At 47.2% G+C, this 243,793-nt stretch overlaps 2 protein-coding genes, 3 long non-coding RNA genes and 1 other non-coding gene across 7 annotated transcripts; 4 read left to right on the forward strand and 2 right to left on the reverse strand.

The window, feature by feature from the left end:
- Positions 1 to 24,483: 24,483 nt before the first annotated feature.
- Positions 24,484 to 32,569, forward strand: LOC134733611 (uncharacterized). Its single transcript, XR_010117265.1, has 3 exons — positions 24,484 to 24,857; positions 26,089 to 26,167; positions 30,841 to 32,569. It is a non-coding gene; the product is annotated as an uncharacterized lncRNA (long non-coding RNA).
- A 1,298-nt stretch (positions 32,570 to 33,867) lies between these two features.
- LOC134733613 (uncharacterized) lies at positions 33,868 to 46,356 on the forward strand. Its single transcript, XR_010117268.1, has 2 exons — positions 33,868 to 34,167; positions 45,648 to 46,356. It is a non-coding gene; the product is annotated as an uncharacterized lncRNA (long non-coding RNA).
- A 2,484-nt stretch (positions 46,357 to 48,840) lies between these two features.
- LOC129467557 (uncharacterized) lies at positions 48,841 to 54,675 on the reverse strand. The gene is made up of 3 exons (XM_063622381.1): positions 54,389 to 54,675; positions 51,053 to 51,163; positions 48,841 to 49,934 (listed from the first exon to the last, which is right to left on the reverse strand). The coding sequence occupies exons 1-3, from the start codon at positions 54,673 to 54,675 to the stop codon at positions 49,565 to 49,567; spliced, it is 768 nt and encodes a 255-aa protein (XP_063478451.1). The 3' UTR covers positions 48,841 to 49,564.
- An 11,047-nt stretch (positions 54,676 to 65,722) lies between these two features.
- On the forward strand, positions 65,723 to 65,863 carry LOC129468764 (U4 spliceosomal RNA). Its single transcript, XR_008652825.1, has one exon. It is a non-coding gene; the product is annotated as a U4 spliceosomal RNA (small nuclear RNA).
- A 27,669-nt stretch (positions 65,864 to 93,532) lies between these two features.
- Positions 93,533 to 168,325, reverse strand: LOC134733614 (uncharacterized). Of its 2 annotated transcripts, XR_010117269.1 has the most exons (4): positions 168,149 to 168,325; positions 165,637 to 165,730; positions 158,200 to 158,351; positions 93,533 to 94,634 (listed from the first exon to the last, which is right to left on the reverse strand). It is a non-coding gene; the product is annotated as an uncharacterized lncRNA (long non-coding RNA). The 2 variants fall into 2 exon arrangements; XR_010117270.1 differs by lacking the exon at positions 158,200 to 158,351.
- Positions 168,326 to 176,053: 7,728 nt separating this feature from the next.
- Positions 176,054 to 223,106, forward strand: YWHAQ (tyrosine 3-monooxygenase/tryptophan 5-monooxygenase activation protein theta). Its single transcript, XM_055252143.2, has 6 exons — positions 176,054 to 176,200; positions 176,607 to 176,982; positions 215,563 to 215,686; positions 218,751 to 218,914; positions 219,574 to 219,669; positions 221,742 to 223,106. The coding sequence occupies exons 2-6, from the start codon at positions 176,689 to 176,691 to the stop codon at positions 221,799 to 221,801; spliced, it is 738 nt and encodes a 245-aa protein (XP_055108118.1). The 5' UTR covers positions 176,054 to 176,200; positions 176,607 to 176,688; the 3' UTR covers positions 221,802 to 223,106.
- Positions 223,107 to 243,793: the final 20,687 nt, after the last annotated feature.

A 243,793-nucleotide genomic window follows, 5' to 3' on the forward strand; every position in this document is an offset into this window, starting at 1 on the left:
TGGCATACACCTGTAATCCCAGCTACTCAGAAGGCTGAGAGGCAGGAGAATCACTTGAACCCAGGAGGCAGAGGTTGCAGTGAGCTGAGATCATGCCATTGCACTCCAGCATGGACAAAAAGAGTGAAACTCCATCTCAAAAAAGAAAAAAAAAACAAACCAACACCGTAACGGAACATAATTCAAATAATAACAGGAACCAAGTTCAGGGGAGGGTGGAACTCAGGCTTGGGCATGGCCAACACCCAGGACAATTCCAGAGGCTTTGGAGCAGGAATCGCAACCTCTGACTCAGAGCCCAGCAATCAGGGCAGGCAGCTGTCTCTTAGCCCCTCGAGAGGACTGGGCACCCCAGCCAGTTTCTTTGTCCCTCTTTTCAACAGCCAAACTCCAGGAGGGAGCAGTGACTGACCAGGCTGAGTAGGAGCCTGTCCCTTACCTGCAAGAGGGCGGCAGGGGCAGTGGGCAGGTGGGGAGGGAGGGCCTTGAATGGTGGTCCCACCAGACCGTGTCCTGTGTGGAAGAGGTCATTCCAATTTTGCACCCTGGGATACTGTTGGGAAGAGGAAATGCAGGCAGGTAGCGAATCTGGCCAGCCCTGCTTCTCAAGTGACTCTCCCACCTCTTCCTGGATGCTTAGGTGTTGATTCCATGGCCTAATTCTCAGAGAGCAAGGGCAGATGTGGATGCTGAGGCGCACAGGTATTGGAGCTGTTGCCCAACGTCTGGCAGGGAGCCAAGAAGCCCAGGTGTCCCTGACAGTGCACCTTGAACCTGGGCCCGCCATCTTACGTGGAGCAATCAGCCAAGTGTGCACTGAAGACCGTGCAGTCCAAATGTCTACACTGGCTGTGTGTGCAGAGAAAGTGCTGGGCTCGGTCCCTGGAGCCATTTCTCCAGCTGTCACATTGCTTTTTCTGAATCCTCTTGAAAGAAACTAAGGCAGCACCTTTCCTGGCTGCAGGGGAAGAGCTGAGGCCAGGTTTCAGGTGGGCCGCGGAGGAGAAAGTACTGGGCTCTCGGGACTTCTCTCCCAGGGCCCTAGAGGATGTGGCTGGCATTCCCCCTAGGCACAGCACCCTGCACTGCCCAGACCCCTGTCCCCTCCTTGATGGGCAACACGGAGCTTTCTTGGGCTGCTGGCCTACCAATGCCAAGAGGCTGGCCCACAGCCCCTCCGGACTCAGCCAAGAGCCTTGCCTGGAGCCCAGTGTCAGCTGCAGGGCCTGGGACCTTTCCGAGGAATCAGAGGCAAAGATGCCAGAGCTACGAGGAGCCTTAGACTCAGAAACAAGGCTCCGAGAAGGCAGCACCTCAGATAACTGGCTCAGAAAAGGCGGCCCCTCAAAAGCTGCACAGCCAGCCCCAGGCTGATCCCACGCCAAATCCCTGTTCCCTCAACATGGCTTAAACTGGAGTCCCCCTGGATCTGTTTGGGGGGCATTTGGGAGTCCAAAATTATTTAGAAAGACTTTTTTTTTTTTTTTTTTTTTGAGACAAAGTCTCTCTGTCACCCAGCCTGGAGTGCGGTGGTGTGATCTCGGCTCACTGCAACCTCTGCAACCTCTGCCTCCTGGGTTCACGCAATTCTCCTGCTTCAGCCTCCCAAGTAGCTGGGATTACAGGCGTGTGCCACCATGCCCAGCTAATTTTTGTATTTTCAGTAGAGACAGGGTTTCACTATGCTGGCCAGGCTGCTTTCAAACTCCTGACCTCAAGTGATCCGCCCGCCTTGGCCTCCCAAAGTGCTGGGATTACAGGTGTGAGTCACCACGCCCGGCCTAGAAAGACTTAATTGTGAGTTTGTAATCCAAGAAAAGAAATCTAAAAAGAATACTATTTGCTTATTCTGATCAGGCTGACAAATCCCCTGTGCCCAGGAGCTGTCTGGGCTCCCAAGACCTGACCTGCCTTGAGGTTGGAACTGTTTTAAATACGGCAGGCTCAGTGAGAGAAGAGCTGAGAAGCCAGCGACAACATGGCCCAGGGATGTGGTGGGGGAAGGGGCTGCAGTTCTGCGGGCTCTGAGGTCTGCGGGTTCCAGACAGCCTCAGGCAGCTCGCAACCCTGTGACTCATGCCTCTTCTTGGCTCAGCAAATGGAGCCCCAAGCCAGAGGCAGAATTTTCTAGGCTGTGTGGCAAGACAACTGAGTGTGCGGAGGTTGGGGGTGGGGGCTGCTGCCAAGATAGGAGGCTCTGACTTCCCCAGGGCAGCAGGAGAGCCAGGTGCCTGGATGAAGCAGGGAGCGAGACTCCGGGAGGTGGGCCCGGGGCAGCCCTGCTGAAGCCCACCGTTTCTCCTAGGTCTGAAAAGAGTCGACTTCCCTGAAAAGCAAACTGGAAGACTCACAAAGAGGAAACGGGCCTCGAACACACACACACGGCACCCTCTGCCCTAGATCCCCAGGCCTGCCATGTTTCTAAATCCTCCCCGGGTGCTGTCTGCCCCCACCCACTGAAAGGCCAGCTTCCGGGAGAGGTCAGGGTCAGGCAGTGCCCAGGAAGCCACCACAGCAGCCCTTTGAGCTCAGGGTGGAGGTTGAGTCTCTGTGCTGTTGGTCACGAATTCTCTTTGGGCTTCTGCGAAGCCATGCCTTGCCCCGCCCTGGAGGTGTCGACAGAGTGGCCAGGAAATTTAGGTCAGCTCTGGGCAAGTCCCTGCAGGTGGGATCTAGTGACAAGAGAGACAGGCCTGGCTGTCAGCCGTGAGCTCTGCTGGGGACTGAGCACCCACTTGGATGACACATCCCCATTTCCTGGGCCCGCCCAGAAACCCTTCCCCTGGAGACAGTGCGCTGTGAGTGGGCGTGGGAGCTGAGGAGCCCCTGGACCCAGCGCTGCTGTCCGACCGCGGGCTGCCGCTTTGCCCTCGTTCCCTGGGGCCTGGACTGGCTCGGCTCATGGGGCCCCCTGCCTCTGATTCTTCGGTCAGTGACTTCTCTGAAGTGCCGGTCCAGCTGACCTGGGACCCTCTGTGGGATCTCTGCTCAAAGCACAGGCCTCCTGCTCAAAAGCCCCCTCCTTGGAGAGGCCTTCCCTGGCTCCTCAGAGCGCTCCAGCCCCTCCCCCGCCACCCGCTGCACAGTCCCTCGGGATGTTCACAGCACAGACACAGGCACAGTCCCGGAAGGGGTGGCTACGTTGTGTTTGTTTGATGAGGAATAAATAAATGATGTTGGGTAAACCCTCCCAGTTAGCAGACTCCTCCCCTTACCCTCAGAAAGCTTAGACCAAGGGTCCTCTCAGGCCTCCGCCAGTGAGGAGTCCAAAAGGGACAAGAGGCTTCAAAAAGAGGACAAGCCCTCAGTGGACTCCACTCGAGCTGGGCTCCGAGAGGCTTAGGAGGCTTCCAGGTTCCACAGGCAGTGGGTACGAAAATCCCTTTGCTACGAGTATTCTGAAGCCATGTCTGAATTTCTCCCATTCATTCACTCATTCATTCATTCATTCATGCCTGTCTGCTCATCTATGCTTGAGTGGAACAGGCCCAGCTGATGTCCTGTGTGTACCTGGCATGGCTGCCACAGCTCCCAGCCCATCCACCCTGCCAGCCCCACCCGGCCCCACAGGGCCGGGCCTGCAGGTGTCCTCTCCCAGGCAGGGGGAAGAGGAGGCTTGAGGAGGAGGCAGCTCATTTCAAAAGGCCCCTGGCTTTGCCTGGGTCAGTCTGGAGCTCCCCACTGAGAAGCGTGGCCCTACAGAGGGTCCCAAAGCCCGGGGAAGGGAAGATAGGGAAATGCACAGAATTGGGTAGCACTACTTCCCCATCTTACAGACGAGGAAACTACAAGTTAAAGAGGTTTCTGGCCCAAAGTCACACAAAGTCAAAATTGAACCCTGGTCAACATGGAAGGGGAGGGAGTGGAAAAGAGATGGCAGGGGAATGGAAGGGAAGGAAGAGAAAAGAAGTCTCTGGAATCGGCATGGGAAATGAAGAGACTCCCCCAAGGCCCTGTCCTCATTTACCCTCTGCGCCTGGCCCTTCCCTGCCCTGCCGGCTGGATGTCCAGGGGCCCAGCCAGCACGACCTGCTCTCTGCCGCGCTGCTCACACTCGGCTGCTGTGCGCGCCTGCCCTCTGGTGGCAAGATCTGGAAGCGCGTTGTCACTGCATCCCAGCACCTCTAAAGGGGAAACTAGGAGCAAGTCGGTTCGGCACCCACTGTGTGCCAGACACTGAGCTGGAGACCTAGGGAGGAGGGAAAACAGCCCCGCTTCTGAGAGTGCAAAGTTTAGGGGACGAGACAGACAAGCAAACAGACCACGGCAACACAATGAGATAGGGACTTGGCTGGGGGAAGCTCAGGTTGTTTTAAACCTAACAGGGTGGTTTAAAACAAGCAGCCCCCAAATCTATGAGTAAGAGCCTGCCTAGCAGAAGGTCCCACCATGTCCAGGAACATTTGGGCAGCACCTGCTCTGAGGGCTCTGGGCTGCCTGGCTGGGGTGGGACAGACCCAGAGTCTTTTCTGATCTGTCTGCAGCCAGAGCCCTGGAGCCAGAGGGGACTCGAGGAGGTTTGCAGGCTGTGGTCTGGGCAGGAAGGAAGGGCTGAGGTCCCCACCCTTCTTCTCTCTTAACCTAGTGCAGCCCCAGCTGAAGCCATCCTCACAGGGTTAACAAGAACTGTGGACAGTCATATAGCTATAATTAAGCATTCATCAGGCTGTACTTTGACCCACTTCCTTGTAACCAAAAGTCACGTAGCCCTAGGTACAGACAGTTCACATCCCCATGGTTCCTATTGATAGGATCTCTGACCTTAGAATCATAGGAATTTTGTTTAAGAATTGCTTAAGCAGATCCTGAATTCCATCAGAACAGCTGATGCCAACCAGCTTGAAGACCCCCACAGAGGAACAGAATCCACCTGAGAGTGAGGTTTCTTCATCTCCCTGTCCCGTGACTGCACTCTTCGACCAATCAAGGACCTCCACACTTTGACCCACTTCAAAACCCTTAAAAACCTGAGCCCCAAACTCCTTGGGGAGATGATGGATTGGGGGTTTCCTGCCATCTCCTCACTTGGTGGCCCTACATTGATTAAACCTCTCTCTCTGCTGTAATGCGGCATCTCGCATGTTGACTTCCTGCACGTGTCAGGCAATGAACCTATTACGGTTCCAGAGCTTCAGGCTGGAGAGGCAGAGTGACAAGAGGGTTCAGTAGAGGGCTGGGAGCCAGACTGCCTGGGGTCTTAACAGCAGTTGCATCCTCTGGGCTTCAGTTTCCTCTTGTGTGAAAAGGTAATAAGAACAGTGCCCACCTCTGAGGGTCGCCCTGAGGGTTAAAGACACTGATACAAAGAAAGTGGGCAGAATGGTGTTTGGCCTGTGGTCAGAGCTGATCACATCTGCTTTTGCCAATAATGCCAACTCACCAGCATCCAGCCCTCCTTTCTTTGGAAGAGTTTCCCATCTCACTCTCATGGCAGATAGTACCACCCAGAGTAGGTACAGAGGCCCAGAGAGAGGAGGTGTCTCAAGGCGAGGTCACTGGGCGAGCAGTAACTGTGTTGAGCCTGGCACCCAGGCCTCTGGGCCCAGAGGTTGCAGCCTGGATTCCCAGCCCCCTTGTGTACCTTCTGGGCATCCCTGACTTCCCGAGTCCCTGAACTGCCCTCCTCAGTGAGGAGTCTACTTTGCTACTTATTAATAGACTCTCTCACAGGACTGCTGGGCAGGTGCAGCCCAGTTTCAGAGTCGCAGCATCCATAGCATTTGCTGAAGCATTGGCTGAAGCATTGGCTGAATCATTGGCTACAGGCAACACCTGTATTGCATTTGTCTTCCTGGAAGATAATGAGCTCTAAAGCCTCACTATGAAAAGTGTGGTCCCTGAGCCAGCAGCATTGGCCTCACCTGGGAGCTGGTTAGAACTGCAGAATCTTAGGCCCCTCCCAGACCTACAGAACTGGAATCTGCAGTTTAATGAGAGCCCCAGGCAGTATGTGTGCACCTTACAGATTGCCAGGGAAGGGTGTCTTAAGCAAATGGACTAAAGTGGGAGAATGAACTGTAGATGTGTCCACCGAGGCTGCCCTGGGCAGCACATGTGCTGGCACCTGTGCCAGGGTCTGGGAATTCTTGGGGGAGTCGGCCAAGGTCAGAGCCTTCAAGGAGTCCGCAGCTCCTGCTCTTAGCAGGTCTTCATGCAACCGCACATGCTGGCCAGAGAGTGCTGGGAGGGAAGGAACAAAGGCCATGGGGGCTTGTCTGCTCGGAAGAGTCAGAATCTGGGCTGAAACTTGAGGGAAGAACCGGATAGGCCAGGCAGACGTGAGGGAGGGCCTTCCAGAAAGGGGACGGCCTGTACCAATTCCTGAGCTGCGTGTTTTCAGAGAAATGGGTACTTTGCAGACCTTACCCTAATACTTCCAGGTGCTGAGGCAAGAGTAGAATTGGAGGCCCACCTACTCTAAGTCTAAATATCTAAAAGTCATATAGCTGACAAACTGTTAAATAAAATGTGTTTCAGCCTCTTATGCCTTCACAAGGATCTGGAAGGCCAGCTTTAAATTTAGTATGTTTGGACTCCTGGGAGTTCGGCACTACAGTGCAATGGCTTGGGGTGGGCCAGCCCCACCCACCCCCTTCTGCTCTGTACCCTAAGTATGCACACATTCATGCATACATGCGGTGTCCCAGCCTGCCATCATCCACATCCCCTTGTCCCACGAACAGCTGCCCCAGGGGATATGCAAACCAGGTCAGCCTCAGGAGGGCAGACCCTGGGAAGAAGTTCAAGAAGGCCCCGGAAATGTGGGGAGGAGCAGGGGCTCTGGAAGGGCACACCCCTTGACCTCATGAGAGAACCCCAGCTGAAGAGGCTCTGTGACACTTAAAGTATGACACACCCTCAATTATAAGACACATTTCAGAGACACAAGTACTATATTTGCTGTCCGAAAGCCTTCTGGTTCTCTGACCATAATAATTTGTTTCAACTTAATGTTTCATTGAATCTGTGCATCAATTTGGGTAGTATTAATAACAGGAACAATTTAAAATCTTCGCTGTGTTAAATCTTGCAATCCATACACATAGGATGTCTTTCCGCTTATTTAGTTCTTTAATTTCTTTCAGTGAGGTTTTGTAACTTCCAAGTAAAAGCCTTGCATTGTTTTGCTAAGCATTTTTATATTTGTTCCCCCTTTTGCATCTTGAAAACCCTCTGTGAAGGCAGCATGACGGTCATTATTAACCACACTGTGAGGAAGGTCAGAGAGGTTAAGAAACCTCAACTAGCAAGTGGCAGTGCTGGGGCTGGAGCTATCATCCTCAGCCCCCTGGCAGAACCAGGCCTGGCCTTGCTCTGGGGAGGGCCACTTGTTCTAGTCCCTGCTATATGTGTCCCTCTGCACCAGGGACAACTGCTGCGCAGGTGCCAGTCTCCCTTCCCCCACTGATTGGAGGGAGAGGCTGGATGCTCAGGGGGGCCCTCCAGGCAGCAGCAGGCAAGGGAGGGGAGCCTCTGGTTGTAACCAGGGATTCTCAGCCTTGGCTTTAATGGAAATCACCTGAGCACTTTAAAAATACCAATGTCCAGACTCCACCTCAGACCAATTCAGGTGAACTTCCTACAGGCAGGGCCAGGGGACCTGTGATGATACAAGTTGTTTAGCCGAGTGAGCAGCCGGGCTGGGAACCACAGGTGAGATGTGGGATTTGGCTCAGTCAGTCCTGACCCATCCACGCCACCGTAGCAAGCATTGAGGAAGGCAGGGCAGCCTGGGAGGGGAGTTCAGGCTTTATCTATTTAGAGTCTAGGTCTCTGTCGCTCAGGCTGGAGGGCAGTGGCTCGATCATGGTTCACTGCAGCCTCAAGTTCCTGGGCTCAGGCAATCTTCCTGCCTCAGCCTCTCAAGTAGCTGGGACCACAAGCACGTGCTACCACTCCTGGCTAATTTTATTTTTCATTTTTGTAGACACAGGGTCTTGCTGTTTCCCAGGTTGGTCTCAAACTCCTGGCCTCAAGTGATGCTCCCGCCTTGGCCTCCCAAAGCACTGGGATCACAGGCATGAGCCACTGTGCCCAGCCCAGAGCCAGGACTTTAGGCTTATACTCCAGGCTGCAGCCCCGGGTGTGAATCTCCAGGTGTGAGTCCCAGGTAAGTTCTGTGACCTTGGATACTTCACGTCTCTCAGCCTCAACCTACATATCTGTAAGACAGAGACAGTAACACCTGCCTTGAGAGGTGGGGTCTGGTCCTCCGAGCCTAGGCTGGCCTGTGTAGGGTACAGCAGAGGTGACTGTGCCAGCCTAGACTGGGCCTGGACTCTACAAGGATTGGTGGCTTCCACCTTGGTCTCTTGAAGCCAAGTTCAACCGTCAGGTATGGAGAGGCCCTGAGAGTGCACGGAGAGGGACAAGGACCCAGTCACTTCCTCGCCTTGCTGAGTGCCCAGCATGAGGGCAGCTGTCTGAGGCCTTCCAGGCCAGCCCCTCCACCAGCTGCACGCCACTTAGTGACCCCAGTCAATGCCGCGAGGAGCAGAAAATCGCTCAGTCCAGCCCCACTGAATTCCTAACCCACAACATTATGAGACTGAATAAAACGGGGCCGTGTGTTACGTGACTGGAGGGAACTGTGACATCTGTGATTGAGTCACCTTCACATCTCATACATCAGAAACCAAAGACAGGAGTGTTGACCTTTGTCCTCTGGGCACTTGCAGGCTCCCCTCCTGCCTGATGGGATGCACCAGGGTTGTGTCCCCAACTCCGCAGCTGGCTGTTGTGGCCACGGCTGTTCAGACAGGCACCCCGGGCCCAGCCTCACCTCTGGTAAGTCTGTCCTCATTGTTCTGGGTTCATCCTGTCTGTTAGTGGGGAAGGCCTGTCCACCTTCATATCACAGAGACTGACTGCATGGTGGGCCTGAGCTAGGCCCAGGGCACTGGGGGGCCAGAGCTTGGAGAAAAACAGACGCAAATCCTCCCCCTAGAGCTTATGGCTGTGTGAGACAGACTGACGTTAAACAGGTAAAATGTAAGTACAGATGGACACCAAAGAAGACACCACCACACTGGGGCCTTCTCGAGTGAGGAGGGAGGGGGGGGGAGGGGGGGAGGGCGGCGAGAAAGAAAAAACCACCTACTGTGCTTATTACCTGGGTGGTAAAATAATCCGTACACCAAGCCCCCATGACATGCAATTTGCCTGTATAACAAACCTGAACATGTACTTCTAAACCTAAAATAGTTTTTAAAGAAGTGGACAAAATGCAAATAACGCCACCATTGGCAGCTCTGAGAAGGTTGTGAAGGAAGGGCAATCTGTGGGCTGAGTCTATCACGGGGGCCTCGACCTGCTGCCCCGGGGGTGAGGGTGTCAGGGTGGGCTGCGCTGAGCTGAGAAAGGGGAACAGGGTTACTGGGTAGAGGGCAGAGAGTGTCCTAGGTCAGGGGAAGAGGGAGCTCAAAAGCAGTGAGGGATGGAGGAAGATGGGTGAGGGAAGATCAGAGATGGGGGAGAGGGTGGCAGGCAGAGCAGGGGGCCCTGCAGTGCGGTGGGCGGGGGGTGCCCTGGTGAGGGCTTGGGCCTTGGGCTTAAGGACAATAAGAAGCCATTGAAGAGCTTTAGGCCAGGGGCGACCATGGCAGGTTTGTGCTCCCGACTGTCCTCTGGGTGGTCATCAAGGTCAAATCAGAAGGTAGAGGAGAAATTGCTTTGAAAAGAACAAAATGGAATTACAAATATAAGGTGTGAGTGGTATAAGGGACGGATGTCAGTGAAGGGCGCAGGCTGGAAGTCCGGGGAGCTGGTTCTCCACTCAGGTGCACCCCATCCCTCCCTGTGGACCTCAGCGTTCCCATCTGTGGAATTGGCGTGGCTCCCTCTCAGAAGCGCCTCACCTGGACCAGGTCTCCATGTTGGCTGCACCTGACCTCACATCCCCAGCTGCGAATGGGCCACTTACCTGACTTGGCCTGTGAGGAGAGTGAGGCTGAGGGGCAGCAATTTACCCGAGCAGAGGGAGCAGGCTCAGCCCCTCACTATTTCCTGGCTCAGAAGGAGGAACAGGCAACACACAGGACCACAGACTTGGCCACACTGCCGGGCTTGAGCCTGGCTCTGCCACTCCCGAACTGCGGCACTTTGGGCTGGTTAATTAACATCTCCGTGCATATTCGTCCTCTTTTGTGCAGTGATGACAATGGTGCCTGTGTCAGTCTGTCCTCACACTGCTATAGAGAAATACCCGAGACCAGTGAAGGAAAGAAGTTTAATTGACTCACAGTTCTGCATGGCTGGGGAGGGCTCAGGAAACTTAGCATCATGGTGGAAGGAGCCAACACCTTCTTCACAGGGCGGCAAGAGAGAGTGAGAGTGAGCGAGAGCAGGGAAGGCTGCCCTATAAAACCACCAGGTCTCATGAGAACCCACTTGCTATCACGAGAACAGCAGGGGGATACTGTCTCCGTGATCCAGTCACCCCCCGACCTCCCCACGTGGGGATTACAATTCAAGATGAGATTTGGGTGGGGACATAGAGCCAAGCCAGGTCAGTGCCCACCTCACAGGGCCGATGTGGAGTTTAACTGAGAGCAGCAGCTGGCACCTAGGAAGCCTTGCATGTGCTGTTTGTCCCTTAGCCTCAGGGGGCGGGGAGGCCTTCCCCTCATGGAGAGCCTGAGTCCTGTGCGGCCCGGAGCTCTGAACGGATGCAGCAGCTGCAGGTTATTTATTTATTTATTTATTTTTGAGACAGAGTCTCCTCTGTCACCCAGGCTGAAGTGCAGTGGCACCATCTCGGCCCACTGCAGCCTCCGCCTCCTGGTTCAAGCAATTCTCCTGCTTCAGCCTCCTGAGTAGCTGGGACTACAGGTGCGTGCCACCACACCTTGCTAATTTTTTGTATTTTTAGTGGAGACGGGGTTTCATCATGTTAGCCAGGATGGTCTCGGTCTCCTGACCTCATGATCTGCCCTCCTCGGCCTCCCAAAGTGCTGGGATTACAGGCATGAGCCACCGCGCCCGGCCACTGCAGGTTATTTTTAACTGAGGAGGCTCCGCCAGCCCTTGCTGTGAGGTTATTTTGAGCACAGCTGCGGCTGTGCTGGGCTGTCCGGATGTTTTTGAGGAGGAAGCAGGTCCCCAGTGCAGAAGAGCCTGGGAAACACCCTACGTCCAGAGGGTCCCCCCTTCTCCACTCTGGAAATAACAAAGCCATCTGAGGGTGGTCAAGGCGAGGCAGGATTTCCCCTTTTGGGGAGGGGCCCTCACTTCCCCCAAGGGCTTGTATATCCCGAAGTCAGGTTCGCAGGTCTGGCTGGAGGCTAGTTAGGCAGCGGAAGGTCATCTTCCATGGGAATCCCAGGGCGCTGTGTCCCCACCACCTTTTTTTTTTTTGCCATGGAGTCTTGCTCTGTCGCCCAGGCTGGAGTGCAGTGGCACAATCTCGGTTCACTGCAACCTCTGCCTCCTGGGTTCAAACGATTCTCCTGCCTCAGCCTCCTGTGTAGCTAGGACTACAGGTGCGTGCCACCACACTCAACTAATTTTTGTATTTTTATCAGAGACGGGTTTCACCATGTTGGTCAGGCTGGTCTTGAACTCCTGACCTCAAGTGATCCACCCACATTGGCCTCCCAAAGTGCTGGGATTACAGGCGTGAGTCACTGTGCCTGGGCTGTCCCTACCTTCTTTAGGTGTCACTCAGATGCCTGGACCCTGGAAACCTGGGTTGTGTCCACTCGGCCCTCCTAGCTCCACGGCTGGAGAAGGCTCAAAGTCTTGCCCAAGTTTGCTGAGTTCCCAGGACCACTGCAGCCTCTGGGCTCTGTTGCCTCAGGAATTCTGCCCAGGTGTAAATCTCAGCCCCTGTCAGTGTTTCTATCCTGACAAGAAGACCTCCCTGGGCATCACTGACCACCTCCACAGTGTGCGGTGGACATGGACGTGGCTGCCCAGTACTGAGGCTGCTGCTCTTCCCCACCACCCAGCCTTCTCCATCATCCTGTGTTCTGTCTCCGCCTCTCACCCTCCTCCCCGGTCTCAGGGGCCTCCTCTAGCCCTGCCCCGCTTAGGAACAAAAATAGCAGATTGTCCTCTTGGTCTTAGGCAGAACAGCCCCGACCCTCCTGGAGGCCCAGAGCCTTGGCCTGTCACCCACACCAGGCGCCACTCATAGTATTTTCTGGACAAAGACAGTCCTTTCCCCCTTGCCAAGAGGAATTCTGGTGCCAGTTGCTAAAGAGATGTTTTTAAAAAATCCTTCTCACCTTGTTATATAAGTACTTGGATTTAACCTTTGTATATATTTAGTCCTTTGACTTCTCATCCTGTTTCGGAGACTGCATTTGGAGACAACAAAACATAAGGGCTGTTCTCTGATTTGGCTGCTGTTGCCAAAATGTCTCTCTCCACCTCTCTTTCTTCATGCATTTTTTTTTTGAGACAATCTCACTCTGTCACCCAGGCTGAAGTGCAGTGGTGCCATTTCTGCTCACTGCAACCTCCATCTCCCAGGTTCAAGTGATCCTCCTGCCTCAGCCTCCTGAGTAGCTGGGAGGCGCCTGCCACCACGCCCGGCTAAATTTTGTATTTTTCTTAGTAGAGATGGAGTTTCACCATGTTGGCAAGGCTAGTCTTGAACTCCTGACCTCAAGTAATCCTCCCTCCTTGGCCTCCCAAAGTGGAGGATCACAGGCATGAGCTACCGCGCATGGCCAAAGGTGACATCTTAGACCTTACAGTGTAGAATCTGAGCACCTTAGAGTCTTAGAGATGACCTGGTCTGATGTTTGATTGATTGATTTTTTTTTATTGTGGCAAAATATGTGTGTGTGTGTGTGTGTGTGTGTGTGTATATACATACATATATATATACACACACACATATATATATACACACACACACACAGGATTTACCAGTTTAACCATGTTTACAAGGGTCCTGTTCAGTGGTGACTGATTTTTGCAGCCGAGTAAACATTTGTTCAGATGAAATCTTGAGCAGAAGCCTGATATAAAACTGATCACCATACTGCCAGCCCTGGAACCACAGCCGGAGCAAAGGCCAGCTCCTCCCCCAGAGGCCGGGAGTAGGGCTGCGGAGTGCAGGTGCAGGGAGCGGGGGCTGCGGCAGTGTGGCCTGTCCTCCCCGCAGCCCTCACCTGGCTTCTGAGACCTCTTGGCTCCCCATCAGGCATTTGGTCCCCTCATTCTTCCCCTCTAGGCCAGTCTCCGACATCCCAAGGGACCCGTGTCCTGCTTCCAGGTGCCTATCCGGTCCCCCAGACCCAAGGGGAAATCACTGCAGACGGGCAGGCGATGGGCAAGGGGCTCTGAGCTGACCCTGCCAGAGAGGCCTAGAGAGGGAGATGTTGTTTAAAGAAATAAGAGGTGGGCCGGGCTCGCACCTGTAATCCCAGCACTTTGGGAGGCGGAGGTAGGTGGAACACTTGAGGTCAGGAGTTGGAGATCAGCCTGGTCAATATGGCAAAACACCGTTTCTACTAAAAATACAAAAATTAGCCGAGTGCGGTGGTGCATGCCTGTAATCCCAGCTACTTAGGAGTCTGAGGCACGAGAATCGCTGGAACCCAGGAGGTGGAAGTTGCAGTGAGCCGAGATCATGCCACTGCGCTCCAGCCTGGGTGACAGTGTGAGACTCTGTCTCAAAAAAAAAAAAAAAAAAAAAAAGACAAAGAAATACGAGGTGACAAGTTCAGTGGAAAGAAGGCCCCACTGCTGGGATAGCCACTCCACAGAGCACACTTCTGAAGACTTGGTGCCGTTGTGGACCCCAGGCAACCGGGGAAACTGCATGCTCAAAACCTGGTGGGGTCTGGTCGTGGTTCCACCCAGGAGAATTTCCTCTCCCCTTCAGGAATGCTTAGATTGAATGGGGGCAAAGCAGCTCCACTGAACACCCATAAAACCTTAAGACATGGCCCGTTCCATGGGTTTCTCCCTATTTCTCATGAGTAAAAAGGAGGTCTTCTGTGAGGCCCTTCGGTCCTCTGCCCCTGCCCAGCAGATAAGCAGACACAAATGAGGGAGGGCCCTTCAGGAACAAGGAGAGGGGGCAGGGAGAGAGGGGACTTTAAAGAGGGTCCTATGACCTTGTAGGCAGGCTGGGCTTCCAGCTGCAGGAGACAGCTAACATGAGAAGGAGGACCCTCACCTGGGGACGTGGCACTCAAGTCCCCTAGGCGGCCTCCACGACCTCCACGTGCCCTCACGAGCTTTTGAGCACACAAGGGGTCCTGGCTGGGCCCTGCTTTGTTCCTCTAGGTTTCCTGGAGGCCCAGGAGGGCCTGTGCTGCCTCGGCCTTTCCCACTTCCCCAGCGTGCTGGACATGGGATCACAGTCCATTTGAACAGTGGCCAGAGCAAGCGACCAGAAGGCATGGGCTCGTGGAGCCTGGCCTCTGCTCTCCAGCCCATGGCGGGCTGCCCTGGTGGCTGGGCACTTGTTTGGGCTTCCATGTGGTCAGTTGTAGTCAACAGGACACTGGCAAACACGGGCAGAGCTGCGGGGCCCCTTGTTGCTGAGGAGGGCCTGCTGACGGCCAGCGTGTGTCCTTCCAGCTGGGCCTGGGGCTGCTGTGCCGTGCTCTGCTGGCATGGTATGAAAGATGAGGCCCAGGGTTGTAGGTTTGCTTGGAAGATTCTGGTAAATGCTGCTATGATTGACTTTATGTAAAGACCTGACATACTTTAAAAAGGGAAAAAGAAGTAGCCAAGAGACTTTCCGCCTGAGTTGAAGAGTCAAGTCAGGGAGCAGCTTGGAGTGATGCCACAGGTGGGGACCCCACGATCCCCTGCCATGAAGGTCAGGCCTCTGAAGTCACAAACTCTTGGCAGCACTTGATAAACATGTGGCAGGTCTGCCTTTTCACTTGACGATGAGGGAGACCCTCTAGAAAAAAAATAGATAACGACCCCCAAACCTTCATTCCATGTGGTGACGTGGGCTCACCTTGGTGCACAGACAGGGCCCCTGAATGATGTATTGAAATCCCACAAATCCCAAGTGACTGATGCCAAACGCATCCTGAAAGCATCTCCAAATAATATGGAATGACTTCTAAAGAAAATACCAATGGTTTGGTTAAAAACCTTCATCTTCACTCTTCTTCAGGAAAACCTGAAACTGCTGAATTAGCCCATTTTGCATTGCTATAAAGGAATAACTGAGGCTGGGTAATTTATAAAGAAAAGAGTTTGGGAGGCCAAAGCAGGCAGATCACGAGGTCAGGAGTTCAAGACCAGCCTGGCCAACATGGTGAAACCCTGTCTCCACTGAAAAAAAAAAAAAAATTAGCCAGGCATGGTGGTGGGCACCTGTAATCCCAGCTACTTGGGAGGCTGAGGCAGGAGAATTGCTTGAACTGGGAGGTGGAGGTTGCAGTAAGCTGAGATCTCACCACTGCACTCCAGCCTGAGCGACAGAGCAGGACTCTGTCAAAAAAAAAAAGAAAAGAGGTTTATTTGGCTCACAGTTCTGCAGGCTGAACAGGAAGTACAATTCCAGCATCTGCTGCTGGTGAGGCTTCAGGAAGCTTCCAGTCATAGTGGAAGGTGAAGAGGGAGCTAGTGTGTCACATGGCAAGAGCAGATGCAAGAGAGAGAGGGGAGAGGCCAGGCTCTTTTAAACAATCAGATCTGGTATGAACTCATAGAGTGAGAACTCACTAATTACTGCAAGGACAGCACCGAGCCATTCATAAGGGATCCGCCTCCAAGACCCAAACCCCTCCCTCCAGGCCCACCTTTAACACTGGGGATCACATTTCAACATGAGATTTGCAGGGAGCAAACATCCAGATCAGGCCGGGCACGGTGGCTCACACCTGTAATCCCAGTATTTTGGGAGGCCGAAGTAGGTGGATCCCCTGAGGTCGGGAGTTCAAGACCAGCCTGGCCAACATGGTGAAGCCCCGTCTCTACTAAAAACACAAAAAGTAGCCAGACGTGGTAGCTGGTGCCTGTAATCCCAGCTACTCGGGAGGCTGAGGCAGGAGAATCACTTGAAACCAGGATGCAGAGGTTGCAGTGAGCCGAGATCAAGCCACTGCACTCCAGCCTGGGCAACAGAGCAAAACTCCATCTCAACAAACAAACAACCCCAAAAAACATCCAGATCATACCAACTGCTCTCCCCAGCAACTACGGCACAGAAGGCGAGAGGGCAGGAATGAAGGAACGAAGGAACGGAGAGAAGTCTTGGAAACCAGAACATGCACATGGGACAGGGTGCGGTGACAGCCTGCGGAGACCTCTGACTCAACAGTGCTGGAGATAAGCTTTCATGCTCGCTTTAGAGAAGATCGCAGCTTGGAATCAGACAGAAAGAGGGCATTGGAAAATGGAGACCAAGACAATCCGTCAGAAAATGATTTGAAGAAATAATCAATGCTGTTAGCTTAGACGATTCTTTAAGAAGGCTTGAGGGAGAAAAGCTAGATAAAACCATGTGAAGAAAATCAAACAAACGAAGCGCTTCCAGTTGAAATGAAGAGTCTGCAAACTGAGCCAGCATCTTTGCAGTCTGCAAGGCCACAGCTTGCAAGTGAGACTCAGAGGCTTCAGATGAAACTCCCCATCCTGCCTGCCCTATGATAAGAACATCAGGAGAAACTCGCAGAAGTCATCGAGGAGGAAATTTACTGCTTAGAAATGGAGAAGGCACTTTCCAGTGTGCCTGAAAGCGTCAGCCACATACCCGAGAAGTGCGACTCTGCAGAAAGATGCCCAAGACCTTGGAAAGGACCTGGAGGGAACCGCCTCCTCCTATGGAACCCACTCAAGAAAGGTGGCTGGAGGAGGCGGAGCTTGCAGTGAGCCGAGATCACGCCACTGCACTCCAGTCTGGGCGACAGAGCGACTCCGTCTCAAAAAAAAAAAAAAAAAAAAAAAAAAAAAAAATAGAAAGGTGGCTGGCAGCTCTTTCCACAGAGAAAAAGCTCATTAAACTAAGAAAAGAAAGTGACTGCAGCAGAGAGAAATTGGGGAAGCAGAGTTTAAGTTCTAGCATTTCCTGAAGGGCCCTTTGTCCCTGCATAGCTCTGGATGACTTGGGACCTGGGCATCATCAGGTCCCCAGGGAGGAGGTGGGCCAAGCTGTGAGGGTTCTCAGACCCAGAGCCACATGCAGGCATAACTCAACGTTCACAGCAGCCGGCCCCACAGCAGAGGATGTTTGCCTGTTTTTTCTCTTTAAAAGTAATTTTGAGCCAGGCGCGGTGGCTCACGCCTGCAATCCCAGCACTTTGGGAGGCCGAGGCAGGCGGATCACCTGAGGTCAGGAGTTCGAGACTAGCCTGGTCAACATGGTGAAACTCCATCTCTACTAAAAATACAAAAATTAGCTGGGCGTGGTGGCAGGCACCTGTAATCCCAGCTACATGGGAGGCCGAGGCACGAGAATCGCTTGAACCTGGGAGGCGGAGGTTGCAGCGAGGCGAGATCACACCACTGCACTCCAGCCTGGGTGACAGAGCAAGACTCTGTCTCAAAAAAACAAAACTATGTTTCCTAAAATAGTGTTCTTTATATATTTGATAATTTTTTGAAAAAGAGATGAGGTCTCACTCTGTCACTCAGGCTGAAGTGCAGTGGTACCATCATAGCTCACTGTAACCTCAAACTCCTGGGCTCAAGCGAACCTCTTGCCTTAGCCTCCTGAGTAGCTGGAACTGCAGGCATGTGCCACCACACCCAGCTAATTTTTTTATTTTTTGTAGAGACAGGGTCTTGTTATGTTGCCCAGGCTGGTCTCAAACTCCTGTGCCCAAGCAATCCTTCTGTCTGCCTCAGAATCCCAAAGTGCTGAGATTACAGTCATGAGCCACTGCGCCTGGCCATGTACTTGATGATTTTAATATAATTCTTGTAAATACATTTTTTTCATTGGCCCTCTTGATAGTTAAGTATGGTAATTTGATTGAGACAAAAGATCCACTGTTATACTTAATCTTAGCCAAAAGGCCGAGAAGTGATAAAAGGTCCTCTATGGCTTAAACCATAGTTGAACTCAGACATGCCCAGGTGGAGACAGGAGGAACCATAAAGAACATTTCTATATGCTGTGCACTGTTATCAGAACTACATAAAAGCACCCTAATATTTACCTCAAAAGAGTTTTGCAAACTGTACCAAAAAAAAAAACCAAAGATACTCCTAACTGAACCTATCAGTAGTTTTATTCATTTTGCAACAAATTCATAGGCTAAAGGAGTTAACATTTTCCTACCATTACTTTCTTGTTTTACGTTTCTTTTTTAAAAATAAACGTTATTCTGCTTACAGTATTCTTTGTCACTTAAATGCTTCAAAATTTTATGCAATAAAGGAGATCCCTTGAAAAAAATAAATCAATATCATTTTCAGGCCCACAGTGTCCGCTGAGGGTGCCATGAAATCCTTCAAGCGCCTTTCCCCAGGTTTAATATAATCCTTCCAGTTGGAGAAACAGAGAAAAAGTAATTTCCTAGAGGAACACAGCAAATACAAGCATACCTTGGATATATTACAGGTTCAGTTCCAGACTACTGCACTAAAGCAAGTATCTTAAAGTAAGGCACACGACGTTTTTGGTTTCCCAATGCATATAATAGTTATGTTTACAGTGTACCATAGTCTATTAAGTGTACAAGAGTATTGATAGCATTGTGTCTAAAAAACCTAATGTATATTAAATTAAACATATGTGGCTGGGCGCAATGGCTCATGCCTGTAATCCCAACACTTTGGGAGGCCGAGGTAGGCAGATCACTGAGGTCAGGAGATGGAGACTAGCCTGGCCAACATGGTGAAACCCCATCTCTACTAAAAATACAAAAATTAGCTAGGTGTGGTGGTGTAGCCTGTAGTCCCAGCTACTTGGGAGGCTGAGGCAGGAGAATCGCTTGAACCCAGGAGGCAGAATTTGCAGTGAGCTGAGATCTCACCACTGAACTCCAGCTTGGGTGACAGAGCAAGACTCTGTCTCAAAACAAAAAATAAAAATACTTTATTGCTAAAAAATGCTAATGATCATCTGAGCCTTCAGTGAGTCCTAATCTTGCTGGTGGAGGGTCTTGCGTTTTGATGCTGATGGCTGCTGACTGATCAGGATGGTGACTGCTGAAGTCTGGGGAGGCTGTGGCAATGTTTAAAGTAAGACAGCAGTCAGGCTCGCTGCATCGGTTGGTGCTTCATTTCACAAAAGATTTCCCTCTAGTATGCGATGCTGTTTGGTAGCATTTTACCCACGGTAGAACTGCTTTCAAATTTAGAACCACTACTCTCAAACCCTGCCACTGCTTTATCAAGTAAGTTTATGGAATATGCCAAATCCTTTGTTGTCATTTCAACAATGTCCATGGTGTCTTCACCAGGGGGAGATTTTGTCTCAAGAAACCACTTTCTCTGCTCATCCATAAGAAGCAACTCCTCATCCACTCAAGTTTTATCATGAGATCACTCACGGCTTCAGGCTCCACCTCTCCTTCTAGTTCTCTCTCTTTTTTTTTCTTTTTCAACTTTTATTTTAGATTTAGGGGCCACGTGTGCAGGTTTGTTACTTGGGTACAATTGCCTGATGCTGAGGTTTGGGGCATGACTGATCCTGTCACCCTGGCACTGAGCATAATACCCAACATTTTTCAACCCTTGTCCCCTTCCCTCTTTCTCCCATCTAGTAGTTCCCAGTGTCCATTACTATCTTTATGTCCACGAGTACCCGATAGTTAGTTCCCACTTGTAAGTGAGAACATGCAGTATTTGGTTTTTGTTCTCAAGTTTATTTGCTTAGGATCTAATTCTCTTGCTGTTTCCACCACATGAAGCAGTTACTTCATCCACTGAGCCCCTCGAAGTCATCTACAAGGGGAGGAATTAGCTTTTTCCAAACTCTTGTTAATGTTGATATTTTGACCTCCTCCCATAAATCATGAATGTTCCTAATAGCATCTAGAATGGTGAATCCTTTCCAGAAGGTTTCCAATGTATTTTGCCCAGATCCATCAAAGGATTTACTATCTATGGCAGCTATGACAGCTATAGCCTTATGAAAAGGATTTCTTAACTAATTCTACTTGAAAGTTGAAATTACTCCTTGATCTTGAGCTGCAGAATGGATGTTGTGTTAGCAGATATGAGAACAACACTAATCTCCCATACATCTCCATCAAAGCTCTTGGTGCATCTCCATCAAAGACTAGGTACATTGTCATTGAGCAGTAATGTTTTGAAAGGAATCTTTTCTTCTGAGCAGTAGGTCTTAACAGTGGGCTTAAAATAGTCAATAAACTATGCTGTAAACAGAGGTGCTATCATCCAGGCTTGAGCATTTCATTCACAGAGCATAGACAGAGTAGATTCAGCATAATTCTTAATGACCCTAGCATTTTTGGAATGGTGAACGAACATCAATTTCAACTTAAAATTACCAGCTGCACTATCCCCTAACAAGGCAGGCAGCCTGTGTCCTCCAGAGTTTTGCAGCCAGGCATTGACTTGTCCTTTTTAGCTATGAAAGTCCTAGATGGTATCTTCTTCTAATAGAAGGCTGTTCCATTTACATCGAAAACCTGTTGTTTGGTGGAGCCCCATTCATCAAGGATGTTAGCTGGATCTTCTGGATGACTTGCTACGGCTTCTTCACCAGCACTTGCGGCTTCACGTGCACTTTTATGTTCTGGCTTCTTTCCTTCAACCTTGATAGGGTTTGGATTTGTGTCCCCACCCAAATCTCATGTTGAATTGGAGGAGGGGCCTGGTGGGAGGTGATTGGATCATGGGGGTGGATTTTCCCCCTCCTGTTCTCGTGATAGTGAGTGAGTTCTTATGAGATCTGATGGTTTAAAAGTGTGTGGCATTTCCCCCTGGCTCTGTCTCTCCTGCTAGCATGTGAAGAAGGCCCTTGCTTCCCATTCACCTTCTGCCATGATTGTCAGTTTCCTGAGGCCTCTCGATCATGCTCCCTGTTAATCCTGAGGAACTGTGAGTCAATCAAACCTCTTTTCTTCATAAATTACCCAGTCTCAGGTAGTTCTTTTTTTTTTTTGAGACGGAGTCTCACTCTGTCTCCCAGGCTGGAGTGCAGTGGCACGATCTCGGCTCACTGCAAGCCCCGCCTCCCAGGTTCACGCCATTCTCCTGCCTCAGCCTCCCCTAGTAGCTGGGACTACAGGCACCTGCCACCATGCCTGGCTAATTTTTTTGTATTTTTAGTAGAGATGGGGTTTCACTGTGTTAGCCAGGATGGTCTCGATCTCCTGATCTTGTGATCCACCCGCCTCGGCCCTCAGGTAGTTCTTTACAGTAGTGTGAGAACGGACTAATACAAACCTTATGAACCAACCTCTACTAGCTTTAAGCTTTTCTTCTGCAGCTTCCTCACCCCTCTCAGCCTTCATAGAGAGTTAGGGCCTTGCTCTGGATTAGGCTGTGGCTTAAGGGAAGGTTGTGGCTGGTTTGAGCGTCTATCCAGGCTACTAAAACTTTCTCCCTTTCGGCAATGTCTGCTTTGCTTTCTTATTATCCATGTGTACACTAGAGTAGCACTTTTAATTTCCTTCAAGAACTTCTTTTTCTCTGCCTTCACAACTGGGCTCTTTGGCACAAGAGGCCAGGCTTTCAGCCTTTCTCAGCTTTCAGTGTGCCTTCCTCACTAGCTTCATCACGTCTAGCTGTTGAATTAAAGTGAGAGACTGACTTTTCCTTTCACTTGAACACTCAGAGGCCATTGTAAGGTTGTTAATTTGCCTAATTTCCATATTTGTTTTGTCTCAGGGAATAAGGAGAACCAAGGAGAGGGAGAAAGAGAAGAAGTGAGAGAGAGAGAGATGGGGGAATGGCTGGTCAGTGGAGCAGTGAGAACACATGCCATTTATTATTATTCACCATCTTATATGGGCACGATTCATGGTGCCCCAAAACAATTACAGCAATAACATCAAATAACACCAAAGGTTGCTGATCACAGATCAACATAGCAGATATAATAATAAGGAAAAAGTTTGAAATATTGTGAGAATTACCAAAATGTGGCATGAGACACAGGGTGAGCAGGTGCTGTTGGAAGGATGGCACTGATAGGCCTGCTTGACACAGCATTGCCACAAACCTTCAATTTGTAAAAACTGCACAGTATCTGAGGTCCAACAGAGTAAGCAGTGCCTGTAATCATGGCACAGACATGAGAACCCAGGCTTCTTATTCCCAGCCCAGCAAGGGTGGCTTTGCGCTGTGAGTTTCCTGAGAAGAAGGCTTCTCGCCTCCTATCTGTGATTCTAAGAAGATTTAATCAGCTTCCTGGTAATTTCCAAGGTGAGTAAGAAGAGCCTCTTGTTTCTACCTGTTTGCAGCCTGGCCTGCTGTTACCTTGGCAACAGCTGTTTCCAGGAACCTCAGCTCCCTCTGGCATGTCACATCCTTTATTGCCGACATCAGCGTGCCTGGGTCAAGGGTAAAGTGGTGTGGGTCTCCCAGGTCCAGTGTGGGGGATCTTCCGCTAAGAACTGCTTATTTATAACCCATAGGAAATTTGCCCTAAAAACAGGATTTCCGTGCTCACCTAGCTGATTTTCTTTTTATATTCTACAGGGGTTAGTAGAGAGGCTTTTGCCATTTGAAGAGGTTGCTTTTCTTTCTTACCGGTCAGTAGTAGCTTCAGATTTTAAAACTGAGATGTTGGCCGGGTGAGGTGGCTCAAGCCTGTAATCCCAGCACTTTGGGAGGCCGAGGCGGGCAGATCACCTGAGGTCGGGAGACCAGCCTGGCCAACATGCTGAAACCCCGTCTCTACTAAAAATACAAAAATTAGCTGGGCGTGGTGGTGCATGCCCGTAGTCCCAGCTACTCTGGAGGCTGAGGCAGGAGAATCGCTTGAACCCGGGAGCTGGAGGTTGCAGTGAGCCGAGATCACTCCGCTGCACTCCAGCCTGTGCAACAGAGTGAGACTCTGTCTCAAAAACAACAACAACAAAACAAACAAACAAAACCAGATGTTCAGATCCAGTGGGAAACCCACCCCACCTCATTATATGGACAAGGATAGTAAAACTCAGAGAGGAGAACTGACATGCTCAAAGTCCACGTAATGTATTGATGCAATGCAGGACTTGAACTTGGCTGAAGTCCTGGTTGCCTTTAGGGGTTGGCGTTACCGCAGGTTTGGCTTGATGATAGTAACATCACATAGAAACCATCATCGCAGTGGATGGGCACGGTCTTGCTTCTGGACTTTATTAGTGATGGAGACATATTCTGGGGTGCCTGAGTCATCTTCCGGGAACCCCATTTTCCTGGCACTCAGTACTCCCTTTCTACGCCTCCCAGCCGCCTACCAGGGGTTGGAAATCTGGATCCTACAAGGGTCAGGCAGGGGACAAAACCCAGTGACATGGACTGACTGGGGACAGTCGAGCTGGCTCCTCTAGCCACTAGGCCCATGCCCCATGTCTGCCTGTTCCTGCTTGGCCTGTGCGATGCCTGAGGCTAGAGGTCTGAGGTCTGAGATCTACTGTCTCTTAGCCCTGTCAGGTTCAAGGTCCTTCCTTCTCACAGGAACCTCCTTCATTTTCACCAGTGCTATAGGAACCCCCTGAGGCCTGACTGTGCCTCCCAACCCATCCTGGGCCTGGTCCATCTGTCCAGCAGCCTCTGTTACAAGGGCACAGCCCCTGTCCCCTCAGAACCTCCTAACTCCAGGTGAGATCACCTGGGAGCCGGGGAAGACCTGAGGCAGACAAACCTGGGTCATCCTTGCATCTAATCACCGACAGAGCAGAGCACTCTCATGCTAAAGCAGAAGGTCCCAGGCAAGCCTGGATGAGTGGTCACTCTAACTCCAGTCTTAGAATAAATACCTGTAAATAGCAGTTCAGGGACCAAAAGCCAGCCTGCCATGTCTTTTGTATAGCCAGCTGCCTGAAAATGGTTGCTACACTTTTAAACAGTTGAAAAAAATCAAAACAGGAATAATGTTTCATAACATGTGAAAATTATATGAAGTGCAAATTCCAGGACCGATAAAGTTTTATTGAATCACAGCCATGTTCGCTCACTTTCGTGTTTCAACAGCAGCGTTGAGGAGTTGCAACCGAGACCACAAACCTGCCGACCACAAACCCACTGACCTAAAAGATTTCCTACCCAGCCCTCAGCAGAAACAGGTGCCAACCCCTAAAAGTTCTCTGTGCTCTAAAAAGTGAACTTTCAGTCTCAAAGTGAAGACCTTTTATTTGGCACAGGGTAGAAACCTCACCTCCTTCTCTGAAGCCATAAACTCATTCCTCACTTTGGGGATGGGGGGCTGCAAAGAAACATGATTTGAAAGCAAATTACAAATCCATCTTGTTAATGTCTTCAGTATATTGTGGCCATTATACAGACAGGCAAACAAAAACCACGCAAGCTGAATAAAACCGTCTGTGGCCAAATGCGGCTCGCAAGTCTCTAGCACACAGACTCTGGACTTCATGAGCTTCTCTGGCTTCTCCTCCTGACCCCAGGGCTCTGCCAGCTGGAGCCAATGCCTCTTCCTGCCTCACGTCCCCCGGCTCTCTAGCATCCTGCTCAGGCCACACACGCCTCCTCACCAGCCTGCCTTTGAGAGCAACTGTGGCCTTGGGGGCCGCAGGTTTTAAGTTCTGCACCAGCTGCAGCTTGCTAGAACGGGGGTTTGGGCTCCAGCAGCTGCCCATAGGGGTGGCTTCCTGGCCCAGCAATTGCCCCTCCTAGCCATCACAGGCGGAGGCAGGCTGGGTCTGGATTTCCCCTTCCAGTGAGGTTGGGATCCAGGTTCATGCAGCCTGGGACTTGCATGGAGCCCCCACCAGGCAGGTGCCCTGAGAGAAGGGCAGGAACTTCTTGCTCCGCTGATCCACCCAGAGCCTCCGTGTTTGCTGCTTCCTGTGAGTGGTTGCTCAGCACTTTGATCCTGTGAGCTGGGACGGTATCTTTTCATACATTTTCTGGGTTTTTTGTGGGTTTTTTTTTTTTTTTTGCTAAAGCTGATGTCTGTTTCTTGCTACTCTGACAACACTAACACATATAATAATAGTCAGATACATACTTGTATCAATTTCCTATTGCTGCTGTCACAAGTTACCACAAATTTCGTGGTTTTAAGCCACTGATTTGTTATTTTGCAAGACACACTGACTATCTTATAGTTCTGGAGGTCAGAAGGCCGCAGCAGGTCTTCGAGGGCACCAGCTGGGGCATCAGCAGGCTATCTTCCTTCCGGAGACTCTGCGGGGAGGCTGGTCTCTTGCCTTTTCCCACTTCTGAGGTTGCCCCGGTCCTTGGCTCATGGCCCTCCCTCCATCTTCAAAGCCGTTTCTTAGAGCCATCGTCACCCCCCACCCCACCCCATGCCACTCCCTGAATCCGGGCAGATTCTGTAGTTGCTCTGGCCAGTGAGAGGCAGCCAAGGGAAGGCGGGTGGTGGCCGGGCCAGGCCTCGGGAGGCCAGCAGCTTCCACTACCCCCTCTCATGCTCTCTGGGAGCGCTGAGCCATGCCAGGACGAGGCCAGTCATCTTGCACTGTCAGGGACATCATTTTCAAACAAACAATAGATGTGTATCAGGGCTTGTGCCCAGACTTTTTTACTATGTGTGCTATAGTGTGGCCCCTCTGGGGGAGACTGGAAGGGAAAGGAGGTTGGTAGTGAGGGGATTGGCAGAGGGTGAGCTAGTGAACTCTGTCCTCCTCACAAAAATGAGCCTGCTATGGCTTCTGAGCAGCAGGGAGCTAATGGCTGTGGCTGGGCAGAAGGTCGCTTGGGAGGGTGGGCCGCGTGGACGGGAAGGGAGTGAGGCCGACAGCAGCAAGGAAGCCAGACAGGGGCTTCATCAGGTGTTGCCCGGGATTTGGAGACATCTGTGGGGAGGAGGCTGGGAATAGCTGTGCTTGTTCCTGAGGGTCTGCGATTCTGAGATTCTGTGATGTTAAACACCACGTCTCCATAGTGCTCTGATCTGGTGATTTGCAGAACCTCTCACCCAGGAATTTTCAAATCCCCTGATTCATGCGGTGCTGACCCAGCCCATTTGATTCCTGCCAACCCCTGGCCGGCCCACGACTTCCCTAAGAAGCTGAGGAAAGGCTCCATTTTTATTTATTTTCTTTTTCTATTCAGCCAGGCAGGTGTTGCGGAGAGCTCTACCTTCCACCCAGGATGCCCAGATGGGGAGGATCCAGGTTGGGAAGGTCTGGAGGTAGGTTGGCGTAACTGGGAGTGTTTGCCCATGTTGGTGACCATGTGTGTCCATGTGTGCCTGTGTGTGTCCATATGTGCTTGCATGGGCCCATGTGTGCCCCGAGTGTACCCACATGGGCCTGTATACGCCTGTTGTGCCCACATGAGCCCGTGTGTGCCCCAAGTGTGCCCATGTGTGCCTTTGTATGTCCGTGTGTGCCTGTGTGTGCCTGTATGTGCCCGTGTGTGCCCATGTGTGCCCGCATGTGCCTGTGCACCCACGTGCTGAGTGAACTGCTGACTCCTGCAGAGGCGGAGAGGAGAGCTCCACCTTGAGGAGAGGAGCTGGCAGTGCTGCCTGGCCTGGGACTGTCAGCCACTTCTTCAGCCTCATGCCCTGGAATGGCTTGCCTGAGACTGTGGTCTCACATTAAGACCCTCTAGAGACCGAGCACGTGGGGTGGAAACTTGGAGTGCTTTTCCTTAAGCCACAACCCATAAGCCATAGTTACCCACTGAGTGTCATCATCTCCACAGTTGACAAAAGGCCTGAGGGACAGGGGAGACAAGCAGGGTGGCCTTGGATTAGTAAGACAGGGAGCGGTGGGTGAGCGAGGGGGCATGCCAGGGAGCAGGGCCACTAAGGACAGAGCCAAGGGCAGGGACAGGGTCAAAGGCAAGGCCAAGGACAGGGCCAAGGGCAGAGCCAAGGACAAGGCCAAGGACATAGTCAAGGGCAGGGCCAAGGACGGGGACAGAGCCAAGGGCAGGGACAGGACCAAAGGCAAAGCCAAGGACAAGACCAAGGGCAGGGTGCATTTAAAAGGAGAGGAAACATCCAGCAGAAGCTGGCGGCTTTTGAAGGTAAATTGTAAAGGACTCAGGTAGACCTGGCTTAATTCTGCCCCATCCCTGACTCTGTGTTACCTCTGCCAGTCTTCACCCTCTGTAGGGCTCCATGTCCCCACCTAGAAGTGAGAAACCTGAATCAGGGGAGTTCTGAAGGCCCTGCTGGCTCTCCTGATCCCTGATCCCCCAAGGTGGGGTTTCCTCCTCTCCTTCTCCGCCACTCTCTCCACACCAGCTCCCAGGGGGAAGGCCTGCTGCGCCAAGGCATTGTGAGGTCCAGACAGGAAACAGGCAGAGACTTCGCCCTGTGCCTAGGACACTGGCTGCCAGCTGCTGGGGCTCTTTCCGGGCCTTGGGTGACGCTCTCTGCCCTGCCAGCCTCCTTGCAAGGGGAGGCTACTTCTGAGATGGTCCTAGGAGAGGAGGAGGCAGCGTGGGAGGGGCGCCAGGCCCACCTCCACTCAGAGCCCACTTCTGGCTGCTCCTTGACCCACCTTGGGGGGTTGGCGAGCTCTTCTGAGAAGGAGATGCTGTGCGTGACAACCATGGCCTTTGAGAGGTGGGGGTATGATGCAGCATCCATCCATCCACCCATCCACCCACCCACCCATCCATTCAACCATCCACCCGTCCATCCACCCATCCACCTATCCATCCTCCCATCCATCCATCCATCCACCCGTCTATCCACCCATCCACCCATCCATCCACCCACCCACCCACCCACCCACCCGTCCATCCATCCATCCACCTGTCCAGCCACCCATCCACCCATCCATCCACCCATCCATCCATCCATCCATCCATCCATCCATCCATCCATCCACCCGTCCATCCACCCGTCCACCCACCCATCCATCCACCTGTCCAGCCACCCATCCACCCATCCATCCACCCACCCATCCATCCATCCATCCATCCATCCATCCATCCATCCATCCACCCATCCACCCATCCACCCACCCACCCACCCACCCACCCATCCATCCATCCACCCACCCACCCATCCATCCATCCATCCACCCGTCCATCCACCCATCCACCCATCCATCCATCCATCCATCCATCCACCCGTCCATCCATCCATCCATCCATCCATCCATCCATCCATCCATGCATTCAGCATTTATTAAGTGCCTATTGTGTCTGTAGAGAGCACAGCACCCTCAGTGGATGAGTCTACATCCTTGCTCTGTTCTGTTATTCTTGTTTGAGTCATGGTTCATCTGTCCACTGTGTCCCCCATTAGAATATTCACTTATACAGGCTTTGTCTTTTTTGATAAATGCCTAAAGTCAGGCCTGGGTTTTTTTTATGACTAACACACACGTGTACATTTTTAAGCCTGGCATTTAATAGATGCTCAAAAGTATTTCTTCCATGTGCAAATTTAACCCTCCTCCCCCCAGCACTCCTGGGAATTAAACTCAATTATAGATAAGGAATCAGGCTCGGAGAGGCGAAGTGCTTGCTCACGTTCCACAGTCATGGTGCGATGGCAGGAAAAGCCAGGTTTCCAGAGCTGGACCTCACCTTTCCACTACTCCACACTTCATGGCCAGGGCGGGGAGGGCAGAGTCACCTCTGGCTGGCTGTGAGGTGGGCTTCCCGGAGCAGGGGCCGTGGGCAGGTGGTTGAAGGGTGCTGCTCCCCAGCTGGGAAGGAGTGGGAAGGACAGCCAGGCTAAGGGGACATCTCTAGCCAAGGCTCAGGCACAGGATGGTGTATCTGGCCTCCAGGAGGGAGGAGAGAGGCAGTGCAAGATCCGACCAAGCCCTGCCAGCCTTCCCCGCAGTCAGGAGCAGTCCTCAGTCCCTGCCGTTATGCACTGAGTCTGACTTGTCCCTGTGAAAGTAACCAACAGCAAGACCTGTCCCAAACATCTTGGGCTTAAAATGCTTTATCCCAGGCTGCTGCACCCAGGAGCACCTCTACTGTGCAAAGGGGAGCCCCTCCAACCCCCTGCAGGCCCAGAGGAAGGGCTGGTTCAGCCGGGCCTGGGGGTTGGCAGGTCTGGTCTCCCCGCTTGCTCTATCCCAACCTGCTGTGTAGGCTGAACTTTCCCCTTCTCTCCCTGGAGCTCAGAATCCCCATGGATCGTCGGCATGGCTTCTGCAGCCCTTCGTTGCCGTGGAACTCTAGTGGCCTCGCCCAAAGCTGACACCCCTGTGGCATTTCATGGCATCCGAGGCATTTTTCACATTTGACACTAGTCCTCTGATCGTCTCAATGGCTCCATGAAAGGGGCTGGGTGAGGTTAGAGATCTCCCTATCTCAGGTGAGGAAACGGAGGTTTGAGGGAGAGAAAGTCATTGCCCCAAGTGGCTGGGTTGGTCCATGGCAGGTCCTTGTCTGGAAGTCTCACTTGTCCCATGGCAGTGAGGACTCGTCCCACGGTGGAGAGCAGGCAGAATGGCAACATGTTCCGTTTCCTGAGTCCCCGACCGGAGCCCACCTCTGAGGTCCTCTCGTTCCCCCCTCCCCGAGGGACTCATCCTGGCCAAGGAAGAGAAAGGAAAAAGGACACCCCCAAAATACACTGGAAATGATGTCCCCCTTTCTCTTATCTAAACCTCACCTTTCTGTTTGGGCCGACTCACTCACAGGCGGCCTGCAGGCTTCCGGACAGAAGTGGCTGAAGCCGGCCCTCAGGTCCACTCTGTCTGGGACCAGGGAAGAACACAGAGGGTGACTTACAATGTGACCCCATTTTCAGAAGACACTTTTCTTTTTTTCTTTTCTTTTTTTTTTTTTTTTTGGAGACGGAGTCTTGCTCTGTCGCCCAAGCTGGAGTGCAGTGGTGTGATCTCAGCTCACTGCAACCTCTGCTTACTCGGCTCACTGCAATTCTGCCTCAGCCTCCCAAGTAGCTGGGATTACATGCGCACGCCACCACGCCTGGCTAATTTTTTTGTATTTTAGTAGAGATGGGGTTTCACCGTCTTGGCCAGGCTGGTCTTGAACTCCTGAGCTCAGGCAATCCACCTGCCTTGGGGTCCTAAGAGATTTTTCTTTTTAACCCAGTGAAGATGATTGTGCCTGGAGCCAGGTATGAGGGCAGGTATGGGTGTGGGGTTGGCATCTTGGTTTGGGGGCTTTTTAGACACTAGGACAGCAAGCTTGGTCTCTTCTGGGGCCAGGTGGGAACTTGCTGTCTCTGCCTAGGTGAGCTCAGGCGCTGTCCCCACAGCAAACCTGCAAAGCCCCATTTTTCCTGGAGGAGAAAACTCAAGTTCAGAAGGGAAAAGTCAGTTGTCTGAAGATACACAGCTAACACGTGGAAACTGGGATCCCAAGCAGTCCTGTGTAGAGGTCCTTCTGCCATCCCCAGTGGTGCTGCCGCAGCCACTGCCTTTAAGGACCACAGAGATGAGCCCTGGGACTGGAGTCACGGGCGGGAGAGTGGATCTCGGGGACTAGAACTGCAGACTCTGCCCCTTAGTCCAGGCCCAGGCTCTCAGGATGACGTGTTCTCCTGGGAGAAGTGGGACGGCCTCCACGTGAGCTCCTTCCTTCCTGCTCCAACTGCTCCTCAGCCTTTTGGTAGAAGTCAGAGTCCTCGGGAAGCTTTCTTGGGGCCAGGCCAGTTGCCTCTGCAGTGGCTTCTGCGGGTAGAGATGGGATGACCACACCTTGCCTCCTGGGGAATGACCCCTGAGCCTCTCTTATGGGTTGAATTGTGTCTCTCAATTCCCATGTTGACATTCTAATGCCCTGGAAGTCAGAATTGACTGTGTTTGGAAACAGGGCCATTGCAGATGTGATTTGTGAAGATGAGGCCACTCTGGAGTAGGGTGGGCCCTTACCCACTATGACCTGTGACCAGTGTCCTTATTTTTATAGGCTATTTGGACACAAACACAGGCCATGTGAGCCTGAAGGCAGAGACTGGGAGATGCATCTAGAAGCCAAGGAACGTGGAAGATGGCCAGCAAACCGCCAGACACGGAGGGAGAGGCCTGGAGCAGTCTCCCTTATAGCCCCAGGAGGAACCAACCCTGCTGGCACGTCGCTGTTGGACTTCTGGCCTCCAGAACTGGGAGACAACGGGTTTTGGTGGCTTAAGCCACCAACGACATTCATGCAGCCCCTGTGGAGGTCAAGCGATTTGTTCCAGAGCTCTGGGCACGTCACTTTGCTTTTTGAGGCTTCCTAGCCTGTAAAGTGGGGAGTGGCAGCTCTCCGCAGCTGTCAAGATCAAATGAGATAAAGAAGGCTGGAGAGAGGGGAAGGGCGGGAATTGGAGGCGGAGATGCTGACCTCCATTTCTGCCCTGCTTCTGCCACCTCCTAGCTCATGGCCACTTGCCCGCTACTTAATAATAATATTTACCTCCCAGGGTGGTTTGGGACCCAGGGGCGTTAATTTGATAGAAATGACCTGGAGAGCAGCAGCGCTCCCCAGGGTTTTGCAGTTCTTGTTCATGACAGAGCCCAGCGGAAGGTCCAAGCATGAGGGAGGAATGTCAAGGGCAGCGTGGTGGGCGCAGGAGCTGGAGGGGGCTTGGGGTTTGGTGATTGACCTTTGACCTTCTCCAACAGAGGTGCAAATGTTACAGATGGGGTCTGGGGACAGCGAAGCGGGGAGAGGTGGACTGGAGTTGAGTGTGCTCTGGTTTGGAAGTGAGACCTTGACTTGTGGCCTCACCCTGTTTGGGTGACGTCTCTGTTCAGACCTAAGCCCCACGGGCACACGACAAGGAAGACAGATGGGGGTGGTGGCAGTTGGGAGCCTTAGCGAGATTCTGTCTGGTGCTGGGCTGGAGCCAGGGAATGGGACCTTCTTCTGACAGCTCATTGGCTGCTTCCCATGGAAAAGAAGCCGATCCGTGTGATGCGGGCTTGGTAAGATACCGAGGAACAAGGGGCGGGAATGCTGCAGAGCACGGTGGGGAGGGAGAGCCCCTGACTGGCTGTGTTTTGGGGAACTGATCCAGATTTTCAAAGCCACATGATCACCCTGATGGCAAAGAGTAGGCTGGTGTGTCCTGGCTTTCCCTCCCCAGCCCTTTCTTCTCACACCTCTCGGCGATTTGGTTTTCTTTCCTTTCTCTAAGGCCTGTCCTTGAAAGATGGAAATGTCCATAAGTTGGGGGTCTATGCTGTGTCAGGTCTGGGGACAGAGATGGGACCCCCCCAGAGACACCGAATGCAGGATTCTTTCAACATCTCCAAGAGGTGCTGCTGTCATGACCCCCGTGTGCCCGGGAGGAAAGAGAAGCTGGTGGACTTGGGGGACCACATGAGTCTTGTGGGAACAGCGGTGTGCTGACCACCCATCTGAGGACTAGGTGCGGACTGGCCTAAGGCAGGGGGGAGGCTCCAGGATGACGGTCACTTGTCATTTCTCCACTGGAGGCTCCACAAGGGCTTGCGGCCTCTGATTCTCCGCCTGTGCTTCACAGCTACTGCCACAAGCAGGACGCTTCAGAGGCCCAGGCCCCACCTCTGCGCCCACCTGCCACTTTCAAAAGAAATCTAGAGTGAAAGGAAGAGAGTTTCTATTTTTGATGAGACACCAGTGAAATGGAGGCTTTTTAAATAATTAAAATCCAGAATACATTATTTATTCAGGTCAGATATGAAGCTGCCTTTCCTTTTATGAACATCAGCCCCACCTGCACATTGTCACTCATTTGCTTGTACCCTGGCAAGTCATTCACCCTCTCTGGACCTCAGTGCTCTCCTCTGTAAAATGGGTGGAGCGCCAGGCAGGGGGTCGGGCTCTAAGGGCTTCCAGGGTCTAGAGCAGCCCAAAGACCCAGCCAAAGCCGGCCTCCTCCAGGAAGCCCTCCCACCTTCCCTTTGTGCTTTGTCAGCATTCTGCCATCCCCTGTCAAAGCTCTCACCAGCTCCATGGCTTCACACTTACACCCCTGTCTTCCCACCAGAATCTGAGCTCCTTGAGTTCTGGGACAGAGTTGGATGAATTTCCACATCCCCAGGCCCAGCACCGGGTGGGGTGTAGAGTCTCAGTGATTGTTGAAAGAATGAATGAATGAACGAATGAGGCTCCAGTGTTTGAGCGAATGTGGCCCCTTCACCCTGCAGGGAGGCCTGGGTTCAGGAAGCTTTCCCTAAATGTAGCTGGCCACGCATCCCTGGGAATTCTGAGATGATTTTCCCTCTGAGGACTCAGCTGGGGAGGGAAGACATAGGTTACCATGGCAACAGATTTTTTTTTTTTTTTCCTGCCAGAGCAAACATTTCTACAGAAACCTCAAGAGATGCCAGCCAGTGCGGGGGTGCTGCCTCTTTCTCCCACGCCCTCCCTGGCCTCTGAGCCCAGAGCTGGCCCTTCTCACTGGGTTTCTCAAAGCTGCCCACTGTAAGGCTGTTCCCCGAGACCTGGGTCAGCCTCGGCCTCACATCCTCCCTGGGGAGGTAGGGGCATCCCTGCCCGGTGCAGGCCCTCCCACGGGCCTGTTCACAGCCCAGGCTGTCATCGTTGGGGGAGCCAGGCCCAGAGAGGGGAGCCATAGGGTGCCCTCTCCCAGCCCAGGCAGGCTTCCTCTGCCATCTGCCAGTGCCCCTGCCTCAAACCCAGACGACAGCTCCTTCTTCCCCCTCCCCCATTCACATGGGCCAGGGAGGCTACCAGGGGGCCACTTGGAGGAGCTGGGAGGGGTGGGGGTCCTCTGGAGAGGGGCAAGGTCTCTGAGCTCAGATCCTGCCAGCTCAGACCCATGGCCCTCTGGTCCTGCTGGATCCCATCTGGGACCCTGGGGTGGGAGGCCCCAGGAACAAAACTCAGAGAGGCCTTGCTACCTTCCCCAGGACACACAGCGAGTGAGGGAGGAGGCAGGAGTTGAGCCCCGGTTTCTCTGGAGACAAGGCCCAGCCTCTGCCTCCTGTCCTGCCAGGCTAGACTCCACCTTCCACTGCCTGGAAACGGGACAGATGGCCCCTTCTGGAAGCACAGGTGGTGCAGAGTGCCTCGCGAGCACTGAAGGTGTTGAGGGTCTGGCTCATGCCCCACACTGCCCATGTGTGGACTGCGGCACGGAAACAGCGCTCAGAGAGGCTCCGTGGCCTTGCCCCAGCTCGCAAGTGGTGGTGCAGGACGCCGATGTCAGCGCTATCGGGCTCTGTGACACTGTGCTATCTGTCCACGCCCCTGGACCGTCTTATTGAAGGCAAGCAAGGAGGAGAGAACAGGGAAGGCGGAGGGGTGAGTGGCTGGTGGGACCACAGCCCAGGCCAGGGCCGGGGCAGGGAGAAGGGGAGGGCCTTTGACACTGGGCAGCTCCTTCCCAGAGGCCATAGACACATGGAAGGGTGAGGCCGGGAGAAGCAGTTGAGCTCAGTGGCCCAAAGCAGGGACTCTGGGACCTGCCAGACGGCAGTCAAATCCCAGCTCCACCTCTTCCCAGGGTGCGTTTGCACTTGGGACAGCTGTTTATTCTTTCTGATCACAGCTTTCTCGCTTGTAAAATGGGGAGAGCATTCAGTGGCTCCACCTGGCGGGTTACGAGGATGAATGAGTCGGATGCATTTGAGGGCTGCTCTGGGGGAGGCCGCTGCTCTTCTGTGATTTGAATCCCATGCAGTCCCTGGGCTTCTCCGCCGCTCTTGCCTCTTTGTATCCTGGTACTTGGCCCTTAGCAGGCACTCCCAGGAGCTGCTGGAACAGGCTGAGTCCTGGTGCTTATCCAAGCTGTCTTGTGTGCATGCACTGGTCTCCCACCCACTCACTGCTGAGCTCCACGAGAGTGTACTTCTCTCCGTCCCTGGAGCGCCACGGCATGCTGGTGCATAGTAAGCATCTGTCCATGTCTGTCTAGTTGAATTTCTTGAGAGTCATTTGATCTTCTCAGCAGCTCTGGAGGTAGGTCGATCAGGGTTCCTCATCCCATTTTACAGATGTGAAGACACGGGTTGAGATTCACTGGGCAGGTTGCTCATGGTCCCAGAGTTGGTCGACAGGGACCGGCATCCTGATTTACTGTTTGACTCCCAATCCTGTGTGATTCCCATTCCACTAGGCTGCAAAGGAGGGACGAGTGGAGAAGAAAGAGACGTCAGGTGATGCCAGGAGGTGGGGAGAATCAGCTAGACCCTCCTCAGCCGTTTTCCCAAAACCAGCCACAATCCTTAGCTCCCCGCCTCTGCTCGCCCTCCCTGATAGCTTTGCCTTGGCTATGAGCTCAGCACAGTTGCTGGTGGGGGACAGGAGTGGGAGTGAGTGGCACTGATGGGGCAGAGGCCCCATTGTCTGTGCTCCCAGCCAAGACCACAAGTTCATGACCCCGCACCCAGGCCTGCCACCCGAGCAGCTGCTCCTGTCATTCCAGAGCCCCTCAGCCCCACCCCCACCTCAAGAGGCCACCCCTCCCGTCTTGGAGCCTCCAGCACTGCCCAGTCCCTCCTGAGATCTGTGGATCTGCGGGCTCAGCCGCCCACACGGAGCTTGCCTGCAGTGCTGCCTCTGCGGCTCTCATCTCCATGGCAACGCCCACCACCCCAGCTCAGGGCCACTGTGCTCTGCGCACCTGAGCCTGACCCTGCTTTCCAGCTGCCCATTTGAGTGCGGGGGGGACACCCACGCACCCGCTCAGGCCAAGACTCAGTGCCCACTCACGTGCCTGCCCCCACCCACAGGTCAGAGTGGCAGCGTGTGGGCATACACAGGTGTGTGTGTGTAGGGGGGCATGGGTGTTGAACACACCAACACCTCATTCGAGTCCTTGAGCTTCTGGGAGAGTCTCTGGCACCTGGGGGCCGCCAGCAATGACTAAATGTATGTGGTGTCTGTGTCCCCCGTATAGGTTTGCTTTTGTCAGTGTGCCTGTGCCTCTTGGGGCCTGTGGTGCTGCCTGAGTGTCTGTCTGTATCCCTGGCAGAGTGACGGAGGCGCGGGGGCACCTCCCTGTGTTTGTCAGAGAGGCGGGATGGCAGCTCCTTTTTTTCCACTTCCCCAACGACGGGAACATGACCTGGCTTCAGCCCACTCTCTAGGGACGTCCAGGCCCAGCAGTGGCCGAAGGAGACGACTCGGGAGCCATCTTTGCTGGGCTCTCCTCAGGGTAAACAGCTCACCAAGAGCACAACGAGCTTTGGCCCTGGATCCACAGCATTTTCTCCCGAGGCGCTACCCTGATTCCGTTTTCCTAATCAATGAAGGGGAGCCACAGCGGGCCACAGGCAGGACGACAGGATGGAGGAAGCATCGTCTCATTCTGTTAACAGCTGGCCGTGCCCCCTTGCACGGGACGCAGCTTCCCTGCCTGGTAATGATTCCTTATGAACTCCACTTCTGACTGTCCAGAAGTCCATCAAATGGCGATTGGCTAAATACTCAGTTCTTTTGACACGAGGCGCCTCCTCTCATCCTCATAATGGCCTCAGCCTCGTGGGCTGTGTCTCATTCTCCCCAGCTGAGAAGGAAGGAGCCGAAGTGCTGAAGAGTGAGGCCGCAGGGGACGCTGTGGAGACAGGATTCAGCTCCCAAGCCTTTGCTCTTCTCCTGCCTGCTCCCTCCAGCGCTCTGCCCACCTGCCTCTCGGGCCAGATTGGGCCCTCTGTGCTGGCCGCTGCTGCCTAGCCAACCCCTCCCAATTGCCCTCAGCCAGCAAGGCCAGGTGTTGGGGCAGGGAGGGGTGACCAGTGGCGAAGGGCACTGGCTGCTCTGCTGGGAGGCCCCTTCCTTGCCCTTTGCTACCGACAGGGCTCGAGATCAAGGGGAAAGTATCAGAAGGGAAAGGCAAGAGGCAGGCAAAGCTGTCCGGCTGCTCCTGGCTGGTGGGGAATGATGCACTGAGTTCTGAGATCGAGGGCTTCATTAGGGATCAGGTCAGGCATGGAGGACAACATAAGACCAAGGTCCTCAGAGTTGGATTCAAGGAGGTGGGAAAGAGAAGGAGGGGAGCCCCGGCTGACAGGTACAGGGACTGGGGTTCAGAGGCCGGCTGTCCTGTTCCACGAGGAGCCCGAGGTGTGTGCATTCATGCATGCATGCACACAAAAAGGGGAACTCATCAAGTCCAACTCATCACAAATACCCTCTGCAATGTCAGAACAATAACCCAGGCACGACCTTGCGTCGAGGGCTCAGGATGGGAGGGACCGATCCTTTCCTAGGGGATGGGGGAGCCACGGACCAGGGAGGTCAGAAGAGGAGGGAGCACACAAGCTACTTGTGGATGTGGTGGGGGGCCTGGAGGGTCCACACACTGGGGCAGAGAGCTCCAGGCTGAAGGACGGCACAAGCAAAGGCATGGGGCTGACAGGGCTGAGGCAGGTGGGTGAGAAGGTACCTGGCTCTGAAGCACAAGCAGAGCTTCTCAGATCTCGGGGACCTTCCTGACTCAGCAGGGTTGGGGGGTCTAAGCCTCTGCATTTCAAACAAGCTCTCAGGTGATGCTGATGCGCTGGTCTAGGGACCACACTTTGAGCTGCAAGGGTGTGGGCTGAGATGTCAGACTGGGTTTGAATCTGGATCTGTCACCTGTTGTCTGTGCTAGTGGGCAAGTGATGACCTCCTCCTCCTGCCTGAGTTCCCTCACTTATAATATGCGGATAATCATAATAATAATACCTACTTCAAGGGGGTGATTGTGAGGACGAAGAGGCAAATACAGTTGACCTTTGAACAACAGCGGGGATTAGGGGACACTGGCCCCCACCCACATGGAGTTGAATATCCATGTAAAGGCTGGCACGGTGGTTTGCACCTGTAATACCAGCACTTTGGGAGGTGGAGGTGAGAGGATCACTTGAGCCCAGGAGTTGAAGACCAGCCCGGGCAACATAGGGAGACCCTGTCTCTACAAACAGTAGAATAAAAACACTCTGGTATGGTGGCATGCGCCTGTAGTTCCAGCTTCTCAGGAGGTTGAGGTGAGAGAATTGCTTGAGCCCGGGAGGTTGAGGCTGCAGGGCACCATGATTATGCCACTGCTCTCCAGCCTGGGTGACAGAGGGAGACCCCGTCTCAAAAAAAAAATCCATATATAACCTTAGACTCTCCCCAAAGTTAACTAATAGCCTACTGTTGACTACAAACCTTACTGATAACATAAACAGTTGATTAATACATATTTTATACAGTGTATATACACCTTATTCTCACAATACAGTAAGCTGGAGAGGAGAAAATGTTATTAAGAAAATCATCAGGAAGAGAAAACATGCTCACCATTCATTAAGGGGAAGTAGATTCATCTTTGTTGTCTTCATATTGAGTAGGCTGAGGAGGGGGAGGAAGAGGAGGGGTTGGTCTTGCTGTCTCAGGGGTGGCAGAAGCAGAAGAGGTAGAGGAGGTGGGAGGAGAGGCAGAAAGGGCGGGCGTATGGTATAACTTTGATTGAGAAAAATCTGTGCATAAGTGGACCCGTACTGTTCAAGGGTCAACTGTGTATGTAAAAGCACTCAGGGCTTGAGAAATGTGTTATTATTCTAAAATGCTAGGCTGAAGAAGGCCTGCTTTTTGGCTGAGGAATGGGTCACTGTTGAGTTTTAAGCAGGGCAGTGATGCAAGCAAAGTCTCCCTTAAAAGAATGTCTGTGGACAGTGTTGGGAACTGAGTGGGAGGTGGGGGACAGGCCTAGGAGGTGTGAACAAGTCAGGGCCCTGCTCCAGGAGCAGGAGGAGGCGGCAAGCCTGGGCCACGGGGGCAGGGCTGGTGGAGGACAGACGCTGCTGGCTCAGCTCTAACTGGAGTGGGCCCAAGGCTGGCTGGCCGCTCTGCACCCTATAGGGAACCTTCTGGGCTGGGGAGGGAGCCCCCGCCTGCGGGGCTGCTGCTGCGTGGTCACTGTGCTGACATGCCTAGCCTGGGGGCAGGTTTCTGCAGCTCTGTTGGGCCCTGCACCATTTCCCAGTCCTCAGCCTCCTGGGCCTGCAGGCCTCAGGCAGGCCCAGCTCAACTCTCCTGCCAGGAGCTTCCCCGACTTCCTCAGAAGAGAAGGAATCTTTCTCTGAGGTGCACTGGTGTGTGAGCGTGTGCACATTTGGGTGTGTAGAGGCAGGTGTGTGTGTGCAGATGTGAGGGTATGTGCACACATAAGCGTATGTACATGTGAGGGTGTGTACGTGTGTGAGGATGTGCACACACATAACAGTACACACCCTTACACGTGCACACACAAGGACCCCGTGTGCCCCAGCTGCCGGCTCATATTCACTCTTTGAGGAGAGGCTGTGTTCAGACTTAATTTCTAGGAAATTACTTCCCTGTCTGCCTGTGGACTTTGAATTGAGAGATTCCATTTGCCAGGCAAGCCCAGCATGTGGCCCTCCGCAAGGCAACAGCCCCCGTGTCCTTTAGGGGGTGCACTTACTCATATGTCCTCCTGCCCCCTCTAGGTTTCCACCAGAGGTAGGGACAGTCAGGGAGGGCCACATATTCTTGGCGGGCCACTCTTGGCACTGTCCTTCACTTAGAGAATGCTTCCTTTGCTGCTTCCATTGGGGTGATTTCCTAAATGGGGGACTGCTTGGGAGGAGGAGTTCAAGCCAAACGTTCTACTCCTGGGATTTCTGAAACATCTGTTAGAGGGTCACTTCTCAGTCTACAGAAGATAGGGAAAATGCCACTTCACACCAACCCCAGAACCATGGGCTGGGGTTGGATGCGTCCAACCACCTCTGTTCAGGAGGTTCGCCTACCCAACGTGCGGCCACCCAGCCTCTGCTAAAACTCCTGCCTGTTGGCTGCCTCTTCCCAGGAAACCCTACCCACTAGCAGATACCTGCTGAAAAAAACCAGCCAAAATTTGCATTCAGGCATCTTTGGTTTGTTTGTCCTAGTTCTGACTTTGGTTCTCCACACCCTATATGACAAATGTGTCTTTCTGCCAAATCTTCTTCCCTTCTTCTGCCAAAATTTATTTAATTCTTTCAGCCCTTGAGTGTAGAGCCTGATTTCACTGTCCAGGGGACTTCTTTAGGCATTCTACTGCTTGCTGAGGTCACCCCAAAACTGTCACCCTCCAAATGTGGTCTTCCCCCCAATTTGGGGCTTGATTCTTCTGCAGCCTGTTGACTCTATTGATCTTTGGGTCAACTGGAGACCAAGACTGCAGATCTTCTGCCTGCTGGCTTCACTGGGACCTTCTCAGCTGCAATGAACGCAGATGCCAGCCTAGGCTGAGGGGATTGTATTCTCATGATACGGACTCTCTGAATAAGGGGGCAGAAATGTGACCGGGCTTCAGGAACAAATGAAGCAGGGTTCTAGTTGCCTCTCTTTTCTCTTGCTTCTCTCTGCACCTTCCTTCTCACTGAGTCTCTCTCCCAACCAGCCTCCTCCACTTTGGGGTCATAAGATAAAACACAGCCACAGTGTCTCCCTAGCTGATGTGCTATGCTCAAGCCACCTGGAGATGCCTGGAATCTGTAAGCCCCAATTCCAAAATCATCAGGAAGGTTCTCTGGCCCAGTTCGGGTCTCTTGCCCACCTTGCACCAATGAGCCACCTGCTGTGGTTGTGGCTGCTGAGTAAAACTGTGAGAAACACGCTCACCTGTCCAAACCCAAACAATGGACTCAGAGGCACACAGAACAGCAAAAGTGAGACTTTTAATAGAGGTCTTGCAAGATCAGGTGGCTGGTAGGCAGGCACACCTGGGACAGCTGCAGCAGGCAATTTATCTCCTAGCACGCAAGTCCCTCCCCCAGTTCCTCATGGTTGAGTATTGTGGGGTGACAATCTTCCCGGACGTTGCCTAAGTGTCATTATCCCCCTTATAAAGTTATAGCCTGTCCTCTTCCCCTCTTAAGTTTCAATTTCCCAATAATAGAACTTTCTTCCCTTTTATGTGCTGACCCCTCTTCTGCATTCTGTTCGTTTATCATGACCTTCTAGGTGCATGGGCTGTGCCATTTGTTACATTCACAGGCTGGCTGCCGGCGCTTAGATTTATCATGCCTTGAAAGTGGACCATTTAAAATGTTTTCTGACAAAACCCTGCGCAGATAGGGGTAGGTAAGAAGAAGTTTCCAGGGAAGCATTGCTGGGCAATCTTGAATCTTGATTACTTTGTCCAAACGATGTATTGCCCTTTCCAGTTCTGTGTCTTTTGCCGATTTGTTGAGTGGTCTGCATGCTATGCCATCATCTTGTCTATCAGCAAAAATGTTGAACAGAATAGAGTTGAGGAGAGATCTTCTACCCCTCACTTAACATTTCCTACCAGGGGGAGATGTGTCTGCTAAGTAAACCATTTGATAATGATTAGTCAGACTGCAGAGCCCTGCTTAGCTGGCGATAATACAGTCATACTGACACATGGCAGTGTGGAAATGACGTGGCACTGTGGAAAATGCTTAGCGTGTAGCAACTGAAAAAAGTGGCATATAAAATTAAATCATGAATATACAGGGAAAAAAGAGAGGCTAGAAATATTTTTAAAAGACAGGTAACATGAACTATATTTGGGTAGCACAGCAGGCAGAATACTGAAAGAGGGCTGCTTGTGGGTTTCGGCCAGCCTGGATGAGATAACCTTGACTCCAGCTGGCAGGACGAGTGCCTGTGCAGAGATCTGTCTCTTACAGCACCTGCAGGGATTCGCTGGGAATAACTGCACACCAGCCCAGGAGGAGGCATAGGTAGAGTTAACATGGCCGTGAATGTGTACAAGGTGCTAGGAACAGAATAGAGTGAGTTTGGTTATTAATTCCTGCAATTCCATTCCAAAGCACCAAAGGCAAGGCAGCCAGGGTGGTAAAGGGAGTATTTTCCGCCCTGTCTGCAGCCCTGTGTTTCTCAGCCAAATCTCACTGACCCCTTCCTGGGGGTGTTTCATTTTCCTCATATCCAGGGCCCTAGTGAGCCCACAGGGTCTATCTGTGTGACTTAGAGAAGGATGCCCCTCTGGACAGATGCAACACCATGGGCACACGGTGTGGTGAGCGGCAGGCATGCTGGAATCTAGCCCTTGCTCACCTTTCAGCTGGATGCCCTTGCACAGTGGACAACACACACAACCGTATGTGCTGGCCCTGCCCATGTACCACACGATCTGCTCAGAAAACCTAGAAAATGCCTGATCCTGGCGCAAAGCACAGCCCTTTAGTCCCGGTTCTTCCCCAGGTGATTTCCTCCAGGCCTTAGTCTTCCCGGACAAGGCCTTAGGCTTTAACACTGGGGAAGGCCTTCTGTTGCTGCAGCCCCTGGGCAACTGCTCTCTGGGGTGAGGGCCCAGCTAGCAAATCCATGACCATAGGACTGAGGGCATCCCTTCACCTATACCTATACCTTAGTCACCTCCCACCTGGCACTAGTGGGTCCTCCCAATTTTATTTGAATTGAGCCTAGTTCATTCTGGAGGTTGAGACTAAACATCCTTACTGAGCAGGTGTCTTGGAGACCCCTGAAGGCTACCGGCTTATTTTTGCCCCAAGAGTGCAGTAAGATCCTAAAGTTGAAGTGATCTTTCTTGCCCTCCTAGATTGACTAAAAGGCCTGGTGGAGACAGGCTGATGAGTCGTGCACTTACCTCCGAATGTTCTGTTAGTTGGGTTTTCACATTCAGAGTACACTGTGGAGATAATCACCTTCTAGCTTTCCGGAAACTTCCTAGGTTTACTCCCTGGTGCATTGCTCCTCCAAGTGATAATTCTAGAAACTCATTCCTTTGCCTTTGGCAATAATAACCCAGATCCCAAGACTCCAAATGGAAAAGAACAGGCTGCATTTCCAGACTTCTGGTGTAGAGGGGGAAGCCAGACAGAATCATTCTGGCTGTGAGCTGCAGCAGTGCTGTCCATGCCAGGCCAAATGCATCAAGCCCTAATGATGACTTGAAGCGTTATTAGGATTCAGGTGACCTCATCATCACAATCCTCTCTGAGCGGTAAAACTGGAAAAAAAATAAGGCAGATTGTGCTTGGGACTACGGAGCCCCTGAGATGAGTTACACCCAGCATTTCCCATGTCTGGGAGCCCCCAGGAAGCACCCTTTGGAGAAAGCATAAGTCAGGTTCCCTAAAAGGAACTAAAGATGTGTTCCATTCCACTGTGCAAACCAAATTAATGCTGCCTCCCGAAGGCCTTCCTTGCCAAGATAGAGTTGGATTTCTATTAGTCACTGAGGGCCATTTGCCTGGATGCAAATGGTCTTGCTGAGCTGGTGCAACGTCCGACTGGAGGTTTTGGGGAGCAGTCAGCCCCGTGCATGTGTATTTAACAATCATCAGGGCTTTCTCTTTTGGCTTCGAGGCTGAGCTTATTATCCAAGGAACAAATGGAATATGAAGGCTGCCTCAGCGCCGCCAGAGCCCATTAGGAAATGTGCTATGAAGCAAAGGTGGCGCGTTGACAGGGCTGCAGAGAAAAACTTGGAAGCAGAGGCAGGAAAGGGAGGGCGGCTTCCGTCCCAGCATCCCTGAAACAGCTCGCTGTGAGTTCAGCAAGCCACGCTGACACCTCGCACCTTCCCCGAGCCTGGAGCTCATCTGCAAACAGATTATCTTGCAGACAGAACCTCCAAAGGGCCCTGCCATCCTACGGCACATCATCATTCTCACTCAGAAGTGGGGGACGCAGGTCCTTTTATCTAACACCCAACAACATAAACGTCTGTTTTCTGTTTTTCTCCCCTCTACTCTTTAGACAATAAACAAGAACCATCTGACATTTTTCTTAGTTTGTATATTTCAAACTCAATCCAACTTAAGCATCCTACCTGACCCTCCCCAACCCTCCCTCCCTCCCGTGTTCTCTTTCCCTTTGGAGTCCTTACAAACTCTCCCTCTAGTTCGATGGTTCAGAGAAGACTGAGAGCTGGGCCTGGGCCTCGAAACCTTCCCGGTGGTTTTCTACTGCACTCACGCCCTCAGGCACCTGGTGGGGTAGATCCCACCTTTTCGATGTCCCCTCCTCTCCACCACGGCCACCTACTCAGACCACTTGCACTTTGCACCTGGAGCATGACAGTAGCCTCCTAACTGTCCCTGACCACAAACCACACCCTCTGCCATCTTTCCTCTATTTGCTGCCAGAATGATGTTTCTGAAATACACAAGAGACCTTGTTGCTATCTTCCTCCCTCCCTCTCTCTACCCCTGCTTTCCTCCCGCCTCTACCCTCCTCTACTTTCTAAGCATCTGCTATGACCAGGCATTGTTCTAGGTTTACAGATCTCCAGGGTGGGACAAGAAGACATCATAGCCTCTGTCTTTTGGAGATCATAGAAGCATTTGCTCTGGGGAAATGCTAAGTAACAACCTACACCACTAATTGTTTAAAAACGACTGTGACTCAGTGCCAGGAAGAAGGCTTTGTAAAAGGTAATGTGAAAATGTTTTCCCTGCTCAGAATCTTCCAGTGGGATGATCATGATGTGTCAATGCAGGCTCATTATTGTAACAAATGTACAACTCTGGTGGGGGTGGGGACTCTATGGGAACTCTCTGTACCTTCTGCTCAATTTTGCTGTGAACCTAAAACTGCTCTTTAAAAAAGGTCTTCTTTTTTTAAGTCTCCCAGCGGCTCAGCATTCAAAACCCATGACAGAGGGCTGGGCTGAGCTTTTCCCACACCCACTGTGTTCCCTGAGGTCCGTCTCCCCAAAACCACTCCTTGTTTAAGTACCTAATGCTCCCGTGCCCCAGCTCCTTCCACAGCCTCTCTCTACTTCCTGCAACTTCTTTTCCTTCCCTTGGCTACCCTCTCCTTTGAGAAACTCAGATGTCACCTCCTCCAAGAAGCCCTCCCTGATATAACCAGGCTGGATTAGGTGCCTCCCCTCTGTGCTCCCAGACTTCCCTCTGCCTGTCACTGTCATTGTATCACCTTATAATTGTACATATCCGCCACTGCCACCAACTCCCACTGAACTGAGAGTGCCCTCAAATAGGGACAAACAGAATCTTTTAGCATAGTTACTGAAACACATGTAGGCTTCAGTAAATGAATGGATGCAAAATAACAGTATCTGGTTAGTGAGAACACAGAAAATTCGAGGGAAAGGAAATAATAGATATCTTTGAGTTTTTACTAAAGTTCTAGAGATTGCAAGAATGAGCTTCCTGCCTACCTTTGCCTCGAATAGCAATGCTGCAGTTGAACCTGACAACCTGTTACCATGATGTAGAGAAGCCAATGCAACAGAAGAAAGTACGTGTTTAATCTAGTCTTTGCGACTTGGCTCTCGTATCACTAAAAATCGTATTTGTGATAAGTAAATAAGAGTCATTAAATCAAATGCAATTTAAGTGCTCCGGAAGGCACACTCCTTGGTTTCAAAACCTCTGTGGATGTAAAGAACCCCCTAGAATAGGAGTTGGACAGTCCTGGGCTCCTGGCCAAGTCCCACCCTCAGTCCTTAAGGTAGAGGTCACATTGTGCTCCCTCACAGGTGGTCCAATGAGACCATGTGGGTGGAAGCACTTTGTAAACATAGGGGCTCAACAAATGCTAAATGTCACTCATGAAATTGCATCCTAAAGCAAATAAATAAGCACACTTCTTTCGTCTAAATAGCTGTGTGTAGCCTTGGAGTTCTGGCTAGGGAGTCACCCAACCCCTGGTTTTGCCCCTTGTGGCAACATCTGAGATGCTGGATACAAAGTTGGATACAAAGCAGCGTGGGGTCTGTTCTGTAAAGAGCTACAGGCAGCTGAGGGCTCAGAATGGTGGACACTGTTTCAGAGACCAGAGAGATAAAGTGAGGAGACTCCCTTCCTTCTTTCTTTCTTTTCCAGAACCCACACTGACCAGAGACTTTGCAGCCAGCTCACCCCTCCAATTCCCCCGCCTGGAGTCCCTGACCCAGGAATTTCTGCATCAGGCTGCTCAAACCTGAATTTGACAAAATTTCAAAGCGCTGTTTCTTTATGTTGATAAGACAACGGATAAAGTGCCATACTTGGAACCTAGATCACTCGATGTTGCCTGTAGCTGAGTCCACCTCTGTCACTCATCCTGCATTGCCCTGCTAGGAGCAAGGGAGAGAAAGCCAGCCAGAAGGCATGGGTGTGGGCTTAAATCTGGCTCCTCCTGTAGCCACTGTGAAAGTTGATCATACAAAGGTCACTGTTGTCATAGCCAAGCAGAGTTAGGAGACCAGGGGAAAAAGCACTTGGACCATGTAACATTGCTTAAGAGTATAACTGTCTCCAACCCTGGCTGCTGGAACAAGTGTTGCAACCTGAAACCAGTTTGCTCTAATAGCTACTGAAACAACCTGCGGAAATCTAAGACTAGTTTCACCCACTCACCAATGAGAGCTTGCCGGATCCCCAAAACGTTGCTAGTGCTAATGAACCTGCTTTCCTAACAATCCGTAACATTTCTCATTTTTATGAAACCTACAACCTTCTCTTTGCTCTTTGGACATACTGAAGACCACCCAGTCTGTGTGTGTGCCCCAAACTGAAATTCTTGCTTCCCAAATAAAACATTTTAAGCTTAGAGATTCACCTGTATATTTTATTTGACTTTGACAGCACCAGGGGCTCTGGCACAAATCTCCTCCTTCCTTCAAGCCCTTTTCTCCACAGTCCCGTGGGTCTGCCCTGAAAGAAGTCTGATGATGACCCAAAGACACAGTGTCACTGGGAGGTAAATTCAGGATTACCTGACCGAATGGCCCACCCGAGGTCACGGAGGCTGCTGGAGGAACAGAAAATGGTCTTCACCAAGTGAAGCATTGTTGGTCTTGGCCTGTGTCTAGCTGGAGAATGTTAAAATTCTGGGGACACAACAGAAAAGGCACAGTTGTGGGGACCAGGCCAATGTCAGCATGAGAACTGGCTCCATCCCCCTCCCATGAACTAGCTCTGGGGCCAAGGCAGGTCTGCGTTTCCTGGTCTGTGACACGGAGTCAGTAACATTGCCTACTTCCCGGGGCTATTTCCAGAGAAGTGAGGGAATGGGTGTGGAACGCCTGCCATCTGCGGAGCCCCGCATGAAACGTCTCTGTCTTTCTGGCCAGCCCTGAGCCAAGGAAGGGACTGGAAGCGCAGCGGGTGGCTGAGGCGGGCTTTCGGCAGCTTACCCCCAGCCTTGCTCCTCCCCGCCTGCTGAAACACAATCTATGGTTATCGCCTTCCTGGAGATGTTAGCCGCCCCCTCCAGAGGTGGTTCCAAATCTATTTCTCATTTGGCTGATTTAGGAGAGGCTGCGAATCGGTCGCTATAGTTTCTTCATTTTCTCCTGACAGCTTAGGAATCATTTTTCCAATTATTCCCAGGGGAGGAAAAAGAAGTGGAGGAAGCCAGTGTCTGGAACGAGGGGAAGCTCACGGATCTGAAATGCAACCTCTTCTGCAGGAGACCCAGCGCAGCTACGGGGACCCTCACCTCCCTGCAGGACCCTCCCCAGCCCCCTCCAGCCAGCCCTGCGTGGCTGTGGCCCCGCTGCAGAAACGCCTCCACTTAACACTCCAGCCTCTCTTCTATTTGATCAGACCACAGCTGCTGACTTTGTGCCTGCTGTAGCAACCACGAGCCCTCAAATAAACCCTCCCTCCCAGGGTGGCCTCTCTATGGGAGGAGACGGACGGTGACCAAAAGCTATCAGTTAAATACACAAACAGGACTTAGAGGGTGGAAAGTGACAAGAAAAGAAATATGGCAGGAAAAAGGGGTGGGGGTGAAATTTTACATAGAACCATGAGGAAGGCTGCTGAGGAGGACCTGCAGGAGTCAGGGGCTCCCAGACAGGAACTGTGGCCCACTGCACGGATATGGGCAAGTTTGGAAGGGAATGAGCTGCCCCAAGCCCCAGCCTTGGCCAGCCATTCTCAGGTCCAGGCAGGAAAGATGCCAGCTGTCCCACATCTGTGTTCAAACACAGTGGTGTCCCCTCAGCAGGGAGACTGTAGAGGGGATTCAAGCCCTGGGCAGGGGGCTAAAGTAGGCCAATCCTGGTTCTGCAAGTGTCCCTGGCCCAGCAGCTTGTTGGCTGTGCAGCATCTCAGGCACTACTCCCTAAAGGTCAAGGAGTCTTGGCCGAGAGTTCAGCTCACCCCAGCCCAGCTTCTGCTCCTGGCCGGGAATGGCGTTTCCCAACCACACGTCCACTGAGCAGGGAGGTACATCTCCACCCACTCCTATTCCTTCTCCACAGCTTGCCACCGGGCAGTGCTGGGTTTAGTTCCTCTCCTTATTTAGAGCTGGGGCGTGTCAGGTGTGCAGCTGGACAGGTACCAGCCAAGGCAGAGAATGCAAGTCAGCCATGGGTGGCATGTCGGGAAGCACCAGAAGGTGCAAACTTTGGCATCCAGGGCCTCCCTGGACCTGCTGAAATTTGGTCTAAATGTGCTCTTGTACCCGTGTGGGAGGGCTCAGTGCAGCCTGGGTCTGGGATTTCAGGGAGCAGAGTATGATTCTGGATGAGTGACTTAGCCGCAAGTGAGAGTATTTACTGAGCCCAGCAGTGGGCAGAGCATGGTTCTGGGGGTGGCTGGCTTGGGGGTGACACAGACATGAAAACCAGTTGTCCGTGTGAGTGGAGGGGGCAGAAGTTGATAAGATCAGGGAGTGACGGGCAGGAGGGTCTGGGAGCTCGTTTCTCATAATTAGGTGTTTTCATGGTAGCTTTGTGCTGCCGCCAGCAGAACCCCTTGTTTGGATATACTTGCAGTGGGATGATATTTTAATCTCCCATATTCTGTTAGTTTGCCAGAGCTGCCCTAACAAAGTACCACAAACTAGGTGGCTTGAAACAATGGAAATTCACTGCCTTGCAGTTCTGCAGGCCAAAAGTCTCTGATCAAGGTGTGAGCAGGGATGGTTCCTACTGGGGCTGTGACAGAGACTCTATTCCAGGCCTCCCCAGCTCTGGGTGGTTTTCTGGCCACCTTTGGCATTCCTGGGCTTCTAGATGCATCACCTTAATCTCTGCCTTCATGTCCACATGGCAGTCTCCCTATGTGCATGTCTATGTGCAAATTTCCCCTTTTTATAAGGATATATTCATATTGGATCAGGGCCCACCCTACTCCAGTATGACATCATCATAACTTATCACATCAGCAATGAGCCTAGTTCCAAATAAGGGTCCCTTGGAGGCACCGGGGGGTTAGGACTTTGTATTCGTTTGCTAGGACTGCCATAACAAAGTACTGCAGACCCAGGGGCTTAAACAATAGAAATGCATTTCTCCCAGCTCTGGAGGCTGGAAGTCCATGACCAAGGGATCCGCAGGGCTGCTTTCTTGTGAGGCTTCTCTCCTTGGCTTGTGGAGGAACGTCTCCTCCCTGTGTCTTCACCTGCCCTTTCCTCCAGGCATGGCTATGTCCATATCTTCCCTTCTCGTAAGGACTCCAGGCAGATGGGATTACAGCCCACCCACATGACCTCATTTTTAACTTAATTACACTACTTCTTTAAAGGCTCTTTCTCCAAATGCAGTCACATCCTGAGGTACAGGGGTTAGGGCTTCAACATATGGATTTTGGAGAAACACAATTCAGGTCATAAGACTTCAACATATCTTTTTGGGGGAAACAGTTCAACTCATAACACATACTGTGAAGCAGTTTTACCTCTTGCTGCAAACGTTTCCTCAGTTCCTATTCTGTGCTGGGCCCCGTGCTAGAGGCCGGGGGAGCCATAGCATCACCCTTCCAGGAGCCCCGTCTGCAATGGGTGACAGACCAGTCATGACTGTAGCTCATGTGACAGCTGCCAAACTAGAGGCCCAAGGCTGAGGGGCTGGGAGAGCTGAGAGGGGCCACACTCGCTCTGTGGGGAACTGAGGCAGGAAAACGTAACTGGACAAGGCTGACTGGGAGGTGGCCAGACCAGCAGGAGGGTGGGGGTGTTTCAGGCAGGGGGGCCACACTTGCAGACACTCAGAAGCACCAGGGAGCCTGGCACATTCTGGAAACTGCAGCTGCTTCCTCCAAACTTTCCGGGCATCTGCGAGGCCCTTCTGTCCTGGATCCCCAGCACCCCGACCCAGTTCTGTGATGCGTGTCTCTGGGCACTCCTGCAGGCAGGGCTGAGAGCTCCCGTCCCTCCCCTTGCTCCGTTTCCATGTTCTGGGAGGAAAGAATGAATGGAAGTTGCGAGAAACTGGGCTCACATGCTCAGCAGTCGGCATCGACTGAACAGTCCCGTGCCAGGTGCCTCACTTGCCTTGCGTTTTTTTGCAGCGTAAATCAGCCCTTTATTGCCTCCAGAAAGATATTTTCTACAGCTTTACCCAGGTATAACTGACATTTAATGAAGCAGTACAATTTGATGAATTTGACATGTCTACACCTGTGAAACCGCCCTCTGAAGCCATGTGACCCTCTGTCGCCCGTCCCTCCTGCCCCTGCCCTCCCTCTCTCTCCAGGCAGACTCTGATCTGCCTCTGTCACTGTGATGAGTGTGCATTGTCTAGAAACTTATCTGAATGGAATCATTCAGCACACACTCTTCTCCCATCTAGTATAAGGAGGTGACGTGGAACTTTCTGAGAAACGGTCAAACTGTTTTCCAAGGGGGCTACGCTGTTTTCTGTTCCCACCAGAGAGGAGCGGGGAGGTCACGGGGGCAGCTGCCATTCCGGCCAGCACTGATTGTCTGTCACTGTAGCCGTGGGCGTGTGGTGGCATCTCACTGTGGCTTTCATTTGCATTTCCTGGTGGCGAGTGACTCCGAGGTTTGGTTCTCACGGCCTGCCCGTCAGGTAGGAGGTGTTGGCCCGGTTTCCCAGGAAGGAGGCTCAGGAACAGAGCCATGGGGTAAGCTGCCCGAGGCCACCCCGCCCCTGAATGGGAGAACCGAAGTTGTCCCTGTTGCTCACCTTCTTCTTTCCTGAGCTGGCAGATCCCCTGTGACCCCATTAACTCTGAGCCCCACCGGGTGTCCAGTCAGGGCGAAGGGATCAGCTGAGGGAGGAAGAGGGAGGCGCCGGCTTCCCCGCCCCAGGCTCTCTTCAAAAGCCACAAAGGGTCCCGGCCCTCAGCTCGAAGCCTGGCCAGGGGCCGCTTCCTTTCTATCAGTCTCAATTCACTAGACAGCCAAGGCGTGCTCCTCTTCTCTTCTATCAGCAGGAGCAGAGTCCCCCAGCGAAGTCCCCCCGCTCCCCACAGAGCCCCTCCAGCCCAGCTCCCTCATCCCTGAAGAGGATCCGAATCTCCTCAGAACTCCGAATCTCCTCGGAATTCACCCTCCCATGGCTGCCTCTGCTGTGGGGACTCCCGAGGCTGTGGACAAGTGGCTGGAGGCATCCCCCTTGGAGGGGCAGGTGGCAGGAGCGCCTCTGGGGTGGGGCAGCCACCTGGGGAAGAAAAGGGAGGGCCACGGGGCCCTTGGGTGCCCGTCCCGCCCCATACACAAGGCCAGCTTTCCTCTTAGCACACAGGGCTGTGTCCCTGCATGGATTAACCAGACCTAGAGCAGGGGAGTTGATGGCTCTGTGATAAGCTTGTGCCCCCCACCCCAAGTCATGGGGTCAAATCTAACTTAAGGGGTTTCTCAGCCAAAATGTCCTTTGCCCCTTCCTTCCTTCCTTCCTTCCTTCCTTCCTTCCTTCCTTCCTTCCTTCCTTCCTTTCTCTTTCCCTCTCTGGCCCAGGCTACAATCTACTCCGCTTCCTGCTGCCGGCGCCGCGGACTGCCTGTGACTGCCGGCGCGCGCGACCGCTGCCTGCCTTTTCTCCTTTCGCTGCAGGCACGCGTTCGCCATCTTGGCCACGCTGGTCGCCAGCTCCTGACGCCGAGTGCTCTGCCCGCCTCAGCCTCCCGAGGTACTGGGACTACAGACGGAGTCTCGCTCACCCAGTGCTCGGTGTTGCCCGGGCTGGAGTGCGGTGGCGTGGTCTGGCCTCGCGGCAGCCTCTGCCCCCCAGCCGCCTGCCTTGGCCTACCAGGGTGCTGGGATTGCAGCCCCTGCCCGGCCGCCGCCCCATCTGGGAGGTGGGGAGCGCCTCTGCCCGGCCTCCCCGTCTGGGAAGTGAGGAGCGCCTCTGCCCGGCCGCCCCGTCTGGGAAGTGAGGAGCGCCTCTGCCCGGCCACCCACCGTCTGGGAAGTGAGGAGCGCCTCTGCCCGGCCACCCCGTCTGGGAAGTGAGGAGCGCCTCTGCCCGGCCACCCATCGTCTGGGAAGTGAGGAGCGCCTCTGCCCCGCCTCCCATCGTCTGGGAGGTGAGGAGCGCCTCTGCCCGGCCGCCCCGTCCGGGAAGAAGTGAGGAGCGCCTCTGCCCGGCCGCCCCGTCCGGGAAGAAGTGAGGAGCGCCTCTGCCCGGGCGCCCCGTCCGGGAAGAAGTGAGGAGCGCCTCTACCCGGCCACCCATCGTCTGGGAAGTGAGGAGCGCCTCTGCCCGGCCACCCACCATCTGGGAAGTGAGGAGCGCCTCTGCCCGGCCACCCCGTCTGGGAAGTGAGGAGCGCCTCTGCCCGGCCGCCCCATCTGGGAAGTGAGGAGCGCCTCTGCCCGGCCGCCCCGTCTGGGAAGAAGTGAGGAGCGCCTCTGCCCGGCCGCCCCGTCCGGGAAGAAGTGAGGAGCGCCTCTGCCCGGCCGCACCGTCCGGGAAGAAGTGAGGAGCGCCTCTGCCCGGCCGCACCGTCCGGGAAGAAGTGAGGAGCGCCTCTGCCCGGCCGCCCCGTCCGGGAAGAAGTGAGGAGCGCCTCTGCCCGGCCGCCCCGTCCGGGAAGAAGTGAGGAGCGCCTCTGCCCGGCCGCCCCGTCCGGGAAGAAGTGAGGAGCGCCTCTGCCCGGCCGCCCCGTCCGGGAAGAAGTGAGGAGCGACTGTGCCCGGCCGCCCCGTCCGGGAAGAAGTGAGGAGCACCTCTGCCCAGCTGCCCCGTCGGGAAGAAGTGAGGAGCGCCTATGTCCGGCCGCCCCGTCCGGGAAGAAGTGAGGAGCGCCTCTGCCCGGCTGCCCCATCTGGGAGGTGAGGAGCGCCTCTGCCCGGCCACCCATCGTCTGGGAGGTGAGGAGCGCCTCTGCCCGGCCACCCATCGTCTGGGAGGTGAGGAGCGCCTCTGCCCGGCCACCCATCGTCTGGGAGGTGAGGAGCGCCTCTGCCTGGCCACCCATCGTCTGGAAAGTGAGGAGCGCCTCTGCCCGGCTGCCCCATCTGGGAAGTGAGGAGTGCCTCTGCCCGGCCACCCATCGTCTGGGAAGTGAGGAGCGCCTCTGCCCGGCCGCCCCGTCTGGGAAGTGAGGAGCGCCTCTGCCTGGCCACCCCGTCCGGGAAGAAGTGAGGAGCGCCTCTGCCCGGCCACCCATCGTCTGGGAAGTGAGGAGCGCCTCTGCCCGGCCACCTATTGTCTGGGAAGAAGTGAGGATCGTCTCTGCCTGGCCGCCCCGTCTGGGAAGTGAGGAGCTCCTCTGCCCGGCCGCCCCGTGTCTGGGTAGAAGTGAGGAGCTCCTCTGCCTGGCCGCTGAGTCTGGGAGGTCTACCACGGAGGCCAGAAGCAATGTGGGGGCTGGACGTGGTGGCTCACGCCTGTGGTCCCGGCACTCTGGGGGGCGAGGCGGGTTGATCACTTCGGGCTAGGAGTTCGAGACCAGTCTGGCCAACTTGGCGAAACATGAAGAATACAACAGACAAACCAACCAACCAACTCAGTGACAACAAAACAGGTCTACCCTGGAGTCATACTCTAATTTTTTCTATTTTCCTCCCTTTCTGATCCTTTATCCCACTTTCTTTTTCTTCCTCTTCCTTCTCCCTCTTCTTTGTCAAATAGAGGATTGAGTTATTATCACTGATCCATATAAAGTCCCTCTCTCATTTATTTTAACTCCCACCCCCCATTTCTATTCCCCGACTTCCCATGTGCAACCTTCCTAATACGTTTGATACGCATCTTTTTGTTTGTATGTATTTTTAGAAAATGTTTATTGTTTTTGTATGCAAAAAAAATTAATAAAAAAAAAAAATGTCCTTTGCCACCAGGACTGTCCCAACAAAGGCCTTTCCCTCTCCCCTTGGCTACTTTTTCTCTTGGTCTTGGTCCTTATCGCACTCCTCAGCAGCACAGGCAGGCTGTGTGTGTGTGTGTGTGTGTGTGTCCGTTCTTGCACACGTGGTGTGCCAGCAGCTGAGGAGTCATTCGGGCCTGAGCTCTGCGACTGGATCTGTTCCCCTGCGAGGCTTTGTCCCGTTAATGAACTCTCAGCAATTCAGTTTACTTCTCTGCATAATGGGCATGACACATAATGGGCCTGGAAGTTGGGAGTGATGAGTCAGTTGAAGGGGAAGTGTCATGTCAAGAGCCTCTACCTGAGCCTGCACCAAGCAGGCACCTCCACAGGCTTTCGCCCCACTTGTGCCCCTTACTTTTGCCCTGGCCTGTGTCCTGAGCCAAGGGAGGGAAGGGAAGGTCTGTGGGTCGGTTCCAGGCAGGAGTAGAGCCCTGAGCTGATGAGGCTTCTGAGCCTGGGGTCTGCCCCGACAGCGGAGAACCTGCAATGCTGGACCAGGAGCAGGCTGCCAAAAGTAGAGTAACTCAGCAGGGGCGAGTTCCCAGGGCCCGTGTCCCCTTCCTTCTCCTCACCTCCAATAGCAAAGGGAGGGGTCAGTGGCTGCCCGCCTGCGATAAATCCGAGAAGGAGCCCGGCCAGCTTCCAGATGTAGAAAATGGCTGACTTGCTCTCGGAGTTTTGTAGCTGCTTTGACTAAAAGCAGAATCACCCCCACCACACCCCAGTGCAGAGAAGTGAACCAGCGCTGAGTCACAAAGCACAGCCCCAAACCCGCCCTGGGCCACAGCCCGCCCACCGCACCCCCAGCTTCCTGAGGTTGGGTTGTGGGAGCAGAGACCTGAGAGATGAGGAGGTGCATTGAGGTCTGAGAGGAGCATGCTAAGCCCATGGGATGGCAAGAGCAAAATCCCCCAGCAAGGGACAAGAGAGCGGCCAGGGCAGCTGTGACCAAGAATGAGACTGGAGGCTGATGGGCAGCAGGGACTGTCCGGAGCCTTGCTGGCCAGGGATGAGTTCGGTTCTAAGAGCCATGGAAAGCCACCGGAAGGTTTTAGGCTGGGGAAGCGCAGGATCTTCTGCTTTAGAAAGGCACTGCTGGCCGGGCGCCGTGGCTCATGCCTGTAATCTCAGCACTTTGGGAGGCCAAGGCGGGCGGATCTTGAGGTCAGGAGTTCGAGACCAGCCTGACCAACGTGGTAAAACCCCCATCTCTACTAAAAATACAAAAAAAAAAATTAGCTGGGCGTGGTGGCCTGCGCCTGTAATCCCAGCTACTCAAGAGGCTGAGGCAGGAGAACCACTTGAACCCAGGAGGCGGAGGTTGCAGTGAGCCAAGATCACACGACCGCTCTCCAGCCTGGGTGACAGAGCAAGACTCCGTCTCAAAAAAAAAAAAAAAAAAGAAAAGAAAAGAAAAAAGAAGGAAAAAGAGAAAGGCGCTGCTGGCTGCTTGGTGGAAACCAGTCTGCTGGAGGGCAAGAGTGGAAGAGGCCATTGCAGTCACTCAGGCCAGAGGAGATGTGGCTCTGGCTGGGCCACGGCAGTGGAGGCAGGAGGAGTGTAGGGTACAGGGTGAATATTCTGGCTGCAGAGCGGGGTTTCTTGGGGTGCTGCTACTGACATTTCGGACTGGAAGACACTTCGTTGTGGGGTTTGGCCTGTGCCCTGTAGGGTGTTTAGAAGCGTCCCTGGCCTCAATCCACTAGACACCCATAGCACCACCCACCCCCCAATTATGACAATAAAACACATCTTCAGACATTGCCAGATGTCCCCTGGGGGCCACAGCCCCTCTGGGCTGAGAACCACTGCTGCAGAGCGTTGAGAACTTAGGGCTAGATTGCGCGTGGATTTGGAGCGAAAGAGAGAAAACAAGCACCACCAGGGGTTTCTCATCTCAGCAATTAAGTGGGGCAGTTACTGAATTCAGGAAGCCTTGGAGCCAACGGCCGCTGTCAGGTTGAACACGGGAAACCAACGTTGGAAACTAGAGTCTGGAGCTCAGGGAGGATCTGGGTTGAAGGGAGAAATGGGAATGTTGCGGGGGTGCAGCTTTCCAGGGACAGAGTGTGGACAGAGAAGAGTCAAAGAGACAGGTCCAATGTCACAGCCTCAGAAAGAGTGGAAACCAGGCCAGTGGGCCTCACAGACTTGCAGGAGCAGGAGCAGGAGTGGTCCGCTGGGTCAAATGCCGGGAAGTCTGAGTAGCATGTGGACAGTGAGCTGGGTGAGGAAGGAGGGAAAAGCCAAGCCCCTTCCCAGCTGCAGGCTCCCTGCCTGCAGCAAGCTCAAGACGGCAGAGGCAAGAAGCCTTCATTTTAACTCAAATTCAGGATGGGACATTTAACCTTCCTGCAGTGAGACAGTTTTTATTAACTAAGAGCAACCAGAAAAGTTATAGGATTGCCTGAGTTTGCAGCAGTGGCCAGGGAAGAGGTGATTCCCCTGACTAAATCAGGACAGAGGAAGGAGTTGCTTTGTGATTGGATCCTAAAAGTGCTGCTAGTTCAACGCATTGGCCACATTTGGTCTGAAGGCACAAGGCCAGGGTTGAGAGAGCAGCTGATGGGGGACCTGTGATGGCCTGGAGCCCAGCCCAGCTTGTCAGCTGTAGGTGGGACTTCCCAGACCCGTCCAACCCAAAGCTCCAGCACAGAGAGGAGACAGCCATGAACTTGAGTACAGGTAAAACAAAACAGAACTAGTGAGTGCTACCATCAACCTACATGCTGAACACTGGAGAGAATAGAGGAGGAAGCCATGAGTCTGACAGTGGTGAGGAAGAGTGGAAACCAAGGAGAGCTCCTCTGAGGAGGTGACGCTTAAACTGGGCCTTGAAGGGAGAATTTCAACAAGCAGAGAAAGGAAATCATTTTTCATGAGTTTTTAGGGTACTCCCTCCAGTAACTCCCCTCTCCCCCAACTCAAATGGGCTATTGTGAAGTGGCCAGAACAAAGCTAGGCCCTTTCTTATCTAGATTTTTCCATTTCACTTGCAAAAGAGAAAAAAAAATCACCTCTGATTTTTCTCCTTGGGATGTTTCATTCTAAAAAACTAATTCATTCAACATTTATTTATTAAGCACCAACTACATACCAGGCACGATTAGCATTCTGTGTTTTAACTCACCTATCCTTTGTAGTCCATGGAGGTGTGTACCAGTATTATTCCCATTTTACAGATGAAGCAACTGATGGACAGAGAGATTAAGTAACTTGCCCAAAGTCTCACAGCAAGTACCCGGCAGAGCTGAGATTTGGGCCCAACTCTAATAGTTGGGCTCCGGAGTCTGAGAGCTGCAGTAATTACTCTCCCTGGCCCTTTCTTTCATGGAAAACTCAGTGTGATTGGCCATTTGCAAAGGAGGAACAAAATGCACCTGCCGCTCCTTTGATCATCTTCTATGAACAGGTGCAATACTTCCCCAGGTCTGAGGCCGTTCATTCCATGCCACCACAACTGGCTTCATGGCTCCAGTCTGTGGTCAAAGCATCTGCTCCCACCACTTCTGGGGCCAAACTGTGGGAAAAGCGAAAGCCAATGTAGCAGGCCTGGGGCAAGGGCTGATCTCTCCTGGAAACCAGGAGACAGCTTGGAGAGCTTGGGCTCCAGACAGGTATCTATCACAGGCCAGTTGGGCTTCCCTTGCAGAACCTATGGGAACCTGCAGGATGAATTAGCTAAAACTCCCCATGGCCACTCCAATGCTAAAAGCCATATAGCTGGTCCTCTCAGCCTCCCATGACTTCTCTCTTGTCCACATGCCCCGCTGGGTCCCCCCAGCCACCCGTGCCCTGCCATGCAATCAGGCGTCCAGCTCCTGCTGACCTTCCTGTCTCCCCTCCATCACCTTATTTCAGGTCCTCAGCATTTCTCACCCAAGCAGTTGCAATAACTTCCTAACAAGTTGCCCAGTCTCCAGGCCTGCCGCCCCCTAAACCATCTTCCAACTCCCAATTCATTTCTTAAAGTGAAGCTTTATTGTATGGCTTCCCCTCTGAAGAAACTTTCGTGGCTCCCCAATATCCTACTGAAATAAGTATAAACTGCTCAACTTGGCAATCAAGCTTGCGTTCATCCATCCCAGGCCACCAGCCTCCTCTCTTACTGATTCCCTCTACCTCCTTTGATCTGTCCTTACCCATCCCCTTGCTGCCCCTACCCCCCATGATCAACCCCACAGCTTTCTCTTCACCTTTCTGTGTCTGAATCTGTCATGATCCAGCTCAAGAAAGACTTCTTGGACCACCCTAGATGAAAGCAATCACTTGCTTTGAATTTCTGAGGCTCCTTTCATCAGGTGTATATTGCCTTGTTTGATTCTCCAGACACCGATGAGTTGCCTAAGGCCACTCTGGTGTTCTTCTCCCTGCCCTGCATAGGCTGGGCACAGAGGCAGTGAGAACAGCATGACAGGGGCTTTGGGACGGCCAAGTTCTAGCTCTACCATTTGCAAACAGCTTTACCTGGAGTAAGTCTTGAAATATCTCATGTAACATTTCCTCCTCTGTTAAGTAGGAATAGAAAACTACTTCCCAGACTCTATGAGAATTAAATGGGGGCGATGTATGTAAATGCTCAACAAATGACTAGGACGAGAAGGGAACACCCAAGGGAGATAACCTCCCCTCTGTTCTTTCACATTTGCATATACAGTTTCACAGGTTTTTTTTCCCTCCTAGTAAAATTAGATCCCAACACATATTCAAGGAACCCTCTGCAGCTGTTTCTCCAAGAACAGAGAGCCTGGGGATGCCCCATCTTCAGCCTATCAAGCTCCAAGTGCTTAGTCACCTGCTTAGCCCAGACATGAGGGATGCCATAAAGAAAAGCAAACAATAACACACCCGTGACAAAGCCATTTACTAAATTAATAGGGACAAGGAGCATAAAACCCTGAAAGAGCTATTAAACCTTGCATTTGCTCCAAGCCTATTCCATTTCCACATCTGCATTTGCCAGGTCATCTCTTCCTGACAGTCTTATCCTTTTTGTGCCATGGACCCCTTTGGTAGTTTGGTGACTGCCAATAATGAATCAAATAAAATAATACATAGAATTACTGTCTTAATCTGTATTCTGTTGCTATAACAGAATATCACGGACTGGGTAATTTATTTTTTTGAAGAAAGATTATTTAGCTCACCATTCTGGAGGCTGGGAAGTCCAAGAGCATGGCACCAGCCCTTGGCAAGGGCCTTTGTGCTGCATGATGATGCATCCCAGCAAAGGACATGGTGACAGAGCAAGAGCAAGAGCAAGATAGCCAGAGAGAGCTCCATTTTATAACAAAATCACTCCTGTGATAATGAACCCACTCCTGTGATAATGAACCTACTCCTGTGATAGTGACATTGATCCATTCATAAAGGCAAAGCCCTCATGAATCCATTAATCCATTCAAGAGGGCAAAGGGATTAGGTTTCTAAAGCCCTAACTTCTGGGGGACACATTCAAAACATAGCAATTATGAAATAAACCAGCTACTATATGTTGAAAGACAGTGGCTCATGCCCTTAATCCCAGCACTTTGGGAACCTGAGGTGGGAGGATCACTTAAGCCCAAGAATTCAAGGTTGCAGTGAGCTGTGATCACACTGCACTCCAGCTGGCAACAAAGTGAGACCCTGTCTCTGTACATACATACGTACATACATAAAATATATTTCTGAAAAGCTGAGGAGTCTGTGAGAATTGAAATTAAGTAGGCAGGGTTTATCCTCAAGCCTGATGTGACTTCTATCTGAGTTGTAGAATAAGGGGCCACGTTTAAAACTAAGAACTAACAGGCAACTTCATAAACATTTCAGACTCTCGTGATGCTTGAAGTGAAGTGAATTGACTCTATGGGGGTAGGGGAGGGGTCTGTGAAGATGCTGTGACCATCAGCCACATCTTCACCAGGGCGGGGGGCATGAGCAGCCTTGGCCAAGTTGGGGGACATCCCAGTGTCAGGCCCTGGGATACAGACACAAACCCACTATGACACCTTTCACTCCAACAGACCTGCTGCATGCTATGCTGTGCAGGGCCAGCTTCATGGCCGTGTGACCTGCAAAGTTGCGTAGAGCCCCACACTTCCAAGGCTCCTGTAATTGGTTTAATGTCATCATGTTAAAAAATTTTTTTTTATTTTTTGAGATGGGGTCTTGCTGTCACCCAGGCTGGAGTGCAGTGGTGCAGTCATGGCTCACTGCAGCCTCCACCTCCCCAGCTCAAGCAACCCTCCCTCCTCAGCCTCCCAAGTAGCTGGGGCTACAGGTGCATGCCAACACACCCAGCTAATTTTTAAATTTTTTGTAGAAATGGAGTCTCACTCACTACATTGCCCAGGCTGGTCTCAAACTCCTGGACTCAAATGATCCTCCCACCTTAGCCTCCCAAAACACTGAGATTACAGGCATGAGCCACTGAGCCCTGCCAAAATTCCTAATAATTTTTGAACAAGGGGCCACACATTCCATTTGGCACTGGGCCTCCCAAACTATGTAGCCTGGTACTGATGCCATGACAGGAGGTTTGCCTTGTGGGTCACAGGAGGAGCACTCTGCCTTCTGGAACCCCTGAGACCGGGGGGCAGCACGTTAACATGAGGATGGGTCTTTTGGGTAACTGGCTGAGCCTCCCCAGGTGGGAGTTCAGCACCAAGGACCTAGGACTAGGCCTAGGACTAAAATGGTAATTAGTACAAGAGCTGTGCTGATTATTAATTTGAGTTTGTTTGTTTGGAAAGCTCATGGTAATGGCAACAGTAGGGCGATTTCTAGATCAAAGAGGAGGAATGTAATGGCTACCAGGAAAAACTATAGAGAAGGGGGGTTGCCTGGATTATCTGGCACTGCCCCAGGAAAAGCTTGGGAGCAGATGGCTCTCCCACCCCTGCTCAGAGTAGACGACAACTCCTCGGGCTGCCCAGACTGAGGGAAATGTCACTTAAGAGTGGCCAGGCCTCTCTGCTTGGATTCTATGCTTCACAGCCGTGGGAGCCAGGCTCCAGAGGGGCACCCAGTGATCCCATTTCCTGGCCTTCAGAGCCTACTCCTGGAGTGTGGACTCAACTCAGTAAATACAGCTACAGTGATGGGATGTCACTGCTGAGGTTAGGTTATAAAGGACACAGCAGCTTCTGTTTTGGTGGCACTGTCATTTGCTCACTCCCAAATCACTTACTCTGGGGAGTCAACTGCCCTGGAGATACCTATGTGGAGTCTGGAGGTGGCTGGGGTCTCCTTGGGGGCCCTAGCGAACAGCCATCCTGGAACTGAGGACACCAGCCACCAGCCATGGGAGTTCCCAATCTTAGAAATGGATCCTCCGGCCTTCCGGGATTTCAATGACGCAGATCTAGCCAACGACTTGACTGCAGCCTCCCAGGAGAGCCCGAGCCAGAAGCACCCAGCTAGGCTGGGCTTCCGACCCTCAGAAACTGTGTAAGATCATAAAGCTGTTGTAAGCCGCTAGGTTTTGGGGCACTCATTATGGATCCATAGGTAATGCATCAGCCTCCAATTCCTCACTGCCCCACGCCCACCCCCAGCGGCGCTGAGCACCTAGAAGAAGAGCTGGGTCATGATCCACGTGGTCACTCCAGCATGGCCAAGCACAGGCAGGCATCTGCAGAGACTTCTGGAAGGAACTGCGGAGAAGTGTCTTTGAAGGATGCTAGAGGCCTCCAGGTGAAGATAGGACAAGAGGATAGGATTTGCTTCAGTAATGGTGATTGGGATCATTGGTTTCTTCTTCAGGTGCTCCGGCCAGGAAAAGATGAATTTCACACCTGTTATAGCCACTTATCAGCTTAATTCTCTCCAAGTAAATATTATGAAGTTGTAATATGATCCTGTGGCCCCCGTTCAAGAATTTCGGCTCATGCCTGTAATCTCAACACTGTGGAAGGCCAAGGTGGCAGGATCACTTGAATGAGACCCCGTCGCTATAAAAAATTTTAAAATTAGGTGGGTGTGATGGTGTGCACCTGTAGTCCCAGCTACTCTGGAGGCTGAGGTGAGAGGATTGCTTGATCCCAGGAGGTCAAGGCTTATCTAATATTTACAAAGCACCTACTAAGTACCATGCACCTAATCCTTATAAAAGCCCTGGGAGGTGGAATTGCCAATCTCATTTTTGGATGAAGAAACTGAAGTCAGAGGTCAAGGAAGTTGCCAGGGTTGCAAAGCTAGTGAGTGGTACAAAAGGAATGCACACCCAATGTGCCCTGATTCCCAGTTCTAGGCCTTTCCATGGCACTGTGCTGCTTCCCACAGTGGGTGTGGGGAGGAAAGGGGATGGCAGTAACAGGGGGTGGCACCACTTCTCTAAGGTGGTGGGAAGGGAGAGATGTTTCTGGATTCATGAAGACACCTGTTGGCTTTCTCCTTGGACCCTTTCCCCCTCTGCTGCAAAATAAAGACAGGACACTCACAGGGGACCAAGAGTCAGGGCAGCCACTAGCGCCAACGGTGCTGCCTGCAGAAGGGGCTGAGCTGGGCTAAAGGCCCCGCTGAGGTGGCCCGGGGAGTGACCTTGAAGATAGCAGTCGGCAGAAGGCGGGGATGGGGAGGACTGTGGTGGGGAAAAGACAGACCTTTGTTCTCAGGCGCTCCAGGAGGGATAACAGGACTGTGGGGTGCGGTGACAGGAAGGGAGGGTCGCAGGCAGTGTAGCCGTTGGCTTAAAGGCAGGGTCACAGGCAGTGTAGCTGTCGGCTTTCTGAAAATCAAAGCTGCCTGTAGACAGGCTCCCCTGGAGGCGGGTGCTCCTGTGGCAGGTGTGGACTCCAGCTTGCACAGCCTCCTGCCGGGATTGCGGAGGGGTCACCCTCCAGTGGGACAGGCTTCCAACATTCTTCAGACACTTTCTCAACATTTTATGAAACCATTTTATTACAAAGCCTCACACGATTATGAGTAGGCTTTTGGTATCCGTAATTGAGAAAATGTGCAAGAACGAAAAGCCACTATAAATTTCACATTGCCTTTCCAGGGATATATTTTATTGAATATGACAGCATCTGCAGATGTGTTTAAAATGGTCATAAGTACAGGGCAAGGCTTGGACTGGGGCCAATCCTCTGTCGGGCAGAGAATCGCGGGGCAAAGGGCCTGGAGGTAAACACGTCCCCCACTAGACCAGTAGCGGGGTGGCTGGGGGCTGCATCTCTGCCGAGTCCCTGAGCAGATCCAGACCGGCTTCAGTTCGTGTCCCAGTGCCAGAGGACCCCTCCTACAGCAGCCTGCCCCAGGAGAAGAGTTCTTCCTGCGGGAAGTTCACGGTTCCCAGGCAGCCCCCAACAAAGCCAGGTCCCTGCAGATGACCCCTCTCAGCCTGCCCACCCAGAAAGGGAGCCCACAGCCCCTGAACTGGCCACCCCCACCATCATCCGACCTGCTGAGGGATGTGATGAGAGCAACTGTTTTACACTGAGGCCTTGTCACATGCCAGGCGCCTTGTCAAGCCCTTTGATGCAGTAGCTGATTTACACCTCCATTACCTGGGTAGGATTATTCACCTCATTTTACCGACATGGAAACTGAGGCACAAAGAGGTTACTTTACCTGCCCAAGGGAATATAACTAATAAATAGCAAAGCTAAGGTTTTTATTCAGACACAGGTAACTCTGGAGCCTGTGCTCTTCATCTCTATGCAGGAATAAACTAAGAACTTTGGGGCGTTTTATGCTGCAAGTATTGAAAAGCATAAAACTCCCCAACCCAAAGGAGATTCCCTGTGGCTGCTGTGAGGAAGAACCACAAACTGAATGGCTTAGAACAGCACAAACCTGTCCCCTCACACACTGGAGGCTAGAAATCGAATATACAAATGTCGACAGGGCCTTGATCCTGCTGAAGGCTCCAGGGGAGGACCCTTCCTAACTTTTGTAACTTCTGGTGTCATCAGCAGCTGCTGGCATTCCCTGGTTTGCAGGTGCCTCACTTCAGTCCCTGCCTCCCTGTGTGGCTCTCTCTCTGTGTGTGGTGTCTGTGTCTCTTCTCCTCTTCATATGACATCAATCTTTTTTGGCGTTAGGGCCTGCCCTATTCCAGTATGACTCCATCTTTTTTTTTTTTTTTTTTTTTTTTTGAGACAGAGTCTCGCTGTCGCCCAAACTGGAGTGCAGTGGTGCGATCTCGGCTCACTGCAGGCTCCGCCCCCCGGGGTTCATGCCATTCTCCTGCCTCAGCCTCCCGAGTAGCTGGGACTACAGGCACCTGCCACCATGCCCGGCTAATTTTTTGTATTTTTAGTAGAGACAGGGTTTCACCATGTTGGCCAGGCTGGTCTTGAACTCCTGAAGTCAGGTGATCCACCTGCCTCAGCCTCCCAAAGCGTTGGGATTATGAGAAGCTAAATTTCGAGAGCAGTGGTGACTACATGTCATGCCACATGGACAGAGAAGGAGGAAAATCTCATCTCCAGGAAAAGAAAAATGCAGATTCACAAAGAGAAGCCAGGATGAGACACAGGTGGAGCCAAACCATGAGTTCCCATTGCTCCTGAAAGCCGGCTCAGTTCTTACCCTCAGATTCTGGGAGATACCCCCAAATCCTTACAAGGATTCCCCTTTGCAGCTTGAAGATGGATTTCTGGAACCTGTAACTAAAATAGTCCCAACAACTGACCCCACCCATAAACCAAGCGCAGGTGCGGGCCAGAGGCACAGCTGAATGCCTCCCCCAAGTGGCATCTCCAGTGACCTCACACTGGTTCCTGAGATGGCCCCAAGTGAAGTACAGCAAAGGAAACCTCGGGAGAAGACATGTCTTGATCCATCACTGGAGCCTGAGGTCCTCTTTCTGGTTAAACACATGAGGCAGGTGCTACTCTTCTTCTTCCTGTATGGATGAGAAGGGCTCAAAGGGTTAAGCAACATGATTGGGGTAACACCAACGTGAGTACATTTGCCTTAGTCCATTTTCATTGCCATAAAGGATATATCTGAGCCTGGGTAACTTATAAAGAAAAGAGGTTTCTTTGGCTCATGGTTCTGCAGACTCTACAACAAGCATGGTGCCAGTGTCTGCCTCTGGTGACAAATTCAGGCTGCTTCCTCTCATGGCAGAAGGCAAAGGGAAGCCGGTATGTGTAAGAATCACATGGGGAGAGGGAAAGCCAGAGAGAGGAGAGGGAGGTTCCAGGCTCTTTAAACAACCAGCTTTTGAGGGAACTAATAGAGCAAGAACCTACTCATTATAACAAGGACAAGGACAGTACCAAGACCTTCATGAGGGATTTGTCCCCATGACCCAAACACCTCCCATAAGCCCCCACCTCCAACATCAGGGATCAAATTTCAACATGAGGTTTCAGGAGACAAACATCCAAACCACAGTAGCATTACAGCCAGAATTCCAAGTGTGGCTGACCCCAGCCAGTGTATTGGTTGTTGTTCACACATGTTACAGCCATGAGTCATCATTCATGCCACCTACTAACAGTGGACAATGACCTCGTGGTGCATGTACCCTCAGTGATCCATCTGGCCACTGCAGAGACAGGTGAGCTTGAAAAGGGGCCACCAGGGCCACAAATCAGAAAATGCGGGATCACAAACAGAATTTCGGGATACAATTCTTTGGCATAGAAAGGGCCAGGCAAAATTATGACACAGTGCATTAATAATTAATTAGTGCTTAATCAGGAGCTCTACATAGCAGTTCATTACCCAAGGACACTCCCCATTATAACTGTAGCAGATGGGTCCGGGCAGGCAACCCTGCCAGCCTCTTTTGAGGCTCACCAGTGACTTTGAGGCTCCCCTTCCAGGGCTGAGGTCACTAACTTTCCCTAGACCTGGCGACCAGTAGCTGGTGTAAGAGGTCCCCAAGAACAGGGGTGATCTGACTCACCCTGGAGAAGTTTCAGACATGCTGGGAAGGCAGCGCCCTTGCTTAAAAATAACTCCTTAGCTTTCTGCAGTAGCAGTACTATAGCCAATGAGGTTTGCCTGAGGCATGATTATTGCTAATTGAGAACTTTTCCCTATAGCTTGCCATGACAACTTGAAATATAGTTGGCATCGAGAATTTTTGAGACTCTCTACAGAGGCTGAACAACCAAAAAACATAAAAATTTAACTCTTCCTCAGCTTCACTTTGGCACAATGCCAGAGAGACCTCTATTAAGTTGTGAATGTTTGTGCAGCCCCCCACCCCCCAACTTCAAATACAAATGGCCATCAGGGAGCTAAAATCTTCTGCATTCGTTGGTTGTAGGAGTCCCCCACTAGGGTATGAGTGTTGAGGGTGTAGGGGCAGGAACCACATGTGAGTCGTTGTTGTATCTGCCACGCTATGTGACAGGTGGGTGGATGGATAGATGGGTGGATGGGTGGATGGGTGGATGGTTGGGTGGGTGGATGGATGGATGGGTGGATGGGTGGGTGGGTGGATGGGTGGATGGATGAGTGGATGGATGGATGGATTGGTGGGTGGGTGGATGGATGGATGGGTGGGTGGGTGGGTGGATGGGTGGATGGATGAGTGGATGGATGGATGGATTGGTGGGTGGGTGGATGGATGGACGGGTGGGTGGGTGGATGGATGGGTGGATGGATGGATGGATGGGTGGATGGATGGGTGGATGGATGGATGGGTGGGTGGGTGGATGGATGGATGGGTGGATGGGTGGATGGGTGAATGGATGGGTAGATGGGTGGGTGGATGGGTGGACGGATGGATGGATAGATGGATGGATGGATGGATGGGTGGATGGTTGAATGGATAGATGGGTGGAGGGATGGGTGGGTGGATGGGTGGATGGATGGATGGGTGGGTGGATGGATGAGTGGATGGGTGGGTGGATGGATGAGTGGATGAATGGATGGATGGGTGGGTGAGTGGGTGGAGAGACAGGAGTGAAAAATACACAACAGAGGGAGAGGAAAATCAGTCTATCCTTGCTTGTTTCCAGCAAAGAAGAACGTAGCTCCTGACTGGCTGCCACATATGTGTCTGAGCAGCGAGTTCCAGGGACCTTCTCAGTGGTGCCGATGGCCTCTCCAGGCAAATAGCGCAGGCCTGGCCGGCATCCAGAAAGAACGCCAGGCTGCCTCTCCTTCCCGGTCGCACACCCTCACCTGGGGAAAGACCCCAGACAGAGCCCGCAGGGCCTACAAATAGCAGAGTCCCTGGCTCTGAGCACAGGCAAGGGAGAGGGGACAGGAAACGGGACTTGGGCGCCAAGTCACTCCCCTCCCTTGCGCTGGCGGAAGGGCAGGCGCCACACCTCTAGGAGGAAGGCAGATGGGAGAGGGCTGAGCCCTTCCGGGGGCTCAGAGGATCAAAGGCACTGACGTCCTAAGAGAACTGGAAACCAGAAACAGGGCCGGGCGCGGTAGCTCACGCCTGTAATCCCAGCACTTTGGGAGGCCGAGGCGGGCGGATCATGACAGAGCGAGACTCCGTATCAAAAAAAAAAAAAGAAAAAAAACCGGAAACAGGATGAGCTGGGTCTGCAGAAGCGGCGTGTGGGACACACTCCCCCAAGGGCTTTGTAGATAGGAGCCCAGCACAGACTTCCCTCTTATCAACAGGACCGAGGCATGAGAACACGAGGGTCAGCCTGGGCTCCCTGACCGCAATCTCCCCAGAAGGGAGTCTGGACAGCGAGTCTTGCCTCTGCTGCTCCTCTGGGGCCTCCTGATGCCTGGCAGGGAGAGGAGCCACCATGTCAGGGTTTCTGAAGTTAAACTGTTCTCAGAGTTGCAGCCGTCAGGAAGGGACAGCAAGAGCCAGCTGACAGGAGCGTGAATCTTTCCAACGCAATCCGTCTAGGATGGGAAAAGAAAGACCAATTTCCAGCCTTGCCAGACTCCTAGGGATGGGCTGAGCATGCGGACTCTCTCACTCACCAGCTGATGACCTTGGCCAAGCACCTCGTTGCCTTTGAGTCTTGGTTTCCTTATTCATAAAACGATAAAAGTCCTGATCTCACAAGGCTGATGTGAGAGCCAGAAATAGCGATGGTGTGTGACAGGCCCGCAACCCTTCCAGTTCCTCTCCCTCACCAGCAAGCCAGACACCCGTTTTATTCAGGGTTTCAGGCAGCCACATGCTTCAGGAGAAGCAGGACTCCCTCGGAGCCTAGTACAGTGTCTTGATTGGTCTAAGCCAGTCATGGTGACCCGGTGATTAGTTTATGAATGGGCGTGTAACTTCGTTCTGACTAACAGGACACGAGGGGAAGTCTCTGGGTGAATTTGGGGAAAGTTTCCCTTACTCTTAAAAAATGAGCCATAAAGAAGGGGCTTTCTCTCTTTCTGACCTTTGGGTGTGGTTGGGTGAGAACACGATACTTAGGACTGCTGCAGCCATATTGTGACATAAAGGAATAATACCCAACATAAAAACCAAGAGGCTAATGATGGCAGAGTGTCGAGACGAAAAGAAGCCAAGTCCTTGGTGACAGTCTTGAGCGGTTGAATTAATTTCCCTTGGGATGTCCCCACCTTGAGACATCTCATTAAGTGAGAGAACGCTGTCCCAAGGTTAGAGACACAGGATAGTAGGGGTCAGGGGCAAAGGCTCTGGAGCTTGACTGCTCAATCCACCACCACTACCACCAAGGACTTTTGGCTTGTTTATTTTCTCTCTCTTCTCAGTTTCCTCATCTGTGAAATGGGGATAGTGATAATAACCGTATCTGGTTTATGAGATCATTGTGAGGATTTAAGGGGTTAATGTGTAGAAAGTATTCAAATCATGTCTGGCACATTATAAGTGCCATGTAAGTGTCAGCTATGACTACTGCAAGCCATTTTGACTTTTTCTGTTATTTATATCTCAAAGTATCCTCTTAAAGTCCTCATGGAATAGGTGCTTGGTCAGTAGTAGCTGTGTGTTCACAAGTTTCTGGGCTGAACAACTGTGTGCGCCACTGTATGTGCAGAGAGATGGTACTAATGCAAATGTCCCAAGGAGCCTCTCGAGTGGACATCACTGGACTCCCACACCCCACCCCCAAGGGCAGCTCCTGCAGGAGGGGAATAAGCAGAAAGCAGGAGAAGGCATTCCAAAGTGCCTGGTGGGGACTGGGGGAGTGGGAGTGGGGGTACTAGAGGAAGTGGGGGGCACTAGGAGTGGGGAGTAATAGAGGAAGTGGGGGCACTAGGGGGAGTGGGAGGTACTGGGGGAGTCAGGGGTACTAGAGGGAATGGAGGTACTAGGAGGAGTGGGGGGCACTGGGGGAGTGGGGGTACTAGGAGGAGTTGGGGGTACTAGGGGGAATGGGAGGTACTAGGGGGAGTGAGGGGCACTAGAAGGAGTGGGGGGTACTAGGAGGAGTGGCGGTACTAGAGGGAGTGGGGGGTACTAGGAGGAGTGGGGGGCACTGGGGGAGTGGGGGCACTAAGGGGAGTGGGGTACTAGGAGGAGTGGGGGGTACTAGGAGAAGCGGGGGTACTAGAGGGAGCAGGGGGACTAGAGGGAGTAGAGCACTAGGGGGAGTGGGGGATACTGGGGGAGTCAGGGGTACTAGAGGAAGTGAGGGGTACTGGGGGAGTGGGGGCTACTGGGGGAGCGGGGAGTACTAGAGGGAGTAGGGCACTAGGGGGAGTGGGGGGTACTAGAGCAAGTGGGGGGTACTAGGGTGAGTAGGGCACTAGGGGGAGTGGGGGGACATTTGGACAGAGGCCAAATGCACAGCACCTATTCCAGAAAGAGCCAATACACTGGCTCAGCTGAAGAAGAGCCTGGGGATGGAAGAGCAAGGAGAGACAGTCCTGGAAGTGAAGGCAAGGCTGAGAATGGGCTGGCCTCGAATGATGAAGGGTTAGGATTCCGTCTTACAGGGCAGCAACACCAAAGGTTTCTGAGCAGGGCAGCCTCGGCAGTGTGGCTCAGGGGAAGAGCTGCTCACCATCTGCATTCATCTGCTCAGGCTGCCATAATACAACACCACAGGCTGGGAGCTTAGGCAACAGAAATCTATTTCCAAACCAGTCCTATTGGATTAGGTAACTGAGGTCACCCTTATAACCTCCATTAACGTTAGTTACCTCCACAAAGGCCCTATCTCCAAATACAGTCACACCTGGGTAGGATCTTCAATGCATGCATTTGGGAGACAATTTGGTCCACAGCACCATCACTCTTTGGGATGAGCTCTGGAGGTGGGTATGGGAAGCAGACACCAAATCAGAAGCTGCTGTTTTAGCCCAGGTGCAGAAAGAAGGAGGGGGCTTCTGAAGGCAGAAGGCAGCAGTAAACACAGAAAGGAAGGGGAGCATAAGAGCTGCTGAGAGGGAGGAATCTCCTCACACAGTTCAACACAGTAACTGCTACGTGACCCAGCAATTCCACTCCCAAGTATCTACCCAAAAGAATGAAAATCAGGGACCCATACAGGTACTTGTACACTCATGTTCATAGCAGCATTATTGACCATAGCAAAACAACCCGAATGTCCTTCAACAGATTAATGGATACACGAAGTGTGGCATATTCACACAATGGAATATTATTCAGCCATAAAAAGGCATGGAATTCTGACACATGCTAGAATGTACATAAATCTTAAAAATGTAGGGACAGAAAGGGGTGATCCCCTTTCTCCCCATCATAAAGGGTCACAGCCAACACCCCATGACAAAAAACAGGTTAACAAGAGAAAATCGTAACAAAGGTATTATGTGTGCACATGTGCAAGAGTGTTTACAAAACATGAACTCGAAGAGGGACCAGATGGTTGAGGCTTAATGCTGTCTTCATAACAGAGATGGGAGTGGGGAAATGACTAGGCACAATGCTCAGACAATGGTTAGTAATTGATTCTCTTCCAGAGCTAGATGGGACAATTTACAGAAAGGTGAGAGGCAGAGCTGCACAGGAACACATGTCTTACTATGCAGATGAAGATCCCCAGGTGATCTCTGGGGTGAGCTTCCTTCCTTGAAGACAAGGACTCAGTGTTTTCATTTCTACATCCTCAGAGTTGGTGCAGGTCCTGGCATGGGTGGACCTCTGCAGTTGCTTGATGGATTCATATAATCCAACTAAATTCATACAAGGGCAGGCCCAGCAGGTGTTCCAACAGAGTCAATAGGGGACGTGCTAGATGAGCATAAGGAAGGTAAAGAAAGTTTCTCCAGAAAAGATAGTAGTGACATTGTAGTTTCTTGGAAGAGGTGCCATTTGCCCCAGGCCTTGAAATATGACAGCCATGTGGGATAAAATTATATACAGCATCCCCTATATAGGGGTCAGCCTTCTTCCCCTAAACTACTTCTGCAGTTTTGCCCCTCAAGCTTGATGATCGGTGTTTCTGAAATTGCAGAGAACTGTTCAGTAGTAGAGCAAATCTATCCCATACTACTTCCCAGTGCACCCAGAAAACAAAGACTGCCTTGGTGGAGGGGAGGCCTAGGAAGAGGGAATGGACAGAGACATGGGGCCCCTAAACAAGGCAGCGTGAGCTTCTGGAAACATGGACCTGCTCACATCATCCCTCTCTTCTCTCCCCCTTGCCTGTGCCTGAGTCATAAATCCTTGGCCTAGCATTTGAGGTTCTTCACCATCTGGCTCGTTTTGGCCTCTCCATTCCAGCACCACCCTGCCCTAAACCACAAAGCCCCATCAGACCACTTCCCCACTTTGGCAAACATGCTAAGCTCTTCTGTGTCTCTGTACTTCATCATGTTATTCCCTTAGCTTAGAATGCTTTTCCCCACCTTCTTTGCACCTGAAAACCCTACTTGTTCTTCAAGTTCCTCCTCTGTAGTCCTGTTTTGATGCCAAGTCCATTCCTCTCTCCTCTGGGCTTCCCCAGGCTTTCTTTACCTCTCTCTACCTCCATTATGACATCTGACATCTATCATTTGATCTGCCATATGAGGCTTAGTTGGTTCCCTGTCTCTGTCCTCACTAGATCCTGAGAACCTTCAGGGAAGGATAATGTTTTCTTCATCTTTTAGTCCCCAGCACAGTACCTGGTACATAGTGGGTTCTCAGTGAAACTTTGCCAACACATTGAATGCAGCTCCCCCAGACACACAATATGGGAGACAAGCCCTTTGAGAATGCTGCTGGGGGTGTGATTGTAAAAGAATCACACAGGGGGTCTTGGAGTAAAATCATTAAGTCTGAAGATAAATAGAATATATTTGAAAGGGTACTCTAGAAAATCAGTAACAGTAGTTGCTGCTGGGAAGGAGAGCTGGTGACCGGGATAAGAGGGAAGTTAATTTTCACTCAATACTTATTTAAATTTTTACCATGTGAGTAGGTTTGTAGTTTATTTTGAATTTTATTTGAAGACAATTATGTAATTTGTGAATAATGGCAATTTTTTTCTTTCTAGTGTTTACATGTTTTATTTTAATATTTTTATTATACTAAGACTCCATGAAATCCGAATTAGAAATAGTGATAGAGGTCATATTGTCTGTTTTCTCATTTTTAAATAAATATTCTTATCACTTCTTTCAGTTAGTATTTTACTTACATCTTTAAACATTCTTTTATTTTTGACTTTTCTCTGTTTTTATGTTATTAATAAATCTCTTCTAACCACCATTTTTTCAGCCATTCCAATGATCTTTGTCTTTTATCCAGATAATTTAGTCTGTTTACATTTATTGGGAAGTAATTGACATATTTGAATCATTCCTACCATCTTATTTTGTGCTTTCTAATCATCCCACTTATTCCGTTGGGTTTTTTTTTTCCCCGTTCTTACCTTCTTTTGTATTGTATTGATTGATTTTCTTATTCCATTTTTCCCCTCTGATTTGGAAGTCTACACACCAATTACTACCCTTTTGGTACTTATCTAGATATTTTGACATGCATAATTTCTGAAATAGAATCTAAAATTAATCAGCTAGGCACAGTGGCTCATGCCTGTAACCCCAGCACTTTGAGGGGCCGAGGTGAGTGGACCACCTGGGGTCAGGAGTTCAAGACCAGCCTCAGTAACATGGCAAAACCCCGTCTCTCCCAAAAACACAAAAATTAGCCGGGTGTGGTGGTGCACGCCTGTAATCCCAGCTACTCCAGAGGCTGAGGTAGGAGGATCGCTTGAACCCAGGAGGTGGAGGTTGCAGTGAGCTGAGATCATGCCACTGCACTCCAGCCTGGGAGACAGCACAAGGCTCCATCTCAAAAAATAATAATAAATTAATTAATGAAATGAAATTATTCAACATTTTTATCATCTTCCCAAACAACAAAATAACCTCAGAATGGTTAGAATTTTCTTATTCAGCCTAAATACTATTGCTGGGCAGTATATTAGGCCTATGTTTTTAATTTCTAAAACTTCACACATTGGATACTATAATAATAATAATTATTACGATTTTGAGACAGGGTCTCAGTCTGTCTCCCAGGTTGGAATGCAGTGGCACAATCATTGCTCACTGCAACCTCAGGCTCAAGCAATCCTCCCGTCTCAGCCTCACGAGTAGCTGGCGCTACAGGTGTGCAACACCATGCCTGGCTAATGTTTGTATTTTTTGTAGAGACGGGGTTTTGCCATGTTGCCCAGGCTGATCTCAAACTCCTGGGCTCAAGTGATCCACCCACCTTGGCCTCCCAAAGTGCTGGGATTATAGGCATGAGCCACCATGCCCTGCCTGGTATTATAATTACAATTTTTAGTCAATATTTGTTTATATTTACCCAAAAGTTTATCATTTTCCCTGTTTTTCACTTCTCCTTGGATCTCAGATCTTCTTTCTGGGATCATTTTCCCTCTCTTGAAGTACATGCCTAGTTTAGAATTCCTTTTAGTGAGAATCGTGATGAACTATTTCCTTTATTCACTGAAATGTAATTATTTTCCTTCTTTCTCAAAAGCTGGGTTCACTGGGCATAATTTCTAGGCTGGCAGCTATTTTCTCTCTGCACTTTAAGATGTATTTTGTCTTCTGGCTTCCACTGTTGCTACTGACATGTCAGCTCTCCATCTAATCGTTACTTCTTCGTAGGTAATCTGCCTGCTTTGAAGATCTTGCCTTTAACATTCTGAAACTTTGCGATGATATGTCCAAGAGTGTATTTTTATTTATCTTCATTATTGGATCTAAGGATTTGTGTCTTTCATTACTCCTGGAAAAGTTCTCAGCCCATTATTTATTTGCTTCTCTCGCCTTCCCTCTATTTTTTCCTGGAACTCCTATTAAATGTGTATTAGACCTGCTGGCTCCATCACTCAAATCTTACTTTCCTTTTCATACCTTTTCCTTTCACTTTTCTCCTCTGGGCTACATTATATCTCTAGTGCTACTCTATAGAGCCCAGATCTATTCTCCTGTTCATAAATTTTCTCCTTACCTGAATCTAACTGCTAATTTCTGTTGAGTTTCTAACTTCAATTCTTATGTTTTTTATTTCTAGAAGTTCTATTTGGTTATTTTTAATATTTTTGGTAATTATTTATTTTTATTTCTTTAAACATATCAACCATAGGTATGAGCTGAATAAAAGATCAAAATTTTAAAATAAATAAATAAAAATAAATTCAAAACAAAACGGACCAGGCACAGTGGCTCATGCCTGTAATCCCAGCACTTTGGGAGGCCAAGGTAAGCAGACTGCTTAAATCCAGGAGTTTGAGACCAGCCTTGGAGACATGGCAAAAACCTGCCTCTACAAAAATACAAAAATTAGCCAGGCATGGTGGTGTGCACCTGTAGTCCCAGCTACTCGGGAGGCTGAGGTAGGAGGATCACTTGACCCGGGACACAGAGATTGCAATGAGCCGAGATCACATCACTGCCCTCCAGCCTGAGTGACAGAGCAAGACCCTCTCTATCTCTGAAAAAAAAAAAAAAAAAAAAAATACTCAACCCTACCTGTTTTGTATTCCATGTCTGGTATTTCCAATATGTGCAGTCTTAAGGGTCTGGTTCTGTAACTGATTTTTCTGCTTACTTGTTTGGCATGTGTCTTGTAATTTTTAGTTGACAGCTCATATTCCTTAGAACTTTATCTGTGGAAATCCATTGAGGCCTGGCTTTAAGTGCTTTTCCCTTAGATAGGATTCATGTTTGATTCTACCAGGCGTTGGAACTCATGCTATCTGTGTGGCCTGAAAAACCCAAAGCCAAACATTCACTTAAAGCAGCAACAGGATTTTTGTTTAAAAAGCAGCTAAGGCCGGGCGAGGTGGCTCACACTTGTAATCCCAGCACTTTGGGAGGCCGAGGTGGGCAGATCACCAGGTCAGGAGATCAAGACCATCCTGGCTAATACGGTGAAACCCCGTCTCCACAAAAAATACAAACAATTAGCCGGGCGTGGTGGTGGGTGCCTGTAGTCCCAGCTACTAGGGAGGCTGAGGCAGGAGAATGGCGTGAACCCGGGAGGCGGAGCTTGCAGTGAGCGGAGATTGCGCCACTGCATCCAGCCTGGGCGACAGAGCGAGACTGTCTCAAAAAAAAAAAAAAAAAAAAAAAAAAAAGGGCAGCTAGAAGAAAAAAAAAAAAAAGTGGCAGTAGGTTACTAGAATTCTGGCCCTAAACCTGAGTGAGATTTGGGGCTTATGCTACAAATTTTCAGCAGACAATTTTTCTTTTTTTCCCGTAAAGCCAGAGTCCAGGCACAGGCAGGCAAGAATCCCAAACACCTTTCCTGGAAGTGGTGGTGGTGGCCTTATGTTGGGGGTGGGTCTCCAATGTGACCTTCTACCTCGAATGAGTCGCTGGTATCCCTCCTATGTGACCCAGTATCTGCCCAGGCAAACCCCAGTCTCAGTGACCACTTTTCTCTCTGGATTTCTGTTTTCTTGACTTTCTGGCCTCCAGTAACGTTTTCCACCTTTCTGCCAATTTGGCCCTGCTTGTTCAAGGTTTTCCACCCAATTTGATCTAGGATTTGTGTGCATTCTGGCATCTAGACTCTCATGTTTCCCTTTAGAAATAAATGGTTTCAGCTGGCCACGGTGGCTCACACCTATAATCCCGGCACTTTGAGAGGCTGAGGAGGGAGGATCACCTGAGCTCAGGAGTTCGAGATCACCCTGGTCAACATGGTGAAACCCCGTCTCTACTAAAAATACAAAAATTAGCTGGGCATGGTGGTGTGTGCTTGTGGTCCCAGCTACCTGGGAGGCTGAGGCAGGAGAATTGCTTGAACCTGGGAGGCGATTGCAGTTAGCCGAGATCGCAGCGTTGCACTCCAGCCTGGGAGACAGAGCGAGACTCCAAAAAAAGGAAAGGAAGGGAGGGAAGGGGAGGGGAGGGGGAGGGGAGGGGGAGGGGAGGGAGGGGGAGGGGAAGGGAGGGGAGGAGAGGGGGAGGGGAGGGGAGGGGAGGGGAGGGAAGGGAAGGGAAGGGAAGGGAAGGGAAGGGAAGGGAAGGGAAGGGAAGGGAAGGGAAGGGAAGGTTAGGTTTCTAAATCAGGTTGGAAGGGTCTGAGGTGAAAGCCACTAATCCTAAGACTCACGAGCAAGAGTTTTTCCCCGGGGGTGGATGCTGGCTGGAAGAGCTTCTCCTGAACACATATCCAGGTGGCTGCTCAGCCTGGTCTCTGTGCTCTTCTCCGGCCAGGGCATGGCCTTGGAGGGCCCTGGGAGCCCCAGGGCAGTAGGAGGAGACTTATCTGGAGTTTCAGGAACACTCACATAAGGAAGACACTCAGAGCCAAGAACCTAACAGAAGGCTGCCTCCATGAAAACAAAGAGGAGGTCAGAATAGGTTACCGTCCAGGCAGAACAGAAGCAGATCTTGGGAGCCAGGGTTGTAAGTGGAGGATTGGAGAGGAAGGGGATCAAAGAAGGAGCTGCTCAGAAGCAACGTGTCAAGAGTATCAGAGAGTGGCCCTGTACCTGTATCAAGAGTGCGCACTGCTGGCTGTGAGTAATTCCGTGGCAGGCAGTGCATGCATGGAAGGTCCAGCCTTGAATAAACAGCCGTGGTCAGACCAGAACTGAGTTTGTCATGCTAGCTAGTTCCATCAGCAGATCCAAGGTGACACAGAACTGGAATGGGGGTAGGACTGGCCAATCCTCAGCTGGAACCAAAATAGGGGATGGAGCCTAAATAAAAAAGGCTTGGTTTCCTGAGGGCCCAGAGCCCCCCGAGAGAACCACTCTAACATTGAAGTGGGAGAGTGGATACACCGGGAACTGTAAGGGGAGCAGGGAGCAGGGAGCAGGGGGCCACACCTGTCCTCCTGTGAGCTGCAGCTGACGGAGCCGTGTAGCATGAAGGGGCCACTGCAAGGGTCCCCAGCAGCCACAGAGCACGCAGGAGAGGCACGCCTTGTCCAGGAGCCTTCTTAGGCTCACAGAAGACAATGTACTGAGAGGTCCCACAGCAGCACCCCTGGCCATTCCCAGCCCTGGACTCAAGACTCACAAGCATCAAAGTCGCAGAGGGGAAGCTTCTGGCAGACTGTCCGCCCTGCAAGGAGTCTCAGAGGTTCATTTCTTTGCAAGGCAAAGAAGGAAGGATGTGGCTCTAAGCCTGCTCTGCACCTTTCATTCTCCCCCATCATCCATCGATACATTTATAAGGGATAAAAAGGCTAAACTGTGATTGACTCTGAAAGGAGAAAATGAAATTTCCTTAAATCCACCTGTATTGCCAGCACTGGAAAGATCAAGCCACATACAGTCAAGGAAATATTCCACTATCTTTGCTGGGAAGAAGGGAAGAAGACGATGAAGGGGGATGCCCAGCAACACCTCTTGCAGATCGGGAATCATTCAACAGCAGAACATTTCAGAGGTGATGGAATTTTAGGGCCAGGCTGTTTCTGAGTCATCCAGTTCAATACCTTCGACTGCCATGTGGGAAGAGTGAAGCCCAGAGAAGCGGAGTTTCTCAGTGACTCAAAGTTACTTGGGGGCATCTAGCCCAACCCTTTCATTTCTCAGGCGAGGAAACAGGCTGCAAAAGATTTGCCTCAGACAGCTCAGCAGCCTGGGGCACAGCATGACCAGGCCTCCTAATCTGATTCTCTTTCGTTGTGTCGCATCCCAGAATTACCGATCTTCCTGTATGATTGAGACATCAACCCACAAGTACCTGTGTCTCCTTCTTCACACTATCCAGAGAGTATCACAACCAGTGACATCCAAGACTGTCACAACCAAGAATAACAACCCCGTCAGTTTCCTGGTGAACTTTTCCGTGTTTTCAAAACTCTGCATTGATGCAGTGGTTTTACAACATCAGAATTACATGCTTTCAAGAGCCACTCTTACAAAACATGCAATTTTAAGAGGAGCATTGGTTGTAAGCATTAACAATTATCCCCGATCCAATTAGGAAGCAGAGCTTGGCTCCAGGACAAGCCAAGATTGCTAAACCTTCATGACAAATTTGCATAAACACCCTCCTTTTAAATGAAGATGAAAAAGAAAGCCCAGGCTTCAGATGGCAGGCTTTGCTTCAACATAAGCCTCACAGAATCTCGGCTCTAATTTAATTGTTTCTCTTCCAGCTATACCAGCTCTTTGTAGAGATCAAGAGGCAGATTTTTGGAGCCAGAGCTGGTTCTTAACGGGTCTCAAGTCTCAGGTTCAGTCTCAGACCCTGACAGACGCTGTGTGTGCCCCTGGTCCATAATCCAGCCAGTGGTTTCTGGGCAAGGAAGAGCAGGAGGAAACAGCCCATTGCCAGAGGCCCAGGCAGTGTCCTCCCAGACTCAAGGAAAGGAGCACCTGGGGCTAGGACACCAGGGTGGATGATGACCAGATGGCTGATCTGAACCTATGCAGGAAGGACCCAAACGGAGCTGGCGAAAGACCAGAGCAAGAACGTGTTCTTTGCTTTTATGCTGAACATGGGTTCAAATTATTGGCCAAGGTCTGTTTATTGGCCTGTGACCATGAACAAGTTGCTTAACCTCCCTGAGGCCTCATTCGGCTCATTTGTTAATTAGCACTAGCAACAGACACCGCAGGCCTGCTGTAATGATAGAGACAGTAGAGGCCTTGCCACTGCGAGGGTGGACAGAATGACTTAGGGGACAGTGGGTTGGCTAAATCTCTCCAAGTCCGGAAATTAGCGAACTCAGCTATGGTGACATTAGAATGCTCAACTGGCTCGGCACTTGACCTGGAGTCTGCCTTCCTCACTGGGGCTCTCTGCTCCAAACACATCTGAGCACAACGTCCTCCCCGGCCAGACTTGGCGCTGCTCTGATGGGGATCAAACATCAGACTACTTGTAGAGGGCAGCAGTGTATTGGATTAGAAAAAGCCCTGGGCCGGACGCAGTGGCTCACGCCTGTAATCCCAGCACTTTGGGAGGCTGAGGTGGGTGGATCACTTGAGATCAGGAGTTCGAGACCAGCCTGGCCAACATGGTGAAACCCTGTCTCTACTAAAAATACAAAATTAGCCAGGTGTGGTGGTGGGCACCTGTAATCCCAGCTACTTAGGAGGCTAAGACAGTAGAATAACTTGAACCCGGGAGGCAGAGGTTGCAGTGAGCCGATACCATGCCACTGCACTCCAGCCTGGGTGACAGAGTGAGACTCTGTCTCAAAAAAAAAAAAAAAAAAAAAAAATTCTGAAGGTGGGGTTGAAGACTGGGGTGAGCTCCTCTCTGGTCTTCAGAGCTGTCACTACAGACTGGCATTTCCCATCTTTGGGGCTCACGCTTAGTTTGTCTAGAACAGTGGTTCTCAGCGCTGGCTGCACGTTAGAATTACTTGAGGAGCTTTAGAAGGATGTCCATGTCAGGTCTCACTCCCAGAGATTTTGATTTATCTGGTCTGGGGTGGGGTCCAGATGTGGGTATCTCTTCAAAGATTCTCAGGTGATTCTGCAGCCAGCTTAGGGAACCCCAAGACTGAATGTTCTCCAAAGTCTCTGCCTTGCAGGCATCCCCTTCAGTGCTGCTCGGGGGAACCTACGGTCAGAGCACAGTGAGGGGGCCCACCTGGGATTCTGCTGTCTTGCTGTGTGACCTTGGAAAGTCATGCCCTCTCTCTGGGCATTAGCTTATCCCATCTGCTAATGGGGAGTGGGGACACTAGGGTCTCTTTCTGATTTCAAATTAGGTGAATCTGAGTCTTGCAGCTCTGTGATCCAGAGACCCAGACACCCCCTACTAGGAAGATTCACCAGAACTGAGCTCCATGAGGCCCCAGCTCAGTTTCCCTTGGGAACCCAAGCCTGGGAGATTTGGTAGACTCTGTACTCTGTGGATTCTAAGACAGGCTTGAGCAAAGAACTCCAGTTGCTCCTTTCCTTGAGTCTAGGAGGACACTTCCTGGGTCTCTGGCATGGGCTGTTGCATAATAAAGCAGTTTAAGCCATAAACTTCCTTGTGTTCACCTGCCTTTCTTATTTTCCTTTTCTTTTCTTTTCTTTTCTTTTTTTTTTTTTTTTGAGACAAGGTCTGGCTCTGTCGCCCAGGCTGGAGTGCAGTGGCACAATCTCAGTTCACTTCAACCTCTGCCTCCCAAGCTCAAGGGATCCTCCCATCCCAGCCTCCTGAGTATCTGGGACTACAGGCTGTGCCACCACACCTGGCTAATTTTTTGTTCTTTTAGTAGAGATGGGGTTTCTCCATGTTGTCCAGGCTGTCTTGAACTCCTCAGCCAATCTGCCTTGGCCTCCCAAAGTGCTGGGATTATAGGTGTGAGCCACCGTGCCTGGCCTTGTCTGCATTTCCTGATGAGGAAATGAGAATCTCTGAATACACTTATGAGATAAACAGATGATAAAGAAAACGCTGCTGGAGGACTGACTGTGGGCCTCTGGGCAACTCACTCACCTCTCTGGGCCCGACTTTCCCTCTTGACACAACAAAGAGAGATTTCCAGCCACCATGAGGAGGAGGCAATGCATGTAAAGTGCTTGGCACATAACACATGTTCAGCTAATACTCACCACTGCAATTTTATGACCAACTGCTATCTCTCAGGGCCAATTGATTGATGGACGGATCTCTTTCTTTTCTTTCATTTACAGCTTTATTGAGATGTAATTGATATCAAATAAACTGCACACATTTAAAGTGTACGATTTGATGAGCTTGGGCATACGTGTACACTCATGACCCAGTGATTCTTAAAGCCCATTACGTTTTTTCAGCGTTTGACATTTCCAAGCACATGTTTATTCTGGAGGCGGCCAGAGTGAACATCCCATCCTAGCGTTAACAGGAAAGCCCTGGGCCCAGGCAAGTGGGGACAGCAGGTCACTCAAGGGGCCAAACATGTCTAAGCTGTCACAGAGAAGGAGGTATAAAGCGAGCAGAACCATGAGGTGTGTGACTCTGGACTATCACTCCCCACGATATGCCTCGGTCTCCCCATCTGTAAAGTGAGTGGCCTAGACTAGATAGTCCAGGTCTAACGTCTCTTCCAAGTGTGGCATTCTGTAATCCACTGGAAAGGGATTGCAGGGATGGCCATACCTGGGCATAGGAAGCTGGCTTTCCAGATGAGGACAGTGGCATGAGTGAAGGGGAGCAAGGATCTAGGCATCGAAAAATGCAGCAGGAACTTGTCAAGAATTAGTAACACAGGGTACACCTCCTGAGAACACTGAGAGGCACGTACCACTAACTGCTCTACAGCTGAGGCTCAGAGAGATTGAGCCACTTGGATGCAGCTGCGTGACTCCACGTGGAAGCCTTGCACTTTGACCCAGACCCGTTTGCCTACACTAAGCCAGCAGATCAAGTTACAGAAATAATGAGCGACAGTTACCGAGCCCTGCCTTGCTGCAGGCGCCATTCCAAACAGTTACAGGTGTGAACTCAGCTAATCCTCGTAAGCAGTCCTGGGAGGCGAGTGGTATTATTATCCCCATGTTACAGATGAGGAAGCGAGCACGGAGAAGTTAAGCAGCTTGGCCAAGGCCACGCAGCAAGAGAAAGAGCTGGATTCAAACTCCAGCGGGCTGGATTCAGAGCTTGGCCCTCAACCCCTGGCCGCACTGCTTCCGGGTCTTCCACTTGACAAAGCCTTAGTTCCCTGTGGGGCTCTGCGTGAGGTTTAGAAGTGCTGGAGTAACTCAAAGGTAAGTTAGAAATGTTTTCAAAATGTATCATGAGCAGTGCTGCTGGACGCATTCTTGGACGTGTCTCTTGGTGAACATGCAAGGGCGTTCCTACTGAGTGCAGATGTAAGAGTGGGACAGCTGGGGCGAAGGCATGCACAGGTTCCACTTGGGAGGTGCCTGGAGAAAGCTGCCCTGAAAGGCTGGGGTTTGAGTGGAGACGGTGAGGGGGCAGCCAGGCAGAGGTCTGGAAGTCCGTGTGCTCCAGGAAGGGCAAGGTTGCCAGTGTGCCTGAGGAAATGAAGGGGAGGGGGTTCAAGAGGTGAGGGGGTAAGGTGACTCAAGGTGACTTCAGGCTTTTGGCCTGAGCTTAGCGCAGGAAGGACCTTGTCAGGGTGAGCTCAGTGGTGCAGCTCCAGACGTGGTGAGTTTGAAATGCCTGTTAGACGCCCAGGTCGGGCTCTTGAGGACACTGTTGGAAACATGAGCCTGGAGTTCAGGGAAGGGTCTGGGCTGGGGTCCCTGAGTGCAGATCAAAAAAAAATAACAGCACATGTAAATGCAAATGGGAAGAATCCACCTGGTGGGGGAAATGCAGGATGCAGGGGAGGGGGGAGGGACTGGGGGCTGGTACGAATCTGTGCCTTGGGAAGGAGCACGGACAGCCCCTCTGTGGAGGAAGGAGAGTGTCAGGTGCAGATGCGGGTGAGCGTGAAGAGCGAGGGGGCCAAGGCCAAGTCACCTAGGGGAGCTGAAGGGCATTAGGGACATGCAGGGCTGCTGGGCAACCCAAGCGTTCAGTGGTTGGGAAGTCGGCTGGAATTTGAGTTCAGTGGTGGTTGTTGTCGCTGGTAATGGCGAGGTGAGGTTTTGATAATGGGAATGGAGACTACGGTGCGGTTCATTCATTCAACAAATACAGATGAAGCATCTTCTATACATCACACCTCTGCTAGACCCTGGGTTCTAAGTGGGGAACAAAATAGACTTATTAGTTTCTTAAGTTCAGAATTTTCTGTTACATGAATTTCCATTAATCATAGGTTAGTACTGTACTAACAACTGCCATTTATCGAATGATTGCCACGTGTCAGGATCTAAGCTAAGCAAATGCTCATACTTCATCTCATTTAATTTTTATACCAAAAAGTTTTCACTTCCAAAGTTTTACAACTTAGTTGGGCATTTGACTAGGACTACTTAAAGGTGATTTCTGGTTCACCTATTTTTTTCAGATAGAAGTGGGAGTGGATTAAAAAGTCAATAAAGGAAGCCAGGTACAGTGCCGCACACCGGTAATACCCTCTACGTCCCGGCTCCTCCAGCTGGGTTCCCGGCCCATCACCCCAAGACTGAGCGCTTCCCTGGTTCTGAGGCTTTGGACTTGCACTGGAGCCATCCCAGGGTCTCCAGCTTGCAGATAGCCTGTCATGGGACTTCTCAGCCTCCATAACTGTGAGGCAATTCCCCTAACAAATCCCTTCCCATCTATCTATCTATCCACCCAGTTGTATGTCATTTAACAGGGATACAGTCTGAGAAATGGGTCCTTCAGCGATTTTGGTGTTTGGCGAATGTCAGAGTACACTTACACTCGCCTATAGGGCATAGCCTACTACACACCCAGGCTGTATGGTAGAGCCTGTTTCTCCTAGGCTACAAAGCTGTATAGCATATTATTGTACTGAATACTGTAGCAATTGGAACACAATGAATGGTATTTGTGTATCTAAGCATATCTAAACATAGAAAAGATACAGTAACAATACAGTAATTTTATGGAAGCATTATGATTTTATGGGTGCACCGTCATATATGCAGTCCGTGGTTGACTGAAATGCTGGTACGCAACGAATGACTGTATATCCTCTAGGTTCTGTTTCTCGGGAGAACCCTAATACACCCCTGGATTTTTTTTTCCATTCCTCTTACCATCAGTGAAGTGAGCATCTTGTCATATATTTCAGAGCCACCTATGTTCCCTTTGGGGAGAACCATTTGTTAATAACCAGTCCCCAATTTCCTAATGATTGTTAGTGTTTTTCTTAATGAGTTGTAGGGGCTCTTATGATTATTTATTTTTAGCATTTATTCATTATTTCATCCATTTAGTTACATTTTTCTAAATCTTTTTTTTGGCTGTATATAATAAAAACAAGGCCCTTCATTTTACTGAAAAGTTGAGCCTCAAGTTGCTCAATTGTGTAATGAGGATGGAAGCATGTGGGCTCATGGGCCCAGGGGCATCAGCCTCTTACTCACCTCTGGGTTACAATTCCTTTCCCCCTTTTGCTCCTCTAATCCTTGCCCCACTCATTTCCATTTTGTCCTTTTTTTTTTTTTTTTTTAATTTTTGAGATGGAGTTTTGCTCCTGTCACCTGGGCTAGAGTACAGTGGTGCGATCTCGGCTCACTGCAACCTCTGCCTCCCAGGTTCAAGCGATTCTCCTGCCTCAGCCTCCCACATAGCTGGGATTACAGGCATGCACCACCATGCCCAGCTAATTTTTGTATTTTTAGTAGAGACAGGGTTTCACCATGTTGGTCAGGCTGGTCTCAAACTCCTGACCTCAGGTAATCCACCTGCCTCAGCTTCCCAAAGCGCTGGGATTACAGGCATGAGCCACTGCACCTGGCCTCATTTTGTCCTTCTAACCCTTCTGATGCCTTTGTAACCAACTCCCCATGTTAAACTCCTCCGAAGTGCCTAATGGTTGCTGACTCCCTGAACACTGACAGACACACTCACCATGACCGGAAGGTGCTCTGAGGTTTGGCCCTTGCTTCTGACTTCATCGGCTACCTTTTGGCCCCTTAGCTTAAATACTACCTCCTTTGAGAGGTCAGTCCTCACCATACTACTACCCAGGTAGGTTTACCCCACAGACACATTAATCTCTTAACTCTTGTCAAAAGACAAAATTACAATGAATTTAGTTAAAGATCTCAATTGGCTTTATTTGTGATTCTAGAATGGAGCAACACAGGATTCCATGAAACAGAGTACGTGTTCTGATGTGCTGAGTGGAGGATGGCTTTATAGACAGAAAGGACTGAAGAAAGCAGACACAGAGGACAAAAAGGGAATTGGTCATTTCAAAGTCACTGTCCTTGTAAGATGGGAACAGGGAGACAGAACAATAGGAAATTAACTTATTTGTTAACTTCAGCCAGGCTACCTTTTTATGTGTAAGGATTAAAATAGAGGGAACTTTATTATCATGTCAGTGAAAGATTGAAACGAGCCTGTTTGGGAAATTGGCTGTCACCTCTCTGCTGATTGCTTGAGCGGTCAGATAACAACTTGGTTTCAGTTTGGTGATACGGGACTTTAAACTGGGTGACCCCACTTTGACGTTTAGTCTGTCTTGTTGGGGCCTCGTACAGGAGCTTAGTCCAAGTCAATGGCCTTCCGTAATTTTTGTTTAGCACTCCATGCCCTGCGCCTCTGCTTCACTGTGCTTCTTGCAGTTTGTAATATTTTATTTTCTCTTTCCTTGGCTCCCTGGCAAACCTGCATAAAGTCCGTGAGAGCAGAAACAATGACGGTCTGCTTCATCGTTGAATCCCTGGGTCCTAGAATGGCTCCCGACACGCAGTAGGTGTCAGGCAGTCTAATGACTTAGACAAAATGTTCCAGATGGTGCAGATAAATTGAGATCATGGACAGGCAAATCCTGAACATACGCAACAGACCATTTGGATATTTCTTTTATCATCATTATTACTGGTCTTGTTTTATTTCTTTCAAATCTTTCCACGTCCCCACCTTATAAGGACAGTAACTTGGAAATGGCCATGGAAGGATTTGAAAGGAACTAGGTCCTTCCAGACCTAATGACTCCTTTAAAGATTGCAGACATTTTTTTTTTTTCCCCCTAGGGACTTTATTTGCCAGGGAGCACACCACCTCAGTACTGAGAAGGGGGAGGCAGCTGCAACCCAGGTTGCTATGGCAATCCCTCGCCGATGGAGCGTGGAGCCATGTCTGCCTAGAAAGCCAGCCCGCTAGGGTGGGCCGCCCTCGTGTCTGTGGCAGCTTTAGGGTAATACAAGGCCTTGTCCATATACTTTGGGCGTGGTGAGCCAGGGGGCTGCAAGCTCCCAGGGAAGCCAGGCCCCAGGTCTGTGGTCATCAAAGCTGTGTGTGTGGCTTTCTGACAAACAAGAACAAAACACCTGTGCTTGGCCATTAGTGAACCATGAGCAAATATAGAAGGAAGGTGAAGACCTAAGATCAAATCACTTGCTGAGTACCCAGTTGCCCCAAGGAGAGCAGGCAGCGGCAAATGCCCCAGGCTGAATCCTACCCCCACCTGCTTTTGTAAATAAAGTTTTATTGGAACACAGCCACATCCATTGATCACATATCGTCTTTGACTGCTTTTGTGCTACCACAGCAGAGACTGCATGGGCCACAAAACCTAAAAGATTTCCTGTCTGGAGTTTTCCAGAAAAAATTTATGGACCCCTAATTGTGACGGGTTTTAAGGTGAGGAAAGGGAAGAGACCTGAGATAATTTATATGGCCTTCTACTGGGGCTTGTTTTTCATTTTATATTATTATTATTATTATTTTGAGGAGGAGTTTCGCTCTTGTTGCCCAGGCTGGAGTGTAATGGCATTATCTCGGCTCACTGCAGCCTCCGCCTCCCGGGTTCAAGCGATTCTCCCGCCTCAGCCTCGTGAGTAGCTGGAATTACAGGCGTCCGCCACCATGCCCGGCTAATTTTTTGTATTGTTAGAAGAGATGAGGTTTCACCATGTTGGCCAGGCTGTTTTGAACTCCTGACCTCAGGTGACCCACCTGCCTCGCCCTTCCAAAGTGCTGGAATTACAGGCATGAGCCACTGCGCCCAGCCTCATTTTTAATTTTTTTAACATTCATCAGATGCTGCTTTGTGGCAAGTTCTTTTTAATGCATGATCCCATTTACTTTTCACAACAGCTCCATTTTACAGACAAGAATAACTGCATTTGCCAGAGTTAGCAAATATTGCATGCAACATTCTTATACTAAAAAACTATTGTTTATCTGAAATTCAAATTTTCGTTTGTTTGTTTTAGGCAGAGTCTCGTTCTGTCACCCAGGCTGGAGTGCAGTGGCGTGATCTCGGCTCACTGCAATCTCCACCTCCTGGATCAAGTTATTCTCCTGCCTCAGCCTCCTGAGTAGGTGGGATTACAGGTGCCTGCCACCATGCCCAGCTAATTTTTGCATTTTTAGTAGAGACGGGGTTTTGCCATGTTGGCCAGGCTGGTCTCGAACTCCTGACCTCAGGTGATCCACCCACCTCAGCCTCCCAAAGTGCTGGGATTACAGGCGTGAGCTACCACGCCTGGCCTGAAGTTCAAATTTAACTGAACATCCTGTATTTGATCTGGCCTCCCTATTAATAACACAATCAAGGTCACACAACCAGTAAGTGGAAAAGCCATCATTATACCCAGGACTTAAAGCCCTTGGTTAAAAATATTACCATAAGCGCAGGCAGGCTGTGAAAAAGTCACTAGCTTAGAGGGCAGAACGAGAATGCAGGGTCTACCGTGAAGCAGCTGTGACTGGGGTGGGCAGGGCATCCAGCTTTTCCAAGCTTTGGCGTGCCTCACCCATGAAATGGGGTGATCAGCTCCCTCTCCCATATCTCACTGATTAAAAATAATAATAAATCTCAACCAGGTGCAGTGGCTCACACCTGTAATTCCAGCACTTTGGGGGGCTGAGGCGGGCAGATCACCTTAGGTGGGGAGTTCGAGACCAGCCTGACCAACATGGAGGAACCCTATCTCTACTAAAAATACAAAATTAGCTGGGCATGGTGGCGCATGCCTGTAATCCCAGCTACTCGGAAGACTGAGGCAGGAGAATCGCTTAAATCCGGGAGGTGGAGGTTGTGGTGAGCTGAGATCGCGCCATTGCATTCCAACCTGGGCAAGATCAGAGTGAAACTCCATCTCAAATAATAATAATAATAATAATAAACCTCTCTAGCTCTCTGAAGGATGACAGTGTATGAGAGAAAATGTCTGGGGGCCCAGGGAGATTTTGGTGAGGAAGTCTCTAGTTATTTAGAAATGGCTCCTATTCTCCAAAAACATCAGGAAAAACTTTTTCTGAGAGAATTCTTCCTCTTTCAAGTCCACAGGGCCAACAGCAGCATCTACCTGGATAACCACACAGATGTGGGCTCAGCCCTTCTTCCTTGGCTGCTGTCAGATTTCTAAGTTAGAAACCCCTGGAGTAGCAAGGCTGGAGCTCCCTGACCCCAAGGTCACCCCCAGGAGTGGTCCAGGGCCAGAGATGAATTGGAAGGCCTCGCTTCCCTCTTCCCCTCCCTCTGACCTCTGCAGTGGAAAGCTAATATGGTTCGACTGTGTCCCCACCCACAACTCATCTTGAATTGTAGCTCCCATAATTCCCATGTGTTGTGGGGGGGACCTGGTGGGAGATAATTTGAATAGTGAGGGCGGTTTCCCCCATACTGTTCTCATGGAAGTGAGTAAGTCTCACGAGATCTGATGGCTTTCCTTATCAGGGATTTCCCCTTTTGCATCTTTTCATTTTCTCTTGCCACCACCATGTGAGAAGTGCCTTTCACCTCCTGCAATAATTCTGAGGCTTCTCCAGCCATGTGGAACTTTAAGTCCAATTAAACCTCTTTCTCTTCCCAGTCTCAAGTATGTCTTTATCAGCAGTGTGAAAACGGACTAATACAGAAGCCTTCAGGCTCCACCTTGCCCTCTGCAGCTGGGGCCTCAGAGAACACTGGTGGGTGCAATGAGTCCCTTGGGATTCTGCTTGGCAAAACCACCAGTGTGGTTTTCCTCCATCATAATCCTAAGCTCCTCAGTGCGGCATCCAAGTCCCTTCAAGACCCTGACCCCACATTGCTTCCCAGGGCCACCTACTGCCACATGCCTCCATTCCAGACAATCTCCCCAGAGGAGCTGGGGAGGGGTGCGGACCCTTTCACCTTCCTGTATTTTTCTGGGAAATAACTTTCCCACCTTCTCCATTCATCAAAGGCCTCCCTGGACCCCAGCATCCAACCCCTGAGTCCCCCTCTCCCAGCCACTTAAACCCCTTCCTCTCTGCTCTGTACTTTTTGTGGGCCTTCGGTCATTCTGTCCTATGTGTCTGTCCATCTGCCTCTTTTATTTTATTTTATTTTATTTTATTTTATTTATTTAATTTTAATTTTTATTTTTATTTTTATTGAGGCAGAGTCTTGCTCTGTCACCCAGGCTGGAGTGCAATGATATGATCTCTGCTCACTGTAACCTCCGCCTCCTGGGTATAAGCAATTCTTCTGCCTCAGCCTTCCGAGTAGCTGGGACTACAGGCACCCACCACCGCGCCCGGCTAATTTGTTTCCATTTTTAGTAGAGACAGGGTTTCACCATGTTGGCCAGACTGGTCTGGAACTCCTGACCTCAGGTGATCCACCTGCCCCCGCTCCCAAACTGCTGGGATTACAGCTGTGAGCCACTGCGCCCAGCCCATCTTCCTCTTTAAACTGCGTGCTGCACAAGGTTGATTTATCCATCTCTGCGTCCACCCAGAAACTAGCATCCAGGGCCTTGTCCACTGTGAGTGCCGAATGGAACCATCCTGCCAAAGCAACACTCTCTCTCTCAGAAGGGTAGACTTAGCTGAAAATACATCTTCAGGTTGGAATGCCTCCCACAATCCTCAACAAAGCTAGTGGGAGGAGGATACCCCCTTGGACTGTGGTACAGAGGGTTGTATGGGATTGAGAGTCGGGCAGACACTTTGCAACATTATCTCAGGACTTCTCCTAGCAACCCCATTGCCATTACAGGATTATTACCCCATTTTACAGATGAGCCACTGAGGCCATGGAATAATTTACTCCAAGACAGGAGCCCAAAAAATAGGAGAGCCCCAATCTCGCCTGAGGTTCTCTTGCCCGAGACACCCACTCTCTCCCTCACAAGGCCCTACAAGGTGGATAAGACCAGAGCTGGTCATGGCATCCCCCACTCCCACTTATTTTTTTTGGAGACAGAGTCTAGTTTCATCACCCAGGCTGGAGTGCAGTGGCATGATCATGGCTCACTGCAGCCTTGACCTCCTGGGCTCAAGCGATCCTTCTACCTCAGCCTCCCAAGTAGGTGGGACTACAGGCGTATGCCACCATGCCCAGCTAATTTTTTTCTTCTTTTTTCTTCTTATGTATGGAGACAGGGTCTCACTATGTTACCCAGGCTGGTCTCAAACTCCTGGGTTCAAGCAATCCTCCCACCTCAGCTTTCCGAAGTGCACGCATTTCCATTTTTATGATAAGGAAACTCAGGCTTACAGAGGTGACCTCTGTGCCTCCTCCCACAGCCAGTAAGGGGTAGAGTGAAGACTTACCAGCACCTGGCACAAGATACTTGTCCCAAAACATTGGTGACAGAGACTTAGTGAATGTATAACGAATCAGCTGTGACTTCCATGCTCTGCCAACATTCCACATCTCGGGGACCTCTGGTTCATGCAGCCCTCATTCCAGAGCTCAGTGCCCTCAGAGCCTGTCAGAAACCCAAGGTGCTGGCTGGGCGCGGTGGCTCACGCTTGTAATCCCAGCACTTTGGGAGGCCGAGGCGGGCGGATCACGAGGTCAGGAGATCGAGACCACGGTGAAACCCCGTCTCTACTAAAAATACAAAAAAAAATTAGCCGGGCGTGGTGGCGGGCACCTGTAGTCCCAGCTACTCGGAGAGGCTGAGGCAGGAGAATGGCGTGAACCTGGGAGGCGGAGCTTGCAGTGAGCCAAGATTGCGCCACTGCACTCCAGCCTGGGCGACAGAGCGAGACTCCGTCTCAAAAAAAAAAAAAAAAAAAAACCCAAGGTGCTAAAGGAAACCGTGTCTCCTGGGCTGTGCACCCCAAATCCAACATGCATTTCCCGCAAATCCAGAAAGGCTCTGAGCCAGGCCAGAGTTTCAAGTCAAGGGCCATGGAATCCACAGCCCTGTCGAGTGCCTGCGCTGACCGAGGCAGGGCCAGGTGCTGCTGCCAACAACGGTCTCGCCCACCTGCTGGGATGGGCAGAGCATGGACTTGCTTCCACTGGGATGCAGGGAAAGCAACTGAGTCTCCGAGGCATTAAATAACTCAAAGCCCTGCGCCTGGTAAGGGGCAGAGCCTGTGTTCTTTCTTCATGCTGCAACACTAGGTGACCAAATAAAATTAGGTTTAAACCCAGTGCTGGGGCACACAGGAAAGGATATCATCAAACATTGCCCGTGTTTGTAACAAACAGAAATCTTCCCACAACCATGGCTGTCTCCCTCATCTCCTTCCCTGGGCTGGAGAGCATCACCAAATAGCATGCGGCCATCCTATGGACACCTACACACACATACAAATGATGATTCAGGAGTTCAATTGCCAACTCGTCCATACTAAATTCCCCTGTTCTGTGCCAAGGATATCACACTGATGCATTTGGATACCTGTCATTGGCCCCCCTAAACCCCCCTACATGTAAGCTGTTCCCCATTCTCTCTCCATAGAAGTGCACATCAGGAAAGGGTGGGCGAGATAGATACATCACTGGCTTTGCAGTCAAGGATACTTGTTCAAGGAGAACAAGGACCTTGCATACCAGCCCGAGAGGTTAAGTGTGTGAGCACTTTTACATCCACTCTTCCCACGAGTACTGCTGCCTATCGCACTCCTAGTATACTTCTCAAGCAACCCTGGGCAGAAGTGGGACAGGAAACACTCTCCCGATCTGGAGGTTGGAGAAACAGACTCAACAAGGCAACCTGATTTTCCCAAAGTCCCTCAGCCAGTAAGGAACGCAGGCAGGGCAGGCTCGAGGCCCTGAATTCCTGCTCTTCAGTCAGAGCTGCAACCCCTCAAATTCACATGGACCAAATCATGGCTGCCAGAGGCCCCAGAGCAGCTCGGAGGATGGGCCACTTTGGGCCTCCAGGACGTTGCAGAGCTCTTGACAGCCAAACTGTGTCCGATGAGTCCTAATGAGCCCGGTTTAAGTAGCACCCCAGAGAGTGTGGAAGGCCCCTACTCAGAAGCACTCCAGCCCTGGAAGAGACATACCTGGAAGTTCTAGTTCTCTAGGGAACCAGAGAGAACACCCTGTACCAAGTGTACACCACTTCCCATCAGCCACGATGTGCTGAGAGCTTGGGCTTTGGAACCAGGCACATCTGGTTCACACCCAGCTCCCCTGGCCAGCCGCGGGCCTCTTTCCCATCACCCGAGCTCTCCCTGCTTCGAGTGAGGACTGAAGAAGAGAGCGTGGCGGAGGCCCCAGCACCGGGAAGCGCTCACCCATGAGAACCTTTCCCATAACATATGTTTAACATGCTCACTGCAGATAAAGTACAAAATAAAGGAGAAAAAAGCCATAAAAGTCTTACCACCCATAATCTTACCACCCAGCTGCCAACTTAACATATTTGTGAACATCCTGCTATACGTGTGTGCATGCGTGTGTGTGCACATGTGTGTGCGTATGTGTGTGTGTGTACGTGTGTACTCTCTAACATCACTGTGGTGATCTTAATCCTTCAAAAGGTGCCTTGGTTTTTATGCCCTATTCTGTCAGTTATATTCAATTATTCACTATTACAGACATAGCTATTAGGAGTGAACAATCTTGTAGCTAAAGCTTTGGGCATTTTCTAATTTCATACATTTTTCTTAGAAATAAAACTTCTGTGGCAAATGTGCTTTTGTGACTTCTGATATATATTGCCATATTTTCTTTTCTAGAGATAAGGTCTCTCTTGCCCAGGCTGAGTGCAGTAACACGATCATGGCTCAAATTCCTGGGCTCATTGATCCTCCTGCCTCAGCCTCCCAAGTAGCTGGGACCACAGGCGTGCACCACCATGCCCAGCTAATTTTTAATTTTTGTAGAGATGGGGGGGGTCTCAAACTCAGCTCAGAGGATCCACCGACTTTGGCCTCCCAAAGTGCTGGGATCATAGGCGTGAGCCACCATGCCTGGCCCTATATTGCCATATTTACGGTCTTCTTGGTTTCATAGCCAAAGCATTGCATTTTCCTATCATTTTAACATGAATTTTTAATCATTAATGAGGTTAAGTTTCTGTAGGAATGCTTATTGTATGTTTACACTTATTTTTTTCTTTTTTGAGATGGACTCTCACTCTGTCACCCAAGATAGAGGGCAGTGGCATGATCTCGGCTTACGGCAACCTCCACTTCCCGGGTTCAAGCGATTCTCCTGCCTCAGCCTCCTGACTAGCTGGGATTACAGGAATACGCCACCACACCTGGTTAATTTTTGTATATTTTTAGTAAAGATGGGGTTTCACCATGTTGGCCAGGCTGGTCTTGAACTCTTGACCTCAGGTGATCTGCCCACCTTGGCCTCCCAAAGTGCTGGGATTACAGGTGTGAGCCACCATGCCCGGCCTATATTTACACTTCTTATCTTGGGTCTGTTGTCCATTTTTTCTGTTGGAATATTTTTCCTGATTTATTTTTTAATAAGTGTTCTTTTATATTAAGTATACAAACCCATTAGCTATTATATGTGAGGCAAATATTTTCCTACTTTGATTTTTAGTGGTAACAATAATAATACCTCTCTCTGTTCAAGAAGCTATGCCTGAAACTAGGATTTTACCTACTGTGTTTGGTAAAGGTAAAATTTGAAATAGCTCATGTGGAATCACAAAGCCCAGTGTTGAGACTTATACTAGGAGCCAAAGACTGGCCAGGCTGTGTGTGTGTGTGTGTCTGTGTGTTGTGTGTGTTGTGTGTGTGTGTGTGTTCTTAAGTCACCAGGTCAGATTATCTAGATTTTATTTTATTTTAATTTTTTGTAGAGATGAGGTCTCACTATGTTGCTCAGGCTAGTCTCGAACTCCTGGGCTCAAGTGATCTTCCCGCCTCAGCCTCCCAAACTGCTGTGATTCTTGACATGAGCTACAGCTCCTGGCTAAGATTACCTAGATTTCAAAAGATAAACACAAGGTAAGACATAACTCACTCCACCAATGCCCACCGGTTATTAGATCTCATCATGTCTGGCTCACATGTAAGGTTTTTCTGCCAAGTATGTTTTCTTTTGAAGTCATAACTTTCCTGATCACACACGGTAGTCCGGATTTCCTAATCTGACATCTAATTTTGCAAACCTTAACTAAAAATATAAAATAAAATCTGTCTTTTACTTAGGAAATCTTTTTTTAGGAAATCTTTTTTTTACTTAGGAAAGCATTTTATTACATATATTCTTTTTTGATACAACAGCTCAGTGAGGTAACCAGGAAATAAACTATTTCTCCCCATTTTATAGATGTGTAAAATGAGGCTCAGGGAATAGAATTATCAATGCAAGGTCATTAGGGGTGGAGACCACACTCAAACCCTGACATTCTGACTCCAACTCTGGAAGATTCTTCTTGAGCCCACAGTGGTTTGGGGCCCAGGAGCAGAGCCAGAAACCCTCGCTGCTTACAACCAGGTGATTGGGCTGCTCAGCGCTGGGGCCTCAATTTCTCTGTCTGCATTATCTCTGCAGCATTAGCTAAAGTAAAACACCCACGTGGGCATCAGGGATCAGTGACACTTTGTCACTGCAGTAGGCTTGTCCTGTCCTGGCCAACGCCATCAGTGTGGTAGGGAGTTGCCCACTCTTGAGCTAATGGGGCCACATCCCCGAAGTCGGCCTCCCAACAGTCATCCGTGGACACCCATCTCCGCAGCACCTCTCAACAGTGACAGTTCTCATCTCTGTCACAAGTGTCTCTGGATGATTTCCTGTCATTTTCTGCATGAGTGTGTGGGTAAATGCTTCCACTTTCAATCACTTTGGGCTTGTTGGCAAGTGGCTTTAATCTTCTTTGTTCATCCATCAAAAAGTTATCAAACCCTTCCCTGTGCCATGCATTTTGTGGCCTGATGGGGATGGAGAAAAAAATAGCTGAGAATCCTGGCTCTTCGGGAGCCTTCTGTCTAGCAAAAGACATCAATGAGCAGGGTCCCAGGAGAGGAGGGAGCAATCAAGAAAGCTGAGCTTCCCAGCAGTGATGTTGGACTGAGCATTGCAGAATGAATAGGAGCTGGCCAGAGGGAGAAGAGGGAAAGGCTCAAGGGAATGGCCCAGGCAAAAGCACAGTTACAGGGGTGAGGCTTGGTGTGATGGTGGGACGAGCATCTGGCTGGGGGTGAAGCAGGAGCTAGACTAGGGGCTGTAGGTTGTGAAGAGCCCCAGGTGCCAGGCTGGGGAGCTGCTTTTATCCTGTCCTCCCAGTCACTCCTGCACGGGGGGCAGGTCAGATGTGACTTAGCTGCCAACCTCAAGGCATACATAGGACAAGGAAAGAGCTGACCACTGGAGTCCTCCTATGGTACTGGCATCCAAAATGGATCACTCTGGCTGAGAAAACCCCCTGCTCCTGCAGTCATAGTGGGCAGTGCCAGGGCTCAGGGGTGCTGAGGCAGTGGCCCAAACCACCCAACACAGTGGCCGATTCCCATTTTCCCTGGGCCTTCGAGGCATGAGCAGGATGGTGTCTACCTCGCAGGCCGGAAGTCTTCCCCTGTGGGACTAGAAAAGCCTCTGCTGCCTTGGGGTTGATTTTTTTCCCCTGCTATCTAATCAACTTGCTGTTCCACAACTGATTCAAATTATTTCTCAGCCCTAGGTCAGGCTCTTGCCTCACTTTCAGACCATGGCAGACATTGCTGCACACTCTGCTAATCCTAATCTTGCTACCCCCCTGCGTGACTGGCTTCCATAATCACAATAATAATAGCCGTAAGGGTAACACCTGCCTTTCCTGAGGGCTTCCTCTGTGCCAAGCGCCACACTAGAACGGTTCACTGTGCTCTTGACCACTGTGCTCCCCTGCCTCCCGCTCATTCTCCCTCCACCCTGGGCTACTGTTACCCAGCAATGGGCTTGCTGCCTGAAGCACACAGAGGCCAATATTATGGCACTGGCTTTTGAGAAAAGCAAAAGCTTTATTGTGAGCTGGCTTGCAAGGAGACAGGAGGCAACACCCAAATCTGTCTCCCTGAGCTAGGGTCTAGGGGTGGGATTTATAGGCAAAGAGTAACAGTGAAAGGGAGAGGAAGGTGCAAAGAAGCATGATCTGATAGGTTAATGCAAAGAGGCCGTGACGGGTCCTTAGCTCTTGGCCAGGTGCAGTCGCTCAGGCCTGTAATCCCAGCACTTTGGAAGGCTGAGGCGGGCGGATCACTTGAGGTCAGGAGTTTGAAACCAGCCTGGCCAACATGGTGAAACCCAGTCTCTACTAAAAATACAAAAATTATCCAGGCATGCTGGCGGGTGCCTGTAATCCTAGCTACTTGGGAGGCTGAGGCAGGAGAATTGCTTGAGCCCAGGAGGAGGAGGCTGAAGTGAGCCAAGCTTGACCCACTGCACTCCAGCACTTCAGCAACAGAGTGAGACTCCATCTCAAAAAAAAAAAAAAAAAAAAAAAAAAAAGGTTCTTGGCTCTTAGGTCTGTGCAGCAACAAAACAGGCTTCCTCATTTGGTCCCCATTCCTGGATCCTAGTACTTAGTTTCCACCTGTGGTTAACTTTTTCCATTCCAGCCGGCTCTGGGGTCATGAGTCGGGCACCCTTAGTTCATCTGGGCATGCTCAGGTTACCTGCCTTGCAACCTGGGGCTGTTTCAACAGAAAAACAACTCATCGTTTTGTTTTGTTACTGATAAAGTTGAGTCACATTGGACTGGTTCTGCAATTAACCTGCCTTCTCCTAATGATGTGGCTTTTGAGGGCCTGTACAATCCAGTGCTTTGTCAACTAAGCCAAAATTCAAATCTGAATCAGTTGAGATATTGGGTTTGGCTGTGTAAGTGTAACAGATGTTCAGAGTACCAGCAATTTAAACAAGATGCAAGACTTTCCCTCCCACATAGAAGTCTAAGAAGGCATGCAAAGCCAGCAGGGACCCAGCCTCCTTCTGTCTTATTGCTCTGCCACCCCCAAGGTGTTGCCTCCTCACAAGAGTCCATGAAGGAGCACCGCCACCACGTCCCTTTGAGGGCATGCAGTCCAGGAGTTGTAGGGTTCACTTGCGTTGGGATCCTATGGACCAGGCCTAGCAGCGAGGCTGCAGCTAGCTGCAAGGGAGCCTGGGAAACGTAGTCTTCATTCCAGGAGGCTGGCTAAAATTCTTTCACTGTGGAAGAAGCAGAGAACAGACGCTGGGGTTCAGCTAGCAGTCCTTTCACCACTGTTTTTCTGTGTGGGTTGTTTCTGGTCTTCCAAAATGCAGACACCCAGATGGCATTGGCCACTTGAGAGATGTGATCAGGGCAAGGCCAGTGAGAAAGAATGCAGCAGGGGTTGGGGGAGGCTGGGAGAGCCGTCAGCCCATGATGAGGGCCTGGCCCTGGGTGAAGGAAAGAGGGAAGGAAGGAAGGTTGTGTGCAAGGGTCTCACAGAACAATGTAGTTCTGAGCTCAGCAAGACAGCCAGGGATCCTCCAGCCAAAGTTGCCCAACACAGCAAGCTTGCATCTCCCACCTTTCCTCCGTGTCCCTGCCAGGCCCAGCCATGGACTAGGAGCAGCCCAGTGGAAGCGTAGCCTAGTGGAAATGGGTTTCCAAGGGCAGCAGCAGGGCTGCTGGTCACCGACGCTCTCACAGTCAGTTCTGAGAGGCCTCGCTCACGGCCCCTGCACTGAGGAACCTGGGCCAAGCTGCTTCATTTTTAAGCCTCCTATTTCCTCAACTATAAAGTGGGGGTAGTAATTTCTAACTCACAGTGTGGGCGTTTGAGATCATATCTGTGAGTTTATTTCTATGTCAAGCACACACGAAGCTCTCAATCATTGACTGTTGTTATTATTGTTGTCGATGGTGATGTCATTGTCATTATTGTATATTGAAGGCTCTCAGGCAGTGGACAGGTGTGAGCAGAGTCGTGCATTAGAAACGGTCCCATCGCGCTCAACTTGCCTCAGTCTCTTCCCTCGGCCTTCTGGGAGCATTGGTAACTCTCAAAAACAAGTCCCCTCCCTCCTTCTGAAATGATTTGCCAGAAACAGCCCAGACAGCAAGATGTATAAAACAGAACTAGAAATGGAAAACTCAAGGCCAGGGGAGGCGGCAGGAGGAGCCACACAGGGTCACTCAGCTTCAGCAGGCACCAGGCACCGTGGCTCCGTGGGTCCCAGCAGCATCCGAGCCTCCCAGGAGCTGCCTCCTGCCTCAGGCCCTGTGGGAGGGTCACAGGTTTGTGGGAAGTGGTTTCTCTTTCCAAAACTGCTGACTAATAAGGGGCATTAAAAGAAGAAGCCTGGGCCGGGCGCTGCGGCCCACTCCTATAATCCCAGCACTTTGGGAGGCCGAGGCAGGCGAATCACTTGAGTCCAGGAGTTCGAGACCAGCCTGGCCAAGACGGTGAAACCCCGTCTCTACTAAAAATACAAAAATTAGCTGGGTGTGGTGGCGGGCACCTGTAATCCCAGTTACTCAGGAGGCTGAGGCAGGAGAATCACTTGAATCCGGGAGGTAGAGGTTGCAGTGAGCCAAGATTGCACCACTGCACTCTAGCCTGGGCGACAGAGTGAGACTCTGTCTCAGAAAAATAAATAAAATAAAGTAAGAAGGTGGTTTCTTAAAGCAAATATGCAATTCAAATGAATTGATTAAGCACCTGTGCCAGGCCCTGGGCTTTGCCGTGGGGAATCAAAATGAATAAAACATAGGCCCTGCCCTCAAGGGGCCCCCAGCAAGAGACGTGTCCCTAAAAACATCAGGGCCTGTGATGGGTCTAAGGGACACGTGGGAAAGGGTGAGATTGTGCAGGAAGGGAGGAGGAATCCAAGCTGGGTGATCAGAGGGCCCACAGGCAGTTCAAGGGGATTTACACGCAAGGACACAGAGGGTGTGTTCTAGAGGCGCAGTTCTGTGGGAGGGTGAAGGGCAAGGAGGATTTGGGTCTAGAGGGCCAGTGGGGGCCAGAGCCCCAAGGGCTTGAGGTCAGCAAAGGCTTGACTGTGAGGTCCTAGGGAGCCAGGCAGAGTGTAAGCCAAGCTGGTGGGTGAGCTTTGCATTTTAGGAAATGCAAATGCACTGTTGCACTTGGGCTGTTGCACTTAAGCTGTTGCACTGGGGCAGTGTGAGGCTAACGGAGGTGGCTGGGCAAAGGCTGGCCATTCATCTTCTGCCCCCACTACATCTTGAAGCCCCGAAAGGTAAGACAGTGCCTTTCTTGTTTCCTCAACATGGAAAGGTCATGTTGGTCATGACCTTCCAAGGTTGTGACCAATCACTCAGTAGGTGGTGGATCAGTGCTTCCTGTCCTGAATGCATACATGATGGAGGAATGACCTATACATTTAGGCCAACATTTTCGAAAATGTATTCCCAAACCAAAAGAAGAATAGCTGATCAATTTCCCAAAGGAGGATAAACATACCAGGCATTCACTCACTGCCATCTGGGCCAGGCCTCACATGCATGATCTCTTCCGGTTTAATGCATACAGCAGCCCACCTAGCCCCACTTGACAACTGCAAAAACTGAGGCTCTGAGAGTTTAATGTCTTGCCAGAGGCATTAAAGGTCATGGTAAAGACAAAATTCAAAAGCAGACATTGTTATATCAAGTCAAATGCTTTTTCTAACACAGTGTACACATGCACAGAAATAAGCTCATGTTCAGTCAAGGAAAACATTCTGCATCGTGTGTGTGTGTGTGTGTGTGTGTGTGTGTGTGTGTGTGTGTGTGTGTATTTGCAGCCGCCTCTCAGGTTTTCCATGGAACTGTTGTGTAAATGGAGGTGACTGGCTCAGGAGCAGCACTGCAGGATTCACAGGGGACCCCGCCTGAAGTGTCAGCACAGGCAAAACCAAACACATCCAGAGAGATTCCAACCAGCTCTGTTTGCAAAGAACAGAGGCTGCTCAGCTGAGGCGAGAACACCACTGTTGTCTGCGCTAGCTTTCATCTGGAATGTCTTTAAATAAAATGATTTGCACTCGGCCGGGTAGAGTGGCTCATGCCTGTAATCCCAGCACTTTCGGAGGCCAAGGCGGGTGGATCACCTGAGGTCAGGAGTTCAAGACCAGCCTGACCAACAAGGTGAAACCCTGTCTCTACTAAAAATACAAAAATTAGCCGGATGTGATGGCAGGCGCCTGTAGTCCCAGCTACTCGGGAGGCTGAGACAGGAGAATTGCTTGAACCCGGGAGGCGGAGGTTGCAGTGAGCCGAGATTGCGCCATTGCACCCCGGCCTGGGCAACGGAGCAAGATTCTGTCTCAAAAAACAAACAAAAAAAAGATTTGTATTCTAAACACAAGCATTTCCAATTAATCTCCTTTTTAAGCAGAAGATGTTATCTCCAGGGGGGCAATAAATCAAAGTCCACATGAAAGGGGTCACTCTGGCCACCTGGAGGGCTGTCATGATGGAGAGGCTGCAGGCTCAGGACCTGGCAGTGCCCCCACCCCCGTCAGTGCTGCCTTCTGTGGCAGGAGGCCTGGGAAGCTCAAAGACAGATGTGTAATCCCGTTGGCTGTACCTTCAGCATGTGTCTAGGATTCAACCTCATCTCCACCTCCATGCCGCTCCCTCCAACTTCCTCCCTGGGATCACCACCTCCTAACTCTGCCCTCCCCTGTGCCTTCCAGACTATTCCCATCATAGACAGAGTGACCCTTTTAAAGCTCATACTCTGCAATAACGGCTGCCCGTCTCACAGAGAGGGAACAGGACCAGGAAGGCCTAGTGATGGAAGGACCAACACATGGTTGGATGACAGACCCCGAAGGGCTCTTGTGGAGGGGCTCCATGGGAGTTGGCCGTGAAACCACCCAGGCTGAGGCTCCCCTGTGGGCTTGAGTCATGCCCGGCCAAAGCTTGCAAAGTGGAGGCTGTGTCGCATTTTCTGTTTTCCCCATGCCTGACATCCAGTGGGCACTAATAAATGTTTAACGAGGAAATTAGTGCGTGCAAGAGACAAAAGTCTTGCTCTGTGGTTGCAGTATTTGATGTTTTTCCCTTAGGCAAAAAGGACATTAAAAGCCATTTGAGATGGAGTCTTGCTCTGTCACCCAGGCTGGAGTGCGATGGTGCAATCTCGGCTCACTGCAACATCTGCCTCCTGGGTTCAAGTGATTCTCCTGCCTCAGCCTCCTGAGTAGCTGAGACTACAGGCGTGCGCTACCATGCCCAGCTAATTTTTGTATTTTTAGTCGATACAGGGTTTCACCATGTTGGCCAGGATGGTCTTGATCTCTAGACCTTGTGATCCACCCATCTCGGCCTCCCGAAGTGCTGGGATTACAGGAGTAAGCCACCGCACCCGGCCAATATAAATTTTTTTTAAAGCAATTCTTACCTGGGGATGGTACTGCCCTTACCTTAGGAGGCATTTGGAGCTATGTGAGGGCATTTAATGTTTTAGTTTTGGTTGTCATAGTGACTGGGGGTGTTACTGATATTTAGTACCCATGCTAAATATTTTGAAATAGGTAAGATGCACAATTTTAAAATCATCCCACTCAAAATGCCAAAAAGCACCTGTATTAGTCTGTTCTCACACTGCTAATAAAGACATACCAGAGACTGGGTAATTTATTAAAGAGATTTAATGGACTCACAGTTCCACATGGCTGGGAAGGCCTCACACTCATGGCAGAAGGCAAAGGAGAAGCAAAGGCACGTTTTACATTGCGGCAGGCAAGAGAGTGTGTGCAGAGGAACTGCTCTTTATAAAACCACCAGATCTTATGAGATTTATTCACTATCACGAGAACAGCACAGGAAAGACTTGCCCCCCGATTCAATCACCTTCCATCGGGTCTTTCCCACAACACGTGGGAATTGTGTGAGCTACAATTCCTGATGAGATTTGGGTGGGGACACAGCGAAACCATATCAGCACCCCACCGAGTTAGCCTGTTGGCCTGACCATCATCCCTGTTTGACATCTGGTAAAACTGAAGCTGGTGAGCTCATTCAGCTAGAAAGTGGAGGAAGTAAACTGTTGCTCTCTGCATCCCATGGCTATGGGCTGTCCTCATGGAAAGAGGCTCTAGATGTAAGGAAGTGGAAAAAGGGGTTTTCTCCCTTGCTTTATCCCTACCTACTGCCCCCATCAGAAGATCCAGGCTCTGTCCTATGCCGCAGAAGGTTGCATTACAGCCTTGCTCCTCCCTGACCTTTGTTTCCTTAACAGCCTGAATGAGCCGGGGAGCCCATGTGCTATGTCTTCTAGAGGAGGGGGGAGGGGGCTTCAGGGGCCTAGGGAGCAGGTGAAGAGCCAGCCAGGCCATATGACTGGCAGGTCCTCAACCTGCCTGATGACAATGACGCTGAGGAGGGGAGGCTGGTCTCAGGGTCCAGGGTCTCTGGTCATCAATCACCCCCAAGCCCCAGGCTACAGGCTCAGAAGCAGCAAGTCCTCCTCTGGGCCTGAGGTTGGAGCTGGGGCAGTGGGTGTCTTAGCAGGAACCAGCTTGGATTTTGCACATTACAGGGGGTAGAGGGAAGGGAAGAACCAAGGAATAACTGATACTACAGTCCCCCAAATGGCAGGATGTAGGGGGCAGCAATCGGATTTTTTTTTGTTTTTTGAGACAGAGTCTCGCTCTGTTGTCCAGGCTGGAGTGCATTGGTGTGATCTCGGCTCACTGCAAGCTCTGTCTCCTGGGTTCACGCCATTCTCCTGCCTCAGCCTCTGGAGTAGCTGGGACTACCACGCCCGGCTTTTTTTTTTGTATTTTTAGTAGAGACAGGGTTTCACAGTGTTAGCCAGGACAGTCTCAATCTCCTGACCTCGCCATCCACCCGCCTCGGCCTCCCAAAGTGCTGGGATTACAGGCGTGAGCCACTGCACCCGGCCAGGAATGGGATTTAATTTGATTTAGGAATATACATAGCCATGTACCCTAGAGAGTCACGCATGAGCCTGCTACTGGACAGACAGCACAGGCAGGGAGTAGGGGGCCTTGCCCAGGCCACAGCCAGAGAAAGCCAGGGTCTCATCTCCCTCCCCACTCTGCAGCCACCATCCCCCACAACAGCAAGGCAGGCTCACGTTTCTGAGGTCTGATTCTGTCGAAGCCTCAGATTTTCTCTAGAAATGTCAACAAATGCCCCTGGAAAACCACCCTCCCTCTGGTGTCTCCAGGAGCCCAGGGCTTACCAAGAGGAAGTCACATGCCCCCACTCATTGACTCACCTGCTCCAGAAGGGGGTGGAGATTAAGACCAGAGAAGTTCCTCAGCTCGCCCAAGCCTCCAAAGGTCAAACACTAGCAGTGAGTCAGACTCAGATCCAGGCTTCTGGGCTCCCAGGTCTGGCCCGTCTGCTGCCCCAGCCTCCACTGCTGGGCAGCTGAGGTGTCCCAGAGTCCAGGTGAGTGGAGCCAAGTGGGAGGGTTTCCAGCTCTCTAGGCGTCTATTGCCATTTGTACTTCCCCACCTGATCACTGCACTCTAGATAGGTAAACTGCATCCCTGCATCCCTAGAGGGTGACAGTAACTGCCAAAATAGGGAGCAGTGGGGTGGCGGGGGGTGCTCAGGGACCATGACACGTGGGTGGTGACCATCAACCACCAAATATCCCCTGGAACCAGTTATAAGAACTCAGTGCCAAGAGACATCAGTGGGTGGCACTGAGGAACCAGAGGTGATGAGCTCACCCCAGGCAGCACCTCCCACCCAGATGAGGAAAGCCACACTGTAAAAGCGGCGAGTGCATCCGAGGGTTTCTCAAGCTGACTAGGACACAAGGGAAACCAGCCAAAACCCCCAAGCCGGGCGTGGTGGGTATTGGCAGCCCAGAGGTGGGGAGTGGTGGTGGCAGGATGCCTCGTTTCCCAGGCAACACAGTGGAAACTGTCCCACAAACACCAACCCGGGGAGTGGGGGGGCACAGAAGGGTGGGCAGGGCTGACATCTGAGACGGGAATCTGCTTAGCTACTGCCAGAGGCCTGCCTCCTCTGAGTGCCTGGGGCCCTGGCCCCACCTCCGGGGATGCTCTCTGTTGGCTTGGTTCTGCACATATTTATTCTTTCACTCAGCAAATGTTTACTGAGCCCCAGTGTAGACTGTAGTGGGAGAGCATGGGCTCTAAAGTCAGAAAGACTGGGGTCTGGATCTCAGCTTTGATGCTTCCAGTTATGTGCCCTTATAGGCTATGTCACTGCTCTGAGCCTCAATTTTCTCATCTGAAGAATGGGAATTATTCTACCACATTCAAAGGTTGCCATAAGTATGAAATAGGAGAGTAGATGGCAGATAGTCAGTATTCAGTGAATGCAGCTATTATTGTCTGGCTCCATGCCAGACACAAGCTAAGTCAGCTGGGGTGGGTGACTAGGGGAAGGCAGACATGGAAATGAATTAGATGCACTCCTGCCCTTGGGAAGCTCTCCTAGCCTATCGGGTGGAGGAGCCTGACTAGAGTCCTAAATTAGGTGAGTAGAACATCTGGAGAACCATGGTAGAGATGAGCAAAGTGCTGGGGAGCACCTAGGAGAACCCCAGCTGGGGGTTGGGGAAGGTGTTGAAAAAGCATTTCAGTTAAACTTCATCAGACAAGAAATGAGTAGGAAAGGCATTCCAGGCAGAGAGAATAATGTATACAAAGGCAGGAAGGCAAAACTTCAGCATGGGTTGGAAGGACAGCAAGTAGATCAACTAAGATAAAGCCTAAGGTAAATGATTTTGATAGTGCCACAGGGACTTGGGGAAAGATAGGAGAGAGAAGATGGCCAAAAATAGGCCGGGATTAGATGATAAAGGGCCATTTGATTGAACACTTTGATAACTTTTAAACAGAGGAGTTACACAGGATTGAATTTAGAAAGACCACTCTCTTAAACCAGAAGTGTATTGATAGTGCATATATAGACCCACAGAGCAGTAAAACAGAATCAAGTTCAGGAAAAGATGCGTGCATATATAGGAACTGGGTTTATGACAGAATAGCGTCATACATCAGAGAGGAAAGGACATACTATTCAATAAATGGTATTGAAGCAATTAGTTATCTATATGAAATAATGTATAATTATATCCCTCCCTCACACCATATCCGAAATATAAATTCAAGACCTAAATGTGACAAAAATACTGTAAAATAATTAGAAGAAAATTTAAATCAAACATAGACTTGTAGTTTCACTACAAGGCTTTTTCTCTGACCTGAGCTGTCTTCTATTTTGGGGGAATCACCACATACATTAAAGACAATATTTATGACATTGGCATAGACAAAATATACTTAAATCAGACACCAGAAGCAAAAATTATAGGCTAAAATAATTATCAAATTTGACCACATCAGAATTTAAAACTTCATATAAATAGCTAATTGCTTCAATACCGTTTATCAAATAGTATGTCCTTTCCTCTCTGATGTATGATGCCATTCTATCATAAACTCAGTTCCCATATATGCACAAGTCTTTTCCTGGACTTGATTCTGTTTTATTGCTCTGTGGGTCTATATATGCACTATCAATACACTTCTGGTTTAAGAGAGAGGTCTTTCTAAATTCAACCCTGTGTAACTCCCCTGTTCAAAAGTCACTGATAAAAGACACCATAGACAAAATTAAAACATAAGTATTGATTGGAGGAAAATATATGCAAAACATGATAGATAAAGGATTGGTATTAAGGATGTTTCAAGAACTCCCATAAAATAACAAGGAACAGACAAATGGGCAAAATATATGAATAGGTAATTTACAGTAGAAGAAACCCAAATGGGTTAACTCGACAGAATTAAGAATCAGAAACAGGCAAATTACAAGATACCAGGGTCACCCATCATATCGGCAAAACAAAGTCTAACAACATCGAATGTTGGAAAGGTTGAGGGAAATGTGTCTTCCCATATACAACGGATGGGAGTGTAAATTGACACCATCATTTTGGAGGGCAATTCAGCAGTATCTAGGGATACTGCAAGTGTAACCTGGCAAGGCTCCTTCTAGGTGTTTATATAAATGCTTGTACCTGAGTACACAAGGTGACAGGTATGAGGGGTGATCGCAGTGTTGTTTGTAATAGGGAAGAACTGGAAACCACTTACATAACCATCAATAGGAGAAGGCATAAATAAATTGTGAAATGGTCCTGCAGAGGAATTCCAGACAGTAGTTCAGGGGGATAGACTAGGGTTATGTGAGCACAAATAAGAGTAGATCTCAAGATGTAACAAAGAATGGATGTACATGAAACACACTAATCTCACAGCACCAGTCTGTCATGTAGGTAGTAATGAAGAGAAAGGAATAAACAGGAAATGGAAGCTGGGAGTTGACAAGCAGAGGAGGTGATGTAAACTAGCACAATGGAATCGGTTCCCACAGTGGAAACTAGAGTCTCAGGATTCCGGACTGGGAAGGAGCCTCTGAGCGTCCATGATCCAAAACTCTCCTTTTCCAGACTTCCTATTTCCCACTCATCCTCATAGACGCCCAGGCTTTTTCTCTGACCTGAGCTGTCTTCTATTTTGGGGGTATCACTACACTCTTTGAAGACAAGAGGACTGACCCTGGAAGAAACCAAGATGGCAGCAAAGGTAGTTCCCAGTCTAGGCAGCGAGTTGTAGTAATCAAGGACATATTGAGGCCCTACCATTAGCCCAGCACTGAGATTTTAGATCGAGTTATAAAGACGGGCAAGATAGACAAGATGTGAAACAGAACAGAGATTGCCAAGCATGAGGAAGCACAAGGAAAGTGCAAGTTTCAGCAGGTCTGGAGAAGAACCCAGGAGTCTGTGTTTTTAAAACACACTTAAAGTTATTCGGTTCTAAGTGGTCCACAAACCTTATTTTAGAAAAAATGTCATAGCATACTGGCGCTGAGAGAAACTTAGAGAATGTCCAGTCCAATGTCCTAATTACAAGTGAGAAAACGGAGAACCGGAGAACTGACTTGTCAAAGAAAGTTAAAAAGCTACCTTAGTGAAATACGAAGAGGAACACTGATATTAAACCCTATCCTGCCTCAAGTATAGACCCAGAAGGCACTTCACCCACATTGTCTCAATTCTCCCAATAATTGAGGCTCAGAAAAGTTAAGTTGTCCAAGAGCTCTTAGCCAGACAGCAGTGGGGCCAAACTCATACCTAGCTTCATCAGACTCCAAAGGCTAAAAAGTCTTTCCAAAGGAAGCACAAAGGCAAGACATTGACTTATTTTCATAAGGTTTCACCAAAAGAGAAGTGCTAGAGCTTCTATTTCCTCTCCTAGTCTTTTTACTTTTTCATGTTGGAGGGGTGGGTAGAAGAAGATTTGGAGTTGTTCTCACCTTCGGTGAACCTTTCCAATCACCCATGTTCCAGCAGGGTTCGGCCCAACCTTAGGCCAAAGCCCGCAGAACCATCTGGAAAAGTGCAGGTCTGGAAACCTCCTCAGTCAGCCTTTTTTTAAAAAACTTAAGACCTGATGAGTCACTGTGGAACCAGTCACAAATAGGCATGTGCCTTCTTCAGATGCCTTGGTCCGTGGCTGTAGAGAAAGTTCTCTGCAGAAGTGTAGATCAGAAGTCCCCCCAGGTGGGTCTGTGATGATGCATACAGCTCGAGAACACACGGTTCTGCCCCAGGCCGCTCAGGGTGTCACATGGGATGCTGAACAATATGAGATCCTGGCTCCTAGGCAGTTATGTTCCCTAAACATACTGTTCATTATCTCCTTACTCCTGTGCACACCTTTGAACACCTTCTGCTGCAGGTGTCCTTTCTCCTCCAGTTGGTGAACGCCTGCCCCTCCCCTAAGGTCCATATAGAATAGCTCCTTGTGTAGTCACGTGACCATACTGATGTATGCTTGGGGCAAATGGTGGAAAAAAAAATAAGCTTTAGCTAAATGACTTTGATGAAGATCTAGACAAACAGAGCAGGACACACAGAATTGGGTCAGTCCAAGGATAGGATTCCTGGACGAGTAAACCATTACTCCATCAACCCTCTTTAGAGACATCGCAAAAAGAACATGTCTTGCACTGACTAAGTAGCCTGGGACAAGTCTCTTTCCCTCTCTGAACCCCCGAATCCCCTCTTTAAAATGGGGACATTAGGGCCAGGCGCAGTGGCTCATGCCTGTTGTAATCCCAGCACTTTGGGAGGCCAAGGTCGGTGGATCACCTGAGGTCAGGAGTTCAAGACTAGCCTGGCCAACATGGTGAAACCTCTTCTCTACTAAAAATACAAAAATTAGCTAGGCGTTGTGGCGGGTGCCTGTAATACCAGCCACTTGGGAGGCTGAGACAGTAGAATCGCTTGAACCTGGGAGGCAGAGGTTGTGGTGAGCCGAGATTGTGCCACTGGACTCCAGCCTGGGCAACAAGAGTGAAACTCCATCTCAATAAATAAATACATACATACATACATACATACATACATACATACATACATACATAAATAAAAATTGGGACACTGGATGTTTCTTACAGGTCCCCCAGCTCTGACAACTTTATGCCTTCGTGACTCTGGGTCTCCTTTCTCTTCTCCTGAGGGTCATCTCTGCCTGGAGAGTGTTATGTCCTTCACCTGTTGATGCCGGCACTGGCCTCTGCCCTCACTGGCCTCAGCCTAAAGTGGGGCTCACTCTGGTTTTCTAGTTTCTCCTCTTGGTGTCCCCTCCCTCGGTCTTCTGGAACACTCAGCTGTGGAACGCTGGGCAAGCAGGGATCTCTCAGGCCCTTATCTTGCTGTTCCTACCATGCCACCCTGTCTCCCTGCCATCCTGCTCCATGACAGCACAGAGGCCCTGCACAGCCCTCTCCTCCTAGAGTCCCAGACAGCCTGCAGAGCACCTGTTCAACCTACCTGGGGTCTGTGCTGCTCCCACCCTCACCCTCGCCAGCCTTCTGACCCTTCTCTCAGGGACTCACAATAGCAACCCACTTACTTCCTTCTCAGACTCTCTAAACTCTTTCCCCCAGCCTGAAAAGGCGCTCACCATCTCTCTGTGATGGAAAAACCACTGGGTGGTTCATGGCGTGAACTCTGTGCTCTGAGGCCTTTGGACTTTGTTCATAATATTGAAACCAGGCTGCTGGGGAAGGTGGCAGACAGAACATCTCATTTCACTCCCTCCCAAAAGTCCACCAGACTGATAGTAAACAGATTCACTCACGCACGCACACACACACACACACATGCACAGACATACATCCACCCACACACATGCACACAGGTACGTGCACACACACAAATATTAGGAGAGCAGACCATGATGTTTGCAAGCAAATGGAAGAATGGTAACAGACTTAGCAGACCCCAGAAAGCAAAATCTCAAACCCACACTAGAGAAAATTGAGAACCAACTAGATGCACACCTTGGAATTCTCAAGAAATCAACAGTATCAAGAACCTCTGGCACTCAAGTAAATGGGTTACTAAAATAAGGAGGATAGACTCAAAGGAGCCAGAAAAGTAGTTGGGTCCCAAGGTCCCCTCTTCACTCATGAGCACCTGCCCTTTCCCTCCCCAGGAGAAGATCGGAGGTCTGTTCTCAGGAGAAGAGTAAAAGTGGTTCTTGGGATTGGGGGATGCAGGCACAGTTGAGGACATACACTCTCACCACAGATGGCAGGTTTAAGCTAATATATGAATGCTGAATGCTCAGACCACTGCCCCCACAGCAGACCTGAGGTCTGAAGCTGGGTCTTTGCCTCGGTGAAGAGACTGGAAATGTCTTCTCTAGAGAAATGAGCCATGGAGTGCACCTTTCTTCATTGAGCATTCAGACCCACACCAGAGCTCATCTCTGGGACATTTCAGAATACTGTGGACAAACAGAAGATCCTGCAAGCTTCCAGAGACAGGAACAGGTCACTTTCCAAAAGCTAGGAACTAGAATGGGGTCATTTCTTTTTCTTTTCCTGTTTTTTGAAACAGTCTCGCTCTGTCATCCAGGCTGGAGTGCAGAGGTGCGATCTCAGCTCCCTGCAACCTCCACCTCCCAGGTTCAAGTGATTCTCATGCCTCAGCCTCCCAGAGTAGCTGGGATTATAGGCATGCATCACCACGCCCAGCTAATTTTTGTATTTTCAGTAGAGATGGGGTATCGCCATGTTGCCCAGACTGGTCTTGAACTCCTCGCCTCAAGTGATCCACCGGCCTTGACCTCCCAAACTACTGGGATTACAGGCTACCACATCCAGCCAAGAATGGACTTGGTGTCCTACAGCAACCCTGGAAGCTAAAAGATAGGAGAGCAATGGCTTCGGAATTAGAGGGATACTGGTTTATGATCTAGAATGCTACAAATAGCTAACCTGTTCATCAGGGAGAGGTTAGAACAGGACACGTTCAGACACGCAAGGACCCAAAAGGCTTACCTGCAATGACTCCCTTCTCGGGAAACCTCTAGAGAATGTCCCCCTTTAAAAGGAGGGGTAACCCAAGAAAGAGTCACTGGGCACAGAAAACAAGCACCCCCTCATGGAAAGGCAGCTGAGGGTGGTCCCTAGATGAGGCACAGGCAGATGCTGGGATGAAAGGTGCACTCTGGACACAGGGCGCAGGTAGGAAAGTGCTGGAGAGACTGACCATTTCAGGAAGATGAACCCAGCAGTGCCTGGTATATTGGAATGTCTTGAGAGGACCTTGAGACAACTGGTGAAGTCTGGAGTTGAATTGGTGATAAATACACAGAAAATTAAACCATAAAAAGAGACAATTATTAACTTCAAGGATAACAAAAATTTGAGTAGAGAAGGAAAAGTAGTCATGACATTTACTATACTTTTTAACTGATCTAAAGTATTTCCATGGCTTAATGATATATGGTGACTATGAATCTAAGCAAAATTATATCATAATTCCATAGGGATGAAAGAGTGTAGGAAGGTGTATAGCAGATGCACCTGATGCAATAACTCAAGCACACCCTGAGAATGACGCTGTGTGTGTTCCGCATTCTGAGCTAAGGAATCCGGGAGTGGCCAACCTGAAAATTCACTCCTTATCCATAAAGGGCATCTGAACCCCTCTGAACCCCTGGTCCGTTCCTTTGAACACAGGTCATACAAGGAATCGAGGCCCTTTGTTTTGGGTTAAATGAAGGTTGCTAGGTGGAGGTTGCTAAGTGAAAATGCTACATAAACTGCATGCTTTTTACAAACGGTAGCAGTTCTCCTGTCCAGCTGCCACTCCTGAACTGTCCTGTATGTAAGCCCTCAGTAAACCCTATGTCTCGTTCGCTGGATCCCGGTCTTTTCTTTGACCTCCTGGACACAGTGTGGTACCATCCCTTAGAGTCAACAGGGGTTCGGCCTGACTGAAGGATTCACATGTGTAGGGGTAGCAGAGGGTGGAAAATGAGCTTGATTTCCACCTTCCAGAATGAGAAGTCAGTGATGGGGTCCACACTGAAAAATTAAAAAGTGGTTATGCAGCCGGGCGCAGTGGCTCATATCCCAGCACTTTGGGAGGTGGAGGTGGGTGGGTCACCTGAGGTCAGGAGTTTGAGACCAGCCTGGCCAACATGGTGAAACCCCATCTCTACTAAAAATACAAAAAAAATTAGCCGGGCATAGTGGTGGGCGCCTGTAATCCCAGCTACTTGACAGGCTGAGTCAGGAGAACCATTTGAATCCAGGAGGCAGAGGTTGCAGTGAGCCAAGATCGCGCCATTAAACTCCAGCCTGGATGACAAGAGCGAGACTCCGTCTAAAAAATAAATAAATAAATAAAAATTATGCAAGCCTGTCTTCTAGAGATAGACAGGCCATCCCAATAATCAGCTAAAAACACTTTGGGAGGCCGAGATGGGCGGATCTCTTGAGCTCAGGAGTTCGAGACCAGCCTGGGCAACATGGCAAGACCACCATCTCTACTAAAAATACAAAAATAAATTAGCTAGGAGTGGTGGTGCATGCCAGTGGTCCCAGCTCCTTGGGGGACTGAGGCAGGAGGGTCGCTTGAGTCTGGAAGGTTGAGGCTGCAGTGAGCTGTGTTCAAAGCGAGACCCTGTCTTAAAAAAAAAATTTGGTAAACAAAGTGAAAGAGGCTACTTCAAGGAGGGAAATAGGGAGCAGGGGCAGGAGCTGCTGTTGTGTTTCTACAAGACACCTTCTAGAGCTCTTCTCTTTAATATACGTGCGTAAAACACAAAGGAAAAGGAGAAAAGAGGGTGGTGGCCCTCACTTCTGTCTTTGCGCCGTGAGAACAGTTGCATTCCGACTGGAAAGCTCTTGGGGAACCCGAGGGGCACGGGCAGATTGACTGGAGTCCAACTTCAGAGCCAGAGTCTCTGCCATACAAGCTTCCTAGTGGCAGCCAACAGCGTGGAGGCCCAAGACCAGCGAGAATCAAGCCCCTGAGCCTGGCACCTCAGCATCAGCCTCTGATCACGCTGAGCATACGAGGCCACTCAGCACAGGACGTGCAGGTTCTGTCCCAGTGATGAGAACTGAACCGTTCCAGTCTCTCTTCCCGGGGAAGGGGGCACCACGTAGTCCGGCGAAGTGCAGTTCCCCCCACTCTGCCCACCCCAGCCCCGAGCACCTGCTTGGCACCCACTGGGTGCTCTGAACATTGGCAAATGCATGTCATGGACAAAACACTGAGTTCTCAAATTTGGTATGTGTGGCCAGGCACGGTGGCTCACACCTGTAATCCCAGCACTTTGGGAGGCCAAGGCAGGTGGATCACCTGAGGTCAGGAGTTCAAGACTGGCCTGGCCAACATGGTGAAACCCGGTCTCTACTCAAATTACAAACAAAATTAACCGAGCACGGTGCCAGGCACCTGTAGTCCCAGCTATTCAAGAGGCTGAGGCAGGAGAATCGCTTGAACCCGAGAGGCGGAGGTTGCAGTGAGCTGAGATCATGCCATTGCACTCCAGCCTGGGCAACAGAGTAAGACTCCGTCTCAAAAGAAAAAATAATAAAATAAAATTGGTATGTGTGTCTTTTTCCTCTGGTCCTTATATCTTTCATGTAAAGGAGGTGGATTTTTTTTTCATATTCCTTTCTTCAGACAAGATAAAGGAGGTGTTTTTATTTTTTTCAAAGCCAATATTGAGAGTCCAGAAGATGAAACAATGTCCCAACGTCGCAGGGCTCCTGCTTGTGGAGGTGAGATGTTCCCCAAACTCACTGTGCTGGCTTTCACCTGAGCACAGCAAGCCCGGCTTCCTTCCACATCACCTTCCATTCCTGCTTCCCGGAGGCCTCACAGAAGCCACCCACGGAGAGACGGGGGTGGGAGGCCACAGAGCACTCGAAGACTTGGGCAGCTCTGGCACAGGACAGTGCAGTGAAACAGGACACACAGACCTGAAATGGGATGACCAACATGCCGGCCTTTGTCCCTGCTGTGGCTGCACACAACGATTCACGTTCGTGACTGTCTCAGCAATTTAGGAAAGCCTGCGAGAAACCGGGTGATGACAGGCCCAGGTTTTCCTTGGGAGAAAGCTCTCCCATAGGGACCCAGCAGAGGAGGGGTCCAGGGTGAGCGTGAACTGATGTGGATCAAGCCCTCAGCAGGGTTAGGCTTGTCACTGACACAATCTGTGGGTGTATCTGTGGGATGAGGAGACCTGGAAACTGAGGCTCAGGCACGCCAAGTTCCCTGCCTGGGAAGTGGACAGCGCCTAAGCTTCTTCCACCAGAGCACACGGACCAACCCAAGCGGGGTTCCTGGGAGTCAAAGCTTCCAAAGGTGGCTTGTCCTGGACTCTCATCTGCAGCATACCTAAGACTAAAAAATGAGCTGATTCAAGGGAGGGCGTTAGCCGGGTGGCGGGCCCGCGGGGAGCCGGGTATTTTTAGTCATTTTGTCATACAGACCAGGATGGAGAGACGAGAAACCGCAGGGACTGGCACAGGCCTCAGGATGAACTCATGAGGCCCAAAATAGGAGGAGCCCAGCCTCCTGATGCCTGTCCAGGCCTCTGTGCTGAGTCAACCACAGAAGTGCCAGTTGCTTTCTTGCTTTCTTTTTTTCTGGGGCCCCAAATCTCTTTTAGAAGATATTAAAGAGAGATTGAGCTAGAAGGAAACTTTAAAGATTTTAGTGTCTAAGCCCTTTCTTTGACAAATGAGGCTAAAAGAGGGGGAGTTTCCTGTAAAGTACTGGCAGGACCCACACCCTAGACCCCTTGACCACACCCTGTCTCTGCACCGTTGCAGGGCAGAGGGCCGAGGTGGAGTGTGGAGAGCGTGGCCCCGCCGTTAGAAAGCCCTGGGCGTGGATTCTGTCTCGTTGCTCACAAGCTTGGCAGCTTCCACCTACCGCTTTGCTTTCTCTGTGATGCTCATTTCTCAAATCGGGATATTGCGGATTTTTGAGAGATTCCAAGGAGACAACATACAAACATGACTTCTCGTCCTCTTCCTGTTCCACCAGCTTCAGGGAATTGGAAGGAAGGAGATCTAACAAGCTGCTGTAGGAGTCCCGGGTGGAACCCTTCCAGCAGCCATTCCCTCGCTCCTCCCCCCAGGAGAACCTGATTGTGTCCAGCATCCTTTCCCCCTGGCCAAGTGCTTGTGGAGATGGTCAGCGCCCAGCACCAGGGTGCAAGTAAGACGATCCTCAGCCACTCGCTGGCCAATCAGAAATGAAAGGGAATCTGCTGGGGCAAATGGTCCCCGGAGGTTGTCATGCAGATGTGACATCTGGGCCTGGGGCAGCTTTGCCAGGAAGGGCCTCAACCTGAGGGCTAAGGACAGCAGAGAAGAAAAAAGAAAAGAACTGGAGTCCACGGCTCTGGACTGCTTGTCACATGGGATCACAGATTGCTCACCCTCTAAGCCATTCCCCTTGGAGGCTTTTGATATTCGAAGCCCACCCAGATCGTTCTCACTGCAATGGATGAGTCTGAACAGAAGTACAGTTTTATTTTTAATGCCAAGGCTAACTCAGGACTGAACTCTCCTTGAGGCCCTTTCAAAAGATGGTGCAATTTCATTAATCCAGCAGTCTCCTTTCATGCAAAGTTCCTGACCACCCTGCTGCTCCCGATGTGCCTGTGTGTTCAAGTCTGTGTTGCACTTGGATCCTGAAGTCAGGTGTCCCAGTGATGTTAAAAGAAACTGTGAGGCCGGGCACGGTGCTCACGCCTGTAATCCCAGCGATTTGGGAGGCCGAGGCAGGCAGATCACCTGAGGTCAGGAGTTCGAGACCAGCCTGGCCAACATGGTAAAACCCCATCTCTACTAAAAATACAAAAATTAGCTGGCTGTAGTGGTGAGCACCTGTAATCCCAGCTACTTGGGAGGCTGAGACAGAATTGCTTGAACCCAGGAGGCAGAGGTTGCAGTGAGCCGAGATCACACCCTGCACTCCAGCCTGGGCAACAGAGCCAGACTCCATCTCAAAAAAAAAAAAAAAAAAGAAGAAGAAGAATTGGAGGGACTGTTTGTTTGCTGCCTCCTGAGAGCTTCACGTGACCTCTGGGGGCACACCACCAGAGTCAGTGTCCCACCCACTCCCTCCCTCATGGGTCAGGTCTAGCTGCGGGGAGCCTGCATTTGTCCCTCCCAGTGGCAGCCAGGCCTGGGCTTGCTCCTCAAACTGTCTCCCTGCCCCTTGGCCCTTTCACACTGAACCACAGAGTTTAATCTGGGAGAGGGGCTAGAGAGAGGGACTGTGAAGATGGTGGCCAAGCCAGGTGAGGTGATGGTGGGAGGAAGGGAGATGAGTGACAAGATTCAATTCCTGAACTGTCAAAGGTGAGGTCTCTGCTGGTCTCAGGACTCCCTTCTCGGCTCTAAAGACCCAGGCAAACAGGTGTCATTTGAAGGCCAGAAATTTGGGAAGACACAAAATCAGTATTTATTGAGCAACTACTGTATTCCAGGAACCATCCTTTACGAATGAGGGGATATTCTATCCCCATTTTACAGGTGATGAGACTGAGGCTCACAGGGTGGAGAGCACCAAATCCAGGTCAGAAGTCTGCTGGGTTTAGCTCCAAAGCCTGTGCTTTCCACAGCACTGACTGCCCTCAGGCGTCAAATTAAGGACACACAGAGTAAACTGGACTCATGACAGCTTTCATGTGAGAGCGATCTCACTGCACTTGGCTTTTTAGTAAGAGGCAAAAGATTTATACGATCTGAAGAGAAACCTTTTTAGGAAAAAATAAGCACGAAGGGTTCCATGTGCTTCCCCACCGGGAAGAGCGAGGCTGCTGGCTGCAGTGTGTGGGTGGCTCTTTTCCTGGCTGGGTCCTGCTTCCGATCACTCTGCTAGGCTAGGGGGAGCCCCAGGCTATGCTACCTCCACTCCTGTCATCACTAGCTGGTCCCCACCACCAACCCAGGAAGGGAAGCTTATTGGAATAGCACAGTATGTCTGTGTATGCAAGTGGTTGTGTGTGTGTGTGTGTGTGTGTGTGTGTGTGTGTGTGTGTGTCTGTGTGTAGCTAAAACTCAAGTCTTGGTTGGGGAGGGGAGTGAAACTAAAAGGTCTGTATATTTATTTGACTAGGCCCAAGTGGGGATGTGTATGTGGGTGTGTGTGTTGGTGTGTGTGTAACATAATTTTGTGTCCATGAGGCTGAATTTCAACTCAGGATCCTGCATCCCAGCTCCTTCTGGCCAGCATGAGGAGGCTGGCGCAACTGGGGAGGAATCTGCTGGGATTCGCTGTGAAGCTACACTGGTTTCCTTCCAGATGGATCTGGACAGGTCTGGATGAGTCACAAATTCTGAATCCCCCAGGGGCCGCATTTCCTTCCTATAATCCCTTTCTGTTGTTAGACTGCGCGAGTGAAATCCGATTGAGGCTGATTTGCAGGAAGCACCTGAAACAAAATATTCCGAGGTTGCCTCAGGACCTGCCTGGGATCCTGGGGTGTCAGGGCCACAGGGTCCACAAAGGAGCCAAAGGAACTAAGCTGCACTCTTCCTGGCAGGGGCCAAGGCCTGAGCACCCCCTTCTCACACTGCCTCCCCACTGCCCTCCACCAGGAATGACCTCACCAAGAAGAGCTCAAGGAGCATGAACACCAAGGGGGCACGCAGCATTTTGTCTTCCTGTCCCTCTCCAGTTGTCGTTTGTTAAGGGACACTGGAGCCAGTGCTTCCTCACTCTTGCCCTTGCTTTTGTTTTTTGTTTTTTTTTTTGTTTTTTTGGAAACGGAGTTTCACTCTTGTTGCCCAGACTGGAGTGCAATGGCGTGATCTCGGCTCACCACAACCTCCGCCTCCCGTGTTCAAGCAATTCTCCTGCCTCAGCCTCCCGAGTAGCTGGGATTACAGGCATGCACCACCACGCCCGGCTAATTTTGTATGTTTAGTAGAGATGGGGTTTCTCCATGTTGGTCAGGCTGGTCTCGAACTCCCGACCTCAAGTGATCCACCCGCCTTGGCCTCCCAAAGTGCTGGGATGACAGGCGTGAGCCACCGTGCCCGGCCTTGCCCTCGCTTTTAATGACCCCCAAGCTCTATCTATAACAGGGACCAAGAAGTCCATCTTGTTAACAAAATTTTGAGCCTCCGTCTCCTTCCCAGAAACCCCCCTACCTTCCCCTTCTCAGGCCTAGGAAGGCCTTGCAGCAAGTGGAAGGGGTACTCCTCTGAGTGTTGGGGCCTCTGTCCCTCATCAGCAGCATCTCTGGCCAGCCAGTCAGCTTCCTAAGCCCTTGTTCTTCCTTTGTGAGCAGAGCTAAGGTTTACCCCCTAGCTCGCTAGATGCAGCCTCTCATGCCTGCAATCCCAGTGCTTTGAGAGGCCAAGGCGGGAGGATCACTTGAGGCCAGTTCAAGACTAGCCTGGGCAATTTGACGAGACGCCCTCTACAAAAAATCGAAAAAACTCAGTGGTGGTTCATGCCTGTAGTCCTAGCTACTGAGGAGCATCACTTGAGCCCAGGAGTTCAAGGGTGCAGTGAGCAATGATCATACCACTGCAGTCCTCCTGCCATATACCCTGTCTCTAAAAATAAAAATAAAATGAAAAAAAAAGAATGTGGATCCAACTCCTGGGAAGCAGAAGCTGTTGGCGTTAGAACTTTGCCCACATTTTCTCTATCATGTATGTAAAACATCTTTTTCTTTCATTATCTGCACATATTTTATTCTGGTTAATATTTACATATCTTTTTCCATATGTACTTGCAACATTCCTGAATCCTTTTATTTAAGATGTAAATAGCATAGAGTGGGTTTAAAAAAAACAAATAGTCTCACAATTTTTGTCTTTTGTAACAAGATTATCTAGGCCAGGCACAGTGGATCGTGCCTGTAGTCCCAGCACTTTGGGAGGCCAAAGCGGGCAGATCACTTGAGGTCAGGAGTTTGAGACCAGCCTGGTCAACATGGAAACCCCGTCTCCACTAAAAATACAAAAATTAGCTGGTTTGGTTGTGCATGCTTGTAATCCCAGCTACTCAGGAGGCTGAGGCAGAAGAATCATTTGAACCCAGGAGGTGGAGTTTGCAGTGAGCCGAGATCGTGCCATTGCACCCCAGCCTGAGTGACAGAGCAAGACTCCATCTCAAAAAAAACAAAAAAAGACAAGATTATCTAATCTATTTACATTTTACATAATTTCTGATATATTTCTATTTAAATATACCATTTTTGTGATAATGGTATTTTAGTATTGTAATTTTAAAGTCTATCTGATAAAAATATACTCTACAATGTTTATGAATAAAATAACATGATGTCTGAGATTTGTTTTAAAATACTTTAGGAAAAAGTGTGAAAGATAAATGAAACTAGACTGTTAAGTATTAAGATAATGGATGCATAAGGTTCATTATACTATTCCGTATATTTTATTTTTATTTATTTAGAGACAGGGTCTCAATCTGTTGCCCATGCTGAATTGCAGTGTTACAGTCATAGCTCACGGCAACCTCGAGCTGCTGGGATCAAGCAATCCTCCTGCCTCAGGCCCCAAAGTAGCTAGACTACAGGCCAATACCACCATACCTGGCTAATTTTAATTTAATTTAATTTTTTTTTCAGAGACAAGGTCTTAATATGTTGCCCAGGCTAGTCTCAAACTCATGGGCTCAAGCAATCCTCCCACCTCAACCTTCCAAAATGTCCGGATTACTTGTGTGAGGTACCATGCCTGGACTATTTTTGTGGTACTTAATTTCCTATAATAAAAGGTGTTTTTTAATCTGCCTTTTTTGTTTTTTTTTTAGGAAATGGAGTCATGCTATATTGCCCAGGCTGGAGTGCAGTTGCTATTCACATGCACAGTCATGGCACATGCTATAGCCTGGAACTCTTGGGCTCAAGGGATCCTCCTGCCTCAGCCATTAAGTAGTACATACTACAGGTGTATGCCACCGCACCTGGCCACCTGGCTCTCTATCTTATTTTATACTTTCTGGTTGTCCTGCCTATTTTATGTTTCTTTTTCTCCCATATCTAGCCTTCTCTTAGATTGATTATTTTTTAGCACTCTACTTTTCCCTTTTATTCATTTGGAAGTCGCATACACTGTTTCCATTTATTCAGAGTTTACTGTTGAAATTGCAACCTGCATTCTTAGCTTAACCAAGTCTAACATTAATCAATATTTTAGCCCTCCTCTCTCCATTTAACTGCATTTATTCCTCCCTCAACTTATCTGCAACTGTTTTCATGTATTTTAATTCTATTTTGAAGCCCTTCAGGACATTATGATCATTGCCTAGTGTAGAGTGTGTTCATTTAGATTTATTCACATTCACCTGTTTCTTTGTTCCTCATTTCTTTTTGTACCACAGACTTTCCAACTGGAATTATCCTTTTTCTATCTGAAGTACATCCTTTAGAATTTAAGTCTTTGTGTGACAAACTCTCTCAACTGTCCTTGTATGAAACTGTCTTTATTTTTGAAAGACATTTGTGTTGAGTGTGGGAGTCTAAGTTAGCAATTATTGCCAGCCTGTTGAATTGTTATCTTGGGCTTCTAGAGTTGCTTTGAGAAGTCAGCTCTCAGTCCCTCTATGACTCGTGTGCATTTTTCTCTCTAGCTACTTCGTAGGTTATCACTTTCTGGTGGTTTTTCTGAAGTTTCACGGTGGTGTATCGCAGTGTAGATTTCATTTTATTTATCCAGTTTGGGATTCACTGTGATTCTTTAATTTGCGGATCGATGCCTTTTATCAGTTCCACAAAATTCTCAGCCATGATCTCCTCAAATATCACCTCTTCCACACTGTCTTTCTCTTCTCTTTCTAGGCTTTCAGCCTATATTGGGCTTTTTCGCTCTGTATCTCTTGCCTTGTCACTGGAATTTTCCATCTTTTTGTCTTTCCATGCTGCACTCTGGAAACGTTTTTCTAACCTATTTTACAATTCACTAATATTTCTTCTGCTATGTACAAACTGCTATGAAATCCGTCCTTTTGGTTTTTATTTCAATTATTGCATTTTATTATTTCTACAAGTTCTATGAGGTTCTTTCTCAAATTTTCTATGTGACTTCTGATAGATTCCTATTGCCTAAAGAATCTTCAAGCCTGCATTTGATTTTGTTAGTCACTATAGCCTCTTATACTCTGGTTCTTGCCTATTTTCTGTGACAGCCTAATTATCTATGACACGTCTGCTCATTGTATTTAAAAGGAATAATTTGCCACCCATTGATAAAGACGCTTCTCCAAAGAGGATATATATTTGTTCCTTCTAGGCACCAGGTTCAAGGCTTGAGAGTTTCTGACCCAGCGAGGCAGGAGAATACGGTCTGGAGGCAGGGAACCTAAGGCGGGTTCACACTGATTTCCCAGAACTGAATCAAAAGGGAAACTCCTTTTTGTAACCCCTATCCCTTTTTTCTGCCTCACAGATGGAAAATGAAAGTACTTCTGATTGGTCCCCTCCTGCAACCAATGACACTGGTCGTGGGCCTAGTCTTAATTTGCAGAGGGGTATAACTTTGTAACTTCATTTCAGCTTCTGATTGGTTACTTCCACAACCAATCAGACTGGTTGTGGGCCACTACTTCATTTACATAGGGTATAAACCAAGTAACCAATGGGAAACCTCTAGAGGGTTTAAACCCCAGAAAAGTCTATAACCCCTCAGTCTTTGAGTGCTGCTTATTGGAGTGATATCCCAGTCTGTGGAGCATACTTGTGTTTCAATAAATCTGTGCTTTTGTTACTTCATTCTTTCATTGCTTTGTTTGTGCATTTTGTCCAATTTTTTGTTCAAAATGCCAAGAACTTGGACAACTTGTAGTCAAGACTCTCCACTAGTAACACAGGGGTTTTTCCATTTGCAGATTTTCATTCTATATTTCTCATCCTGAGAGTCTTAGGTTCTAATTTTCTGGATTTAGCAAATGACCTCAGGGCAAGAACATCTCTAATTCAGGCTTACATCTCTGAATGAACGTTCCCTTAATTTTTGATGTGGTGGTTTCTTGGTGTCTTAATATTTCTTTAATGCTTTCATCAAGACACATCTTACTCATATTTTTTAGTTTCTTTCAGTAGGAAGATTGTTCCAAATAGCTTGTCAACCATCCTGGAAATTAGAAGTGTTTTTGAATTTTAGACTGTAGATTATAAAATCCTCATATTAGAGCAGTGCTTCACAAACTTTAATGTGCATAAACATTAAGTTGGGATTTTTTCTTTCTTTCTTTTGAGACGGAGTCTCACTCTGTAGCCCAGGCTGGAGTGCAGTGGCGCTATCTCCACTCACCATAACCTGTGCCTCCCAGGTCCCAGTTCAAGCAGTTCTCCTCCCTCAGCCTCCCAAGTAGCTGGGATTACAGGCATGTGCCACCACGCCCAGCTCATTTTTGTTTTTTTTTTTTTTTTTTTTTTTTTTTTTTTAGTAGAGATGAGGTTTCATCATGTTGGCCAGGCTGGTCTTGAATTCATGGCCTTAAGTGATCCACCCCCCTCGGCCTCCCAAAATGTTGGGATTGCAGGCGTGAGCCACCGCGCCCGGCCAGTATCTTCTTAAAATGTATGTCCTGACTTAGCCTGGGGTGAGAAATCATGAATTTGCATCTTTAACAAGCTACAGATGCTGTTGGTCTTAGTCCTTCATGGACCACTACTCAGCGTGGGAAAGCAATAAAGGACATTTTCCCAGAAAAATTGGGAATCTCTAAGTTTGTTAAACAGTGCTTCCGAGTTTTCTAAATAGGTGTTATAAAATTTAAGCACTTTACTCTCTTTTTTCCTTGTTTGAAGTCTATTGATTCAAATTTACACTTAATTTTAACAAATCTATTTACCTGGTTTCCTAGAACACAAAAGAGTAGGAGTGTGTGTGTTTGTTGGGTAGAGGAGGGTCTGCCAGAGACAGGGACATAGATAATTGTCAGAGATATCTGGTCCCTGAATGACTCAAGCTACCTGTTCTGGCCAAAGCAGGGTCAAATATTACAACCAGCCTCCAGGTCTGAGAGTTCGTTATCTATAGCAATTGTTTTCAATTTTTTGGTCTGAGGACATCTTTACATTCTTAAAAAGTATCAAAAAATCCAAAGAGCTTTTAATTATGCAGGTCATATTTATCAATATTTACCATACTGCAAATTAAAATAGATAAAAGTTTTAAAATGTATGTTTATTAATGAATTGAAAATAATGCCAGGCATGGTGGCTCACGCCTGTAATCCCAGCACTTTGGGAGGCTGAGGCAGGCAGATCACTTGATCTCAGGAGTTTGAGACCAGACTGAAGAACATGGTGAAACCCCATCTCTACAAAAAATACAAAAATTAGCCAGGCATAGTGGTACCCACCTGTTGTCCCAGCTACTTGGGGAGGCTGGAGTGGGAGGATCACTTGAGCCCAAGAGGTGGAGGCTGCAGTTAGTGACAATCATGCCACTGCACTCCAACCTGGGTGAGAGAAAAAGAAGAAGAACATAATGATTATCCATTACACATTAATATATCTTCTGAAATATAGTTGTATTTTTCAAAACAAAAATAAATTTCCTGAGAAGAGTGGCACTGTTTTACAGTTGGAAAACCTGTACCTGCTTTTAAATTCAATCCATTGTGATATTTTGGTTTGTTTTCAGAATTTGAAGAATAGCTAGGCCCAGCACGGTGGCTCACGCCTGTCATCCCAGCACTTTGGGAGGCTGAGGCGGGCGGATCACCTGAGGTCAGGAGTATGAGACCAGCCTGACCAATATAGTGAAACCCCATCTCTACGACAAATACAAAAATAACTGGGTGTGGTGGCAGGCGCCTGTAGTCCTAGCTACTCAGGAGGCTGAGACAGGAGAATAGATTCAACCCAGGAGGTGGAGGTTGCAGTGAGCCAAGATCGTGCCACTGCACAAAGCAAGACTGTCTCAAAAAAAAAAAAAAATAGCTGGCCCACAGAGACATGCAGTTTGAAAGAAAAGGGTAGTTTCTTAGAAGTAGTTGCAGTGGAGAATCTGAGTTCCTATCAATGAACTTTTTATGCTCAGTTACATTAAAATCTATTATTCTATCTGCTTCTTTCAATGCATCTCTTATCCATGCATGATTTTGTAACATAATACATTTGTTATTTGCAAAGTGTTGGTTCACTGAGTGATATAGAGCTTCCAAATGTTGATATGTTTCATCATACAATATTAAAAAACAGGCCAGGCACGGTGGCTCACGCCTGTAATCCCAGCACTTTGGGAGGCCGAGGCGAGTGGATCACTTGAGGTCAGGAGTTCGAGATCAGCCTGGCCAACATGGTGAAACCCCAACTCTAACAAAAATATAAAAAATTGGCCAGCTGTGGTGGCACGCACCTATGATCCCAGCTACTTGAGAGGCTGAGGCAGGAGAATCACTCGGACCCGGGAGGCGGAGGTTCCAGTGAGCTGAGATTGCGCCACTGCACTCCAGCCTGGGCAACAAGAGTGAGACTCCATCTCAAAAAAAATAAAAACCACACTCATTCATCTTTACCCATGGCTCATCGTTGTTTAAGTACTGGGAGGCTTAGCTGAAGGTGGCAGATACAAATTTTCTAAATTCTAATTTTTCAGTTGAAAACTCAAATTTGTTTGTTTTGCCAACAAATACCGCCAGTTGTTTTCCTTGAAGCAACAGGCTCCTCGGTTGATTTTGTGGAAATGTTTGCCAAACATCTAAGTTGGAATAAGCAGCACGTGTTTGTCAGTTGTACTTTGCAAGTAAAAACGACACTCCCTGAAAAATGCAGCTAGTTCAGCCTGCACCTGCGTGACGCAAGTGCTCTTCTTCAAACATCGCATTTGATCACTTCCCAGTTCCTTGTGCAGAATATTAAAAGGACATGTACTCAAAGGTTGAGATTTTACAAAATTAGTAATTTCTACAGCTTCACCAAGGACATTCTTTTTTTTTTTTTTTTTTGAGTCTGTGTTTGCCAGGTGATGAGGAACACAGTGACCACTAGAGCAGTTGGGGCCTCTGCCTCTATCCATGCCGAGGTGCCAGTAGTTTACACACCATCGCTTTTGTACTATCAGTGCAAAGGCCACCTCAGTGAACAGGGCAGGACAGCTCAGTATTATTATATTATAGCGATAATTTTGACCTTGAGGATTCCTTGAAGGGTTCTGGATTCCGCTAGGGGTTCAAGGACCACAATTTGAAAGCCAGTCCAGCTAAGATTTTAAAACCCTACTAGGCTGGGTGCAGTGGCTCACACCTGTAATCCCAGCACTTTGGGAGGCTGAGGTGGGGGGATCACTTGAGCCCAGGAGTTTGTGACAAGCCTAGGTAACATAATGAGGCTCTGTCTCTACAAAAAATTTAAAAATTAGCCAGGCGTGGCGGCACGTGCCTGTGTGGCCAGCTACTTGGGAGGCTAGGTGGGAGGATTGCCTGAGCCTGAGATGTTGAGACTGCAGTGAGTCACAATCACGCCACTGCACTCCAGCCTGGGTGACAGAGGGAGACCCTGTCTCAAAACAATAGTAAATAAATAAATAAATCTTACTATAAGATATTTCATAACCCTTAGAAACAAGGAAGTGGAGCTGTATATCCTCACATGGAACTTTTTCTAAGTCAAATTTAATATGTAAAAATAAAAATGTAAACAAGTAATGGGACAATAGTATTTTATGTGCTATGACATCATATTTGTGTTTGTGTGTGTGTGTGATGCATACCATACTGTTAGTAATTTCTTTTGGGGAGCTTCAAGATTTTTTTTGTTTTGTTTTGTTTTTTGACATAATCTTGCTCTGTCGCCCAGGCTGGAATGCAATGGCGCGATCTTGATTCACTGCAACCTCCACCTCCCAGGTTCAAGCGATTCTCCTGCCTCAGCCTCCCGAGTAGCTGGGATTACAGGCATGTGCACCATGCCTGGCTAATTTTTGTATTTTTAGTAGGGGTGGGGTTTCACCATGTTGGTGAGGCTAGTCTTGAACTCCTGACCTCAGGTGATCCTCCCGCCTTGGCCTCCCAGAGTGCTGCGATTACAGTCGTGAGCCACCGTGCCCGGCGTCAAGTTTTTACTTTATATGTCTATATCCATCTACTAGAATAATGTATTCATATGTTGTTTCATTCAATGACTCAACAATTTTTTAAAATGAAACAAAGGGAGAGGAAACAGCTCATTCTCTCAGCTTAATGGCTCCTTCCTTCAGGACTGGGCCCATGGCAGGCAGAGGAGGAAGCCATCACCACATTTGTTTCCTGGGGAGGGACTGGGGAGGGAGTGTGGGCACTGAACCGGTCTCTGAGGAGTGTGGCGTGGACAGCCTTGTAGAGATGAGGCAAATGCACACGTTCTGCTGCCAAGGCTTTTACCAAACAGCCCGGTTTTCGCCCTAGGTGGGAGCAGAGGAAGAAGGGAATGCTTTTACTTCTTTTTGTTTATATTTGTAGCAATCTGCAATAAAGGAGGTGAAATAACTCTTTTTTTTGTGAGACAGCTTCTTGCTCTGTCACCCAGGTTAGAGCACAGTGGTGCAATCACGGCTCACTGTAGCTGTGATATTGCAGGCTAAAGCATTCCTCACACCTCAGCCTACTGCGTAGCTGGGGCCACAGGCGAGTGCCACCACGCCCAGCTAATTTTTTACAAAACTTTTTGTAAAGACAGTGTTGCACAGGCTCGTCTCAAACTTCTGGGCTCAAGTGATCCTCTCACCTTGGCCTCCCAAATGCTGGGATTACAGGCGTGAGCCACCATGCCTGGCCTGAAGTAACTTCTACCTCAGGATGGCTGTGGTGGCTGAGGGTGGGCTGGGAAGGGCTAGGCCTGAACTACTGTCTGTGGGAGAAAGGTCTTGGGGGCAGGCCTGTGGCTGGAAGGAATTACAGTGCAGCAGATGGAGCTGAGGCCTGCAGGAGCCTCAGGGAGAGACAGTTGAACTGCTGGCCCTGCTCCTTCAAGGTTAGGAGATCTCAGGCAACTGGCTTCCTCTCCCTGACTCTTGGCTTCCTGGTTTGTAAAAGGGGATAGAACACGACTCGCAAAATGTTGTTGGTGAACAGTAAAGGAAATAACGTGTAGAGGATCAAGCAGAGTCTAACACACAGCACTCATTCAATGGGAGTATGATCCTAAGAATAAGCGTTAATCAGGCAAAATGTAGGGGAAGATGCTATGGACTGAACGCCTGTGTCCCCCTAAAAATCCATATGTTGAAACCTGTTTTGTGGCAGGCAGATCTATGCAAACCTACCCCTAAAGGCCAGGGGAGCTGAGAGGCCAAAGAAAGAGACTGACAAAATCCAGTTTCTCAGAAAGAAACATCTATTTAGAGACTTAGGAACAGAAGGCATGTCTTGGGCAGCTACAAGATGGTGGATCTCCAAGTCATTATCATCTCCCAGACCCAGGGCTTATGTACCATAAAGAAAGGATATATGTGCTTGAGAAAGAGTTTCTATGTGGAGGATTTACAGTAAACAGTAGATAAGGCAGAAATCTTAGAGGCATTCCTGCAAGTGGAATTCATCAGAAGTCAACATGGCAGACTAGCATGCAAGATGGAGTTGCTTTAGCCCCTGCCAAACCTAACCTCCAATGTGATGGTATTAGGTGGAGGGGCCTATGGGAGATGATTAGGTCGTTAGGGCAGAACCCTCAAGAATGAGATTAAAAGAGGCCCCAGAGAGGTGCCTTCCCTTTTCTACTATGTGAGGACACATCTATGAATCAGAAAGCAGGTCCTCACCAAACACCAAATCTACCTTGACCTTGGCCTTCCCAGACCCCAGATCTGTGAGAAATGAATTTCTGTTGTGTATAAGCCACCCAGTTAATGGCCTTGTATTACAGCAGATAATACAGCAGATAGACCAAGACAGAAGGGTCCCACTGGGGTACTGTCACTGACATGCCACTTTGCAGGAGCCCAGCAAGAAGACTGGCAGGTACTGGGGCTCCAGGAACAAGTCTGTGGTTCAGATACAGAATTATAGCACCTGTGGAGGTGGAAAGGGGAGGGCTGGAGTGTCCCAGAGCATGAGGCAGGTCAGCAGGAAAGAGCCCAGGCCCAGGCCCAGGAAATGAGGCAGGGTCCTGTGACCCAAGCAAGAGAACTCAGCAGGCAGCCTATCATGGGGTTGTGGCAGGCAGGGCTGGACAGACCTGTGCAGGCACCCACATGTGCTCTCAGCCTGAAGGCAGGAATGCTGCCCCTCTTCCCCGAGTTCCATGCACTCAGTCCAGGGCCTGAAGGAATGGGTGAAGGACCCCCATGAGGTTGCACCGCATGCTACAGCCAGGGTGTTGGGCAGAGCTTTTAGGACTCTTTCAGCCTTGGATCTGATGGGTCCTATGGACTGGGTTGGGCTGTGCCTCCTGTCATGTGCAGTGTCTTAGTCTGTTCCAGCTGCTATAACAAAATATCATAGGCTTGTAAACAACAGAAATTATGTCCTCACAGTTCTAGAACCTGGGAAGTCCAAGATTAAGGTGCTGGTAGACTCAGTGCCTGGAGAGGACCCATTTCCTGGTTCACAGACAGCTATCTTCTCATTGTGTTCTCACATGGTGGAAGGGGCAAGGCAGCTCTCTGCGGTCTCTAAGGACACTAATCACATCGCGAGGGTGTGGTCTCATGACGTAATCACGTCCTAAAGGCCCCACCTCCAAGTACCATCATTTCAGCAGTTAGATTTCAACATATGAATTTTGGGGGAAACACAGACTTTCAGGACACAGGTGGAGGAAGGCCTGGAAGCAGGCACTGGGTCGGGCTTGGTTTTCAGGGTGTCTTACGTCTGCATGGGCCTGAGACATGGGAGCTGGGCTTTGAGGCATGGGTGTGGGTGTGGTATGGTCTGACTCTGTATCCCCACCCAAATCTCATCTTGAATTGTAATCCAACTTGTAATCTCCACGTACTGGGGGTGGTGATTAGATCATGGGACGGTCCCCCCATGCAGTTCTCATGATAGTGAATGAGTTTTCACAAGATCTGAGGGTTTTATAGGGGGCTTTTCTCCCTTTTGCTCTGCACTTCTCTCTCCTGCCGCCATGTGAAGGAGGACTTGTTTGCTTCCCCTTTCGTCGTGATTGTAAATTTCCTGAGGCCTTCCCAGCCATGCGAAACTGTGAGTCAATTAAACCTCTTTCCTTTATAAATTACCTAGTCTGGGGCATTCCTTACAACAGCATGAGAACGAACTAATACAGGTGGTGCTTGGCAGAACTCAAGAACTTAGTAGAATATCAGCCTACTGAGAAGTCCAAATCACAACTCCTGTTTTCAATTTCAGTAAGGAAGTAATATTACCTTACATAAAATAATAATAATAATAATAATATGACTGTGTATATTCTAAAATATAGTACAATTAATGAGAGCAATAGGAATTTGTTTATTCTTTTATTTACTCATATCTTTTAATGAGCATATCTGCTCAGAAGCCAGGAAAAGATTGATAAATGTGACTACTAAATTTAAATTTAAAACTTTTGGCCGGGCGCGGTGGCTCACGCTTGTAATCCCAGCACTTTGGGAGGCCGAGGCGGGCAGATCACGAGGTCAGGAGATCGAGACCACAGTGAAACCCCGTCTCTACTAAAAATACAAAAAAAAAATTAGCCGGGCGTGGTGGCAGGCACCTGCAGTCCCAGCTACTCGGAGAGGCTGAGGCAGGAGAATGGCATGAACCTGGGAGGCGGAGCTTGCAGTGAGCCGAGATTGTGCCATTGCACTCCAGCCTGGGTGACAGAGCAAGACTCCATCTCCAAAAAAATAAAAAAACTTTTATGAGGCATAAATAAACAAATAAGAAATAAGAAGGAATAATATACAACAAACTGGAGGGAAATGATTATATATGTATACGTATACATGTATACGTATACATGTGTGTATATATGTATACGTGTATATATGTATACGTATATATATACATATATACGTGTATATATGTATACGTATATATATGTATATATATACATATATACGTGTATGTATATATACATATATACATATATACGTGTATGTATATATACATATATATACATATATACGTGTATGTATATATACATATATATATATATATATATGTATATATACAGGCTAATTTCATTAAAATCTAAAGGACCTAGGCAAATCAATATGAAAGTGAAAAATAACCAGATAGGACAATGAGCAAAGGATATTGTAACTAAGTAGTTCACTGAAAAAGAAATACAAATGACCAATGATAACATTTTAAAAATACAACTTTTCTCAAATTAGTGCCAGTCAGAACAGTGCATTGTATTTTTCAGACTAGTAAAAATTAGAGGTCACTACATTGCGTTGGCAAGAGTTTCTGGAAAAAGACTCCTGCCCTCTGCTTGGAGTTTAATTTGTTGCCACCTTTCCAGAGACCTTTGACAAATTCTAAATGCCCTTTCTATGTCCTACCAATTTCTTTTCTAGAAATTTGTCCTATAACTATCCATGTACAAGAGCAAATAGGTGCATATAAAAAGAGATCGCTTCTCGGCCTTTTGGCTAAGATCAAGTGTAAAAAGAGATTATAACAGCCAGGCGCGGTGGCTCAGGCCTGTAATCCCAGCACTTTGGGAGGCTGAGGTGGGTGGTTCACCTGAGGGCAGGAGTTCGAGACCAGCCTGGCCAACATGGTGAAACCCCGTCTCTACTAAAAATACAAAACTTAGCCAGGCATGGTGGCAGTCACCTGTAATCAATCCCAGATACTCGGGAGGCTGAGGCAGGAGAATCATTTGAACCCAGGAGGTGGAGGTTGCAGTGAGCTGAGATGGCGCTACTATACTCCAGTCTGGGCAACAGAGTGAGACCCTGTCTCCAAAAAAAAAAATTAAAGAAAAAAAAGAGAGAGAGAGGATATGGATATAGCACTGTCTAAAATAGAAAAAAAGCAATTTAAAATGTGAGATTGTTTAAGTAGACTTTTCTAGACTTCTATTATGGTATACTATGCATCGATAGATTAAAGTAGATCTATACATGTTGCCATGGAAAGTTTTAAAAGCTATATTGCTGGCCAGGCCAGGCGTGGTGGCTCACACTTGTAATCCCAGCACTTTGGGAGGCCGAAGCAGGAGGATCACTTAAGATCAGGAGTTCAAGACCAGCCTGGCCAACATGCTGAAACCCCATCTCTACTAAAAATACAAAAAATTAGACAGGCATGGTGGTGGGCACCTGTAATCCCAGCTACTCAGGAGGCTGAGGCAGGAGAATCGCTTGAACGCAGGAGGCAGAGGTTGCACTGTACCTCTGCACTCTAGCCTGGGCAACAGAGGGAGACTCCATCTCAAAAAATTAAAATAAAGCTCAATTGCTGGACAGGCATGGTGGCTCACCTATAATCCCAACTACTCGGGAGGCTGAGGTGGGAGGATCACTCAAAGCCAGGAGCTCAAGGCTACAGTGAGCTATGATTGCACCACTGCACTTCAGCCTGAGTGACAAAGCAAGACCCTGCCTCTATTAAAAAAAAAAAAAAAAAAAAAAGATACATTGCTAAAGTGAAAAAGGCAAGCATGGGACAGCATGGCTTATATGGCCCTGTGCATATGCTTACGTGCACGGTGCCTGAGTGCACATGTAGTATGGTCGTTCAGGCATAGTCAGTATCTAGAAGGCTGCTCTTCTCGTGTTTGTGGATGCCTCTGAAGAATGAGATTGAGAAGTGGCAGGAAACTCTTACTCATTTTTTGCTTCAGACCCTTCTGCAATGTTGGAATTACTTTTAAACCAGTTTAAAATTGTTGCTGAGCATCTAATCCATACCTAGTGCCATGTTGTGCCCTGCAAGTAGAAAGATAAAATTCACATTCACTGGCCTCCAGCAGCCCCCACGTCACGAGGACAGAAGTGTAGAAGAATAGGTCGGGCACAATGTGTTAAGTGTGACAGAGCGAGCTCGGTGTTCAGGGACAGGAGGCAGGGTCCGGCACCACTTTTTGGAGGAGCTGATGTGTGAGCTCTGAAGGCTCTACTGAGCCATCGAGGCAGAGGGCAGGTGGAGGACCCTAGGCTGAAAGAACTGGCACCAGGGTGTGGAGCCCCACAAGCAGGGTGCTTGGGGGTCCCCAGGTAGTTTGCTATGGCTGACATGTGGTGACTGTGGGCATGCGGTGAGAGGCAGGTCTGTAGACAGGGGCAGAGCACATAGGGCTCTGGGGTCCTCCTGTCCTCCTGCAGGAGTGGGCAGTCATTTGTGGCTGCAGTCAAAGTGGTGGCTTCTTGGAAGAGAAGAAGCTTCCGGCAGCTTCTGGCACCTTCTAGGATTGTTTGTGCAGGATCTCAAATTCTCTCTCTTTCTTGGTTGGCTTTTAACAAATCTTCCTGTGATGGGGAGTGTGTGAAGGGCTGGAGAGCAGAGGAGCTGGAAGCTGAGACCAAGTCATCTGAATCACTCCTCTGTAGAGGGTGCATGTTTTCCCGACAGACTCCTCTCTGCTGTACGTGAAAATTGCTGAGGGAGTGCGCTCCTGGGTGTGCTATAACAACTCCCCCGGGGTCCTGGCTGTGAAGACGCACTGTGCTGCTTCTCACAGCTATCCGGGAAGCCAGAGCTGTGCGGCTTCCCAAGGCCCCGCCCTGCGACCTCTCCACCATAGAGTAAGGATGGGGACAGAAGAGACAGCAACACGTTTGCAAATCTGTGATTCTTTTTTCTTAATTTCCATCTGTGTTTATAACCAAGCTCACTGAAGGAATAGATCAAGGATGATGTCAGCAAGCCTGGGGAGTTTGACTACTTAGTCATCCTCAAGGAAATGGGGCATTTGGTTAATTGAATTCTGTGGCTCCGATTGAGTTACCACGGTGACAAAGGATAGATGTGCCAGAGCCAAAAGCATTGGGACATTAAAAGACTATACTTAACACTCCATGCTGGGGATTCAGTCTTTCTGGGAGAATTCAAAAGGAACCAAGTAGCTGGCAAAGCCTGATTCACTGTAATGGGCATCAGTTTCACTGCCCAAGATTTTGGAGGTAAGAGGTTCTGGAGTTTGGATCGCGTCAATGGCCTCAGGCAAGCCTTGGCTCAAAACCCTTCACTGGCTCCTCAAGTAGGATTAACGGGTTTAAGAAAAAAAAAATGCCCAGTTAAATTTGAATTTCAGATACACAATGAACACTCTTTTAGCATAAGTATGTTCATGCAAATACCCATTGTGTTTCTGAAATTTGAATTTAACTGAGCATTCTTTATTTGATCCCGCAACCCAGTCCCAAAGTCTACAATTAAAGCATCAGTTCTGGCATCCAGTTCTCCAGGGTTTAGCCCCTTCCTAACTTTTCCCTCCCGAAACTTCATTTCCCACTCCCTGTTCCCTTATTTGTACTCAGTTTAGCTTCCACACAAGTTCAACTACCTCGCACACAGCGCGTTGTCTTTTGCTTTCTTGCCCTTGGTTCTTCGCAAACTTGTTCCCCTTCACTTTCCATTCTAAGTGAGCGGGTACTATGACATCCTTGACCCCAGGAGGACAGAGCCTCTCTCCTTTTTAAATATCTTTAGTATCTTCTTGAATGAGCTTCTATGATTATAGAGGGCACTTACTGCTTGGTCCCCTTACTACAGGAGGCCTGACACCTCCTCCCTTCTGGAAAGCATGCCCTCTTGGGGGAACCACTGCTCCTCTGACTCTAACCCTTTGATTTTAGCAGGAGCTTCCCAACTCTTTTTAATTATTTATTTATTTATTTATTTTATTATACTTTAAGTTTTAGGGTACATGTGCACAGCGTGCAGGTTACTTACATATGCGTACATGTGCCATGTACTGGTGTGCTGCACCCAGTAACTCGTCATTTAACATTAGGTATATCTCCAAATGCTATCCCTCCCCCCTCCCCCCACCCCACAACAGGCCATGACTCTGCCCCTGGCCACAGACGACTGGCCCAGAGGTGGACACCTGATCCAAATCAGGTCCTATCGGATCCTTCTCCAGGCATTCTTAATATCTCATTTTGTCTGGCACCCAGTTTAGATAACATCCCAACGCCTGTACTGGGCATTGAGCCAGAATCACCATTCTTATCCAAAACACAATCTTTTTATGTGTTAGGATCTATAGTCAAAATTAGCATCTCACCTAAGGACACTCACCCCCATGTGACTGTGGTGATAGAAAAGGCCACAATATAACAGGATAAGCCCTGGTCCAGGAGTCCAGAGAGGGACCTGAGCTCTAGTGGCAGCTCGGCCACTAACTTCCTGCAGGACTCATCATCCCAGCAGACTGCAAGCCCCAAGGGCAGGACCACCTCTTATCCTCTCCAGCCTCAGCACACACACTGGGTAGGTGTTAGATAAATGGTTGACAATGATGGTGATCGTGGTGATGGCAACAATGACATGGCATGACTGCTGTTCCCTGGAACTCAGCTTTCTGGGTTTTGTTTTTTTTTAAGATTTCTCTTGCCTACGCGGGAGTGCAGTGGCATGATCATAGCTCACTGCAGCCTCACACCCCTGGGCTTGTCCCACCTCCATCTCCTGAGCAGTTACAACTACAGGGGTGCACCACCACACCTGGCTAATTTCTCTCTCTCTCTTTTATTTTTTATTTTTTATTTTGATAGAGATGTGTCTCACTATGTTGCTCAGGCCAGTCTCAGACTCCTGGCCTCAAGGGATCCTCCCACTTGAGCCTTTCAAAGTGCTGAGATTACAGGTGTGAGCCATCACACCCAGCCTAAATGTTCTTAATAAAACCCCAAATTAAATCCTTAATGTGGCTCCTTTTTTTTTTTTTTTTTTGAGACAGGGTTTCGCTCTGTCACCCAGGCTGGAGTGCAGTGGTGCAATCTTGGCTGCCTGCAACCTCCACCTTCTGGGTTCAAGCAATTCTCCTGGCTCAGCCCCTCAAGTAGCTGGAACTATAGGCATGAGCCAGTATGTCTGGCTAATTTTTGTATTTTTAGTAGAGATGAGGTTTCACCGTGTTGGCCAGGCTGGTCTCAAACTCCTAACCTCAAGTGATCCACCCACCCTCAGCCTCCCAAATTGCTGGGATTAGAGGCATGAGCCACTGCACCTGGCCTGCTCTTCAAAAGAAAGACTGTCAGGAGAAAGAGAAGACAAGCCACAGGCTGGGAGAAAATGTCTGCATAAGGCACTTCTGATTAAAAACTGTTATCTAAAATATACAAAGAACTCTTAAAACTCAACAGTAGAAAATGAACAACCCAACTAAATAATGGGAAAAAGACTCAAACAGGCTGGGCGCGGTGGCTGATGCCTGTAATCCCAGCACTTTGGGAGGCCGAGGCGGGTGGATCGCTTGAGGTCAGGAGTTCGAGACCAGCCTGGCCAACATGGTGAAACCCTGTCTCTACTAAAAATACAAAAATTGGCCAGGCGTGGTGGTGGGTGCCTGTAGTCCCAGCTACTCAGGAGGCTGAGGCAGGAGAATTGCTTGAATCTGGGAGGTGGAGGTTGCAGTGAGCTGAGGTCACACCATTGCACCCAGCCTGGACAACAGAGCGAGACTCCATCTCAAAAAAACAAACAAACAAACAAAAAACACTTATACAGACCCCTCACCAAAGATGTACAGATGGAAAAATAAGTGTATGAGAAGATGCTCAACATCATACATCCTTAGGGAATTACAAATTAAAACAACGAGATACCACTACATACCTATTAGCATGGCCCAAATCCAAAACACTGGCAACACCAAATGCTGGTGATGGGGATGTAGAGTAACAGGAACATGGGAGTGCAAAATGGTACAGCCACTTTGGAAAACAGTTTGGGTTTTTTACAAAACGAAACATACAGTCACGCTACTTGGTACTTACCCAAACAATTGAAAACTTATGTCCACCCAAAAACTTGCACAGGAATGTTTACAACAGGCTGGGCACGTGGCTCATGCATGTAATCCCAGCACTTCGGCAGGCCGAGGCGGGCGGATTGTTTGAGGCCAGGAGTTCGAGACCAGCCTGGCCAACATGTGAAACTCCGTCTCTACTAAAAATACAAAAAATTAGCTGGGCATGGTGGCATATGCCTGTAATCCCAGCTACTCGGGAGGCTGAGGCAGGAGAGTCACTTGAACCTAGGAGATGGAGGTTGCAATGAGCCGAGATCATGCCACTGCACTCCAGCCTGGGCGACAGAGTGAGACTCCCTCCATCTCAAAAATAATAATAAAAGAATGTTTACAGCAGCTTTATGCGTAGTTGCCAAAACTTGGCAACATCCCAGATGTCCTTTAATAGGTGAATGGATAAACTGTGGTATATCCACACAATGGAATATTATTCACTGCTTTAAAAAAAAGAGCTATTAAGCTGCATGGAGGAAAATTAAATGCATATTACCAAGGGAATGAATCCAAGCTGAAAAGGCTACTTATGGTACAATTCCAACTATATGACATTCTGGAAAAGGCAAAACTATGGAGACAGTAAAAAGATCAGTGGTTGCCAGGGGTTTGAGGGAAGAAAGGGATGAATAGACGGAGCAAGAAGGATTTTTAGGACGGTGAAACTATTCTGTATAACGTCATAATGGTGGATACTGTCATTATACAGCTGCCAAAACACATACCCTAATGTAAGGTATGGACTGTGAGTGATAATAGGGTGTCAATATTGGTTCCTCAATTGTAACAACCTCTTTGGTGCAGAATGTTGATGGTCTGTGCAGGAGTGGGTATATGGGAACTCTCTGTACCTTCAGCTCAATTTTGCTGTGAATCTAAACTGCTCTAAAAAATAAAATCTCTCTCTATAACAATATATATACTTAATATGGAATTGATATGGGGTGGGGTTACAATTTTTTTTTTTTTTTTGAGACCTGTCTCACTCTATCTCCCAAGCTGGAGTGCAGTGGTGCAATCACAGCTCACTGCAGCCTTGACCTCCCAGGCTCAAGGGATCCTCCCACCTCAGCCTCTCAAGTAGCTAGGACCACAGGTAAGTGCCACCATGCCTGGCTAATTTTTTTTTTTAAAGACAGGATCTTGTTATGTTGCCCAGGCTGGTCTCAAACTCTTGGACTCAAGCAATCCTCCCACTTCAGTCTCCCAAATTGCTGGAATTACAGGTGTGAACCATTGCACCCGGCCAGGGCTACAATATTCTTAAAACAAGGTAGTGCAGGAATAGACTCTGCATAATAATCATTTTTCACCTTCCTGTTTACTAAATCTACATATTGTATAAACTTTTTTTTTTGTTTTGAGACAGAATCTTGCTCTTTCACCCAGGCTGGAGTGCAGTGGCACGCTCGGCTCACTGCAAGCTCTGCCTCCCGGGTTCAAGCAATTCTTCTGCCTCAGCCTTCCAAGTAGCTGGGATTACAGGTTTGCGCCACCACGCCCAGCTAATTTTTGTATTTTTAGTAGAGACGAGGTTTCACCATGTTGGCCAGGCTGGTCTCAAACTCCTGGCCTCAAATGATCCACCCGCCTCGGCCTCCCAAAGTACTGGGATTACAGGTATGAGCCACCGCGCCCGGCCTACACCTTGTACAAACTTCTATCATTGCAGTGATCACATAGATCTTTATCCAACTGAGGTATGCATAATATTAGGAGTATGTGAAAAGATTTTAGGTGATACACAAACGACTGTTTTTATTCTACCATTTATTTTAAAATGTATCAGAATAAATATGGGTAACATATATATAGCATTGATAGGAAGTTTTCCTTTAAGATAAAGAATGTATTGAGAAAATGATAAATAGTGCAGGAAGCACTGAGGTGGCCTGACACACAAATAGAAATATGGCCCCCCAAAAAAAATCCAGAAAAGGGAAACATAGAGAATGGTTTTGTTTTGCAAATGCTGCTGAGCGGCAACCACCTGGTTACGCACCAGGGAACTTGTAGGCCACCCCAAGCCTCTCTCATCTGCCCTTTACAAGGAAGGCCTTTTGTGTATTTGGGGGGTTGATATGCAATGTGTTGTTGTCACTTTATAAAATCAACACATTTTAGGAAAGTTGCACTTAAATCGAACTGTTACAAAGCAAAAATTCATAGTGAAGGCCGGGCCCGGTGGCTCACGCTTGTAATCTCAGCATTTTGGGAGGTCGATGCAGGCAGATCACTTGAGGTCAGGAGTTCAAGACCAGCCTGGCCAACATGGTAAAACCCTGTCTCTACTAAAAATACAAAAATTAGCTGGGCATGGTGGCACAAGTCTGTAATTCCAGCTACTTGGAGGCTGAGGCAGGAGAACCTCTTGAACCTGGGAGGTGGAGGTTGCAGTGAGCCGAGATTGCGCCACTGCACTCCAGCCTGGGAGACAGAGCGAGAGACTCCGTCTCAAAAAAAAAAAAAAAAAAATTCATAGTGATGCTTACTGTTCACTGGCTACTGAAGTGGCTTAAAAAAAAAATGACAGGCCAGGCGCGGTGGCTCCCGCTTGTAATCCCAGTACTTTGGGAGGCCGAGGCAGGCAGATTATGAGGTCAGGAGATCGAGACCATCCTGGCTAACGCAGTGAAACCCTGTCTCTACTAAAAATTCCAAAAATTAGCCGGGCGTGGTGGGGGGTGCCTGTAGTCCCAGCTACTCGGGAGGCTGAGGCAGGAGAATGGTGTGAACCTGGGAGGCGGAGCTTTCAGTGAGCTGAGATGTGCCTCTGCACTCCAGCCTGGGCAACTGAGCGAGACCCCATCTCAAAAAAAAAAAAAAAATGACAGGGGCTGTGAGAAATCCATCAGCTACTTTGTGTCACATCCAGAAAATAACTAATGGCTCCGCCCCAGTGCTACAGCTGCCCAGGAGGGTATTATGAAGGATTAAAGAGTATCAAGGGAGTAATTCTAATTCAAGACTCACAGTGCCTTAAATCTGTCATGATGAGAAATGAAAACTTCTATTTCAGTATGCTGACAAGAAGGCTTGGAGACATATTCTCAGAAAGAGGCAGAAATCTGAAGTCCAGGAGTAGAAGCTCAGCTGAGTGTCAGGGCGAGTTTGGGTGGGGGCCAGACAAAGATGAGGGCAGCAGGAGCCAGCAAGTCCAGGCAGTTGAGGCAGAGGGACCTCAGAAGCCTAAGTCGGTGCTCAAAATACATATCATTCATTTTTTCCTCAAGAGTGAATGAATGGGCCTGGTGGGTGTTTCTGTTACACAGGAGCCTTCATCTTGACATTCTGTCTGGTCTTTCGGAAGATTTTGTGAAATGTTCTGCCAGTATTTACTCAGCTGCATGAACCTGTTTACTTTTTAAGTAAACATCTTTTAGATTCTAGAGTAAATGAAACCTTAGGGAGTCAAAGAAAGCAGGCAGAAGATTGCAAATCTGCTGATTGCAGTCTCCTATCTACACGTTCAAAATCAAGAACTGGCTCCAGGTAGCTATCCAGCCCTGGAGCTTAAGTCACCATGACTGGATGCAGCCGGGCCTGGGTGCTACTTCAGTGTCTCCACCAAGTTCTGCGCCAACAGCCCCCAACCAGGAGTCTGCCAGGCAGCAAACCCAATTCTCCTACTCAGGCTGGCACCAGCCCAAGAAAAGAGAATGCAGGGCAGTCATGAGCAGGGACAAGGCACGGCCTCTTCCAACAGAGTCCACCCTTCCAGGCTCCTCTCTAGAAAGCAAAGTAGAGCCAGGACATGTCTTTGCCTGAACACTCCTTCAGAGGTTCTTGCATTTTGGACAGCTGCAGTTGGATCCCAAAGTTCACTTGCAGAAAACGGAACCCAGGCTATAGAATGAACTGTTCAGAGGCACCCAGGCTCAGAAACATACATAGAAAATGAAAAGATCATTCTGGATATAAACATACATGTAAAATAAAAATATCACTCCAGATATAAAAATACCACTCCACCCAGTACTTTGGGAAGCCAAGAAGGGTGGATCACCTGAGGTCAGGAGTTCGAGACCAGCTTGGCCAACTTGGTGAAACCCTGTCTTTATTAAAAATACAAAAATTAGCCAGGCACAGTGGCGGGTGCCTGTAATCACGGCTACTCGGGAGGCTGAGGCAGGAGAATCGCTTGAACCAAGAGGCAGAGGTTGCAGTGAGCCAAGATCATTCCACTGCATTCTCCAGCCTGGGTGACAGAGGAAGACTCTGTCTAAAAAACAACAACAAAAACAAACAAACAACAACAACAACAAAAACACTCCAGAAGGAGTCTGGAGTTCACAGCCAATTTCACCCACTAGGTGCTACTTCAATACCTAACTGAGCATGTCTGGCATAGTCTTCCCTTGTTCTGGTCCAGATCAACTTTTCTCATCATTCTCTTTGTGCTTGAGTTATTTTCAGCCTCACAAGTTCTGTAATATTACAGCCATTTGTTGGTGTCAACAACAGTGAGTGCAGAGAGGTCTCATTCTCTCTGTCTGCAGAGTCCCATGTCAACGGCACAGACTCAACTCACTGTCCTGTCACTCTGGATGTTCCTGTGTCCATTTGTTCCTGCAGGGTTCACATGAAGCTGAAATGGTGGTGTCTTTCTCCAGGAACTCTCTACCCATGGGAACAAATCTGAAAATCTTCCTTTATAAATGTCTGTTACATCTGCAGAGGTTGGAAGATATTTTTATAGACCTCTTTGGCTTTAAGCAGGGAAGATAGATTCTGGAATTAAGTGGGAGACCCTCCCCGACCTATGATTTCTTCCTGTGTTCCCTTATCAAATTGTCCCTTCTTTGGGACAGTTAGGGTTAGGAACCGTCCCTGTTCCTTTTCTGCCTCCCTAGGGTTTTGTAGTGCTGCCGTTTTCTACCCCAATCAACTGGGATATCCTCTCTGCACCAGCCCATGTGGTCCCAGCAAGAAACTGAAGACCCTTGGTCAAATCTCCCCTGTGGGAGACTCCTCCACACACCCAGACCCCACAGTGAACGTTTGGAGGTTCATCAGGTGAGCTGTTTCTGTCAATAAAATGGTTCCTGAAAAGTTGTATGTAAGTAACATTTTTATAAATTGAAAATCTGACAGGAACCCTGCAGATAGTCTATTTAGATTTAAATATACCTTGTTGTACAAATGCTTAATCCCTCTATATTTTAGGTTTTGTGAATTGTGTTTTTCTAGTAGCGTTTTTTTGTTTTGAGACGATGTCTCGCTCTGTTGTCTAGGCTGGAGTGCAGTGGTGCCATCTCAGCTCACTGCAACCTTCACCTCCCGGGTTCCAGCGATTCTCCTGCCTCAGCCTCCCGAGTAGCTGGGATTACAAGCATGCCCCACCATGCCCAGCTAATTTTTGTATTTTTAGTAGAGACAGGGGTTTCACCATGTTGGCTAGGCTGGTCTCGAACTCCTGACCTCAGGTGGTCCACTCGCCTTGGCCTCCCAAAGTGCAAGGATTACAGGCATGAGCCACTGCGCCTGGCTTAATAGTGCATTGTCTTAAAGAGGAAACCTCCTCTAGAGACAAGGCCATGAGTGTCCACTAGAAGCAAAGCCAGGCCCCAGCTGGAGGAGACAGCCTGTCTGAGGGCAAGAGGCTGGGAGACCGAGTAGGAGAGAAGAGATATGTCCCCTACCTCCCAGCCTGAAGGAACCTGTCCTCACCCTGAGGGGGCCAGTCCTTAATCTATGAGGACTTGTCATTAGCCCACCTGAGATATGTAGACAACATGACAGGCCTGTCCATATTCTGAGGGGACCAGTCCTCAGCCTGGAGAATGTATTTCTATATTTCTTTGTCTCAAGTAGCCTGTGAGCTATTAAAGTCCCCAGCTCGAGACCATATGCTACTCATCTTTGTGCCCCTTCTGGGCACAGTGCCCAGGGAATATTGTTGGAGTTCCCCCAGCTTCTTCAGTAATTTCCGCTTTCCCTGGGACACACCCATGAGGACACACACCTGCATTCTTTACAATTTTCACCCTTTTTATTTGCAGGTCTCACCTCTGGACCAAAGGTCCATAAATTGTTGTTAAGAATTTCTCCAACATCTTTTTTCTTGGGGAGCAGTTTCCAGGTCCAGTTCAACAAATACTTACTGTATGTCTATAACTGAATGCAAGGGACGGGGCTACTCGCTATGAAGGTACAAACCAATAGTGGAAGCATTGCCCGCCCTGTCCCACCTAGAGTCTGTTAGGAAAACAGAGGGGATGCTTCCCTATGCTGCAGAGACACCCCCAGGGAAGATGACCTTAGTTCACACAGAGCCCCCTGGAGACAGGATATTGACGTGGCCATCACATTCCAAGCCCTTGACACTGACTCACACAGCTGAGTTCCTGAGACTGCTGGACTAGCTGGTCGCTAATGTGTGAGCTGTAGGCTGAAAGAGGACTCGCATACTGGAATGTTTAGATCAACCAGTCAACACCCCTAGGGATGTCCAGATGGAAGACAAATGTCAGTGAAAGGCAGGAACCAGAGACTGAGCTGGTTGATCGTCGTTGTGTCATCCACAACGACTGCCACAGCCACTCACTTCCCCCTGCAGGGACAGGTTACCCTGGAGACCATGGGGTCATATCACCTGGTCAGGGCCAGAGACATGCTGCCTGGACATGGCTCTGCAGTCTGTGTTCACCCTTCACTTCCACAGACACATTTTCTTTTTTCTTTCTCTCTTTCTTTTTTTTTTTTTTTTGAGATGACGTCTCACTCTATCGCCCAGGCTGGAGTGCAGTGGTGTGATCTCGGCTCACTACAACCTCCGCCTCCCAGGTTCAAGCAATTCTCCTGCCTCAGCCTCCCAAGTAGCTGGGACTACAGGCATCTGCCACCATGCCCAGCTAATATTTGTATTTTTTAGTAGAGATGGGATATCACCATATTGGCCAGGCTGGTCTTGAACTCCTGACATTGTGATCCACCCGCCTCGGCCTCCCAAAGGGCTGGGATTACAGGCGTGAACCACCGCGCCTGGCCCACATTTTCTTATTTAATCTATTAGGAGTACTGATTCGTTAATTAAGTCAGTAAGTCCTTCTCCCCCTGCTCCTTTTCTGGAAGACATTTTGCCTTTGAAGTTGATTTTATCTATCACGCTTGACTCTTGGTCTCTGGACATGTCTCCCAGTCACCAATGGGCCACCTCCAAGGCAGGACCTCCATTGTGCCAACTCAACAAAGCAGGCTGGGCTACGTGTCCAATAAGTGCTGTGGAACAGCAGAACGGAGAGCGTTTACTCAGCTGATGCAAAGAACTTCATGGAACGGGTGGGATTGGTACAGGTTTTGGAGGATGCTGGAATTTAAATAGGCAGAAAGAAGAGGGAGGTGGTATATTTAGGTGAGCAGAGACTTGGAAGAAGGCAAGAAGAAAGAGGTGACAGGCCTGCTAAGGAGAAAGCTATGAAGGAGAATCTGGGGAGGTGAAGGTGGAGAGGGTTAGAGCCAAAGGAGCTCACGCAATGGCAACGGGGAGCCATAGAAGGCTTTTGGGCGGGAGTGACACGATCAAAGTATAACTTTAGGAAAACTAAGCTGGCAGTGGAAGAAAAGCCTGGTTTTAGGCAGATCGAATGCCAAGTAAAAGATTCCCAGAATAGAATTATAAATAGAGTTTCCGCAAATACAAAAACTCTTGCCCTAGTTCACCCTAGGCATCTGTCTGTGGAGGGGGATTAGAATTTGTCATAAATGGAACTCCAAGAGAAGGGTAAAAAGGTAATATTGTGCTGCTATATTCAAAAATAGCATTAAGCAGCAAAAACACATTTTGCAAGCCAGACTGTTATCTAAAGAAAGGATCCCCCAAGTTTCTTTCTTCCTTCGGCATGTCAGCATGTGGGCTTGGAGGACTCAGCCCACAGAGTTCCCCTGCAGTGCATAGGAGAGATCCCACTTCATCATTAAAGCTTAGCTGGAAGCAGAATGAAGGAAGATATGATGTAGGAGAAGTAAATGAAAAGCCCACGTTTTTTCTGGCTTGGTAGATGGAGGAGAGAGAAAAAAGAGAGTGAGGAGACAAAGCAGGCAGGTGGGGGACCCCCCGTATCCCTGTCAAGGCTTGCACTTGGACAGGGAAAGGGAGCATTAAATAAGTTCAAGGTTGACGTCAAGGACAGATGATCATATCCAGTCTGCCTGCCATGGCAGGATGAGGAGACTCATGGCAGAAGCTGGGGAGAGCAGCTGGGCAGGAAGGCAGGGGCAGGACAGGGCAGACACTCAGCGACTGCAGCTAGGGTGCCCCTATTGAACCCTAATCACATAAGGGAAGACCAGGTCACAAGGCACTCCAGCCTCAGACGTCAGTGGGGCAAGAGGAATTCAGGTGGGTCAAACTCATCACCCAGGGAACGCAGTGGGAGTGGACACCATCATGGAGGACTCCAAGTGTTTGCTATTGCTGTAAGAAAATGTAAACCCTTCTCTGATACCACCAGACACCATCTTGGAGCCAGAAGAGGTGAAGGACGGGCAGTCTTGGAGACTGAGTATCTGTATCCAAATGCAAGACGGTTTCCTAAAGGGGCCAATTCAGTGAACAGATCGGACCATGTTTAAACAAGATGGAATATAAAATTAATGTTTTCCTCTAATCAGTGGGTGGGTGTGGGTGGACCTCAGGAGAACAGACCATGTTAAAGATGGAACATTTTTAAATTGCACTCACTTTCCTCTGCACATCTGAGTGGCAGTGAGTTGCATTTTGCTCTACCAAATTATGAACTAGGTAGAAGAGACAGGAAGCTATGGGGTCAGAAAACTGGGCCAATGTTTGGCTATGCCCTCAAATTGTACCTAGAAAACCCAATAATCTTACAGAATGTGGTGAACCTGTGCATGTCTCTTGTTTCTGCTAAAGAACATCTGTCTCTCCCTCTTACATGAAGCAGGGTTACAGGTGGCAAACTTCCAGCACTAATTAGCACTCTGCAATAAGAAGCTCTCCATCTTGAGGGCTAACGTCCCTATCTCTCCCTATCTCATGCCTCAACTCTCAAAGAAACAAGCCCATAAACTGGGGATGGATCAACACTTCACAACCCGTATCATCATGCAGTGTGCAGCTCTTGTGTATATCCTAGTGGAAGCTGAGTTTGTTGGCTAATAGGATACAAGAGAGGAAGAGCTTAGAATCAAGGTTCCAGTAGACAGAGGAGGAGTAGGCAAGACTGTCTCCATTACTTTCTCCTCTGAGACTGAGGACAATTCACACAAATGTGGTTAAAAACTCATGCTCTGAGAACCGAGAGAGCCAGCGGTAGGGGAGTCATTTTTGGTTGCAAAGAAACATTGCAGTGGATTGAACTGAAGAGAGACAGGCTGCTTGCTGGAGTCTCAGCAACCAGCTTTTCTGAAAGGAAAGAGAGGCGGGTGACCACACTGCCAGCACCTTCTCCTGACTGTCTTGCATTTGCTCCTCCCTCATTGGAACCTGATAACTAATTCTTCGTATAGTAAGGGGATACTACTGAAGTTTTCAGTATTGTTAACATCATCCAAAGCAGTTCTTATGTTGCCTTCACATATGTACATTGAAATGCTTACTGCATTTATTTTCAATGTAAAGGGCTACGTGATAGCAACCTTAAAGGAAAAAAAAATGTTTAAAAATCAAAATCACCCATAATCCCAATATTCTAACTCAAAACAGCCTTTTCCTGTTTTGCACATTACCTTCCACATCCACACTTGTTCTACAACCTTGTAATCAAGTGTATAGACAGTATGGTATTCCCCTTTTGTTTTCATTAATGGTATGTCAAAAGCATTTTCCCACATTTTCATAAAAATGATTAAGAGTGGGGCCAGGCATGGTGGCTCACATCTATAATCCCAGCACTTTGGGAGGCCAAGGTGGGCAGATCACTTGAGGTCAGGAGTTTGAGACCAGCCTGGCCAACATGGTGAAACCCTGTCTCTACTAAAAATACAAAAATTAGCCGGGCATGGTGGCACGAGCCTGTAATCCCAGCCACTCAGGAGGCTGAAACAGGAGAATCACTTGAACCCAGGAGGTGGAGGTTGCAGTGAGCCGAGATCGCACCACTGCACTCCAGCCTGGGCAACAGAGCAAGACTCTGTCTCAAAAAAAAAAAAAAAAAAAAGTTGAATAATGGCTACAATCTATTTCCTCATGTGTCATATCATGATTTACACCATGTATTTTTTAAGTTCAAAGCAGAAGCTCAGTCCCACCTACCACTGTGGCCACCATGGTGCTCTGTCATAATGGAACCTCAACAGACCTGTCAGGACATCATGTCCAAAATCAATAATCAATAGCATGACAGCATCAGTACTCATCTTGGCCTTTGTCAGCCTCCAAGGTTTCCCGCCTCATCCCACTGCTGCCTCCACCTATTAATAAGGTCTCTCCTCCCTCAGCCCGTTTGCTACACAGAAGTGGAAATCCCAGGTGGGCACACTGGCTCACGCTTGGCAATCCCAGCACTTTGGGAGGCCAAGGCAGGAGGATCACTTAAATTCAGGAGTTCAAGACCAGCCTGGGCAACATAGACCCTGTCTCTATAAAAAATAAAAAAGTATCCAAGTGCAGTGGTGCGTACCTGTAGTCCTAGCTACTCGGGAGGCCAAGGCAGGAGAATCGCTTGAGGCCAGGAAGTCAAGGCTGCAGTAAGCCATGTTGGTGCCACTGCACTCCAGCCTGGGCAACAGAGTGAGGCCTTGTCTCTGAGGGGGAAACCCTAGAGGCCCACAATCCCAGCCCCTTCCAGGCAGGCCTGAAAGGAATGGTGACCATGGAGCCACGGATGGTTCCAGAGGGCTGCAGCAGCAGAACAGCAAGCCCTGCTACCCTGTGTTCAGAAGTGGTCACAGCCGTGTCCCTTAGTGTTGTGGCCCTGGTCAAGGCTATGGTCATTGCCCAGTTCTCAGCTCCTGTTTATTTCCCACACCTGTCTCTGCAGCCCTCTGGAAAGTCTAAGAGCTACCCAATATGCTGTCAATAAATCTCTTTTCTACATCAACTAGCCTGAGTCTGTTTCTGTTTCTGTTGCTTGCAGAGACAACAGAAACAGACTGGTTCAATCCTCATTTTCTATTCCTATCAAAGCCTGTCCAAGAGAGAACTGAAAATCTATTTCCACTGAGGCAGAAAAATTCTCTCATTCATACAAAGCTTTACTACATACAATATTTTTTCATTATGCATGCTGTCTTTTGATTTGTCAAGTCGAAGCATTATAACTTACCTATATGTATTGTGTTCAACTAAAAGATAAGAAAAATAGGGCCCAGAGTGGCTCGGTGAATGATCAAGGGTCACACAGTAAATCATCGAGTCTTCTAACTCGAAATTCCGAGCTGTCTTCACTTATCAGGCTACCTCCCACTTGAACAGGCTCGATTTCAGGCATTGCAGGATGGCAGGAAACTGGGGACAGGGAGAGGGAATACAGAACGAGGGAGGCTTCTCAGATGGAGAAATTAGAAGGAGTAGGCATATAGAACAAGCAGTGATTTCTGCCAGTTGAAGGGGAAAGAAGTCTTGGAGACACGTTCACATGCACACACTCACTCACACACTCACACTCACACATACTCACCCGGCTTACACGCCCTCTCTGCTTTTCCATTACGATGTGCTAAGCCTCCTATGAATTGCTGAGCAGCCACCCAGCCCAGCAAAGCACATCTTTGATGAGCTTCTATTTTTATGATACTAAGTATTCCATCCTGTGGACTTGCAAACCTAACACCCTCAGTTGAAATGACTCACACATTGAGACGCCAGTGAGGTAAAGGGAACAAAACTGCTGCTTCGCGAGTTTGGTATGAGGGCAGCCAGACCCCAGCCTCCTGCTGCTGAACCACCCTCACGCTACCTGCAGGCAGGAATTCAACCAGCTTTGGAAAGGTTCAGACATAAATGTAGGGAGCAGCCCTGCACAGGTGACAAAGAAACATGAGAGGTAGGCCCCTGACTGTGTGAGGCAGACCCCTAGCATTATGAGGCTGAAATCACAGAAGAAGAGTAGAGGCCCCTCCCACAGATCCACTGCCACTGACGGAATAGCGGGCTCCCGCCAGGCAGACGCAACACAGTGGGAAGCACACAGCAGTGCCGGAGATGCCAACCTGCCAAAACGAGAAAGCGAGGAAGCTGCATCCAGCTGAGCTCTGGAGCTAACCATGATTTATTAGACACAGGAAGGTGTCTTAGCTTGGGTTCCATCGAGAGAAGAGCCTGGGACCAGGATTTGGGAGCAGGTCATTTATTTGGGAGATGGTCTCAGGAAGGAGTGTGGGAGGGTGAAAACCCAGAAGAAAAGACAATGAGTGTGTGTTACTGACAAAGGGTGGGCACCCTGTTTTAATACATTAATGATAAAGATTAAGTATAATGTATGGTAATAATAATAATAAAGGCCCACAAAGGATGGTTACTATTGTGGGTAATAGAGGCTCGGTCTTGCTGGGGATCCTCTGAAGAACCATGCAGAACGTGCCTCAGAGTTATCCGACCAGAGGATGGGAAAGTTGGAGAATGTAGGTACCATTAGGCTTTTTGTTTTTTTTGGTGTGTGTTTTTTTGAGATGGAGTCTCACTCTGTTGCCCAGGCTGGAGTGCAGTGGTACCATCTCTGTTCATTGCAACCTCCACCTCCTGGGTTTAAACGATTCTCCTGCCTCAGCCTCCTGAGTAGCTGGGATTACAAGGATGTGCCACCATGCCTGGCTAAATTTTGTATTTTTAGTAGAGACAGGGTTTCACCATGTTGGCCAGGCTGGCCTCAAACTCCTGGCCTCAAGTGATCTACCCACTTTGGCCTCTCAAAGTGCTGGGATTACAGGTGTGAGCCACCATGCTCAGCCCCATTGGATTTTTGTTTTTGTTTTTTTTTGTTCTTTGTTTTGTTTTGAGACAGAGTCTCACTCTGTGGCCCAGGCTGGAATGCAGTGGTGCAATCACCGCTCATTGCAGCCTCGACTTCCTGGGCTCAAGGGATCCTCCTGCCTCATTGTCCTGAGTAGCTGGGACTACAGGTGCATGCCACCATGCCCAGCTAATTTTAAATTTTTTTTGTAGAGGCAAGGTCTCATTATGTTGCCCAGGCTGGTCTGGAACTCCTGAGTTCAAGTGATCCTCCCACCTCAGCCTCCTAAAGTGCTGGGATTACAGGCATGAGCTGCTATGCCCAGTCATTTCATCGGTGAATTGTTGTCCCAGGAGTGTTAGTCCTTCCCCCATTACCTCCCTCTCCCGACAAACACACACAATGTTCAGGAGAAAACCATGAGTCAGTGAAGCAGAATAACAGCTGCAGTGCTTAACGTGGGGCCACAATTTCCAGAATGTAAGCAATGCTGAAACCAGGCATGCCCAGGCGGTGTGGCATACAAACCTCCGCTACCCCGGGATGGAGGAGTGTGCTCAATGTCACCGTGTGGATATCGTCAGCCAAATCCAAACAACTGTGGAAAATGTCTGCAGGACTCATGGCCTGGTTTCTTCCACAATTAAATGACATTTAAAAAAAAACAAAAACAAAAAAAAAGAAGGGGAACAGACATAAGAAATATACCCATCCAACACCACACTTACTCTTTTAAGGATCCTAAATTGAACAAACCAACTGTAAAAAGACTGTTTTGAGACAACGGAGGAAAACTGAATGTGGCCTACATGTGGGATAATATTAAGAAATTTATTGGCTGGGCGCAGTGGCTTACCCCTGTAATCTCAGCACTTTGAGAGGCCAAGGTGGGAAGATCACTGGAGCCCAGGAGTTCAAGAACAGCTGGGGCAACATAGGGAGACCCTGTCTCTACAAAAAATTTAAAAATTAGCTGGGCGTGGTGGCATGTGCCTGTGGTCCCAGCTAGTCAGAAGACTGAGGTGGGAGGATTGCTTGAGCCCAGGAGGTTGAGGTTGCGGCGAGCTATGATACTCTAGCCTAGGCGACAGAGCAAGACGCCATTTCCCCCTGCCCACCCGCCTCAAAAAAGAAAAAGAAATATATTCTGTTAGGTCTGAGAATGGCATGTAGTTGAGTTTGTTTTTTTAAGTCCTTTCCTATTAGAAATCTATACTGAAATCTTTATGGAAGAAATTACATGATGACTGAGATTTGCTTTAAAAGACTCTAGCAAAAAAAAAAAAAAAAATGTTGGTGCGAGTGTAGATGAAATAAAAATAGCAAAATGATGATCATTGTTGAAGCTGGGTGGTAGGTATAATATGGTAGTATGCAATTTTCTCTACTTTTATGAGAAATGTCTATAAACAAGGTTACATTTGGGAAAAAAAAGGAAAGCAATAATAGGCTCCAGGAGGCATCATCTATCCACTGCTCATTTACTGAGCTGCTTTTTCGTGTGTTCAGAGATGAGTGAGACAATCTCTACCCTCTGTGAGCAGAAGGTGGAGGGACAAAGAGGAGTTAAGTCCTCAAGCCTTGCGCGCAGTTAAGAAACAATACCACACCACCCCTGGAGGCCGCCTTGCAGCAGTGATTAACCAACTTCCATGGGAGTAATATTGACAGTGAGTGCTGGATGGAGCCTGCACTGGAGAAGAGAGAAAAGGTGTGGGGCTTCACACCTTCCCCCATTCTGGAGCCTACAACTTAATCGCCTATATTAAAACCTTCCTTCTAAACCCTCATTTTTATGAAATCCAATTTGATTTCTGATTCTTAACATTCCTGTACATTCAGTGAGCTAATACACTCAAATACTGTTATTAGTGTTTTGAGAACTCCTAGAAGAGGCAGAATTGGGTAGTTAGGGGTTGAACAGAGAGGCAGGAGAGAAGTAGAAACTTTGTTTTGGGAAGGCTGGAAGTGGGAAACTTGGGTCAGAATTCCACAGGGCCTTGGCATCGGGCTCATGCCAAACAGGAAGGAGGAAGCAAGCTCTCGAGATGGGGTGAGGGTCCCATTATTCTGCAAAGCTTTGCACAGAGTCATGTGGCACCCCCGGCCTGGGGCCAAGGGCACTGAGCAGGTTCTCCTGCAAGTGCTGTTCAAGCCAAAGTGATCAGGAAGAGCTTCTTCCATCAAGGACACCCAGGCAACTCTGTCTCTGATCCCCAGACTGAAATGGGGGAGTCATCACAGTTCAACTTAGTTAAACATTTTTGAACTTTACTGTGTGTCAGGCCACACACTGGCCCTGGAGCTATGGGGACCAAGTGGGCACTTTCTCTTTGTCAAGGTTCTTTGATTGTAAACAACAGAAGCGACCTCTGCATGTGAGGGAACTCACAGTCCTAATGGAAAAGCTGAAGAACCAAGCTTCAGAGAGGACAGACACCAGAGGAGCTCTGGGGACTTAGGGGACAGAAGCCATAGGATAGGCTCCAGCCATGTTCAGCCTTTTTGTCATCCCACTCAAATCCAGATACCGGGGAAGAGACTTCTAGAGGGACCATCAGAAGCATGCTTGGTGGCAGATGTGCTGCCCCTCAATAAGAAAGGTGTTTTGTTTATTTGGTTTTTGTTTTGAGATGGAGTCTTGCTCTGTCTTCTAGGCTCACTGCAACCTCCGCCTCCCAAGCTCAAGTGATTTTCGTGCCTCAGCACCCCAAGTAGCTGGGACTACAGGCGTGCACCACCACACCCAGCTACTTTTTGTATTTTTAGCAGAGATGGGGCTTCGCCATGTTGGCCAGGATGGTCTCAAACTCCCGACCTCAAGTCTATCCGCCGATCTCCACCTCCTGAAGTGCTGGGATTACAGGCGTGAGCCACCATGCGCAGCCAATAGGAAAGCTTTTAAAAAGGGAAGTTACTAGCCACTCCTCTCAGTCAGATGCATTGGCTTCTGGCTGTCTGGGTTGTCTAGAAGCAGACTCTGTGCAGGCTGAGCACAGCAGGGAAGGGGCTCCGTCAGATGGGGGATGAGTCTTTGTTTCACACTGACTCATCCCTGCATCCTGAGGCTGTTGACTGTGTAGACTCAGCCCTGGCGTAGGTGAACTGGGGTCAGGCCTGTGGTTCTCATTTGCAAATCTGAGATAATCTATAAATGGTTTTCTCCCTGGTTTTCTTTCCCAGTAGAAGCAGTTCTTTCGTTTTTTTGTCCTTTGTTTTTTTGTTTTGTTTTGTTTTTTCTTTTTTTTTTTGAGACAGAGTCTCACACTGTCTCCCAGGCTGGAGTGCAATGGTGCGATCTCGGCCCACTGCAACCTCTGCCTCTGGGTTCAAGTGATTCTCCTGCCTCAGCCTCCCAAGTAGATGGGACTATAAGTGCATGCCACCACGACCAGCTAATTTTTTGTATTTTTAGCAGAGACAGGATTTCACTATGTTGGCCAGGTTGGTCTCGAACTCCTGACTTCATGATCTGCCCACCTCGGCCTCCTAAAGTGCTGGGATTATAGGCATGAGCCACCACACCCAGCCTAGTAGAAACAGTTCTTACAGAAAAGTTTCTATTTGCAAGAGAGGTGACTCAAAACTTGATAATTGATTTTGTTTTGCTGCAAATGTCTTTAAACATTTTTTAAAACCCTCTAGAACTTTGGAGGGGGAGGCTCCCCTGCCTGGGGCTGCAGACTGTGGTGGTGGCTGCCAGTCACATCAGTGAGGGTTGGGCACAACCAGGACGCTCCAAGGGCTCATTTCTTACCCCAGGGTCAGGGTAAGCATCTTTGGTGACCACAGTCAAGGTGGGCTTGGAGCCATAGGTTCTATTTAATTCTGAAACATGCCTGTGAAGTGCACCCGGCCCGGGGAGTTGGAATTACTCATGCCCAGCCAGCCAGCTACTGAAGATGAAAATCAGAACAAAAACTAAAGACGCTTGGGGTTGTGGCGTGGTCGAATAGCTGAGTCACACTTCATCTTCTTCCACTCTCAGCTCAAAGATCGAAAGGAAGACCAGAGTCTGACAGTCATCGAGTCTGACGTGCTCCCACTGCAACAGAAGTTTGAATTCCCCTCTCCAGCATTCTGGCCACCGAGTGGTCCCTGCTGTCCTTGAGGGTCTTTGGTGACAAGGAACTCACCTTCCAGGGAAGCCTCTTCCACCTTGGGACAATTCAGATTATGAAACAACTCTCAGATACAGAGCTGAAACTCTCTACCTAATTGTTCCTTTTGGGTTTCACAGAAAACAAAAAAAAATTTTTTTTTTTTTTGAGACGGGGTCTGGCTCTGTCACCCAGGCTGGAGTGCAGTGGCATGCTCTCAGCTCACTGCAACCTCCACCTCTCTGGCTCAAGCAATTCTCGGGCCTCAGCCTCCCAAGCTGGGACTACAGGCACACACCACCACACCCAGCTAATTTGTTGTATTTTCAGTAGAGATGTTGTTTCGCGATGTTGGCCAGCCTGGTCTCGAACTCCTGGCCTCAAGTTGATCTGCCTGCCTCAGCCTCCCAAAGTTCTGGGATTACAGTTGTGAACCACCATGCCTGGCTGGGAAAAAATTTTGTTTGTTCTTCTTTCAATGGACAGTTCTTCAAATATATGATAACAGTTTTCAGAGTCTCCTCCAAGCTATAGCCTCAGTCCTTCAGGTATCCCCTGTGACGTGTCTTGAACCTCCCCAGCAGCCCTAGTGGCTCCCTCTGCATGCAGTCCAGGCTGTCCCCATCTCTCTTAAAGCCTGTGAGCACAAAAGTCCAGTTTTCCGGGTAAGCAGCGTGTGGCTGCTAATACTGCATGATGCTTGGCATCACGTAGGCAGCCATAAGCACTGTGGAAGAAAGGAGAAAAGTGGAGTAGAGAAGACAGGAGGGAGAGTGGGAAAGAAAGGGAAGGTGAAAGAAAAGGAAGGAGGGAGGGTAGATGGCTTTCAGCCAACATCTGCATGTCATTTCTAGCAGAGTTGCTGCCGTTGCCGTCTCCCCTGCCTGGGCTGGACTGGGCTGTCCCAGACCCTGTCCCCAGGTGCCCCCACAAACTTGCTGCTATTCAGAAGGCTGGCTCTCATGGAGTCCTCAGCATACCTGCTCCTGCTCCTGGAGAACTGGGCCCTGGAGACAGCGCAGCACACAGACGCAGCTGGGAAAGCTGACAGCCTCCCAGCCCCATTCAGCACCATACCCCAGTACTTAGAGCTGGGGCTCCAGGAGGCATGCAGAGGTCCAAGTTTGGGCTCCGGAAGCTGCTGGCCCAAGGCAGTCAGTGGCTGTTCTGGTTCCAGTTGTGGAACGCACTTCACAACTCACCCCCAAATTTGCACACCACTTTCTAAGGCCAAGAGAATACAGAGATAGGAAGATGTAGTGGAATGATGACCAGATGCATTTTCACTAACAGGACACTTTTGTACCCATGATCTCATTCAGTCTCACTGGGACCTTTATTTTCTCATTTCACATGTATATAAGCCAAGGATCAGAGAGGCTTGCCCAAGGTTAATCTCAGTATCATTCAGAGAACTATAGTTCTATAGAGTCACACACACACAACACATCTCTATCTCACGTCATTCTCTCCTCTCCCCAGTTCTAGAAGAAGATGTTGTTCTTACTTTCAGAGATAGAAACTGATGACCAGAGATTTAGGTTAGCGGCCCAAGGTCACACAGCTAGCGACTATCTCAGAATAAAAATCCTGGTTGTTCAGGCTAACATCCATGCTGTGTCCACTTGATTTATATGGGAGGTTTCCTCCCATACAAATAAAACACCCCATTGAGATAACAATACGAATAATCTGTATGAAAAGTCTGTTCTGTTCTGTTCTTATGCTAACTCCTTAGTCTGTAGAAACAAAGCATTTCACAGACACCCAATAGAAGCAATGAAAACATCTCCCATTGTCTTTTCCATGATGTGCTCCTAAGAGGAAAACTGATATGCCAACAAAGATTGGCCCCAAGCACGGAATCTCTGTGAAAGAACAATGCTTTTTTTAAAAAGGTATTATAAGCAGAATACAAAATTATAGGTTCACTGTGATTACCACGGAGGAGGATGAAATGCTTATGGAAATAGACAAAGCCTGGAAGGGAAATGCAAACATTCAATCAGTCCCATTGGATGGTTTAAACCCCAAAGGGATGGTTTATTTTTCTTTCTTAAAAATAATGTCTTTATCGTATTTGCGCAATAACAAAAAAGACTCTCATATAATGCACAAATATTCACAATCTGAAATACAGAAGACCTCCACGCAGTGGTATAAACCCTAAGCTGCAGCTGCCGGAGTCCCTGGGATATTGCTGCTTGCTTGACCCTGTTCGACCTTGACCAGTTCCGTTAACAGTCACCACAGAGATGGAGAAGAGAGAGAGGCGGAGCAGTCTTTCCACCATGCAGTTTGGCTGACTGCTTGTTACTATAACATTTTGAATATAGACTATTCCCAACATCTCCGTTTTTGTAGAGCCTTGTCTTCAGGTCAGAGTTAATTAAATTCTGCTGACTTCCCAGAGCACCTACTATGTGCTGGGCCCCGGATATATGAAGAATAGTAGGCTAGGTCCCTGCCTAGTGACAGCTCATAGCAGGCTCAGTTCTTGGTGGTTTTTGGAGACTGTGGAGGGTGAAGCATCATACACTCCCAAACTGCTTCAAAACTTAAAAATAATAGAACCCATAATGTACCCTCTAAGTCTCCAAATCTTGCTAAGTAATTGCTAATCTTGCTAAGTAATTGCTAAGGCTTTTTCTTTTCTTTTCTTTTCCTTTTTTTGGCTCACTTTCTTTTTTTGGCTCACTAGACAGGACATGAGATATGTATATTTTATTTTTATCCCTAGACTGTATCACCAACTTCTGGAGAACAGAGGCTGTGCTTTAATTACCTATATTCCTGGCATAGGGCCTAGCACTGGCCACCTACTGAGCAGTACAGACTCAGTGTTTGCGGAATATACTGAGCATCCAGAATGAACTCTGCACTGTGCTTCTGAATGGAAGAGTGAATGGATGGGTGCATGGATGGATGGGGCACTAGATGGAGGGTGGAAGGATGGATGGATGGATGGATAGGTCGATGAGTGAATGGATGAATAGGTGGATGGGTGATTGGGTGGATGGATGGATGGGGGTATGGATGGTGGGAGGTTGGATAGATGGATGGATAGATGGATGAGTGGATGGATGAATAGGTGGATGGGTGGATGGGTGGATGGATAATGGATAGATGGATGGATGGATGGATGGATGGATGGATGGATGGATGGATGGAGAGTAAGGCACTGCATCAAGATACAGATGCACAAGTTGGGAAACAGGAGGAAAGTTTAATCAAGAACTATTCACAAAGTGGAGGAAAATGTTTATGGCAATCACTAATGGATGCAGTTCCCTGGGGTAAGAAACAGAAGGAGCAGTTACCACCCCTAGTCCTGAGGGACAAAGGGAAAAAAAAAATGACCAGAACCCAAAGAGAGGAGCTGACCAGAACCCAAAGAGAGGAGCTGACCAGAGAGGAAGCATCAGGGAGAGGGAAGTAGGCAGGTCACACATACAATGTGTGGCCTTTTCCCACTGACTTTTTTCTTTTCTTTTCTTTTCTTGTCTTTTCTTTTGATTATACTTGAAGTTCTAGGGTACATGTGCACAATGTGCAGGTTTGTTACATATGTATACATGTGCCATGTTGGTGTGCTGCACCCATTAACTCGTCATTTACATTAGGTATATCTCCTAATTCTATCCCTCCCCGCTCCCCCCACCCCACGACAGGCCCCGGTGTGTGATGTTCCCCACCCTGTGTCCATGTGTTCTCATTGTTCAGTTCCCACCTGTGAGTGAGAACATGTGGTGTTTGTTTATTTTCCTTGCGATAGTTTGGTCAGGATGATGGTTTCCAGCTTCATCCATATGCCTACAAAGAACATGAACTCACCCTTTTTTATGGCGGCATAGTGTTCCATGGTGTATATGTGCCACATTTTCTTAATCCAGTCTATCACTGATGGACATTTGGGTTGGTTCCAAGTCTTTGCTATTGTGAATAGTGCCGCAATAAACATACATGTGCATGTGTCTTTATAGCAGCATGATTTATAATCCTTTGGGTATATACCCGGTAATGGGATGGCTGGGTCAAATGGTATTTCTAGTTCTAGATCCCTGAGGAATTGCCACACTGTCTTCCACAATGGTTGAACTAGTTTACAGTCCCACCAACAGTGTAAAAGTGTTCCTATTTCTCCACATCCTCTCCAGTACCTGTTGTTTCCTGACTTTTTAATGTTTGCATTCTAACTGGTGTGAGATGGTATCTCATTGTGGTTTTGACTTGCACCTCTCTGATGGCCAGTGATGATGAACATTTTTTCATGTGTCTGTTGGCTGCATAAATGTTTTCTTTTGAGAAGCATCTGCCCATATCCTTTGCCCACTTTTTGATGGGGTTGTTTGATTTTTTCTTGTAAATTTGTTTAAGTTATTTGTAGATTCTGGATATTAGCCCTTTGGCCACTGGCTTTTTTCATGTAGCATAATGTCTTCAAGGTTTATGCATGTTGTACTTTATTTCCTTTGTTGTCTAATAGCATTCCATCCTGTCGATCTTGTTTATCTGGAATGCATTATGAATGTTGCTATGAGCATTTGTGTGCAAGTTTTTGTGTGTACATATGCTTTCATTTCTCTTGGAAACATATGCAGCGGTGGAATGGCAGGCTCACGTGGTAACTCTGTTTAGCCTTTTGAGGAACTGCTAGACAATTTTCCAGCCACTGTTAAGTGTCTGCCCCATTTAACATTCCCATCAGCAGCACACAAGGGCTCCAGTGCCTCCACATCCTCATCAACACATTATGATCTGTCTTTTTGATATGTAGCTGTCTTTTGATGCATCCTAGTGGGTGTGAAGTGGTGTCTCATTGTAGGTTTCATTTGCATTTCCCTGAGAGCTAATGACAAACACAGTTTTGCCTTGTTACTTCATCTGCAGCAGTGTCAGTAAAAGACAGTGTGTTAGGTTTGGAAGGAACTTGGATGTCACCGCTCCAACTTTGTCATTTTCTAGATGGGAAAACGAAGGCTCAGAGCAGACCAGGGGCTTGCCCATATTTACGCAATCAGTCAGGGGAAACCCTGGGGGTAGGGCTCAGGTTTTCTGACCCCTAGATTGTGACTTCTTTCTCTGTCATCTGGATCAGAGGACAGGTGCTATGCCCCTCCAGCATTGTCCCCACCCTTCTTCACCCTGCACTATGCCCAGAGAGGCTGGGGCATACCAGCTACATCAATGCATCCCTTGTCCTCTAGTTTCTTTCTTTCTTTTTTTTTTTTTTTTTTTTAAGACAGGGTCTCATTCTGTCTCCTGGGCTGGCTGGAGTGCAGTGGTGTGATCTCAGCTCACTGCAACCTCCGTCTCTCAGGTTCAGGTGATTCACCTGCCTCAGCTTCCCAAGTAGTTGGGACTACAGGTGCGCACCACCACGCCCAGCTACTTTTTGTATTTTTAGTAGAGATGGGGTTTCACCATGTTGGCCAGGCTGGTCTCGAACTCCTGACCTCAGATGATCCACCCACCTCGGCCTCCCAAAGTGCTGGGATTACAGGCGTGAGCCACCGTGCCTGGCCCTAGTTTCTTTTTTTTTTTTTCTTTTTCTTTATCTTTTTTTTTTGAGACGGAGTCTTGCTCTGTCGCCCAGGCTGGAGTACAGTGGCACCATCTCAGCTCACTGCAACCTCCACCTGCCAAGCTCAGCACCACCACACCCTGCTAATTTTTGTATTTTTTGTAGAGACAGAGTTTCACCATGTTGCCCAGGCTGGACTTGAACTCTTGGCCTCCCAAAGCGCTGGGATTACAGGCATGAACCACGGGGCCCGGCCACCCTCTAGTTTCTTATGGGGTTCAGCCAGTGGAAGGCACCAGCTAGAGACTGGCATGCAGGAAGTGCTGAGGCTGTGTGACCTGGTTCCCTTGAGGGTGGACCAGAGAGTGAAGAGAGGCTGGGAGGGAGACTTAGTCAGGTGAGCAGCCAGCCAGCAGGAGCCTCTTTCAGAGGAAGATGTGGGTTTATTTATCTCTCTTGCTCTCTCTTATGCAGAAAGCTCTTCACTGCTGTTCAGCCCTGGAGAGGGGGAGGAGGGGCAAAGCTCCCCCGAACCCCACACCCCCTCGCAAGTGATCGCTAATATTTATCATGTGTTTGCCAAGTGCCAGGACAATACCAAACACCTCAAAGGTGTTAGCTCATTTTGTGTTTGCAGGAACCATAGGAGGCAAGTCCAGTTTCCAGATGAGGACGTTCAGGTGTGGAAGGAGTAGCTGTCAAGGTCACGCAGCAATGCAGGTGCAGTCGGTGGCAGGACCAGACATAGAAACTCCTGTTTTGGCACAATCCAGACTCCATTCTTCACCCCGCCCCCAACCTTGCATTCTGCTGCAGGGCCAGGCTGTGCCACCGAGAGGTCACCATCTGTAGCACCCACCTGGCTGCCTCGAGGTCTAGAGTCCTGGGACTGTGACGGGACCAGGTACCAGTTGGGAGGCAGGCCATCCATAAAGGCCACATGGGAGCTGGGCAGGCCTCACTGGGCATGGAAAACAGCCCTCCCTACTGCATCTCGGGTCACTGTTGCACCTGGGGAGGGAGGAAATCCAGGTGTGTTATACTAGCGGCACATGTCAATGCAGACTCATCACGTTTCAAGCGTTCAATAGCCATGTGTGCTTAGTGGCTACCATATTAGACAGTGCATTTTGAAATGAAATTTCATAATAAATTTTTAATAATAAAGGCTCAGGAAAAGCAGGTAACCTTCCCAAGGTCACATAACTAGAAATGGCAGTGTTGAGGTGTGAACCTTGCCTGTCTGACAGCAAACCTGGGCATTGCCCACTACCCCACACAACTAGGGGCCTCAGGGTGCAGATCTGGGCGTGGTTTGGAACATCGCATCCTGCACAGCCTGGCCACAGGGGCTGCTTGCTGACTTCCAGCTCAGCCTCCCGGTTATGAAGATGGCACTCAGGGGATGTGGGGTCGGGTAGGGAGGCAGAAAGATGCAGTCTCTATGTCCTGCAGGGAGGACTTACACCCAAGAAGCCAAGGGAGCCCTAACGGTTGAAGCTGTAACCCAGAGACAATCAGTCATTTTCTGCCACTCATTCCTGTCTCAGCAAAGCCCACCTGGTTGCAGGGCCCAGCCCTCCCCAGGAAAGCCAGGAGCATGCTGTTTCCAAATTCCCAATATTTGCTGTCCTTGCAAACCAATAAGGCCGCAGCCTGCAAAGAATGCTGATGGAATCGATGGCATCTGAGGGTGACTTTGAAAAAGAACAGGAGTACTGCTGAAACAGCTCACTCAATGACAGGGACATCAATGAGAGAACTAGAGAGGGATCAATACCCTGAAGGTGAACCGTTGCAAACTGGAACCACTATTGAGCAACTGAAAAGCCAGCCTCAGAAGTGGGCAACCATGGGAACATAAAGGGAGGTGCTTGCAAGCCCCCAAACCCATCTTTTTTTGCAAGCAGAGAATTCTGCTTATGCACATGTGATGGAAGAGTCTCTTGACCAAATCATGAGTCTCTTTGATATTTAGAGCTTCAAAAGAGATCCTGGATTCCTTTGACCTGAGTATCATTTCACAAACCACTTCAGGTCTCAATAAATAAGAAATGGTTTCAGCTCTGAAGGGCCTGCTTTACACACATAGTGCAAGGGTCTGGAACCAGAGCCAGGACTGGGAAATTTAGAGATCTGGGTTCAAGTCTTGGTTCTGCCATTAACCAACTGGGAGCTCTCAGATACCACATTTACCTAGTCTGAGCTGCAGTTTCCCCTTCTATAAAGTGGGTACAGATGACATGTGGTGTCCAAGGTGTGCCCATTCCTTAGTGACAAGGGGGAATAAGGATTGCTGGAAAATTTGAAGAAAAATATCTCGCATATAGAAGGAGCTTAATAAGTGTAAATTGAATAAAGATAACAGGTAAATTCTAGATCCCTCTGAGCTCCGTTTACCATTTTTTGTGTTGTCATTCCCACCCACCTCCTCTGCCCCATCTCTCACTTTCCCTGCCTGGTACTTGAAGCTCCCAGCATTATCTCCCTGTTTGTGTCTTCCTGGGCATGCTGCTTTTCATGTATGACTGTCTTTGCATATGCCATTTGTCCTGCCTAAAATTCCCTTCCATCCTGCACTGGTTTGCCTAACCCTTATTCATTCTTTAAAACCCAAGGTAGGTGTCATTTACTCCTGACCTCCCTTCCTGCACATTATGAGTGAGTTTCCATTCCCAAACAGCATTGATCTCTTCTTCTCTGGGGCTGCCTCAGCACTGTGGAGACTTTTTTCCCTGTGTGTACAGAATGGTACTGTAATTGATTTTTATCCCCACTGAACTGGGACTCCCCAAGGGCAGGGACTCCTTGTTCCTCATTGTGGCCCCAGCCTGGGACCATGCTCAGGAAGATGGGTATGGTTCTAACACGCCCCACAGCACCTTATTCCTCTGAGAAGGCCCGAGGATGTGCCGGACATCCTATCTGGGGGGGCTTTGGTCCCCTGAAGAATCCAGGCTTTCCTATATCCGGGAGATCCCTTCCCCAAACACTCCCCAGAGATATGTTCTCCCTGCAACTAAACACGAGGCTGGGTCTACAGGGGCTGGGCGCTGGCGAGAGCCTGGTGAGGAGCCCTCTTTACAGCCAGGACACACCAAGCCCTCCCTTCCTCTTCTTCCTCCATTGCTGCCATTGTCCATTGAAGCAGCACTGCCCCAGAGGACCAGGAGAGCCGGAGGAGTAGACAGATTATAGGGAATTCCCCTCCACCCATTCCCTCTCCTCCCCTCTAGCTCTCTTTCTCCTTTAAAAAAAACATTTGTGGGCAGCTTACCATGGGATCCATATTACTTATCACAGCTACTTGGGATACAGAAACCAACGTCACAGGCCCTGCCTTGGGAGAACTCATGGGCCAGTGGGAGGAAGCACAGAAGGAAACCCATGGTTGCAGGGGAGGGCAGGAAATGCAATGCTGAGGTCCACCAGGTGCCAGCATGCAATGAAAGAGCAAGGGGCAGGGCGAGGGTAGACACTGTGCAGATGGTGCCCTGTCCCTGCCCTCGCTGAACAGGGGAGGGAGCTTCAAGAACAGCCTGCACCCTTGCTGGGCTGCCTCTGCTGCGCCTCTTCTCTGGGGGTCTCCTGAACCTTGCAAAAGCACCATGGTGGGCAGTGGTGGCCCTAGGGTCAGGGCTGTTTGGAAAAGAGTTGGAGAAAATTTAGAAGAGGAGAACCTTTATTTTTATTTTTTTTTTCTTTTGAGATGGAGGCTCCCTCTGTTACCCAGGCTGGAGTGCAGTGGCGCCATCTCAGCTCACTGCAAGCTCCGCCTCCCGGGTTCACGCCATTCTCCTGCCTCAGCCTCCCAAGTAGGTGGGACTACAGGCGCCTGCCACCACGCCCGGCTAATTTTTTGTAATTTTAGTAGAGACGGGGTTTCACTGTGTTAGCCAGGATGATCTCGATCTCCTGACCTCATGATCTGCCCGCCTCGGCCTCCCAAAGTGCTGGGATTACAGGCATAAGCCACCGCGCCCGGCCGAGAACCTTGGTCTTAAAGGATGAGTAGACCCTTGTCAGTAACAAAGAGCGGGACATTCCAGGTAGAGGGAAGAGCATGATGCAGGGAGGGAGGAGGGCGGAGGAGGGCGGAGGAGGGGCTGGGGAACAGGGGGACTGCCAGAGAGAGTGGAGAGGCTGGCAAGGACCAGGACTGGGGGCCTGATGCCACACCCGGGGGTTTAATTATCCTGGGCAGGTGGACAGCCATGGAAGGGGTGCATATGCGGGAGTGACATCATCTGCCTCTCCTTCTACTTATGTCCCCCAGAACCTCTAGGCTCTCTGTAGGCAGAGCCACAAACACTACTCACCTGCCATGTGTTGAGTTTCTCAGCCTCCTGCAGCCTCCTCAGGATTAGCCCCAGCAGCAGCCAGCTTCACTCTCCTGAAGCAGCCACGTCCTCGCACAGCTTTCCTCGCTGGGAACCCATCAATGCAGCTCTCCAGTGCATTGAGTCTGAACCCCACTGCCAAGAGTGACAATCAAAATACCTCACCTCCCACCCAACGTGGCAGAGTCCCAGCAGCAGCAGAGCTGGAGGCCCCCACCCACCACCCCCGGGGCTGGGCCAGGCATTAACCCTTTCATTGCTCGATCAGGGTGTGGAGAGTTTATAGGGTTCCAGGAAAGAACGGGAGCGACAGGAGGGCATTCATGATGCTTGAGGACATCAACTCTTTACTCATGGGAGCAGCCTATTTCAGTATGTTCACAACCCACACACCTGTCCGGGGCACACACCGTCCACATTGGCCCTTAGGTAAAGACCTGGAAGAGATGCTTCCTGAAGTTCTTTCCAGCAATGACAGGGAGGCCCCTAATCCAAGTGACGGAGGGCTCAAAGTAAGACTAAACAAGACTTAGAACTGGAAGGCACTTTTGTTGGTCAGTTACTGTAGCGCAGTTATTTCTGCACTAACCAAGAGAATGACTCTGTACTTGAAACTCTGGCCAGCGATGAAATTCACTTTTGAAGAACTCTAGAGTACACAGTGGTTTTCCTGCCTATGCTTTTTCACAAAAGCTGTCAGGAGCCTAGAATTCCGCACCAGGAAATACAGACAAATATTTGCTATCATCAGACACCTGTAAAACCAGTCACCAAGTGAAGAGCATGTGTGAACAGGGTCTCTGATGAGACATTGGTCCCTGCAATGCCTGCTGGATACTCACTTTTCAATCATCGTCAGTTGGCCACACTGGAATCCAGGCAGATACGCACGAAAACACACAGCATGCACTGATCGCAGGCAGCCCTAAGCGGTGTCTCACTTACTTGAAACGAGGAATTAGGCCTGGCAGGTGACTAAGTTGGAATTTCTGAGGTTAATGATCTAGAATAAATGATTTGTGCTACAAAAGATGCTTGAAATTAATATTTGTTGAATATCTACTATGCATTCAACACTCTGTTAGGTGCTGGGAGAAACACAAACAGTCTTTGCCTTCAAGTTGGGGAACTACCATGGCACATGGTGAACAATAAATTGCTTTTCAACAACACTGAAAAATGTAAAGGACCCTAAAAATATACGGTGATGTAAAATCTCAAGCCTCACAACCAATGTAACTTCAAAATAGATGTTTATCTTCATGAGCCATTTCTAAACGAAACTTGAAGCTTTTTCCATCAACAAATATTTGACTCTCTTACCAATCAGTCAATTGGGTACGTGCCCAGCCCTGTGGATTGTTGCCTACAAAGCAAATGATTTTAAACTACACACTGCGAAGAAGAAAAACACATGGGTTCTCTCTTAGGTAGGGAGAGCCTAGCCCTGGGGAAACAGTCCGGTCTAGAGCCGTTTCCTATTGTCTGGGTTTCCAAGATGCCTCCAATCCATGCACCTTCACTCTAGCACCTGTGTCTCTTCTCAATCAATAGAGTTCACACTGGCCCACTCTGTGTTTCAAATACAGATGTCAGCCCTGCACCTAATCACAGCCCAGCGGCCCCCTGAGAACTCCGTGGTGTCCCTCAGCCTGGCCTCCCACAGGGAAAGTCCCATTATCTGAGGCTGTAGACAAGATTCTGTACCCAGAACACAGCTTTCAAGAGGGCACCCAAAGGCGAGCTCCGAGTGGCAAGGAAGGCTCTGAGGCTCAGAGAGAGGGGCAGAGGAGCTTCAGGGAGGGGTCTATGGCCTGAGAGAGGAGAGAGAAGAGGGTCTCACCCCTACTCTACCTCCAGTGCGCCCAGATTCAGAGGAGATTTTGGCATCACTGGGGTAGAAAAGGAAACAGCACAGCTGCTAGGGAAAACTAGGCAGGGTGATCTGGGACCAGAGTAAGTTGGGAGAAGCGAGAAAGGAAGACAATGAGGCTGGCGGAAATGTTACACTCCAGAAAAGCTGAGGCTGAGTCTACAGGGACAGGGGAGGCCCTGCAGGGAGGGTGGGACACTCTCTTCAGAACAACCAGGAATGGACAGTTCCATCTCCCTCTCAAGAACAACCGCAGGCCGGGCAAGGTGGCTCACGCCTGTAATCCCAGCACTTTGGGAGGCTGAGGCGGGCGGATCGCGAGGTCAGGAGATAGAGACCATCCTGGCTAACACAGTGAAACGCCGTCTCTACTAAAAATACAAAAAATTAGCCGAATGTGGTGGTGGGCGCCTGTAGTGCCAGCCACTCAAGAGCCTGAGGCAGGAGAATGGCGTGAACCTGGGAGGCGGAGCTTGCAGTGAGTGGAGATCCTGCCACTGCACTCCAGCCTGGGGGACAGAGTGAGACTCCGCCTCAAAAAAGAAAAAAAAAAAAAAAAAGAACAACTGCAAAGCGCAGGGCGTCTTTGGAGATAATGATGATGATCAGTGTTATCATAACAGACAACAGCAACCACTATGAACTGAGCACTCACTGTGGGTCACACGCTGCGCAGGGCTTTACACAAAGCGTCTCATTTAATCCTCACAGCAACCACTGTGCTAAAGAGGAAACAGAGATGCAGAGAAGTTAAGCCGCTCTCCCAGGGTCACCGAGTTCGTGGCAGACTGGACTGGAACCCAGGTCTTCTGATCACTTCAGATCCTGTGTTTAGTCAGTTGTCTTTTGAATGCAAGCTTCAGATAATTTTTCTTAGCACAGGAACTGTTCTGAATTGTCATTGCTCATTTCGTGACCATAAACTACTTTTGTAAATGATTTCTCTTTTATAAAATGGATTAGAGCATGCAATGGTCAAATTTGCCCTAAAGTCCTCTCACACATCTTACGGGAATGATATGGGAGGATGTCCTTCACCATCTAAACAGGCTGTAATTTTAAAATATTTATGAATTGATAGGATCAGAGGATTATGTAAAACTCCTGTACAATCATAATCGCCTCTCTGTCTCACACAAGAATGGGTGTGGGGGTTAACATCGTGAAAATAAAATAGAAAAAGACGCCTCAGGCCGAGTGCAGTGGCTGACGTCTATAATCCCAGCATTTTGGGAGGCCAAGGCGGGCAGATCACTTGAGGCCAGGAGTTCAAAACCAGTCTGGCCAAGATGTTGAAATCCTGTCTCTACTAAAAATATAAAAATTAGCTGGGAATGGTGGCACGCACCTGTAGTCCCAGCTACTCAGGAGGCTGAGGCAGGAGAATTGTTTGAACCCAGGAGGCGGAGGTGGCAGTGAGCCCAGATCACGCCACTGCACTCCAGCCTGGGCAACAGAGTGAGACTCTGTCTCAAAAACATAAAAAACTAATAATAATAAAAAGATGCCTTGGAGTGACCTTGGATGCCTCTTGACTTGCGCATCTAATCAATATCTCTGCAATCTCTCTCGCCACCCTCCTGCACACACCCCCCACCCCACTGCCACTGTCATCGTCACCTCTGAACTTCTCTGCAGCCGCCTCCTACTCCAAGTCCTCCAACCTATCCTTTACAATGTAGCTGGGGGGACTTTTCTTAAAAATCCCATCAGGTGCCCCTCGGGCTTAAAAGCATTGATGATAGAGACAGAAAGTAGGATGGTGGCAGTTGCCAGGAACTAGGGGGAGGGTAGCATGGGGGATTAGTGTTAAATGGGTGCAGAGTTTCAGTTTTACAAGATGAAAGAGTTCTGGAGATGGATGGTGGTGCCGGCTGCACAGCATTTTGAATGTATTTAATGCCACTGGACTGTACACTTAAAAATGGTTTACATGGTAAATTTTATGTTATGTATATTTATCACAATAAAAAATCAATTTAAAAAGTATCTGATGATTTCTAATGGTCTCAGGATACAATGTCTTTTCCTCAGGGAGATACTCAATAGAATGTGGTTTCAGGCCAGGCGCAGTGACTCACACCTGTAATCCCAGCACTTTTGGAGGCTGAGGAAGGAGGATTGCTTGAGGCCAGGAGCTTGAGACCAGTCTGGGCAACATAGCAAGACCTCTGTCTCTACAAAAATAAGAAAATAAAACAAAATGTAAAACTCAATGGGTTAAAAAAAAAAATTCAGCAGGTTTTAAAGATTGGGGTAAAAGGAATGTGATCCTAATCTTTGTTTTGTTTTGTTTTGTTTGAGATGGAGTCTCTGTCGCCCAGGCTGGAGTGCAGTGGCGTGATCTCGGCTCACTGCAACCTCCACCTCCCAGGTTCAAGTGATTCTCCTGCCTCAGCCTTCCAAGTAGCTGGGATTACAGGCACCCACCACCACGCCCGGCTAATTCTTGTATTTTTAGTAGAGATGGGGTTTCACCATCTTGGCCAGGCTGGTCTCGAACTCCTGATGTCGTGATCCACCCACCTCGGCCTCCCAAAGTGCTGGGATTACAAGCGTGAGCCACCGTGCCCAGCCATGTGGTCCCAATCTTCAGCAGCAACCTCACCTCCCACCTCCTTGCCTGCTGCCCACACGCACACCATATCCCAACAAATCTGTTCCAAAACCACCACGCCTTCTCATGGCTCCTTGCCCTGTACATTCTGTTCCTTCTCTCTGGGATGCACCTCTCCCACTACCAATGGCTGGGGACATCTTTAGACCCATTTAAATAAGTCACCTCCTCTGCAAAGCCTTCACACCTCCACACACTTGGTACCCGATGTGACCTTCTTCTCAAAGGGATAGGCCATGTCTTTGTCCCCTAGGTCTCCCCAAGGCCTAGCAGACACTCAGTGAATGTTTATTAACTGTTTAATGAATACGAGTTTTGTCCTCATCCTGGGTGAGCTTAACAAGACCTACATAAATGAAGTAATTCATTTCTAAAAAGTGTGATGCAATCTAGAGGTAGAATCGCACCTTCAACAAGAGAGAGATCTTTGTGGGTCACGGAGGAGGGCAAATCTGGGGAGGGAAAAGCCTTCCAGGTAGGGGCATCAATGACAGCAAAGCTCCCCCAACCTTTTCCAGAAAGAGAAAGATGAGATCCAGGCTAAGGCTTTTCCCAGGCCCCAGCTTTTGCACACTGTCCATGCATGGCTTTTGATTTTTTTTCTGCCACGTAGACTGGAAACCCAAGTATAACTGCAGGGGATGTGCTATTTTCAGGCTGCCCAGCCTCTGAAGCCCCTTTCTTTGTTGGAAGAATTCCCCACTTTATGAACCTTAGTGGGAAGTGGAGCCCACTTTTCTCTTTGAAAGGTGTACATTCTAGATACTTACTCCCCCTAGCTTATCTTGAACCTTGGCGTGGCACGTGACTCAGACCTGGCCAGACACCACAGCCAGGGATTTTGAATCTGGAGTGAATGACCCAAAGCAGCAGGGACTGTGGAGAATTCGTTTGTGGGGCAGCAGCAAGGCTTAGTGTCATGGATTTCAATGAGAGTAGAGGGTCCTGGACCGTGTCGGCATCCAGGTTCCAGGACCTGGTGCCACGGAGTCAGTGCAGCATGGTCGGATGTCTGCTGTTCAGTGGCAGAAGCAACAGGGATCTCCCTGGGAGAGGTCTGCAGGGTGATTTTGGCCATGGTTCTAGCTGCACACCCTCCCAGCGCCTGCTCATTCTATAAGCCTGCTTCACCAGCCTTCCTCACAATCAGTAAGAAGTTAAGAGTCTTATATTTAAATCCACTAGAGTTGGTTTCTTTCACTTGCAAATAAAGACTCTGATATAGTAATTAACACAGACCAAGCTAGGCCCCTGGAATTCGGGAAAGGGAAGGAAAACATGCATTTTCTGAGCATCTACTAGGTGTTTACTAGTGTTCTAAAAAATTCAGCTAATGACGCTTTAAGGATCTTGGAGTGATAATTTCATCTGTGCTGCCCAGACCTCTGAGAGTGTAGGGGCTGTCGGAGCCCTGCTTCATCAGCATCACTTCCAGGCCAAAGTTTCAGCATCAGCCTCCAGATCCCAGCCCTGGCAGGGACAGCTTATATGGCAGCTACAACTGTCCAGCAAAGACCCAAGACTGCCTGCTTTGGCCTGGTGAGCTAAATCCTCATTTCACTGACTTCTTGCATTTTTTATTTTAATCTCTCTCATTTGGTCTCATGTTCTAAATCTCTTGGCTCAAGAAGCGACAAGTTGCTACCTTTTGTCCTCTATTTCAGGAAGTTTGTGTGACGGTTGTAGCAGCTGGATTCCGTCTGAACACATTCCAGCAATTTGCCTGCTGCAGGATCTTTCAGAGTGAGGCTGGCCACGTCAGTCTGGTCAGCTGCATCTCTGAGTTTCAGAACCAGGATCAGGGAGTGTGGCTGGGATCGTTTGCATCAATTATAGCAATTGCTGTCTGCAGGCAGAGAGCATCTCATGTTAATAGCTGAGTGGGTTGGCGAAACTCCTTTTTTTTCCAGGGGTGGCTTTTGATATAACAAGCTTTTATGTGTTTTGTCTAGATGAATGAGGGCCCCAAACATCTTACTTGGGTTTTCCCTGGTTTAAGAAAATCCAGAAGAGAAATCATCCAAATAAATCAGCGTGATTGATCACATTCAAAAGGGTTATTTTCTCTCTCTGCAAAAGGTTTCTTCACTGGGTTCTCTTAACTGCCAGGACTTCTGGTGCAGTTGAGAATGTGTTTACAGAACTGGACATGACTAAGGGGAAGGAGGGCGGTCAGGGGCTGCCTGGATCTTCCAGCCCCTCCCAGCTAGAGTCACGGGTGCCTCCAGCTGTGTGCTGGAGCCTGGCCAGAGCCTGAAGCTGTCCTGACCAGCAGCCTCAGCTCTGTCCTTTGGGCACTGTGCACTGGCCTATGACTCCTCCTTCCATCCTTTATGAATTCGTCCATTTTGCCATTGCTTTCTTGGCACCCAGCGTATCTGCTAAGCACTCTGCTAGGCACTGGGGCTACACAGGCAAATCACATGGACGTAGCACCCCCTCTCTGAGATACCTTCAGCTATTGGACAAGTGGACCAAGGGAAGCAACATCAAGTAACTACCTGCTTGGGGAGTCCAGGATGGAGGAGGCTCACCTAGCTGAGAGGGGCTCAGAGCCCTAGAACACCCCATGGAGAAAGTGCCATTTCCTCGAAGACCTGAGAGATGCACAGGTAGCCAGGGGAAGATGGCAGCAGAGCAAAGCCCAGAAGAGGCTGAAGCAGAGAGAAGGAATGGAGCCAGGAGAGAAGACAGGAGAGGAGTCGGGGAGCTCCTCAACAGCCTTCCTCCCTGGAGCTTCCTAACAACCCTACGGGGTAGGACTCTTACTACCAGCATCCCCATTTTACAAATGGGGAAACTGAGGCACAGAGTGGCCAGCTGACCTGCCCAAAGTCACATATCTTGTGAGTAGTGCAGCCATGATTTGAACCCAGGTCATCTGGCTCATGAGTCCAACCACCATGCTGAGCTGCAGCTGAATAACGGTGAAGGGTTTTAAGTCACAAAGCAAAATGAAGGTCACACTTGCGTTGTTTACAGAGCTGCTCCTGCTGAAGGGGTTGAGGGTAGCACAGCGAGTCTCCCAGCATGGCCTGTGCTTTTAAAGTGCCCATGTGCTTGGTGCTGAGCTGGTTAGGGCAGGAGGGGGAGAGGCAGAAGAGTCCTCTGCACCATGGCTGCCTAGCTCTCCTGGCTGGTCACATTCTGACATTGTATCCAGATCCACCTTTTCGGGAGTCAGCCCTGTCCAAACGCAACTCCAGCACAAGCAGAAACAGCTGTGCCTTCCTCCCCTTCCCAGGGACCCCTCCACCGGGCAGCAGGAAGGATGGAAACACAGACTGGCATGACCTCAGTGGCTGTCCCCACAGGCGTCCCTTTCACTCCATAGCCTTCTGGTGCCTGAGCCCACACTCATGTCTCCCTTCTCTCAACTCCCATAGCACTTATTGTGAGAAGCACACAATCAACTCCTGTGTGCATTGTTCTCTAGCTGTTTTGTGGTCATTCATCTCTTCAACTATCTCGAATTGTCTGAAGATGAGTCATAATTAGGGAGATGATTATGTACCAAAACTTAAAAAAGTCCCAACTGTCATCTATGTCCAGAGAGAGAGAGAGAGAGAGAGAGAGAGAGAGAGAGAGAAGGTATATGTCTACATATAATATGAAGCATAAAAATATGAAACATAATGACCATTTTTTTTTGTGATGATTAAGGCTAATTGCTGCATACCTAGGGCCTGCCTGGGACATATGGGCCATGTACCCCAACACTAATTAGCCCTGGCCTCTCTGGATTTTTCATGAGCTCTTTATGGGTTTGTTGTCTCTGCCTTGTCCACTGATGCCTTGCATAGACCACAGAAATGGGCTCCCCAAAGCCCTAGATGTTACTCTACTCAAAATCATCTGCAGAAATGTGGAGTAGATTTCAGAGGAAGTGTCGGGACTAATTCTGCTCCCAATTTCTAAGTAGCCACTTCTAGACTGCTGTGGACCAGGAAACCCGGTAACTGAACATCTTGCAACCGAAGAGAAAGGGGATCTTCCCTGCCTTTGCTGACCTCCAGGTTAGGCACCCACCTCTGTGCTCTCCGTCAAGCTCCTTCTAAGCACAGACTGTGTCTTAATCATGCTGGAAACTCCAGCCCTTAGGACAGCATCTGGCACGTTGAAGACCTTTAGATATTTTGTGGAATGAATTAACAGGAAATTGAGTCTGAGTGAGGGCTTGGAGAACACTCCTCTAAGTCTTGCATGTGTGAGCATCAGTGTGTGATCTTGTGACAGCTTTCTGATGGCTCAGGGACCCCTTCTGTGCTGGCTTTAAGGTTCTGAGTGTACTCTTCCGAGCAGACGCAATCCTGTATCTACGGAACATCTGCTGGAGACACAGCTCTGCCTTGCGTGCTTTCCTTCTGTGGCTTTACTATTCTAGTGACTCTGTATATGGTTGGGCCCATACTAAGCACACAATGCCAATGGTCAGCGTTATTGGAAACGCGTCCTGAATGGTCTGGATCCACTCTCCAAACAAGCCTTCACTGAATGCCTTCTGTGGCCCGGCAAAGTCACCAGGGACATAGAGGTCAGATGTAACTTCTCCCACTGGGAGGTAGCAGTCTGATGGTGGCAGTGGGAGAGGAGGGGAACCATGCAGACAGTTAAAGGGAACAGACAAGGGACAAGGAGGCACCTCTCTCGCTGCTGGATGTGTTGAGCGTAAAAACAGAGCCTTCCGTATGAAAATAAAATCATCTGCTGACTCACGGGTAGATATATATTGAGCCACCCACCAGCCTCAAATAACTAAACATTGTTCCCAGGCCAGCGAACACTGGAACTTCTGTCTTCTATTACAGGTAGCACAGGTTCTTGTTTGTTGTAGTAGAAGATTAAAATCAGACAGACCTGTTTTTAAGTCTTAACTCTAAAGTTTACCAATTGGGATAGGTAATTGAACCTCTCTGAGCATCAGTTTAGTCAGCCAGTGGGAACTATAATACCTAAGTTTACCCAGCTGTTGAGCGTTCACCGAATACAGATAAAAACAAAACAAAACAAAACAAAACAAAAAAGCCCTTACCCTCAAGAGGCTCATGGTCTGGTAAGGGAGAGAAGAGAGACTGATATGTTGCAGACACACATTAAAAGCTATTAAAAGATATCCATATCTGGCCAGGCGTGGTGGCTAACACCTGTATTCCCAGCCACTTTGGGAAGCCAAGGTGGGCGGATCACCTGTGGTCAGGGGTTCAAGACCAGCCTGACCAACATGGTGAAACCCCATCTCTACCAAAAAATACAAAAATTAGCCAGGCGTGGTGGCATGTGCCTGTAGTCCCAGCTACTTAGGAGCCTGAGGCAGAAGAATTGCTTGAACCCAGGAAGTAAAGGTTGCAGTGAGCCGAAATGATGCCACTGCACTCCAGCCTGGGCAACAGAGTGAGGCTCCATTTAAAAAAAAAAAAAAAAAGATATCCATATCATTTGTTGGGTAAAAAAAAAAAAAAAAAAAAAAAGGTTACTAAATGCATTCAACAGAATACACACATGTATTTATATGTATGTGTATGTGTGGAGAGAGAGAGATTTATTATAAGGAATTTGCTCACACAGTTATGGATGCTGGCAAGTTCAAAACCTGCAGGCCAGCAGGCTGTAGACCCAGGAGAGCTCATGTTCTCTTTCGAGTTCTAAAGGCATCTGCGGGGGACCCAGGAAGGGCCGGTGCTTCAGATGGAGTCTGAAGGCAGTCTGCTGGAGAATTCCCTCTTGCTCAAATAAGGATGCTCTTTGTGTGTTCTTTTCAGGTTTCTGATCTGATGAGGCCCACCCACATTAGGGAGTGCAAACTGCTTATTCAAAGTCTACCGATTTAGGCCAGGCACAGTGGCTCATGCCTGTAATCCTAGCACTTTGGGAGGCCGAGGCAGGTGGATCACTTGAGGTCAGGAGTTCAAGACCAGCCTGGCCAACATGATGAAACCCCATCTCTACTAAAAATACAAAAATTAGCCAGGCATGGTGGTTCACGCCTATAATTCCAGCCACTCGGGAGGCTGAGGCAGGAGAATCGCTTGAACCAGGGAGGTGGAGGCTGCAGCGAGCCAAGATCACACCACTGCACTCCAGCCTGGGTGACAGAGCGAGACTCTGTCTCAAAAAACAAAACCAAAGAAACCACCACCAACAACAAAGTCCACCGATTTAAATGTTAATCTCATCCAAAAACACCCTCACAGAAACACCCAGAATAGTATTTGACTAAGTATCTGGGCATTGTGACCCACCAAGTTGACACATACAACTAACCATCACCCTGAACAAAGTGAATCAAGTTTCAAACTAAGGAATATGTAGAAAAACTTTCTTGACCAGGCTCCCTTGATTTCCCCGCCTGTCTGTGACTCTACGAAACCTCATTTAGCACCCACAGGCCGGGTGGGGGGGGGCGGTAACTCTTTATCTGCCCACTGCACAGAAGCACCGATAATAATTATATGAAGAGTTTGGGTGAAAAGTCCCACTCAAATGTTTGCTTGTCACTAAACTAGCTGCCGTATGGCAGGAAAGGAAGAAGTTTCTGGTGATCCACTGGTCTGAGCAAATAAATCACTGAAACAATTTATGAGAATGAGCTCAACCTGAAGGACTCATTCATTCTGAAATGTACATGGAATGTAGCTATCCTGTAGACCATTAACTGCACTAATTACAACAATGATTCAAGAGATAAGCTTTCACTAAACATTTAATAAAGTTCTAAGGCTCCTTGCACAGGATAGCTTCCCCCCAGTGCCGTACCCCATCCCCAAGCAGAGGGAAAGAAGGAAAAAAGAAAACACTACTTACTGAACACTTGCTATATGCTCAGCATTTTCCTATGTGACAGCTCATCTAATCTCCAAACAACTCTTTGATGTAGCGATGATGATGATGGTGATCACGATGATGATGATTTTTGAGACAGGGTCTCACTCTGTTGCCTAGGCTGGAGTGCAGTGGTGCAATCATGGCTCACGCCAGCCTCGACCTTCCGGCCTCAGGCGATCCTCCCATCTCAGCCTCCCAGGTAGCTGGGACTACATGCATTCTGAAACGTGGAGCCAGAAGACCCTAAATTCCAGCCCTGCTATTTATATGTGATTTGACCTTGGATACCTTGATCTTCTCTGAAACTCAGTTCCCTCTACCTGTAATCTATAAAAATAGTCCCAGCTGGGCACAGTGGCTCATGTCTGTAATCCCAACACTTTGGGAGGTCGAGGTGGGTGGATTGCTTGAGCCCAAGAGTTCCAGACAAGTGTAGGCAACATGGCAAAAACCTCCATGTTAACGTGCCCTTTTTTGTTCCAGGAGCTTCTTCATACCAGGTAACTTAGAAAAAATAATAAGAACTTTACAAATAAAGTAGTAATTTCTCAGTACTCCCTTTGCTAGCTGTCTGTTCCCTGCACTTCTTCCCAGTATGTTGGATGTGATGCTTAACAGGTTTCATATTTACTAGGGTGCAACTCCTAGAAGACAGACGCTGGTCTGATTTGTCCTAGGATCTCTACAGCATCTAGCAGAGATCTGGGGAGACTTGGTGAGGCAGCCTCAGCAGTGGTTAAAAAGATGAGCTTTGGCACCCAAACTGCATGGGGTCCATATCCAAGTTCTGCCGCTCTCTAGCTGTGTGGCCCTGTACGTCATGCTTGACCACCCTGTGCCTTAATTTCCTTGTCTGTGAAATAGAGATGGTGAGCATAATAACACCTACTTTGTAGTGGCATTAAGCAGATTGGATAAGTTAATTCTTGCAAAAGACTTAAAATAGTGCTTGACACATGCAATCACTCAACACATGTTAGCTCTTTCTGTGTCCAGGGACTTCAAGTTCTCAGAGCCTTATTTCTCTCCAACCCGAGTTCTTTCAGGCACAGAAGCCTTTAGCTATGCAGAGGGTCCTCTGAATCTTTCTAAAATGCAATTTTATACTGTGTCATTGGTTGGAAGCAGTTTTTACCCATGATTCCAGATGATTGCAACTAGATGAGTTGGTGTTCAATAAATATTTGATTGAATGAAAGCAGAAATTTCAGAGACTAAGGTACAGAAAGCAGCAAAAACTTGCCCAAGGTCACTGGGGGAGACCACAGCACAGCCTAGACTTTCCGACAAAGAATTTAGTGTGCTTGCTCCTTCTGGTAGCCCCTCTCTCTACCACAGAGGTTCCATCCCCTGACAATTTCCTCTCCAGGGTCTCCATCCCCCATCCACCTCCACTGGCTTCTCCCCTTGCCCGGGTTGCCTCTAATTTTGGTGAGCTTGAAATTCACTGGTCATACAGAAGGCATTTTATCTGACCTTCCACATGCAAATTCTTTCCATTGGGATTTCTCAGTGTCCAGCTCCACCCCAGCCCACAGGGCCATAAACACTCATGTGTCTGTAGCGGGGCCCCAGGGATTCCAGAAATAACAGCAGGGCCCTCCATTAGAAGGCTGGAACATAGTACGGCATTTCTGCATTAAGACACAGGCCCTTTCCAATCCAGGCCGCTCCTGTCTGTCAAAGCACAAAGCAACCTTCACAAGTCAGGACAGGGAGGGGCCGTCAAGAGGGAGTCTGAATTTCTGGAAAGTCGTCACCTTCTCCTCCCATCTGTCTGCACTCTCAGAGCTCCCATTCTAGAGATTCTCCGGATTTGCTCCAGTCTCCACTGAGAATGGGAAATTCTTTCTTGCCTGTGGCATTCTTGGGCCTTCTACGATCCATCCTCCTTAGACCTGCTGGAATCGGGATCATAGCAGCGTGAACCCAGAGGGCAATTCTCATCTTAAGATGGCACAGAGGCCACGCGCCAGACGGGCAGGGCAGTCACCCTACCTGGATGGAGTTGGGGAACTGAGGAAGTGCCAGGAGAGACAGGAATGGTTTAAAAGGAAAGGGAGCTGCCAGGGATGACCCTGAATGGGAGGGGCCTGGGGGAATCTTTCTCACTTCAGCAGGGTGTGCCCCAGGAGGAGAAAATCAGAAATCAATATCCAGGGAGAGGGTTTCAGCTTTTCAAGTGTCCTCTCACAAATAATACCAGAAACAAAAAGCGTGTGCACATGTGACAACGATGAGAAAAATGATGTATTTAGATGCATAACCTGGAAAGCCTGAAAGATACATAAAAATCGCTTTTTTGGGGGGAGAGCTGTTATGGGCAGGGTTTTTTTGGGAGGCTGGGGAGGGGTAGTTATAGGTGTTTTCCTGCAAATTGTGCTTAATGTCATGTCTCATTTTAAAGAAAACCACAATACTTGGCATTGTCACAGAAAATCCCCTGGATCTTCTGGGACCTACCTTTTCACAAGGGAATTTTTTCTTTTAGGATGCCCATCCGAAAACTTGAATTTATCACGTAAATGCCATACTGAAGCCACTGTCCCCAGGAATCAATTCTTTAATGGGATGCGGTTTGCTTAATTTGGAGCCCCAATGGCAACGTCATTAAGGTCTGGGTTTAGTGTCTTGGGATCCAAACGTTTGTCACGGATAGAAAGGTGGAGGAAAGAAAGGCCCCTGTGCTCTACAACAGCTGAATATGTCACCCTTCGAAGTCCAGCCTCGGCCAGAGCCCTTGAGATGCAATGCACCATCCGCAGCGGGAGACGCAGCCGCCGCCTCGAAGGTCGTGCGCGCCTCTGGGTCTCGTGCCGCACCCAGAAGTGCCGGGGTGGCGGGGAGGCTGAGGGGAGTTGGTAACGGCATCGCCATGGCAACAGTGACGTCCTTTTACCCTGGATCTAATTGGAGGAAACCCCGTGGCCGAAGCCGCAGCCTGCCGGCCAACCGAACTTCCCCGCGCCGACCCACCCTCCTAGCCTCCGCGTTCCCTCCCGCTCCGCCTCCCTCGCCCCCTTCCGCGCGCTCGGTCCTCATTGGCCAGCGGCGCGCCGGGGGCGGGACTCTCGGGGAAAACTCGGCGCATCATTGGGCAGTGGACCGCCCCTCGGCTCCGGGGTAGGCTGAGACGGGAGGGTCCTCAGCTAAAGCCAAAAGCAGATCAAAGTGGTGGGACTCGCGTCGCGGCCGCGGAGACGTGAAGGTGAGCGCCTGGGTCGGCCCGCGGGCTTCCTCCAGCCGCGCTGGGATTGAGGGCCGGGCGGAGGTGCTGCCCTTGAGAGCAGCCGGCTGTCGATGCCGCTGCCCTCAGGGACGGCTCCGGGCGGGAAGGTGCGGGGCCAACGGTCGCTTCCATCTTGGGCCGGCCGGGCGGGGGTGGCGGGAGCGGCCGCGGCTCGGGCTCCCTGCGCGCGGGGCCTCTGCGCCGCCCCCGCCTCCTCCAGCCGCGGGCCGCAGCCTCCCCGGGCGCCCAGCGGGGGCGGGGGCGGGGGAGAGGGAAATTTAAGCGGCCGCGTGTGCGGGAGACAAAAGCGGGCGGCAGGCCGCATTGTCTGACGGCGCTCCCTCCCTGCTTTTTGTTCTCTTCTCGCCGCCCCGCCCCTCCGCAGCTCTCGAGGCTCCTCCCGCTCCGGGTCGGCGCTCGCCCTCGCTCTCCTCGCCCTCCGCCCCGGCCCCGGCCCCGCGCCCGCCATGGAGAAGACTGAGCTGATCCAGAAGGCCAAGCTGGCCGAGCAGGCCGAGCGCTACGATGACATGGCCACCTGCATGAAGGCAGTGACCGAGCAGGGCGCCGAGCTGTCCAACGAGGAGCGCAACCTGCTCTCCGTGGCCTACAAGAACGTGGTCGGGGGCCGCAGGTCCGCCTGGAGGGTCATCTCTAGCATCGAGCAGAAGACCGACACCTCCGACAAGAAGTTGCAGCTGATTAAGGACTATCGGGAGAAAGTGGAGTCCGAGCTGAGATCCATCTGCACCACGGTCCTGGTGAGTCCTCGGCGCGGGGAGCAGGGGAGGCCTTTTGTGCGTTGCTTTTCATTGAGAGTTTCGCGGGCACGGAAAGAAACGTGAGCTGGGGCTTGCCGGACTGTCTGCCGAGGTGGAGGGTTTCAGGTGAGCCCTGACTTCTCTACTCTGTCCCTCCGGTTCTTGAGACTCAAGCCGCTTTTCCAAGGATAAGTCCTTTTTTTTTTCCCCCAGATGCTGGGTAGCTTCCAAACGATAGATCTTGGAAACATCCAAGTAGGCCTCTGCGAGACTGAAAGGCGTTTTTAAGTTTCTTGTGCGGGGAGACTGCGTCCTGAGATCTGTGAGCCCTTTAAATGTATTGAGTCGGTTCACAAGCTTTAGGCAGTTGAAAGAAGGCGCAGGCACCTTTTTGTTACAGACAGTGTAGTAGGGATTTTTTCCCAAACCCAGGAGTGGAAATTTACTTCGAAAATCTGAACAGATACTTTATTTTTCAAGTAGGAGTATCTGTTGCGCTCCCCCCACTCCCCATAAACAGGAGAGGAGGGGAGTTCGGGAAATGTGAAAAGGACACAGCTGTATCTGAAGAACACAATGTCCTGGTAAATTTCAACATTTAGTAACATTTCCTTGCTGTTGCACACCTGTGCTTAAACACTAGTGTTGAAGTGAATTCGTTTCCATTGTGGAGCAGACAAGGAAAGCTTTCCAGGTTTTGAACTGTCCAGTCTTAGCAAGGACGATTGTTGGGTGGAGTAGGTGGCTGCTGTGATTCAGCCTTATTAGTGAGAGAGAACATTTTTAGCTTTGTCATTGCATGAATCTTTTGATCCGTAGGATAAGTTTTTAAAATTGAAATACCAGCATTATATCCAGGAGTGTTTTTAAATGTTTCAGTGCTGCAAAGAGTCATTTCTATGAATAAAATGGGAAATAATCTGATATGGTTTGCCTTTCTTTGTCACTTTTACAAGAGGCCTACTTATTTTTGATGTGTTTGTGCACATCATATTTTAGGTGGGCTTTGATAGACAAGCATACTAGACTGGCGATTTTTCAAAAGGGAATGGAAGAAATAATTTCTCCCTGGCCCCCTCCCCGACCCCCCAAGCCTTCTTTCTTCATCTCATCAGAATGGTGGGGCAGGGAATATGTTCCCCACCCCTTGTTTTAAAAAAAAAAAAAAATCCACGAAACTTTTTTAATACGATGACAGGCGGTCCGGACAAAATCATGGCTGATGGAAATAACTGGTAAAGAGGCAAAGAAAGTAATGCAGACAAGAGCGTGTACTAAAGTGGAGAAAACGTGCGATGATTTACTTTATGAAGTCAAAACTTTGTTGTATTCATCCGTGTGCTCTTAGCTTCCAGTCCCTGCTTGGCATTGAAGAAGCACTTGTAAAAGCTTTTTGGACTGAATTGCTTGTATTAAAAAAATTTGCCAACTTGAAGGTAATGGTAGACTTCAACTTGAGTAACATATGGTAATGGCTGTTAACAGCATTATCTGTTACCAAGGGAAGACTCATAAGAATTCCATATGTTAAGGTTTTCTATATATGTATTTTGGGTGCTCTCACAGCATATTTCAATCTCTTTCTGTCAGTTTATTACTTTTCAGTTAGTTACCTTGAAGCAATTCAGAATCACCGCATGGTTTCTCTTGTTCTCTAGCAAGGTGACTCTGAGCCAAAGGAATATTCGTTTTATTTTGTGGCTCTTATAAATTCTGCTTTTTATGATGGCGTAAGTCGGGGAAGAGTTTTACTTAGTTGGTATGTAGCTTGAGAGAGAGACCAGGTGTTATTAGAATAGAACTTTCATACAGACCATTTCAATGGGGACAACCCCTGAATTTAGGACGGTCTCTTTTAAATACTGAGAAGAAATAGAATAGTTTAGCTTGATGAATCTGAGACACTAAGGCATAAATGAAATATTCATAAAATGGCTTAAGAGGCTAACTGGGGCTTGGTGGCCAACCTATAAAAAATATCTTGAGAAAGCACTTCTTCAAGTTGGCAACTGTATTGAGAGCTTTCTGTGTGCCAGGCACTGTGCTCTGAGCAATATGGGGAAGAGCAAAACAGAACCGTGGATTTTGCCCTCTGATGATTTATAATTTAGAGAGCATGTGAGAGATACACAAACATAAATAACACAATATTCCCATCAGATGGTTAATGAACACAATGCTATGTAGTCTGAAGGAATTAGAAACCTTTGAAAAGGCTTCACAAAGATATCGTTTTTTTGGGGTGAACATTGAGGGAAGAGGCTGGCGGAGGTGTCAGTATTAAAGGCCAAAGGAATATCCGGGATAGGGCTTTTTCAGGGAACAATGTGTCGGCGTGGCTGGAGCAGAGTTCATGTGTAGAGTTGTTGCAGGAGACAAGCCTGGAAAGGAAGGCAGGCATCATCATTTATAGAAGGTTGGAGTAAGGGGGGTTTCCTCATTTGGTTGATGGGAAACTGGTTTTTTTAAAGTTTTATTTATTTATTGTAGAGATGGGGTCTTGTTATGCCCAGGCTGGTCTTGAACTTCGGGCCTCAAGCAGTCCTCATGACCTGGCCTCCCAGAGTCGTGGGATTACAGATGTCAGCACCACTGTACAGGTAGCAGCGTCTAGAATTCGTGGTTTGAGTGCTAACTAACCAGTCTGTGATCTGAACTGACAGACAAGGAAGTTATAAGACAAGTGGTAAGTGATGAGTTAGTAATTTAATAAGGAGTCTAGGAAAGTAGAGTAACACCCAAAGTTTTTGAACATGCATGCTAATATAGGGTTTTCTTTTTTTCCTTTGGTGAACTGGAAGAAAGATTTGGTGTAGAGGAGGTGAGACTAACTTGGTGATTATAGAAGACTAGTTAAAGTAACATGAAGGATAGCCAAATTTTTGATAGAAAAGAGCAGATATTCTCAGCCTCTTCTTTAACCTTTCATAGAGTAGGTTGGGGCAGAATTACTTGAACCATGTATTCAAAATAACTCTGTGAACAACTCTCAACCCTTTCGATAATCATGGTATTGAAAGAGGTTACTGAACCGTGGAAGCAGAAAAAAATGTTAAAATCCAAGAGTAAAGAACTATAAGTGGACCAGACTCTCTAAGATGAGGGGAGTTAGAGAAGATTTCATTCAGTTAGAGCTGTCTTTCAGTGTCATTGTAAAACCGAAGGCTTTGGGCTAAACTTTCTAAGTCTCTTCCAGTTCTCATAGTTTGGGGCTTTAGAGTAACGTTAGGTCCTAGCCATTCTGCTCTGCTCTGCTCTGACATCCTTCCATCTCTTAAATGAGTAGTTTTTAAAGTCCAGATTGAAGAGTACATGACAGGTTGAAAACTGGTGACTTTAGGGAAATGGCTTCAGAAAGAAGTGAGGCAGAAGTCATTGGTGATCTTAGTGTTGGGAAGAGCAAAATTTAGACAAAAAAACTGGGCTTTGGCTGGATGTGGTGGCTTATGCCTGTAATCCCAGCATATTGGGAGGCCAAGGCTGGTGGATCACCTGAGGTCAGGAGTTGGAGACTAGCCTGGCCAACATGGTGAAACCCCGTCTCTGCTAAAAATACAAAAAAATTAGCCAGGCGTGGTGGCACGTGCCTGTAGTTCCAGCTACTCGGGAGGCCGAGGCAGGAGAATCGCCTGAATCCGGGAGGCGAAGGTTGCAGTGAGCCGAGATGCGCCACTGCACTCCAGCCTGGGCCACAGAGCGAGACTCTGAAAACAAAAACAAACCCTGGGCTTAAATATTACAGGTAAGATGTTTAGGAGTCATTAAGAAGAACTTGGGTATGAGGGAGGGGCAAATGGAAAAAGTTAGAGGGGTTCACAAAGCCCCTCTGGGACTCGGGAACAAAATCTGTCATTTACAAAGTCAGTGACCTTGGAATAAGAACCAGGCAGTTTGAGTGTATACAAGATAATTTCTATCTTAGACATCGTATTATCCTCTCCTGTACATCAGTTCTAGTAGAATTTCAGTAAATTGCTTCAGCATAATGCATAAACAATTTCAGAAACTAAAGTGCATATTACAGTTTTTAAAAATGAGAGTTAAAATAGTACATAGAGAATCTCTGAAAGTTGTCTCTTAGTGTAAAAGCTTTGTAACCTTAATTGAGTAGTATGCTTGAATTTAGTTGTGTTTAAATTTAATCTCTTTTAATAATGTCTTAACGCTGGTCATTATTTTTTAGTAAGACTGATACGTTTTTCTTCATATTAATGAATCTGAATGTGATTTTATTGACACAATGGAAAAAGTATGGGCTCTGAATCAATTTTTGAATCGTTGCTGCATTACCTTTTCTTTTCGTGGACACTGGCAAATTTCTTAATCCCTCAGACTCTCTTCTGTAAATTGATGATGATGGTGCCTGCCTTTATAGGCTTGTAGTTAGAATAATGGCCCATAATTACCAGGTATTCACTGCACACTAAACACTGTTTTAAGCACTTTATAGTCACTTTGCTCCCCTAAGGTAGGTTGATAGTATTTCTGTTTCAAAGCTGAGGAAAATTAGGCATAAAGAAGTTAGTAATGTGGTCAAGATTACAAAGCTAGTAAGTGTTAATTAAGAGCAAGGATTTGAACCCAAGTGGCGTAACTGCTTAGGACATGAAACACCGTAGGCCCTAAGTACAAGGCAGCTCACTTAAGACTATGGTGTGAATTTCTGTTTTGAGGAATTTGTGTATTTTAATAAATATAAGACATTAATGCTTCTAACGAGGAAGGAAGTTAGATCTGTGATGGGCAAAACTCCCAGTCTGTAATATTGAAGACTTTCTTATACACACAATACTGTAATAAGATTTAAAAACTCATTGACATTGCGGGGTTTGCCCTTAGATTGTAGGCTCCTTAAAGGCAAGAGTTTTGGGGGCTTTGGGTTTTTTTTTTTTTGAGATGGAGTCTTGCTCTGCCACCCAGGCTGGGGTACAGTGGCGCCATCTCAGCTCACTGCAACCTCTGTCTCCCGGGTTTAAGCAATTCTTCTGCCTCAGCCTCCTGAGTAGCTGGGATTACAGGCATGCACCACCATGCCTGGCTAATTTTTTGTATTTTTAGTAGAGATGCGCCCTGGCCAGGGTTTTTGTTGTTGTTTTTTAAAGAATGAAATGGGCTGGGCACGGTGGCTCACGCCTGTAATCCTGGCACATTGGGAGGCCAAGGCAGGTGGATCACCTGAGGTCAGGAGTTCGAGACCAGCCTGGGCAACATGATGAAACCCTGTCTCTACTAAAAATACAAAAAATTAGCCTCGTGTAGTGGCAGGCACCTGTAATCCCAGTTACTTGGGAGGCTGAGGCGAATTGCTACAATCGGGGAGACAGAGGATGCAGTGAGGCGAGATTGTGCCATTGCACTCCAGCCTAGGCAACAGAGCGAAACTCTTGTCTCCAAAAAAAAAAAAAGAGTGGAATAGAATATTGTAAGTTTACGGTTAGGTTGGTGTTACTCAACCAGGTGATTTTACCCACTCCCCACTGCCCCCAGCAGAATTTTGGCAACATCTGGAGACATTTTCGGTTAAGACTTGAAGGAACGTGTTGCTCATGTCTAGTGGGTAGAGGCCTGAATGCTACTAAACATCATGCGGTGCACAGGACACTCCCTAACAAAGACCCCAGCCCCCCCCATGCCAATAATGCCAAGGTTGATTAGTTCATAAATAAAATGAGCTGCATTAAGTTGTATTGGATTGTGTCATGCTGTCCTTTGGCTTCTTCCTAACGTGTTGGTATCTTACCTGAACCTCTTGTCTAGCTAGACTTGTCATTTTTCCCCTTGTCATTATTGTGTGTATGCTGTTCAAACTCTACAGTTCACCTTACTGAAACTTATTCAGTGGGTCCTGTTTTTTGTTTGGCTTGATTTGTTTTTAATTTTGAGACAGTCTGGTTCTGTGGCCTATGCTGGAGTGCAGTTGTGCCATCCGTGCTCACTGTAACCTCCACCTCCTGGGCTCGAGCCATCCTCCCACCTCAGCATCTGGAGTAGCTGGGACTACAGGCACTTGCCACCATGCCTGGCTAATTTTTGTGTTTTTTGTAGAGATAAAGTTTTGCCATGTTGCCCAAGCTGGTCTTGAACTCCTGAGCTCAAGCAGTCCACCCAGAGTGCTGAGATTACAGGCATGAACCACTGTGTCCGGCCGGGTCCTATATTTTCAAAGTGCCACTTCTTCATAGCTGTCTCCAAAGCCCTGAGAATTTGCTCTTTTAAAGACTTCGTACAGAGTGCAATTATATTGAAATCTGTTAGATGCAGTGAAAGTTGATGAACGACAAATATACTCCCCTCCTTCATAATAGCTTGGCATATGTGGTTCAGACTTTCTTTTTTGTTGTTGTTTTTTATTTTTTATTTATTTATGTATTTATTTATTTATTTTTTCGAGACAGAGTTTTGCTCTTGTTGCCCAGGCTAGAGTGCAGTGGCGCAATCTTGGTTCACCTCAACCTCTGCCTCCATGTTCAAGCAATTCTCCTGCGTCAGCCTCACAAGTAGTTGGGATTACAGGCATGCACCACCACACCCGGCTAATTTTGTATTTTTAGTAGAGACGAGGTTTCTCCATGTTGGTCAGGTTGGTCTCGAATTTCAGACCTCAGGTGATCCTCCCGCCTCGGCTTCCCAAAGTGCTGGGATTACAGGCGTGAGCCACCGCACCTGGCCGTGGTTCAGACTTTTAACCTAGTGGTGAACACTGTAAACAATTTTTCTGCAAACAACACTGGGAAGAAGATCGTTCTTGCATGCTTTATGCTAGGATTTACTTAAGTTCTCGGAAATGGAATTTCCAAATCAAAAGAATTGCGGTTTTTTCCAGATAGCCTTCTGAAAAGGTATGCATATATACTGTCATCAGCAGTGGTTGAGAAGGTCATTCATTTCCCCTAACCCTTTCCAGCACAAGCAAGTTTTTAAGGCTAACAAAAATCTGGTGACCAGAAGGCTTAATATGTTATCTCCTTGCTCAGTATTGGATGTATGAGGACCGCCTCCCTTCTCACAAAGGACTGCTTAAGAGAACTAGTATTTTTAAGTCTCATGTAGTTTCATTTAGAACATGATACCATAGCATGGGATTAGTTGAGTCAAGGTGTTGGTTTGGCAGTTGGGAAATCTGGTTGGCTGTGTTAATGTTCTCTATTTTTATCATTAAGACCAATTTTTGTATTTAGCACTAATTCTTTCCAAATAGCAACAGAAAACATATCTGAGTTTATACCATTGACTTTCTGGATATCGGGGGGTGCTAGAGAGACATCATTTAAAAGATGTGAAGAGAAGCAAAGTTTATCCGTTGCTACTTTAATTAAACTCTTAATCCATAGATAAGTCAGTGATAAATATGATAAATTACTAGATTTGAAAGCATTGTTTGCATATTGAGTATTTAAAGACAAAATGATAATACCTAGGACTTCAAAGTAATTGGGGGAATACAGATGAAACAGGAGTGTCTATGAATTAATATAGTTGCAGCTGGCTTTAATTGGAATTTGTTGTACTATTCTCTGTTCTCCTGTGTACTTTTAAAATTTCCTATTATACGTTTTTCCTCCCTTAGAAATTCCACTCTTAGGTGTTTACGCAAGAGGGAGTGATGCATGGGGCCAAGACTCATAGGTACAAGAATGTTAATAACAGCTTTATTCTAAGAGCAGAAAACTAGAAATAATCCACTAGTAGGAAAATTGATAAACACTGATGTATTCATAAATGGAATACTACTCAGCATTAACAGGAATGGACCACTGATACTACACTATGGATGAATTTCAAAAACATGCTAGGTGGAAGTTTGCATGAAAAAGTACATAGTGTGTGTGATTCCATTTATATGAAATTTTAGAACAAACGCAACTTGTTTATGGTAGGAAAAAAAAATCAGGAATAATGGCCTCTGTGGGAGAATAGGCAGAGATTGGGAAGGGGCAGGCTTCTGGGATAATTGTATTTTTTTTTTTTTTAATACATTAAGTTCTGGGATACATGTGCAGAACGTGCAGGTTTCTTTCATAGGTATATACGTGCCATGGTGGTTTGCTGCACCAATCAGCCCATCATCTACATTAGGTATTTCTCCAATGCTATTCCTCCCCTAACCCCCCACCCCCTGACAGGCCCCAGTGTGCGATGTTCCCCTCTTTGTGTCCATGTGTTCTCATTGTTCAACTCCCACTTATGAGTGAAAACATGCGGTGCTTGGTTTTCTGTTCCTGTGTTAGTTTGCTGAGAATGATGGTTTCCAGCTTCATCTATGTCCTTGCGAAGGACATGAACTCATTCTTTTTTATGGTTGCATAGTATTCCATGGCGTATATATGCCACATTTTCTTGATCCAGTTTATCATTGATGGGCATTTGGGTTGGTTCCAAGTCTTTGCTATTATGAGTAGTGCTGCAGTAAACATACGTGTGCATGTGTCTTTATAGTAGAATGGATAATTGTATTCTTTAGTTGATATGGGTTTGGGTTTTATACATTTGTCAAAACTCAGCAAATGTACACCCAAGATTTGTGCATTTTATATGTAAATTTTGCTTTGAAAAAAAACTAGTGATATGCATGTACTGATGTCTTCAATTTATAACTGCTAGAAATGGATGGGTATCTGATAAAGCAAGTATGGCAAAAGGTTAATGGTAGGATCCAGGTGGTGGGTATGTGGGTGTTCACTGTAATTGTTGGTTGCCATATATTAGGGGTTATGATATTTCACATCACTGGTTGAGTGTCTTTAATACATATAGCAAGAAGATAGTGTAGCCTGTGTCTTGTTACCCTCAAGATATGAGAATGTATAGAACGGTATTGATCCCCACTTAGGAGACATGACTGGCACCATCACTTTTTTGTTTGGGTGATGAGTGCTAAGTAGATTGATGGAGTTACCAGATGCTGTGTAAGACCTCTTAATTGGCCATACTCTAGGACAGTGGTTCACAAACTTGATCTCAGGATCCCTTTTTAGAAAATAAAATAACTTTAACAAAAAATTGAATGAGAATAGCGGCATTGCTTTTCATTCAACCTACTGTAGTATTCCACCTTCTGTAGCTTCTGGAAAACTCCACTTGTGAGAAAATGACAGTGGGGAAAAAAGCAAATATCTTAGAAATATGAAAGTGGTTTTATTTTGTCTCCTCTCCACCCCACAAAGGATATAGGGGAGACCACTAGGGGTTCCCAGACTATACTTTGCCCTATGGGAATTTAATTACTGAAGTTAATAGTAGAACTGCTGTTCTACGAGAATTTTATTACTGTGTTTGGGTGATTGAGCAGTTGATTTTCTGAGTAGTCATCATATGTGGTGATAACGCAATTTGTAAAACCTTCCCCACCCTTCCCATTTCTCTGCCCCTGCACCCCATCTTATCCCTAGGAATATAGGTTTGAAGACCAGGAAAATCACAGATGTGATAATGAAGAAAGGAGAGTAGTTGATATTAGACATTGGGTAATAAAAGTACCTGTTAATTCCTGGAAACCAGCTAAAGAACTGGTATGTTGGAATGTCTTTCTGCTTTCTTGTGTTGAGAAGGATAATATGAAGTTAATAATCTCTTCACTTGCCCCTCCCAATACCTGACCAAAAAGCAGAGTTGACATCCATGAAAAATATGGATAATGGTCTTTCAGAGCTGGTTGCATTTAAGTTTTAAAAAGCCTGTTAACCAGCATTGGTCAAAGTATTTATCAGTGAAACTTGTCTTCATACCAACCTTTGATTGTCAGTTTACATGTTTTTCTATCCAGATGAGTAGTATTTCATGATCTCTTTGTCATCTGGATTTTTTACTACAGTATCCAGTTGGGTTTGGCACAGTGTGGTACTGAATACATACTCTGTACGATACTCTTCATTTGAACATTCTCTCTCCTGTACCTTTGCTACAGGCTTTACTTAGAGAAATGGAAAAATAATGGTGCAAGTGGTGAGACCATGATGATAAGAACTTACATAAATTTAAATGCTTTCTTAAAGGATGGTTATAGATTGTGAACGTCATGTTGCAGTGATTGGAGGAAATAAATGGAGAAGTGTGTGAAAATACTTTAAAGCCATAAGCTATACGGATCATCAGATTAGACATTTTATTCCTGAATAACTCTTACTGCTGTTGTTCTTCAATAATTAGTATTCCATTTTCCCTTCTGTTTTGTACATTCCACCAAACATTACTTGAATGCAGCTCACAGAATTTTTGCTCTTTTAAAAACTACAGTTGTTAAACATCTGCAGTTAAACATACTTATACTAGGTGTTCTGATCTTTCAGCCTGGTACTATTTCCAGTCATTTGGGAATATAGTTTTTAGATCTTCAGTGCTAGTGTTTGCCCTCTTAGGATTCTGATGGATTAGTGAAGAGGTTGGAAAGGTTACATTACGGGTTTAAAATACTTTTGATTATTTGGTGCCTGATTGTAGAGACCACCATTTGGAAGGATAGAATATCCCATTAAATATAGCTATGCTCTGTAGAAGTTACTTTTTACATAATTAAATTTTTAATGTATTTTTTATTTTTTTACATGTAACTCTTTTTTTTTTTTTTTTTTTTTTTTTGTGAGACAGCGTCTCCCTCTGTCTCCCAGGCTGGAATGTAGTGGCACGATCTCGGTTCACTGCAACCTCTGCCTCCTGGGCTCAAGTGCACATATAACATTTAAACATTTAATACCTTTTTTTGGTATTACTGTATTGTTAGGGTTTTTCATGCCTTATTTGTTGCTGTTTTAAATAGTACAGTGTACACTGATGCAGTTTGAATAACTCAGCAGGGAGGATTTAAGGTTGTATACCTCTATTTTGTTGTTTATGATCAGCTGTACATCTCTGGAAGGTGATCCTTCTTATACAGATACCAGAAAGCACTTAGTGATTTATTTTTTGTCCAGGACAGGTTTCTGAACATTTCTGCTTGTAATCAAAATGGCCTAGTAGATGTTTATAAACTTATTTTAGCTATTGATGAAACTACTGTAGTTTTAAATTTATATCAGGATACCAAAGCAACATATTTAGCCCCCAAGTCTGTTGAGTCTTTAAAGGACCTACTAAGATTATTAGTGTAGATTCTCAAATACTATTTTTTCAGAAGGATGTATTCCTCTTTTTTCCTGTGGTAGTAGAATTTATAATTAGAGTTTATGGGGAAAAAAGACTAAGGGAAGGGGTGGAGGTCACAAATTTATAAAAGCCCTGAACTATTTCTCATTTAACACGTATTCTCTGGTCATTTTTTCTAGTGTGTTATTTTTGTTTGTTGTTTTGAACATCTAAAATAAACATAGGCTGCGGCAGGGTGGCTCACACCTATAACCCCAGCAATTTGGGAGGCTAACACGGGAGGATTGCTTGAGTCCAGGAATTCGAGACCAGCCTGGGCAACAAAGTGTGAGACCCTGTCTCTACCAAAAGAAAAAAAAAATCAAAACATTGGCTGGGGATGTGGTGTGTGCCTGTGAGCTAACTGGCGGTGGAGGCAAGAGGATCTCTTAAGCCCAGGAGGTTTAGGCTGCAGTGATCCGTCTTCCTGCCACTTCACTCAATCCTGGGTGACAGAGCAAGTCTCTGTCTCAAAAAACAAAATGAAACAAAGACAACTCTAAAAAGTGTAGGCACATATATTTAAAAGTCATAGTGATGATTGCTACACAAATAATTTCCCTCTTTAGAATTCGTTTCTGTAAGGAAACTTACCTCCTTTCCTTAAAGTTTCAAAGAAATGTTTACAAAATAATTTGGCTTAGTTGCAGGTACTATCCTTATTAGAGAAGCTATCTTGTTTTTCATTGTCCTTATGTAAAAACTTGGAGTGTTTACATATATTTTAAAATTAAATATAATTCAAATACCATAAATTTTACCTTTTTAAATATGATTCTGTGGTTTTTAGTTTATTCACAAAGTTGTGCAGCCATCATTATTAATTCCAGAACGTTTTCATTACCACAGAAAGAAATTCTGTATCCATTAATAGTCATTCACTATCTTCCCTTACCTCAGTTCCTGACAACCACTAATCTGCTTTCTATCCCTATAGATTTGCCTCTTCTGGATGTTTCCTGTAAACAGAATCATACAATATGTAATGTTTTGTGTCTGGCTTCTTTCACTTAGCCTGATGCCCTCAAGGTTTATTTGTGTTGTAGCTTGCATCAGAACTTTTTTTTTTTTTTTTGGCATGGGGTCTCACTCTGTCACCCAGGCTGGAGTACAATGACATGATCGTGACTCACTGCATCCTCAAGCTCATGGGCTCGAGGGATCCTCCTACTTCAGCCCCCCAAATAGCTGAGATTACAGGTGTGCACCACCACCCTCAGCTAATTTTTTAGAGACAGGGTCTCACTTTGTTGCCCATGCTGGTCTCAAACTCCTGGGCACAGATGATCCTCCCGCATTGCCTCCCAGAGTGCTGGAATTACAAGTGTGAGCCGCCACACCTGACCTTTTTTAAATAAAACTCTTATAGTATGGTAAGATACACATAACATAAAGTTTAGCATTTTAACCCTCTTAAGCTACAGTCAGTGGTATTAAGTACATTCATTTTGTCGTGCAATGCAACCAGCAACCATCGTCTGCAACTCTTCATCTTGCAAAACTGAAACTCTATACCCATTAAACAGAAGCTCCCCATTCCCTCGTGGCAACTACCATTCTACTTTCTATGAATTTGACTAGGTACCTCATGTAAGTGGAATTATAGAATAGTTGTCTTTTTGTGTCTGGCTTATTTCATTTTGCATAATGTTTATGTTGAAACATGTATCAGAATTTTGTGCTTTGAATAATATTACCCTGTATAGAAATACTACCTGTTTTGGATGGATGCGGTGGCTCACACCTGTAATCCCAGCACTTTGGGAGGCCGAGGTGGGTGGATCACGAGGTCAGGAGATGGAGACCATCTTGGGTAACATGGTGAAACCCTGTCACTACTAAAAATACAAAAAAAATTAGGCGGGCATAGTGGCGGGAGCCTGTAGTCCCAGCTACTTGGGAGGCTGAGGCAGGAGAATGGCGTGAACCCAGGAGGCGGAGCTTGCAGTGAGCCGAGATCAGGCCACTGCACTCCAGCCTGGGCAACAGAGTAAGACTCCGTCTCCAAAAACAACAAAACAAAATACTACTTTTTAAAAATCTTTTGTCCATCGATGGACAAAAGGTTGCTTCTACCTTTAGAAGGTTAAGAATAGTGCTGCTGTGAGAATTTGCTTGGGCATGTTTTCATTTCTCTTGTATATGTACCTGTTTAATGTTTTAGGAACTGCCAGATTGTTTTCCAAAGTGGCTATACTATTTTACATTCCCACCACAGTGTAAGAGATTTCCAGTTTCTCTACATCCTCACCAATCCTGGTGGATATGAAATGGTATCATGTACTTACTGGCCTTTAGTATATGTTCTTTGGAGAAATGTCTGTTCAAATCCTTTGCTTGTTTTAAAATTGGGTTATTTGTGTTTTTATCATTAGGTTGTAATCTTTTTTTAAAAAAATATATTATGGATACTAGACCTTTATCCGATACATGATTTGCAAATGTTTTTCTCCCGTTCTGTGGATTGTCTTGTTAGTGTCCTTTGAAGCAGAAACATTGTTAATTTTGAAGTCCTTTTTTTTTTTTTTGGTTGCTTGTGTTTTTGGTATAAGATCTAAGAAACCATTGCCTAGTCCAAGGTCATGAAGATAAATACTTATGATTTCTTTTAAGTTTTATCATTTTAGCTCCTGTGTTTAGGTCTTTAGTCCATTTTCAGTTCCTTTTTGCATACGGAGTGAGGAAAAGGTCCAATTTTATTCTTTCGCATGTGGATATCCAATTGCCCTGGCACCATTTGTTGAAATAACAATTCATTTATCCTTGATCTGAAATTCTCACACTTACAGAAAATATAATCAGATGTAATTGGGTATAAGGAAAACTCATGATTTCTCTGTTCCCTGTGCTCTAGCCAAGTTGACAGCACTGTATTTTGTTTCCATTACTCTAATGTATTTCCTCTCCCTTTCTGCACGGTGAAATCACACCCATCCTACGAAATGCAATTTGGGTACCATTACATTCTATAGTTACAAATTATAGCTTGTTAATACTTTTCAATTCTGTTACCTAGCACCATCCAATGTGCAGTTATGGGTAGATAGAACATGGGTAAGGAAATTGTAAGGAAATTGAGGCGTGTTAATTTACTCAATTCCACAGCTAGTTAGCTGTGAAACTCAAATTCCCGTTTTCTAGAATCGTGTTCTTTCAGTTCACCTACTGCCTTTCATTGTAGAGCCCTCCTTTACAGGACACTGTTCTTCTGAGATCATCTCTCCTTTCTCTGAATTCCCTTGTGTGTAAGTGGGGAAGAATCTAGGCTTTAAATATATACGCCCTTCAACCAGTGTGCTCCCTTTTATCTGTTTTAATATATACTGGTATTGCTCATAAAGACTTGGGGAAGGAATAATTACTGCTTCTTCACTCAATCATTACCATGTAACATGGAGTTTGGGTTCCCTAAGAGGACCTCTGAGACCTTCCAGCGTTTTTCTTCAGCCTCTTTTCTCACTCATTGTTCTCTCTGTCCTCCAGCCACATGAAACTACCTATGGCTCTTTCCTATATTGCCCACTTTCTTACCTTTGCTCTAGTTCTTTTTTTTCTTTTTATTATTTTCTGAATTTAAAAAAAAATTCTTTTTAAGACTAGTCAAGTGCAGTAGTGAGAAAGGGGGAAGAGTAGAACAAGGAGTTTGATTTGTAACTGACTGAACCATCAAGATAACTCCTTACCTTCAGACCAGCCTGCTCTAATTTTTTACCCTCTGTAATAATGTGTGATTATGTTTATATAGTGTCTTCTTTTTCACCAAGTTTGGTAATGAGATCCAGTTCAGTTCTATATTGTCTGGAGTTTACTGGTTTCCTAAGTTGCTCTTGTGACTGCCCCCAAAGTAAATTGTGTCCAATTCGGATCAGTATTGATAAGCTGTAAGGGCATAAGAATAAGGACTTCATCTTTATTTTTTCCTCTATGTACTGTTAAACACTACTTCATTTCCAGGGTTTTTATGTTGTCCCTGGGGGTTTATTTGAATATGATCAGTAACTCATACAAGTTTAGTTGTAAATGCAAAATAATTTTCTTAACCATAGGCTCTTAAATTCCTGTTGACTCTATTCTTCCCTTTGTACCCCATAGCAGAGCTGATAGACTAGAGGCAGGAAGGGGTTGTATATACTTCAGCTGCAGAGATAAATGTAAATGGCATGTGTTAGTTATAAATGGAAGAGTTAGCCTGCAAATAATGACATAATTTCTATAATGTAGTAGTGGCTTAATTCAGTTTGCCATAGACTTAGGCAAAGCTCAAATCAAAGTGTACTTGTGTCCTTGCTAGTATAAACCATTTTCTATCTTTAGTAGTCTTCTTAGGATATAGCAAAACTTGACCCATATATACTAAGCTAGCAAGGCAATTTTGACCTATTTTTGTTTAATGGAACATCCGTTTATTAGGTATCAGGATGTCTGTTCATTTTGATTACTTTATGACCAGACCAAGATTTGACTTTCCCCCTGGTTTTAGGGAAAATTCTTTGTTTCCTCATTATGATTTGTCCTTTTCCTCCACAAATTAATGGCTAAAAAATGGATGCCCTTCCCAAATCAGTAGCTAAAACAGCTCGTGGATGCTAGTAAATTGTAAATTCTCTAAGGGGAAGAAAGTATATATAGACTTTGGCATTTATTTGCTTTGGTTGTTTTTGTAGCACTGTCCTGGAAATGTTGCTAAATGATGGTGATGTATGTATAATTGTTTTTAATGCAGATTGACAGATTTGGAATGTAGTATGTGTCACCAGTGGAGGTATTAAACTTTTCTTCCAAACCTGAATACCCTGGGAATCTTGGAGCAGAAGGGAGAACATTTTATATTGTGGTTACGGCCACTCAGTTTCCAGCTGCTAAAATGTGGGGATATAGCATAGGAGCTCAGAGACTGGACATTATGTTTATTGCTAATAGCATCTGGAATTGGTTAAGCTGCATTGGATGAAGTGAGGGAGCAACACTGATTTTCTCTAATACTGGCACATTGCAGCTCACACATACCCTTACTTTATTGTCCCATGACTTGTCAGAGGCCACCATCTTTCTGTTAGGTATCTTCACCACTGCAGTCACAGCACCTCAGTACCTGAGTTGGAAGATAGGATGAACATTTTTCCTCAACTGCATCTGTTTTTTTTTTTTTACGTGGTTAATTGTTTGGGGCAGGGGCGAGGTAATACTGTGCTGACAAAAAGGCTGTCCCTTTCCCTATAAGACACCACTGTGCTATAGCAGATGTTGATAGCAATATTACTGTATGTAATTTTGCCTGGGTTGTGGGGTGGTGGTGGCTAGAGATCAGATGGACTGGGAAAAGATGTTGAGAAATATTTGGGTCATGGAGATAATGCTTCTTCTCTTTGTATTTAGAGTCTTGGATTCTCTTCATCTGCTGCTTCCCTTTCTCTTTTGCCTGTTTATCCTGTGGGTTTTAGCTCCTTATTTTCTTTAGCCCACAAAAATAATAAACCACCTGGTTGCATAGACTACCTACCCTTAGGCTTATATTTGCTTTCACTATAACTACAGTGGCACATATCCCACTGAGTGTGAGAAGCCCATATTCTCTGACGTCATAACAACTTATTGTTTAATTCATGACATTAATTTGACAAATATTCCAGTTAGTGTTAGGTTTTATGCCTTTTTTGTTCCTTTTAGACTTAAATCTCTAAAGTTTGAAAACCTTTTATGTGATGTGATTTTTAGTCTGCACAAATACTGATGTTAATCCTTTTTCATCCAGAAAAGCATATTCACATTAATGAGTGCTCCATATGAAGGCCCAATAACACTTTTTTAAAAAAATATCTTTGAAGGATTTTCCCTCTTCTTATCAGGATAAGGAAGAGGTAGTAGGGTGCTAGATGAGTAAAATAGTAGTGTACATTCATGGTTGAGGGTTTGTCCCTCCCTCAACTGATGGGCTCTATATCTAATTTGTTGGTCTATTGAGAGAGGAGCTGCAAGGATTAAGTCAGGCACAGAGACATGATCGAGCCATGTTTACTGTTTGTTGGTAAATGTACAGGAGGACCCAAATTACCACTAGAAGATTGCGTGGTGAACACAGAAATCAATAAGAGGCTGTAGTTGGATGACCTTAATGACCAGTCACTCTAATAGTGCCGCATCTAGCCTCAGTATAGCTGCCTTACTGTTGAAAGACTATTAATGGGCTCAGGTGGCTTTATCTTTGAGTAGTGCTGGAGATATTTAGTGTTGCTTTTTAAACTTTTCTCCCAATACCTGCTGTGTTCCTAGCATCCTGACATAAAGAATACTTACGTATATTACTTCTTAGAGTGCCACTTAGGTTTTTGGGAGGCACATTGTTGTTGCTCCACACTCCTCCTACTGGTCCAGAAAAGGTCATAATAGACATAAGGTTGATGTCAGTCAGTTAGGACAATGCTTCCCAACTCCTTTTGTGTAATGGCACATAAAATAACCATCTTTGTATATAGTACAGAGGAAGATGGATTTCTCACCCTGCTGTGGTGGTCACTGAGGGGATCAATATCTCTTTGCCATTTAAATTACCTGGAAACTTTAGGTTAGGGTCTGATTCTGCAGGACCTTGCGTCTGCAGAACAATGTCTGGCTTTAAGTTTATCCTTTAACAGGCCATTGGGCGTTTTGAGCAGGAGTTAACATGCCCACAATGGAATTTAAGATTAATCTGGCAGCAAGGTGTAAACTGGATCCGAGAAAGAAGAACCCAAAAACCTGGTAGATCAGTTAGATTATTGGAGTAGTTGAGGTGAAATGATACGGTTAACTTGGGTAATAGAAATAGGAATGAGACTGAGAAGATAGATTTTCAAAAATACTGTGAGACTGTGAAAAGGTGAAATCAGTAGGACTTTGGCAACTTGTGGTGGAATGGGAAATGGAGAGTGAAAACTGAGAGGTAGTATGGATGAATGTAGGTGGCTGGGAGATCAGAGGGTGAGGGAATAATTAGTACAAATAAGTAATGTAAGTATAGAAACAGGGATGGGTGCAGCGGCTCACGCCTGTAATTCCAGCACTTTGGGAGGCCGAGGCGGGTGGATCACATGAGCCCAGGAGTTTGAGACCAGCCTGGCCAACGTGACCAAACCTCATCTGCTAAAAATACGAAAACTAGCTGGGTGCGGTGACGCATGCCTGTAATCCCAGCTACTTGGGTGGCTGAGGCACGAGAATCGCTTGAACCCGCGAGGCAGAGGTTGTAGTGAGCTGACATCGCACCACTGCATTCCGCCCTCTGGGTGACACAGCGAGACCCAGCCTCAAAAAAAAAGTATAGAAACAGGTTTGGGATCTAGTAGATATACGTATTTCAAAATATGTAAGGATACTCAGCCATGTAACACTACAGAGAAGTTAGGAGTGTGTATGTGTCGGGGGGTATTTCCCAAAAGATGGAGTGGGAGGGTTAGCATTACTCTTGTGAGTTTACTGCAATTCATTGCTTTATGAACTATACCAGGGTGGAGCCATCTTTCAAGCCTAGATCCACAGTGATCAAGCTCATGTGACTGGTGCATAAAACTAGGAAAGTTAGCTAATTCATTTACAGTGAGCCGTAACTAGCACAAAGATTGCAGTACTCTGTTGACATGACCAGTATGTTCTCTTTCAGGAGGTAGATAGACTCACGTAGGAATCAAGACATAATCAGGAAATTGCTTAGTAAGTGTGGTATGACAGAGAAGAGTTGGATGCTGCTCAAATATTGAATGACCATCGTCTCCACAGTAGGGGGTAGATTTGTTAGTGCATTGATTGTGGTTCACACTTTTTTAGACTGTATATTGGATCCTTCAGTGTCCTTATGTATCAAACCCAGACAAGAAAGTATCTTTTTTCTCAGTGGCTATAAAGAGAAGGGAGATATATGTTCTCAAAGTATGCTATGCTTACTTGTCTGAGAAAAGTTTCCAAATCAGTCTTGACTTCCTGGACAAAATGAAGTACTTCCAGGGGCTTGGGTGACTAAATATAGAAGGCAGGGGAAATGAGTCCAAAGAAAGAGTAGGGTGACACCTAGGTTTCTGCCTAGGGCTACTGAGTACTTTCTGTAAGACAGAAAATTGAGTAGGGGAGCAGAATCAATGGTAGATCGTGTCAGGAAGGTAAATTTAATTTTTAAAAAATGAGTAGGCAGGGCACGGTTGGCTCATGCCTGTAATTTCAGCACTTTGCGAGGCCGAGGCAGACGGATCACCTCAGGTTGGGAGTTCGAGACCAGCCTGACCAACATGGAGAAACCCCGTCTCTATTAAAAATACAAAATTAGCCAGGTGTGGTGGCGCATGCCTGTAATCCCAGCTACTCGGAAGGCTGAGGCAGGAGAATCGCTTGAACCCGGGAGGTGGAGGTTGCAGTGAGCCGAGATTGCGCCATTGCACTCCAGCCTGGGCAAGAAGAGTGAAACTGTGTCTCAATAAAAAACAGTAAAATTTAAAGTTCCAGTGGTCCATCCAGATGTCAATATATGTCGGAGGCACTTGGTCTGGTATGTAAGAGAAAGATTTGTGTCATGCTGTGTGACACAATTGAGGGTTATGTACCAAGCAGAGTTTGTGTTAACTCATTTAATCTTCACAACAACCCTATGAAGTAAGAACTGTCATTAACTGTTTTACAGATGAAGTAACTGAGATACAACTAGGTAAGGAGCAAATTTGTGAGTTATTAGCATGTAGATATTGGTTAAATCATACCAGTGAATTGGACCCATGTCGTCTTGCCATTTACCTTAAGATAGATAATAAGCTATTGACGTATTTAGGATCCTTGATTATTCTAGTGAAACATTTTCTCCTGGAGCAAATAATCAATACTTCAGTTGTCCGATTTTAGAAAGTATGGTCTTAAAAGGCAGACACTTGTTAGATTAAGGGGGAAAAAAATCATTTAACTGTCCTCAAAAGTTTAGATAATCCTCTGAAAGAGATGTGGGAAACACTTGTCCTCTTCATACTTCTTTGCTTTAATAGCCAACTCAGTCCTTTGCAGTACTCTTGTTTTGGACTGTTAATACTCTAATTGATGACTTCTTTTATTCCATTACTTCTTCCTTCCCACTCTAAAAAAGTTTCTTTTAGTAATGATCTATGAGTGGGAACTTCTGTCTTTCTGGAAATGTCTTTATTTTTTGCACCTGTTTTTGTGTGGCACTTTAGTTGGTTACGGAATTCTAGCTGGCAGTTGTTTTTCTCAGCACTTTGAAGATACTTACTTGATTGTTTTCTGATGAAAAATCAACTGTCAGTCATATTGTTGTTTCTTCCTTTATAGGTAATGTGTCATTTCTCTGGTTGCTTTTAAGAATTTTCTTGTCTTTGGCATTCTGCAATTTTACCATGATCTAGGTATGAATTTATTTTATCTTGCTTGGGATTTATTGTGCTTTTCCAATCTGAAGGTATTTATCCCATTACTGGGAGTCTCGGCCATTATCCCAGAATAACATCTCATCGGTCTTTCTGTTCTCTCCTGAAATACCCGTTGGCTATTACCTTAGACCTTCTCTTTGTATTCGTATCTTATAATTTTTCCACTTTTTTTGTCTTATTCTTTATTCTGTATTCTGAGTAGTTTCTTCAAATATGCCTTTTGTTTTGTTAATTTTCTTTGTCCATCTCCAATTTTAAAGTTGTTTTCATTTTGTTTTTAATTCTGAAAGCACTTCCTCTTCTCCCACCTCCAAGCTGCCTTTTAAAATTCACGGTATATACGGTTCGTTTCTCCTGGCTTCTGTTTTTCTTTTAAAATCTTTTTGATTGTTTTAGTCAGGAAAAATTTCAAACTTACGCAGAGGTGAAGAAAATCCTGTAGTAACCCTATGTATCCAGCCTCAACATCTTTAAAAGATTATTTAATTATTTTCAGCCTATTTATGTTTTATTATACACAGTTTTAAAGTTCTTGGGAACTGACCATCCTGTTTGTGTCTGCTGACCCCTCATGGTAGAGAATCCGTCCCTTGAGTATTTTTGTTATTTGTTTGTTTGTTTGTTTGTTTGAGTTGGAGTCTTGCTCTGTTGCTCAGGCTGGAGTGCGGTGATGCAGTCTCGGCTCACTGCAAACCTCTACCTCCCGGGTTCAAGTGATCTTCCTGCCTCAGCCTCCTGATTAGCTGGGCTTACAGGCACCCGCCAACACACCCGGCTAATTTTTGTAGGGACGGGGTTTCGCCATGTTGGCCAGGCTGGTTTCGAACTCCTGACCTCAAGTGATCCACCCACCTTGGCCTCCCAAAATGTTGGGATTACAGGCGTGAGCCATCGCGCCCAGCCTATTATTTTTAATAGCATGGATGTTGCTTTTTTTCTGGCACTTGTGTGTACCTTAGATTGTGAGAATCTGTTTACACAGTAGTTCTGATTATTTGTGCTGGGCACACTGTGCTCCAGCCCATTTTTAACATTTTCAGCTTGTGTTTTCATACATCATGCCTGAAATAAACGTTTGACTAGCACCTGCACAGAACAACATAGGTTCGAGTTTCTGTTTTTCATGGGAGACTGCATCCCCCCAAAAAAGCCCAGGAAGTAGATTTCTGGCTACTTCTCAGTGATGGCAAAGTTTTTCTAGGGTCCTCAACCTCCTCCACACTATTGTTGTGTTGTAAACTTTCACTTATTGCTGTAGCTTTCTTTCCTCCTCTTATCTAGTGCCTGGATGTATTTCCCCTCTTTCTTTGAAGCTTTACTGTATGTTTTTTCCATTTTTATTTAAAGTATTTCTACTTAGCATTTAGATTATTTTTAGTAGAAGAGGGAGGTATTCTCCGTAAGCTCAGTCTCACTGTGTTGCCAGAACCAGAAAGTCATGTTTCTGTGAATCTATTTTAAGGTTGTGAGTCACACGTTTCTTAAGTACTCCATACTGAAAGTGAATGCAGTGTGTTTTAATCTGATACACTGCTCTTTATTGCTCTAAAATTAGTAACATTTGGCCAGGCTCGGTGGCTCACGCCTGTAATCCCAGCACTTCGGGAGGCTGAGGTGGGCGGATTACGTCAGGAGTTCGAGACCAGCCTGGCTGACATGGCGAAACCCCCGTCTCTACTAAAAATACAAAAAATAGCCAGGTGTGGTAGCTGGTACCTGTAGTCCCAGCTACTCGGGAGGCTGAGGCAGGAGAATTGCTTGAACCCAGGAGGCAGAGGTTGCAGTGAGCCGAGATTATGCCACTACACTCCAGCCTGGGTGACAGACTGAGACTGTCCAAAAAAAAAAAAAGAGGAAGAATTTAGTAGCCTTTAAAATGTGTTACCCTTTCATATGGTCAGGTAGACAATAAACACAAATTCAGGGTTGCATTTCAACTAAAAGTCTCCTCTATGTATTTTATTTGTGCTGAAATCACATAGTCATATTCACTTGCGTTTCTCATGTCGGTCAGAAGTGTTGGTACTGTTTTATCTGATTTAATGTAATAGAAAAATGCCAGGCGCAGTGGCTCACGCCTGTAATCCTAGCACTTTGGGAAGCCGAGGGGGGGCGGGGGCAGATCATGAGGTCAGGAGTTCGAGATCAGCCTAGCCAGCATGGTGAAACTCAGTCTACTAAAAATACAAAAAAAAAAAAAAAAATTAGCTGGGCATGGTGGCATGTGCCTGTTAGTCCCAGCTACTCGAGAGGCTGAGGCAGGAGAATCACTTGAACCTGGGAGGCGGACGTTGCAGTGAGCCGAGATCGCACCACTGCACTCCAGCCTGGGCAACAGAGCAAAACTCTGTCTCAAAAAAAAAAAAAAAAGTAATAGAAAAATATTAAGCCAGGCGTGTGGCTCACGCCTGTAATCCCAGCACTTTGGAAGGCCAAGATGGGCGGATCACAAGGTCAAGAGTTCGAGACCAGCATGACCAACATGGTGAAACCCCATCTCTACTAAAATACAAAAATTAGCTGGGTATGGTGGCACGCACATGTAATCCCAGCTACTTGGGAGGCTGAGGCAGGAGAATTGCTTGAACCCGGGAGGTTGGAGGTTGCAGTGAGCCAAGATTATGCCACTGCACTGCAGCCTGGGCGACAGAGCGAGACTCCGTCTCAAAAAAAAAAAAAAAAAGAAAAATATTAAATGCAGTTGTGTTACCAGACAGACTGTTTACATATAGTTTTATCTGAGAGACAGCTAAAAAATGAACTAATTAGTATACAGAGTTCCTATAAAGCAGTAAGGAAAAACTCATTAGGAAAAGGGCAAAGGATATACACTCACCAACATGGTAAAACCCCGTCTCTAGTAAAAATATAAAAATTAGCCCAGTGTGGCGGCACGTGCCTGTAGTCCCAGCTACTCAGGAGGCTGAGGCAGGAGAATGGCGTGAACCCGGGTGGCGGAGCTTGCAGTGAGCTGAGATCACACCACTGCACTCCAGCCTGGGCGACAGAGCAAGACTCCGTCTCAAAAAAAAAAAAAAAAAATTTATACACACACACACACACACACACGTTCATCTGCATTTATAATAAGGAAAAATGCTAATAAAATTGTAGTAAGGTATTTTTCACCCATTAGATTGGAAAAGTTTTTTAAATTTATTTTTATTTTGTATTTTAGTAGAGACAGGGTTTCACCATGTTGCCCAGGCTGGTCACGAACTCCTGAGCTCAGGCAATCTGCCCGTCTTGGCCTCCCAAAGTGCTGGGATTACAGGCATGAGCCAACACGCCTGGCTGGAAAAGGTGTTTAAAGTTGGTTACACACTGGGTTCAGAAAGATGTTGAGAAATGGGAACATTTATGCATTGCTAGTGGGAGTATAAATTGAAATTAACTCCAGGAAGGACAGTTTAACAATTTATCTTGTGGATCAAGTGTACATTTGGTGCATAGTTGGAAATACCAAGATTGGAAGCAACTTAAGTGTTACTCAGAGGAAGCTAAATAAATAATTAGGGTGCCCATACAGTAGAATACTGTACATATAGTGTTATACATAGAATGAGGCAGCTATTAAATATATGGACATGGAATTATCTCAGAGCGCTTACTAAATGGAAAAGCTAAGGTGTAGAATAATCTGTAGTGTGCTAACATGAGGGAGAGGGGAACATACATGGATTTTAAATGTTTTGAATCCTTAAAAGAATGTACAAGAGGCCGGGCACGGTGGCTCACGCCTGTAATCTCAGCATTTTGGGAGGCCACAGCCTCCCAAATCTGCCCACAGCGGGCAGATCACTTGGGTCAGGAGTTAGGAAGTCAGGAGTTGGAGACCAGCCTGGCCAACATGGTGAAAACCCTCCTCTACCAAAAAAAAAAAAAAAAAATTAGCTGGTTGTGGTGGTGCACGCCTGTAGTCTCAGCTACTGGGGAGGCTGAGGTGGGAGAATTGCCTGAACCCGGGAAGCAGAGGTTGCAGTGAGCTGAGATCACACCATTACACTCCAGCATGGGTGATGCATTGAGACCCTGTCTCAAAAACAAAACAACAACAAAAAGAATGTACAAGAAACTAGTAAATGATGGCTGCCTTGGGCAGGGGGCAAGAATTGGACATATCAAGTGACGATTTTTTTAAAAAGTATTCCCTGAAGGAGCTTAGAAACAGAGCAGAGGCTGGGGTGTGGTGGCCTCATGCCTGTAATCCCAGCACTTTGAGAGGCTGACATGGGAGGATCACTTGAGCTCAGGAGTTACCAGCCTGGGTAAAATGGCAAAACCCCATCTCTACAAAAAAAATACAAAAATAGCCAGATGTGGTGGTATGCACCTGTGGTCCCAGCTACTTGGGAGGCTGAGGTGGGACAATTACTTGAACCTAGAAGTTGATGCTGCAGTGAGCTGAGATGATGACACTGTATTCTAGCATGAGCAACAGAGTGAGACCCTGTCTCAAAAAAAAAAGAAAAAGAAAAAAAGAAAAAGACAGAAGGGGGAAACTATCATTTTTTTCTTAGGAATTTTTGAGTAGTCTTACCTGTTACACATTATGACTTTGATCAAAATAAATAATTAAAATAATTCACGTATCATTTCAAAGTAGTATTCTGTATGAAATTCCACTTCTGTTGCATCCATTTCAACATGTTGCCAGGCCATGGCTGACGTTCATTTGACAAATAATGAGTCCTACTATGTGACAGACACTGTGCTACATTTTATGAATGAAAAATACTGAGAAAACATTTTTATTGAGTTCATCTGCTTAAGAGTTTGCCCTTTTGATTTAGTGCTTCAGAATTACTGTAGATTCTTAAAACTGGAGAGTATTTTTTATTATAACCATCACTCTGTATCTGAGGGGAATTGGTTCCAGCACCTCCTTGAATACTGAAATCCACACATACGCAAGTTCCTCATTCAGCCCTCTGGAACCTGTGGGTACAAAAAGCCGGCCCTCCTTATATGCAGGTTTTGCGTCTCCTTAATACTGTGTTTGTGATCCATGTTTGGTTGTGGTTGTAGAACCTGCTGATAGGGAGGCCTGACTGTTCGGAAAAAATCCGTAGAAAAGTGGACCCATAAAGTTCAAACCTGAGTTCAAGGGTCAAATGTGTTTTGTAGAAGAGGAGATGAAACTAAGGAACTTGATGTAAACTCATACTCTAAAACCAAATTACTGGCCCAGTGCTTATTCTACTGAGTCAGTCAAATATAATTCATAGTGAATACTGTGAAATATTGGTGTTTTTAGTTCTCTTTGTGATGGGAATTTCTTTCTTTTACAAAGATTACCACCTTCAGTGACTTTCTATATCTTAGTGCAGAGAAACCTTTTCAAATGCCAGTCTTCACCTTGGAATGCCTTTTACCCCTGTATTTTCTGTCTCTCATTTGTTAGCTTCTTAAGAAAAATTCTTCTAACTCCATAACTAAATAATTATTTTTTATTTTGCGCTCCCATAACACTTGTATATACCTTTCTCTCAGTGTTTCTGCTCAGGTGGGGAGGGTAGCACTGACTTTGGACAGAGATCAGTGGTGCTACACATCCTTTAACACATAGGAGCCCAGGCCTGTGTAAGGAATTGTCCAGCTGTTCTTTCAGTTAGGTAAACAACTTAGAGGAGCTATCTTGAGGCCAAAGCCTAATTTGGCTTTACATTTAAAGACAAAGTTTTAGTTTATGGGTTTTGTTGTTGAGACGGAGTGTCACTCTGTCATCCAGGCTGGAGTGCAGTGGCGTGATCTCAGCTCACTGTGACCTCCTCCTCCTGGGTTAAAGAGATTTCCTTGCCTCAGCCTCCCGAGTAGCTGGGATTACAGGCGTACACCACCACGCCTGGCTAGTTTTTAGTATTTTTAGTAGAGATGGGGTTTCACCATGCTAGCCAGGCTGCTCTCAAACTCCTGACGGTGAATGATCCACCTGCCTCAGCCTCCCAAAGTGTTGGGATTACCAGGTGTGAGCCACTGTGCCTGGCCTATTTTATGGTTTTAATAACATACAGAATTAACCAGGAATGCATCTACTGTGTAAAAATCAAGGAAAGCCAGGCATGGTGGCTCACGCCTGTAATCCCAGCACTTTGGAAAGCTGAGGCGGGAGGATCACCTGAGGTCAGGAGTTCGAGACCAGCCTGGCCAACATGGAGAAACCCCGTCTCTACTAAAAAAAATTAGAAAATTTAGCCAGGCATGGTTGTGTGTACCTGTAATCCCAGCTACTCGGGAGGCTGAGGCTGAAGAATTGCTTGAACCTGGGAAGTTGAGGTTGCAGTGAGCTGAGATCGTGTCACTGCACTCCAGCCTGGACGACAGAGCGAAACTCCAGCTCAAAAAAAAAAAAAAAAATTCAAGGGAGAATTGTACTTTATTTTGCTTGTAACTTGACTGGTCAGGCCATTCATGATATTTGAACAGATTGTAAGTCTGTATTTTAAGGCTGTCTGTTGTTGTTGATTCTTAGAGGCAAATATCTGACTACATTGTGTTTATACTTTAGGTATATGAATGTTTACCTATTGAAAATACTGTTTTATTAAAAATTACTTTGTTCCTTATACCTTAGGAGATAAATGTACATTTTAAAAGTGTTCCTTAGTCAGATGAGGTGGCTCATGCCTGTAAGTTCAGCACTTGGGGAGGCCGAAGCAGGAGGATCACTTGAGGCCAGAAGTTCAAGACCAGCCTAGGCAACATAGCAAGACCGTGTGCTTACAGATACAGATATATGTGCGTGTATATATATATATATATATATATTTTTTTTTTTTTTTTTTAATTAGGCATGGTGGTTCACACCTGTAATCCCAGCACTTTGAGAGGCTGAGGCAGGAGGACCACTTGAGCCCAGGAGTTACCAGCCTGGGCAAGATGATGAGACCCTGTCTCTCCAAAATATAAAAATAATTAGCTGGGCATGGTAGCCCGTGCCTATATTAGGGCTAAGGTGGGAGGATCCCTTGAGTCCAGGAGTTCAAGGATGCAGTAAGCTGTGATCACTGCACCGCACTCCATTCCAGGCTGGGCGAGACAGCTGGGTATGGTGGGACTCACCTGTACTCCTAGCTACTTGGGAGTAGCTATTTAAAAAAACATGCATAGGTGTATTATTAGCTACTACTTTCATTTTAACTTAGTTAAGGAGGCATAAAATATTATTAAAGGACTTATTTTTATTTATTTATTTACTTATTTATTTATTGAGACAGGGTCTTGCTCTGTCACCCAGGCTGGAGTGCAGTGGTGTGATCATAGGTCACTGCAGCCTTGAACATCTGGGTGCAAACAACCCTTCTAAGTAGCTGGGACTTACAGGCATGAGGCACCATGCCTGGCTAATTTTTTAATTTTTGGTAGAGACAAGATCATGCTTAGCTGCCCAGACTAATCTGGAACTCCCGGCTACAAGTGATCCTCATTCCTTGGCCTCCCAAAGTGCCAGGATTTTAGGCATGAGCCACCACACCTGGCCAGGAGTTATTATATTAAAGGATAATTGAATAGAGGAAGAGGGACAGGATATTTAAAAAGTAAAAGCTCTAATGTATCATTACTAAAGTTGCTTTGTTTTTTGGCATTAATGAGGTTAATATTATGGTTCGTTGTCTGAATTAGTATCTGTTCCCTTGATATATAGACAACTTTTTGTTTTTAGTAATCTTAAGAACCAACCAGGCGTAGTGGCTCATGCCTGTAATCCCAGCACTTCGGGAGGCCGAGGCAGGCAGATCACCCGAGGTCAGGAGATCGAGACCACCCTGGCCAACACAGCAAAACCCCATCTACTAAAAATACAAAAAAAATTAGCCGAGCATGGTGGTGGGTACCTGTAATCCCAGCTACACAGGAGGCTGAGGCCGGACAATCGCTTGAACCCGGGAGGCAGAGGTTGTAGTGAGCCAAGATCACACCACGGCGCTCCAGCCTGGATGATAGAGTGAGACTCTGTCTCAAAAAAATAAAAACAATCTTAAGAACTGCTCTTAGTTATGGATGGCATCACGTGTGTGGTTCTCAGTGCATGCCTAAGGAAATTTTATTACCTTTTATATGAATGTTAAATTCATACACCAGGATGATTCATTTTTTACCTTTTAAGTATTGAAATAATAATTTTGAATTATAATATTTTTTGTTTGTTTTTTTGAGGTGGAGTTTCACTCTTGTTGTCCAGGCTGGAATGCAATGGTGCAATCCCGCCTCATTGCAGCCTCCACCTCCCAGGTTCAAGCAATTCTGCCTCAGCCTCCTGAGTAGCTGGGATTACAGGCATGTGCCACCTCACCCAGCTAATTTTTGTATTATTAGTAGAGACGGGGTTTCACCATGTTGGCCAGGCTGGTCTCAAACCCCTGACTTCAGGTGATCCATCTGCCATGGCTTCCCAAAATGCTGGGATTACAGGCGTGAGCCACCATGCCCAGTCTGAATTATAATATTAATGTCTTATCTACAGGATGACCACACAATGTCTTCCAAAGTGGGATATTTCTAAGAATGAAAAGAAATAGCATTAATAATTGCAGATTTGGTTGTAGACCACCACAATTAAGTGAATTATCTCAATAAAGCAAGTCACACAAATTTTTGGTTCCCTAGAGTGTATAAAAGTCATGCTTACACTATACTGTAGTCTGTGAAGTACACAATAGCATTTTGTCTAAAAACCAGTGTATGTACCTTAAATAGAAAATACTTAATTGCCAAGAAATTGATCGTCTAAACCTTTAGAAGTCCCTATCTTTTTGCTGGTAGAGGGTCTTGCCTCCATATTGATGGTTGCTGACTGGTTGGGGGTGGCCGTGGCAATTGCTTAAAATAAGGCAACAGTGAAGTTTGCGGCATCAATTGGTGCTTCCTTTCACAAAAGATTTTTATTTTTTCTTTTTTTTTTTGAGAAAGAGTTTCACTCTTGTTTCCCAGGCTGGAGTGCAGTGGTGCGACCTCGGCTCACCACAACCTCTGCCTCCCGGGTTCAATCAATTCTCCTTCCTTAGCCTCCCGAGTAGCTGGGATTACAGGCATGCACCACCACACCCGACTAATTTTGCATTTTTAGTAGAGATGGGGTTTCTCCATGTTGGTCAGGCTGGTCTCGAACTCCTGACCTCAGGTGATCTGCCCGCTTGGGCCTCTCGAGTGCTGGGATTATAGGCGTGAGCCACCACGCCCGGCCCTCAAAAGATTTTTCTATAGCATGTGATGCTGTTTGATGCCATCCTAGCTAGAATAGAATTTCTTTCAAAATCAGAGGCAATCCTCTCAAACCCTGCCACTGCTTTATCAACTAAGTTTATGCAGTGTTTTAAGTCCTTTCTTGTCATTTCAACAGTGTTAATGGCATCTTCACCAGAAGTAGATCCTTTTCAAGAAACCACTTTCTTTGCTCATCCATGAGAAGCAAGTTCTCATCTGTTCAAGTTTTAACATGAGTCTGCAGCAATTCAGTCACATCTTCAGGCTCTATTTCTAATTCTACTATTTCTCTTGCTATTTCTACCACATCTGCAGGTGGAAGATTTCCACTGAAATCTTAAAGTCCTCAAAGTCATTCATGAGAGTAGAAATCAGTTTCTTCCAAACTCTTGTTAATGTTAATGTTTTGACTTCTTCCCATGAATCACAAATGTTCTTAATGGCATCTAGAATGGTGAATCCTTTCTAGGTGGTTTTCAATTTATTTTGCCCAGATCCATCAGAAGAACCACTGTCTGTGACAGCTATGGCCTTATGAAATGTATTTCTTAAATAATTCCACTTGAAAGTTGAAATTACTCCTTGATCTATGGGCTGCAGAATGGATGTTGTTTTGTGTTAGCAGACATGAAGACAGCATTAATCTTGTACATCTCCCTCAGAGCTCTTTGGTAAACAGGTGCTGCATTGTCATTGAGCGATTATAATTTGAAAGGAATCTTTTTTTTCTGAGCAGTAGGTCTCAACAATGGACTTAAAATATTCAGTGAAGCATTTTGTAAACAGGTGCCGTCATCCAGGCTTGGTTGGTTGTTCCATTTGTAGAGTGCAGGCAGAGTAGATTCAGCATAATTCTTAAGGACCCTAGGATTTTGGGAATGCTAAATGAGCATTGGCTTCATCTTAAAGTCACCAGCTGCAGTTAGCCCTGAAGAGTCAGCCTTCCTTTAAAGCTTTAAAGCCAGATACTGACTTCCTATGAAAGTCCTTGATGGCATCTTCTGGTATAAGGCTGTTTCCTCTACATCGGAAATACAGTATTTTGTGTGGCCACCTTCATTCATCAGTGATATTAGCTAGATCTCTGGATAACTTACTGCAGCTCTACATTAGCACTTGTACCTTCAGCTTGTACTTTATGTTCTGGAGGTGGCTTCTTTTGGTCAACCTCATCAATCAACCTCTCCTAGCTTCCAATTTTTCTTTTGCAGCTTCCTTCTCTCAGCCTTCATTGAATTGAAGAGAATTAAGGCCTTGCTCTGGATTAGGCTTTGATTTAAAGGAATGTTGTGGCTGGCCTCTGCTTCTATCCAGACCACTTAAAGTTTTCTCCATATCATCAATAAGTCTGTTTTGCTTTCTTATCATTTGTGTGTTCACTGGGGTAGCACTTTTAATTTCCTTCAAGAACTCTTTCTTTGCACTTACAACATTGCCGTTTGGTACAAGAGGCCCAGCTTTAGCTTGTCTTGGCTTTTGACATGCCTTCCTCACTAAGTTTAATTATTTCTAGCTTTTGAAAGTAAGAGACATGTAACTCATCTTTTCACTTGAACACTCAATTAAAGGCCATTGTAGGGTTATTAATTGGTCCAATTTTAATATTTTTGTGTCTCAGGGAATAGGTAAGCCAGAGGAGATAGAAGAGATTGGGAGCACCCCATTGTTGTAGCAGTCAGAACAGACACAACATATATCGATTAAGTTTACCATCTTGTGTGAGCATGCATTGTGGTACCCCAAAACAATTACAGTAGTAACAGTAATGACCACTGATCACAGATTGCCATAGCAGATATAATAATCATAAAAAGTTCGAAATATTGGGAGAATTACCAAAATGTGCCACAAAGACATGAAGTGAGCACATGCTGGTGGAAATTGGCTCTGATAGATATGCTTGATTCAGTGTTGCTACAAACCTTCAATTGGTTAAAACAACAAAAACACTACAGTATCTGCAAAAGAGCAGTAGAGCAAAAGACAATAAAATGAGATCTGTCTGCTAGGACAGTGGGCTTAAACTGGAATGGTCCTGGGCAGCCAGATCACATGTCACTTTACTCCTCCAGTATACTTCATTGTTAAAATGTAGTTGTAGAGGTTTGGAATTTGGTATAGGATTAAATGAAAAGTTTTAACCTTGGGGATACAAGGATGTAAGGATCTGATTAGGCTTTGCAACTTGAGTTTGACTGATGTGTTCTGTGTGGTGTCTGCTAAATCAGAGCATATAGGATCAGTCACACTGGTTATAAGGTTTGCTTCTGGCTGGACGCGGTGGCTCATGCCTGTAATCCCAACACTTTGGGAGGCCAAGGCAGGCGGACCACCTGAAGTTGGGAGTTTGAGACCAGCCTGACCAACATGGAGAAACCTCGTCTCTACTTAAAAAAAAAAAAAAAAAAAAAAAAAAAAATTAGCAGGGCATGGTGGTGCATGCCTGTAGTCCCAGTTACTCGGGAGGCTGAGGCAGGAGAATCGCTTGAACCTGGGAGGCAGAGATTGCAGTGAGCCGAGATCGCGCCATTGCACTCCAGCCTAGGCAACAAGAGCGAAACTCTGTCTCAAAAAAAAAAAAAAGTTTGCTTCTATCTCTGAAAATTTTTACTTCATTCCATACTTCATTTTTTTGAAAATGAACTTAACATGGGCACCAGAATGGGGTTGATTCATCATTCTTAGATTCTAAGTCTTAACAATTTTTTTTTTTTTTGAGACAGAGTTTTGCTCTTTTGCCCAGGCTGGAGTGCAGTGGCGTGATCTTGTCTCACTGCAACCTCTGCCTTCCAATTTCAAGCGATTCTCCTGCCTCAGCCGCCCGAGTAGCTGGGATTACAGGTGCCTACCACCACGCCTGGCTAATTTTTGTATTTTTAGTAGCGATGGGGTTTCACCGTGTTGGCCAGGCCGGTCTTGAACTCCTGACGTCGTGATCCGCCCACCTCGGCCTCCCAAAATGCTGGGATTATAGGTGTGAGCCACTGTGTCCGGCCCAACAATTCTTAGACTAACATTTTAAAATAACACAAGGACACTTGACTGTTTAATGCATTCCTTTTATTAATGGTTGAAAATATTTCCATAGATGAATTGATGTTATATAATCAACTTGGATTAAGTCTTAGGTGATTCACTGCCTCCTTGGTTAAGGCAACAAATCCTTTATGAGATTTAATTCTAGCAGGTATAGTCGTAAAATGGTAGTTTCTGAGACCAGAGACCTTTAGATCATAATAGTCTCATTACACAGTTACAGAGAGAGACATTGAGAAGGTGTGATTTCCTACAAGATTATAGAGCTAACGATAATATAAAAGTTAGTTCCACAAATTATAATCTAATTTCTAAAACTCATATATTCTGATACATAACACAGAGTTACTCTGTCCCTTTTTTGTTTTACTGATTCAATCTCTAAGCTGGGCGCTGTGGCTCAGGCCTGTAATCCTAGCACTTTGGGAGACTGAAGAGGGCGGATCCCTTGAGGTCAGGAATTCGAGACCAGCCATGGTGAAACCCTATCTGTACTAACAATGCAAAACTTAGCTGGGTGTGGTGGCGGGTGCCTGTAATCCCAGTTACCTGGGGAGGCTGAGGCCAAAGAATCGCTTGAATTGGGAGGCGAAGGTTGCAGGTGAGCTGAGATTGCACCACTGCGCTTCAGCCTGGGTTGGCAAAGTGACGCTCGGTTTCAAGGGGAAAAAAAAAATCTCCAGCTTAGATTTGGCCTTATCTTTCTTAGAAATGCTCCATTTTAGGGTCTATTAATATGCTGGCTAACTGATAATATATAAATAATGACTGATATGTGTATCCTAAAGTTAGAGATTCAGCATGTTAATGGTGTGTTTGCTAATGAACCTCAGTAAACTATTAGGAAAATGAAACTTCTTAGAACATTTTTTTGCTTCCTGTTATTTTGTATGTATTTTAAGGCTCTTCATAACAGTTACCTACTCTTTCTTAAATAAGTCAATCCTATAGATAAGCATAATAAGCCTAATGAGAGACAAGAGTAGCTTAGTCTGTAAAATGGAAATCGCTTATAAGTGAATTTAGAATTGGAAGATTAATTTGTTGAGTGTTACAGAATTTTACCACTGAAATAAATTATTTTGAAAAAGCGGTTGAAGTGACAGTAGGATTGTTTTATACAGTAGTTAACTCTTGAAAATCGTATGGGGGTTTTGTTTTTCTTCTGGAAGCCTTTTTTCCCTAAGATATGGGGGTGGGGGAAAGGAGGAATAGTTACTATTCTAAATTTGCATTAGTATTATTTCTCGACAGTTTCATTTCTTATATTATTCTTTATAGCTTTTGTGTTATAGTCTATTATTGTTCCCATCCTGTTTTTCTAAGATTAAACTTTTTCTGAGTTCCTTTAGCATTTCCTAAAGCAATTTCTGTAATAACTTACATTCTTTCCTTTCACTTTCCTTGTTTCTTTGGTCTAGAGTGTTCAAAATTACTAGTTCATCTTTTATTGTGGGTAGTACATTGACCTCTTATTTTTCGAATTCTCAAAAAGGAACACACTACCATCCACGTTTTACCCTCAGTCAGGTAACACTGTCAGCACCAGAGGGACCTCCAATCTTAGCCCACCAAAACTCCCAAGATAATAAAATTTGCTAACGAGTTTACAAGGGGGAGCTCCTGCTTAATTGATAAGAATAATGTACAGAAGAAGTCGGTGGGGGAACATCTAACTATACTCGCTTCTGGTGACTTTTTTTTTTTTTTTTTTTGAGATGGAATTTTGCTCTTGTTGCTCAGGCTGGAGTGCAGTATCTCAGCTTACTGGAACTTCTGCCTCCCAGGTTCAAGCAGTTCTCCTGTGTCAGCCTCCCAAATAGCTGGGATTACAGGTGTGTGTCACCACGCCCGGCTAATTTTGTATTTTTAGTAGAAATGGGGTTTCACCATGTTGGTCAGGCTGGTCTCGAACTCCTGACCGCAAGTGATCCACCCATCTCGGCCTCCCAAAGTGCTGGGATAACAGGCCTGAGCCACGGCACCTGGCCTTCCCTCCTGACTTCTGAGAAAGACTTTCAGGGAGTTATGTGTCAGTTTGGGGTTTTCGGTCTCTGATCTGTGTTTTTTACAATAATTTTAAAATACATTTATAGGCTATATTCTATCTGGTATTAATAATATTTGGTATTGATAATACAGATACAGACTTGATTATTTGGGAAAGACGTGAAGCAGAATCCATTATGTCTTTTAGTTGAGCTGAAGTATACATCTTTACTACTGATAGTATATGGAAAGACAGAATTATTCTGTACCTGTTGTTTCCTTCACAGAGAGCTAGTGGCATCTGACAAAGAACCATGATACCTGGCTGAAACTCCAGGATGGAAGTAATGCCCAAGTCACTTTATAAAAGCCCAACACTGTAAATCATACGTAATGGCTATATGCAAACTAGTAGTCAAAGTTAATAATTTTAGAAAGGAAAGGTTAGCTCATAAGTGGCTGTGTTGTAATGAATGCAGTAGCTGTTTGGCAGCTTTCTGAATCCTTGGAAGGCCCTTTGTCCACAGTCCTTGTGAACACCCACACATCTAGCATGAGTGACTCAGGAGAGACTAGTGCTAGAATGGAAATTTCTCTCTTCCCTACTCCTCACCGTAAGCGCTTGTTCTAGTCAGAGTCAGACTTTTCTCAGCCCCTGCTCTTACACATCTACCACAGTTAACAGAGCACTAGGTCTTAAAGGTACTGAGTAGCTTTTTTTGTGACTATAAATAATATCTTCACAAGAGCTGGCACCTTTTCGGAGATCCTGTGGAATTTCATTGTAACTGACTGACTCACTTGGAAGAACAAGAAAAGTGAGAGGCATCTTACTTTCCATTAGAGTTCCTTGGTGTGGGTACAGGCAGAGGTGGTGTTTCTCTCGGTATAAATACTATGTTTGCCTTCTTTGATACTACTTCTCAGAATCCACTCGTTTAAAGATACCAACGACTGAGTCAGTTTGAGATCTAGAACTTTTTTTGTGACTATCTCACTATTGCCTCCTACCCCCCTCCTTCCACCACAACCCTAAATTCAGTTCATAAAAATAGTTTTTAAATTGAAAGTCATCCATAATACATGAAAATGGTAATAGAGGAAAAAGTTAAAGTAATACAATTTTTTAAGATTCGAGTGTCTCAGTTTATTAAACTATTAAAATTATATTGATGTTGAGCACAATAAATTCTGAAAATCTGATTCGTCTGTTGTTTTTACCGTTAGAGTGTAGTGATGCTGGAGCAGCACTTGTCACAGTTGCCTTTAGTTTGGGTGTGGCCCTAATGACCTCTGTTGCCACACTCCTGGCTCAGCAACTTTCCAACTTGAGCCACAGCTTTGATACTCATCACTTTTATAATGCATGAACCTCTGAGACTTTGATACATACTTTTATACTAATTTTGTGTGTGTGTGTGTTTTAACTTCCTCTGGCCTCAGGCCCTTTATATATATAATCTATTTAAAATATTTTTTAAATTAAAGGATTTTTAATGTTTTTCTGGTTTTTTTCTTTTAGAGACAGGGTCTCTTTTGCTCTGTCTCCCAGGCTGGAATGCAGTGGCACGATCATGGCTCACTGCAGCCTCCACCCCTGGGGCTTAAGCCTTCCTTCTGCCTCAGCCTTCCAAGTAGCTGGGACTACAGGTGTGTGCCACCACACCTAATTTTTTTTAAATTCTTTGTAGAGACAGGGTCCCATTATGTTGCCCAGGCTGATTTCAAACTCCTGGGCTCTCAAGCAATCCTCTTGCCTCTGCCTCTACTTCCCAGAGTGCTTGGATGATAGGCATGAGCTGTGGTACGCAGCCTCTGTTTATTTTCTTTAAAAATAACTTACGGGCCAGGAGCTGTGGCTCACGCCTGTAATCCCAGTACTTTGGGAGGCCGAGGTGGGCAGATCACTTGAGGTCAGGAGTTTGAGACCAGCCTGGTCAACATGATGAAACCCTGTCTCTACTAAAAATACAAAAGTAAGCTGGGCGTGGTGGTGTGCGCCTGTAGTCCCAGCTGCTCGGGAGGCTGAGGCAGGAGAATCATTTGAGAATCACCACTGCACTCTAGCCTGGGCAACAGAGACTTTGTCTCAAAAAAAAACCATGGATGATGGATGCAGTGATTGCATTTTGTTAGACCACTTTTAGTCAGATAAACAAGAAGAAAGTTCTTGGTTAGAATTGTATATTTTAAAATTTATAAACAGCCTTCCTTTTCTTTAGCAACTACGTGAATTTGACTCAACCTTACTTGTTTATTCTCCAGACTTGCCACTTTGGTATCATAGATGGTATTTTTATATAATATTAACTGATCGTATCTGTGGTTATTTTTCCAAAATGTAAAAAGGGTCTTCTCTCTTCCCTGCTTTAAAATGTTCACTAGTTTCACTTTTCCTAGAGCAGTGCTTTTCAAACTGTGTACCTAGACTGATACTAGCTAACATTTACTGAGCACTTAACATGTGACACTGTTCCAGGCTTTGACATCTGTTATTGGTTTTATTCTCAAAACAAACCAATGAAGGTAGGTATTAGTATTAGTATCTTAACATTTTTATGAGAATTTCATTTTGCTTTGTAATATTGAATACAAAAAGGCTTTTTTTGTTTTTGTTTTTTTGAGACGGAGTCCGCACTGTTGCCTGGGCTGCAGTGCAGTAGCATGATCTCGGCTCACTGCAACCTCCACCTCCCAGGTTCAAGCAATTCTCCTGCCTCAGCTTCCTGAGTAGCTGGGATTACAGGTGCCCACCATCACTCCCGGCTGATTTTTTGTATTTTTAGTAGAGACGGGGTTTCACTATGTTGGCCAGGCTGATCTCGAACTCCTGACCTTGTGATCTGCCCGCCTCGGCCTCTCAAAGTGTTGGGATTACAGCCGTGAGCCACCGCGCCCAGCCCTAAAAAAAAAAGGTTTTTAAATGGATGACCTAGCATCAAGAAAAATTGAATCTAAGAAGATTTCTATCATATGTGTCTTTTGTGATTTTTTATACTCCAAGGCATAGCATACCGTGTACTAGAAGTGAATATTTCTTCGTATGAAATTAGGGACAAAAGACATACTCAAGAATTTTTTTAAAAAAAAATTAGATTTCATAGACCTAAAATTCTTCTTTTAAATTGCTGTGCAAGTTTCTAAACCTCTTACTCTCAGTTCCTGTATTTACCTCATTTTAGATGGACACTTGACTGCAGAGGGCACTGAGTAACACTATTCTGCCTCGTACTTGACGTTTTAAACATTTTGTTTCCCCTCCCTAAAATGAGTGCACATCCCTGTTTTCCGTTTGGTACATTTCTGCTTTTCCTTCTTGACACCTCAAATACTCTTCCTGGGAAGCCTGTCTTAACTGGAGGCCATCTCCAGCAAAGCTACTCTCTCTCTGTGCTTCCTTAGCACCGTATTCACATCTTTCTTAGTTCTTGGTGTGTAGTTGGTGTACTTACAGACTGTGAGCTTCTTGAGGACAGGGGCCTGATTTTAAGTCTTCTCTGTATCTGTTATAGCACCTAGCAGGTATGAGTAAATGTTTGTTGAATGAATGGATGAGTGAACAGACAGGCTGTTTCAAATTACAATGTTTGGTGTAATCTAGAATCTAGCCTTACCATAAGAAACTGTAGGCTACATCATTTAAAGCCTCCCAGGGCAACTAGTGGCAACAACCTAACCCCTGCTCTAAGAACACATGCTTCAAGTCCAGGCTGGTATGGTATAGTATTACTGTAGTAGTTAATGATTGAAATGCCCTCTAGGCAGAAGTTTTATCATTTAATGATAATGCACAGTAGGCAGAAGTTTAGTGCCTGATGTTCTGTCTTATTTATTTCAGGAATTGTTGGATAAATATTTAATAGCCAATGCAACTAATCCAGAGAGTAAGGTCTTCTATCTGAAAATGAAGGGTGACTACTTCCGGTACCTTGCTGAGGTTGCATGTGGTGATGATCGAAAACGTAAGTATATTTGTTATATGGGCAAAAGTAGAATATAAAAAAAAGAAATGGGGATAAATGGGACACTATGACAGTATACGTAGTCTTCAGGCTCTTTGTGACTTAATAATAGAACGTATATCAAGAAAATTAGTATTACCTTATGTTCTCAAAAATGAAAATTGGATTATAAATTTACATCACATTCTCTTTAAAGAAATTAAGCTCATCTGTGAACTCTATAATCGCGTATGGTATTATTTAAAACAGGATTCATCTTTTATGTTTTAGAATTTTGGTTCACTATATTTTTAGCTCCAGAGTTTTTTGTGTAAACTTTATGAGTGATTCTGCATTTCTCATGGCCTTTCTGTTATGCCTTAAAACTTTGGATCACTTGAAATTACATACAGAACGTGGAAACAGGCTTTTTCTGTTTGTCATATTCATTATCGTCTATTTTAAGGGGTCATAACATTGACTGCTAATTACATGTAATCAAATTTCTGAGGAGAGGTGAAATGAGTGTGTTATTGCTGGTGTGTAACTTGTTCCAACTTCACAGTAAGTTTGAATGACCCATATGGTTAGGTTTTACTTGAGAAGGTTAAATACACAGGAATTGTTGACTAATCAAGTAGTGGTCATAAAAATAGATACTAGTATTAAATACCTTTTTTTTTTTTTAACCTAGACTATCATAGAAAACATGCATATGGGAAAAAGTGACCGAATTGCCTAACTTGATAATAAAAAAGTGAAGTGAATTTATTTGCAGCGAATGTCTCTTGGGATACTGGCAGCTGAATATAAGATAGATCTCATTAAATTTAGTGTATGTGCTTGCTACCAAATTTATCAAGTTCTAGGTAGTAGAAGTATCAGTTCCTTATTTTTTCCAGTAAGTTTGTTATTTTGTTCTTAATTTTGCCCTGTCTACAAAGATATACCCCTACAGATAGTTATTATGATCTGAAAATGAGAGTTTTGCCATCCTAAATATCAGTGTAACTGAATATATAAAGAGAACTTGTACCTGAGAAACTGTTACACCTTGCTATAACAAAATCTGTATACTAAACTTAATTATTCTGTTACTGATGTGTAATTTCTGTTGCCATGAAGATAAGCAGAATTGGACATGATACTGGCACGGAACTGTACATTTAAGTATCAGAAAGCCAAAGAGAAGTATTTGGGAGATTGAGACATAGCTATAGCTTTAACCTGATTTAACCCTTAGGAGCTCATTGGCACTTTCAGGTCTCACACGTAGTCCTGTGTACATTCTGATAGTCTGGGATTCGTAGATAGGCTGTCTTTATAGCCTAATTGCTGAGACACTGGTGCTTCCTAATTTGCCAGGCTGCAAGAACTTCTTATTGCATGCAGGCTGTGCCAGTCAGGGATTAGATCAATAAATGTGCCATTTCAGAGGAAGGAAAATGGACATAATTCAGGTCATAAAGGGATAGCTTAATCTCTTACGTCAGTATCTCTAAAGCTGTAATAGGCCAGTGGCCTCATACAGAAAACTACCCTTTTCGAAACATGGGTATAATGAGATTAGTGTTGGTAATACTGAACATTTTTTGAAGGGAGAGTAACATTTTAATTAGGCCAGTAATCAAACTCTGGTCAGAGCAGATTTTGTCCTATGTATTGAAACTTTTATATTGCCTTTCAAATAATACCTCTTGATACTAAGAATCAGTATTTCTCCAAATCAGAAAAATAGAGATTTTGGTGTTGATGATCTTTGTAAAGTTTACATTATTTAGGGAAAGGGTATTCCAGTCAAATTATTATTATTATTATTAATTTTGAACGGAGTTTTGCTCTTGTTGCCCAGGCTGAAGTGCAATGGCGTGATCTTGGCTCACCGCAAGCTCCGCCTCCCAGGTTCAAGTGAGGCTCGTGCCTCAGCCTCCCAAGTAGCTGGGATTACAGGCATGCATCACCACTCCATACATCTAATTTTTGTATTATTAGTAGAGACGGGGTTTCTCCATGTTGGTAAGGCTGGTCTTGTACTCCCAACCTCAGGTGATCTGCCCGCCTCGGCCTCCCAAAGTGCTAGGATTACAGGCATGAGCCACTGCGCCCCTTCCAGTCAAATTCTTTTTAATTGCTGCATTTCCAAGTAATAGAATTAAAAGGCATAAAATAAGAAAATAGTTTTATCCTAGGGATAGAAAAAAGTCTGATTTACTATAATGTCTCATTTTTTTTTCCATTAAGGTGTTTATATGTAAGCAACATTCTAAACTGGTTTTTTGGTTTTTTTTGTTTGTTTGAGACAAACTGTCACCGAGGTTGGGAGTGCAGCAGCATGATCTTGGCTTACTGCAACTTCAACCTCCTGGGCTCAAGGGGTCCTCCCACCTCAGTCTCCCAAGTAGCTAGAGCTACAGGCACGCACTACCATGCCTAGCTATTTTTTTTTATTATTATTATTTTTCGTAGAGACAGGGATAAGGTCTCCCTGTGTTGCCCAGGCTGGTCTTGAACTCTCAGGTTCAAGTGATCCCCCTGCCTCACCTTCCCAAAGTGTTGGGATTACAGGCATGAGCCACTGCACCTGGCCATAAACAAGTTCTTAAATACCCAGTACACAATATTGTTTTTGTTTGTTTGTTTGTTTTTGAGACAGTGTCATTCTGTCGCCCAAGCTGGAGTGCAGTGGTGTGATCTTGGCTCACTGCAACCTCCGCCTCCCGGGTTCAAGCGATTCTCATGCCTCAGCCTCCTGAGTAGCTGGGATTACAGATGCCCACCATCAGGCCTGGCTAATTTTTGTGTTTTTAGTAGAGACGGGGTTTCGCCATGTTGGCCAGACTGTTCTTGAACTCCTGATCTCAAGTGATCCATCCACCTCAGCCTCCCAAAGTGCTGGGATTATAGGCATGAGCCACCGCGCCTGGCCACAATAATGTTTTTTGTTAGCTACTGTGATTTTAAAAGACCCATACAGAGAAAAATCTTGGTTCTACCAAGAGCTAGTAGCATATGTTCAAGTTGCTAATGTACTATGTACTGGATGGTTATTTTTAATACTGTGCTTCTTATTTTTTGCTCTTCACAGAAACGATAGATAATTCCCAAGGAGCTTACCAAGAGGCATTTGATATAAGCAAGAAAGAGATGCAACCCACACACCCAATCCGCCTGGGGCTTGCTCTTAACTTTTCTGTATTTTACTATGAGATTCTTAATAACCCAGAGCTTGCCTGCACGCTGGCTAAAACGGTAAGATGTGGGTCCAGGAAATACCTACTTTAGCTATAGTTATTTGAGATACCAGGTATGTTAATTTATAAGTATTTTACTTGGAAACCCAGGGATGATTTCTACTGTATTTACTTTGAAATCTCTTTTTCTTCCCATCATGATTACCTACTCCTGCCCCTGACACCTTACTCTACCCTATGATTATAAGCAGTGATGTGCCTACAGAGCATACTGAGCAGAGTAATCAAAGAAGGATAAATGATGTTAAGAAGGAAACATAAAAGATGAGAAAGTCATGCCTGCCAGGTTTGGTCACTAGAATAGCTGTGCATTAGCCACATTCCTCAAAGTGGCTCAAAATGATAGAGAGAATAAAGAGGACCCTGTACAGATAAATACTACTTCTTATTGGAAAGAAGTATGTTAAAGCATTGCTGCTGTTCCTTTGTCCTGTGAAAGAACCAAGACATGCTTGTTTACTTAAATGTATAGTTTATAAAATTCCAGTCATACTCGTAAGTTCTTAAACTGAGAGTGTGAGAGAATGGTTCTGTTGAGTTTGTTGATGGTAGAACATAAGGTGGGTGTTCACTTATTTTGTAAAAATAGTTTGTAATTGTAGAATAACCAGTTTTTGTCATTGCACATATTTTACCATGGATATTAATATTTATCAGGCTTTTGATGAGGCCATTGCTGAACTTGATACACTGAATGAAGACTCATACAAAGACAGCACCCTCATCATGCAGTTGCTTAGAGACAACCTAACAGTGAGTTGTTTACTCTTTTAATTTTATTTCCTTTTCAGAAACCAAAGTATTTATATTTTATTTTGGACTTTGTGTCTTTTAGGGCAGATACATAAGAGCTGAAAGTATGAGATACGTGTTAGTATTTTATGGGACGAACATTATTTTGTAGGCAGGTTTTCAAGTTGAATAGGCATTTTATCAGACCTTCCTGAGAAGATACTAACATTATAGGAACTCAATATTAATATTACTGTTTCATTGGGATGAAGATGTTGATAAATTATGTTAATAAAGAGAGTTTAAAAAGTTTCAATGTTTTGGGGCAAATCAGCTATAGCCAGTTAGGGACTATCTAGATATCTAGGCTTTCTTAAAAGCACATGAAGTACCTTGTTCTAATAAAAGTTTACTTTGTGAATTGTGCATGATGTTCTACAAGCATTTAGGGAGTAAACCTGTACCTAAATTTACTCCTTCTCTGCTTCTAGGCAAAAGCTTCTGTTTTGTTTGTCTTTTTCTCCCCGCTTCTTAGATAGGCAAATAATGAAGTAATCAAGAAAAAGTACAGCTTAAGCTTTACTTTAACGTTCTTTTGTAGGTTCAAGTAAATTTGATAGGTAAGATCTTAGACTTCACAGAAGGAAAAAGAAGGGAACAAATCTTTTAATATAAATCTCGTCCTCCCAGCCCCCTAGTTTGGTGCTTTATCATTTACTAGATAGGATTTTTAAAATATTAGCACCATGTCTGTTCAATTTTGCTGAATAGGGTAATTACGAATCCACTGAAAGGGGAATGAAGACCCTGCATTTCTAGCCATGAGAAGTGCCTGTGGTTGTGAGGGGATCAGCAAATAGTTCTAAAGAGGAAGAGCAAATTAGGCAGTTATACCTCTTCCCAGATGTATACCTTGGAGCTAACTGTCTTTTAATTGGTTTTGTTTTGTTTCCTCTATTATGGAGACAGGTCTTTGGGGGATTTTGTTTTGTTTGTTTTTATTTATTTTAGTGTCTTCATAATAACCTAAGGATTATGTAAGATTCTAGCTTTTCTGAAATTAACACTGATGTCTTGCTGTTGGTCTAATAAAGTGCAATTATAGTCAATAAATAATGACTTCTCTTCTTCACTTCATCTTTCTGTCCTAAAATTAGAGAGATCCTGGAAGACCCACTTAGTTTTAACATTCTGTCTAATTCAAGAACCCTGTCTATACATGCACACATTGCTTCCCTGTAGCTTCCATCACCCACTCCTATTTAATTCTTGGAGAAACACAAAGTAAGTCTGCTTTTCCTATAGTTTAGCCCTTCACACACTTGAAAATTGTTAACCATGATTGCGGCTTTTTCCTCCCTGTGAAAATATTTTGCTTTATTAGTCTGTAATAATACTGCAGTAGTGCTTTCAAGAAGAGCATTGGGCTGCTGGGAATAGAGACAGCATTAAATTCTAAGACTATCACTTTGCTTATTCTGAAAGTAGAGTGCCTTTCTTAAAAAGTTACTTTTTTTTTTTTTTTTTTTTTGAGACAGGATCTCACCCTGTCGCCTAGGCTGGAGTGCAGTGTCGTAGTAATCACGGCTCACTGCAGCCTCAACCTCCTGGATTCAAGCAGTCCTCCTGCCTCAGCCTCCTAAGTAGTTAGGACTATAGGCACACACCACCCCGTACCTGGCCAATTTTGTTTTTGAAATTTTTTGTAGACATGGGATCTTGCTGTGCTGTCCAGGCCGTTGAACTCCTGGCCTCATGCGATCCTCTCATCTTGGCCTCACTACGTGCTGGGATTACAGGCGTGAGCCACTGTGCCTGGCCAAATGCTTTTTAAATAAAAAGGAAGCTATAAAACCATGCTGTAGTGGCGTATATGTGTATGTCATTTTGTAAATGCATAGTGAAAGGTCTGCAAGGATGTATTTTGGGAAGATGATGGTCTTTGGGGTTTTGAGAGAGAACTTCAGTCTTAGTCAAGATCTCCATTGTTTGAGGAATTTACTACTCTTGTAGTTAATTTTGATATAACAATAATACTTAGTGTAATTGCCTAATCTAGAAATAGTAACTTAATATGATTCTTCTTTTTCTAGCTTTGGACATCAGACAGTGCAGGAGAAGAATGTGATGCGGCAGAAGGGGCTGAAAACTAAATCCATACAGGGTGTCATCCTTCTTTCTTTCAAGAAACCTTTTTACACATCTCCATTCCTTATCCACTTGGATTTCCTATAGCAAAGAAACCCATTCATGTGTATGGAATCAACTGTTTATAGTCTTTTCACACTGCAGCTTTGGGAAAACTTCATTCCTTGATTTGTGTTTGTCTTGGCCTTCCTGGTGTGCAGTACTGCTGTAGAAAAGTATTAATAGCTTCATTTCATATAAACATAAGTAACTCCCAAACACTTATGTAGAGGACTAAAAATGTATCTGGTATTTAAGTAATCTGAACCAGTTCTGCAAGTGACTGTGTTTTGTATTACTGTGAAAATAAGAAAATGTAGTTAATTACAATTTAAAAAGTGTTCCACATAACTTCTTAATTTCTACATTCCCTCCCTTACTCTTCGGGGGTTTCCTTTCAATAAGCAACTTTTCCATGCTCTTAATGTATTCCTTTTTAGTAGGAATCTGGAAGTATTAGATTGAATGGAAAAGCACTTGCCGTCTCTGTCTAGGGGTCACAAATTGAAATGGCTCCTGTATCACGTAAGGAGGTCTTGTGTATCTGTGGCAACAGGGAGTTTCCTTATTCACTCTTTATTTGCTGCTGTTTAAGTTGCCAACCTCCCTTCCCAATAAAAATTCACTTACACCTCCTGCCTTTGTAGTTCTGGTATTCACTTTACTATGTGATAGAAGTAGCATGTTGCTGCCAGAATACAAGCATTGCTTTTGGCAAATTAAAGTGCATGTCATTTCTTAATACACTAGAAAGGGGAAATAAAGTACACAAGTCCAAGTCTAAAACTTTAGTACTTTTCCATGCAGATTTGTGCACATGTGAGAGGGTGTCCAGTTTGTCTAGTGATTGTTATTTAGAGAGTTGGACCACTATTGTGTGTTGCTAATCATTGACTGTAGTCCCAAAAAAAGCCTTGTGAGAATGTTATGCCCTATGTAACAGCAGAGTAACATCAAATAAAAGGACATTTTATAAACCATTTACTATGGCTTTGTAACAATTGCATACCCATATTTTAAGGGACAGGTGAATTTACTACTTTCTAAAGTTTATTGATACTTCCCTTTTATGTAAAATGTAGTAGTGATACCTATATTTCTGCATTGTGCATTGTGACACACTTGTCTAGGGATGCCTGGAAATGTATAAAATTGGACTGCATTTCTTAAGAGTGTTTTACTACAGATCAGTCTCATGGGCCATCTCTTCCTCAGATGTAAATGATATCTGGTTAAGTGTTATATGGAATAAAGTGGACATTTTAAAACTAGCAAAGTTAATTATGTGATTGTGAGTGCCTTGGCTGTTATTAGAATTGTGCTTCAGTAGATATTCAAAAGGAATCTAAGAGTTCAGATACAGATACTCCTCAACTTAAAATGGGGCTACACCCTGATAAACCCATTGTAAGCTGAAAATACTAAGTCAAAACTGCATTGAATACACCCAACCTAATGAACTAATTTATAGCTTAGCCTATCCTACATTAAATGTGTCCAGAACACTTAGCCCTACAGTTGGGCAAAATCAAAGAACATGAAGCCTATTGTATACTGAAGTGTTGGATCGCTCATGTAATTTGTTGAACACTGAAAGTGAAAAACATTGATTGTATGGGTACTTGAAGTATGCTTTCTACTGAATGCCTGTCACTTAAGCACCATTGTAAAGTCAAAACATTAAGTTGGGGACTCTATGCTTCTGTTTGTAAACATTCAGTCTTAGTTCAAAATAATTTTGGTTTTATGGGATCACAATGGCTATTATTTTACTAACCAATCTCAGTAAAATAACAGACTGAATGACTTGAGAACTGATTTTTAAGTCAGAAGATAATCTGAAAAAATAGCTACATAAGATTCTTTCTGATCTTAAAATGTGAATATGAAACAAGGCTTCATTTATACTTGTTTTTTTTTTTCTTTTCTTTTTTTTGAGACAGAGTTTCACTCTGTCCCCCAGGCTAGAGTGCAGTGGTGCGATCTCAGCTCACCACAACCTCCGCCTTCTGGTTTCAACCGATTCTCCTGCCTCAGCCTCCCGAGTAGCTGGGATTACAGGCACCCGCCACCACACTCGGCTAATTTTTTGTACTTTTAGTAGAGATGGGGCTTCACTATGTTGGCCAGGCTGGTCTTGAACTCCTGACCTCAGGTGATCCACCTGCCTGAGCTTCCCAGAGTGCTAGGATTATAGGCATGGGCCACTGCGCCTGACCTATACTTGTTTTCTAAGGGGAAATGAAAAGGCAGAATGCAATAGGACTCTGGTACCCCAAAATTTAAATCAGGACACTACTTTTTAAATAAAAATCGTAGTAAAAATAACATTTTGAATTGGGAGAAAATGATCATGTCTTAAGACCAGTAAAATGGTATGTGCTGAGTAATGAATTATGTTACCAAAGTGGCCTTAAAGAATAGATTATTTTCTAGCCGGGCGCGGTGGCTCACGCCTGTAATCCTAGCACTATGGGAGGCTGAGGTGGGCGGATCATTTGAGGTCAGGAGGTCGAGACCAGCCTGGCCAGTATGGTGAAACCCTGTCTCTATTAAAAATACAAAGATCAGGCTGGGCACAGTGGCTCACACCTGTAATCCCAGCACTTTGGGAGGTTGAGGCAGGTGGATCACTTGAGGTCAGGAGTTCAAGACCAGCCTGGCCAACATAGTGAAACTCCATCTCTACTGAAAATGCAAAAAAAATGGCTGGGTGCAGTGGCTCACGCCTATCATCCCAGCCCTTTGGGAAGCCGAGTTGGGTGGATCACGAGATCAGGAGTTCGAGACCAGCCTGGCCAACATGGTTAAGCCACATCTCTACTAAAAATAGAAAAAAAATTGTGAGGCGTGGTGGTGGGCACCTGTAATCCCAGCTACTCAGGAGGCTGAGGTAGGAGAATTGCTTGAACCTGGGAGGCAGAGGTTGCAGTGAGCTGAGATCGTCCCACAGCACTCCAGCCTGGGTGACAGAGCAAGACTCTGTCTTGGGGGGAAAAAAAATACAAAAAAATAGCCAGGTGTGGTGGCACGTGCCTGTAATCCCAGCTACTCAGGAGGCTGAGGCAGGACAATCACTGGAGTCTGCAGGGCAGAGGTTGCAGTGAACTGAGATTGCGCCACTGCACTCCAGCCTGGGCAACAGAGGAAGACTCTGTCTCAAAAAGTAATGAAAATAAAAATTCAAAAATTAGCCAGGCGTGGTGGCATAGGCCTGTAATCCCAGCTACTTGGGAGGCTGAGGCAGGAGAATCACTTGAATCTGGGAGGCAGAGGTTGCAGTGAGTGGAGATCACGCCACTGCACTCCACCCTGGGTGACAGAGTGAGACTCTGTCTCAGAAAAAATAAGTAGATTATTCTCAACATTTATTCCCAACTTGAAACGTCTCCTTGCTTTAGAAAAGCTCTGCATCTTTTAAAAGCAGGCTCAGCCTGTGGTATCTCCTTTTGACTGCTTTTTGGGCTTCGTTGCACTAGAGGAAGAGGATATAGAACACCGCTAAGAACTCAGTAGGAGAGAGGACACCTTTCCTGAGGAAAAGAGTGTAAGTAAAGTTTTGGGGTGGGGGGAGGATTTAAATCTGTCAGCTTTGTCTTTAACTTTTTAAATTACTTTCTGAGATCAGAAATTTTAAATATTGCACCTATTTTGCAGTTAGAACTTGGCAGTTTTTTCTTTAAAATGGCATTTAGATATTAATAACAAAATTTTTAAATTGCATTCTAACACTGACGAGAATATAATCGAGAGATTTTTATTTCAACGTATTTGTACATTCATTTGTTAATCTTTGGTTGGCAAAGAAGATGAGTAAGTTTTCTTTTGACACGGTTGGTAGAATATACTCACCTTGTAGCTTAAATATGTATCAGTAGAGACTTCTTAAAAAATGGCGAGAATGTTAGGAAGGCCATTTAAAGATGCATAAAAACTACAACTGAAGAGTAAAATAATTTCAGAATCTTGGTCACTGATTTTGAGATGGGCTAATTTTTAGGAGTTGAGTCAGTCATTCAGAAATATTAGGCCTATTACAGGAACAGATGTGACTTTTTGTCCAATGATGAGTCTCACTGTAGGTTCATGTCATTAGATTTATTTTATTTTATTTATTTATTTATTTTGAGACGGAGTCTCGCTCTGCCGCCCAGGCTGGAGTGCAGTGGCACGATCTCGGCTCACTGCAAGCTTCGCCTCCCGGGTTCACGCCATTCTCCTGCCTCAGCCTCCCAAGTAGCTGGGACTACAGGCACCTGCAACCACGCCCGGCTAATTTTTTGTATTTTTAGTAGAGACGGGGTTTCACTGTGTTAGCCAGGACGGTCTTGATCTCCTGACCTCGTGATCCGCCCGCCTCGGCCTCCCAAAGTGCTGGGATTACAGGCGTGAGCCACCGCACCCGGCCTATTAGATACATTTTAAAAGTAACAATCATTCTTTATGGTTTAGAAAGACTTTTCACTTTAAACTAATAAAGGCAATTTTGCATGTTTACTTTTTTTTTTTTTTTTTTTTTTTTTTTTTTTTTTTTTTTTTGAGACAGAGTTTCACTCTTGTTGCCCAGGCTGGAGTGCAGTGGCACAAACTCGGCTCACTGCAACCTCCACCTCACGGGTTCAAGCGATTCTCCTCCCTCAGCCTCCTGAGTAGCTGGGATTACAGGTGCCCTCCACCACGCCTGGCTAATTTTTGTAGTTTTAGTAGAGATGGGTTTTCGCCATGTTGGCCAGGCTGGGCTTGAACTCTTGACCTCAGGTGACCTGCCCACCTTCGCCCCCCAAAGTGCTGAGATTACAGGCGTGAGCCACCGCGCCCGGCCGCAATTTTGCATGTTTAATTCTGCCTTATATCTCTATCACTCTCCCATGTAGAATTTGTATTTTGTAAGCTTTGCCTTCTCTGGAATTAATGTTAGCTAAACAGTTTACATGTAGCAAGAACTGCATACACAGCAGTGATTTTTACTGTATCTTGTGTTTAGCTATGTTTAGCAAATATTTAGTGTTGTTGAAATTGCCTACAGTAGTTAGTACGGTAACGTGCTGTATGTGTTTGTAGCCTAGGAACCTAGGCTTTACTACATAGCCTAGGTGTGTAGTAGGCTCTGCCATGTACTTGTGTAAGTACATCCTGTGATATTTGCACAACGACGAAGTCGCCTAACGAGGCATTTTTCAGAACATACTCCTGTTAAGTGACACCACTATGTAGATGTGAAGATCATCATGAAATCCAATTTGGGGCAAACTTGCCAGTTTACTCCTTAACTTCATTTTAAAGTGGCTATGCTGGCCACTTTATGCTGGCACTGTGGCTCATGCCTGTAATCCCAGCACTTCCAGGAGGCCGAGGTGGGTGAACTGCTTGAGCCTAGGAGTTCGAGACCAGCCGGGCAACATGGCAAAACCCGTCTCTACAAAAAATACAAAAATTAGCGGGGCATAGTGGTGCACCCCTGTAGTCCTCGCTATTCACGGGGCTGACGTGGGAGGATTGCTTGAGCCCAAAAGATTGAGGCTGCAGTGAGCAGTGATTGCGCCACTGCACTCCAGCCTGAGCAACAGAATGAAACTGTGTCTCAAAAAATGGCTATGCCGGCTAGGCGCAGTGGCATGACTCTGTAGTCCCAGCTTCCAGGTACGCTGAGGTAGGAAGATCACTTGAGCCCCGGAGTTTGAGGCTGTGGTGCTTGATGATCATACCTGTGAATAGCCACTGCACTCCAGCTTGAGCAACACAAAGAGACCCTGTCTCAGAAGAAGAAGAAAAAAAAAAAAGGTTATGCCTTCAGAGCTAATGCTTTAGAGGGGGCAAGTAATAATACCCGGGAGGAAATGCTGGAGACTGCCCCTAAAATTATAACACTGTAGCATGTTTATACAGCCCTTTTAGTTAGAAGGAACCAACGTTTATTGAAGTCTTTTTGGATACCTGGTCATGTACTATGCACATTCATATTTAATCATCTCAAGTGCCCTTAAGTGACGGAACATCTGATCAGAAAAAAATGAAATTATGGCTGGGCGAGGTGGCTCACGCCTGTAATCCCAGCACTTTGGGAGGCTGAGGTGGGTGGATCATGAGGTCAGGAGATGGAGACCATCCTGGCTAACACGGTGAAACACCGCCTCTACTAAAAATACAAAAAAAATTAGCTGGGTATGGTGGCAGGCTCCTGTAGTCTCAGCTACTTGGGACGCTGAGGCAGGAGAATGGCGTGAACCCGGGAGGTGGAGCTTGCAGTGAGCTGAGATCACAGCACTGCACTGCAGCCTGGGCAACAAAGCGAGACTCTGTCTTAAAAAAAAAAAAAAAAATGAAATTATTAGCTCAAAGTTATGTATGTGAGCCTTGTGCCATGGCTCACGCCTATAATCCCAGCACTTTGGGACGCCAAGGCAGGTGGATCTTTTGAGTCCGGGAGTTTGAGACCAGGGGGCAACATGGCAAAACCCTGCCTCTACAAAAAAACTAGCCAGGCATGGTGATGCACGCCTGTAGTCCCAGCTGCTTGCCAGGCTGAGGTGGGAGGATCACCTGAGCCTGGGAGGTCAAGGCTGTGATGAGCCGTGATTGCACCACTGCAGTCCAGCCCCAGTGATAGAGTGAGACCCTGTCCTAAAACAAAAACATTTATTTATGTGTCTATATAAAGTAGCCAACTAGAGGTTGAACTCAAGACGCCATACCAAGTTCATTTCTGTGCCACTATTGCCTGCTGTGAGTGCTTCACCATCGTTACTATGGCAAGTAAATAACACTATTTACCCTTTTTTTTTCCTAGCATCTTTGGAGATGATTTTTGTTTTTCTTTTCTTTGACTTTCCCCTTAGTCTGTCAGTTTTGCCCTTTGGGGAAAACCTCAAAAGGGGCAATGTTACAACATCTTGGGCCTAACTCTCATCTTACGATGATAGAAATGAGCCCAAAGAGACCGCAGACTTGCCCAAGGTCGTAGCAACTAGCTAGTGTTTGGCCTGAAACTAGACAAGAATCAGAGGCAAGTAACTCCAAATCTCAATCTCTACTGGCTAAATTAAAAAGAATTCTCAATGAAAATTATTTTTTTTTCCCTGCCACTCAGAAAATGAAGGCTTTAGTTCATATTTATCTGGTAAGTTTTTTTTTTTTTTTTTTTTTAAGGCATGAGCCCTCCAGTTACTTTCTGAAAGTAAGGAAATAAGCATTTATCGTCCAGCATTGCTTGTCACATTTATTTTACATGTTTTACACCAAAGGCCCTTATATAATCAATGTTATTTGCATGCTCAATGCTGCAATATAGTAGAAAGGCCATCAGCCAGGGGCCCGGGCCAAGCTTCCTACTCACTGGCAAGCTACGTGGAATCTCGGGGTCAGCATCTTCACTCCTTAATAGGCATGTTTTTTAGGCATCTTCACAAATAAAACTCAGTTTGATAACAAAGTTTTATTAGAAGGTTTCTCTTGATTTCTGGAGGGGGAAACTGAAGCACCAAAGTTAGTGACATGACCTAGGACTTGGGCTTCATAGTCAAGTAGCGGTGTCAGGATTTGAACCTGGGCAGTCCTACTTCAAAGTTGGTACTCTTAGCAACTGTGTTATGTTGCCTTTTTTTTTTTTTTTAAAGCAATTGATCAGTGCTTTTTAAACTCTAGTCATGACCAACTGGTAACAAACTTCATGGGTGACAGCCAACGTTTTTAATAGAAGGGAAAATATGTAGCATGTTATAAGGGAAATAATACTTTGTGAAACCAATTTCAGTTTATACATGTATGAAAAGTGGGTTGTGATGTCAAATTGATTTCAAATAAGTTTGAAAGCCATTTCTTATGGATGGTCTTAAAGATTTCTGCAATCCATGTCCTAGGACTGTAAATTGGTCATAATTTTACTGTTGTGAATAATTCCAGAAGTTTTTTTCATGATGGCATTGTTGAAGTCTCTTCTACCTACAGCACTGTGACAATTTCTACTTCAGAATTTGCTGAGCCATGAGTATCTCTTAATGCCCTTTAGAAGAAAGGGGAGACTTCCACTTTTGAGAGTGATATTTTCATTACACATTGCTGAATGGGTTATGCAGAGATTAACTTTCTTATCTGTTCTTTGTCCTCAGACACTATTTCTGCAACATATCATAGCCTGGGCCTCCACAGAAGCCATGGTGGAGTTAGAATTTATTCAGCTAGCAAAGAGGCTAATAAGGACTTTCTTGGGATACGAATTATTAAGTAGGCTTGAAACTGGGTTGAGCCCTGAGTAAAAGTCAGGCAATACAACGGGCCTTACTACACTGGGCTCCTAAATTCTTTTGAGCTGTAACACAGTTTCTTCAGGAATATCTGGGGTTCTTACTCAAGTGCTTATCAACAGAGTTGTTTAATTACTGTAATTTTAGCTAAAGACTTTAGGAATTTTCTTGCTGATTTGACGTGTGAAATTGCATACTGTAGACTTGCAATGCTAGGCTGTGGCAAGCTGGCTTAGTTCATTTTATTTGGATGTTTACTTTGCTTTTGCTTATGACGTGCTACTGAGGGCAGTAGCTGCCACTGCTAGCTAGGCTACTTAGGATGCCCTGTCATGGTTATTTTTTTTTAATAGTAGAAACTTGCCCATGTAAAAGAACTGCACATTTTGCCAGGCACAGTGGCTCATGCCTGTAATCCCAACACTTTGGGAGGCCGAGGCGGGCAGATACCTGAGGTCAGGAGTTTGAGACCAGCTGGCCAACATGGTGAAACTCCGCCTCTACTAAAAATACAAAAATTAGCCAGGCGTAGTGGCATGCATCTGTAGTCCCAGCTACTCAGGAGACTGAGGCAGGAGAATGGTGTGAACCCGGGAGGTGGAGCTTGCCGTGAGCCAAGATCGCGCCACTGCACTCCAGCCTGGGCGACAGAGCAAGACTCCGTCTCAAAAAAAAAAAAAAAAGAAAGAAAGAAAGAAAGGATTGGCCAGGCGCGGTGGCTCACGCCTGTAATCCCAGCACTTTGGGAGGCCGAGGAGGGCGGATCAGAAAGCCAGGAGATCAAGACCAGTCTGGCCAATATGGTGAAACCCTGTCTCTACTAAAAATGAAAATTAGCCAGGCATGGTGGCGGGCGCCTGTAGTCCCAAGCTACGCGGGAAGCTGAGGCAGGAGAATTGCTTGAACCCGGGAGGTGGAGGTTGTAGTGAGCCGAGATCGCGCCACTGCACTCCAGCCTGGGTGACAAGGCAAGACTCTGTCTCAAAAAAAAAAAAAAAAAAGACACATTTTTCTTCCTGTGACAGCTTACACTTGAGGATGTATAGATAACAATGTTGAAAACTAGAAAAAGTCCCGGGTGCGGTGGCTCACGCCTATAATCCCAGCACTTTGGGAGGCCGAGGCGGGCAGATCACCTGAGGGTAGCCTGGCAAACAAGGTGAAACCCCCATCTCTACTAAAAAAGTTTAAGTCCAACTGAGATTTAACTTCCAGTGTAGCCTGGTTTTCTTTCTCCTATCAGAGGTTTAGAGGAGTTAAAGCACTTAATTAGGCTTAGATTAACCTTCACTTTCCTGTGGAAGTTGGCATTCATTGTCAAGATCTCTATCATTCAGTCATCTTGTGGGCTCTACTCTCCACCATTTTATGGGAGTAACTCAGGTCCTTTAGTCCTTGAAGGAAGACAGACTATTTGTTTCTCATTTTCTACTGCCATTACCAGGTTTTTTACCCATCTGAAATTTGTTCTGAGAGCTCTTTCTCCATTCTAGCCCTGTGGGTCTTTAGATAAGGCTCTGTGTTTCAGCCATGTCGCCATGCCATTCTCCTTGACAGGTGGTGCTTTTTTGGGGGGTTGGGGAGGAGGGTAGAGACAAGGTCTCACTATGTTGCCCAGGGTGGTCTTGAACTCCTCGCCTTAAGCAGTCTTCCCACCTCGGCCTCCCAAAGTGCTGGGATTACAGATGTGAGCTACTCTACCCAGCCTGTGTATGTGATGTTCTTTCAGTTATTCTGGAACTTGGTAAGCACCTTGGAGGATTCACTGGCAAGATTTTGGAGACCACGGTGTTCTAATACTGGTGGCAACACCACAACTTGGGAGCTAGGAAAATAAATGGGACAAGATTATTAACCCTTTTTGGAGCTAGATTTGTCTATTCCCACAACTATGTAACATGAGAGACTGTGTGATCTAGAGATAGAAAGGACCAGCCTGAAGCTGGGTACAGTGGCTCATGCCTGTAATCCCAGCACTTTGGGAGGCCAAGGCAGGCGGATCACTTGAGGTCAGGATTTCGAGACCAGCCTGGCCAACATGGTGAAACCCCATTTCTACTAAAAATACAAAAGTTAGCTGGGTATGGTGGTGTGCACCTGTAATCCCAGCTGCTTGGGAGGCTGAGGCAGGAGAATCACCTGAACCTGGGAGGCGGAGGTTGCAGTGAGCCGAGATCGTGCCACTGCACTCCAGCCTGGGTAACAGAGCGAGACTCCATCTCAAAAAAAAAAAAAAAAGAGAAAACCAGCCTAGAAGTCAAAGATCTGGCTTCTGTGGTCATTCACGTGCTTGTTAAATATATTGAGTGCTTGTTATGAGTCAGGGACTGAAGTAGGTACTAGAACTTTAAACTTCACTACTTTATAGCTGTGGCTTTAATCTCAGTGAGTTTGTTTTACCTTTTACAGATAAAAGGTGGACAATCTATCTAGACTGCAAGCCAATGTGTGAAAGTATTTCCAAGTGTAAAGGGCTGTGGAATATATGTAGTGGAACACTCAAGTGGGAAGGAAGTTAGCAGGATAGCCTAATTTTGGAACTAGAAAGTTCTAATAAAGTGAAACCAGTCTTGTGGATAAGAAAATCAACAACACTGAACAGACCTATTGCCCTAGATTTTCAAGGACATAGTCACAAAAAGAAAATGACAGTGTAACTTGGGAATGCGAAGTTAAAAAAAAAAAAAAACAAGCCGTGGTTTTGCTTCTAATTAGCACTCTCTGATGGAATACAATGGGAAAGGTCATTCTGTTGAAATAAGTGAAGAAAAATCAGGACCCAGAGAACAAGTGCTAAAAGGAAATGCCTTTGACCAAAAACTCAGTCACTTACCAGCAACTAAGTCTTGACTAAGGAGTTTCGATTTGGTAGGTCTGAGGTAGGGCCCCATACAGCATTTGTATTTTTAACAAATTGATGCTGATGCTGCTGATCAGGACCTGGTACTTTGAGAACCACTGCTTTAAGGAAGCCTCAATAATGAAGGCCAAAGTAAAGATCGGGTGAGTTTCACAGCAGAGTAGTAAAAATAAGTCAGAGGGCTGGTTGTGTCTGTAGTCCCAGCTACCAGCTACTAGGGAGGCTGAGGTGGGAGGATCATGAGGCCAGGAGTTCAAGGCTACCCTACACTATGATAGTGCCTATGAATAGCCACTGTACTCCAGCCTGGGCAACATAGCGAGACCTCATCCCAAAAAATAAAAATAAGTCAAAGGATTTTGGGTCTGAGTCCAGCAAAGTGTTGAAATCTGTGCCCGAGGGTCTTCCTCTTCACCAACTGAAATTAATCGGGATATATATATATATTATATATATATATATAAAACAGCATAGGTGGCTCTTGTTAACTCTGTCTTATATATAACAGCATAGGTGGCTCTTGTTAACTCTGTCCCCACCCCCTTTATGTAGTTACTGCCCATGTTGACTCTTTTGTATTAAAGTGAAAATGCAGTTTTATTCGAATCCTGACCAGATAGATTTCATGATGTGAAAAGATGCCAATGAGATGAGTTTGAGAACTGGTCCTTAAGGTCTGTAGTAAAGAGGCCAGGGATCTGACTGGCAGAGAAATATGAGGTCAGACATCTGCATTTAGTATTCATGTGAGGTCAGTGTTGATGGAGATTGGCCTAAAGCTTGAGACAGGAAGCCAGGGATATATCCCGAGGATGGGCAGGAGGCTCAGCAACTTGTTTGGGCATCATGTGAGCTGGCTAATGGTTGTAAAGGTCAGGTGAGTCAAAGTAAGAGCCCAACCGTCCTATTGCACGTTAGAGCATTTGAGTTCATTCCCTCTATTCCTCTTCACCAGTCCCTCCAGTTTCTACATGGTTGATTTAAAGCAAACATGAAAAAGCCTTCACTCTTTTTTAAAAGACATAATAGAAATAATATGTAGGCATTTAGTATTGTGTTGATGCATTTCATTTGTTTTTAGGGTTCAGGGCTGTAGAGAAAGAATCAGCAGAAAACTATTTCAGGCCAAACCACAAGTGTTTCTTGTAGGGGAACGATAACCTGAAGTGATCTCTGCAAGTCTTGCTTAAATTTCCAGTAGACAGAATAGTGAAAAGGGTAGAGAAGTAGCATTTAAGTCTTTGTTGGCCATTTCCAATCTTGTGTTTGGCAGCAAAGCATGTGAAGACATAAAAGAGCTGGGCTTACCTCTCAAGTTTATAGTGTGGGGAGACAAAATAAACACATGGAACATCACACACGCTAAAACACAATGCCCATTCCATGGCGGCAGCTCAGATGCAATCCAGGAATGAAATATACACAGTTTGTAAAGAGAACTGTCAGTTTCAGAATGGGAGAAGAGTGCATCCTGGAGGAACGCGTAAGAAGTAGGATGATTCAAATAGTATAGTATGTTGTCCAGGAGTTTTTTTTTTAACCACCTGCTAATAGGAATTCCCAAAGTTATAGGAACTTCCTTAGATGGTTGTTATGAAGGAAAGTGAAGTCAGATGTGTCTGGATTTGAATCTTGACTCTTCATAGTTGAGTAACTTTGGACAAGTCCCCTAATCTGTAAAATAGGCATAATGCTTCAAAGGATTGTTATAGGACTATGTGAGATCATTTACGAATTTTGCATGCAACAAATATTTGATTACTCTATGACAGACATTAGGCTAGGTGAACAAAACAGAAGGACCTTGTGCCTAGCACATAATAGGAACTCAGTAGATACCTCCTAAATGCTGGTTGTTTCATGCCTTTATAGTATTTTACTTCTTTTTATTTCTTTTTTTCTTTTTGAGATGGATTCTCGCTCTCTCGCCCAGGCTGGAGTGCAGTGGTGTGCTCTTGGCTCACTGCAACCTCCGCCTCCCGAGTTCAAGTGATTCTTGTGCCTCAGCCTCCCGAGTAGCTGGGATTACAGGTGTGTGCCACCACGCTCGGCTAATTTTTGTATTTTTGGTGGAGACAGTGTCTCACCATGTTGGTCAGGCTGGTCTCGAACTCCTGACCTCATGATCCAACCGCCTCGGCCTCCCAAAGTGTTGGGATTACAGGCGTGAGCCATGGCAACTGGCCTTTAATTCTTTATTATGCAATAATTTATTTTTCTTTATTGAAATATTTCAAAGCAAGTAACAGACATTATGTTTTCTCATTACTACATAATTCAGCACACATTTCTAAGGAAATATGCAGCCTGGCACAGTGTCTCACGCCTGTAATCCCAGCACTTTGGGAGGCCAAGGTAAGCGGATCACCTGAGGTCAGGAGTTTGAGACCAGCCTGACCAACATGGTGAAACAAATATTTATATAAATATATATTAATATATAAATATATGTATTTAAATAAATATATTTATATAGCTGGGCGTGGTGGTGCACACCTGTAATCCCAGCTACTCGGGAGGCTGAGGCAGGAGAATCACTTGAATCCGGGAGGCAGAGTTTGCAGTGAGCTGAGATCACACCACTGCACTCCAGCCTGGGCGACAGAGCAAGAATCCATCTCAAAAAGAAAAAAAATTTAAAATACTATAAAGGCATGAAACAACCAGGTACATTTAGGAGGTATCTACTGAGTTCCTATTATATGCTAGGCATAAGGTCCTTCTGTTTTGTTCAGCTAACCTGATGTCTGTCATAGAGTAATCAAATATTTGTTGCATGCAAAATGAGTAAATGATCTCATATAGTCCTATAACAATCTTTTGAAGCATTATGCCTATTTTACAGATTAGGGGACTTGTCCAAAGTTACTCAACTATGAAGAGTCAAGATTCAAATCCGGGAAACAGAGGTTGCAATGAGCCGAGATCGTGCCACTGCACTCCAGCCTGGGCAACAGAGCGAGACTCCATCTTAAAATAAATTGGGAGGCCGAGGTGGGTGGATCACGAGGTCAGGAGTTCGAGATGAGCCTGACCAACATGGTGAAACCCCATCTCTACTAAAAATACAAAAATTAGGCATGTGCTTGTAATCTCAGCTACTCAGGAGGCTGAGGCAGAAGAATTGTTGGAACTCAGGATGCGGAGGTTACAGTGAGGTGAGATCGTGCCACTGCACTCCAGCCTGGGCAACAGAGCTAGACTCCGTCTCAAAAAAAAAAAAAAAAATAGCTAGATTGGTACATTTCCCTGCCTCAAAAAGAGATGCCTGAGAAGTGAATTCTCATGAAATTCACTTTGACATTAGTCTCCCTTATTAGTGATGGTTTTGCAAAATTAATCAGATCTTTAGGAGATGATTGGAGGGATTCACCAGAGATAGGATCTGATTCTTTACAGCTTGGTCCCTGTAGTGCTATTCAAGTTATTTCTCATCCTTTTCCTGTTTTCAGATCAATTGGTTGTAAGATTTAAAGTTAGAAGGAACTCTAGTGGACATTGTTGATATTTGCCTACTGAACATCTGAAAACTTTATGTTCCCCAGTGCCGTTGTATGAGTCTTAGCAGGAGACAGAGCCAGAGTCCCATCACCTGGCCATTGGAATGCAGGATTGTGAACTAAGTTCAGCTGACTGGATGCTCCCACCCAGCACTCAGAATCCTGAGGGGAAGGGATAAAAAATGCAGGAATGTGCCGGGCGCGGTGGCTCACGCTTGTAATCCCAGCACTTTGGGAGGCCAAGGCGGGCGGATCACGAGGTCAGGAGATCGAGACCACGGTGAAACCCCGTCTCTACTAAAAATACAAAAAAATTAGCCGGGCGTGGTGGCAGGCGCCTGTAGTCCCAGCTACTCGGAGAGGCTGAGGCAGGAGAATGGCGTGAACCCGGGAGGCGGAGCTTGCATTGAGCCGAGATTGCGCCACTGCACTCCAGCCTGGGTGACAGAGCGAGACTCCGTCTCAAAAAAAAAAAAAAAAAAAAAAAAATGCAGGAATGTTTGAGGATATACTCTTGGTGATATGGACAGTCCAGTGGTGTCTAGAAGGCTGTATTCCACGGTAGCAATGCTGGTGGTGATGTCCTTCCAGACCACCGGGCATGGCTTTGGCTGAGTCTCCACTGCCCATTTCCCATGACTCCTGTTTTCTGAGTCTGGCGTTTCAGCTTTCTCATCAATTATGTGAACTGCTAGACAGCCTTCCAGTAAGCTCTTTTTCTGCTTAGTGTGAATTGGTTCCCTTTGTGCATGACTAGAAGGCCTAAGTGATAAAGGGTTTGGAAGATTTGGCTTGCCCTTGACTTATGAATTTTCAGCCAAGAATTACTTCCTGCTGTCCAGATAGCAGAATGAGCAGCTTCCCTAAAGTGAAGGAAAGCCTATTGCTAACCTATTCCGTCCTAAGCGAAGAAACTTCCTGATTGCTTGGGGAGATATTACTTCTTATGTAATAATGGGTACTAATGATTTTCTTCTAAGTCTTTTATAGGTTAAAATCAGATGAAGAGAGCTTATATACCCAAATTAAGCTGCGCCACCCCCCTACTTTCTGGGGTTTTTTGTTTTGTTTTGTTTTCTTTATTTTGGGTTTTTTTTTTTTTTTTTTTTTGAGACCAGGTCTCACTCTGTCACCCAGGCTGGAATGCAGTGGCATGATCTTGGCTCACTGCAACCTCTGCCTCCCAGGTTCAAGCGATTCTCATGCCTCAGCCTCCTGAGTAGCTGGGATTACAGGCACCTGCCACCATGCCTGGCTAATTTTTTGCATTTTTAGTAGAGATGGGGTTTCATGATGTTGTCCAGGCTGGTCTCAAACTCCTGACCTCAAGTGACCTGCCCGCTTTGGCCTCCCAAAGTGCTCGGATTACAGGCGTGAGCCACAGTGCCAGGCCAGGGTTTTTTGTTTGTTTCGAGGCAGGGTATAGCTCTGTCACCCAGGTTGGAGTGCAGTGGTTCAATCTCAGCTCACTGCAACCTCCACCAGCGGAGCTCAAGTGATCCTCCCACCTCAGCCTCCCGAGTAGCTGGAACTACAGGCTCACACCATCACACCTGGCTAATTTTTGTGTTTTTTGTAGAGATGAGGTTTTGCCATGTTGCCCAGGCTGGTCTTGAATTCTTGAGCCCAAGCGATCTATCCACCTTGGCCTCCCGAAATGCTGGGATTACAGGCGTAAGCCACCGTGCCTGGCCTCATCCACCTACTTTCTTAAGGGCAAATATCCCCCTACCTCACAAAGAGTTAAGAGCTCTCATCTGTGTAGGAAAGCATTGTGCCCTCTCATGTCTCCCAAAATAGATGCCTCATTTCTTTGAATTTTGCCTTAAATGCTTAACTTGAATGCCTTGTTATTGAGACACTGGAGGTGGCAATTAGTGAATGACTAGCCTTCCAGCTGCTCCTTTTGAGTATATTGTGCTGGGTGGATGATCCTGTTACTAGCAAATGTTGGATTGCAAACTCATCTGTCAGGTGGCAATCAAAAACTAGCCTGGAGGCCTGGGCACAATAGCTTACACCTGTAATCCCAGCACTTTGGAATGCCAAGACAGGAGGATTGCTTGATCTCAGGGGTTCAAGACCAGCCTGGGCAACATACTGAGACCCCTGTATCTACAATATACAGAAAAGAGCCAGGCCTGGTGGCATGCGCCTGTAGTCCCAGCTATACTCAGGAGGTGGGAGGATCACTTAAGCCGGGGAGTTCCCGCCTACAGTGAGCTGTGATCATGCTATTGCACTCCAGTTTGGGTAATGGAGCAAGACAGTTTCTTTAAAAACAAAACAAAACAAAAAAACTAGCCTGGGCTGGGCACAGTGGCTCATATCTGTAATCTCAGCAATTTGGGAGGCCAAGTTGGGAGGATCACTTGAGGCCAGGAGTTTGAGATCAGCCTGGTCAACTTGGCAAGACCGTGTCTCTACCAAAAAAATAAGGAAAATAAAAATACTAACCTGCCTGTGCCAGGGCCTGCCTGAAGAGATGCCACTGTTTAGGCAGTTGAGCCCTGGACTGGAAACCAGGAGGTCTGGGCTGTCATTCCTGCCCCTAACTTGCAGTGTACTTTGGGAAAATCCCTGAATCTCTTTTTCTGTAAACTCCAGGAAGACATAGGGTTCTACGAGATGGTTCAGGAGTTCTTCAAACCCAATAGCTCTGCTTCGATCAATTTTATACAATACGATTCTGCAAAAGATTTATTTTGCAGATAGGGTGCTATAGCTAAAAGAAAAAAACCCAAAACACAAGAGCTTGAAAACATCATCGGACTAGATGGCAACCACATTCCTCTGTATATTTGAAATTCACATCTATGTTATTAACTGAAGTTTTAATTTTTTTTATAATTTTTTTTGAGATGGGTTCTTGCTATGTTGCCCAGGCTGGTCTTGAACTCCTGAGCTCAAGCAATCCTCCTGCCTCAGCCTCCCTAAGTGCTGGGATTACAGGTGTGAGCCACCATGCCCAGCCTAACTGAAGTTTTTATTTTTTATTTTTATTTTTTGAGACACAGTTTTGCTCTGTTGCCCAGGCTAGAGTGCAGTGGGGTGATCTCGGCTCACTGCAAGCTCCACCTCCTGGTTTCACCCCATTCTCCTGCCTCAGCCTCCCGAGTAGCTGGGACTACAGGCGCCCGCCACCACGCCTGGCTAATTTTTTTTTATTTTTAGTAGAGATGGGGTTTCACTGTGTTAGCCAGGATGGTCTCGATCTCCTGACCTCGTGATCCACCTGCCTCGGCCTCCCAAAGTGCTGGGATTACAGACTTGAGCCACCGCTCCTGGCCTGAAGTTTTTAATGGATGTATGCTTTCAAATTATTTATTGAACAAAGCAGAATGTAAATAAATCAATACATAACTAGATAGACATGATGATCAAACATTGCAGGCTGCCCATGATACCAATAATGAGCCAATGTTGTGATTCTGCACTAACTTACTTGTCTTTCAGAGTAAGCCAGTAAATAGATGGTAATGTTCCCCCGATGTAACCTCTTTATATTCTGATTCTTCAAGGTGATCAGTCCTTCGAAGCAAAGCACAGAACTGCATAGTGACCACACATATCAGAATTAGGGAACTTCTGGCTCACGCCTGTAATCCCAACACTTTGGGAGGCCGAGGCCAGAGGATCGCTTGAGCCCAGGAGTTCAAGACCAGTCTGGGCAACATGGCAAAACCTCGTGGTGGCATGTGCCTGTAGTCCCTGCTACTCTGTGGGCTGAGGTGGGAGGATCGCTTGAGCGTGGAAGGTTGAGGCTGCAGTAAACCATGTTCATACCACTGCATTCCAGCCTGGGCAACAAAGTGAGACCCTGTCTCAGAAAACAAAACAAAACAAAACAGAATTAGGGGACTTCTAAGCTCTGTATTAAGCAGAGAGGCACGCTGGACAGGCAGTTCTTACTTGTTTTGCATACATAATCTGAACAGCATGGAAGCAAGAGTGCTTTTTTCTGTAGTCTAGATTTTAAGATGTTTTCATAAGCAGATCTCATTGATCAGGATCCTAGACGCTGACCTCTTGGCTCCCAGTAGGAATGCCACTGTTAGCTTGTAGCCTGTAAACTCTGGGGACATTTTTCACAATAGCTGCAATGTGAATGCCACCGTCCTCAAGGCAGGGGATCTAGAGTAGCAGGTTAGCAGGTTTTTTTTTTTTTTTTTGAGACAGGGTTGCATTCTGTCACCCAGGATGGAGTGCAGTGGCACGATCTCAGCTCACTGCAGCCTCGACCTCTCAGGCTCAAGTGACCCTCCTGCCTCAGCCTCCCAAGTAGCTGTGACCACAGGCATCCACCACCATGCCCAGATAAATTTTTTATTTTTTGTAGAGACAGGGTCTCACTATGTCTAGTCTTGAACTCCTGGGGTTAAGTGATCCCCCTGCCTTGGCCTCTCAAAGTGCTGGGATTATAGTCATGAGCCACCGTGTCCAGCCCAGATTCTTTTTTCTTTTTTTGAAACAGAGTTTTGCTCTGTCTGTTGTCCAGGCTGGAGTGCAGTGGTGCAATCTTGGTTCACTGCAACTTTTGCCTCCCGGGTTCAAGCGATTCTCCTGCCTCAGCCTCCTGAGCAGCTGGGATTACAGGCACATGACACCACATGCAGTTAATTTTTTTTTTTTTTTTTTTTGAGAAGGGGTTTTGCTCTTGTTGCCCAGACTGGAGTACAATGGCGCCATCTCGGCTCACTGCAACCTCTGTCTCCTGGGTTCATGCGATTCTCCTGCCTCAGCCTCCTGAGCAGCTAAGATTACAGGCATGTGGCACCATGCCCAGCTAATTTTTAGTAGAGACAGGGTTTCTCCATATTAGGCTGGTCTCGAACTCCCAACCTCAGGTGATCTGCCTGCCTCAGCCTCCCAAAATGTTGGGATTACAGGGGTGAGCCACTGTGCCCAGCCAATTTTTGTATTTTCAGTAGAGAGAGTTTCACCTTGTTAGCCAGGTTGGTCTTGAACTTCTGACCTCAAGTGATCCACCCACCTTGGCCTCCCAGAGTACTGGGATTATAGGTGTGAGCCACCATGCCCGGCCCTGGCCCTGGACCCGGCCCCGATTCTTAACAACCTGCTAACCTCCTCTAAGCCAGGTGGGTAAATGGCCCATTCTTGTATAAGAAGGATGGGCTTACCTGCCATCAGGCAGGACTCACCAGGCCTAAATTTGTTTCTTGACTGAATAAACTTACTGAGCACTAACTATGGGCGAGGCACAACTCCTCTGGGTCCCAACCAACATCTCTCTGGAAAATTACTGAGCAGTTTCAAAGATATAAAAGCACTTCCCCTAAGACCCTGACACTTTCCGTTTAGGGCCTTTATTACCCAGGGCTTTGCTGCTTTTCTTTCAATCTCTCGCCGTGTGATCTCTTGGTCATCTTATGACTCACAAGAGGCTCCCTGCCAATGGGCAGGACCAGGGAGAGGAGAGAAGGAAAGCAGGCCAGGCACACAGCTACTTGTTAGTAGCCTTGGCAAAGTAAGTGAGGAGGTTAAATTGCTGGGCTAGGTTGAAAATTGGGAATTACTTGTGGATTTTATTGTTTTCCCTCTAGCAAGGATAAACTGAAATTTGCCAAAAAGCAAAGAACAAATCATTCAAAACTGTTAACAAGTTACTATATTTTATTTTCCTGGGACAGATTCATAAAATAAGGTTCTTTAAATGGAGTTAGCCCAATACCAAGCTTTCTCTTGACAGTATGTCTGGCCCAGGACATGGAGGACTTTACCTCAAGCTGAGAACAGAAGCAAAGAACACGGGGAGAGAGGAGCATCATACATTTTGGTCCAAACCTACTGTGACTTGGTCTCAGGGCCTCATGGAGAAAACTGGATCAGGTGAAGAAGAAGAATTAAATCAGGCCAGGCACAGTGGCTCACGCCTGTGATCCCAGCACTTTAGGAGGCCGAGGCGGGAGGATTGCTTGAGCCCAGGAGTTTGAGACCAACCTGGGCAACAAGGCAAGACCCTATCTCTACAAAAAAATTTAAAAATTGGCTGGGCGCGGTGGCTCACGCCTGTAATCCCAGCACTTTAGGAGGCTGAGGTGGGTGGATCACCTGAGGTCGGGAGTTTGAGACCAGCCTGGCCAACATGGTGAAACCCCGTCTCTACTGGAAAAAAAAAAAAAAAAAAAAATTAGCTGGATATGGTGGTGCGCCTACAATCCCAGCTACTTGGGAGGCTGAGGCAGGAGAATGGCGTGAACCTGGGAGGCAGAGGCTGCAGTGAGCTGAGATCACGCCACTGCACTCCAGCCTGGGCAACAGGGCGAGACTCCATCTCAAAAAAAAAAAAAAAGAAAAAAAAATTAGCTGGGCCTGGTAGCACGCGCCTGTGGTTACAGCTACTCAGGAGGCTGAGATGGGAGGATCACTGAGCTCTCGGGTGGTCAAGGCTGAAGTGAGCCATGTTCACACCACTGCACTCCAGCCTGGGTGACAGAGCTAGACCCTGTCTCAAAAATAAAAAATAATAATGATTAAATCACAACAGATTTACTATCAGTATTCAGAAGCAGACAGGTAGAAAAAGATGTAAATTTACGGTCTCCCTGCTCTCTGCTGGTTACCTGACTCCATCGCCCTATGTAAGAATGGCTTTGAAGGACCAAATATTTGCATAATTGACACCTTGATTTTGGACTCTGGCCTCCAGAACTGTGACAAAATAAATGGGATCTTTAAAAGACTAAGACTACTAAAAAATGGCAGAGACCTGCAATCTACAAATCAGAACGTTCAGATGCCAATGAGTAGAACATTCAGATGCCAGTGAAGGATGCTTAGGTTTTTCATAGCTGGATACATAGAGCAAGGATATTCCAGGCAAGAGGAATTTCAGGAGAAAAGGCAGAAGGGCAGAAGGGGAGGTAACTTTAGGCTGTGTTCCATGAGCATTGTAATATTTTCTTAGCGCTGCTGTGATAAGTTGTCACAAACTAGATGGCTTAAAATAAGAGAAATGGCCAGGTGCAGTGGCTCCACCTGTAATCCTAGCACTTTGGGAGGCTGCGGTGGGTAGACTGCTTAAACTCAAGAGTTTGAGACTAGCCTGGGCAACATGGTGAAACCCTGTCTCTACCAAAACTAAAAAAACTACCCAGGCATGGTGGCTGGCATGTGCCTGTAGTCCCTGCTACTCAGGAGGCTGAGGTGGGGGTATTGCTGGAGCCCAGGAGATCGAGGCTGCAGTGTGCCGAGATGGTGCCACTGCACTCCAGCCTGGGTAACAGAGCGAGAGAACCTGTCCCAAAAAAACAAAACAAAACAAAAAATAAAAAATAAAAATAAATAAACAAAATAAAAACCAAGAGAAATTTATTCTCTCCGTTCTAGAGGCCAGA

The sequence above is a fragment of the Symphalangus syndactylus genome, chromosome 18 (assembly GCF_028878055.3).
Source record: "Symphalangus syndactylus isolate Jambi chromosome 18, NHGRI_mSymSyn1-v2.1_pri, whole genome shotgun sequence".
Lineage (NCBI taxonomy): Eukaryota > Metazoa > Chordata > Mammalia > Primates > Hylobatidae > Symphalangus > Symphalangus syndactylus.

Bases quoted from the DNA above. Each gene is read 5' to 3' on its own strand.
- LOC129467557 (XM_063622381.1), bottom strand. From the start codon at position 54,675: ATGCACCTCCTCATCTCTCAGGTCTCTGCTCCCACAACCCAACCTCAG. The intron at 51,164-54,388 runs GTGAGGAGAAGG...TTTCTTCCCCAG, and splicing joins CCCTCCCTTTGCTATTGGAG to GTGGCTGCCCCACCCCAGAG. The intron at 49,935-51,052 runs GTGAATTCCGAG...CTTTCCTCCCAG, and splicing joins GCAGAGGCAGCCATGGGAGG to AACATGGAAACGGAGCAAGG.
- YWHAQ (XM_055252143.2), top strand. From the start codon at position 176,689: ATGGAGAAGACTGAGCTGATCCAGAAGGCCAAGCTGGCCGAGCAGGCC. The intron at 218,915-219,573 runs GTAAGATGTGGG...AATATTTATCAG, and splicing joins CCTGCACGCTGGCTAAAACG to GCTTTTGATGAGGCCATTGC. The intron at 219,670-221,741 runs GTGAGTTGTTTA...TTCTTTTTCTAG, and splicing joins TGCTTAGAGACAACCTAACA to CTTTGGACATCAGACAGTGC.